The sequence below is a fragment of the Gymnogyps californianus genome, chromosome 1 (genome assembly GCF_018139145.2).
Source record: "Gymnogyps californianus isolate 813 chromosome 1, ASM1813914v2, whole genome shotgun sequence".
Taxonomy (NCBI): Eukaryota; Metazoa; Chordata; class Aves; order Accipitriformes; family Cathartidae; genus Gymnogyps; species Gymnogyps californianus.
The window spans coordinates 214,028,850-214,260,208 of record NC_059471.1 but is presented as its reverse complement, the minus strand read 5'-3'; the positions used below and the strand labels follow the sequence as shown (position 1 = coordinate 214,260,208).

Genomic DNA, 231,359 nt, shown 5'->3' with positions numbered 1-231,359 from the left:
TGAGGGGCTGGTGCCCAGTGCCAGTGGGAGCTGGAAGGATGCGCTGGGCTGCCGGGTTGTCTCCTCATGGGGTCAGCCATGGCGTCGGGCAGGCCTGAACAGCTTACACCACGGTCCATATTAAAAAGCAGCCTCCTACCCACCCGCTGAGGGAGCACAGTCCAAGGACACGCTTCAAGGCTGGGGCTTTACCCAGGAGCGATAAAACCCTCCAGTTTCACCCTCTCTGAAGGGACACCTTCTCCTACTCCCCAGTCTGGAGAGCCCTGGTTTGTTTGTGAAAGCTGCCCTGGGGCCTGCCGTCCCAGAGCAGGGCAGGGTTCCCTCCACACCCTCACCTTGGCACCCTGTCAGGCAGCCAGGTGCCTCCCCGCCGGCGAAGACAGCCAAGACCCGTGCTTTCACCGCTGTCTCTTATCATCTGGACTCCCTTTCTCAGCTGGGCAAAGCTGGGGTGAGCCTCCTGCTCTTCCCTCCGTTTCCCAGAGGCAGAACCCTCTCCTCCCCAACCAGCCCCAGGGCGAAGGCGGACACTGGCTGGGCAGGCTGGGTCCCCACCGCTCAGCTGCCAGGGACATTCCTCCAGGCACGGCTGTGCCAGCTGGCACGGACCAGGCACGTCTCATCCCCAGGTGTGCGGGAACTTGCATCGGCAGCGCTCACCTAACCCCAAATCAGATGCATTTACTACTTCATTTTTCTCTGCCAGCAGTAACTTCTTAAATCCAGCAGTCCCAAATTTCCTCTCTTTTAGTTTGTTTTGTTTTTTTTTTTTTTACTGTGCTAGGTGCTGCACACACAAACCTGCCAGAATTCAAACTGCTGTATTTTCTTTTTCCTTTCCAGCTCTGGGTCATCAGGGACTGAAGCTGTTTTGCTTCAGCTCCAGACCATGGCAGTGACAGTCCAGTGAGTGGCTCAATGTCTCTCTGGCCTTGCTGGGATGTATAAACAGACCCTTGGGCCACTGGAGTTTCTCCTTCTGGACAGACACATGTGCACCCACCTGAAAGCATGTGTCCACTAAGAGCATATGTCCTGGGAGCATTATGTCCTCCAAATCTAGCATGTGTAATGGAGGAGCAGGAAGGTGCTTGCTCCCCATTCAGAAGGGATGAGGGGAGCTGGAGCTGGAGTAAAGGAAGGGACAGCAAGGTCAACACCTTTGGAACTCTTCTTTAGCAAATCGATGGCTCAGACTTAGGCTGAGGCCACACCATGTTCACACACACAGGCCCCTTCTGGCATTGCCACCAGGAGGGAAGGAATCAAAAGCCTGGCCAGCCCCTCTCCCACTGGGACCAGTCCACCACTGGCAGGTACAAAGGCCTCTGGAGTGGCCACATCCCTGACGGGAGCTGCAGAGCTGGGCAGCACTGCAGGGAATGATGAAGGGCTTACGTGGCTGGAGAAAAGAAGGTGGTGGGAGAAAGCTGGAGGGAGGCTGGGGCAGGATGCTTCAGGCCCCCAGAGACACACCTAATGGTTGCTGTGCTGATCTGGTCCCTGCCAGAAGATAGTCAAGGCATTATCTTCAGCTCCTCGCCATTTCAAAGGGAGATGGAAGAGGGCTCAACCATCCAGTTGGGAATCAAGAAAGACTTCAAAGCAATGGTCCAGGCTGAGACCTGGTTTAAGGACACACAAAAAATCGTTTGAGGTATTTTTCATCTGGGTCCAGTTTGTTTCAGCTCCTGCATGTCTTCTCTCACTCAGACACAGAAGTCCACTGGAGCAGCATGAGAAGTAGGGCTGCAGCCTCACTACTGACATTGGGGTGTGCTGCTCCTCAACCTGCTCTGTCCATGTTTCATTAACCAGGGGACACGGATGAATAGAAGTCTTGCAGCGTATGCTTAGAAATGCTGGAAACGGGCATTTAAAAAAATACATATAGGATGATTTTCCTACTGTTTTGGAAAACCTAGAGGAAACTAAGGCACCCCTGTAAAAGCAAGTCAAACTATCCTGCTAACCCTAGAAGTAACAGTAGTTCCTAGGCAGGAAGGGGAGATGTTTGCCAGTTTGAAATGACCATTGGGCAGTCAGGAGGCATTTGGAAAAACATCCAGATCTCACCGACTACCACTCTTTGTCTCCTGATCAGTATTCAGCTTGTTTCTGCAGCCACTCTGCTTCTCCCATTGCACAGGCAAGGAGACTGAGGGCCAGAGTAAATCAAAACAGCGAGACAGTGCAAAGACATTGCAATAAAGCGGATCCTAAGCACATCTGGTTAAAGGAGAATATTCAGACCAAAACAGGATCCCAGAGCAGGTACGGGATAACCAGCGGACATGAAAGAATGAGCTGGGAAAAGCGCTGCCCTTCCCAAAGTGATTAGGAGCAGCCAATTCTGCTCATGCTCTCCTCAGCAAGGGCACATAAGGAAACAGCACGTAGCTAAATAACACTAAGGTGTGTTTTAACATGGTTCAGATGCGGTTAGATTTGGTGAGTGAACATTAAGCCCGGGGTCTTGATTGTTCACATTATCCACTCTTCCCTCTCTTTGGAATACAGTCTCCTGATTTTGGGAGCGAACATGGCAGGCACTGTTCTGGGGATGCTGTTGGAGACCAAGATAAGCAGTTACTCAGGTGTGTTCACATTAGACATGTTTGATGCTGACTTTTGCCGACTTAGCAAGATGAACAGCTGTTCTTTGGGTGGGAGCTCAGCAAATTAAATTGCCTGGCATGCCTGCGGCCAGCATGAGCAGAGACATTGGAGAAAGGCATGATCTAACAGTTGAGCTTCCACATACATTTCACCTGGAACGGATCATGTTATATCAAGGAATCTCTCTGTGTTGACACACAAACACATGCACCTTGGTGATGTTCTGCCTTCACACATCTGCATCCCCCTGTTTTTCCATGCAAGGCTCATGGGTAGGACTAGTCTTCCTCATTTTCACCATACCAGTTAAATAAACCCTGTAGGGAGTATTGAAGCTAAAGAAAATGTTGGCACCTTCTAGCTTAAAAGCAGAGGTTTTCCAGACTCCAGACTGAAGCTAAGGGAACAAGATCAGAGCTGCATTTGGTCATAACATTGGTGCCATGGCTACATGGATTCATAAATTAAAGAATTCCAGTTCTCTGTTCTTCTGGGTAGAAGAATGGGGTACCAGACACCCACCTCGTGCAGAGGCACCTACATTAAATGCCCAACTAGAAGCGTCTGAACCAGGAACTAAATCTACCCAAAGCACTAACAAACTGTAGAATTTGGTGGCATTCAAAGCCAGCAATTTGATCAAGAAATTGGCAAGACTCCCAAAGGGTTACACAGGCATAGACATAGCTAAATGTCCAGAGGTAAAATTAATTATGGTGAAGTTCAGGGAATGACATTAAATATTTTCTTTTAGGTCTTAATCTAATCCATCTCCTCTGAAACACCTGGATGGGACCTGATGGTCCCCCGTTCTGACACTATTTGGGAGGTGCCTGTGTTCCTGAAAGGTCTTTTCTGGGTTCCAGTGGCTGCTGATTTCCCTGTTGCAATCAGCTGTGTGCACCATGGCCCAGCAGAGCATTTCAGAACTTCAAAATCTGGTATTGTTCCGATGAAATATGCCCAAAGTCTCTGCCAAAGGGCCTTGGTGCTGGGGGTGTCTGACTCTGTCTGGGGGACTGCTGTGAAGCCCACTTTGAAGAGGTCATCAGGGCAGGCAGGCAGGTTGCCGAGTCCTGGTACCTGGTGTGTCTCTGTTGAATGGCAGTACAAAGAGAAGAAAGTTGAAGCACGAAGAAAGCCTTTTATATATATGTCCATATATCATTTCCCAGAATGGTAGGTGTGTAGTGGGATGAATGTCAGGGCAGTAGGCATCCTGGGTAAGTGGGTTGCCTTGCAGATACACCCTGTTCTTAGCTGGATCACTAGAAATTTTCAGATAAGAAATTCAATATGGGAAGGGGAAACTGGCTATCTCATAAGACAGAGAAATTGTGAGCTTTTCTTCCTGGGTGCAAGCCAGGTTAACACAATTTAATTATTCTGAGGGACAGACTCTGCCCAGCAGTAACTCCAAGTGCTTCAGAGAGGACAGTGCATGAAAACTTCCTTCCAGAGGAATCCCAACCATGAGAGGACAACTCATGAAACAGCCCAACGGACACATACCACAAAATATCTTACGGAGACCCTGTCTTCCTCATGAAATTCTGGGGAAGTTCACCTAACCTGATAGCAAATGGTAGGGCTCTGAGCATCCTCAGCACTTGTTCCTCCTGTATATTTTCTGTACCTTCTCCTTGAGAAATTTCAACTTTTTGGACTCTTTTGGACAGTATATTTGAGCAGTTCGTGCCATCTAGTGGTCACACTGATTTCCCAATCTTGTTATTTTTAGCGAAAAAGATTAAGCCACATTTGGTGGTTATGAGGAGACTGAAATAAGGGGTTACAAAATTAATGTTTAAATTAAATTCTGTTCTAAAGGGACCTTTTCATCTCTTCAGAGCAGCAGTGATTAGCTTGCTGGTCCAGGGTCGCAGATACCTCCAGAACAGCTATCTTAATCTTTACGTTTCTGGTGAGAAAGGACTGGTCACCCTGAGCTAGGGGCATGTCTGTGAACAGAACTCAGCTTAGATTGAAAATTCAAGCTATAGTAGATACCGTCAACACAGCAAAGACTGGGTGCCCCATGCCTGCTGCTCTTGCAGTCCTGGATAAGCCCTGTCATAGCCATAGCTCCGACCACACTCATGGACGTGTTCCTAAGCTAACTTTAAGGTAGCTAACTTATATACTGCTAGGACTACAGGCACACAGCACTGAGCAAAATCCACCTAAGAGGCTGAGTAAACACTGAGTCCAAGGTATATGGTTAGATTGTCAGTCCCTTGACTACATGATTTAAAGTCAACATGTACCACAGAGCTGTAAGCCACCCTGCTGTTTGAAGCAGCATGCCTGGGATCTTAATGCTGAGATTCCCCTCTGCTCAAAAAGCCTACAAAGGTGATAAAAGCTGAGCAGCTCACTCCAGGAGGTAGGAGTCAGTTGATGAAGCATAGATGTCCCCAGAGCTGGTGTTCTCCTCTGAGCTCTCTGACTGGACTCCCTATATTGTACATGGAATGAATTAGACCCAGCAAGGGCAGGATTCATCCCATCCTATGGTGCAGCAGGTAATTAGAGTCAGGCACCATATGGGCAGAAAAAAATCTATTTATTCCCATAGACTAAAAAGGGAGACAAAGATGTACAGTAGGGTAATCTCATCCCTCATTATGCTACTTTGGTCGACAGCCAGCTGAATATGAGCCAGCAGTGTGCCCAGGTGGCCAAGAAGGCCAATAGCGTCCTGGCGTGTATCAGCAATAGTGTGGCCAGCAGGACTAGGGAAGTGATCGTCCCCCTGTACTCGGCACTGGTGAGGCCGCACCTCGAATCCTGTGTTCCATTTTGGGCCCCTCACTACAAGAAAGACCTTGAGGTGCTGGAGCGTGTCCAAAGAAGAGCAACGAAGCTGGTGAAGGGTCTGGAGAGCAAGCCTTATGAGGAGTGGCTGAGGGAACTGGGGTTGTTTAGTCTGGAGAAAAGGAGGCTGAGGGGAGACCTTATGGCTCTCTACAGCTACCTGAAAGGAGGTTGTAGCGAGGTGGGGGTCGGTCTCTTCTCCCAAGTAACAAGCGATAGGACGAGAGGAAACGGCCTCAAGTTGCACCAGGGGAGGTTTAGATTGGATATTAGGGAAAATTTCTTCACCGAAAGGGTTATCAAGCATTGGAACAGGCTGCCCAGGGAAGTGGTGGAGTCACCATCCCTGGAGATATTTAAAAGATGTGTAGATGTGGCACTTAGGGACATGGTTTAGTGGTGGACTTGGCAGTGTTAGGTTTACGGTTGGACTCGATGATCTTAAGGGTCTTTTCCAAACTAAATGATTCTGTGATTCTATGATTATTGAAAAACCCTGCTCCCATCCTCCCCATTCTCCTCCTGTACACTCCCCTCCTCCGTGCACATCACTTACTTACCCCCACCTCCATGGGAAGCTGCAACACAGCAGATGATCTGGAGTAACGCAGGGGAGGGGAAGACTGGCCAGGTCATGCCATTTGGGCCTGAGGGATGCAGAACTGCTTATCGAGTGACCTCTGCATTCAGAAACTGTCTCTTCAGGAGAAGCAATGTTGCAGGCTCTACATGTGCACCATCTGAGAGCTGAACTAGAGCTTAGGGAGAAAGTAGTAAATAGGTGATGTGGGGAACCACTGTGTGGATGGATCAATGCAAAAGCAAGACACACGTGCTGTGAAGGCTGTGTACTAGTTTGAGGACAGCCTACAGGCTCCCAAGCTTTCTAGCAAATCTGGAGCTATGTCATCTCCAAGTTCAAGATCCAGGATTGCCCAAAAGATTATGGGAGAGGGCAAATCAGGACTAATTATTCAATGCCTCTTCCAGCATAACATCTGTGAAACAGTATATGGAGTTATCATGTGACAGGTTCAAAGTGATCAAAAGGCCATGGTTCGTTCTGTGTATAGTTAAGGTGTGGAACTTCTCACAGGATGCTATGAATGCTAATTTTTAATCCAATCTCTTCAGATGAGATGATAGGTTTTTGGAAAATAAATTAACTAAGGACTGCTAAATAAATGGAAACCATCTCCTGATCAGGGTGTGCCATAGCTACAAGTAGCTGGACACTAGGAGGGTCTTTGGAAAATACCTTATGTGCTTGCTCCAGTTCTTATGTTCTCTCCTAAGCACCTTTGGCAGCTCTTACATGGCAGTGAGCTGAAAGGTCACTGTTCTGCTTGCCTTCCTTGTGAACCTCTGAATGTAGTTTCAGGTCTCAGCCTGAGAAAAAAATTATTGAAAAGATGGAGGAAGGATGTGTAACAGCAGCCTGGTGCTGCAGAAATCTTTTACTGAAACATCAAAATGTAACATAACATGGGGTAAGATAACAGAATATAATTAATATAATATATTTAATGTAATATAAGATAGTACAGTATAGTATAGTATAATATAATATAATATAATATAATATAATATAATCTTGTGTGCTGTTTTGTCCCTGCATTCACACAGTAATTCAGTCTTTTCCACTGAGGTTGCTCAGATGTCTGCAAATGTCCTTTCTTCCTGGAAGAGTGGAAGGGATACCCCAGCTCCTTTTGCCAAAAACCGGCTTCCTCCCTTCTTTCCCCCTTTTGCTTTGCTGGCTTACTTTATCCCATCTCTTGAAGTACGCAAAGAGGCAGGGAGGCCAAAACAGTTTCGAAAGCACCCAGGAGCCGTACAACATGCATCTGAAAATATCATCAGATGTTTTCCCATGACTAACTTTGAAAAACTAGAACTATCCCACCACCAGCTATGATCCTTCCCAGCCAGAGTGGAAAAAGGGTATTCGTGTGGGTCAGGATCCAACCCAAAGGTCTCTGCCAACCCCTGTGAGATGGCTGGGTGGGAGGGCCCTTGGAGAAGCACAATGTTGCTGCCTCCATCGCTCTGAGAACCAGAATTCACCTCGTTTACTATAAACAAAGAAGCTAGGAGTGAGTTCTTGCTTTGATCTTTTGAAGTTTTGGATACTCCAAGGTCTGTGCCTAGCAGGAAATTAGTCAAACATCATGGGAGGCTACAAAAGCAAGAAGTGAGCCTATCCAAGCCTGAGCTGTTATCGAGGGCAGAGGCGAGTGAAGACACTATTTGGATAACCCTTGCTCAGGCACCACAGCTCAGACTTGCGTTGCAAGGCAAATATTTACCTATGGCCTAAACAAAGTCAGCGTTTCAAAACTTTGTTCAAAATACTGCATAACCCTGAGCTGTTTCCTTGAACTTGTCTCAGAGAAGGAAAGATCTTGTGTCTAGTACCTATGCGGCTGTTCTCAGGAGACAAGCAGGAAGAAAATGAAGCGTCTGATCTGCTTCCTGGTTTTGTTCCTCATTTCTGGAGTAGGAAGCTTTGATCTTGTTATCGACGAAATCCCAGATGTGAGTACTTAAGGCAGGGCCTAGGTCTCCCTTCCTTGCTGAAGTCAATATCGAAGCTGCAGCTGGCTTCGGTGGGAGCAGAACTGGGTCATTGCTTCATAGCTCTGCTTGTATCTCATGAATTCTCTTCTACTTTTAGCTGTAAATGGGATTGTTCTGATAATTGGTTTTCACCTGTCATTCATAGTAATATTTTTTAATATTATTATTAAAGTTGGGATAGTATGGGCATAACTCCAAGTTTCTTTTCAAGCAGGATTCATATTTTTACCTCAGCTTTGTCTTTGCTGATGGTTTTAACCTTTAAACATTCAAGTGGGCTTCTATGCTCAGACCTTCAGTGTATTTTATATCCTGTTTCCTTGGAATAAGCAGAAAGAGAGCACCTAGATATCTTTGTGAATGGGGTCTCCTGTATAGGCCACTATGAACTTCAGCAAAGCTTCATATGGACTCAGGTTTTTGTTAACAGGAATTCAAATATGGAGTTAAGATCGTATTGACTATACATTCCTCAGCAGAGGGACGAGATAATTTATAGAAGAGCTTGTAATTTCTTAGGATAATACAATGGTGAAAATAAGTATAGTTACAGCTTTGACTCTGAAGCTGAGTCCAAATTTAAACGCCCAGACTCAGGTGAACTTAGATTTGGGTGTCTACACCCATTTCCACATTGCCGTATTGCAATATTTCTGTGAAGTCAGCAGGGATGGTGTGAAGCTTTCTTTTCCTTCGCAAGATTAACAAAAAGAACTAGTGAGCGGGGATATCCTCTTTTTCTTTCTTCTTACAGCACTTTTGATGACATAGTGAGATTTTTATACTGAGTTTGTAATTCCCAGGAAAAATATTCCCAACCTGTGGTCCTTTCTAACCATAGATGCCGTATCAGTTTAACATCAATGTGCTTAAACAATTTAAGTTAATTTTGTGCAAACCTTTGTGTGTATGCTATCATATAAGTTGGAGAGCAACTCATGTACTTAAACTTCTTTATTGCCATAAATTAAACTTCTAACAAAATTTAATTAAGACTATTGCTGTGGTGTAAGAACCACGCTTCTAATTGAATCAATGCAGCTTTGCACTTGGAAAAGACCTGATGTTCCTTTGCTGTCAGTGGGACAAATTTAGTTGTCAGGTATATTAGTATAAAACCAGAGACAATTTTTACTGGTTTGAGCAGAAATTCTCTGAACTTGCTGGTTTAAGTGAGGTCAGTATCTGAAATGCTGTGGTTACCATGTCTAGACCCATCTGGAAGATAATATCTGCCTCTTGCTCTTTATGGTCATTTCAGTGTGTTAAATATTACTCCTTGTTTCAGAAGGAAAGGTTGTAAAATGATGGCAAAGGTCATGATCTTATAAGAGTATATAGAGCTAGTTGGCCACAGAGGGAAACGGAATGTGTGAAGATGCAGCATTTTGGTCTGAGATGGTTTGTGCCTCTGCTCCCCATTTGTACCAAGGGGAGGTAAATTCCCTTTGGAACTCTATTAGAGTGCTAATCAATAATAAATCAAGTGATAAATCAAACAGTAAGGCAGCAGCAACAACACTTTCTTTCTTCCTCTTTCTCCTCTAGGAACTGGAAAACCTGATTGACCTAGAAATCGATGGATTTCCCTCAAGCTCCAAGACGAGAAATGGCAGGTACCAGGTACAGTACCCAGAAATGCTTCAAAAAACGGGAAGCAAGAATGCCTGGGAGCTCTCTCTAGGTGGCTTGTTCCATGTCAAGGGTTGTGAGTGTGCAATCAGGTGGGACCAGCAGGTCCTTATGTGCATTGAGACCTCCATATCTCTTGTCAGGATAAGAACTGCTACTATCCTTTATGCAGTACCTAGCACAACAAGGCGTTGTTCCATATCTGCGCTCCCAAGGACCATAATACAGATGCTAAACAATGGAGCTACTTGTCTGTCTAGCTTCATGTGTGGGAAAAATCCCATTGATACTGGTGAGGCTTTTCCATAAGAAAATGGAAAAGGACTTCAGACACTGGCAACATAGGCTGAAACCTTTCAGTCCTGCAGGTAGTCCATTCATTCATATTTAACTCAGGTCAAAAGAGTGCAGCACAGTGTCACATGGGTAATGAGCTGGTGGAGTCTGAGACCAGGGAAGAAAATTTGTTTCCAGCATGCTGATGGGTTGCAGATTATTATAGTTTGTCGGCTTCTGAAACAGAAACAACATTGCAGGAGTTTTCTTGTGTTTTACACAGTAGTAATTAATGATAATAATCATGAAATCAGTTGTTTGAAGGTATTAACTTTTATTACACTGCATGAAAGAAATGATGATCAGAGTGGACCTTGTCCTCCACCAAGCTCTGGTGCTGCCTTTCTTGAGCTTGTTCAATATAGTGAAAACAAAAGATCCTCTTGAGTAAAGTTGGATTTCACAGCATCTTTGAGGTTAAGCACAGGCAAACATGATTCTTCTTTATCCTAAGGCTTTTCGAAAGGGGCCTCACACAGAGTGTAAATGTAACTTATTGACACCTAAAGCCCCCATTACACTGCCAGAAAAATGGAAGATTTTAGCATAAATATGAATCAAGCTAGCTCACATTTGCCAGACCAGTATTGAAATAATTTAATCATGATCTAAGCAGAAATCCTCTCTAGCTGCACTTCTTCAGGGCATCATTTCTTGCCAACATGTCTGTATTAGTGCCACATGTATTATGTTGCCTCTGTTCCCCAACTTTCCAGATACATAGTGGTATAGACATATGCATGCAGTCATTTGCAATTCCACTAGTGGTTTTATTATACCAGTTATTCCTTATATTCCCATATATTATTTCCCATCCTTTACCTATCAAACAAGTCTTTGCAAACCAGTAGAACTAAGATCTCAGCTATAGGATGAGCTACCCTTAGGTTAGTTGAGTCACAATAAAACATTAATAAATGAGATTAAACTGAACTACGTGAAACATCTTGTGACAGTAGCTCTTGGCCAACAGCAGGCACACAGTTACTTACTGTTAATCACTAGGGGAAGGCTGTCTTCCAAATTATTGTTTTAGCACTATGTTTTTCTACAGTGAGGTTACTAGCCCATTGGCAACAAGACAACAGAACTCCGCTGCAGACCCTACTGATTAGCTCTAAATAGAAAGAATTGTTTTCTAGGTCCAGATCAGGTGTTCTGGTGAAAAATATTTGCTCCTGAGTAATTCTAAAAATACTGTGTCTCAGTGTCGTGGTTTAGCCCCAGCCAGCAACTAAGCACCAAGCAGCCGCTTCCCCCTCCCCCTCCCAGTGGGGTGGGGAGGAGGAAAGGAAAAAAAGTAAAAAACTCATGGGTTGAGATAAGAACAGTTTAATAACTAAAGTAAAAATAAAAATACACTACTAACTAAGAATAATAATAATTGTAATGAAAAAGAGTACAACAAAAAAAAAGAAATAAGAAAAGACAAGTGATGCACAATGCAATTGCTCACCACCCGCTGACCGATGCCCGAGCAGCGATCCACCCCTCCCAGCCAACTCCCCCCTGTTTATATACTGGGCATGACGTTCTATGGTATGGAATATCCCTTTAGCTAGTTCGGGTCAGCTGCCCCGGCCGTGCTCCCTCCCAGCCCCTTGCACACCTGCTTGCTGGCAGAGCATGGGAAACTGAAAAGTCCTTGGCTTAAGATAAGTGCTACTTAGCAACAACTAAAACATCAGAGTGTTATCAACATCATTCTCACACTAAATCCAAAACACAGCACTGTAGCAGCTACTAAGAAGAGAGTTAACTCTGTCCCAACCGAAACCAGGACACTCAGGTATGTGAATTGTCCTTGTGACCACAGAAACAGAGCGCCCCATGGGCTGGAATGCAAGTAATCTTGTGAACCTCTATATGATGGTGCACTGCCGTTATCTCTGTTTTGGAGATAGATAACGGAGCTTGTGTCTAGACTGTGAGGTGGGATGTTCTGTAGCATGTCCCCCAGTCTTGGTCCTGACCTCTGGCTGCCCAGAGCCAGGTGAGATCACACCTATTTCCTTACTGCTCTGCCCGCCTGGTTTTCTTTCCATGAGAACCAGCACAGGAAGGAAATATGGAAGGAGAGAGAGGGTGGAATCAGCTGGCTGGAAAGACCCCCAGCTCCCAGTGTATAAATGCAACCAGAGAGACCAGGATCCATCTGCAGCACTGTGAAGACAAATTCTGCCAAGCCTTAGGTTTGAAATTGCTCTTCTTGCACCTCACAGTAAGGGTCATGATCCCCAAAAGGAGTCTGAGGAGGCTGCAATGAAATTGCAGTGTGTTAAAAACTGCTTGGGAAATGACTCACAGGAAAACAAGTGAATCTATGAGGAAACAGCACCTCGAAGAACGGGGAGGACATGCCAGTCCTCATCTTCTTTCTAGTTTCTCATGCTGGGCATCTGCTTTTCAACCTTTTTCATGCCCCAGTAGAAAAGTAATTTCCTTCAAATGCAGTATAACATCTCTGAATCTGCTTTCCTTGTTTTACTAAGTCACACCTCAGAGTAGCCTGTGGACTGCAACTTGAAAGCAATGGTAAGCTAGGCATCCCAGAGATGACGTAAAAACTGCAACCTCTTGTAATGCGTTCCCTCTTGTAATGCATTCCTCCCTTAGACATCATGGCTTCTTCCTCCACGAACAGGACAGGAGGAGTCAGGGCCAGCAGCCGTGGATAAAAGTTAGCTTGAAGTACCCAATATTTTCTTGATAGTAGACTGCATAGTAGTTGCAACATTCATGCACAGTGATTTGAACAAAGGTCGTTATGGAGGGCTAAATATCCATAGCCTGCACAGATGTCAGGAGAAGACAGGTCTCATTTACCGAAGATAGAGCCCAGCATCTGTCAAGACCAGATCCTTAACACAGTTCCTAAGACACTTGTCTCCATCCTAATTAACAATTTGCCACACATTAGATATTGCACAAGATACTGTTTCTACGCAGCGCAGTCATCAGCAGATCTAGAAGTGGTTTAAAGGCAAGGATCAGCCATGAATCCTCATGCCAGAAATAGCACAAGTCTCATGTGCCACAGAAGTGCCTACAAAGCCATGTTCTCAGTAACCACACCAGCGCTCAAACCTGAAGTATAGGTATCTACAGCTCTGTCCTCCTGACCTGTTGGAGTGGCTGCCCTCTGCAACCTTTGAGATCCTAGGGGGGATGGCTGGCCCACCCCATGTCTGATCTCTAACAACAGCAGTGGGAGTCGCTACATGCGCAAGAGATAAGCTCACGTCTCCATCAGCGCCTCCCCCTTCTCCTCCACCCTTACAAAAACAGACAGGAAGGAAACCTGGGCATCTTGAAAGCTTTAAGTATCATTTGTAAAGTGAGTCGGGAGCCCTAAGCTCTTCTTAGACCCAGAAAAGTACCACAATAAAACAAATCCCCTCTGTGCTAAGGTCTTGGTCTTCATCTTTTCAAAATTATATTTGTTGCAGTTAAGGTTGGTTTAGTCTTAATCTGTATTCACGCTGGTGATCTTTCCTATGTCAAGGGGGTGTGTGGGGACAACAGTCATTCTTCACAGTGATGTTTGTGGGGTGTCAGGATGGACTGAGCAAGGATCAGTCCATCAGGCTTTTCAGAGGGTCTCTAGAAAGCCATAAACTTCCAGATCCTGAAATCCCAGTCTGAATGTTTCAGATGGAGCCTGTATAGCTAGTAAATAAAAACCCGCATTTGTTCTCAGGCAGGTGGAAATCCTGCAGTCTCTCTATCTGACTTTAAAGGATCCTTAAAGTCATCTCATTAAAATGATCTTGCTATGACATGTATCATCTCTCATGCAGCCCAAGATTTTCCTAGTAATGGTATATTAATTAGCTTCGAATGAACTTAGCAACTGTATAGCAAGCCTTATATGCACCATGTGACTAATGCAGTTTTCGTGAGCATCTTCTGTGGTTTTGGGTCCTCTTGAATTCAAGTGCTACTGAAACCTGAGATGATATTGGTATATTTTGGTACATTTTTATGATTTAGCTGTCAGTATCTGAACTAGTCTCCCTAAGTTCCTGCTCATCATCAGTGGAGTTAAATGGCCCAGTTCAGTTGCCTACATGTACGGATCTAGCAGTGTCCAAGACATCTTACTGGGTGTCAGACATCATGCAAAACCTACAGAAGCCTCGTGATCTCCTGAAGCCCCAGCTGAAGGCCAGGGTGTTACTCTTGGGCACCACCAGTGCACTGGGTACCCACTCCTCTAATCAGTACAGTCAGCATGGTTCAGAGCAGGACTCATTCAACCAAATGGGGGTATCTATTTTCAGATGAAAGGGATCACTCCGTTGACTGTGAAGAGCTGAGCTTGCCTGGTTGTGATGATAACACCAAAGTAGATATCTACATTAAACAATTGCATCTTCCCCTAGAACTAAAAGTGAGCGAAATCCCATCCCGGGATTACTTATGTGAGTTTAAATTTTAGGGAATTAAACAGAATAATTCAAATGGCCACAAGATGTCACCACCTCTTCATAGATATGTCCAAATGGAACTACTCATAGGGCAGAGGGAAAAACCAGCCATTAATGAGCAGTTTCAGCTCTTCTAAGGAGTGCATACTTAACTAACTTTACATATACACAAGTATATAAATGTAATATCGACTACACAATAGGGTTTTTTATACATACATATTGCATATAATACAATAATATAAATATATATTCTATAATGTAAATGAAAACAAAATGAGCTAAAAAGGTCTGGGGTTTGGGTTTTTTCCACTTTTCCTAGAAAAACAAAAAGAAAATTTTTCTGTTAAAAGCTAGGATTTCTGAGTATGACTTTTTGCCAGCATGTTTTGCTTTCAGGAAGAATGTTTTTGTTCTAGAAGAGAATGTTTTCTATAAAAAATAAAAGACAGAGGAAGAGAGCTGTCCTGGTTTTGATAGACTCTGAGTCACAGCTGGGAGATCACGTGCTCCAACATCCCGTGTATAAATACATAAAATAAGACAAAAGGAATATGCACACTAAGTCTGAGAACTCAAACCAATTCTCATCATCTTGGAAAGCAGCTTTTAGATGTTATGACTGTCTGATCCCTGTCTTGAAACAGCTGCAATCTGTGTTCTTGGCTTTGCTGAAATACGTTCTCCATATTTTTCTTTTCCAGCGAAGCACATCCGACTGGGGGTATGTTGGAGATCTGGTGAGTTTTTTTCTTCCTCTGTAGAAAATATTACTGAACAAAGTGATTTTCTAGTTAACCATTTTTTGGAAATCAATCCTTTTGTTTGTTCAGTTCCTTGTTTTTACCGCTGGTTGGGTATTAACCTATTTTCTTTAAACAGAGCACTGTTTGCACAATCCTGTTTATACAACTGCTCTTGGAGGGAGAAGGGTATGGTAAATATGAAGAAATAAGCATCAAAAGTGATGAGACAAAGACAATATCTTAATATACCAGTTTAATACTGTTCTCCCACTACCATGGTTTAACCATTTACAAGACTAGGTCAGTAACCAGTGCTTCAGGTCTCCTTTATTTAGGACTTTTATTGAAAATGTAAGCTCTCTCCTCCTCAGTATATGATGTTGAGGATTACTGTGTACCCTTCTGTGCTGGCTTGCACCAACAGAGTCATTCCAAGGACTGGTTGCATGGTCAAAAGCAAGGAAAACACTCCAGCTTAATAAATTCCCTCTTTCAGCTGAAATGTTATAATGAACTATATTCACATGAGTATCCTGCCACAATTGCCAGGTAAAATATGGAGGTGTCCTGAACTTGAGTTCATATCCCATCTAGCTGCCAGATTGTAAGGAACAGCAGTTGAAAAAAAGGCACTGAGACTATAAAAGGGGTTGATATTGCCCTCTAGGGCACATTTTCTAGCTGTGTCCTAAATTTATAGAGTAATTTTGTCACTTACAGGTGGAGGACGATGACAAGATAGGTCTTTACAGCTACAAGGTTCAATCCACTGTAACGTCACGGTTGGCCAACACAATGATCCAAGCCAAAATGGTGAATAACGCAAAACGGTCCCAGCACATAGTGTTTGATGTAGAAGTCCCCAAAGGAGCTTTTATTGACAACTTTACTATGTAAGTAGTGGGCAGGTATCAGCCTTGCGCTCTGGAAGTGTTCAATGTGGTGGCAGAATGTGGTGGGAGGGAAGTATTTGTAAAAGCAAACCACCTCTTATTATTTTCCAGATTCAGTGTAATTTTAGCAGGCTTTCTCAAAGAAAAAAGGCTCATGTCATCATATTGTCTGTCTGTCCATCTCTTCCTCTCCAGTAATTGTTGGGTAATTGGCCAACATCAACAAAATTTGACAAAAGGAAAGAAGTCGCAAATAGACTAAGTTCCTACCTGTCTTGTGCAAGTTGGCACCAGATCAGAGAGAGAGAAAGAGACCCAAATTAGAGCCCTCACTGAACAGAAAGAAACTAGCCTGGTTCAGTATCCACTCAGAGAGGCAGCAGCCAGCTCGCTGGTCAGGAGACATGTCCTGATCCGTGTTCCAAAACAGCCGTGGCATCAGTAACTGCTTGCCCTGTCCAGAGAATGGGGAAAGTGTGAAGGAGGTGGGGGAGAGCAGATCCTCCTCAGAGTACAAGAGTGATGGCTACTTGAAATAAAAAAGCAGGTAGGGAAAAAGATACAGATCTAGTGGAAACCAGACTTCATTACTTTGGGGTTAAACAAGAGCCTTATTATTTCATTTCCCACCAGCTTAGATTTCACTGATGTTTTTATAAAGTGAAGAAACAGTCGTCGATTGTAAAGTTGTTTCTTTTGCAAACTGACTGTGCTTCTCTCTCCTAGGGATGTCAATGGTATAACATTTACCAGCAAAATTCGGGAAAAATCTGAAGCCAGAAAAATGTATTCTCAAGCAAAAGCCAAAGGCAAAGCTGCTGGAATAGTAAGGTATAAAGACTTTGGCATATGGGTATTGTACTGAACTTATTCATAAGAGAACTGAAGTGACCCATCCCAGGAGGAGATAGATGAGAGGGCAACCCTGGGAAGGAAAATGAGTTGCTTACTTACAGCAACTCTGATATTTAATTGTCAAGGATTTAACTTGTGTTTCTGCTTTCAGCTTGATGAAACATACTGTGCTAACAGACAACTGCAGTTCCCTGATATAGGCCACAGTTAGAATCAGACCCAGCAAATGCATAACTCTAAACCAAAATGCAAAGAAGCTCTCTTTCTCCTTGTATTTTCTCAAAATAACCCCACAAATGACTTTTCAGGAGCAATGCCTTGGATATGGAAAACTTCAAAACCGAAGTGAATGTGCCCCCAGGGATGAGGATCCAGTTCGAACTTCACTACCATGAAATGATTCGAAGGAAACTGAGCTCCTATGAGCATGTCATCTCTGTGAAGCCAGGACGCTTGGCAAAGCACATGGAGGTAAAGTAGAGCTGGTGCGTGTAGGCAGCACCCCACAGGTGTATCCTCACTGAGAAAGCAGCCAAGGTTCCTACAAGCCCCACAGCAGGACACTTCACCTACAGGTCCTTCCATTCATATGGGCTTTGTACAAATAGCCTCAAGGTCACTGAGTAGACCAGCATGAAACACTTCAAACCAAGAGCTATGTAGCTACATGAGTGAGGAGCAAATGTGTCCTGCCTCCTCTCATACTAACACAGTTGGGCATCTCCTGAATAGTGACTGACTCACATCAGAACTACTTGGGCAAACAAGCTTTGGCCTATATATGCTCTTGTGTAAACTTGCCTTGACGAAGGAAAACAAACAATGTTTGCTGTTTATTCGGAACAGTGCTTTTCACAATAATCCCAACTTCATGAGATAGTGTCCTATGACAGCAGATGTTCTCTGAATGACAGTCCCTCCACAACTGTCTGCCAGAAGATGATTTGTCTTATTCTTACCCTATTTCTTACACTCATCCAAAGGTGTCCTCTGTCATCCATCAACAGACACAAGATACAGGACTAGCTAGACATTTCCATCTGGCCATTCTTATGTTCCTGTTTCATAAAAGTCTTCTTCAGCTTTCCATGGATTCAGCACAAGCTGTACATGAAATGTCGCTGCTCACATTTCCTTGGTGCAGGTTGTGATCTGCTTCAAGCTGTCCAAAGGCCTGAGTTAGTCCTACTGAAAAGGACGCCGTGTCCTGCCTCCTAGTAGTCTTACTAACTATTCAGAAACACAACCAGAAAAAGGCCTTATCTCAGGCTGACAGGATAAAACTTTTATTTTCCAAATCACCTTGGCCATCCAAACAAAAGCAAAAATACTCTCTGTCCTGTCAATAGCATGAGTAGAGAAGGAGAGAACTCATCACCGTGTGTTCCTCCTGGCTTCCTAACCCAAAGCAGCACTGAGGCAGAGTCACTTCATGCTTCTTTCGTGCTTTCAGCATAAATGATGGTATCACCCTTGACTCCTGTCCCACCACTTGCCCCAGAGGGTGAGAGAGAGGGGAAGAATGAGCATTTCCACCAAATTCTTTCTATTCTTTGGACACCTTTTTTTTTTTTAACCTTTCCGTCTTGGTCTATTTTCAGCTTTGCATGGATCCCTGCCACGAATGAGACTATCCCTACTGGCGCATTCTCAAGGGCAACCCACCCCCCCAGCTGGAGTTTGCCTGTGGAGGGTTCGTAAGATCCTGGTACAACACTGGCACTGCTCCATACTAAATGTCCTCCCTTCCTGCCTTTAGGTGGATGTCCGCATTATTGAACCACAGGGACTTCGCTATGTGCATGTTCCTAATTCGCTCGGAGATCATTTTGATGGAATCACCACCATCTCCAAGGGAGAGAAAAAGGTAACAGTCACAGACTTGTTACTTGAATAATAGCATGAAACTTCATAGCATGAAATAGCTATGAAGCTATAGCATGAAAACTTCAGTTTTCACAGTTTTTCCTATGCAGTCATGGCATTTTTCATACCTGCTGAAAGCATGCAAAAATATGGCAAAAAAATATAGAGTGTTCATTATTGATACCTAAATGTATGTACAAGATGCTCAAATACTACAGTGACAGCAGTATAGAAAGAGTGTGTAGTCCATTCATCTTTGTGCAAAGCTTTTAACTTGTAATTCTGAAAGACCAGTGCACTGAGATTGCTCGATGTGAAAAAGGTAGGTGATGAATATCAAGTGGAATAACCATTCTGGAATAACTCCACAATCTCAGTTTCAACTGAGAACCTCTGTGTAGGGACTTATTTTAGGACTGCTCTTTTCCTTAACATTCTTACGCTAGCTTTCTCCAGCATAGCTCTTGGGTATAGGTAAACCTTCCAACAGTAGAGAAGTTTTTCTCAAGAAACTTCAAGCAGTGACTCTGAGAGGGTGCAACTCTTCTCACTCTTATATAGCTACCTAATACAGGATATGTGAATCAGGCCCAAAACGTCTGTCTATGCTACTATAATAATATATCAGGCAGTATTGTTTCTTGATATCCAGGCTCAACATTCTCATTCACCCACATTCCCAGTTTAGCAAATTATTTCAGAGGTAGCGTGTGGCTAGAAATATTGTGTCTTATCTTCTCAGGAAATTTCAAGTTATCCAGTCAAAGCAGAGAAATAATGCCATAAAGTCTGCATAACTAATCACGTGACTAATGAAAATAATTCCTAGTACTCAATTTACAGACAAATTACAAGCTCTTGTTTGTTTGGGAAAAGATCAATTAAAAAGCTATTAAAAATGTTGATAAAATTATGGATAGTTTCAACTAGGAAAATGTTAAATAAGCCAACATATTACTTACTAGAAATGGTTTGCATGGCTCTGATTGAAATATTTGGTGCTGTAGATGGGTCATTTTATTTGTGTCACAGTTGCTACTACTGAATCAGCATATCCAGGCAAATCTTAGTGCTGTTTTTCTTTTGAAGTGACAAAGTCCATTTGCCACTTAAACTAAGAGTACAAATAAAGAAAGAAGAAAAGCATTCAGTGAAATAAGATATTTCATGAATCGATGAACTCTTTTTGTTTCAATGATCCACCTTTCACACAACATCTGATTGACTGATGATCACTTCTCATTTCAAGGCTCATGTTTCTTTCAAGCCCACAATGGCTCAACAACGAAAATGCCCCACGTGCTCATCCACAGCAGTAGATGGAAATTTTGTGGTGCAATATGATGTGAACAGAGAAACCACGGGTGGAGAATTGGAAGTAAGTGTTAACTGGGACGGGAGATCTGTGAATACAAGAATTGCTGTCGTTAAGCAAACTGTGCTAAATAAACTTCATCATTCAGGAGAATAAGCATGAGAAAGAGCTCTGTATCCAATTGAAAGAACAGAGGATTTTAAGTGGGCAGAATGGATTTACTTAATTTATGAGTAAGATGTGGTCCTACATAGAGTCAGGAGCAGATTCCTGTCTTGTCCAAAAGCCGATGTCTTTTATACCTAGAGCACTCTGGTGATTTAATGTTGAATCAGAAGACAGAGTCATTGGACGTTGTACGAATACATCACAAGGAGACAACCAGAACATCACTGGTTTTATGTTTACATGAAGCAGAATTATGATGTTGAATCATTACAGACAAAACGGTCTTTTTTAAAACATTTTTCATTCTTCCCTATGCTAGTGCATGGCAGTTGTCTGGGAACCAGGCTCTGCTTTCCTTGATAAAAAGTAAAGACTATGGAGTATAAATGGTGTAAGGCTACAGAGATGCACAGATCTGAAAGTTAGAATTGGCCTGTAAAGAAGAATAACATTTTCTGCTCTGTTATTGTCTTGCTTTTTCTGATATCTATACTATAGCTCACTTCACTGTGAATTTTTTTATTTTATTTTGCAGATTTTTAATGGCTATTTTATTCATTTCTTTGCTCCGGAAAATCTTGATCCTCTGCCCAAAAACATTTTATTTGTTATAGATGTCAGTGGCTCGATGTGGGGACTGAAAATGAAACAAGTAAGTGTTTGACCTCTATTGCAAAATGAACCTCCTGCCAACTTTTCCCATGTGCCTTACCATACAATTTTGTAGCAGACTGGCACTCAAAATTACCAGCTTAGTTCTTTACACTTTAATCCATCAAAAGACTCACTGAATTTGGAGAATATTTGGTGAATCAAAGACTTCATGATTTTACTCTTTATTTGTAATGCTCCTTCCATGTTGTAAGGAAGAGGTGATGCCATCAGAATTTGGATTTTAGCTCTAAATTACAATTTTAATTGACAGGTCGCAAAACATTTTGCAAAGGCTCTGCCCCCCTCTTTCTCTAATCTCCTCTACTGAATCCTGGGAAAGCCTCAGTGGGGATACTACATCCCTGCTTTCAAAAAGTTGTGGACAAATTGTTGACAGCCCACTGAAGAGCAGTAAGAATTGTTTAGACAACATAACCCATGGAGGGGGGGAGGAATGCAATAAGTAAGATGTTTTAGTCTGCAAAAGAAAAGACTTGGATAGACGTAATCAGCCTCCAAATATGCGAACAATTGTTCTAAAAGGGAAACTCATCAACTGACATTCATGCCCACCCAGGGTAGAATAAGATGGAATCAGATGGATTTACTGCAGGAGAGATTTATATTAGATATTAGGAAAAACGTTGTAGTGCTGAGAGGGGAGTTCAGGAGATTGTAAATCATGTGTCACTGAAGGTTTTTAAGAACTGGCTAGACAAACATTAGTCAGGGATGATCTAGGTATATTTGAATTTGCTTTGGAGCACAATACTAAGGCTTGGCAGATTGCTTCCTTGGGGAAATCAATGCTGCAAAACTGGGATACAGGCTAATTGTCACTTGTTTAAGTCACACATCTTCAAACAGATGTTACCCAGCCTGAACTGACAGCATTGCATTTAATTTAGAGCTAAGTCTCCTGAGCTGATACGAGCAATTCCTCTCTCCTGAACCACAATGTCTCACAAACTGCTTCTCTCTCTCATCTCACTCTGTGTGAGCAGGAGTTAAGCAAGGATGGGTTGAGTCACATGGGTTTGTTCTTGCTAATTGCATTTTTTCTGTGTTTCTTTGGTGAAAAGTTCAGCTTCATGCAAGAAGTGCAAAAAAGGAGAGATTTGGATAACAGATACTATTTTTTATTCCAGTGCTCATGTTCTTATTCATCAGAGGCATCTGTTTGCCTGTAGTCACAAGTAAAGAAGATGCTTTCAGCAACAGGAAGCATAAACTCATCTTCTCTTAAATTTCTTCTCAGACCATTGAGGCCATGAAGGCAATATTGAGTGAACTCCGTGCTGCTGATCAGTTCTCCCTTATCGACTTCAACCACAACGTCCGATGCTGGAGAGATAATCTAGTCTCAGCCACCCCAGCGCAGGTTGAAGATGCTAAGAAGTACATCCAGACAATCCATCCCAATGGGGGTATGAGGTTTTGATTGCAAGGTGCTCATGACAGTTAGATATCACAGGAACGGGTACCTCAGACAACCTTCAGGTTGGCAGAGTATTCCTAACAAAAAGTCTGATTTGCAAGATGGGAAAAGCATGCCCTGGGGCTAAAGGAGAGCAAGGATTCCAGTTAATTGTGTTAGGGGATGGGATGGCATTTTCTGCTACTGAATAAGCTATGGCAGATAGAACACAGACCATAGAACAGCTGCCTTTAATCTATAGGTCCTACCTCCAGCCTCACAGATCCCAAATATCCTTGAAGGACCAAGGCCGTCTCATGCCTTTGTAAAGCAGATCATAAGCAGCCCAACTCCAGGGTCTCCACTGGCTGTAAATTGTAGACTACACCATGATCTACTAAATGCCACCCTGGGAAAACTGTTCATCCTTTTTGTGCCTTCATTCCCTATGTGATAAACAAGGACTGTTGCCTTTTTCAGCCTTACAGCACTTTGGATGCTTCATTTGTTAGTGTTTCAGCTATTTTTACGGAAGAGGCTCACGATTATTTTAATCTGTTGCTCTCTGAAGTGCAGTTCTGGTTTAGTTGTTCAGTTATTTGTATGCTGAACGTGTGTAGGGGTTCTCCCCAAAGTCAGAGCCTTCTGGTGCTGTGGCACCTTCATTTCCAGAAGCTTTCACTGGCAACACGTAAGGTAGAATCAGCCTGAAGTTATAGACTTGTCCAAGATCATCAGTGTGCTGGGAATAGGAAACCATGTTAGATATATGAGCGCCTCATAAGCCTGACTTTGTTACCCCAAAAGAATTGACAGATAAGCTAAGAAAGAGACGTGCATCTAGCAAAGCCAGTTTGCAATGCAGCATTTTATTATCCTGTCTCTGGAGCCGCTCATTTTTTTCTTTCTTGACAAAGAAAATACCTATTTTCTGACTGCTCAGCCTTCCTACTCCTGTTCCTCTCATACTAATTTCTTACTCTGTCCCTTCTGTGCCACAAGCCAAACCTCTAGATAGGCTCAGTAAACACACACCTCTTCTTTTCCAATCAAGATGTCCAAGGAACAGCCTGATGCCAGAAAAGAAAGCTTCGTCATGCTCTCATTCAATCATCTGCCTGCAAACCCACTAGTTCTCCCCACAGCAAATAGTTCCCAACACCACAAATGGTCCCACTGGAATTAGTGAGGGGGGAATGGGGGGGCCACATGAAGATGACAGCCTGGGATGAAAAAGGGATGTACCATAAGTGTCGCAGAGGAGGGGTTTTGCTGCTTTGATCTCAGTCTTGTCCATGCTGATTAATTCCGCTAGAATCTCAGAACTGATCTGGATTCGACATGAGACTCGACAAGAATCAAACTTGTTTTCTTCATTGTGTCTTTGACAGGCACAAATATCAATGAAGCTCTTCTCCGAGCCACATTCATCCTGAACGAAGCCCAAAACTTAGGCATGTTGGACCCTAACTCAGTCTCCATGATCGTATTGGTGTCTGATGGAGACCCGACAGTAGGTAAGAGCCTGCTTTAGGTGAGAAGAAAGGCCTGTAGGATTAGCCTGAGAAAAGCATGCAACGTAGACACTTTGACAGTAAGTTAAAAAAACTCTGTTCCCCTTTCTTCCAATGCCTGTGCTGCTCTTTTGCCAAGTGCTACAGGTGCCCCAGGGCTTTGCACAGAAGCTTTCAAAAGATGAGCAGATTATGTTATGCAAGTTATGTACTTCTTGGAATTACAGAGATGCACAGGTAGCAGAGGTAATCAATCACAACAACCTTAGAAAAAATTTCCTCTTCCAATGATCTAAGCCCACACAGATCTATGCAGTCCCAAGTGTAACATCAAAATCAGGAAAATAAAGTAGAAAGCAAATTAATTTGGATTTGGTACAAGTCAAAAGCAGTCGCTTACTGCAAGATGTCAGCCCAGAAAAGGCTGCCATTAAAAATAAGTTTGAAAAAAAAGTCCCAATGGTGGCAGAGAACACCTTAAGTACAAGAAACAAAGTAAAACCTTTATGGAGATGTCTTAGTCTGCAGAGAGCTTGAAACAGTAATTCTGGGAGAAGTCTAGATGTGTTACAATTACAAACTCTCCAGGAAGTTAATAAGAGCCCTGGATATACAAAGAATATGCATCAGATACCAAAAAAGAGTTCAAAGGAATCGTTTTCAGTGGAAACAATTTGTTAATCTCCACCCAGGAGAAGCTCAAATGTCACTGTACGCACTGCAAAATGGAGATTTGGCATCTAAGCTAGTTGTCTAGATTTCCCTTATATTAAGAGAGAACTAGAGACACTGGAAGAGCATGAATGCGCTTACCTTGGTGGAGACTTCCTCTGTTGCTCAGATGGATGTCACCCTTTGTGTGTCTCCAAGGTGAGCTAAAGCTGACAACGATCCAGAAGAACGTGAAGCAGAGCATAAAGGACGAATTCTCTCTCTTCTGCCTCGGCATTGGGTTTGATGTAGATTACGATTTCCTGCAGAGAATTGCAACTGACAACCGTGGCATGGCCCAGAGGATTTTTGGAAATCAGGAGACTTCTGCCCAAATGAAGGTGCGTTTCTGGCCCATTGCCTCTGAAACTGTCCAGTTCTGCTCACAGCTGTGGAGCTGGGTAATTCCACTAGCAAGAGTAGAGTTACTGTAGGTTCATAAGGAGGGTCACAAAAAGCATTGTTTCTTCTGGAGCATCCTGCAAGATGACAATCATGTATTAGCTTAAGTGCACCTAGTTACAATTTTTGTAGTCTCTGTAATACATACTTTACTGCTCTGTGAAGGATTAATATTCTATAAAACAGTCCTAACCGTAAAAAAAGATTTTCTGAATTAAAATTAAGGCCTGGATTTTACCTCGGCCCTTTTAGCACTAACAAAAGGCCTAGCTATAATGATATCCAAACTTTGCCAGTGTAAGAAAAAGTTCAATTCTAGGAGGCTCTGGCTCCAAATCTGTGAGCAGCAATTGCTGAAGAACAAATTCTTACATACTTATTCTGTTTCTATTCACTGGTTTCATCACCTATGGAGGCTTCTCATACTTCTTCTTTCCCAACACAGGTGTGATAGGACACACACAGGTGTGCCGGGACACACTGCATGGTGTTCTGCCAAACAGAGGAGCTCTGAGAGTGCAGCCCCTCAGTGTGAGACAGCCTCCATCCATAGCACTGTATGGGTACCTGTTTTCCCTCTCTGGTCCCATATGCTAAACCCAGTTGTGCACACAGCCCAGTTCACATCAACCAGGTACAACAGGGTCAGAAAAGGCTAGACAGTCTACAGCACAGAAGCAAATAGAAAGTGAGATACAGGTCCAGTTTTTGGCAAGAATTTGGTGGGAAGCAGCTGTGTGTCTTACACAGTAGCCAAGAGCTGACCAACCTGATAATAGATTCAGGCCCATATATACCTGTGCTCAAGCCTTGTCGCTGTAGGAAGAACACAGCCCATGGGCTTCTGACCATCCTTTGACTTCCACAAGACTTGGACCAGATCTTCTTGCTGTACCACCTTACAAGTGTACTAAGTATAAAGAAGTCTGCATTCTCTGGGACAAGGGAAGTCCCACTTGCCCATTAGGGCTCTAGCTTTTGTCACCTGCTGTCCTTTCAGCAAGAGTGGGGCATGTGAGAAGGTTGCTTCAGGTACAACAGACCCACTTCTCTGTCTCCTTCCATCGCAGAATTTCTACAACCAGGTCTCCACCCCACTCTTGAAGAAGATTCAGTTCAACTACCCCCAGGAGTCAGTGTCAGATGTCACCCAGAGCAGCTTCCACAACTACTTTGGTGGCTCAGAGATAGTAGTGGCTGGGAAGGTCGACACGGAAAACCTGCAGCACTTGGAAAGCATCGTCACAGCGACAGCAGTGAGTGAAGGTGTCCCTAGGACACCTGCTCCTGGGGTTTGGGCTGGTTCATTCACTCGTGTGTACGGTCTCCTTGCTAGAGGTTGTTGCCAGCAGAGCGTTTTGTCCGCTTGGGTTCTGGGTGGGAGCATGGGGAAACTCATGGAGGGTTTGCCCAACAATGTTTCACAATAGCTTCAAGTACAGCCACGAATAGTCACTACCTCATCCGGCAGCCTGCCAGAGGAACTTCCTTCTAATAAATTACCATACAAAGTTCCATTGCAAACCAGACTAAGACTATGGAGTCCTCCTTCATGCTTTGTGAAGGTGCAGGGGAGATCCCCTAAGGTAGCTCCTTTCATGGCTGAACCTCCCACTGTTGGGGAGTTCAAGCTGGTGGGTCTACAGTGTGGCAAGTCCTAGCACCATCCTTTTATGCTTTGCCTGGTGGCATGTGTGATGAGACTTTCCCCATGTTTTCAGGGCTGCTCTTCCAGGTGGAGTGGGATGGGGTGGGAATACTACATCCAGATCCTTCTTTCTGAGGAGGAACTGAAATATCGGCACTCTTACAGGGCTTAGGAATTGCCATTTGTTAGTTGCTGGAAAAAATCAAACACGTTCAATATTCTTTCCTGCCAAACACAGTGCAGTCCAAGGGTCTGTGGGAGAAAGCAGAATTTGGTACCTGTCCCTCAGTAGGAATTGGATATGAAAAAGCGTGAGGGGAGGATAGCAGAGCTCTGTCAAGAGTGTCTTCTTTTGACATGTGGTAGCACCCTCTTTGGCTGCTGCTGGCAGCTCCTTTACCTGTTTTAATCCACTGTCACAAAAATGTCTTTAACAGAAGACCCTCTTGCTACAGCTCCCCTACCCATGGCAACCAGGCCAACGGTGCTGGGACTTTCTGATCTAGAAGTGACCGTGGGCAGAGCCAGAGTGGGTCCTTAATACCAACCATGCTAAAAGGGGAACTCAAAGCCACCCCATTCTCCTGGCTCACCGTCCATTATCTTTATTTCTCGTTGATTGCATAGGCAAATGCAGAGCTCGTCATGGAAACCCTGCGAGATGTTGAAGAACTAGATGGCTTCATGAAAAAAGACAAATACGCAGATCCCGAATTCACTAGGAAGCTGTGGGCCTATCTGACCGTCAACCAGATGCTGGCAGAGAGGTGAGGACAAATGTGGTCTGTGATGGAAGGGAAGAGAAGCTTGAGAGCAATCTGGTTCTCTCTGAGACTACAGCCATGAGGCTGCCCTCAGGGTTTCAAATGGGTAAGGTAAACAAATCAATATAAAGGTAGGTGACATCTTCAGCTACATTCCTCCTATTTTTAGCACTCACAGATATCAGGGAATAGAGTTTGGGAGCAGTTAATTAGAGGAATAAGGGTCAACGAAACCTGGCTGTGGGGCTGAGTGAATGACATGAATGGGAGATTTGCCTTACAGAGCCTGAGTAGAAGCTATGGAGCAGTTCAGGATGAATCCCCTCTGAAGCAGAAAGAAATCTCCTGCTGAGACCAGGAGATGGACTGGGCTTCTTCAAGTGCAGGCCAAAGCCCACAGAAGCCAAAAATAGTCTTCTTATGGAGAGTGCATTCACACAGGCCCTCAGCCTTTCCTTCTTGCAACACCTACCGGTTTGGTTCTACGACCACTCTGTGGAGGAATTGTCATGGCAGCTGCCCTGTAGAGCTGCTAACCATGCCTTCTGTTTCATTTTCCACCCAGAAACACAGCCCCCACTGCAGCTTTGAAGAGGAACATCACCAAATCCATCCTACAGATGTCTCTTGACCATCATATTGTTACCCCCTTCACAGCCATGCTGATAGAGAATGCCGAAAAGGATGAGATAATGCTGGCAGACCAGCCCAAAGACCCCAGAAGGGGCTGCTGCCCAGGTCAGTGTCTCAGTCTGTCCATTACCTCTGATTTTGGCTCTGTTCTTCGTGTTTTGGAAGAACAACTGTGTTCATTGTTCACTCCAGGTGTTTGTGCCTATAGGATAGCCTGTATTTTCAGTGAAAGCTGACCAAATCTTCAGACAGTTTGAGAGCATCCTGTTACACAAGTGCTCTTCGGAGCCATTGGCTTCAGTGAGGACTGAATGTGCCAACATTGCAATGATGAGGTTTCCAATAAGTCTGCAATGTCGCAGACTGAACATCTTCTTACTGGGACAGATATGTCTAGTTCCCTGCACTGAAGCTGTAGAATTGACTAAACCATATTTTATCGCCACTTTTAAGCCTTGGAAGCTTCCTAAGATTGTTATCAATCAGCCACGAGCTCACATGGAATCTGAGTTGTCATAACAACAGAGTCCCTCATTAATTAAACTTCCAGATTTAAACCCATTACTTCAATACATGTTCCAAGGTCCTTGTTACAGCAACCTTATGTCCAGCCAAATGAGGCGGGGTTGGCTTGTTCTGGCATCATATGGTAGAGTCAGTCTCAAAGTAACAGCTGTCGACATCCGTGGGTGTCTGGCATATCCAAAGTCATTCCTGCACAGCTTTGTGCTTCCAATGAAACTTAACAGCAGCTATTTTGCGCCCTCACCAGTCAGCAATTTGAAAAAGCACAACTGTTGCTGTCAGGAAAACACTGCCAGTGCGATGCAATGGAAGCACTGAAAGTAAAAGGTCAACTCCTTGAACAACTGAGTCTGGTGATTTAAAACCTATTAATAAATGGGAGAGTTTACAATCGGTTGTGAAGGAAAGAAGCAACCTACATTACACCAACAGACAACATCATCCATCTGGCGTTTCACACTGGAAGTGATTGTGACTTTGCTGAAATTCCAAGTACATGTCCTGCATGCTCAGTTCTCATGCTCCTGCATAAACATAAAAATGTCCTCATGCTGGCTCAATGAAATGGGGTTCTTATGTCTGTCAATTGTTATTTTTAGGTTCATTTATTCTTCTTTTCAATTTTAAAGTCTGCAGCTGAGACCCAAAGAGAAATTAAGTAGTTGTTATTTATACTGCATGCTACAACTCACAACCACCAAACAGTTCAACACAGAAATAGCATGTATTGCATTCATGTATAATGAGTTCATTATACATGGCACCAGCTGACTAATTCAGACCATAATTATCTTGATTTAGATGACGCAGAGGATTTAAGTTATTTTAATATAGGTTCTTGTGTCTTTGTGTTTGATGGAATAGTCAAAACTTAACAGCACTGAAATCAGGGTCAAGGCATCTGTGGATTTCAGGGACAGTGGGACATGACTCTTGAACCTTAGCAGAGGACAAAGCTTGTAAAAATAATATCAAAGTAAATCTGTGCTTAGGATTGTGCAATACGTGGGCTGTACCAAAAAGTTTGCATATACAAGGCATGGAATGGGTAATCTGAAATAGATTTTTCTGTCTGTCCTTATACAACTCCCATCAGAGCTGCACCGTCTGTCTTCATAGACAGAGACTGTGTCTCTTCCACTGAAATCACTCACTTTTCAAAGGATTCTCTAATTGTTCTTTTATCATGACAGACATTGCGAAACTGGACTCTGCATGGGAAAGCTTCTTCATGCGTAATAGTCTGTGAAATTAATATGACCTGGAAACTCAGAAGTCTCTGTCCAGTTTTTAGTTCCTGTGTGATCTGCACTGACTTCACGTGTAACTGTGCTAATAGAAATAACACTGCCTGAGTAAAAACAGCCTATGGTCTGAATTAGGGGTTCGAGAAAGAAGATGCTGACAGAGATTTAGAAGATCTAGCTGTGCAATCTTCTGTCCTGCTGTTGTCCCCCAGCTCCTTTTTCCCCTTACTCCTCTTCAGAGCAGGGCCAGCAGATGCAAATATGTGCCCTGCTTCAGCTCTTGTCGTTTTCAGCCCTGCATATTAAAACAAACCAAGTTTCGTGGATCATTTAAGATCACATTGCTTTATGAACTAAGTGGGAGAGAGAGTGCAGGTTACTTTCTCCTGCCTCCGCTGTGCCCAAGGCAGAGAGACCTCTAGCAGAAGGTGACACGTTAAGGGATGTTATATTAAATGCTTGCACTTATTTGCAACCTTTATTCATGTGGGTCATCCTAGGGCATGCAGAAAGAGTCCTACCTTTTCTCAGACACCTCAAACTGAGGACCCAAGTCAGCAAAACTTACCACATGCTAAATTTTTAAAAATCAGCTTTTTATTTGGCAAAACACTTAAGCCCTTGCATTGGGGGCTTTGCTAAAGTGGGGCCTGTTCACATGAATAAAAGTTTAAAAGTCAGGCTCCACTTTTCACCAATAGCTTATGGTTAGCTCAACTGCCCTGGTAAGTCATATTCCTCCGGTGGAGACACTGGAGTAAATCCATCCTAATTTCATTATACAAATCTGTCTGTCGTAAACGGTGTTGCGCCTGCTTTGCATTGGTGTAATGACATCAGGCTCTGACCTACTGCATTACTTTAAAAATTACACTATTAAATACGTCAGCACTAACAAAAACCTAATTATGACTGTCATTTAACAGGTACTCTAGGATTAACTCCAAATGCACCTAATAACAACAAAGGCATCCCAGCCTGGGCCAATGTCACAGCTGTACCAGTCAGCTTCATGCCTGAGCAAAGGAGTCCTCCTGTGTCCTCTCTGAGCATAAACAGAGGTAAATGCTACAGTATTTCTCTGCAAAGAAACACCAGACAGCAACACTCATCACCTAATAAACAAATAAAGGCGATATAACCAAAGTTATTGGGTACTTTGGGAATTTCAGCTTCTGTGACAAGATGCTAAGCCCAATAATGATGGAGGAGTCTATCAGTTGTCCTAATTTTTCTTGTTGAGTTTTCTGAATTGCTGTAAAAGCTGTATCTTCATTTAGGGGCTAGTCAGCAAGAGAATAAATCAACTGCTGTGACTAGCTGATGAAGCTACTTCACTGCTGTGCCAGAGGACACCGGTGTGAAAGGTCCTCAACACAGCCCCTGCTGAAGGTCTGAGCAGGGCACAATCACATGAATCCCAAATCACAGCCACCTCAGTCAAATTTTTGCAAATCCATCTAGCGCCCAAGGATTAAGCTTTTCTTTATAAAATACTGAGTCATTTTGACTTTGAATAGATGTACCTGTAAAAATATGCTCTAAGTCACAAGCATGAGACTAGTTTAGATCCTAATAGGATCCCAGTGACCCCATCTTCTGCTGTGAGCTTCCCTGAGGCTGAGGCTGTTCACTGAGCTTACCTTCAGCTTCTCTGCAGTAGCAAAGCTAATGTAAAGTTACTGCCATTGTAAATGACAGATGAACGTTCTGTGGTAGATAAAAATCTCTGAACGCACTGATGACTGATGGATCCTGTTAATGCTTGGGCCTTTGCCACAGTTTAGTGCCTACTTAAACAAACCAGCCGTGAGAACCATCGCCTGTAAAAGCAGTATAACTACAATAACTCTAGGAGTGTGCCTGTGTGTGGATGTGTGTATTTATGTAGCTATCAAACAAAGAGCTATCAAACTCCTTCTCAGCATAGCTCAAGGGTTAATCTAAGATTTTGGATAGTCAAGAAACTGCTTGGAAAAGAACGTGAGCAAGGCAAAGTTACCTGTCCAACTTATACATGTATTTTGCACTGGAAATTCTTTTTTTTCCTGGAAATGTTGATCAGAACAGGCCTTGGCATCAAATTGAGGAAGATCAAACAGTTGGTGAGAATAAGGAAAAATGATTGAGGGCTATATTCAAGAGACTCAATATATTCAAAAGATTCAAGACATTCAAAAGCTCCTTCACCCCTTGGAGAGCACCTACCCCGCTGTTTCCTGCGAAGACATTCCTGGTCAAGGGTCTGGGATTTGTCTAGTACACAGGAAGAGTTAAATACTTCCAGAAGTTGAGAAACACCAGTGAATGAATGGAAGCTGGCCTGGGTATCCCCATAGGCAACACTGAGTACGGGCATGTCTTTGAATGTCACAGGGAGATGCCAACCACCACCAAACCAGCAAGAGCTGGGCAGTGCTTTGAACTTCAAGACAAGATGGGAGGCAGCTGCCTTCAGTGACTGGTGCAGGTGTTTGTGTCTCATTTGAGGCCAATTTTAAAGAACATATAAGTTTCTGAGGGGCCCAATACCACCAGGGTGTTAAACATACTGTGAGAACAAGTCCCGGATGGTATTCCTCAGAGAAGCTGGTAGGCAGGATGTATCCATACCACCCAACATCAGTATGGTGGTATGGACTTATAGCGTGTCTGAGAGCTTCTTAGTTTGAGAGAGTGATGTCCTGGGAGTGTGTCACTTCTAGAAATAGGCAACAGCTGGGCATGGAGGGGTTGGATATTAGATTTGAACAGAGGTGTCACCCAAATCCTGCTTTCCGTGCCTTAGGTCCTTTCCTGGATCTAGGCCTCAAAGATGTGTCCCTGTCTGTCTGGTGTCCAGATGGGTCCTTGGTCTCACCTGGAGGCTGGCTTCCAACATTGAGAAATAAAGCTCGTCTTCTAGAACTCCAAGTTGAGTCTATGGCACCCTAGTGTGCAGCTGACCAGTTAAACCAGTAGTTCACTACACTTGGCAGTGTTCCTCAAGCCAATAATGTCATGTCCTTTCCTTAAACAGGGGAAGTATATGAGGAGAAAGTGTCTGAGGGGTTTTTGTGAGGAGCATCTGAGAACTCCTTAGCTACTGCAGGGGTCGAAAGGGCCCTCGTCCTACTCTGAGGAGTTCCAACAAGTGCTTCAAAATCCTCTGAGGAAAGCGTCTCAGTCTTTGTGTCCCTTACCTCTAGGGCAGGTACCGGCCCACTTCTCACGCTTTTTTCTTTTCTGTGTTTCAGTTGACAACGACCCGCATTTCATCATACACCTGCCCAAGAGCCAAAGGAACATCTGCTTCAATATCGACTCAGAGCCTGGAAAGATCCTAAACTTGGTTTCTGATCCTGGTACTGGTAAGGGAATAAAACACGGTTTACTTTACAGCACATTTTTCTTCTCTCAGGTCTGAAAGGTGTTCAGAGGGAGCAGGGGAAATGCCTACAGGGAGGCCTGTGTGATAACAGGAGTGTGGCCAGCAGGTTGAGGGAAGTGGTTATTTCCCTCCACATCTGGAGTGTTGTGTCCAGTTTGAGGCTCGCCAGTACAAGAAAGATGTTGACAAACTGGATCAAATTCAGTGGTGGCCACCAAGATGACTATGGGGCTGGAGCACAGGACATAGAGACAGCTGGGTTTGGTCAGTCTTAAAAAAAGAAGACCCACAGTGAATCTTGTTGCTGTCCACAAGCATCTAATCAGAAGGTAAAGATGGAGCCTGACACATCTCCAAGATGCATAGCTGAAGGACAAGAGGCAACAGAAAAAAGTTGCAACGGGTGAAATTCAAGAGTAGGAGCGAGCTATTAGGAAAAACTTTTTCACTGTGAGGATGGCCAAACACTGGGAAAGGAGCCAGGATAGGTGAGGAAATCTCTGTGATAGGTGAAGATTCCCCTCTCTCGTTTGTACTTTTAAAGAAGAAAGTGGAAGATAGATACAAAGAGAAATAAAACTGGAGGCATCCCTGGTGGCAGGCAAAAAACTGTGTAACTGTACTCTCAAAGGAATCAAAGGGAATCAGCCTCTTCTTCTCAGAGGGCTTTACCTATTAGCTTTTCTTTAACTTTGGGGATATATGTGAAAAGCGATGAGCATTTGGAGGCAGGTTAAGCTGAGCTGGAAATGTGGTACTATTCCTCCGCTGCTTATCTGCCTCATGCCTTTCACAGACAGCAAGGGACCGAATGGCTTATGAATCAGCTCATGCTACCAGCAAGACGTAACATTGATTCCCACCAGATTAATATGGTAAGGGGTGAACAGTAGCGTCAGGAGGTGATTTAATAAATTATTCTCTTCTCTTGGCTGGCAAGATGAGAAAAACAGGGGGTCAGAGGGGTCCCTGTTTCTGCTGATCCCATGGTACTCCCTGCTGAGATCAGAACTCCAAGTCTCTAGGTGGTGCTCCAAGATTCAGGCAACATCTGCTTCTCTGCTCTTCACAGGAGTCGTGGTCAATGGGCAGCTCGTTGGGGCCAAGAAAACAGAGAATAAGAAACTCAACACATACTTCGGCAAAATTGGGTTTTATTTCAAAAACAAAGGCCTGAAAGTGGAGATCACCACAGAAACGATAACGCTGAAAGATGGATCTTATGGCATCACACTGACCTGGTCCGACACGGGGCACATCATTCGGAAACAGTAAGTTGCTGAGCATTTGTTGTCTGCCCTATGGAAACCATTTGCAACCCAGCGTTGGACTGACCCAGCTATGGGTGGGATCCAGGTCACAGGGTGCCTACACATGGGCATGTGAACCTTAGCTAGATACCTGAGCTCTCGTTACAGTTAATGAAATTAGGCAGTAAATTAGGCCAAGAGAGCGATTCAGTTGACCAGACACAAGTAGAAAGAGCTGAATTCCTCTCCCTACTGCTGACTGCGTTAGCTAAGACCAGGATTCAGTTGCCTAAACACAAGCACCTAATGGTATTTGAGATACCTTCAGGGTTCCTGACATGATGTGAGACATGACTCACGACATCCAGGAGACCTTCACCTGCAGATTAACGGCTAGCAGCCATGTTGGACACCCTACAGCACTAGATACCTGTTTAGGCAACGGGATCACTTCCAAAATCTCCATTCATTGTAGCAAGAGCTTAAATTTGTAGGGCAAGATTTGGTCGCCTGAACATAGGCATGAAGTGTCTGTCCTATTAGGCACTGTCCTGCCAGACCTCTGGGTACCACTCCCAAGGCTGTGGGTTTCTGATGGATCCTCTGTCATATCTGCCAGCCCCGTGCGGTTGTTCTGGATGCCCGAGAACATCTAAAGGGGCCTGAGAGCTTATGTGTGGGCAGCTGAGCTGAGTCCTTCCTTTGGTTCATCTCTGCTAGGCTTCTCATATCTGTGAAGAAAGAAAGCAACGTTACTATCACCGTGGGTGAGGAGATGTCCTTCATGGTTTTGCTGCACCGTGTGTGGAAGAATCACCCAGTTCATGTTGACTTCCTGGGAATCTACATTCCCCCTGAAAACCAGGTCTCTCCTGCAGCCCACGGGCTGATAGGTAAGGGCTGCAGGTCGGGCGGTGGGAATGGCGGCGCACTAGGAAGGATTTTTGCTAGATCTTTGAGTGAATTCGTTGGTGTCTGTGTCCTGATGGGGAAGGTGTGAAAATTATTCAAACAATAGAAGATGGGGGAGATTCCTATAATGTCCTGGAAGCCCCAAGGACATTGTAGAATATCAGGGACCAGGAGAGTATTCCTCGTCCCAGCTGGGGAGGGTGTTTTCAAAATGGCCTGACGAGACTTGGTGACGCTGTGACGGGCTTTCCTGGCCTGGCTAATCTGCTGCGGGCTGAAAATGAAAAGACTGAAACAAACCCCTCAAACCTTCTTTCTGAGAAGACTTCTGTGCCAACGTTTGTAATTCAGCTTTCCTCTCAGCGATAGCCCTTTTCGGGCCATGGTATAAAACAAAAGCAAGGGCTCAGTTCATAGGGAAAATCAGCCCTCCGAGCCCTGGAGCCACCCAAGGCTCCTTTTAAGATGTGAGAATCCTGGCAGCAGAGGTTGTTTTCCCAAATACTCTTTGCAGCCCCAGTCTGCTTTCTTAGAAGAAGTTTGCTGGCTCAAAAGCAGACCTTTTTACTCTCCCGGTGTGGGTGATCCGATAGCGCTGGAGACACGGTGCCCTGTGATCCGTGCAGGAGGGGTTTGCCTGCTGCAGCTAGCTTGATTTTCCAAAAGTGCTCGGCAGGAGCTTACACGAGAACCTCGAAGGTTAGGACATGCAAAGAGCTTCAGACCTCTCTTTGATCAGGTCAGTTTGCGTCTGAACCAGAAGTGTACATCCACCACCAAAGACCTGGGCAAGCTCCAGAGAAACCACAAGCCACCATGGAAGTGAAAGGCAACAAGCTCACTGTTACCAGGTAAGAATAATGATGTGCTTTATTGCTCTCTTTCTAAATCTGACTTCTTTTTAATGACGTCAATGACTGTAAGCTTATTCTCAAGGATCTCAGGGGGGAAAAAAATCCCTCTGTTTGCCCTCTGCTAACAAACTGGGTTTAGCTGTTGGCAAAAAACTTGGGACAAGTTGGGTTCTTACGTATTTTTGCATGAACAGTTCTGACGGTGTAGCTGCCCAGCGTCTGACCTTGGACAGGCCGTGTAAAAGTGCCTGGAACCCCACAAAAGGGCCCACAAGGTCATAGAACTGCAAAATTCATTGCATTTTGTCGTCGTTTCCACTCTCTGCTGGTGGAAGACACACATCTCGCCACGCTGGCAGAGCAGCACCATGAACGAGCAGGATTATCGATGGCTTCTTGTCTACTTGTCATGTCGTGACCTTCATTTTGGGTGGCCTCTTCTTCACAGGGGACTGCAGAAGGACTACAGGACGGACCGCGTCCTTGGGACTGATGTGCAGTGCTGGTTTGTGCACAACAGCGGGAAAGGTTTCATAGACGGCCACTACAAAGATTACCTCGTCCCCCACCTGTACAGCTTTCTGAAGAAACCCTGAATGCTCCAACACGAAACCAGTTTATTACAAAAAATTCTTATCTGCTCCTTCATGCCCAAACAACTCTTCAGAACAGTAGCTGTCAGCCTATCAAGCCAGATCAACTGAAGGTGACTTCACCACCATTTGCTTTATAAATGATCAGTGTTTCAAAGCAATGTAACTCCCTTTTCTGTTCAAAAATGAAATCTCTAATAAAGTGACACGCTGGGTTGTAGTAGGTATCCTGCTCTTGCCGCGTCCGATTTATTGGATAGTAAACTCCGTTAAAAATTTCAACTATTTTGTGACGTACATTTCAATAGCAGACTTGTAACAGCATTGTGGCTCCTGCAGCGTGGGTAACACACACGACCAGATTTCATAGTTACCCCTTTGCTTTTTCAGACTGCTGGGAAAATGTAAGTTCATACGCTGCTGGGCTGGGCAAAAAGGAGGACGTGCATTAGATGTAAAGGAAATTTAACAGAAAAGGAACACGGGCTCTGCAATGGGCATCACGAGGAGTCTCCAGTCTTTCAGGATGGGTTAACCAGTGGTGAGGAACGTCCCTGAAATAACCGATGCTGCCATATCGCAGGAAAATGAGTTACATGAGTCTGAGACAACCTCCAGCCTATTTTTTGTGAAAATTTCAACATCACAGTAGAGTTCACACACAGATACCAATCTGGGAAAACAGGAAACGTTCAGACTGTACAGAAATCACCACCCGTACTAAAAGCTTCCCTTCCAGTGGGATTAGCTCCCAAAAGATGCCTTACTCTGGAAGAGCATTCAGCAATGAATGAGTAGCGAAACAAATATGCACGTGTACGTAACTAGAGCCAGATTTAAAACTCTGCTTTCCGGCAGCCTTAGAAAAACATGTTGGCCAGATTCTTCTCAGCAGCCCTAATCTAGGAAGGGGACTCAAGTAATCTACTTGCCATTCTGAACTTTAGTTTCCTTCACTTATGAACTAAAGGCTGGTACATGATCTCTCTTGCAGCCACGGTGTCAGGAGTGAGAGGATCAATGTGTTTTAAGCGTCTCTTCAAAGTAACTCTCGGAAGCGTAAACAACTTCCCTACAAACCATTCATTGCTTCTTTGAACTCATTTATTAGCTTTGGCCTCCACAACATCCCGCAGCGGTGAGTTCCCCAGTTTAACTAGGCTCTGTCGGGGGGAGGAAAAAGCTGTTGAGTGTGTTTTTAAATCCCCAAATCAGTAATTCCACTGTCTGTTTCCTAGCTTGTATGTGAATACAAGCAGTGAATAATCATTCTCTGGTCTTCTCCACACAATTTGTAACTTAATATGTCTATTATAGCCACTCTAATTTTTCAGGCTCCAGAATGTTAAGTGTAATTATTTTCAGTGATACAGAAGCCGTTCCGTTCTTTCACTTATCCTCATGACTCTCCTACATACCTCTTCTCACTCAGGACCTGTTCTTTGAGAAAGGGCAGAGCTACTCACACAATCCAGGTTGCACAAAGAGCCTGAATTTACAGACAAGCGTGTCTTCTGTCTCCAGCTCCTTTCCTCATAATTCTCCATTCTTTAGATACTGCGTTACTGCCTGACTCCGTCTTGCGTTTACGTCCGGGATCCCTGGAAAGCCGTTTGATGTCCTGCGTGAGGTTATTTCGGGCTACTCCAGACAGCAGCCGTTTCACTAAACCTCTGCAGTCTTTCAGTTTTCCTCCAGGGGTCCCCTGGAAACCACAAATCAACAAGACCGTGAACCTTTGGGGCAAGGAAAGGGAGAAGGAACAGCCACTTCTGCCTCTAGCGACCTTGAACTTTTAAACTGCAACTGATGTGCACATGACGACGGCATGCTGCCCTCTTCAACCCTCAGCGGAGATCCCCTCTGAAGGGCATGGGGGCTCTGGGTTTTCTTTCCATCAGGTTCCAGGGACACCCAGCCCAGCCAGGGGCAGACTGGACCATCAGGTGACGGTTTCTGTTTTGCCTGGGACGGCTTGCATCTTTCTTTTACACCAACGAGGCAGCGCACCAGCTGGGCACTCGACCATGCTCTGTGGTGGATATAAACCAAGAGGCGCCTCACGCGTTTTGAAAGGCTGATAAGAAATACACTGACCTAAGAAAGGTTTATGTTTATTGCTGAACCACCTTAGAAATTAAACATTGTACAAAAACGTGACATTTTTAAAAAAATAAAAAAAGTGACGTTACATCATTTAGCATGAGTAACGTTACTCGTGTAGCAGAGCAACAATGGAAGCACGAACAAAGGAAAAGGCTCTGGAAAACCAGAAGAGCAATCACCAGTTCGTATCTGCACACACTTTGGCTGGCATCCTAGAAACCCCACAAGTAACATCCATCTCGGAGCCCACATGAAGATAAATTGCATATTAGTATTATTAGGAACCCTGACAAACAAGACGATGGAGGAGTGATGACTTGCATTCTACTATCGCCGATGTGCTAACCAAAAATAAGTTGGTGACAGCACTTAATAAACCAGACCATTCTTACAACACCCAGGAAAATAATCCCTTGCAGCACTGTTACCTTCCTGCTATTCTCTTAATCCCTTCCCTTGTTCCTGCAGCCAGAACTCCATTTTGGCTGCAGCTTGAGAAGTGTGTTGTTTAAACTCCACTGGCTCTGACACACACTGCCTGCTTCGAGCAGCCATTTGTAGGTAATTCTCTCTCTTACAGAACTGCTAACATACTTCAGTAAATAAAATACTCCAGCTTGCAGCTATCTGCTATATTTTACAAAAGGAAATTCAACCAAATATTACAACATAACTTTGATATAGAATCAGATGAAATATTTCCACTGATAAGATTTCCACAAACACTTTATGTAACAAAGCCATAGTGATCTTTAAATAAATCCAGTTTGCTTGTGGTTAATTTCTATATACATTATAAATACATACACACACACACACAATTAAAACCCTGACATGGTAGAGTCTTGTGTCTGCCTGCAAGATGCCAGAAAGATGTTTTTGGGAACCAAAGTCTTCTCTGATCCACGATTAGCACCTCAGGCGAGTTTGGAAATGTCTTCGTACTGGATATCTTCAACTCGCCGTCCTTTTAAAGGTCCCTGGAGAATAACGTAGTGTAAGAAGTAAGATCCAAATATAAACGTGTTTGTTTGTTAAATTCCCAACAGGGAGTTTAAAGTAAGATAGCTAAAGGGACTGTAGGAAATCTCGCCACATTTAGATATTTTTCAAGAAGCACAACCAAAGTGAATAGCACTGGAAATCACAGGCATTAGCGTTGTTACTCAGTGCTGCACCCAGTAAAAGCAAAGCGACTACTTTTCTGTATAGCCAAAGTTCCTTCTGTGGTTAGGACATCTGTACAGCCTCTTCTCAAGTAAATTCTCCAGAATCCAATACGGGCTGAATTTCTGCAGCCCTTCTGTGAATGGGATCCTAACAGGGTCTCTCTCCTGCAAGCTGTGTTTAAGAAATTTGACTTTGAGCCAGTATCCTCTCTGCCATATCAATGAGTGTAAAGATTGGTTTTGCAGAGGAGGACAAAGAAGCGGCCACGCAGACAGACATGACGACAGGGCCTAATTTTAGCCCAGAGAAAGGTGGTACGTAAAAAAGCAAAATAAGAACAACAAAAAAAGAACTGTAATTGTTAACCGTGAACAAGACAAGAAATAAGCACATAAAGCCCCACGTTCAGTCTGGAAAAGGCAGGAGAAAATTCACCTCCTTGCATATTTCACATTTTTTACCTCCCCACAAAATAGTACAACAACAGCCACGTTCAAAATAAACATACAAAATATCTTGCAAGTCTCTTTCAAGTTCAAAACTTGCTAAATTCAGCATCCTGACATTTTTTTAAAGGCAAAGAGCAGAGCATCAGTCTGCAACGGGCAATATGTGGCTGTTCTCCTACTGGTTGGGAATAGGCGGGGTGTGACCACAGCATTTTGCACACCATAAATCCCACCTGTAAGACAGGATTAATGACACCGTCTTTCTTTGTGAAAGGTCGCCAATGTACAGATGAAAAGCGCTCTACGCAAAGGAGATCAAAGTGTTTGATACTTACGGAGTCGATGATTATTGTCGCTGAAAACCTCTTTTCATTGATAGATTCCAAGATGCCTTCATTTCCCCTGTAACCACCATTTAATACCATCACTTTCTTGCCTGAAATGAGAAATAGGAAAACAGTTACACAACAGGGCTCCCAACTTCTTTTGATGGAGTTGTGTTCAACTCCACCGACAGCTGAGGGAGAGAAGGTTTCTCCCAGCAGCTCCAGCAAGCAGCACCCAGCTTTGCCTAACAGCCCACCCATTTCCAAAGCGCGCCTCAGTTCACTGTTCCAGGCTACACTGATACTACGGGCAGAAGCCGCTGAAACTACATCCGGGAAAGAAGCCAAAGCTGTTTCTCCCACATCCCGTTCCCTGTGCTAACGGCTCAGTGCCCCTCTTTTTTGCCTTCCATCCCACACAGGCAGTTCCCTCGGGACATCAATCCTAGTGCAAGGGTGGGCAGAGCTCACCTACGAGTACCATTATGCTAAAGAGCACCCACGGACACCATCAACCAGCTCTTCACCAGCTGCAGAAATGCAGAATACGGCAGGTCTGCTGAAGAATCTGTGAATCCCAAAATCCTACGTCCTGTTTCCCCCTACGCCAACGTTGCTCTGCTTACTGCTACCCTGACCATTCCCTGAAATACTGATCAGCTGCTACACACGACGGTTAAGTGTGTTCCAGCCAAAGAAATGCCAGTGAACCAAACAGGAGACGAGGTAAGCTTTGCCAAGCACCCACAGCTATTCGAGGCATGACTTTGGAGGGAAGATACAGGATAAATATGACCAAGGGCTCTGTAGGGCTCCCAGAGATGCTTCCTGGCAGCTGAAGAGAGATGCTTTCATCTCGTCAAAGGAACTGATTCCTAAAGCACTTCTGTCTTCTCAGAAAAGAATCTAATTCTAACGAGAAGGGACTGTGAAGACTCAAAGCAGAAGCAATGTAATAATTCCCTAGAAAGTAACCAGAGGATATTTGGTAAATGATCAGAGTAGCTTACGAAATGCTGTCCCAAGAGCAAGATGCTCTTGTTTATGGTACTTTCAAGTGAATGAATTGAAAGATGAAAAGAACTGAAAACGTAAGTTGTGCAGTGACAGCTAAGCTGAAAAACGAACAAAACAGCTATACCTGGTGCGGGTATTACAGTTTCCAGGTGTGTCTGATCAAGCTTCAGTTTGTCTCCCGAATCAATCATCTTCACAACCGCTGTATATTTGTCAATCACTTCCTGTTGTGAAAAGCAGACGTCAATCAGAAAAATAAAAAAATTTTCTCTAAATTTACATTTCAAAATTAACAAACCCAGGACCATGAGTCTGCACTTTGACATTTTCAAAAGCAGCAAGGACTTCTGAGCTGTCCTAAAGGCATCCAGCTTTCAGAAACTGCTGACTGGCCCCACTCTGAAGTTAAGGCTAGATTAAAAGGGCTCCTCTTGAACATCAATGACTGGTCTAATTGACCACTAATTTTGTTGGCCTTGTGTGAAGGTTTTGCCAACCTTTGGGTTAGCTATATTAGCTCTTCTCTCAAAGATGGAGAGAAAATGAAAGGCTTCTTTCCCCACGGGAGGCTAAGCTGGCTGGAAGGCACGCAGTGACAACCGGGATACTACCTCTCAGTGAGGCGAAATGTCACTGATCATCTTTGCGCCTACCATAAACCATGTTCAACCTCTCATATTCAGAGCCCAATGGAAGACAGCCGCTGGGACTCATAAACCCTCCCAGATGTCTACCAAAAAAAGCTGTGATTTTGAGCTCCACACACTTGTGTTGATCATTCAAAACGCCCCTGGGTGTCGTCTTTGGCACTCTTGCCAGAGACTGTTGAGCCTTGGACTACCTAGTACAACGCCATTTCACTGGCAGTGGCTAAAAGAAAGCACTTCCAAACAACACAGCAAGGCTTACAGCCTCAAGATTTTGTACGCAAATGGGATCTTGTTCAAAGGCAGCTGCCACTTAAATATCAGTGCAAAACCGACTAGGCTGAGATTAAAACGCAATTGCACTGCTCTTGGTCATATCACATTGACAAAGTGACTATTCTCCGAGATGGATGTGTTAACAAGGACAAAATATGCAGGACAAACCAGTGCTTAAGAAAGGATCACTAAGTAAATGACATTAAACCAATTCAGAGAGTCACCCCCTGCCCAGATGATGTCCCAATACAGTTAAGGTGACATTTCAGCCCCTGTCAGTGTTGACTTCAGGCTGAACAACTCGTACAATGAAACAAAATTTCAGCTGATACCAGAAAAGCCTAACCAATGCCACATGCTTCCATTTGCACACTTTACCTTAACAACCGCCTTCTTCTTGTGATACTTCTCTCCAAGCTTTTTTGTCACAATTTTTACAATGATTTCCTGGAAGATTTGAAAGGAGAAAAAAAAAAAATAAAATGCCAAAATATACAAACAACTACACACTCTAAACTAATTGCGCATTCAGGTCGCTCTGACTCCAACCACAGACTGTACAGCACAGCGCAGGAAGCAACCACAGTAAAGACTCGGCTTTCAGGAGTTTGTCTTTATCCTCAAATTATTGCCTCAAAGTAGCATCTCTCAAGAGCTTTTTTTCCTTTATAAATACAGTTACACTTGAATTCAGCATATAATGTGACAGCCCACAATGGCCAAGGGCAGGACTTCTTGATCTAGAAGTCCAGTCAAAAAGTAGAAGCTGAGAGGAGGTCTCTCAGCTCAAAGGCTGATGTTGACTTCTACATCTCTGTGCAAGTCAACTACTACGTAGAAAGAAGAGGGCTGCAAGGAATATTATGATTTAAACATGATCTGTAGAGACTCACAGTACCAACTCTCTAATTAGAGAATTCCACCCCATCTCAGATCAGGCATACGATGCTTCAGACTGCAGATCATGCTCAACCAGAAGAGTAATTCCTCCCAGATACTGTAATATTTCACATTTGGCAGCTTGGAAAATAAGAGTGAATTTAGTTTGGAATCTGCTTTTGGATCTTTACACAAATCAATAGCGGCTTTAGAGATGCAGAATTGGTTGTATTTGGTACGATAATAATAATTTTTAAGACACTTACAGGCTGCAACCAGTAGTCTCTTCGAGATGTTCTTTTCTTCTCCTCTTCAAGCTACAGAACAACAACAAATAATCACCATTTACTTCCTCCTTTCACTGCAGCTTTCCCATGCCTTTGAAAAGCTGAACCAATTCTCCAGGCCCACATCAAGTGGGGAATAAAAAAAACCCAAAACCCTAAATAAGGGTAAGTCAGTGTGTGCTTGCTGCATAAAAATCAATCTGATAAGATCCAGGAATCCATGATAAAATGATGGAGATTTATATTTGGTTTTTGTCGAGTGCTTCTAGAGATTTTCTTCTCTTCCAAAATCCGTATTCCTTTACTTCCAGCATCTCAGTCGTCTGGGGAATAGGCACAGATGAGCAGCAGAAACCAGTTTTAATGGGGAAGTGAAATAATTTTGCCTGATAAGATATGAAAGTCTGAATTCCACATGAACTGAAGGTCTGAGGTCACTTCAAAGGGACGCCCTGGTAAAGTGGACATTGCCATAGGCATGGGGTTACAAAGACACAGATCCTGCATGATTATTACCTCCATAATCTCATCCAGTGCAGATTTCTTCTTTTTCTCTTTGGACTGACCAGAGCTATGAGCTGATTCTTTTCTTTTAACTGCCCCTTCCACCATCTTCAGTGCATTCGGTCCAAGGACACTGCTGGAAGAGTAAGATGGTGTTTTCACAGCAGACCTTACATTGTTTCCTCTACCAAGATGCATTTGAAGAACCGGTTGTGCAAAAAGGCCTGCTGATCTATTTAATTTCAGTTGTACAAGTCACCTTCCAGACCCTGCATGCCTCCTTCTCTAGGACTGCATTTAGCAGCTAGAACTGATCTCCTTGAGGTGTAAACTCCATGTCCACTGACGTTTGCTGCTAGCAGTCCAGCAGAATGAAAACAACCTAACGATCAGCTCACCAGAGCAAAAGCAAAGAGTTGATCGGGGACTTGAGTTCAATGGAGAAGACAAAAGCAGGTCTGCAAATAAGGTTTTCAAATTCAAAAGGACAAACTTGTGGCTTTAGAGAAGCCACCTGGACAGAGTGGCTCTCAAACATGGTAGACGTCTAGAATTCCTTCCAGACAGAGATACTTAACCTATCCAGCAACGGGAGAAAACACATGGGAATCTGTAGAAAAGGGCTCCACACCCAGCAAATAAACACCATCTTCACAATCCTATTCAAAATAGGCAAACAGCCTATGAGTTATGAAAGAAAAGAGCAATCAGCACAAAAAGTTACATCTCAGGGATCAGGGAACATCTAGGTAAAGCGAAAACTGCCTAAAGGCAGCTTGAGTTAAGCCATTTTTATAAAAGACATTTGAATGCAGTAAGAAAATTTAGGTGTTCTCTCATCCAGAAAGATGAAGAAGGCTGCTGTGAGGTGGACAGTAAGGTAATATTAATATGGCCTTACAACAAATCACATGTTCTGCCTGTGGTGAGGATGTTGGATATACTAGCAAAGGGAAGATACATAATGGGAATGCAGATACAGAAATCGCAGTAAAAGCAAAATTGAGAGAAAAATTGTATTTCAGAGGAAGTCTGGATAATCTCCATAGCAGAGTTCTAGAAGAAATAGCACATTAAATCACAAACCAAATAGCAAGTACTTAAAATAACATCTCATAAAGGGTAACATACAATTAAAACATAACAACTGCAGTGCCTGTATTTAAGAAGGAAAACATATCTAGCTGTGAGGTTACTAAGGGATTCCTGGGTGTCAATACTAAAACAAATCTTATTTAACATATCATTAAGGACCCTGGGACAAGCGTGAGAGACCACCAACACTGTTCAGGTGTGGCATCAATTTGGAGGACACAAGAAAGAACTGGACACCAGAAGGGACTGGTTTATCTTGAAAACCATGTTTTAAAAAACACAAAATTCAACAGCACATTATGCAAGCTCACATACTTCGGAAAAGTTTACTCTGATTACCTTCTATCTACTGGGAGCTGTTTAAGAACAACAAAAGCAGAAAGGGGTCTGGCTATAATCACAGATGACAGCTACCAGTGTGGACCAGTCATGAAAGAGTCTAATGCAATCCTAGGAAGCATCAAGACAGACAAGCATTAGTGCCTTTTATAAGCCACGGTGAGGTTTCATTTGCAGCATGCACAAATTCGATCAGCTCCCCTGTTCAAGATTAGCTGAAACTGGAACAAGGAGAAGGAAGGGATATTCAGCGGATCAGGGCAATGGGGAGATGAGGCCAGCACCGTGCAGGCCTGCTTGTACAGCACAGTGAAGGCTGAGAGGCTAAAACTGTTCTCTACAAATACATGAGAAAGCAAACACCAGGGAGAAAAAGAACTATTTATGTTAAACGCCCCTACCAACATGAGAGCAACTGGTATAAACTGGCCATGCCTACATTTGCCTGGGAAATCACAGACAAGGTCCTAACCATCAGAGCAAACAGGTTTTGAAGGATCTTCCCTTGGGGTTATAGGACTGGGGAGACCCTAACTGTGTACAGAGGAGGTTGATCAGTGTGCGGACAGGACTGTAGACTGGTGTACTTGCAGTACTGTAGACAGGAGTCAGTGACCTTGATAGCAGCTTCTGCTCATTCCTTAATTCTAATCTTACTTGTCCACTGAGTAAGTTAAGCAGGGATTTGAGGATGTAAGTTCTTGAGGGAAAAAAGTAAGCCCAGGGCTCCCAGTTTGCTCAAGGGCAGTCAGCACCAGAAGCCGTGCCTGCAGTGGCAGCGGTGACTCCTAGCTTCACGTCAGCCACACGGACGTTCAATAGAAAGCACACCTCTCCTCTCACTCCCCTTCTCAGCAAGGCTCCGACTCCATCTCTGTACCCAACTATCAGTATCCCCATGCCCTCAAAACTCTACCACCCACTACCTACGATCTCCTGGTCCTACTTCTGCACCCCGCTCCGGAAATACAAGTGCCAGGTTTCTGTAGCTCGTGCTGTGAGCATAGAAGGTGGGAAGCCAGGAAGCCCTACTGCACGCCGTGCTGGGGTAGTGGACGTCAGGTTGAACTCAACTGATCCTCAGTAACAGCCAACAGCCGCAGAACACACCGTCACGCTGACACAGGGAAGCAGTTTCCATATACGACTCTGAAGTGAGTCCTGTATCGCCAGTGACATATAACCCACCGACCGGTCACTTTACCATGAAGTGGGTATCCTAATTTTGCTTCTACACTACCATTACAAAGTTCACAGACAAGTATCTCTCCTATGCTATCAAAAAATTAGACTACTTGATATATGACTTCACATTCAGCAAATTTTAGCGAGCACCTTAAGTATTCACTGAAACTATTCAAGTGAGTGTCTGAATTAAGTTTCAGACTCATCTTAAGCACAACTCAATGCTTAGGGATAATTTACAAGTTTTCCTCAAAGCCTGAAATCTGTATCTATTATTGCAAAGAACTACTTTATTGTCTCATTTTCTGCCTGGCGTATCTCCCATCAGTTACCTTGTCTAAGAGCTCAGCTTGTGATGAGAGGAAAGCTTTTGTTTTACCTGCAATATATTTAACTACGATATTGGCTCACATGAAAAGATGTACTGCTCATCAAACAGTTTCACAGACTGCTCTAAGTCAGTATTGTTTGCATTATTGATCCCTTTTGTCCTGCGTTGCTCATGGTTATATGATGACAATTAAATCCATGAGCTTTAGAAAGATTTACATCAGGTAGATTCAGCTTCTTAAATGATGATCAGAGAAAGTATTACCTCCAATTAGACAAGGCAATCAAACCTTTTAGGAACCAAAATTAACAAGTCACGAATACCCATTCATAGAAGGCAGCTGGGACTAGATGGCATTCACTTCAAAAGCTTTGACTGGATCCCTTATCCACCCTTTGATATAACAGTATCTTCTTAGAGGAACCTATAACTGCCTATTACTTTATGGGCATCTGCCATGAACCACGGTGAATTCAAGAAGGCCCCACAGCACACATTTAAGATATAACCATTCATCCATTTTAAATACAAAAGGAATCACGAAGTCACCGAGTATCCCCTCCTGAATAACATGACAGGATGAGATATTAGACTCCAAATATTTCAGGACAAGATACATCTTCCTGCCCATACAAATATCATTGTCATATAAGTGCTTTGCAACAGTAAGGGTTGCCCTTAAATTCTTTTCTCACCTTGGTTTAGAAGATGCTGCTATTGAAGTACTTGCTCCTTTGTTTAAATTAAATGCAACTAAAAAATAAAAAGACATTACTCTATTTCTATCTTTAAATATAACCGCATTGAAGGATGTTACAATTTTAAAAATCTGCAAATGGAAAAGATCATGGATTTGAAAATATTTACTAATCTATGTTTTTGTTCAGCTTTTAAAATACTTTAAACATTTCAAGAAAGAATATTCTGTATTTCCATATTCCATTGCTCTTTATAACTGATCTCAAAGCACTTTATGAAGCACCGAGCAGGCCTCAGCACTCATCTCATTTTAATCACAAAATCAGCCTCAGTAGGTTCTAGAAAACTACATATATCAAAATCTGGTTACCTTTTTCTTCTTCATTTTCTCTGTTCAGTTCAGTATAGACTGGCTTTTCCTGCCAAAAGAACACAGAACACATTTCAAGAGTCAAAAAGAAAACTGAGCCAAGACATCATTTTTTGGTGATCATTAATTAGCTCAGTTTTACAGACTACTGCGAGATTATTACAAGTAACTGTAATATTCAACCTGGCTTGATTCGTAAGAAGATTATAAATTGAAAACATTATCTCATTACAGGCTCCTGTGCAAAATTCTCTAATTAACGCTCTCTACAGAGATGCTGTCTAAACTTGCCTGATTCCAGCATGAAAGAAAAGTGGCCTTACTGTAGCAGTTTTCTCTATTTGAACCAGCACGATTAGACTGGTTTCTGGACAGACTGATAACTCAAAGAAGGAAATTCTGGAATCTTTCCAAATTTTTAGCACCAAAGGCTCAGACCATTTAAATTTCAATTAGTTTTAAATTAAGAAAAAGATAATTGTTTACAACAGCATTTAAATGTACCTATCAATACCCAGGATCAAATGGGAGGTTCCAATCCCAGGCAACAACGTGTATGGAAGTCATGGACTGATGCCAAATGCAGATCCCAAACACCACACCAGCACTATCACAATAAAACTTTTCACCATGCGGATTTGACTACGTCAGCCCCTCCCTGGTTATTTATCTCAGCCTCCCCACTGTACATGGTACTTGTTACTTGCAGCCCTAAAAGTTGTGAAATACCATAAATGAAGACACGTCGTGCTGGTTACTGTATTGTTTACTCTCCCTTCCTAAACTGAAGAGTGATTTTTAAATCACTAATCACTTGAAGAGCAGTAATTATTACTCCTTTAGTACTAAAGCAAGCCAGGTACAAACTAACTCCAAGTTTTCCTCCAGAGCAGGTTATAATCTAAGATAATCGTGTAGCAGAAAATTCAGAACATAAGTGAACTGATGTGGTGATTCAAGTGTGGAAGAAGACGTTCTAAATCAAAGTCTGAAATGGCCAGGATCAGACACTAGGGCCACAGGACACAATTCCAGCAGATTTCAAAATCACATGAAATCTAAAAGGAGCTGAAATCTCTGCTTTCTTTTATTTTTTTTTTTTTTGAAACTGTGATTCCATAGAGAACCTTGACGTTCATCAGCTGTAAAAACCACCAGCAAGTTGGTTAGTCAAGGAAATGTAACAAGTTGCAATTTCAACAGAAACAAGTTAGTCAAGGCTGCTGTCAGAAGTATGTGGGAGAAGACTATTCCTTGTGGCTTAGAAAAGAACAGCAATGCAGCCAAATATGCCCACTGTTCCCGAGTCTGAACTGGCGATGAGCTTGTAACCTGAAGCATGAAGCTTACTCATCATCTTCTAACTGACTACAAAGGAAATACCAGTGCAAGGATCCCAGCAGCATCAACTTCACCATTAACTTAACCAAGAGGAGTTTTGAGCTGAAAGTTGACATACAGTGCAATTTTCCTCACCAGTTCCTTCCCCTCCAAACCTCTTCTAACTTGTTGTTCAATGAATTTAGCAGTTTTTTCTTCATCATCAAGGTCCTGTTTCTTCTTCCTCTCTTGTTCTTGCTGCCTGCGAATAGTCTCTGGGTCCCTATCAATATATTGAATATACCAGCCTTTCGGAGTCTCATCGACCTTGCAAAGACCTAAAAAGTCAATGCAAGATAAAGTAAGATTAATACTCACAAAAGCAAGCAAGGGACAAAGAAAATATCAAGATCATTTCCACAGTCCGTGTTCACTATAACAATACAGATACTTTACCAGAGACAATGTACCCCTTACTGGCCTGGTAAAATTGACTTTGAATTATCTTTGGTATCTGTTTCTGCCCTTCAGCTAGCTGGTTCTATTTGGAAATAGGCCAGAGTACATAATAAAGTGGACGGAGTGTTTTACAATACTTTCCTTATTGAAGAAAATATTTCCTTCCCACTGTTTTAACAAGGAAGAAAACACAAATCTAACATATATAAACAATACACACTAATAGCATCACACTAAAGGAAACATTACTATGCTAGGCTATTGTTACTAACTCTCGCTAGAGTGATTTTTCAAACACTATATGACTCATGAACGCATCCTGTAGGACACAGGCAATCGGAGCCAAAGTAAACTTTCTGTCATACCACAGTGCCATTTAATCTCTCTTCCTCCCACTGAACACAGAACTGCAGATCTCAAGCTTTAACCCTTTCACTAGGCCGGGAAGGAAAACGACTGCTCGCTTCTTGTCACCTTAAATATGGAAGGATTCTGTAGTCATAAGAAATGTTCTATCATAGTTTTTAATTTTTAAGTGGTTACTGTTGGAAGTGGATTTAGAATTTAGCAAAACCTCCAGTAAATATACACCAACAGATGAAACAAGGAAAGGTTCATGACTGATGCATTTATCCCAGACTTCTGACATTTTTCATAAGAAAATTCCTAATGGTTAGCACAGAAATATGTTTGGATATCCGTTAATATATATATAGGAGGGGAGGGGAAGAAAGAAAAAGGAAACGGGAGAACTAACATAAATGTTTACTGATCACTTATCAGCAATGCAATTGCCCAATGATTTTAAAACTTCCCAACCCTGAGCCACTACATTTACCTTCTCTCCCCAGCCATTTAGTAAAATCAGTCAGTGTCTCCCACTGTGTGGCATTCATGTGGATGTGTTCTCGATGACTGATATATTCATTGTACACAATATTATTGTGGACTCTCTTTGTTCCTGAAATACAGAATTATTATTATTACTAAATATAAGTATGGGACCTAGGAGAAAGCAACCAAAACTTCTTGCGCTGAACTAATAAAAGACATTAAAAACAAACAAACAAGCAAACAAACAGTAAAATATTTACCAAATCGCCTCCTGAGCAGTTCTAGGAAATCGTTTCGGAATTCTCTTAAGGGATAAAAAGAAGTATTTTAGTAAAACTTTAACAATCACAAAGTAATTTTCTATTGTCATTAACAATTAAATATCTGCAGTATAAACATGAGTATTCTTTTGAACCGAGCGTGACGAAATTCAGACACTCATCTCCCTTTTTCAGTAAAGAAGCATTAAATGCAGTATGCATGCACAAAGAAACACAATATGGTACATGCACACACAAGTTAAATCTTCAAAAGGATAATACCCTTTCAAAGGGATAAAACGGAAAGAATGAAATCTAAACACTTCCCGCTAATTGCTGGTATTTCATTACCAGGTATCTTCCCAGGTTGACTGACACAAAACACAGGGCAGGACAAAGGGCAGCAGTGGTAGATGGGGTAGATTGATCACTCATCTCACTGCTAATTCAAGGGCTTGAGTATAAAGCCTCGCTTCAGACTTGGGCTGAAGACAGCTCCAGTCAACCCAGCTGTCGTGTAGGTCAGCTGGACAAAGGACTGGGGGAAACTGTGGGATGTTAGTCACACCCCCGACTTGTTATCTCTCTGTAATGGTTCTTTTGCTCTTTGTAACTCTGCGTATGTGGCACTCATTTAGCTGGGGCAGAAGGGTGACGTACTTTGTAACACAGAGCAACTTAAAACGGGTCTCAGACACGGGATAGAACTGTCAAATTTGATGAAACATCACGCCTCCCTGAAACCTCTTACATACGTTCAAAAGTGGCATTGCCTAAATTTTCAAATTGCCATTAAAAACAGAGCTGGCACTAAAATGTATCAGAATAAAGTGTCTTCAATGGGACATGACTGGGCCTTAGAGGTACGGCTGTGCAGATCTGATACAGGAATGAAGATCTGGGTAAGAATGTACAGCAAACTTACTCAGAAAAGTAATCCATGAATTGCTGAGGATTTTCAGAAGCCAGCAGCAATTGCCTCTGGTGGGACTCAGACATGCAATGACATTTGAAGCCATTCTATAAAATAAAAAGAAATACTTTGTCTGTCTTTGTCTCAATTTGCAACACTCACACAGCTGAAGAGTATTAAAAATAATGTTTTATAAGTGAAATTTCTTGGAGACCTCACAGAAAACACCTTAACTCAGCCATGGCCTACACAGGGTGGTTGTTCCTCTTGACTGGGCAAGCCAGAAAAAAAATTCTTCCCAAGGCCGAGAGCCTCCAGAGAAACTGTGAAAGGGATTATGAGACAGGCCATTCCAGCAGTTCTCTTCGTCCCCTGTGGAACGGGATAGACACGGCACCACCCAGGTCCACCCAGGACCCACCCAGGCACTTGTGCGAGAGCACTGGAACTATTTGCTGGCTCCCTACCCGATCAACATCGACACCAAACATGTGTAAGGAGGGGATGGTGTCCTGGGACCACTCAAGCTATGCACTGTGATAGTTTGGCACAGGGTTGAAGTCATCAGAGCTCCCCAAAAAGCACCCAGACATAGGACATTTGACCGCATCCTTTTTTTGTCGAATATAACGCTCTTTCATCACAGTATGATTAAATCTACAGCAAATTTCATTCCATAGGAGCCCATTCCCCCCTTACAAAAAGATCTGGTTGTAAACCAGTGAAGTTTTTTTGCTTGTAGTCACTGGGAAGAGAATAGGATTTGAGCTTCTTGGGTGAAAGGGAGAAGGGGGCAGAAACAGCTGAAGAACAATACAATTAAACATTCACAGCATGCTTCACTTCTCTAAGGCACATTAAAGAGGCTGCTCATGGAGAACGGAAAACTAAAAGCACAGTTAGCCCAAGTGGAGGTACTTTTGGAGCACAACTCTGGTGGAAATCAGGAAGAAGAGGACACTCACATCCCACAGGCATGTGGGTCCAAGTGAACAGACAAGTGAAAAGAAGAGGGAGAAGCTTCAGAGAAAAAGCATCTCTTCGTAACAGGAGAAGAAGGGAAGAAACCGAGCCAGAATTAGAAGGAAGGAGTCACCAGCACAAGAAAGACATGGACCTCTTGGAACAGGTCCAGAGGAGGGCCATAAAAATGATCAGAGGGCTGGAGCACCTCTCCTATAAGGACAGGCTGAGAGAGTTGGGGTTGTTCAGCCTGGAGAAGAGAAGGCTCCGGGGAGACCTTATAGCAGCCTTCCAGTACCTAAAGGGGGCCTATGAGAACGATGGGGACAGACTTTCTAGTAGGGCCTGTAGCAATAGGCCAAGGGGTAATGGTTTTAAACTAAAGGAGGGTAGATTCAGACTAGATATAAAGAAGAAATTTTTTACAATGAGGGTGGTGAAACACTGGCACAGGTTGCCCAGAGAGGTGGTAGATGGCCCATCCCTGGAAACATTCAAGGTCAGGTTGGACGGGGCTCTGAGCAACCTGATCTAGTTGAAGATGTCCCTGCTCATGGCAGGGGCGTTGAAATAGATGACCTTTAAAGGTCCCTTCCAACACAAACCATTCTGTGATTCTATGAAAAGAGACCTCACAGTGCTCCAGATGTGCATCCCCTTGGGCATGTCGCTGCACCCACCCTGTCCCCAAGGGAAATCACGGCTACCCTCAACTCCCCTCTAAGGCCGATGGGAGTCACCTAATTCTTAACCCCATTGACCTCTCAAGGTGTGTATGAAGGAATCACTCCCCCAGGAAGTTTGGGGCCACCCTGTGCTCCCTCTCACCCTGGGTTGATCAGTCATTCTGCAGGGGATTGAACATCCCCAAAGATGCATCAGGGCCAACACACTTTCTCCAAAGCGGATGAGGACTTCTCCCATGGGAGACTAGGGATCCCGATAGGATCACCCCACCCCCAGCAACTGGGAACCCTCCAGGTCCCACCAATCCACCCCCAAGGGGACCATGGTCCATACAAAAGGGACTGGGGACGCCCAAAAGAGAATAAGCGCCCTCTCCAATGCACCCCTAAAGAGAGTCAGGGCTCCCCGCGGTCCCAACAAGTGAGGCCAGCATGCTCCCTAGAAGGACTGCACGCCACAGATGGGATCAGAGCCCCCACAAGGAGACTGGGGACACTTACAAGGCGAATCTGAGCCAGTCCTGTACCATTCCGCAAGGGGACTGGGGAACCCACAGGAAGGTTATGAGGCCCCATACTCCCTAAGGGAATCGCAGCCCCCACAAGACAATTAGAGATCCCGACAAGGGCGATCGCAGCCCCCCCGTGTCCCCCTCAATGGCACTAGGGACGCTTACAAGGGAGATCAGAGCCCCCACAAGGGGACTGAGGACCCCAACCGAGGGAATCTAACCCCCCTCTGTTTCTCCAGGAGAACCGCCTCCCCTCAAGGGGACTGGGGTTCCCTACAAGGGGGTCGGAGCCCCCCGTGCCCCCTCATAGAGGATCGCCAGCCCCCCTCCGAGGGACCGGGGCCCGCCGCGCTCCCCCGCCACAGGCCCAGCCACTACCGGGGCAGACTTACCTCATCGCGGCACTGCTTCTGGCACATCTGACAGTACCAGCGCAGCTTCTGCAGCCCCTTGGACTTGATGCGGTTGGCGATGGCTTTGGGGCTCAGGAAATCCGACTTCCCCATGGCGGCGACACTGACCCTCCGCCACCCCCGTCCCGCTCCCTGCACCCGCCGGAAGTGGCCGCCCGCGCCCCGGAAGCACTTCCCGCCCCCCCGCCAGGCGCGGCTGCGCGCATGCGCGGTGCGGGTGCGCTGACCTTCAGCGGGGCTGTGGTGGAGGCGCCGCCATGTTCGCCCGAGGGGCAGTTGTCGCGCTTTACCAGCCGCAATGGTAACGGGCGGGGGCGCGGGCCGGGAGGGGTCCTGTGGGGACGGTGGGGGGTCCTGTGGGGACGGGGGGACGTGTCCCGGTGGGTGGAGGCAGGCGGCGGGGTGGCCCTGCGGGGCGGCCGGGTGGCTGGGGCCGGCCCCGGGGGGCTGAGGGGGCGACGCTCACCTCAGCCGTGCGGTGCCCGGGGGTGGTGGGGCCGCCGCCCGGGCCAGCCCGTGAGGTGCTGTGGGCTCCGGTGTGGCTGGAGGAGCGGTGACCGTGAGGCTGAGGGCAAGCGGCCTGCCGGGGGCACGGCGGTGACCTGCCGGGGACGGAGGCTCCGTCCTCTGAGCCGTGGCTCTGTGGGTGGGGGGCGAGGGGGAGACGGGAGCTCGTAGGGAAAGGGTGCTCGGCCGGTGCGGGGGGTGAATGGGCGAGGCAAGAGGAGTGAAAAAAGGACAGCTTCGTAGATGACAGGCGGTGCAAGGAGACTCTGCTCTTGTCGGGAAATGGTGTAGCCTCCTCTGCTTCGTTTTGATCGTTTTTTAAAAACAGTTACGTTTTTTTGAAAGTTGTACCCTTCTGATGCCATGCTGTCTGGTCTTTGTTTCCATTGTGCCATTATCTAAGGCAGTGGATAATGTATTAAACGATATATGGTGTCACAAGAGATAAGGAGAAGGGAGGAAGGTCTGGATACAAGGCATGGTTTAGAGTGGCTTGTCCCTACTACAGATGCTTTTTAAGAAACAGCAATTCTTAAATTTTCATCTCTCTGAAAGGGACCTGCACTTGACAGGTGTTGGGTTTGCTGGAGAACTAGTGAACTATCGTAATTTCTCCTGCATTCATTTTCAGGGGCCAAGTCAGGAATATGGCAACCCTAAAAGACAGTAAGTACTGGGTTTGTTTGCTTTTGAGAGACGGAAAGTGTTGCAGGAAAACCATAGATTAAAAGATAATTTCAGTTAGCCTCTGTTGGATAAACTGATTGTGATACACCGTAACATTGATATATAAGCCTCCAGCACGGCTTATATTAAACAAGCGTCCTTCAGAAAAGGCATTGCTTAAAATGGTTTTAGCACTAATTTAGATGTAATTTCAGCAAACCAATAGTTTTACTCAAACATATTTTGAAATAACTTTATCATATGTGCTAAACCAGATTTTTGCTCGCCTTTAAGAATTAATTTATTTTTTGTTACGTTTATTTCCCTGTGCATTTATATAGCATTGGGGGAAAAAATGTTGACTGAATGGTTTCACTTTGATAATGCTTCTTTAAGCCATTCCTTATAGGTTCTTATACAGGGAGATTGTCTTGGAAATGCACTTGTCTGTAGGACACGTGTTTTGTTTTCTTTTTGCATCAGTATTTTTATGAATCTCATTTTGTCACAATCTAAACGGAGGAAGAAGTTTATTCTGTCTCTTTATGATATGGGTAGTATGGGGTCTTTGGTTTTTTTCCCCTCCCCTTGTCATCTAGGAAGAGATGACAATATACCTCAACTGATGTATTTGTGAAACACGTAGAAGTGGAAGGGAAGAGAACAGTAAATAGATCTTATGTTGGGCTAAATATTAAATAAATGTTATGTCTGGGGGAAAAAACATACCTATTGTAAAGATGCATTTGGGTTAGCCAGATTACTACTCTTACTGCTTTCTTACTATAAACACTAAGGGCATATCTTTTATGAGGTTTGTTTGTGCATTGTTTGTTTGTTTGGTTTTTTTTCTTTGAGGAACTTGGCAAGATATTTTTGGATGGTGGTTGCTAGCATTTTATTGCTTGTTTTTGATGTCATTATGCCCAGTACAGCCCATGACCTTCAACTATTAACCTTGTAGTTACCAGGCGCTTGAAGTCCATCAAGAACATTCAGAAAATTACAAAGTCCATGAAGATGGTTTCTGCGGCAAAATATGCAAGAGCTGAGAGGGAGCTGAAGCCTGCTAGAGTCTATGGAACAGGAGCACTGGGTGAGGGAAGACTCTTGCACTGTGTGATGTGGGAACAAAAGAGGAAAACTTTCATGGTGGTGATAAAATGCCTAGACTTTTTTAACCTTTTGGTAGATTTTTTTCCAAAAGAATTTGTATCTCTAGGCCAATGTCACCTTGAGTATTCCTTATAAGTAATTTATGGAGAGTGATTTTTAAGAGTTCTAATGTGGAATTCATTATAATTTCTGATTACTTTTTTAACTTTCTGTGGTTGTTTTTGTTAGCCATAAAAGCACCAGAGCTCAGGATTTCTGACCTGCTTCTATCTGTTAATGGAATTGTGTCCTATCTGTAACATCTACAGCCACTGCCAAACCTTCTTGCAAACTCTTGGGCTGCACATGCTCCTGAGGCACTGGACTTGCACAGTGAACTTAACAAAGTAATGACACTGTGTGATATCCGATGCAGAGATGTGGCTGGCTTTGAATTGTTTCTTTGTCCCCTCTGGTCAGATCACATGCAAACTTGAATGATTGTGAGGGAGATAAAATTCATCTGGCTGTGATTTGGAACCCTTTTAGAAATTGTTTTAGTTAGAGTAATTCAAAGGTATTTTGATATGACATGTTTGCTTCCTGGCACCCTTGAATAACTTATCCATCTTTTTTTTAGCTCTCTATGAGAAAGCAGAAATAAAGGCACCTGAGGACAAGAAGAAGCACCTCCTTATTGGTGTGTCCTCTGACCGAGGTCTGTGTGGTGCTATCCACACGTCTATTGCTAAAACCTTGAAGAACGAGATTACCAACCTCTCAAACGCAGGGAAAGAAGTTATGGTGGTTGGAGTAGGTGACAAGATCAGAGGCCTCCTTCAGAGGTAAAAAGGAGAAGTGTTTGCTTTGGTGGTTTTGGTTGTTTTCTGTGGTAGAAATTTCAGGACTGCTTGCAAAGCTGTGTGGCATTCACAGGCAATTGCATTTAATTAAACTGCTAAATTCAAGTTCCTTTTAAAATTAAAAAAACCAAAACCTGTAAATATGCGAAGATGGCTTTTGATCATCTGGACATTTGTGAAACTGCTGCACAGCTTTATTATATTTTTGGAATAAAAGCTTGAAAGCTAGCAACACTAGCACTGCTACAAGTGTGTGTTTATCCTGAAGCTATCATAACAATTTAACTGGAAAAAAGGCAAAATTTATCTCAGACCCTAATTCAATAAAATGCTTAGTTCTGAACACTAGTAAGTTACTGGACTCATTGCCTCTTGGTGCCACATAGTTGTACATTAGAGCGTCCACTTGGTTCTAACACGGATTTGGTATTACTGCAGGACACATGGCAATTACTTCCTGCTGACATTCAGAGAAGTGGGACGGAGACCTCCGAGCTTTGGAGATGCTTCAGTCATTGCCTCAGAGTTGTTAAACTCTGGGTATGAATTTGACGAAGGCTCTGTCATCTACAATCGGTTCAAGTAAGATTAAACTGCAACTACACCGGACAAATACTGGGTAGAAGGCTTCAAACAGCACGTTGGCCCAATGAAGTAATATGAAAACTGACTGTGACTTGTCATGTTTACTTTATTTCTTGAGGAGTGAGTGCGTTTTGTTGTGTGTGAAGAGCCGTTGTTTTTTTTTTTTAATAGCTGTGGTTGGAGTTCCCTTTTTACTTGTGTAGTGGGTGCTGTAATATTTACAGTCAGCACGTCATTATATCCAGGTGGTATCTGAGATCTCTTCACCAGGATTATCGCAGAACTTTGTGGAATTAGAAGGCCAGAAGTTGTGTATTCTAATTCGATTTTAAGCACTCAATTTAGGGTTAGTTGAACTAAAGAGCCTATTGCACTATTTTTATACAGGTCTGTCATCTCCTACAAGACCGATGAAAAACCAATCTTCTCCCTTGAAACAGTTGCTGGTTCTGGTAAGTAGTAGAAACCACCAGTTATGTGAAGTGATAAATCATAGAAAAAGTACTCTGAATGTGGGAATATGGTATTAAAACATCTTATTATGGTGCATGTATCGTAAGTTTAACAGATTGTTTTATCTTGGCAGTCCAAGGCTGACTTATCAAGGTGCTGTGGGGCAGGGAGGTTAAAAGGAAAGGTCGTACTGATTTTGGTTTGAGATTCTCTCTCAAGCAAGAATTGTGCATATGCAAAACACTGTCAGTTCCAATGTTTTCAGCACTGAACGGCCTGGGTATTGAGTGACTTTGCACTACTCAGTAAAAATACCCCAGAATGTTTCTGCAGCATTGTATGGGAAGATTAAACATAATACACCAATAATGTATTTGGCCTTGGTCAAAATCTGACTTTCCTAGTAGTAAGTTGAATTAAAACACATAAAATACTTAACAAAATTTTAAATAGCAGAGAGATGATGAAAGTACACATAGTATGTAGAGAAAATCCCTCTGCATTGCCTTAAGTAGAGAAACAGGCTCGCTTAGTAGTCTTTCGCATGGCATTGTATTGTTTTGCTAGAAGTAGTATATGTTGGATTTCTCTAAGTCCGCACTCTCATATTTTACAGAAAGCCTAAGTATCTATGATGATATTGATGCTGATGTGCTGAGAAACTACCAGGAATTTACACTAGCAAATATTCTGTACTACTCCCTGAAAGAATCCACCACCAGCGAGCAGAGTGCTAGGATGACCGCTATGGACAATGCTAGCAAGAATGCTTGTAAGTCTACTCCGTGGGTTTCCCAGGAATTCCGTAGTTTAGCATGAAAGTACTGACCTCCCTTTGTGTAATTCTTTGCTTCCAAAATGATAAGAAATGAGCTGGTTTCTCTCTTAATTCCATTTTGAGTCTGGTTTTTTGAGCCAGTTCAACTGGGATTCTTTTCTGAACATGTGAACCCTATTTAGTCCCTGGAAAGAGGGATTGCTGTCAAGTACATGAGAAACAAGACCAGGTAACTGGAAGGGAAATAACAGATTCTTTAATAAGAATATGAAACACTAAACTAATCTTGTAATGGCCAAATATTCTTTACGCTCTTCTCATGTGGCTGGTCTGAGGATTTCAAAAATTTTTATAAACCTGTACCTACTTGTGAGCCAAATGTAATTAGTACTGCACCATTTTAAAGGTGAGGAAACTGAAACAGTGGTTAAATACTTCACCGCCTGTCATGCAGCAAGTTAAGAATATACAGGTATTCCTTGGAAGGTGTCCAAACTGAGTGCAGTGCAGAGTATGGAGTTGGCATTAGTGGGAGATGGCTAATAGCTTTTTATGTGGCATGGTGAGAAGACTTCAGCCTTGAGAAGGTAGTGTTGCATAAAGGATACTGGTGACTGAGTGAAGCCGATGTGGTGTGCAGTTGGGCTACCTGGAACTGTAGGTGTTGCTCGCTGCTGACCCCCCTGTCTTGAGAGAAAGAGGTGATACCTTCTGTGTTTAAAAAAAAAAAAAAAAAAAAAAAAAAAAATTGAAGAAAAATCTGGCTCCCTTTGCTAGAACAACAGTAACTTGAAGGAAATATCAATGTAGTTAATTGACAGTGAAATCTAATTTAAAAGCAAATAATGCATGCTTGCGTTATGTTAAAATAAGCTATGTCAGACCATGGTATTTACTAGTCTGTCAGCTGTTCTTCAGATGTTTAACTCTGATGCCTAAAGCCAAATTATCAAGTTTATAGTTGTCTACTAGTAGTGTTACCTGTAGGGGGAAAAAATGAAAAGTGCAGTAAGCCTTTTGATCGTTTGCATGGATTTACAAGACTATTTGATGTTCTGTTCCTACAGCTTCTCTTTATCTGTATTTGAATACTTATTATATGTTTAAATTCCAATCTTAATTTTTTCTAGCTGAGATGATTGACAAATTGACCTTGACGTTCAACCGTACCCGTCAAGCCGTCATTACGAAGGAGCTCATTGAGATCATCTCTGGTGCTGCTGCTCTGTGAGTACCTGTATAAACGTGAAATAGGGGTTGTTGCAAAGTTGTGTAATGCTTGTACGTCCTGCTTCAGTCAGGTTAACGGGGAAGGTTAGGGCACCTAGGTCCTAAAACCGAAGGGAAGACAATCCACGGCATGACTCCCAGGTTTTTCGGCTTGCGCAGTTCTACTAACAAGCGTGAAGTTTGGCAGTCTTTTTTGGCCAAAGTTAAACAGCTGGTAAAATAGATCCTGAGCCTCAACACACATCCTTGCCTGAGCAGGCAGTGTTTTTCCTCTTTTTTTGGCTTTCAGTGGATTTCTCCCCTCCTCCCTTCTACCTGGGCTTCTCCTCCTCTGTCTGCTCAAACAGCCCGCTAGTGTTGGGTGGGGGAGAGCAACTCGGGTGACTGAAATGCTTTTGGATAAATCAGCCTGTGGTGGTGGTCAGAAGCTGAGAGTTTGGGGGTGGGGTTGGAAGGAGGAGGGAACTTCCAGAGTCTATTGATACTGAATGTGTATTTTACTCTAAGTTTACTATTTTGCTTATTTCCCTGAGAAAGAAGTTTTGTGAAGGTGTGTACTGCAGGTTACAAATGTGTGGGCTTAAGACCACAATTTGTAACTGCATGTAGCTAATGTGTATTACTTCTAACAGTTAAAAATTTGTGCTATACGCGGATGCAAATACATGTGTTAATATCCTGTGTGTTTACAAAATGCCTGGAATACATACCATATAGCAGTTACGTGCTGTATTGTGCTCCTCACAATACATTTGCGGTTATAAATACGTGCATAGTTTTGCCTGAATTTGCATGAGTTGCTTCCTAACCTGCTTGTTCTGTTTTTTCTCGTAATACCATAACCAGGGATTAATCGGAAAAAGCGGTTCAGCCAAATCCAAGAGGTAAAGTTATGAAATAGAAACCAGATTGTTTTTTAAAATGAATTAACACAGACAATCTTGACGTCAAATGAGGAAGTTGGAATTCAGCGTTGTTGGTCAGACAAACTGCTCTTCCCAAAGAGCTGGGAAACTGCCCCTTGCTAGTTTGAATCTGTCTGAACAAAAAGTTCTTAAGTGTCAATAATTTTAAGCAAAATACATCCATGATAGCATATATCCACATTTGACATAATGTTCTGTGGGGTTTTTTTGTGGGTTATTGGATTCATTTGCAATTACTGTTTTAATTTTGTCATAGTGCCCTGACCTTATGCAATGACTTAAAAATGTCCGTATGTAAGACGTTGTACCTAAAGAGGTTTCCGTAGCAAAATAAGCCATATTCAAAATTTAAAACTTCAAGGAAAAAATAGACTTGATAAAGAGGTTGGCAGCGGAGGGGTAAGGAATATTAGTGAGTTGAAGTATTCAAATTGGAGGAGACAAAAGTTTTAAATAAAACCCCAAATAATTGAAAGGGTTTTAATTTGCTTCGATTTTCCTTACAGGTGAAGAAGAGCTCTTCTGAGCATATGGTTTAACCTGCCTGTGTCTGTGTTAACAAGACTGCTCTGTTATTTTGTGAAGAAGTGGTAAAGCCCCAGAAATCTGTACATTCTTACAATAAACCACCTACACGAAACAAATGTTCTTGGTTGTCCATGGAGCAAATGCTCTTGGTGTCTAAATATCTGGGTTTGACTTGGTTACTCTTCGACACATAATTTTTAAAAGCTGTGCTCTACATTTTGTAATGTATCTGGCATGCAAAAACATATAAGCAGGTGTTTCTTCATTTGAAGAGTGGACGAGATTGCCTGTCTTCACCTTGTGTTTAAAGGTGTTGGTTTGTGATGTACGTTGTACTGTGTGCTGAAGGAGGAGACTGTGGAATAACCTCTCTGCATCATGCAGTTGGAACCCTGAGCTCTATCTCATTTGCATACCATATTACTACAATTTCTCGATGTTCGTATTCTAAAATGAACTGATCTGATTACACGAGTCATTTCAGTGTTTATTTAGAATGCACGCTGTTTATATCATGGTCCGGGGAGGTGTGTGTATATATTTGAATGCTATAAAATACAGTAACACTGCAGTTCTCAGCCCTCGCTGGGCACGACAGGAATGTGAGAAAGGATAAAATGTAAAAAATAAGAGCATAGCAGAAGTGTAAGAAAGAAGTGGTGGTGGTGCAGTGTAACCATAGAAGTAGAAAGCTGCCGCTCCCAGTTTGGCGGACAAAACGAGAGCCTTGAAGGGCTCGGTGACGTACGTGACGGAAATGGGAAGAGGGTTTGCAGAAGAGATCTGAGGAGGATGGAAATGGCCTTAAGCTTCAAAGCAGTCTGTGTGTGACACAGGGACAGGCGTAAGCGGCCACCCTGTTGGGTTGAGTTGGACCGAAGGCAGCTGGTCTAGAAACCATACGATCAAGTGCTGAGCTTGAGCTGATATGTTTCCTTAGAGGCAATTTGTTGGCTTAACGAAGTGACGTGTTGATGCCACCCTGCAGCTTTCAGTGCGCTGCCTTTGTGTGTGCATGGAGATGTACGCGTGGGTAAGAAGGGAAGCAGTATCACCGCCTGAGGTGGGATTCGGGGAAACGGAGAGAGACTGTCTTGGAGCAGATTTGTTACGTATTTAGAAAACGCTTCCAATGACTTCTTTTAAGGAACTACGGTTCTAATGCTCTTGTTACTCACACCACTGGAGCAGCAGGCTGGTTAGAATGGGTGAATTCAGAGAGTACTAAAATGTGGGGAGACAAACGAGCCTCTCGATGTTGTGATAGTGTAGAAGTCCCTGATCTATGCAATTCCCAGTTCTCATAATCTGGAGCCTGTAATTCTTTAAGCATAATTTTATTTTTATTTAGAACCCCTTTTAAATCATGTTTTGTCTGTCTCCTTTTCTACCCAAATGTGGGAAACGTTGCTTTGAAAGCGCAAGCCTAAAAAGAGAGTAGATTAATTTACTCTGTTGAAGTTGAGAGCTAGCCTCGTTGTTTAAACAACTTCCATTTTTTGAGGTAATCCTCATGTTGCCCTTTTCCTCTGCTCATTTATCCGCTCTGTTCTCTTCCATGTGAAATTACATCCTGTTAAGGAATAATTTAAGGCTACTGCTGGCTTCCTGATGCAGTTCCCACCACGTTCCTGACCTGATGGCATGTGAACCAAGGTCCGTACCCCTAGGGCCAAAGCTTTCCCACAGTGTCTGAGTTTTTGTGTGCTGCCACCACCTTGCAACGCAGCACGTGCAACTGATGGGCTCAGCGGGAGGGGCAGCCATCCATTGCTGTTGTCCCAGATGACACGGACGAAACGCTGGTCTGTTTGAAATGGTTGGCAAAGCGGGGCCCTGGGCAGGACCTGCGCGGTTCAGCAGCAGTGTGCCAAGCCAGCTGGGTCCATCAGGCAACCTGAAGAAGGGAAACGACCCTCCTGCTGTCCCCAGCCCATCTGACTGTTCCTTTCCTCGCCCCCCCACACAACATGTCGTTTAATTCCTCTCGGATAGGCAAGGAAATCCTTTCTGCAACCTCCAGCCTTCCCTTCTTCCCCCTTTCAAGACACACAGGAGTACCTGGCGTGCAGCCCGGGTCAGGTCGATGTACCTAAGGAGTAGCATGTCCACAGAGAGAAGTTCTTTCCAAGTCTTTGAATCCCATGTTCATAGAATCATAGAATAGTTGGGGTTGGAAGGGACCTTTAAAGGTCATCTACTCCAACCCCCCTGCCATGAGCAGGGACATCTTCAACTAGGTCAGGTTGCTTAAAGCCCCGTCCAACCTGACCTTGAATGTTTCCAGGGATGGGGCATCTACCACCTCTCTGGGCAACCTGTGCCAGTGTTTCACCACCCTCATTGTAAAACATTTCTTCCTTATATCTAGTCTGAATCTACCCTCCTTTAGTTTAAAACCATTACCCCTTGGCCTATCACTACAGGCCCTACTAGAAAGTCTGTCCCCATCGTTCTCATAGGCCCCCTTTAGGTACTGGAAGGCTGCTATAAGGTCTCCCCGGAGCCTTCTCTTCTCCAGGCTGAACAACCCCAACTCTCTCAGCCTGTCCTCACAGGAGAGATGCTCCAGCCCTCCGATCATCTTCATGGCCCTCCTCTGGACTCACTCCAACAGGTCCATGTCTTTTTTATGTTGGGGGCCTCAGAGCTGAACGCAGTACTCCACGTGGGGAATCACAAGAGTGGAGTAGAGGGGCAGAACTACCTCCCTTGACCTGCTGGTCATGCTTCTTTTGAGGCAGCCCAGGATACGGTTGGCTTTCTGGGCTGCAAGCACACATTGCCAGGTCACGTCCAGCTTTTCATCCACCAGTACCCCCAAGTCCTTCTCCTCAGGGCTGCTCTCAATCCACTCATCCCCCAGCCTGTATTTGCCCCAACCCATGTGCAAGACCTTGCACTTGGCCTTGTTGAACCTCATGAGGTTCACATGGACCCACTTCTCAAGCCTGTCAAGGTCCCTCTGGATGGCATCCTGTCCCTCAAGCACGTCAACAGCACCACTCAGCTTGGTGTCATTCTGCAAACTTGCTGAGGGTGCAGTCGATCCCACTGTCTGTGTTGCTGATGAAGACCCCTGGGGGACTGTTAAGGGAGAAGCCGCTGCCCGAGCATTCACACACCAGTCAAGGAGCTGCACGCACCACCCGAGACTTTAACTGCTGGGACTGGCGTCCCTTTGCAGTGGGCAACTCCAGCGAGCCGACGGATGGCCCTTCCGGCTCCTCACACACACACACACACACACACACTCACCCTCAGGCACTTCTCCTTCCCTCAGGCTCGACCCTAGGTTCCCTGACGCAGAATCTCTAATCAAGGCCTTCAAAATAAAAAGCATAGTTTATTCTACCTATGGTGCACTGTCGTGGTTTAACCCCAGTCAGCAACTCAGCACCACGCAGCCGTTTCCCCCTCCCCTCCCAGTGGGGTGAGGAGGAGGAAAACAAAGGAAAAAAAAAGTAAAGCTCATGGGTTGAGATAAGAACAGTTTAATAACTAAAGTAAAATATAATACTAACAATAGTAATAATGAGATATAATAATAATAGTAATGAAAAGGAATGCAACAAAAAAAGGAAGGGGGGGAGAAGGAAAAAAACAGTGATGCACAATGCAATTGCTCACCACCCACTGACCGATGCCCAGTTAGTTCCCGATCCGTGCCTCCTGGCCACTCCCCCCTGTTTATATACTGGGCATGACGTTCTATGGTATGGAATACCCCTTTGGCTAGTTCAGGTCAGCTGTCCTGGCCGTGCTCCCTCCCAGCTTCTTGCACACCTGCTTGCTGGCAGAGCATGGGAAACTGAAAAGTCCTTGGCTTAAGATAAGCGCTACTTAGCAACAACTAAAACATCAGGGTGTTATCAACATCATTCTCACACTAAATCCAAAACACAGCACTGTACCAGCTACTAAAAAGAAAGTTAGCTCTGTCCCAGCCAAAACCAGGACATGCACAAATTTAGACAGCTTGAGCTGGGTGCCTCTGGAGAGGCACCCCAAACACTAAAATCCCTGGGCAATTATACCCTTACAATCTGAATTCCCGCCCCTCACACCATAGTCTGGTCCAATGGTAATATTCAGGTCTGGGGTCTCCTTCTCTCTCACAGGGTCCTTTTTCTCATCTCTAGGCGGGTTCTTTCTCTTTCCTGGTTTTTTTTTTTTAGGCTAGTTGTGACTATGTCTCCTTTTCCTGGCTCAAACTGGCTCTGGGGCTTTCCGAATCCTCTTATTCCTCTGATCAGGGAATAGGTCAAGGTTAAACAAAAGCATTAAGCAAGCTGTGAGTTCTGCTTGATCATGAACGACTACTTTTAAGCAGCTAAACAAAGTCCTTAAAGCCCTCCAAAACATACTAACAGCCTCTATAACTTATATACATTCCTGTGCTATTATAGCCCGACAATCTTATCCCATTATTGCCACGTGCTGTTTACGTCTCGTTCGGGTGTGGTCTGCGTGCTCATGTAGCTCAGCTTTGCCACCTTCCACAACAGGGACACCACTCGTCACCCATCTCCATCTGGACATTGAGCCGTTGACCACTACCCTCTGGATGCGACCATCCAACCGATTCCTCACCCACCGAACAGTCCACCCATCACACCCGTATCTCTCCAATTTAGAGAGAAGGATGTTGTGGGGGACCGTGTCAAAACTGCACGTTAATTCCCTTACGAATACTTGTGAAGTTTCAAAAAGGGGGCCTGCGCATTTGCAGCTTTCCAGAGCACTCAGAAAAATACGTTTCTAAGATGGGAAATGTGATGCCAGCTCAAAAGTGCCCAAAGCTTCTCAACGGAGTGAAGGGAGTGAGCAAAGAACCTGCCCTGAAAAACAATGAGCCGCAGGGCTCTGCCGCGGCTCCAGCTCCCCTCTCCTCAGGTTGCAGACTTGAGATGTGACTGATACCAAGAGACCAGGCTGTTTATTGACTAATCAACACACTGCTAATGGTCTAATAAATCAAAGAGCTAATCTGTGAACTAATGAACTTCTAATAATAGACCGCTATTATTTACAATTCTGTCCTTCACGCTCTGATTAGTTACACACAATTACCGAGTTACAGTTTAGCACTTGTGTTATTAGTGTATACACAGCCACCATTGAGCAACAGCTCTGTTGCTCCTCATTCTACCTCCCACACCACTCAGTAACACTTATTTTTGTTTCTGGATCCTCCTTTTTGCCACCATAGTTTCATCCATTCCCTGCTCAGTTTTTTTCCCCAAATAAACAACTCGCTCATAAACACTTCTCCCTCATTGTTGCCAATTTTGCTACATCTGTTTCTGAAGTTAGTGTTCTTACTGCGTAGGCAATCTTGGCCTCGTATGCAATTTTTTATCTACCTGCCTACATACAGGTTACCTTGCAAGGTTTGACTCCCCAAAAGATGGCACAAACTTCCCTTCAATTTGGCTCATACTGGCTCTTAAAAATGATTTTTTTTTCTGGCTCCACCACGTGCAAAAAACTGCAGCTGCAGAAAAGATTCACAAAAGTCTTCTTTTTCTTAGCTCTGGAGGAATTACTGAAATTAGAAAGGAGAGAAATGTAACAAATCTGCCTTTTTTTTGCTGCAAAGGAGAAACATGCCCTACAAGTCTTCTGGCATTAAAGTCAGTTTTGTTTTAAAGCGTCTGAAATCAGGCTCCTTCCTGTGTCCTTAAGTCTCTTCACTGTCAAAGGATTCTCTCTGTTACACTAAAATGTCCTCTCCCATTTCTCAGATTCTCGTTCTTCACAGCACAGGCCTAATGCTGCAACTTCCACCCCAGCACAGGAGCCTGCTCCAAAACCAACCTGATGCAGCGTTGGCCATACATGTAACACACATGGCAACAAGCGTGGCGAGGCCGTACAGCTGTGGAGTGACGTAGTGGAGCCTGACAGCCCAAAACCACAATCTCCAAACCAAAAGTGACCAACTGACAAGATTAGCATGAAGAGTAATTAAAGGGCTTCACCCAAAAGTAAAGATTTAATGGCAAGTCTTGACAGCAAACATTTGATGTCTGTGGGTATGAGCCGCCTGAGGATGCGTCAGGTCCCGCAGTGGAGGGGAAACCCATTGGCAGCAATGGCTGCAGAGAGGGCTGACATCTGACTCCTCCGCCCAGTTGAAAAGAAAAAATAAAACTTAAAAATCCGGATAAACCGTTTTGACCAAGAGTTTTCAGCTTTCTGGTAACACGTGGCACGGCTGCTTGTTCAAATGAGGCGCCTGGGTTCTGCTCCAGCGCCTCACGGGCACGGCCCCTGCTCGGCCGACTTGGGCCTGCAGAGGCGACGGAGCAGCGGCGGTCCCTCGCTCCTGAGGAAGCCCAGCCCGGGGCCCGCCAGCCCCCAGCGCTCCGACAGGCGGCCTAGACACCAACTTTTCCTCACACCGCTGTAGGATACCCCGATTTCGGGGCTTCTCGGAGGGGCCGAGCCACTCCGCTCCGCTCCCCGGCCTGCCCGCCGCCGCCGCCATCAACGCCCGCCACCCCGCCCGCTCCGCCTCCCCTGCCGACGGCCGAGCGCTCGATGCGACGCTGAAGCGACCCGCTCGATGCTCTCGGCGCTGGAGCGGCGCGGCCTGGCGCGGGCGGCGGGGAGGCGCGGCGCCAAGATGGCGGCGGCGGCGGGCTGTGCGTGAGCCTCCCTCGGCCCTCCCGGCCCAGGGCGGGCGGCGGGCCCGGGCGGCGCCGCGCCGAGCCGAGCCGGCATGTGCGAGACCTACTCGCGGTGGCTGCTGCGGGTGTCGGTGGCGCAGATTTGCCAGGCGCTGGGTTGGGACTCGGTGCAGGTCTCGGCCTGCGACCTCCTCACCGACGTGCTGCAGCGGTACCTGCAGGGGCTGGGCCGGGGCTGCCACCGCTACTGCGAGCTCTGTGAGTGCGGGCCGGGCCGGGGTCTGGGGGGGCAGTGCTGTGGGGAGAGGGGCTGCGGCAAAGCACGTAGTCGTTGCCGTCTGGATACGGTCCTGGGAAGCCGGCTGTGGGTGGCCCTGCTTGAGCAGGGGTCTGGACCGAGTGACCTCCACAAGTCCCTGCCAGCCTCGGCCATTCTGTGAAGGGAAGCAGCGGAGCAGTGCTATGGGCCGTGGGGAGGGGATTCTGTGGGGAGGAAGGCTGTGGGGTAGCACTGTGGAGGCATGGGGAGGGTAGCTGTGGTGTGAGAGGCTGTAGGGCAGTGCTGTGGGCTGAGGGCTGCTTTGCGGGGAGAGGATCATGGAGATGTGAGCTGTGGGGCAGTGCAGGAGGGCATGGGGAGGTGTGCTTTGGGCAGCGCTGGTGTCTGTGGGGCAGCGAGTGCGAGGTGCATGCATGGGGGAGACCAGGCTGTGGGGCAGTGTTGTGATGGCATGGGGAGGTGGCTTGTGGGGCAGTTCTGTAGAGAGAGAGCATGGGGAAGTTGTCTGTGGCAGGGAGGTGAGAGCATGGGGGGGACATCAAGCTGTGATGCAGTGCAGGGGCCGTGGGGGAGATCAGGCTTTGGGGAGGTGGGCTGTGGGGTACTCCAGCTAGGGGAAAATCAAGGGGAGCTGGGCTGTGGAGCAGTGCAGGGGGCTGAGGGGATGAGAGGGGAAGTTGTGGGGTAGTGCTGGTGCACAGGGGCCCTAGTGCGAGGGAGAGGTGGGCTGTGGGGCTGGGGTCTGGGGTGTGGGCATGGGTTGGGGCTGTGGACTTGGGGGAAACAGAGCTCTGAGGCCGTGAGTCTGGAGTGTGGGGAGATGGGGCTGCTGCCCCCCTTTCTCTGGCTATAGCGTGCAGGGTACCAGGGTGCATGTGTACAGGAGGGGGAGACGGGACTGTTGGCCCTGCTGGTGGGGCTGTAGTGTTCTGAATCTGGGAGGGGGTGTACTGGGAGGGGAGAAGGGGCAGCCAGCCCTTTTCCTGGGTGGGATGTGTGCATGAGAGGATGTGATGCTACTGCTGTGTTGTCCTGGCTCACCTCTGGGTCAGGGTCTGTGCCCTGGTGGGAATGCTGAGGAGGCTGTGGGGACCCACTGCAGGTGGGGATGTGTGTGTAGGGTCCAGGATGTGGGCACAAGGGGAGGTGCTGAAGCTGTAGGGTGAAGGGTGTGGGCTGGGTGTATGGGACAGGGAGATGGGAGGTGTTAACCCCTGCTGCGGGAGGTGTGTAAAGAGTGAAGAGATGGAGCTGCAGTGCATGGGGTCCAAGAGCTGTGCCTGGGGGGAGTAGAGTCACTTGCATGGGCAGAGGGAGAGGTGGCTGGGAACACTATTGCTGGGGCTGGAGTGTTCCGAGTTGGGTATGTATGTGTAAGGGGGTAGTGGTTTGTGGGGCTGGAGGTGCATGTGTGCAAGGGGAGGTGTGGGGCTTTAGTGCTGGCAGGGGATGCACGTGTACTATGCTGTGTGGGGTCAGGGTTATATGTGTGTAGGGATGACGTGGGGCTGTGGTGCCTGGTGTCAGGGATGCACATCTGTGGGATTGGGCAGGGGGCTGTGGTCAGGGATTGACATATACCAGGGCAGCATGGGGCCATATATGTGAAACTGGGGATGTGTGCGTACAGGGGGACGCGATGGTACTGTGGGGCTGGGAACGTGTGTATGGGGGATGTGGGGCTGCAGTGTGTGAAGGCAGGAATGCACTAGAGTGTTTTTTGGGGGAGATGGAGCTGTAGTGCACAGGTCGTGGGAAGGTGACGAGGCTGTGTGTGGGAGGTGTGGAGTATGTGTATGGAGAACGGGAGGGATGGGGCTGGGGATAATTTTAGTGGATGTGGCATGAGGTATGAGTGTCCTCATGTGGATGCAGTGGAAGAGGTTGGGCTGGATGCGTGGGGGACTGGAGTTAGCCAACACTGCCATTGAGGTGGCATGTGCAGAAGGAGCTGGGAGTGGTGGTGGAGGGCAGGATGCCCAGGGCTTCACTGGATTTGGGGTGGGAGTGTGGGAGGGGTGGGAGTGTGGAATGGGTAAGTTTACACCAAGGGGGAGAAGAGAAAGGAGGTCTGGGAGTCAGTATGAGGAGTGCTGGCTGGGTCACATAGAAGTATGGAGTGTGTGTGTGTGGACAGGATGAGGAAGGGGCAGCAAGTGTCACTGCTGGATCTGGGAGTGTGACAGAGGATGAAGTTGTGTGTCCCTCAGGGTTGTCTGTGTCCCTGCAGAGCCTGCAGTGGAAGTACTGGGGGGGGGGGGCGGATGACCTGCTGGTACCTGCAGAATATGGGGTGTGGGAGGATGGGATGTCCGGTTGGTTCCTGGGTCAGTAATGCCGACTGGGGGGATGAGAGGGTGGTAGGGGTCTGCTGGGTGCGGGAATGTCAAGAAGGGGGTGCTGATGTTCTGTTGGGTCAGGGAGGGTGTGGGGAGGTGGCAGTATGTGGGTCGCTGCTAGGTCTGAACACAGGGAGTGTTGCGGGGGATCTGGAGCAAGGCTCAGGCTGTCAGTGTGGTTGGAGGGTCACGAGTGTGTGTGTGCGGAGGCCTTTGCTGCCCTATGTGTGGGGCAGGGAGGCTGTAACGTGGCGGGGACGACAGCAGTGATGTGTGTGCAGAGATGGGGCTGCCAGTGCTGCTGCTGGATCTGTAAGTATTGGGGGGGAGATGATGGGAGGGATGCACATAGTGGAGAGGCTGGGGGGAGCTAGGGTGGCCTGTAGGGGTGGGAGTAGGCTGCGTGTGCATGGAGAAACAGGGCTGCTTGTGCCTCCTGCACCGAGAGGGACGTGTTCCCCCTTCCTTTGGCGTTCTGGGGAGCTGTGGGGTTGTGGGATGTCACTGCTCCACACGTCTGTGTGTACTTGTGGATGGGGAAGTCCTGGAGAGCCCCTGCAGCAGAGGTCAGAGCTGCTGAGGTTGGGTCTGGCAGCGGGGAAGGCGTTTAGAGGAAGCAGGGGTTGGAGTTGGGATGGATAATGTGCTTGGTTGCCTGAAGTGCTGGGTGAGGAGAAGGTGACTCACTGATGGTGGATTTGGGGCTACCGTAGCCACCACCAGTTCAGAGAATGTGCTGGGGACTGCGGAAGGTTATGGGAGAGGTAACAGGGATGGCAGCCCTGAAATATGTGAATGGAAAAGCCTGCCAGCACTTCTGTGCAAGTTGTGGGAGCTGTGTTAAAAGAGGATGTCACAGCTGCGGATGAGAGGAGTATCGGAGGCATGTTGCTGTCAACCAGTGGTGGATGCAGCCTCAAGATCAGAGGAACTGTGAAGGCTGGAGGTGTCGGCTTCCTCTGCAAGAGTGAATTTGGAGAGTGTGTGGAGCAAAGACCCATGAGCTGGGAAGCGCAGCATGATCAGCTTGGTTGGGAGAGGAGCAGCATGGCCTGAAGGTGTTGCTGCTTGTGGTCATGTCCCTTCTCTGAAGCAGAAGTTCTCACTGCTGCAGTGATCCCTGGTAAAGCAAAGTGATGAGCTGAATGTACCTGATACCTGGCCCTGCCTCTGCTTCATCATTTCAGGAATAATTGAGATCGAGTCTGGCACTGCCAGTGTAACCGAGCTTAGGAGGGACTTAGTGGTATCGCTGCAAACTCTTTGGATTTCAATTCTAGGTTGAATAGGTGTCCTTGTACAAGCTTTCCCCAAATTTGAGAGCTAGTTAGATGTGAAGCTGTGTATAGTTAGTCTGGAAATGGGACTGTGCAATATTAACCCGTATCTCCCAGCAGCACAAGTGCAGCTGCTGCACCTCTGAAGTCTGTATCTCAATCTAAACAGAAATGATCTGTAAAGTGATTAAAGGAGACAACAGACAGAGTTTAGGAGAACCGAGTTATGGGGTGAAAAAGGAGCTAACTTAGGCTTGGTCAGACCTGTCCTTTGATATGGTTAGTACAAATATTGGGGAAGATGCTTTTGTAACTGGATCACTGCTTGTGCAAGAGATGAGTTGTTGAGCAGCATTGTCCCCCGAGCTCAGCTGCCTCTGCTACAGGTACTGCAGTGTTTGTAAGAATGGGAGGAAAAGACGCAGACATGGTGAAAATACAACTTTTTCCTTCTGGTGCTTGAGGAATTGGAAGTGCGTAGAACTAAGGTATCCCTCTCTTACTTTGGGTGTGCTTACTGAAAGTGAGGAAAGGAATTTTTTTCCCCTCTATGAATGGAGAAGGAAGTATCACAGTCTTTTTTTTCCTTTTTTCTTTTTTTTTTTTTTGTGGAGGAGAAGGGGAATATGCTGTTTTCATGCCAGTGATACGGTATTTTTTGTATTACCTCTCTTAAAATGATTCCTGTATTTCTTTCTTGAAAAGGTTTGTAAAAAGACATCTTAATGCTCAGCTGACATCTCCCTGCTTTTTCAGAATTGTTTCCTTTTGCTTCTGAAATAAGTTACTGTGCAAACCCAGCTCTGGATGAATGAGTTGAGTTTTGCCATGGTTTTGCATAAGTAGAATTAATTAAATTCCAGTTGTAGCATCTTTATTGTCAGTGTGTTATCTCTGAGTCAAACCAGTGGGGTTTGAGTGAGCAGGGTTGTCAGCTGGAGGGACATAATCTTTGTATTCCAAACTGAATGGATTTACTCTGACGTAATTGAGACAGTGTGTTATTGCTCTGAAAAGCATGTCATTGCCGTTCACGTATTTTCTCAGTTGCAAAAGAAAATGATGGCTTTCCCAGCTGTGTTAGATCTTTGTTCCAGCTGTTACATCCCATTAGGAGAGCTACATTCAAGATTTTCATTACTTTTCTGCTGTTGTTTCTTTGCATTTGCAGTAGCTGTAGTTGATGGGAGCTTCTGTGGCTGCAAAGAGAAGGCAAAAGGATTTGCAAAGCGGGCTTGAGATGTGTTTGATGCCGTGAAATGCTTCTGAATACTGTGTTGGGGGTGGAGGAGAGAGTGGACTTACACAGGAGAAAATAAGGGTTTTCCTGTTAAAGTACACCACATTATGTTGTTCAAATTTGTGGAAAGCTTGTAAGAGGAAGCCTGTTCAATATGCTGCACACTTCACACGTTTTTATCCTAAAATTTAAATAAAATATTTGAAACAGTGTTGGAGTATGTAATTAAGGTATTGAACTACAAAACAAACTGACATCGTGTGGTTTCTGAGAGCAGCATTCTACATTGTTGTTGTTGGTTGTTTTAAGCAGAGGTGAAAAGGGAAAAGTTCTCTGTTATGTGCCGCTTCATTTTGCACTCGCATTTCACGTGGTTTGATAGAGGTGGCAGCACAGCTGGTGCTTTGGGTTAACTGCTCTGGATTTTCTTGTGTAAGTTGTTTTTTTATATTGGGGAATTATCCAGTGAAGACAGACTGGTATCTGCTTCATTTGCTATGAATTTAGCTAATGCAGCTTGGCAGTGGGAGGGTTGGTCATAGACATGCAGAATACATCACGTTTTACCTCTTAACTTAGCACATCCAGTAAGAGAGTTCAACTTCCAGTATATTCATGTGGATGGTGCAATTCATGGGAGGGGTGAGGAGGAGAGCCATGGTTTATGCCCCCAAAAGCCTGGTTTTTCTATTACGTTGCTGTAAAAAAACAACCAGGTAGAAGCTACTTAACTTTAATGACTGAGGGCACCTGGGCAGATTTCATCAGGACAGAATTAGCTTATCTGCTGCTAAAACTAGAAGTGTGATAAACTAGATAATTAACTTCGAGGTGTGTTGCATGTAGAAGTGGGTTTTTCAGTACTCTTTCCTTGAATTTTCAGTGTTAAGCATATGCTTGGATATGCTGTGATTTTTTATTTTTATTTTTTCTGCTGAAATTTACGATACAGTGAGGAACTTTAAAAGTTGCTCTTTAGTTTCATATTGTGTGACTGAAGCTTTTTTGAAGACTATGTAAATATAGAATGGTAGAATATCTCAGGTTGGAAGGGACCCATAAGCATCATCGAGTCCAACTCGTGCTCCCCGCAGGCCTACCTAAAACTAGTTATATGTGTATATATATAAAAATTATATTAAATATAAATAATATTAAATAATATATTAAAATTGATAGTAATAATGCAACTGCATTTATATTAAAAAGGCAAGTTCTGATCTGGTGAGCGCAACATTGTAACTGGAAGGAAAAATGACAGATCTTGCAAAATATTTTACCAAGGTAGAGCTGGCTCAAACCTGCTCCAATGTCACTGCACAATCTCCTGTAAAGGAAAACTTAACTTCATTATAGCAAATCTCTTTGAAGAATGGCAACAGCAGACCAATATTTTCATTGGGAATTACCACAGTGGAGAGAATTGACCTGGCATCAACCAAATTTTTATTTCTTTCTAATTAAATGTCAAATTTACCTCATAAGTTTTTTCATTTTACTTTTTTTTTTTTTTTTAGTTACTTCACTTTTATCAGTATATAATCATAATCTCTATCAAAGTATTAGATTTTGATGATCAGTTTAAATGAGCTGATTCCCTGTACTGATGCTGAATGACTGTTGTAACAAGTATCTATCCAGGGCCCATAACATTTGTTACAAGAAACGTACCTCTTTATGTCCCGATAACCTTAAAACTTGATGTTTTTAAGCTAATTAACTTCTTGCTGGCTACCAATAAAGAAGGACAACTTGGGTTTTTGCTTGACATTTATGAGGTTACCAGGAAAAGGAGCAGACTCTGAGCAGCAATAGCAAGAAGATGCTTTTGCCTGCCTGGTAACTACATTAATAGGACCCTTTTTCCCCACTTAAGTGCACTCAAGTAAGGCATATATACTTATTAAATAATCTGCTGTGTATGCTTCTACTGTTCTTGTGGATGCTGGATGGAAGCGATGTGTTGTCTGCTTGAAAGAGTTATCCTGGAGTAACTATTCAGTGTAGATATATGGGTATTTAATGCGTGGCAGGGTTGTGTGACGTGCTGGAGCATAAGGAATCTGTGATAGAGCCTGTAATAAAAATACTGAGGAGCTATACCTAATAATTTGCTGGTTAAAATAAAATTTGAAAAAAATCTCTTTTAGAGCAGACATGAGGGTGAATGCTGAGCTATTTATAATAGACTGTACATGTTGCATGGGTAGTGACTCATTAATTTTTCTCAATGTATTTATTACAGAGCTGCAGTTGCTCCCTTTAAAAAACCCGGCATGAAACTAAAAGCTCTTCTGTTCTGTACTTACTCGCTTGTTAACTTTTCACTGATTCATACGAACTTTGGGCCAGGAAAGAGGAGGTGATGGGAGTAAGTTTGACAAAAGTAAATCAGTTATTCCTGAGACTGAATTTAAGGAAAGTAAGATAGTTTTTCCTTAACCCCCACCACCCCCTCCCAGTTTCTTTGGATGACATGAGCATTGGTCAGCTTGTTTGTTGGAGCGCTGGAGGAATCCTTGTGACACTTACAAAAATGACTAGACCGTAGTAGCTTCTAAAAATTCCTTTTCCCTACAAACCGAAAGCAAGCTTTTATTGCTTGAAGGGGAGGTAGTGCACCGCCCTTATTCTGTTTGATTTGTTTTTTGCTGTGGACAGCTAGGTTTATCTGCAGCTGATGCTGAGCAGCAGGGTTGGAAGGCTGGATAACTTTCCACCCAAATGTTCGGCTCTGTGTAGATTCTGTTTCCCCATCGTTTCGGTGCTGTACTTTTTTGGGGATCCATTTCTGAGTGCAGATTCCTCCTCAAACGGTGTTCATCTTCGTGCATAGGGAAGCTGAGAGTAATGTAACTGCACAGCCATTCGCACAGGTTTCTGGTGAGCCGTTTTAAAACTGAACAGTCTTAATTTAGCTCTGCTGTTTGCCACAACTATATCTTTTTCGGAGCACGGTTCCCATTCAGGGAGATAGTACAGCTTAAAAGCTTGTGAGAAAGATATTTCCTTAGTTCACTGTTCGTGGGGTAAGGAGGAGGGTTGTAATTTGCTGGATGAACTATTCCCACCTCCTTCCATCTCTTCCCAATCCTGGACAACAGAAAGTATTTGAAGTGTTGTGGTATAAGGAACAGCAAGAGACTGGAAACCGAAAGTTCCAAAGCTGTCTGTGATCTGGCACTGACTCGCTGTGTGACATTGGATTAATTATTTCACTGGGAGGCTTCAGTATCTGAATTTTTAAACTGAGGATAGCACAAATATCTGAAGAATATTGAGACAAATTCAGTATGCCCAAATTAAACTTTTTTTTTTTTGGCGTCGCTTACTTACAGAAAAAAGCCTGAGACGAAATGCAAGACCAGGAGAGAGTGTGTTACCTGTTTGTCAGCATTCTCTTTCATGTGTCTGGCTTCTGCTATTTTAGTGAATTTTTATTAAACCAGAGAGAGAAGAGGAATGCTAAACTGTTCAAATAAAAGTATAAAGCCTTTATTTGATGAATCGCCTGCAATTTCTTTTAATGCATTTTTGTGCTGTGTATATTTCCAATTGATAAATGTTTTGATTTAAATACAGATATGAATACAGACCTGAAACTTTTTTGGTACACTTTTACCACTGAGGACACTCTGTCTTGAAAAGAAGAGGTTAACTGATCAGTCCTTTCATCCCTCTGACAGTTGCAGGTTTAAAAATTTTTTTAGCTTTTAATCAATCTTATGACTTGACATTGTCTCTTTGGAGGCAAATGGCAAAGATATGGGAAAATTGAACCTTCTTCAGCATTTTTTTGGTCGCCTTTTGAACCTGCTTTGTAACACACATAATTGTTTTTTGATATGGTTGCTGAAATATTTCCATGCTTCAATTACACTTAGTAGTTGCTTCTCTGCCATGTGTTCTTAATAAGGATTTGTAGAAAGAAGTCCTTTTTAGCATTTATCACTTGCTAATCACGTTGGTACACTTTTATGGAGGTTAAAAAGATCACGTACAGATCTAGGAAGAGACCTTTTCCTATTGCAGTGATAAACTGGGTTTAACTTTTACCCTGAGTACGTGACGGTGCTGGTGTCAAGAGGTGCACAGTGAGTAAGGTACTCGAAACACCTTCACGGAGCCCCAGTGAGGGGGTCGGTGGTCTGGTGCATCTTGCAGTCCTGTGCCCCACGTTGTCCAGCTGGGAAACCTATTGCAGCATTTTCCCTGCCTGTGCACTTGGTTGTTCTTCCAAGGGAAACTGGACACAAGCGTCTGTGATATCCGTGCCTGTTGATATGCTTTCCAGGTCTAGGCAATGCCCACCTGGGAACGAGTGCTGTGAGGCCCACCATCATTCCCCCTGTCCTGCAAACAGCACAGCCAGTGATTTCAGGAGTGTCCGGGGAATAAATATGCTCTACTTCTGGGCTTGTTTAAAAGTTTTCCCTGAGTTTTTCTTTTTAACTGACTGTCCAACTGGTACCTCTTAAGTCTTGACACCTTAGAAAATGGTTCAGTAAGTTCAAAGGTATCTTCATAGTCTGAAGGCAACTAAAAGTGACAACGCAAAATTTCTTAGCTGTGTCAATTATCTAAATTTAGTTTTTTAAGGATAAAACACTCTTCCATCTGCCTAATAACTATAGGCATCTCATAACTACTCCAGAGTGATGATATCCTCCTTTAATTATGTTTCTGTAAGTCTCCACATTTCTCTGTCCCTAGAGTCTGCAGGGGAAACTAGTATTGCACTTGTACTAGATATTATACAAACAAAATCCGAGATGGTTCTTGTATGGAGTTCATGTTCTAAATACAGACGGACAAAAGAGGCGATAACTTGGTCTGATCTCCCTTTTAGCTGTGGAGAAAATTAAAACACAAGCGACTTGCCCAGAGTCACACAAGAGGCCAGTGTTACAGAGCTGAGAATCAAAACCATAATCTGAGTATTACCCTTATCTTCACCGCAAGACTAAGAAGAGAAATTCTAGAACAAAATTCTTATTTTCTAAATGTACCTGCAGGCGTAAGTTGGCTGGGGGTTTGAATTCATCCAGTGATGTGAGAACCAGCCTGCTCGACTGCTTCGGCTTCAAGATAAACCAAGAAGAGATTAGGTTAAAGGACAGACAAAAGAGCATCCCCCCGTTCTCCGAAGCTGGGGCTTCACAATAGCGATTGTATTCTTTCAATAAGCATGGGCTGGTTTTCCATAATTACTTTTTAAAGTAAATCACAGCTTATCATCATGTAGGGTTGTAATATCTTCATAAGCCAACTCAATAGAATTTTAATAATTCAGTATAATTTTACTGAATTTTTAAAAAAAATCATGTTTGGGGTTTAAGGCATCTTTTTTTGTGTTATGGTTATTATGAAAAGTTAGGATGAGACTCAAAGCGGTGCCTTGGCTACCAAAGCCAGGTGTCCAGTTCTCCCTCCGGAGGCCTTCAGGGGGTTTCCCTCTGTCAGGTCAGGGAAACGGAGGCACTTGGAGGACTTCTGCGCTGTATAGTTTAAATCTTTGAGCCAAATTACATGTGTAGAACAAACTGCATCCTCTCCAGGACTGTTTTCTTGGAGGTCATATTAAGTAAAGATCCTGACTGCTTGGCCGGTAAGGTTTCACTATGCTTTTCGTAAGGCAAAGAACATTTTTGCTGTAGAGTCAAACTTAAATTGCACCCCAGGAAATCAGTCCCTGAAGTTTACTATAAAATATTCTCTCCTCATCAGACCACTACTTAATATTCCTGTGTTTCATCCAGGAGGTATATCTGACTGGTAGGTAAAGTGACTCATAGTTTACGAAGCCTGTAGATTTCATCTGGTGGAAAGATACTACGTGAAGTATTTTTGTTATCAAGAGATACAGGAGATACCTTCTTTTATGCTACCTGTAAACTACAGTTGGTTCAACAAAATGAAATTGTTCATTTTCTAGATTGAAAAATAACATGTAGTCTGTTACACACTGGTAAAGGGGCACTTTCTGCATATTGAGGGCTTGTTTTGTTCATTTGAATGTACATTATGAAATTGAAAACTATTTTAAGTGGTGTTGCACAGTGTTAATTGACTGTTGCTAGGTAAAGCTGCCTGTTGCTGCTCCCTCGGTTTTGCTTGATTTGCTTCTTGAGTTGCAGTTCTTTAATGGTATGAATTGAAACAAAGCGATATGGATCGAAACAAAACGCTTTTAAATGAGAGTGTGTTCTTAGCCTGAAACATCGTATAGCCCGATGAACAGTAAACCTGGTAGAACTGTGGGGCAGTAATCTCCGTTACTGGTGGTGAGCTGTGGTGGATTGTAATCTCTAAGTGTAGATCTGCAGGTCAATTTTTTAAGCTGGATTTTTGCAAAAATCTTGTTCTTTCGTTGTTTTCTTGTTACAGATGGCCGCACAGATCCAATTTTGGATGATGTAGGTGATGCCTTCAAGCTTATGGGGGTTAACCTGCATGAGCTAGAAGATTATATACACAATATTGAACCTGTAACTTTCGCACATCAAATCCCTTCGTTTCCCGTCAGCAAGAACAATGTCCTGCAGTTTCCCCAGCCGGGAAGTAAAGATGCGGAAGAAAGGAAGGAGTACATCCCTGATTATATGCCACCTATTGTCTCCTCTCAAGAAGGTGCGAAATTAATCCTTTGCTTTAAATTTTCGTCCCTGTGTGTTTGCGTGTTTGTTTGCATCCTCGAGCAGTTCGAGTTGTGCTGCCCCATAGCAGTCGCTCAGAAAGGACCCACTGGATGTTACACAAGCATGGTTTCACAACAGGTAGCAGTGCTGTGGCGAGTTCATTTTCCGCTCTTTTACTTTCCTCCAGGATTAACTGGTGTCAAAATACACTGTGTTAACTGCTTTATAGAAATGTGTATTAAATTTTAAGTTTTCGGATGACAATAGAAATGGATGCTTTACGTTACCTTTTATGTGTTAGCCTCCCTCTTACATGTACTGCAAGGGCTTACATAATTTGGTAAAGGTAGAAGGCGGCAGGCTGGCGAGACTGGCACAGCATTCCCAGTTCCTCACAGCCATTTCTTCTTCCTTTGAACAAATTTAACAAAAAAAAAAAAAACCACCAAAGAAACAAAACCTCTTCCAATTAAAATGAAGTCAGATTTAAAATAAGGAAGTAAGAGTCGTTTAGAGGCACAGTGCTTGCTTTTAATTCTCTTTGCTAATGTTGATTAGGGTTTCGTCATCACTGTTCCAACTGCTCTCCTTCCCTTTCTTGTATAAAAGTCCCAGGGAGGCAGGGGTTGAGGATCACTGTAACAGTGAAACCAACTATACAAATGCTACGAGCTGCAGTTAGCCTGAGAATTTTAACAGTGGCAGTGGAAAAAGCAAAATCATTTTTTCTGTTTTTCAGCTACATGAGACTTGATTGCCAATAAGATAAACCTTTAAGAAACGCGACCTACTTTAACTTTCCTTTTGAATAGTGAACATCGCACAGCTATACTTTGTGGGGAAATAAACCTATGTAAGCTTGTGGACCAGATACAAAAATCCCAGACAGAAGAACGTTATTTAATTTATAATTTCTGTGAGGACAGAATGGATATCATGCTCTATTATGCACATTGTTCTTTTTTAAGAACTAAGGTCTCAAAGTCTGAACATTGAAATATGTGTAAAAAGTCTGCGCAGTGTAAAGATGAACGTAAACAACATCACCTTACTGGGTGAACGAAATCCATTGCTCTGCTGGTACAAATGTCGCATGGGGCAGTTTTTCAATGATTTAGTAAGCTGTAGTAAGTGTACGTTCAGTCTTTCATATATCATGTTCAGCTGGATAGACACAGGTAGTATGTGCTCCAGCTAGACTAAGTGAAATTATAGTCAGGAACAGGTATCTGAAGTGTAAAGGGCTATCAGATACAATGGTTTTAGTGTGTTCAGAACAAATACGCGATTTCCAGTAACAATGTGAGGACTTACTCATGCTGATGAATATTTCTCAAGCTCTGCAGACCTGACTTTTCTGTTTTCTTTAATTGCATAGAATGCGTAGTTATTTTATAGATCAATAGCATTTTAATGTCTCTTGCCTTAATATAACCCAGGAAGTGAAACTGCTGAGTTTCAGTGAAACTGCAGAAATATTTTATTGGATTGATAAGAAGATACTAAAATCTCCCCATTGTGAAGTTTGTTAAAAGGGTTGTTTTTAAAATCTAACGATGAACTCTCTTAAACTAGGAAGAGACAAACAGAATGTAAATATCATATATGTAGACAACATTAGAAAAGTAGAGAGGAAGAAGACATTGAGAAGTGAATAGGGATTTTAGCTACCCTGTTCTGGCTACTTTCTTGAAACACTTTAGCCTGATTTTTCAGGAGGTAAACAAACACCATTCTGTCAGAGAAATCCAGCATCTTTGAAGTGTAACAAGTTACCCGGCAGTTTTGCGTTTTGGGTTGTGGGTTTTTTTACTTAGAAAATCTTACTTTAAAAATATGCAAGAAAGATCAAATTCAACAAGGCTCAAAGCGGCTGTAGATCAATATCTGAACATGGGGAGTGAGAGATGAGAGCATTACAGACTCAGTCTGGCAATACCTGACATAGAAAGAGAGGCTAAAAATTGAAATGGGGACAGTTGTGCGCTTTTTTTGCATGTAACTTTTTATACCCTTTCTCTTGCAAGTTAGATCCAGGAGTTAGATTTTAGCAGTCCTTATAAATAATGTATGAATCCTTTTAACACCTGAAGCAAGAAGATATTATTTCCAAAGTTGGATGAGAACCAGGAAAACTTCTAATGCCTAAGGCTAGTGTATCAGAGGACCTATAGACACAACTTCAAAAAATGAATACAATATTTTTTAAATGGAAATTTAAAGCAAGCATTAAATACAGCTGCTGAATGCAGGTTTGTTATAGTTGATTTAAAATACTTATGGTTGAGGACATTTTAGTTTTGAATTAAGTGTTTTCTGAAAATGGTATTTGTAATTTTGTGTCCTATGGATTTTTTTGGAAGGGGTGAGGTGGATCAAGAAATCCTGTTGTATATGTCTTGTTGTATTTTACTCCAAGTAAAATTTGGAAGAAAAACTTTTACTTTTGCAGATTAAAGGAATGCATCGTAAAAATACTGAAGAATTGCAGAAGCTGTTTGAATAGTTTGCAGATCTTTATAGAGCATAAAAAAACTCATGCTGCTGCTAAGATTGTGCAGCTCATAACATTTGAGTAGCTTCGAGTAGGCAATAAAGATAATTAGTAATGAAGGAAGGCTTCATGCATGTTACAATGTATAATGTAAATCTTTCAGTCACTTAAAGGAACTGTCAGGAAGACTCGTTATGTCCCATTTTATATCGAAGCCTAGAGCTCAGCTCATGTTATGAATATTTATTTACTGATATGATTCAGAAATTACTAGTGCTGATATATTTTAGCAATAATGTAGCCATGACGGTCTAAGGGTATGAGCAGAACAAGGTTTATTGGGAGAGGTAATATCTTTTAATTTTATCAGTTGATCTAATTAGAAGTATTATCTCTGGTGACAAACTGACTTCACAGGTAATTTTAGCTAGGTGCTTTAGTAAGAAAAAGCTTTTCTTATTGTTCATTTTAAAGAAAAGAACAGTATTCAGTATGCACCATGACCAGTAGGTGTTGCTAACCTCCTTCTCAAAAGTCCTCTAGTTCTGCACATGTAACTAACTTCTTACTTCCACTTACTCTAGAATTGGTGCTGCTGTGTTCAGAGTATACAATCTACCCAGCAGCTTGTGCGATGTCTTAGTTATCATTGCCAAAGACTCAATAAGAGCAAAAAGTCCTGTCCAGCGTGAGAGAAGCCGTTTCCTTCATATGTACTCAATAGTAAGAAATGCTGAAACAGCTCTCTGAATGATTTCTGTAGTTGTGGGGGAAAAGGAGGAAGGCAAATAGGTTTTCAAGATCTGTAATTTGTGTCAGTTGGAAGTTCAGTTCAGTGGTACAAGTTTTGTTTCAAGAAAGCAGAAAATGTTTTCTTCCCTTAAATATGTCGTGCCTCATTTCAGTAAAGTGCACTAACTAAATGATCTGGTGCAGATTCCAAATGCTTGCACTGCAAGGATCTGCATATAAAATTATATATTTTATAAAACAATCTGACTCAGTATTGCCATGGCAAATGTTGGGTTTTTAGCAGTATTTTTACAAAGGACACTGAAGGGATAATTTTATGCCAATGTATCATGATGTTCGCTGTCTGCCTATTTTTAATTAGTCTCCTTTTTGTTTTTTGAGTTATTTTAGCGCTGTTGTCACTAAAATGTCATGGTAAACTTGTAAGACAGATTAAAAAAGGAGAAGAAAATAAATTAGTTGCAAAACATGATGGTCATGCTTTATTTCTTGTGCTTTAATGTAAAAGAACATACATTTTGCAATAATACATCAGTTTCATAGAATTTGTTGATTGCATTTGAAGCAAAACAGTACTGTGCTGAAACTAGGCCAGCTGAGAAAGCCCAGATACTTTTCCACAGCTAATAGTAATCACTATTACATTTTGTGATAATGTTGAGAACCCTGGGTCCTCATGCTTTAAGAACGTGTATCGATCTCCATAATTAAAACAAAGAAAAGTGAAGTGTGAATCCTACATGTGCCATGGTAACCTTATTTTTAAGCTTCTTGGAATGAATTTCTACCTGCGCTTGCTGCCTCTTGTTATTACCTCATTTTAAATAATAATAATAATAATGATTTTTTTAACAAAAAAACCAAACCACTTTATGTCAACAGCTTTCTTTTTCTGACTTTTTGAAGTCACAGGTAGTCCATCTCTGTTTCTCTGACTGGAAGACTGAAGAAAACATGTTGCTTTTGTGCATGCAATACTGTTTGTAGTGTATTATATTTGCATTAGACCATCATTCCTCTCTTACACTAATCGTGCTGGGGTACATCAGAAGGATATGAGGGAAAAAACATGAGAGTCTCTTCCCAGTAGTTGAGATTTTTTGTGGGGAGAAGGGGTAGCTTTTAGGGAGTCAAACTTCCTCCTCAATTCTTGCTTTATTTTTTTTCTGTCTTCTGCTTCATACCACTTCACTCCCACTTCATAGAGGTTCAGCTCCTTTTCCTTAAAGATGATCTGGAAACAAATGTAATTTTACCAGGCATTAAGTTTTGTGGTCTTTCATTCCTGATGTGTGTTCAAGCACTGGCGTTGTATTTCTGATCATTGAGTCAGGACCAGTTCTTGGCACTGTGTACAAATTTGGATTCATTTGTAGCCTTTTCTATCAGAGCATTTTATTTCCCTGGCAGATCAAAGCATAAAACTGTTGATCTTCTTACAGTCCTGCCTTTTCACCTCTTTGCTGTTGATGTGATGTTAGGACCTGTTACCCACCAAAAGCTGATGTTTGCAGCCACCTGGAAGTGTGGAAACCCAGCTGTCAAATTACACGTCATCTCAGAACATCTCTAGTTTTTTCGTACAATGTTAGTTGCTAAAAATCACATTTGAATTGGTGCGAATGGGGGTGTGTGTGAAGCAAGGTGCTAATCAAAATAACATGATTTTTGCATCTGATATCTAGGGTCTACCGGTGCTAGGATTGTAATTGTATAAAGCATTAAGCATCATGGTGGTATAAAGCATTAGTGTCTAGCTCCAGTGGCTAGATATATCAGATTTTAAAATTGTCGCTGGCCCCTCAGTCTAGCAGTGCTTTCTTTGGATGTGGTCCAGTACTGAATGTAGCAAGTCTTGGATCTCAGACCAGCATCATTTCAATCTCTGGTTTCCTCAAGGGTTAAACAAAGCCAATACCTCTTTCTAAATTAGCGCGTGATGGGCTTTAAAAAGGATACTGGGATATCGACTTTGCCATTTTGATAACACAGGTCTCGCTGTTGTCATTTTTAAGCCTTTCTGCCGTTCCCCAGATCTAGTTTAATCCCACAGACTAACTCTTCTTCATTCTAACAGCTGCACTGATGATTTAAAAGCAGCAATGATCTTTTCAACAGAGCTTTTCCAGTATACTTGGTTAGGAAACCACCACCTATCAACAAACAGGTACTGTGTAGTCAACCAGTCTGAAGAGTTAAACCCCTGCCAGATTGTGAATGCTTTGCTCCTGGCTGCTAACCGTGCCTGGTTGCTGAGTATTTGCAAGCATCCTTTACCCGTCCGTGCAGTATGCTGAGTGTTAGACGCTGATTGCTTTTGTGCGAATGAGTCTTCACGTATGCATCAGCCTAGCAAGGAAGAAGCAACAGGAGAAACAGACAAAATGAGAAAGGCAGCCAAGCTTGAGATGCAGACAGAAGAAAGGCATTGGGAAAGAGCCAATAGGAGAGGCAGGTTTCAAAGAAAAAGCAAAATATGAGACAGGAACAAAAAAAGTGTAGAGAAAATGTGCCTGGTTTAAATCTTGCCATTAGACAGAAAAATAACTCTTTTATAGAAGGCATGCTGATAAAGCTGTAATTGGGAAGACAACTGTATCTTTACCTTTTCTTAAGAAGTTGTGTCATAATCGAAAGCATAATTTCCAGTGAAATACTGCAAGAAAGGATTTAAGGAGGAAGATTTTTTTTTTTTAAAAAAAAGCTTAAAATGTGAAGCTAAGTAGACTTTCACCAAAGAGCTTCATTTAATTTGCAGCACTTGGCGGGGGGGGGGGGAAGAAAAGTCAATGTAATAAGTGCCATAGTAAAACTTTATCCGTGGCAGAAACCAAATCACATAGCTGGGATCCGTAGACTATGGAGACAGAGGCATACACTATTTTATATTCTGTAGGAGACTAGTACCTAACTTTTCCTAATCATTCATGTCTTTGGAAAAAAAAAAAACCTCTTGCTATTTTTGTAAGAAGCATAGTGGCAGCTGGAAGTGGGGAATGGAGGATATGGATTAAAAGTGTTTGCATTGGTTTTGGGAGACAGCTTGTGATGGGTTTTCATGTTTTTGTTTGTTGGGGTCTTTTAAGTGTTGTAACCTTCAAAACAAATAAACGAGCTGGAACCTAGCTGTACCTGAATAAGCAAATCAGAAAATACATTTTATAAAGACGCTGACTCCAGTTTTTTAAAAGTAATAACGAGGCATTAGTAATACTAACTATAAAAATTCAGCATTGTGAAAATGTATTTCTTTAGCTTCTTTAGCTATCTAGTTTTATTCGCTGCATATAGCAAATTAAATGAAGTTAATGTAAGTTTTCTTCAAGGGGATATCATCCTTTTAAAAGCTTCCCACAAAGATTTTTCTGTTTTTTCAGACCTGTTTAGATAACTTACAAGTCACTCGTGATTCTTAAGGATTCAAAATAAAAACTGCACAATGCAGAAGTTGACTCATAAAAGCCAGCCTTTTGCAGTAAATTATTTACATTGAATTGGAATGAAAGTCATGGATTCTTTCGCTGCATTGTGATGTGCAAATTGCAATTTTGGCTATAATAAAACCGGAGGAAAAAACGGGACTTTATGATAAAAGGATTCTATTGTCTTGTGTATTTAGAACAGAAATGCTGTCATGATTTTAATTTCCTACTGATCCTTTTTCAGCAAAATTTTTGTCACTTGTCTTGACTCGTCATGTCAGATCAGTTTTTCCCCTTTTCTGACAATGTATGACTTTGTTTAGCGCCTGCGTTGCTTCCTGCACTGTCTACTGCTACTATACTTGAGGATTTTATTTCATCTGGATCATCAGACACCTTTGTGCCTTTGAGAGCATAAGTTTCAAATTAGGTTATCGTCTGATAGCTGTGTGTTACTGTTCTCAAGCGTTTCAGACTTTCGCTTACTGCACTGAGTATTTTTCGTGACTCTAGGGGAGGGGGTGGGAAATGGAAAGTCTAGCCACTGCTTAAAGCAGGATAAAAGAAAAGTGCAACTGGCCTAATTTAAGGGCTGACCTTGTAACTTTATTATTTTTCAGTGCTTGCGCTTCATGCAGGAGCCTTGCCTATTTTTCTTCTCATCAAATGCTTTTATTTTTTTTCTCTTTGACTTTTGCCACCAAGGATGCTTTAACTTAATGAAAATGTTAATGATTACTAACAATTCCTGGCATTTAAAAAGCAAATAAAAATTATTTTAGCTACTGGGAGCAAGACCACAAATTTGATTGTTGCCCCCCTGCACAGGAATTTGTGCCAAACTTTGAGACGTGGCTCATAACCCAAGCAAGCCTTTTAATTTTGTACTGTACTTGAGAGAATCGTTTGGGAAGGATGTGGAAGTAGAACATGTTGGTTGAGACCTCATATGTATATCTGATTTTGAGACATGCGGACTTAAGTTTCTCCAGCAATGCCAGCATCCTCCTGCTGCTGATTAACAGCTGTGGCGTGGACATGGGGAAGGGTCCACGCCTGGAGTTCAGGAGTTGGTACTCCAGGTAGTTTTTCTGAATAACACTGCTGTCCAGGGAAGAGTTACTTGCAGAGTAACTTTTTTCAGTTAAACACTTTTGAAGTGTCTGAAACATTTTTTTCCTCCTGTGAAAAATATCGATGCTTGCAGCTATTCAGGAATAGACATTGCACGGTGTTTACACGCACATTTTCAAGTGTAGCTGAGCCTAACCTTGATCTTAGCATCAGAACAAGCCGTTGTCTAGACGAAGATCACTAGTGGATTACGGGACCCGTATCTCTCTTGCATTAATCAGGTGAATGACTCATTACAAGCTTCTGCAGACAAGTATGTGGTAGAATCCAGGTTAAGACTAAGGAACTCTGCCTTCTAATTTTTAAAATTATGACTAAGAAAGCTCATTTGAATTATTTGTCTTTTGCCACACACAGATAAGCACTATAACTTTGCCATACAGCTCTTAACTTCAGTGTCTCCTTCCAGTCTTCACCTTTGGTACATGTTCCTGTTTTCTCCAACTCTCAACTAAAGGGAATATTAGTGAGTCGGTAAGTCATTAGGAAGAAATAACTCATTTTTGTGTGTAGGCAGTTCCACTTCATTCGGCAAGAGCCTGTGAAATGTAAAGTTGGATGGGTAACAGGGAGAGTTCAAATTAGAAGGCATTTGGAGACATGACCCTGGTTCATGTAGCAAGACGCTTGGATAATTAAAGTTCATCTGTAACTGAGTGTTTTTTGGAATCTTTCATTTTTGTAATTGCACTCATTAGAAACATTAACGGCTTTCTGATGACAAGACAATATTTTTGTATATTTCTTTAGTTTGGATTTTGTTTCTTTGAACAGCTGTGTATTGCGTGACTAGGTAAAATGTAATTCTGTCTGCATGTTGTGTATAAATGTATATTGTTTGGATCAGTTAAGCAAAAGCTACCATAGCATACCTGTGTTTTTGAGAAGCACTGTCAAACTGGAGCAGGGCTGGATCTGGCTTGTATTTAGCCCAAGGCTGGAAAACATAGGGTCTTCAGGTGGTAGCACAGCAAGTCGCAAATTTCTCTGACTTGGTTTGAGATTAATATTTCAATCATGGTTGTAAGTGATGACGCCACGCTGCCAGAGGTGGTATTCTATATGGAGAGATAAATTGAAGTTCAGCTCTGCGTGTGTGTGTTTAAAAGAGTCCGATAACAACTTAAATGGCCTTTATTCTGGCCACTTTACAATCTGCAGCATTCTGCTTAATTTATTTTCTTTGGTGAACTTGTTTGCCCTCTGCATTCGCACTGTTGATGTCTGCTGCTTTCCCATTCCAAAGAGTTGTGTTAAAGGAAGACTGTGTTTCATGTGTATTCTTACGGTTGGGATGAAGCATACTTTTCTTCAAACGTTATGAGCTCTTTTCCCTGAGGGGAGGAGGATGGTACTGATTCTGTGCGTCTGAGAGGTACGGCTTAACAGATTGGCCAAATAATCCATCCTGAATTGGAGAGTGAATAATTTTAATACCCCTTATCTTGCATAGATTTTTGTGGATATTCATCTCAGCAAATGAACTTTGCATTTCTAAATGTTTAGAGCAGCATGTTCGTTCAGGTACAGCATACTTGAATCTTAATATTCTCCAAGTTTCTCCACGTTTCTCCAGGTTTCTGTGCATGTGGGACTTTTGTTCCAGGCGTATTTAAACAAATGTTATGCGCTTGTGCGCGGACAACGCTAATTACGCCTGACAGTCACAATTGGGAATAGCATGGAGGAAATAATAGTTCTTGACCAATCGCTAAAACACAGGAAGTCCCGGTGCCATAGGAAGGGAGAGAAACTCACTTTTCATTTCCTTTCGAGTCCGGTGTGTTCAGATCAGCTTTAAAGGGAGCTGAGATGCAGCTCTGAGGATTTAGTCTTCAATCGTGTGCTACCTACACGGGGAGCCCATCTCAGCAGGCAGTCAGTCACCAGCCAGAAAAGCTCTCATAGCTCGGCTGCTGGGTATCCTATTGCAAATTAAATATAAAACAAGGGTGCATTTGGTTTTGCATGAGAAACTTTTAACACATTCATCAAAGAGGCTTTCGTTCTGTTCTGAGTATTTTAAATCACAATATTGCTGAAGGTGATAGCTCATCTGTAATCTCTCAGAGATAACTAGTTTCTTTTGCTGTTTTAAAGAGAATTGATGGATTTTTACCATTCTTATGTGCAACAGTTTTAATTTTCTGTAATACAGGCTTTACATGTTCAGATCCGCAAGGTTTATTGTAATTCAATTGCCTTTTTTTGGGGGGGGGGGGGTGTATAAAATATTCTACAAACAAATATTTGCAACGTGATCAAAACACGCATGTATATTCATTTATTTTTTTTAAGATAAAAGCTACGGTTAAAATCACTTATCCTTCTCCAGGGAACCTGAGTTGGGATGGTTTTTTTAAGAAGCTTTAGAATTACAAGTGAAAATCTATTTAGATTTTGCTGAGATTTAGCCATCTGTTTATCCTCCTTTAGCATCATACCTTAACTTTTTTTTCAGTCCTTAAAAACATGATATAAAATCACATTGGTTATGATGAGCTGAAAAATCAAGGCGGAATTTTATTGTTACGGTGTTGCTATATAGTTCAGTTACACTTACAAACGGCAGCATATGAAGGGTTTATCTCAATATTGCATATATTAACACAATTCAGTATTTTTTAGGACGCTTGGGGAAAGTAAACTTTATGTGAATTAAAAAGTGATAAGTATCTTAATGCTTATGTTGCAGGTAACAGCCTTCTCTTAGATGAGCTGATTTTCATGGAGTACAGCTTATGCATAGTATCTATTTAAAACTTAAGGCAATTCAGGCTGAAACACTGAATTTCTTCAAAACCTCAGTATAAACCTCAGTTTTATAAATGGCCCATGTACTTAAGGAGTTTTTCCTTCACACAGGCATTCCTTCTCATGTGAGCTCACTAAGCTGAGCTCCTTGCATGTATTTTTGGTCCGTCTCTGCTGTGCAGAGGCAGAGAGTTGGGTGAGGCGAACTCCCAACACGGCTTCTAAACCCCCCCCGGTATAATTTCATACAGATGGGATGCCAGCATAAAGCTGCCGTCTTAAAAACTAGCCCCGCTGCCTGGTTAAAGACAAAATGCTTCCACTGGTTTGGAAAGTGAAGAATGTTAGAAGAAATTTGAGCTTGAATTTTGCAGTATCAGTGGTCCATATGTCCTGCGTGCGGGACATCATCCGTCCTGTGCCCTGCCGTAGCGGGCTATGATTTTCCTAGGTCACAGGCTAAGCCAAGCGGGGTTGCTGCGGTACTCGTAACAGGAGACATCCAAGGCAATCCAATGGAGCAGGAAATGGTGTTGATTAGTAGATGGCATTTTATAAGAAGCTTGGTCTGCTGTTGAGACTGGCATATTTCAAATGAGATGAAAAATTAAGTCCTTGCCACTTGTGGTGATTAAAGCCTCAGTGGCTCACTTTTCAAGAGCAGCATGTTAACCCCGCTGGCGCGGTTCCAGTTGGGTTATAGAGTTCTGCCAACCTAAATGCCCCGAGCAGTTTCAAATTCGTGGAGGAGAAACCGCTCAGCGCTGTTCTGTGCCGCTGAATAGCCGCTGCATCCTCTCACCAAGACGACTGCATTTCCGCAGTAATTGAAGTGATGCTGAGTTGAGGCCAGGTCCTATCGACTGAATGCATGCAGCAAGCATATTTTTTTTTTCTTTTTTAAGGGTAAACCCAGCAGTGCATGCGTGTTTTGTTAGCGTTAGACCTGTGTGAATGATGATAAATAAATGCAAGGTTGCTACACTCTTTCAGGACAGGGAGTAGAGCCCATCCTGGTATCACATCTGTGTTTGCAGAGGAGGGAACCATATGTGATCTGCAGGTGCTGTGAACGTACTGAAGAAACTGAGACAAATAAACAGAAATGTTGATTCCTTTTATCTAAATAGTTTTCTTCCTTTCACATCCGTATGAGGGCTGCTTTTGTGCATAATATAGCTAATAATTTCCGCGTGGTATTTTTAGCAGTCAATGTGTAGAAAAGGTGTGTGGACTGTTAGAGTAATTAGATGCAAATAGCCAAGTAGAGGGATAACTGGTTATAATCTGCTGTGAAAGAAAGGCGCATGACGTGGGAAGGTGATGCTGGCAGTGGTGTGTATGCCACCAGAAGAATGCCTGTTGGGGTTAAATAACTTACAGTAGGATTTTTGTAAAATGGAATAATTCTTATCAGCCCCTGGTAAAACGGCTAACACTTGTGCTGCTTTCAGACTCCAGTGTTACACATGTGCTTATTCTATGCAGTAGCTGTTGGCCTTATCTAAATGGAAAACCCTTTCCAGCTTGAGAACAACTTAGCAACTTTTTAATATCAAAAAGAGCACATTATACACAACACATGTACAAGACTCAAAGGAACATGTATGCTGCCTAAAGTTTTTGGAGCTACTGTGTGTGTACGCTAATCTCCTGAGAGTTCATTGCTCCAAGCTTTTATCGAGAGCAAAGGGAGTCAGAGACGAAGACTTCTGTGCGCTGCCACTCCATCTGAAAGAACCAGCTCCTTTTTCCTTAGTTCAAGGCAATACACCCAGAAGTATGTGTACATCGTTCCTATCAATGCAGTCACAGGACTCTGACTCTCTTTTTAAGTGAAAATAAATGAAAATGTTTTCATTGCGTATTGTTAAACAGCGGAGGAGGTTTCTGCTACAGTCTAATTGTCTTAGATCTGTTTCTCAATGCAGTGCATCTTTGCGTTAAGCTGTTATTACCTTTTAATGTTGTTTAGAAGAGGTGAAATATGTTGTTAGTATCTCAAGGGAAAGACTCTAGGTGCTGGTTTTATGAGGAAAAGCTTAGATGTGGTTTAAAAACCTGCTTTCTTCTGGTGGTCACGAGTTGACTGCAGTTCAACCTATTCGGAGTTACTGCGGCCTCTAAATGTCCAGTTTTGAAGTTTCTTTGCCTTAATTGGTGTAAGTTTTGCTTTCCCAGATAATCTTTTATGAAAGGGCAGGGAGATGAGCGAATAAGCGAGCTTCAGAGTGAGAGATCCCGTCAAGAAGTCGTGTCCACTTAGTATCGCATTAACAGGCAGAGAACACGCAAGCTATCCGATAACACACTAAACGCTATTCTCCAGAATTAGGTGACTTTGTTTCCTTTCCTGCATTTAGTGTCCCAGTGTCCCACAAAGGTCGGGGTTACTTTTTGAACAGCCAAAGCTGCATTAGTGCCATTCTTTTTCTGAACAGTACTTCATTTCTTTCTCTAGCATTAAGACAGCAGCAGTAACCTCTTCATTTTCATGAGCCAAAGCTTTGTTAAACCAGGAACCTCTCCTGGTCATAGGTAGCATGGTACATGAACATATTTAAGGCAATTCAATTTCTGTAAGAAACGGTATGCAAAGACAAGTCTTGCTTCCTCATGCAAAGAGCTGGATTCCTAATTACAATGGAATTGACAAAGAATGACATTTGGCAAAAATCCAGAGCAATACTCAGCCTCGTTGCCTCTTGTTGCAGAGTGAGGCACCTTAACTGTTCAGTCATCACACCTTCTGATTTAATGTAAGGAAAGTTAGAAATATAAGTAGAGATTTTCAAGATTTTTTTGGCCACACTTCTATCTGAGAGCATATTAATACTGTACTCATCAAGGTTTTACATTTGTTTAATGTTAGCTATCTATACTGAGTTTTATCACACCTACCTTCACTCTGCTGATGCAGTATCAAGGCTGAAACTTTTATTCTGCAAAACCCAAGTCATTTCTCTCGAGCTTTTATTTTGCCTTTTATGTGCATGTCTCATTTACAGCATTCATAGGAAAATATGTGTTCTTAAAATAACAGCAGCATATTCTGGTTACATATGACAAAGGAAATAATACGAAAGATCGAGGCTTTCTCTAGTCCAAGTCCATATAGCATCTTATATTGCTGTGTGTTATGTGGCTCTAAAATGCGTTGCACAAGTGGAATATTTTAAGTGTTGTGTTAAAATTTGCAATTTTTTAAAATTTAGCCTCACTAAAAGACTAGTGTTAATGTTTACTGCATTTTAATTAACGTGCGCTAATTAAATGTGTTTATTTCTAAGTTTACTTGAAATTGCTTACTAGCTCTTTCTACCACCACCTCTTTTCTTGCTTGAAAACAAAACAAAGGAGCATATATCCAGAGAGGGTGATTGCTTGTACACCACACGCTGGTTTTCAGAATGGAAACTTCAGGAGGGAAGCCGAGAGGAGCCAGACGAGCACATGCAAAGAAAATTAAATGTTTCAGGCCTATCTGAGCAGTGGAGATCAGATAACTACAGTCGTGGTGTATCTTTTTGGAGGTTGTATTAGTAGTTACTATGCAGTAATCTCTACTAAAGAACAAGAGCTCAGTGTGTGATACACCCGGCATGATTTGGAGCATGAGGTCCAGCGGTTTGCTCATAGCAATCTCTGTCCTTGGGAGACCAAAAAAGAGACACCAAAGTGGTCTGGCTCTAGCAGTTGCTAGAGTTTGGGGAAAGGGAAAACAACTAGAACACTATCCACGCTCGTGAAGAACATGTTCTGCGGTTGAGTTGAACCAGAGCCATCGGGGCGCACCAAGCTGTCGGCAACGTCGTCGCCGTTCCTGTTACAGCACAGGATCACAGCCTGTCTCCAGTTGCACCGCTATCAATTTGAGGTGCCGAGGACACGGTGATGCTGCGGGAAAGGAGATGATGGCTTGGAGGGAGCCAAACCCTTCCCACAAACTTGTTGTGGTAGTGTAGTTCTGGTGTATAACTCAGTAAGGAGAGGTTTTGGTGTGTGATGTGAAAGAGATGTAAGCCAGGTCTTGGAGTGGGTGCCTAAGGTCTGTTGCAGTGACAGATAATGGTGATGGTGCTAAACAAATTAACGTGGGTATTAGAAACAGCAGAGCCATGTTAACAGGACACTTTTGTCAGGTCAGTTTATAGTGTTGAGAAGAATCTAAGCCCAGCTGTGCTTCGCGAGCTGAACTTCTGTTTAGGCAGATGCCCTGTATTGAGATCGCTCAGAGAATGCTTTGGATCAGAACTTGCACAGTACTCTTGTACCATGCACGCATGTAACGATGTCTGCTTAAAGGACTTCTTTATTCAGAGACTACATCCACATCTTTGTGCTCGATGTTCCTGGATGGGTCCATCTAAGGAAGAGCAGGAATCCCTGCTGAGAAGCAGAATACATCAGTCCAGGTGGAGTGCTGTGTTGAAGAACTATACTAGCTCTGCTAGCTGAGCAAGGTTTTGGGATACGAGTACTCCACTCTCAAGTTTAAACTGGTTCTGAGATGTCCTTTCTCCCTGCAAAACAAGGGGGTCGGTCAGTGTTTGGAGTCTGTTAATGAGCCAATCGTACAGAAAATACATGTTCCACTGGTTTTTCTCTTCATCAATCTTCTAGATATCCTGGAAAATTAGATATTTTCCTCTTCCCTCTTAAAAGTCAGATGAGATCAGATGTTTTCCAGTAACACAGCTGTGGATTTTCACCATAGTTATCGTATCTCATTTGCTGCTTAATGCAAATTCGATAATCATATTGGTTCAGACTTCTACGCTGACTGCACCAGTGTGTTTTTTAACAGTAATATTTTACAAATCACTGCAGAAATGCGTAGGTTGCACACTATTTTCAGAGGAATTTCCAACTTGAAAGCACGGTAAGCTTTCTTTATATTAGCTAGAAAATCCCGAGGTGTAAAAGCCCAAAAGGTCTATATCACTCTTCTCCTTTCAGATACCACACGTGCAAAAATTTTATAGCATCGTTCCAAGCCTCAAGTTGAGAGAAGTTATGACTTAAGGCTATTGAACATGTAGTTTTCAGACAGCTGCAAGTTCTGCTATTTTTAAACACTTCTTCACATGCAACAAAAGCTCTGGTTATTATGTGCAATAATGTATTCAATAAACTTTGATTTAAAACATTTTTTATATTTTAGCTGCATTTTCCTGATAAAAAAAGGAATGTGGAAGGAAATATTTTGTGAACTCAAATAGCTGAAGTCTTACAGCAACTTTCTCATAGAAATTCAGCTCCTAAGTGGAATCCATGCATAAGATGTTGTATTTCTAATAGATACAGTTGTTTTGGTTTTTTTCCCTGAGAATTATAAATGTCTGAGGCATGATTTAAAATGGAAATAGCATCGTAGCCTTCACCATTGTGTCACTATCAATTTGCTATAGTCAAACCACTCGGGGAGATAAAATAGATTCAATACAGCTATCAGATAGTATCTCACAGTCTTTTTATTTAAATACGCTTCACTCTTAATGCAAAAGAGAGCATGTATATATGTGCCTATGTGTGTTACCTAAAGGGACTAAAGAGATTACGTCCTGTTGGTGCTCAGTGAGTTCTGGTTTTCTCTGTTAGCTGGTGTTTTTGCAAACCTCGTATACTCTTTTACCTCATCTCAACATTTACACATGTATTACTTTGCTAAACTGGCATGTTTAGGAATTATTTTTTTTTTTCCCTTCAAAGCTCAGTCTTTCCAGAATTATGGAATTCTTAATTTTCCGAAGCCCCTTCTAATTTGTGTGCCATTTTCCCAGCTGGAAATGGAACCTGGTTCTGACAAACGGTTCTATACTGTTTCCATGCAGTGTTGTGGGTCTTCTAATACTAAGCCCGACCTAAATGCTGTGGTCAAATTTGCTGTGCCTTTTCTCTCTGCCAGTACATGCCTCTTACTAGTAGTTACCACTCTTAAGTATTTCATGCTTCTCTTCCTGATTAACAGGTTTCTTGAAATGCATTAAATATTTTTTTTCTGCATGCCGAGATCAGCTTACATTGTTCTAAGCATAATAGTTTATTCATGCATATATTTCTCATAGCTGTCGTTTTCCACGAATGTTCGCGCCACACTTTCAACGTTATACTTTCTGACGAGTTTCATTAAATGGGATCATCCTTGTTTTTAGAATATGCCACAATAAGAGCGTGCCTAAATTATATTCTTTTGGTTCCTTACTAGATAGCTCTCTCCACTTGTTCATTACCACTTGCTTGCATTCTTTCAGCGTGTTTAATTTTATGTCCAAGACTTTTCAAGTAAGATTTTGTGATACTGTCAGATATCGAACTTTAAAGCTTCTATTATAGTTTCCAGTTATCTATTATTTTTGTAGTTCTTTCAGAAGAATCTGAAAATTGATCAAGTTATCTTCTTTTTTTTTTTTTCTGTCTTATCTTGTAGTGGTTTTTTTTTTCTTAATATGTCCTAATACTGTTATGGGTTGAAGTGGTAGTTGTTAGGGTCATTCTTTTGAAGTGTGTATATATTCTGGACTTACTGATAATATTAATTAGATACATGTAATAACAAGCAGCTTTAGTAATTAGTGAACTCCTGATAGAGACAGCACAATAGTTTGAGACATGAATTTTCTCGAGCAGCAAGACAAAATGATCCAGATGCTCTTTGTTTCAGTATCAAAACAATGTTGCCTGCTATGTACAGGTTTCTTGGGTTCAGGATACACAGCATTTGGTACCAGTTGGCTGTATATAATTCTGGAATTTGGTAGTGATGGTTACAGTCTGAGAGTACTCAGAATGAGAAAAAAACAAAACAAAAATACAATATGTTGGTTCTACATCACTGAAAAAGCTTTTCTTCTGTACAAGTTTTATTATAGAAATGTGACGATATTATTAAGTGAGCAGAAGCAGCCGAAAATGGAAACTGCCCAAGAAGTTCAAAAAAGCCAGCATAAAGTACAGAGAAAGAGAGAGGCTTAAAGTGTTTGCAGTTTGTATTTCCATCCCTGTTCGCCTTCCTGGAAACTTGCCCTGGGTTCATACTTGGGACCAGCCGCGCGTGGTAGCTGATACAGAGATGTGGCTGTAACCCATGGCCGCCCTTACAGGCAAACGTTTTTCTCTAGAGTTCTTGGTAAAGGATAAAAATAAAATAATTTTCAATCTTTTCGTACTAGTGTTTCCCTAGTTTATGTTCTTCTGAAAGGGCAAAAGGGTTTTCCTTGCATAGCTGGGCAGTGCAGGAGTATTTGACTGTTAATTTGTCTGGCTGGTCTTATATCCAAACTCGATGGCTGCTGTGGTCCAGATTTAGCATGTCTTAGAGGTTTGAATGTTTATGTCTGCTTAACATGAAAAAAGTTTTGACATCTATCTTGACACTGTTGCATCATTGCTAACTGCATTTTTTTTAATCAAATAGAAGATTTACTATGATATCCAATTATTTTTCCCTGTTAAATGTGCTTGTCTTGGCTTACATACCCCTTATCCTAATTTTCAGTAAGACTCTCATCCATTTCCTTATAGGTAAAGCCTGGTGTGAGATATTAAGGGTACAAGGAACAGAAGTAACAAGGAAGAATGACTGAAAATGCTTAATTTTTACTGGAAGTACATTAGTCTGTTAAGGCAGCAAATAGTTGGGTTTTTTAATGAACAGCTGGCTTAATTTTTATAAACAAATTTTTGTGCAGATGTCTGAAAGGGAAAAAAAATTGATGACTTTGCCAGTGGAGCAGCCTGCTTAATCACCTTGATCAGATCCTAGATGAGCTTTCTGAAGCTTAGGTAGTACAGTGGGCAAGAATGCAGAAAGCTGGATGTGACCGTCAAAGGTTGCTTTAACCACTGATGCTCGTGATCTTAGTGAGCATCTTGTTGTCTTGCTGTTCTTGCTGCTGTTAGAGCAGCAGTGCTGTGAGTAGGGCAGACTGTGTCGTTAATAGTATTTGTTACTGTTGTGTATAAAGCTAAAGGAACAAATATAATAATAATATTAAGGTACCAAAAAGGTAAGATGTTCCCTATAGGTGTCTCTTAGCAAAGTTCTCACAGTCACATTTAGTTTCCCCTCTTCAAATTATTTATTTATATTTGTGATGATTCTTCTCTGTTTTTCTCAACTTTCAGAATTTTTTTCTAAATCTCTTAGAAATCTTTCGAAGGAGAATGATGCAATTTTGGTTTGTTTGACAGCCATCACTGTTTGGCAAGAGTCTTCTACCTATATACACAAATTATTCTTACTCTGAAATGAGAGTTTTGGGGGTTATATTGTTTCCTGAATTTGACTAACAATTTAACTGGGAAATAATGTGCTGCTCTTGTTCCTTTTCATTAGGTGTCCTGTTTTGTGTTGGGTTTTTTTGGAGGGGGGAGAGATCAGATTTCAGTGCATGTCAATAATTTTTAAATCACCCAACTTAAAGCATCTCTTTGGGCATGATATTATATGCACACAAAAAGCTTTGTTTCCCTTACTGACCCAAGTTTAAATGCGCTAACTCCATTAACTTTTACAGGAGTGATCTGTGGGTAAAAAGGTCTCCATTTAGTGCTTTGTTAGTGATATGCTGTTCTGGAAGATGTTTCTTGTATGTGTTTACTGAATGTAAAAAAGTGTGCCTGTAAGATCAGATCTAATATGCTATCACTGATTTTCAAGTTGTGGAAAACGCAACTGTAAAAAATTAGTTTGAGGCAATGCATGAATCTATGGTAAAACCATAAATTTACTCTTGGGAAAAAATCTGCTTTGCATATTTTAGCCTCAATTCACCATCATAATAAATAGTCATCACAAAAGCTGCAACATACGTCCCAGCTATTGGCAACTGGCAGTGTATCGTGATAGCTTAGCGCACAGAAATTAAGGCATTCTTTCTGATTATCATTGAGCAGAGAGCTAAACATATCCTGACCGAGTGCTAAAGAAATGCTTTTAGGGCAGAAGCCAAGATTTTTGTGATTTGGGGAAGTAACTTCATAAAGTTACTGTGGTGTGCTGTGAAATCTGTGCTGTAGGTGTAATAAAGTGTGCTGGGCGTGCAGGGGAAGGTGGGTTTATACTCTCCATTTTTAGCTTGCTTTGACATCTGCACATCCACTCTGTCTTTTCCTGTGAATCTGTGGACAGATTGCTTGCGAGTAAAATAATGGTTTCAGGTTTTTTTCCCCTGGTTTAAAAAAATAAAAGTAAAAATGTTTGTTTGTTGTGGGGGAAAAAAAAAGGATTTGCCCCTGAAATGGGCTCCCTTATTTTATAAACAACTTGAATTTGCACAGACGGCTTTCCGGTTTGTACGGGCAGCAGTGATCGGGTGGGGGGGTGGCAGGCACTCCTGCGTTACTCTGCTTCGCCTTTCCTCCCCTCTGCTAGCTCCAGCCTTCATTTTCCACTTATTGTAGCCTCTGGCAGCAGATATTGGAGGAGGGAGAGAGCTGAGAGCCTGGTGTCTTCCGAGATGGATCTCAAAGATCAGGGGAAGCTCTAGAAAGTTATCGGTGCTTAAACCCCAGGTGGCAGATTAGTTTGGGTGGCTGATGTGTCCTTCTGTGGCACCTGAATGGAGAATTCCTGAAAATCTGGATTTTCAGATGAGTGAACAGATAGGTCTGTAGTAACTTAAGGGTATATATTCTCTTTGATTGTTTGTTCACTATTTTGATTACGCTAACCTGCTTAAACTCCCTGTAGGAAAAGAAGGTGGCCTGATCTTCCCATTTTTAGCCTGCATGTCTCTTTAAAAAGCCTCAATTTAACACTTAGAGGAAGAAAATGCTTTTTGCCTTTATTGCTTGCTGGACCTTCGTAGCATTTTGCACGCTGAACTGTCAAACCTCTGACGATTCTTTGTTATTGTGATTATTCAGGAGACTATGCAATCATCTTTTAAGTTTTGTTGACAAGGAGATTAGCTTATGCCAGAGAACTTTTGTGAATCGCAGCCTGTTGGATTTTCTTAGAAATACACACTGAATTTAAAAGTCTCCCTTTTGGGAATGAAAAGGAGTAACTTAATACGGTTAATCACTCCTGGCACTACCTGTCTAAAACAACTGGAAGACAATGGATTGAGTTTTTAGATTGTACAACTGCCCTGCAAAACTAACACTCCTTTCAGAAAGGCAAAGAGCAAGCCACCTACGAGCATGCAGATATTGCATTAAGGCTACAGGTTTAAACAGACAGCAAATGGACCTTTAGGATCCAACAGTAGTAGTAAATCTTCCATCATTTGCATAGCATTTTGAGTAAGCAAGTTGTTAAATGTTTTTGTCTAGCTTGAACTTATGGTAATATTACACATCCTTGATACTGCATTATTACTATGCTTTTTTTTGTTGTTGTTATTGCACTGATGTGGCTTAAAGTGATTTTATCACCTACATTTAACCTTTGGTGTGCATGAGCTTAAATATATGTCCAGTGGAGGCTCACCTGCTGCGATCTGTGCAGTGGTCTCTCGTGGGAGGGAAGAAAGGTAGACTTGTAAAAATTAGGCTCACAACGCAGATTTGAAATTTAAATAAGTGGTGTGTGAGGACAGGTGCCTGACTCCTCAAAAAGACACACTTTTGATTTGAGCCTTTTCTATATTACTGCGTTTAAGCAACTAATTTTTCAGGACACAGTTAACCAAAAGTATCCCAGCTTTACTGATGTGAAACAGAGGCAAAAGAAAGGTAAATCTGGATGCAGAAAGCCCAGGGCTGGTAACAGTATGTAGCAAATAAAAAGGCTGTCAGGATTGCTAAGAACTCATATCTTTCTTTGAAATTAGCAGCACCTGTAGGTACTCCCAACCCTGAAGTTTTATACCTAGTTTTAGCATCCTGATTTCAAACCATCGTGTTCGATAAAGATCGCAGAAGACGGTGTCCATATCAAAGCCTGAGCGAGCATCCCGCTCTCGTTCTCCAGCATCGCCATCTAGATGAGTGTCTGATAGATTGCCACCTCTCAGGAGGCTTGCGAGGTGGTGGAAAAGTTACTGTAATCTACGGTATGTGCAAAAAAAACCCCCTCGCTTCAGGACTGCCAGCCTGCGTATGTGTTTTACACTGAATGTTCTCTGTCATTTTAAACGATATAGATTTCTCAAGAATAGGGTAGTTTTTTGAATTCCTACTTTTAAAATGAAAACAGGAGGATTGCCATTTCCCCCCAGTTTTATAAAAGGTGTCACTAAGGTAGAAAGACGTGAGTTTTAACCTAGTCTGTGTTTGCCCCTTCATGCCATCCACCTTGCTCCTCTGCGTACCCGGAGAGCACAGTGTCTGCTGTGGAGAGCAGCCGAGTTTCAGGGAGCTGCTGGTAGGAAACGGGCTTATACAATTCATGGCCATTTTGGCATCGTGTGCTTCCTGCAGCCATAAAATTATCTAAATTTTATGGCTACAATCTAATCTAAAATATGTGGGTGCTTGTGGCTGTAGTTTTTTGCAGGTGACAAAAACTATTTGCAAGTTAATCATTGGAGAGCTATTGAGTAACTTGTGAATGTGGGGAAAAGGCAATGCTCAGACTTTCAAAACGGTGGTGCATTTGTATTAGTTGAAATTCTTAAAACTTTGGTCAAAGAAAAAAAACATTGAAGTGGAAACAAATAGCTCTTCGCTCTTTTTATTCTCCCAGATTAAGGTAGGTAAGCCAAGGGGATGTAAAGGAGGGTCTTCTGCCTACCTCATGTCTGCAAGATGTCAGTCCTGAGAACATCCCTTTTTATAGCTATGAAATTGTGCTGCTGCAATAGTTCCCCCAAACACATAAAATTAGAACAATTGCACTGAAACCAGATTGTGAAAATCCACTCTCTCAGGAAGAGTTTACTTTCATTTGGTCCTTTTAAAATCCCAGTTGTACTGGAGAGGGGGAGGGTGGGTGTCGTTTGTTTTTTCTTTTTCTTTTTTTTTCCCTTAAGAAAAAAGGAATGGTGAAGGAGCTGTCAGAAATTTCTATGCTACGCTTTTCAGTTGTGCTAAGATCCTTTGCCTCGCATTTCTGTTTCCCCTTTCCCTTTTCCACTTGGCCATCTGAAACGGGAATTTTGAAAAATACCAACCAGTCTCCCCTCGGTGCTTAGGCTGGCGTTTAGTTTGCTGGTTTATTGTCAGGAGTCAGACAGCAGTATTTCGGGGGTAGTTACCATCTGGAAAAAAAAAATACCAGTTTTCTTACTAAAATGTGTTGAATAATGAAACAGATTTTTTTTTTTAATTTGGTTTGAATTATTTCGTAGCCTGTTTGCTTTCAAAGGTGTTTCTAGTATCATCTAGTTGTATCTGTTGTAATGCATAAGCAAACTTAGTTGGATGTTAAGAAAAGCAGTGCGTTAGTACAGGATCCTAAACAAGTTAGTCTTTGGGAATATCCTCGCTAGATGGATCCTGCGAGTGAGAATGAAACAACTCAGACCTCAGACATTGCTTTTTAAATGTCTTTGAACTACGGCTGTCTTTGAAAAGATTAGTTGCAATCTCATTGAAAAATGCACACCTACCACAATGCCACGCTAGCGTATTCATCCTGCGGAAAGTTGGCTTCATCTGATTTTGTGAGGGTGCCTAATTTTAAACAGAAATGATCCCGAAATACCGACGCCTGGTTTTGTGTCCTGTTTGGCGTTCGTGCAATAGTTCAGCATTATTTTGATGCCTCAGCAGAGGGCACTGTTGTAGCATTAAAGGCACTTAAAAGTCTCATCTCCAGCTTTTCTTGATATTTTTTTTTTTATTTTGGAAAGTGTTTAATGTTCTCCATGTAATTAAATTCAGTTCCCTGTATAATTAGCAATGGAGCTTTATTCTTTGTGCCACTGCTGTGGATAGTATTATTTTTGTCTCTATTTGCCTTCAGTCAATGCAAAATACTGTTGCCTATCAAAATGTAGAAAGTTTTATTGCTATCTCTCAAAGCTAAGCAATATTTAAAGGTGGAAATACAAAACTGTGTAGTTCGTTTCATTTAGTTGCTCAGAGTAAATAGGAAACCTTTAGAATTCCTGCTCATGGCTCGGGAAATAGCAGAGTTAATGCGCCATAATAATTTTACCTTTGTATCCGAATGTGTATTATAATATTTTTGGATTGTCAGTACTTTCAGGTTGTTAAAAATATATATGCAAACCCGTAATATTTAATTATGTGGGAAACCTATTGATTTTATTTGGCAGACTTTTTTCCCCCTTTAATTTGTTTTCCTCTGTATCTTTGCAAGAAGTTATACTGTATTGGTGCTGTTTAGCATATTGAAATATTAATTACAGAGTGATCAGGCATAGTTATTTTTCATTAATTGCAAATGCAAGGTAATTACTGTGACCTAGAAATAGTTTGCTTGTCCAAATACCTGTAAACATCCTAGTTTTTTTGTAATTTATGAAGACCAGCTACAAAACATTGTGTCAGAAGGAAATAATTTTCTGAGGTACTAGAGATCTTAAATCTTAATGCTTACATTACATTAGAATGCTCTTACTGCTTGTAAAGAGAAGATATTTCGAAGATGGAAGTCTATTAATATTCTGATGTGTTTGGCTCTTAAATTGGCAAATACATACAGAACTAATTACAAAAAACATGTTCTAGTTTTCTTTCAGAAAGTGACTCTTTGTCCATAACTGGTTGAGTTACCCGAACAACCTGGAGAAGTTTGCATTAAAGATCGAGGGATACGCTCTGCCGCTGACTGGCGGGATACTCTTACATTCGTTTAAAAATCAACCACAAAAGACATCTTCTCCAAAAACCTCTGTTGCCTTAGAAATAGTGGGGATTTTTTTTTTGGGGGGGGGGGGGGTAGTTGAAAATGTTAATTAAGTTATCATCAGCTTAATGCAGTCGGGAGGATTGCAAGGAAAGGAGCACCAAAGAGTTTGAAATGAAAGCGTACGGCGCGGATCAGTACGGCTCTTCGCTTCTAGGCTTCCATGGCAAATCCTGAGGTCGGGGCCTGATCCTGCTGTGGACCTGGTGCCTTCGTGGTCTGTAGGGTCTCTAGGAACGGAGGGCCCCGTGCTCTGAAGGATCCGTCCGCAGACTGCCCAGCTGCGTGCAGCAGGATTCATGTCTCAAGGCCAATGCCGCTGTCTAAAGTCGCCTCTAGGATTGCAGCTGGAAACAGCAACTTGAAATAACAAAGGCAAAAGTTGGTTGGGTTGCTTTTTGTCAGTGCAGTGCAATGCAACTGGTTTTTGCTTTCACAAAGAGAGGCGATTGCCTCCGAAGGGTGGGGGGGGAGGGAAGCATACTCAGTAATATTGCTGTGCAGCGGGTTGTAATGATCTGGCATTACATATTTTCTAAGGGGACTAATATTGTGCCCAAGAAGACTCTAATTAAATGTACGGTTTTGTTCTTTAAAGCTTTCTTTCATATCGTTCCCTATTTATTAGTGTCTCCTTACATCTGCTTGGTAGGCTAATATTCAAGCAAATTCTTGTTTCGTCTGAAACATTAATACTGATGTACTGCTCCTGTATCATCTCTGTAGCTGTTATCTGTTGTATGTTTTCCCCATGAGAGGCTATCGCAGGTTTTTCGTCCAGACTGTTTGTATTTGACAAGGTCAAGATAAGTTTTATCTCTATAGATAAGTCAAGTGCATTAGGATCGATACAGTTACAGTAAAATACATTGGCAATATTTATTGCCAAGATCCTAATGAATTTTTAAAGCTTGTAAGACTGTGTCAGTGTAGTGTAGATGTCCTAAATGGTTGTTTATAACGGGGCCTATGCAATTATAAGTTAGGTATTTTTTAAAAATAAAAAATGTACAACTTTGTGTTAACAGGGATGGAGCTTTATGCTCATCCTCCCCCAAATCCTAACAGATTCTTAGGACACAATCACAGTAAGTGTTTACTTTCCATTCACTTGGGTGTCTGTATAGGGATTTATGAGGCTTATCCCCAAGTTACCTGTTACAATTATAAAGTTGCTCTGCTTTTAGCACACTAATAGTTTTTTGGAATTTTACCTTCCATTTTTTATTGACAAGATAATTGTCTTTGTTTTGGCTTTGACAGAGTGGCTTAGGCCACTTTCATTTGTGATATAAATTTCCCTAGGTACATATTTATGCAGTTAAATCAATAAGTATTTCATAATCTCTCTAAATACTTATGTAACTTAATAATTCCAGCCATTATGATGCCTCTACTTAAATATGTATTTTATGTAGGGGCATTTAAAAATGCAAATTATAGGGATTATTTTCCTTCAGGCTTTGTATTTTTCTGTTGCATCAGATAGAGAGTAAGAAAATTAACCCACAAAAAATCCTACTAAAGTAATAATGAAGATCTGACTTATATCCGGTAAAGATAATTTGTTGATAAGACTGCATGGCTCGCTTGAACTCATTTTGCTTTCTCTGTTTTCTGTAGTTGATCTTTTAAACCATGTGACGCAGCCGTGGTAGCATAAGGACTAAGTTAAGGAGAAAGTTTCCACCTTTGCCACAGTCACCTACTCTTGGGTCTTTTACTAGTACCCCATTGTCGTCTTTTGTAGGTATGTTTTCTACCCCTCCTGGCTCCAGAGCACCCAAAGATTGCTGCTTTTTATTTTTAATACTCTGGAATTCAAAATCGGGATTGATAATACCGTGTTCAGAAGCTGCTGTGTGGCTTCTCTTCATCTTTACCACGGAGGTTTGATACCTGACACTTTTAATTTAATTTAATTAGGGAGGCAGAACCCCATCTTGGTGTTCATTAAGGGGATTATTCATCAAAGTTATTGCTTCCTTGATGGAGAATAACAATATCACTCGCAATGGCTGATGTTGCTCTCATAATTATATTACTTTCTACTATTTTTCTCTCCAGGGCTTTGTACTTAGTCTCTTTATTTGAAAATTTTAAATTGAGGGAAGCGTAAACTTCTGGTATAGCAAATTCACAAGGGCCACATTTATTTTAGTCTAGTAGCTTTACGTCATGTAAATGCTTCGTAGAATTTTTTTTCCTGCTTTTTATTGGTTCTCTGCGTTGTCTTTAAATATTTGTATTTCTTTCAAGCTTAGCTGCACTTCAGCTCGGGGCCTGAGGTTTCTGGCTGCCTGTTTGCTGATGTAGCTGAACTCTGCCGTGCTGAAATCCTGCAGAGCTCGCTGTAGTAAGGAAGCCTCTGTGGAGCAGGGAGTCACCATGGGGTTTGCTGGAACAGAGTTGAAATCTAATGTAAAATTAATAAGGGGGGGGGGGGGGGGGAGAGCAGACTGTTTGCAAAAGTTATCTTTTGTAACGCAGCCCTAATCAAATATTCAGAAAATGGCAGCTTTAAAAATAGAACAATTGTCCTTTTAAAACATGACTAGTTTGGTTAATTTACCCCCAAGTATCCAATGTCTGTGACTCAGAAAAACCCTTATCTACTAAGGGGGGAAAAAAGAGCATTGCAGAAAAGGTGACAAGTTTTCACCTCTTTCCTCAGAGAACATTTTAATTCCACTTTAATCAGCCTGCCAATAAAAGAGTACTTGGCTTTCAAGGGGAAACAAATCAAAATATGCATTTATCAGTCACGAGGCAGAATTCAATCGCTCACAACTGATGAACTCCAAAAGGAATGAAACTAGTACTATCACGCTGCCTTGGTGGGTTGCTTTGTACTATCAAAGAACTGGTACTATCTTTTTCTGCCACATCCACTGTTTGTCTGTCATCCCTAATTATGGCCTTTCAAAAGAAACGTTTCATAATTGCTGTTAATGGTTAAAATAAAAAATTTCGCATCTAGATAACTAAACTGGTGTTCTGCTGTGTGCAGATTTGTATGCTCTGCAGCTGCCAAAATAACTAAAAAAAAAAAAAAAAAAAAAATTAGCCAGAGATGAGACAGAGGAAAGAGAAAGAGGTTGCAAAGTGGTACTGTCAGTTTTATCGTACAGGGCTCCTACAAGGGCATGTCACGGGCCTGTCTTATTAGAATAAAACTTTATTTTCCACTACGAGAGGAGACTTCAAATTCACGTTGCGCTGCACAGGTGGGCTCTCCTTTCAGACTCCTCTCTGCCACTCCGGTTAAGAAAGAAGAGCCTGGAGTGGAAAGAAGTTGGGAGGGTTTTTTTGTATTGAAGCAAAGTTGGATACTGTTTCATGTATGGGTGTTTCTAGGTTGTGGGAATTGGTTGCTCTGGGTTTTCTGCTTGTTTAGCATGAGGCGAACACGTTGCTCACTTTATTGATATTAAACAGAGTCGTCCTGATGGTTACAGTAGTTAGACTACAGCATTATACACAAAGCTGAATCTTTCTGGTGAGAGAAGCTGCATTCTTTGGGCTTATCTTGCTCCCTGCGCTGGAATTTACATGCATAACTACCAGTGCATCAAGATGAGTTTTTTGCCTTTGTGTGGTTTGCATCTCAATGAGGGTGGAGAGGTGCAGTCTGTTTAGCTTTCCTTCTCCCTGCCCTGAAAAATGGTTAAAACTCACCTCATACTTTATTTATGCTTTGTTCCATCCGACTTCTCTTCTGCTAGTAAGGATTTATGAGACCAGAAAGCAAGAGCCAAACTGCTCTTCTGTTTCATTTTCTCCATTTCTCGTCCTTGTTTGCTTTCTTTTCGATTTTTTTGCTCCCTGGGCAGAACGCGCTTTCCCCTGCCTGACTGCGTACCCCTTTAGGGCAAGGCTCGGGCAGATCCGGAGAAGCTCGGCTCTCGTAACACAGCACCATGCCTTGTTAAAATCCGTGCCTCGACTCTGGTGTCCTGGGATTGCAGCCTGAAACTGGTTGTGCAAAATACCAGCCTTGGCGCAAGTTTGATGTGCAAAAACACCGGGATCTGACCTCTACTCTCTCCTTTTCCCCTTCCTGTGGTTCCACAGTATCTGACTTGTGTTGCCCCGGTCTGGGGAGCTTTCTGCTCTCCTCCGTCCCACTGAGCTCCATCCTCTCTTCAGATCTCACCTCCTGACCTCCTTTTTTTTCCCCAGGAGTCGATTAGACAAAGGAGGTACGTTGTCATGTGGATGGTATATACAAATAAATTGCATTGTATTTTTTCTCTTTTACAGTTGATTTTAATCTTGTGTTTCAAAAGCATGCTGGTAGCAGTTGCAGATAAAAGAAATATAAAGTAGGATTGTTAAAGTGCCTATTTGGGTCACGCGTTTGTGAAATGAATGTGTTGATATTACTTGAATAGATAGGACAACTTGTGATACTCTAAAATTAAAAAGCAGGGAGAAACAAGGTAGAAATGTGATGGTGGGGGAGGAACTTTTGTCTCTTCTTCGTTCGAGAGTGGTTACGTCAGTCGTAGGGTAGTAGGAGTAAAGGGGTTTGTGTGCTCAGCTATTAATTTCAGGACTGCTTATGTTTAATTGACGTGAAACTAAGTGTGCTTGATTTAAAAGGTATGTTGCACAGCTTTGGAAAATGAAGTTTAGGAAAACCAAGTAGAACTAAATAATAATAAGTTTATAAAAATGCTCTTATGGCTGCAGATAAATGATTTAGGATTATAACTTGCTGTTGCTTAAATAAACAGTTTACTTTACAAACAACAGATAGTACAGACACCAAAAGTTTTCTAAATAACCTTTATTTATAAATGAGCTAAAGGAGAACTGTAAAGCTTTGCATGGAGCTTCTTACATTTCACATATGCATTTGCATTCATGCTTTTGTCAGACCTTCGCAGACTTCATGCTCTCATACATGTTGCTTGAATTCTTGCCCCTGTTGCCCAATTTTCTGATAATGTACTGCACTCAGGAAATATTTATATATTCACTCTGGGAAAACATGGAAACATTATCTCTCTGTTAGGTAATTTTGCTCAAGAAGGAATCTACTGAAGGTGGTAGCGTATTATGTATCTGAACCATTTGGAATATTGTATATACATGCTACTAAGGTCTTAAATTAAAATGTTTGTACTGCTATGTGTGAATATAGATAGTTCTGTGTTTTCCAGAGAGCTGATGATTAGAAAAATGATAAATCATTAGAGAGCGCTAAGGAAGGTATGTCACACGAAGGTTGGAGGAGGAGGAGGAGGAGGAGTACTAGGTAAAGGATGAGTCAGAAGCTGACAAAGTTCTTCAGAATTTGGTAATTAACAGAAGTGAAAATAGGAGTCAGCAGGAGCTGGAATGACAAAGATCTCTAACTTCTTTTAAGCATGCAGAAATCCAGGTGGTGTAATGTCAGGTCTGTATCCTAATAGAGGATTTGGTTTGTTATCCTGTGTGTGATAGGTAAATTCCAAGTATATCACAGAAGAGTATGAAATGTCCTTTGGAGGACAACTGTAGAATATCCTACCCCCCAAAAAAAATGTGTTTTCCCTTACCTCTCCCTGTAAGGCTTGTATGTTGAATCATAAGGACTTAGAAATTTTCTTTTTATTAGAGCTTTGGCTGGTCTTATTAAATGTGTCAAATTATCTCCAAGTTTTTAATGAACTTTAGAGGTTTTTGGCAATACATTTCCTGCATTTAGTGGTACACTTTTGAGATGGGGAGGGGGGAAAGATGCATTTTTATATTTTTGTCTTTGGGAATTAAATACCTAATTTATCTTTACCTTCTCTGTACCTCTACCTATACAGCTTTTCTTTTTTCCTTTTTTTCTTTTTTTTTTCTTTTTTTTTCTTTTAAGTAAGCATGTAAGATGACCAGATACTTGTGTGTCAGCTTTGCCCAGTGAGTTCTGCCCTTGTGGGTCTAATTAGCTGCCCTGTTATATTGCCATATTATGTTGTTTGGCATGTAACAGCCACCTATTATTATTATTTTTTTCCTGACCCTCCTACAAAGGGAAACCACAATAATTGAAGGGGCCTCTGATTTTGTAGCCCTTTCGCTGGATGTGTTTGTCTATGTTACTTCAGTATTCTCGAGCAATTTTTATTACGCTTCTCATGGCCAAATCTTGTTCTCCATAAGATTAGGAGGAAATGTCCCCCTTATTTCTTTGGGGACAGATTTTGCTACTGTGCATTATAACTTCAAAGACAGCAATAAATAGCTGGTCCCCATCATTGAATCGAAACACACTTGACTGAAAGGTCAGAAAGAGGTGGCAATGCTAAGAAATGTCTCTGAATGTCAGAATCAATTAAAATATTACTTTATTTAAGTTACTGATTTCATGGCATTATTCTAATTCATGGAGCCTTTTAAAGCCATGAGTTCTATTTGGAAATAGCCCTAAAAAGCACTGGGTGCCTGAAAGCTGTGGGTTTGGGGGTTTTTATTACTATTTTTTTTTAGGAGATGAGTAACTTGGAGTCCGTCTAGTTTACAAAAGCATAGATGGAAGATGTAAGGCGCAGGAATACAAAGAAGAGATAGATTCAAGACCCTTTCCTTGCTACTTTTTAATCTGCTGCAATTACTGTATATTCTTAACCCTATAAGTAAATGGAGTTGGAAACTCAGCTATCCCTTAAAAAAAAAAAAACCAAACCAACAACTTTGATACATTGGGTTTCAGAGAAAGACGCCACCGCCATCGCCTGCAGTGTGGTGGTAACCTAAGGGTCAGGCGAACTTGAACTGCAGCATTAGGTCTGTCGTTACGTTTATGAAGCTTTTCCTGTGAGCCGGCGCTCCCTGCGCTGCTGACTCGGGCTCGCACGCTGCTGCTGCGGGAGAGTTTTCAAAGCAGCTCCTTCCTGGTGCGTTTGGCATGGAAGAGAAGAGAAATGAAATACATGTCATCTGCTGGTTTTACCTCCTCTGGTCGGAAGGAGCTTTTACCTTCCTGCTTCACTCGCTGCTGAGAACTTTGCCTGAGTTATTGTGATGGGAAGTAATACGATTTAAAGAGAAATATGTTTTGGCATGCCATGTTTATCTTACGATAGGAGTTGTTAAGTGTCTAATGTGTAGCTTGGTTTTGCCACGGACTAAAAAACTCAATGCAATGTTTCGCGTTTTATTTGATCCAGCACACACATTTTTGATGCTCACTTAATGTACAAATCAGTAACAGTGAAATCCAACTTCCCATGAGTAACTACTAGCTCTTAGCCTCATTTTTCAGACTGTGGTGCTCCATACTGCTTTAAAATAGGATCTAATCTTTGTAGGAATGGCTCTGTTATAAGCATTCATATACTAAACACATGCTTGGTTCAAAAGGTAGTTTAAAAACTTAGGTGGTAGCTGACCTGGAGGACAGACAAATTGCCTTTTTAAGAATTTCCCCAAGTATCGCTATTTGGGTTTGCTTAAAACTTAGTACTTTCCAAATTAGACAAGAACATCAATTAAAAGAATAAGAGTTTTGTGAAATAGTAGCTTCTGGTTTTGAGCATTACAAACCCAAGGAGCCATTTACACTTTGGGTTTTACAGTTGTGATGATGCACAAGATGATTCAACCAGACTGAACCTCCAATCAGTTGAATGTATTCATGGGTTTCTTTTTTTAAGTCAGAGGAATCATTATAACATTTACTTCAGCCTTCAGTATAACAGGCAGTAGATGTCTCATCGGCTTGCTTTGTATGGAGTCCAGGACATTTGGAATTTTAAATCTTATTTTCCTCTCTAATATTGCCTGTGTGCACCTCTTGCAGCAGGCAAATGCTTTCACTGGCAGGGCAGGCTAAGGAGCACTTACTGATAAGGAAAAGTGACAATGAACTTCAAAAGGAACAAAACAAAACAAAACAAAAAGAACCCTAAAACACACAGTGTTTGAAAGCCTGACCTCTGCTAACTTGACCCTCTGTTTCAAGGCATTTTGTTTGTATTGGATGCAAAGGGGTGGCTGCGGGTCTGCAGCAACACAGCAAGTGAGCACCAGACCCCATAACTGAAAACTCCTCAGTGATTAAATCTTGATTATTGGAATATCTTGATTATGGTCTTGATTATTTTGTTCCTTTTGATTTTTGAAACTTTTGGATGTGCTTAAAGCACGTTATATTCATAACCATGAGAACTAGAAAGTGGTTGCAGTGAAAGCCAGGATCACTCACGCAGTCTCATGGACCTGCACATAAAGTCCAGAGAAAAATGCAAAATACCTCTTTTAAATAAAAAAAGTGGTAAAATTGAGAAAACTTCTAATATGGGTTTTTTTCCCTCTGTTATTTCCCTTAGCTTCTTGGATTAGGAAATTTAGTTGGGAAAACTATATACAGTTTGCATTTTTAATATTCTCCCAGACCATTCATGCCCTTCCAGGGATTTCTCAGGAGTAACAATGGGACCTCCCCCCAGCATGGACAAAGCATTTAGTTATTTTTGGAGAAATTTCTCATTCCTGACAGCTGGAGCAGGAGCAAGACACGGGCTTTCTTGCTCTTGCTGCCTTTTTGCTTGGCAGGGTGGGGAAGGACCAAGAAGGAGGAAGAGAGGGAGTACTTGGTGGCTCAGGTGGTGGAAGTAGGGGATGGAGATGCATGATATCGTTAAGGGAGGTGTTTGGATCTGAGCAGCAGATGCTGAATGACAGCACCGGTCCGGTTACTTCTTCTGCCTCCCTTGTGCGAGAGTGTTTTATGCAACAGTTTGTTTAAACGAAAAGAAGATAAATATTTTTGTAAAATTGGAGAAGGGGTAGCATGGTGTAGCAGGACATCATAATAGAAAACGTCTTTTAAGTGTAGTAGATAAAGGAAGTGCTGGGGGTGCAGGTAGCCTAATCTGCTAGAGATCTCGGTGAAATGCCAGTTGTGTTTGGTTTTGTGTTTGTGTGTATATTCCCTGCATTGTTAGATGCTTCTGTGTCTGAAGGAGTGCTAGCCGCTGCAGGAGCTTTAGAGAGGTATGAAAAACATTCCTTCTAAAAATACTGGGAAGCTCCCTCCACCCCCATTGTTTATTGGAAACTTTTCCTCCCTCTTAAGATATTTGATTATGGTGTAATGCAGCTAATTTAAGCATCTGTTTATCACTGCCTGGCTAGACTGAATGTGAAATTTCAATTGAATTACCTCCCAAGAGAGCTTTGAGCTCTGAGGGTAAAACAAATCATTTTCTCTCCATTCCCCTGGGATTGTCAATAAAAAGAATTCATCTAAATAGTTTACATGCATTTTGAAATGTTGCATCTACTAGACTTGGTTTTGTTGTTAGTGGAAAATTGCCAGTGTGAGTAGAATACCGGCTTTAACTCGACTATGGCAGTGTTATAGCACGGTAGTACAGTGTCTGGAAAGGCTACAGCTGTGAAAGCATTTGCATTTAAGTAATTCATATTTGATCAATAAATGTGCGTGCTTTATTTTAGAACAGAAGCTAGCGTATAAACCTGAGCTTACTACAACCTCAGACATAAGATGCCACCAGCCCAGTAGCTTCTCCAGCTCTTCCAGCTGGCGTGTTAGAATAAAATGAATTATTGCTGTGGGCTGCTGGTGGGACACTGTGAGCCCCTCATCACCACCGCAGCTTTTTCTGCTCCTAGATATATGTGTGTGTGTGCACGTTGTTAAAAATATTTCCACTTCCACAACAAACAGTAGGTTTTCTCTTTTATTTGCCATCAAGTCAACAAAGATCTGGGAGAGGGCAGAGTACAGGTTTTTCTTGCTCTGCAAAAAACCTAGTTACTAGGTTTACATCTTCTCTGTCATTTTGGTAGTGTGAAGAGGAGATTTTCCTTCTAGCTTGCCTTACTTAGTTTTGAAGTGAAATCTGCTGCCATCCCCATGCAGAAGACCTGCAGATCTGATTTGTAGGTGCTTTTACCCTGGACTGGGCAGCTCTGCTGGGGGGCAGGTGCTGCCTTCGCTCAAACTGGGACGTGTGGACGTGTCCGTGAGCTGCAGGCAGCAATCCATGTGCTGGTGATGCCCCAGTGTCTCCCCGCTGCTCTCCCCGGAGGACAAGCAAATTCTCCTCCAGCTGAGTTTGCTGACTGGGAAAGAGCCCTAGACTGTCTCAACATAAATAACTGTGGGCTACATTTCCAGATGCAAGAGAGGACAAAAGGATCGGGCTTCCTTATGGGAATATCGACGCTAACCTTTGTGCCCATCACCTGAGCCTCACCAGTGGAACACCACTGTACCCTTCAGCTCAGATCTTCTGGCTTACTTGGAGCTGCAGTGTAGGTTGAGGGTAATTTCATTCAAGCAGGAAAACCACAATCCCAAGAGTAATGAAATTGGGAGGTGTCATGACAGTGTGAATGCTTGTACCCCAGCTATTGCACCCCAAACCAGTGTGCAGGTAACCTAGACAGCAAGCAGACCGAAGGGAGGTGGATGGCAGAATTTGTTTTGCTGACACCTCTCCTATTGCCAACAACAATTCCAGCTGAGAGTTAGAAGAAGGTCCAGCTAGCAGTAGCGAGATGCTTCATCAGCGAATGCCTTTACACCAGTTTGCCTTTTATGATGTGGATAGTTAACATTTGCTCTCATACAGGTATTCAGGCAGTGAAGAAAAACTTCTTTAAAGATCTTCTAGTAGTGATAGTAGTAAGAAGATTGGAGGTACCCATGCAGAGCGAATGCCTGTTGATTATTGTGGAGTGGAGACATGTTCAGACGTGCAGGAGCTAGCCCAGGTTAGCAGCTAAACTCGTGTCATCGCCCTGTTACTCTTTAAGTCTCCTGTCCTGGTTCTATTTTTATTGATCATAAAATCCATCTCATTATGTTAACTGGGATAATTTTACATGACGTAGCAGTTGGGATGACAATCAAAAATCAGAGTCCAAAAACTGTGCAAACTTTTAAATAAAACAGATGAAAGCTTAAAGAAATTTTAGAGTTCACTTGTTCATGAGTTTGGTGTTTCTGCGGTCATTCTGATAGTTGGTCATGTTTAATGGCAAAGCCTAAGGAAGTTAAATGCCACGTACATAGGCAGTGTATTTTCATGACAGCTATAATCAGCAGTAGTTCCTACAATCATCATAGGGAGGGTTTGAAGAGAGGGACATGATATTGCTTGTTTCTTTAGTATAGGGGATTGACTGTTTGAAGTACTTGTTTGCAGAAGGAATAAAAGTTATTCACAGATTGCAAAGGTCCAGGAACGATCAAGGTTTTAAATTATATCAACATTCATCGTAAGCAGCAAAGGCATAATCATGGTAAAGATCATTCTGGGTTTTTATTCCAAAACAGTAGTAGACCAGAAGTCTGTGGGTACGTTGAAGCTTTGGCCCGTGTTGTGAGATGCTAATAGTCCATATTTCCTTTCTGGCTCTAAATATGGAACTGTTTTGACAGTTTAAGTATACTTTAAAACGATTAATCCTGACAGGGTTGATAGTAACATAGAAAAATTTTTTTAAACCCCAAAACTGCAGTTTATCTTAATGAGTAGCTCACGCTGTCAACAGCAAAGCCCCATTACTGTGTGTAATAGGGTTTAGAGACTATCACGATGAGAAAGGACAGGTCTTGTAATTTTAAAGTACATGACTAGAAGTAGAGATAGCCCCTTCTCCGCAGCCATCCATAGTCTTCCAGTGTGCCCCCAGCCCAAGGTGCTTCACCTGTGCCCCTCTCACCTTGCATGTAAAACAAAGTTAAGAACAAATTTATTTTTGAGATCCTTGAACCAAAATGGTCGTCTTTTAGGAGAGGTGTGCAAAGATACCAGCTGCTTGAGGTAAAATAGATACAAGAGTTTGTGTAATGTTAAAAGCAAGCACCTACATGAGAATAATCTTGGAGTGTTTCCAAATACAAATAAGTCCTGTGTCACAAAAAGTCAGAAGTCTCCCTTGAATGAAGATCATTACCCTCAGGGTGCATGTTGGTCACTCTTTAAAATTCTTATAAAAACAAAGAAATTAATTATCCAGTATAAAAATGGGGCATACGTCTCCTGGCAAACATTCAATTAACTTTTTAGTGCTTGCTACTTAATGTTGTGTTTGACCAGTCGAGCATTGAGAACGACTTTCCTTTGAAAGGGAGCTGGGGTGGAACGTGGCATTGCGCTGGAGCTTTGCTCCGGCGGCCAGTTGTGGCTGGTCATCAACATTTTTCCCATGATCGTTGAGTGTGGAGCTAGTTATATTTTACTTATGCAAGTGAGATGTAATTTGCTTTGGGACAGGTTTTTTGTAGGCTGGATGATGTTTTATTGAGAATATAATTTAGCTAGTTTTGCAATCATAGACTGGATTGCAGTGGTTGAGCATGAACTACCAATTAAAAGCAACTGTATAATACTTCTAATTCCCATGACTAATGGGCTGAAAATATGGAGCTCTTTGACCTGGATCCAGTCCAAGCTAAAGATGAATTATGTCTCATGGATCACGTTTTCTACTGTTAAAATGGCAAACAGTGCAAGTGTAAACCCCAAAATTTAAGAAATATTGACTTCCAAAGGATGTGACGTGATGACAGATATATTTTGAGAGTAATGCATGAGAAATACTTGAATAACTATTTTTTTTTTTTTTTAGAACTTCTACCTATTTGTATACACATCGATATCATTTATAATCTCCTTTCACCATTAATCTCCTGCTGCTTTGCTAACAAATGGTTGTGTACTGAAACAATTGGAAGAGAAAGATTCTCTGGGGGTTTTTTATTGAGTGCCCCATGTCCTTTAGATTGGCAGTGTAAATCTTATTGTTACAAGAGAGATTTTTTTTTTTAAGTGCATCCTGTATGTAGAGATTCTCAAATTGATCTTTGATTGTCATATATGACTTATATTTTTTTTTTTCCTCAAAAGGATCGCTAAAATTGTTAAATTTGGTGTTAAATCCAGTAATCTAAATAGCATAGTTTTGTTGTTCTTGTAGCAGAACAAAATTAAACATCTATGGGTTAAACTTAAGGCTGGTTGGACTGCTAAAAGCTGTATAAATATGCAAGGCGCCGGAGCTTATGTGAAGGAAAGTGCTCTGCTCGTCAAACGAGGGAGTGATTACGTGGCAGGGCAGTAGGAGTTCTCTTGGAAACAGGGGAAATTATCAGCGTACCAGGACAGAATGCAAAGGTCGATCTGCTGAATACAAATAAAGTATTGAGCACCAGGTTCTGCCTCATGGAGCTGGCGCTTTTGGAACCGCTGTGATAAATGCACTGATAAATTCAAGGGAATGAGTGCTATTGCAAAAGCCTGATGAAGGCTAGAAAGTGTCCAGCTAGTAGGAATTGCATTGCTTGGTCAGGCACAATGAAATTAAATAGAATTTGCTTTAGTGAAATTGCATCAAGGATGATTAAAGGTGCTGCTGGGAGAAGGTGGTGATCACCTTTCACTGAAGCCACTTCAGTGACTCTGTCGCTTACTCCTTACGTCTGTTTTGTTTTTTTTCTCCTTTGCTCATTTCCTCTAACTTCAGGGCTCCTCTCCCTCTCCTGTTGCCTTCCACCGTTGCGTTGTGCCCCTGCTCCGAGCCTGGAGGTAACACCAAGGCTGCTTCAAAGAACAGGGAGCTCGTCAGCACTGTTCCTTGGGATCGTGAGGGTTTGCCCAAATACACGAGGTCCTGTGCTTCCCCCTTACCGATACACAGTGTTCTTCGTTCCCCTGTTCTTTGATAATTGCATTTTGGGTCAAGATTTGGCCTTTTAGCTTTGCTGTCAACAGCTCCAAAAAGCTGATCCGCGTAACGCGGCACCTTCTTACCTAGGTGAGACCAAGACGTGCAGGTCAGAGCTGCTCTCTGCTCCATCTGCAGCTCCGCTGTTCGTATCTGCGGTCGGGATTCAAATCTGTGTCTCATTTCCAGCTAAGTCACCAAGCAGTCTCTGATCCCTAGCTGCTAAAACCACCTCTGGTGTGGTATCATGGGCTACTCACCTCTGTGGCTAAACTGCTCTTTGGATGTTTTCTTGATGCAGAAATTTGCAGAAGAGTCCAAGTCAAACTCCTGTTGATTTTGCTTTAGTATTTTTGCATTTTGCATTACTTTTTAGGGGCCTTTGGCCTCATCGATGTCGAACAATGAATTATAAGAGAATTCACATCTTTCCAGTTGTTTTGCTTTCCTAAAATACGACGACAGAGCAATGCCCAGTGGCTGCAGGCAGGACCGAGGCCTCGCTGTTCTCCGCTGTGTTTGCAGGGGAGCTGTGATACCACGAATGTGAAGTTTCAGTGACTTGAACCGGATTTTGCCCCAGATGGGCTGACAGTGTAACCAGTCTTTTAAGGTAAAACAAAACACATATGCACACAGAAATACACACACACACATATATATATAACCATGTGTAACATCCATATGTTACCAAGATGAGACAGTATCTCATGACTTTTTTGTTTCCATTTGATAATGAAATGATCCTCTGGCAATGAGACCAGAGTTACATACTCTAAATAAAGAGATACCTTTAAATTCATATAAAAACACCTTGGCACTGTAACTGGAGCCTATTTCCTCAGTGTATGTATTTTCTTGAACAGTTTGACGTTTTACCTCTTCTGCTGCTGGTTAATACTAGACTGAGAAGCGTAAGGAGTATTTTTCATGATTACAGTTGTTGGAGCAGTGCATGTGCACAGCTATATTCGGTCATTTATTCCCTCTTCATTTTTGTAACAATTGTAGCATGAACTAATTATTTTCTCAGCTTGAGATGTATTGGAGTTGCGTTCGATAACTGTTTACAGACGCTTTTTTGAAGGAGTAACCTGAGCTTGAACATGGGGTCCTCTGCTCTGCTCCCTTCAAAGGCACGGGGAAGATCAGGGGCTTTGCTGGGGGAGAAAGGGTTAGGCAGTAGATTGGTACGCCGCCTTCATCCATGTATGAATATCCAGGTGAAAAGTTAATGCTGCCACTAACAGTACTGTCTTCTGCTCCACGCTGGCACGTCCCTTGTATTGCCCAGACAACAGCAGGGGTAGCCAAATAGAGCCACGCGGCTTGGAGAAGGTGAGGAGAGAGAGCAGCAGAGATGTTTCAGCAAAGAAGTCGGCACACTGTTGGGTTTAAACCATTTCTCTTTGCTTATCCTGGGCCTTGGAGCCACCGAAATGCTATCTTCTCTCTGCCGTTGAATCCCTTCCAAAGGATTTGCTGTTGGCCAGTATGAAGGAACCTCAAATACACCGCGGAGCTCGAAACTTGCCCCAAAATGAAGCTGTAATAATAGTAATAATAATAATAGAGTTCCAGTTTCCTACAGACTTAAATTGGCTTAGTAAATTTGACACCACGTTTAGCTTCTGAGGTGATAATGCATCAGATTACGCTGTGTCATTATTTTTCGTGGCATGTCAGTAAAATAGAAACCAATATTCTATATTGGCATTTCAGAACATGTTTCTTCAGAGGGTTAAGCTTTCAGTGAGGATTTAAAGACTGTTAGTGTAAATGTGACCGTTCTGTGTATTTTTCAATTCAGGCAGCCTACTTCTATTGTAGAGAAAACATTAACAACTTAATATTTTGGTTTAGAGTTATAGATGGTACAGTTTTGGAACATAAACAGATGCTCTGTATGGCAAAAAAATTTGAAATAGCACTTGAAAGAGTTCATTATCTTCATATTTCCATAACTTCATTAGTTCCCTAACTTAGTGCTCAAGCAGCATTTGCTGGGTGCTTTGTATGCACGCAAAGGGGCAGTTTTTGCCCTGAAAAGCTCGATCTTGGGGCATCAGATGTAGGATTTGATAATGCGGGAAGCAGTAAATGATGACCAATTCTGTAGAGTTTTAACTGTAACAGCTGGTTAAAAGAATGTGCAAGCTGTTCTTTAACAGAAAATGAGGTTCTCAATTGCACTAATACTTTTCTTGAAATGGATTTTGCTTTCTGTAGAAAACTGTCTTTGTGGTAAACCAGAAGACTTTTTTTTGTTTCTTGTAGGGAAGAGTTCTTTGCAGGAAACCATTTTCTGACCAGCTTTAAAATACAGAGATAGCAAAGACCACTTACAGTTTTTTCTCATCACTCCTAAGTAAACTAAATGCTAAACTATCAACATTATGTGAGGTTTACTGAAAGCAGGAAAGGTCCTTGCTTTTTTATCCTTTGCCTGTACCCCAGAAGAGGAAGAAAATAAAATAAAATATAAATACCAGGGTATTTTTGCCCCCAAAGTTGTTATTGAGAGCTTTAGCTGCTTCAGTGCTTTCCTGTCTTCTCTCCTCTGAAACTGTGCTTATTGGTCCTACTTGCAGCAGCCTGCATGGAGACGGCAGCAGCCTAAAACATTTAAAAATGTGTGGGATGAGAGGAGGGGAAACAGGAGGAGGTTACATTGGCTTTTTCCTGGAAAATGTGACATTTTTGCCAAACATTGATACAGCAAAAGCTTTTCAAGGGAGAAACCAGTGTTTCCATTTGGAAATGCTGCTGTAACGCTGCATGGAAGTCATCGCTGGGTCGACTCGTGTGCCTTTTCTTCCTGGCCTGGCTTCCCTGGGTGGACTTCAGTTTCTTCATCCGAATGACTGTGCCTTTTCATTGAGCTGTACTGGTAAACCAGAGAAAGCAGTCTGGTTGGAAAGCTGCATGTATAGAGAGCAGCAAGGAGGGGAAAAAAAAAAAAAAAAAAAAAAGAGGCACCGCGCTGCAGTGCCCATGAGATAACAGTGATGGTGGCTCTAGAAGGCTACGTTGGGTTTTCATCTTTCACACAAAACACAGCCTCGTGGTCCCACTAATACTTTCTAGTAGTGCTTAGTGTTTGCTAAGTTGTGTGCTTGCCTGTTAAGCTTCCTTTACCATATGTGCAACATCAGCATTTATTTGTGTTAAAGCGAAACAGTGTCAGAAGGTACTTCATTAATATAATGATGGGTCTCTTTGGATCGCCCTATAAATATTTGTCACTTCAATACCAGGTATCATTCATCATATTTCTCGCTGCAATACCAGGTATCGTTCCCAGACTCTGCTGGAGCAGCTTAGGTCAATTTGTGTAGCAAATCCGTGGCCAGACTAGTATTAGCACGTAAGATTTCTTGATTCGTGGCCTCTTACCTGACCTTAAAGAGCATGATAATTTTGAAATAATTAGTGTTTTGTTAGGGTTCTTAATGCAAAAAAAAAAAAAAAAAAAAAAAAATTTGCATATTTTTCCTTTTGGCAGTCATCTGTTCAGAGGTCTCAGCCCAAACAAGCAAAATCAGAGTTATAATAGATGAATAAACAACTTTGTTGATGTTCTTAGTTATTGGCAGTTGCTATAGCAATAGGCTGCCACACATTCCCGTATAATGGTTCTGGTATGTGGCTGCTCACCACATCAGTCAGATCGGAGGTGCATCCTCCCTGGTAATGGAGATGGTAAAAATATCTTAGCTATGCATATACCATAAAATTGGGTTTTCATGGTACCTGGAATGATAAGAGTTCTATGTCCGTGTGTTTGGTGTTTTTTCTGTAGCAGTACAAAGCATGAATCAATTCCCAGAAGTTTGTCCAGTGGGATAACTCCAAGTGAAGTATTTTTTGTTACAGCATCCCTGTGCTTGGTCTGGCTAGTGCCAAAGCAACGCAGCTGTGTAACTGTGGTGGAGGGATCCCATTTCGCAATATATTTTTAAGACCTTAAAACTGTGTTTGAAGGACAGAAGCAGAACACTTGGAATGCGCTTCCTTATTCTTAACCTCAAAGTCTAAACTCCGTGAGCATTTTGATGGCATGGGATGGTTTCTCCTTTCTGGCTCTAAACAGTGGCTTTTCCCAGGTTCTAGCAAGTTTTTCACTAATTCTAAATTGTGTGTTTTTACAGGCTGCTTGTGGTGCATATTTCCCTCCTCACCAAACGATAGCTTTTTGTGTAGCAAGCTGTAGCCCTCCAGATCTTCCCCTCCAGTGTAATGGGAACGTGTTTTTTGGAGCGCTCAATGCATCAAAATTCGGCCCAGCTGGGTTTATTTCAGTGTGCGATCTTGTACATGGGTGAGGACATTCAGACGTGGCCAGTGCCTTCATTCGGATCTCACGTTGCTCGTTCAAATAAACCGTGCCGTGTCTGAACGGCTGATCAATAGCAGGTTGGTCCCTTCCTTAAACAGGAGGAAATCCAATGGAAAAATCGATTATTAACACGATGCGGTAGAAATACGAGGACAGAAAAGGCAGGAAATCAGGCTTGGGTTTTTGGTAGCTGTTTTAATTTGACTACATAGTCCACAAATTAAATCATGTGCTTCGGTTGTAACATGAATGTGGATTTTGGTATACCAAACTCTGCACGCATGGGAAATCTGGGTTTGGCTGTGGAAGAGCTGTGCACAGAGCACAAAATGTTTGGGATGGATAGACGGGGATGTGCTGCCTGTACAGGAGAGTTTATGTTGAAACATATACTCAAAAATAAACCCAGAACAAAGTAATTTCAGCTACAAAGTGTATTTTCAGGCCTTCATATGGTTGCTTGACTATAATCTCATTAACTTTTCTTTTAATTGAATATGGAGGCAGACTTAAGCTCTGAAATTTAGGCCTAAATGTTAAAAAAAAAAAAAAATCAAATGAAAATTGTTCCTGTTGAGGGATTTGGTTCAAGGTCCACTTTAAACATGTGTGAGAATATTCACACTGGCTAATAGAGGCTAACACAGATATGTAAGTTGTTTGACAAGTGATTACAAATAGGAATCAAAGATCCCTGTAAAGCCATTGAACAGACAGACACACACCTCCAGGAAGATGATTCAAAATACTGGATATCTAAACTGGATGTCTAAAGAATATTATATAAATACCTCAGATTCTCCCCTATTTTCCTCCCCAGCCTGTTCTTCCAACAGAGATTTATACTAATCCATTAGCAAAAAAAGGCTGTTTCCTTTGTTTCGTGGATTGTTTTGGCCTTAAACACAACACAATCTACAAAAATGCAATTATTTAAGTTTTCATTTTTAATGTGGCTCATCATTGCTAAATTGAAGAACCTGGGATTAAAAAAAAGCATGTAATGTGAATTAAATGTGGTGGTGGACAGTGGGTGTTTGTGTTACAGCAATAGTATCACAGGTTCATTTCCTTTGTATATCTTACTTCAATTTTGCAAACTAGGATGGGATTTTTCGAGCTTTTTCTGTATACTTTTCCAGGGGCTTTTGTTTCCAAAGATATAAATTGAAAAGGATGACATTTCCATGCAAAGAGAAGAAATGTTTATTTTAAGAACACACAAGTACCCAGTTACAATATAACTTGTTGAATCCTCGATGCCAGACTGGCTTTGCTTGGAAGATGAATGTGAATTTGAAAAGGACCCTGTCAAAGTAATTGGGCTTTACAGCTTACTCATATTAGCCAAATCTTTGCTTCAAGCTCCTCTGTTTTGTCTTTTAAGCATGCAGTAGCAACGTTTAACAAAAAAAAAAAGTTTGCAGCCTTGGTGCATGTGGTGAGATATTTTCATGGTTTACGTACCGTTTCTAAACACGGGCCAAGCCTTCCCCTCCACCCCCTCCCCAAAAAGAAGACAAAAAGGAAACAAGCACCCAAAAACCTCAGTACAAGCAGAGAGAAGCAAAATGAGCAAAACCTCAGACGAGTTTTGGTTAGAGTTTTATTTTTTTTTTTTCCCCTACACCGATGTTGTTGCTAATTTATAGATGGAGCAGCCTGCGGCTGCGGGGAGATGTGCCGAGCTCCCGGGCGGGTTTGCTGGTTGGGATGGGGATGCTGTAGGTCACGGCTGTGACTCGCGGTGTCTGGCTGCAGGTCCCCGGCTGTGCTTTCGGTCCCCGGGCACAGCAGAGATCGGCGCCCACTCGATCATGCTTTCAGCTTGCATAGAAGAGGAAACTGGTTGTTTAAAACAGGCTACCACGTTTTTGTCATGCCTTCTTTCTCTGCCAAAGTTGTACAGATGCAGGGAATGAGAATATCCTCCTGCCACCTTTCCGGAGGCGTTTTTATACCTGCACTTCACTGTAAATCGGAAGAGCAATAAAACAAGGGAAAGGGACGGTGTAAGGATCAGCTGAGCTGTAGCAGTCACTTCCTGAGGGTGCTTAACCTTGCATATATTATTTTCTTTTTGTCTAACTGTTGCATATATATCTGCAGACAATGTGCTGTTAGAAAATCTAGAAGTGGGAATTAAACATTGTGCTACAGGGTGATACGGCGAAGCTGGGGGTTTCTCATGTAACTTTGCAGAAACGTCCTGCTTTCCACTGATCTTTTATTCAGCATTTAGAGATGGAAGATTTGCAGTCCTTTTTCTGGCATATTTTTTAATACTGGTACGCTTCTTGCACTCTACTTTCCTGTTCGGGTTTCTATATTTCTAAATGTTATGTGTATGGACAAGGGTTCATAAATATATATGTTCCTTGACGGTTTCAGTTCATGCATGCGTATATGAATATATATCCCTCGATGGAGTTTCAGTTCTGCTGCAGACGCGATGGATTTCTCCCTCTTTATCAGTGGCACCATTAGTAGAGAGAAATGGAAACTTTTTCAACTAAAACCAGCTGGGATATCATTGATCAAGATACAGTCTAACCCAGGAAAATGGGGTGTAAGTAGTAATTGGAGCTGTAATACAGTTGAAATGATGTTTTTCTTGCTGTTTGTTTTTAGGATATTTCATGACCCATTCATTCGTTCATTCTCTCTCTCTCTTTTCCCTTAAATTTCTCAAAGCTAAAGAGGGTTTTAGGGCTGCTGAAACAACAGATAGAAAGGTTATAATTTTGTTCTTTCAGAAAATATTTAATAATATATTAGAAGTTTGTAAAAGGGGAAATATGGCTCTAAGGAATTTTCAAATCAGTGACATCTTTTTTCTTTAATGTGTTATACTTAACATTGCTGTTTAAAAGCATGGAATGAGATCTCATAGGTTCATGGGTTTGGGTTTTTTTTAAAACAAACAACCTTCCCAAGACACTGGATTTACATTTTAAAAAGAAAACACATTACAAAGACCCTACCGTTAACTGTACAGAAATGAGCATTTGATGATGAGTTTCAAAGGAAACAGATTAAGTGGTTAGCAAGTACTGTGGCATTTGGCACGTGTGCAGATTGAAGCAGTAAGTCAAAAAGACACAGATAAAATATTGTCAGGGAACTGGCTTTGTTGCATCTGTTTTGATGACAAAGATCTAATTTTGAATTATTTTGACAAATTAGAAATGCAGTTTACACCAGCAAGTATTTTTCCCTTTAAATTTAGAGTGCCTGGCAGACAAAACGATTTGCCTTGACTATCTCCTTTTCAATACTTATTCTCCATAACTAAGTTCCGGAGTCAGCTCCGGAAACTAATTTACTTTCCTTTCTAAAATGCATTTTGAAGACAAAAACTAAACTGCATTAAATATTTACATGTCATCAGTCACTGTAATTACCATAGTGTTTATATTCTGTTTGCAGAGAGTGAGGGAGGTGGTCATGCAACATCAAGAGGCAGTTGATATTTAGGAGACAACTTCTATCGTAGCGTGATCACTGTGAGAATACTTTGAGGCAAGGAAATACTTTTTCCAATCAAATGCATTTTATTACAAGATTCAATCATCGATCCTGCCTTGCAGTCCTCCTTTCTCAGTTGGCTGCGTGGATGTTATTAATTTTCACTACAGGTTAGCCCAGATACGGCTCAGATTTTCCCAGTTTCTTCCCTCTGTAATTCTTTCCATTCTCTCCCTCATCCCAAGTACTTCTTCCCAGCATATGCCCATCATTTTTATACTCTTTGTAGGAAGGTGATATTAAAACAGTATTATAGCAGCCCCTAGTAAATGTGGAGTCTGCGTGTATTGATTACATGGGATTAGTGATTGTAGATATGTATACACACAAAAATAGTTGTTGTATGTCTTTGGCCAGTTGACCTCGCTGCTGATCAGTCTCCCATTGCATTTCTAGTATTCAAAGCCCCGTAACAAATTCAGAAAATCGCTTTTTTATTAATCAGTATTCTGGAAAGAGGGGGAAAGTTCTCACCTTCCTTACTCAGTTTTTGAAAGATCCTCTGCAGTTCCTCCTGTATAACACACCAAAGCCACATCCATTCCTGGAGCAGTGTTTAGGTTCTATGTGTCGTGACAGTAGGTTACCCCAGTTATTTGGAAGGGGTATGGAGCACCAAATTTTAGCTTGGGTAGTTCATAATGTATCAAACAATGTTGATGTACCAAAAAGCTGTTTTCTTTTAAATGAAAAAAAATTGTAGCAATCCAAAAGGTGTTTCTGTCCATTAGAAGTTTGACAGTAACACCTTGGCTGTGAACAGCTAGAAGAAATTTTAAAAGGTCTGAGTCATTATTTCTTAAAGCTGAACTATAATCTTTATTTCTGAATACACACACGCACACACACATACGCATCACAGTTGTGCTTCAGCTTTTAGCTTCACCCCCCAAAAATGCAGTCATCTCAAATCAGGCCAGAAAAACTGTTATGCGGGTATGTTGTATGCGCTCATTTTCGGATGTAAGTCATGCACGCAGTATCTTGGTTTTGTGCTGAGGGAATCCCAAAGCATCTGAAAAGTCACACCTGCATAAGGCTGCATGAAGATACAGTAGAGCCATGGCTTGTGAAAGGTAACAGGTACGTGATTCACAGCCCTTTGCCTAAACTTTGTCCTCCCGCACGATGGCACGAGGGACTTTGTCTTATACACCTAGTGTTGTGAAAATTGCAATAATAAATTTAACATCGCAGCAGAGTAAGAAAGCTTGTTTCTTTTTACCTTATTTGCAGTCCCTTCACTCCTACGTAGATGCATCAAGCTCCATGGCAGTTATCTTAAAAGGATGAAAAGCAGGTTGGAAATCCCATTAGGATTCTGCACAAGGGTTTCTGAGCACTCCACATCTGCAAAAAAATTGAACATTTCATCCCATCCCTTAGGATCGCAGAGGTAGCACCACTCCTTGCGGTACAGAGACACTTGTACCGTGAGTTGCTGTTTCTTCCACCTACCCTGGCTGCGAAGTAGTAAGAGGTTTTGGCCATAGGACACACAGAGCCACGAGACCAGATAATTGGCATTTAAAAGTATTGCCAGGATCATGTAAAATTGTGTTTTATTTTCTCATCATTCAAGAGAGTTGTTTATTTAATTTTTTTGATGGTGGCAGTTATAATAAACGTGCTGGTGTTTCAAAAAGCATAATAATGCATTGTTTTTGTGGGGAAAAGAGCTCCAGAGGAGATGATGGCTTGATTTTGTGCATATTTTCTGCAGTAAACGTTTTTGGCATTCCTCTTTTTTTTTTTTCTTGAATACTTTATTTTTCCTGCTTGGTTTAATGCAGCATAACCTCCTCTAAATTTAGTGGGAAGTGTAAACGTATGTAACGCTTTTTCTGTGGTTAGAAAATACATGTAGCATTAAGTTATTAAAGCTTGACTTTAAACTATGTCTTGGGCTAATGATTTTACAGTATAATTGCTTTAGTTAATTTGAAGGCAGGTATACATACAGCTTATTCCATTTTGGCACTATAAAGTTTGCCATTGGTATTATACCTCATTTTTTATATGATTTACATAATTTGTGAAACAGATTTAATATTTTGTGTGTGAGCTAATTAGTTTCTGGTTTAGAGCCTTCATTGTATGTTCATTGGGTTTTGAACACCTTTTACAGTAGCACAGAAGGTCATTGTTGGATCTAAATTCTTTGTAGAGCAATCAATCCCGTTTTAATAAAATAAGTTGCATAATTTTTAATGTAATTAAATTGGGTTACACGGAATTGTTTTCAGCTGTAAATTTGCTGAATTGGAAGAAATATGGTAGTGATGTGTTAATTACTGCGCTGTGCTCTTTCCCTTGTTATGGTATAGTTGGAGATTACTGGACTTTAGATGAGCGCAATATTATATACACCTCTAAGGAGCTCTTAAGGGGTGTCCGGCTTTTCCTAGTAGAGGGGTGGGGAAAAAAAGCAACATTTCTCGTAGAATTAAAAAAATCTTTCTGCATAACTTTTGGAAGATTCAATGTGAATATGTCACCAGCATTTATTAGTAATTGCCAGTTGACAGCAATACCAGCACTTGCCAGGCACTGGGCTCTTTGGCAGGTGGCGGCGCGGTTGGGTGGCTGCACTAAATGCCCCTTTTCCAGTTCCAGGGCACGCCAGAGAAATGGAGCCCCTCCGTGCACAATGAGCATCTTACAGTCGCGTCACACGCCAGCCCAAAAAAGTTCTTTTCCTCTGGTATGTGATTCCTACATGAGGGCACATGCTGGCTGTTTTCCTCTCCAAGGAATTGTTTTCTTGGCTGCCGCCATCCAGTGTTTAACAGTACTGTGCAGCTTTAACGGCTCCTGGCTTATTAGGAGTCTAAACAGTCTCCTGTATCCTTTGTGTCAAAATGAGTGAAAGCTTTGGAAATCATTTTGGGATTCATTGAGCAGGAAAAGGAGTGGCTCGAAAGAGTCAGACCCTGCAGAAAGGCTAACTTTGCAAGTTAAAAATGGACAATAACAATTCCTTTTTGAAAGGTTTCTGCATCCATTCCTTGTGCTAACTCAGTCTCTTAACTTACTCAGATTATTTCTGTACACAAATTATTTCTAATTTGGATTTTACTTGTCTGTTTCTACCTCTCTTTTTACCTGTGTAGCTCGCACATGCGTGCTCATGCTTTTTTCCTTGGTAAAATAGTTGCACTTAGTACAGAGATAAATTAAAGTTAATGAGACAGAACCAGAACACAGTGCAGGTATTTCCCTTCCCTCTGTCTGTGTGCTGTTAGGAACTGGTTCTGGGATTAAAAAAAAAATAATAAAAATTCGATTAGCCACAATGCAAGTCCGTATCTCGTGGGACAGTTGCTGTAAGTTGTACCCTGTGTATAACCCTGGATCTGCTAAACGCATTTTGTGGTAGAAGCAAATATTAACAGTTGTCTTCGTGCTCTTTGAGAACGTGCATCTGACTTCATTTAACAGCGCACATGAACAGTCTCTTACGCAGACACTGCCATAGATGTTTTTTGATTATTTCTAAGAACCTTGAACGAAGGCTGTGTTTTTCTAACATGTTTACATGTATACATAGCTATAAAAAAATAAAGAAAAAAAAAAAGCTGACTTTTTACTGTTGTGTTTGCAGCAGTTCTTGCTCAGCATAGAGTTGTTAGACCTTTGCAATACAATTATACCAGTGGAAGCCTTTAAGGCATTTATTTCCAAGTGGGAATACTGTTTCTCCTACTTTAAACAATTAGATGAAGTGTAATCTCACTTTCTTCCTGTGGAATGCCACACTTTTATTGCTATCATTTATCAGTTGCGAGATGTAAATAAGACGTAAGCTTAGGAGCCTGGCTCAAATAAAACCAGATTGTATTGATTCTTGTGTGGTACAGAATGAAACGGAAAATCATCTGACATCCACTCGGTGTTCATCGAAGCAATTTTTAAAGAATAAAGGCTGAGTACGTACAATATAAATTCCTTATCTTGTTTACTTGATATACGCTTGCAGTTTGAAAGTCAGAAACCTGATAAAAATCGCAGCTAATTGTGTGAGATAGTGCCTATTATTTTCATTATAGGTTTAAAACGTGAGATGTCGTGGCTTAGTCTAAAAGCAGCTTCAAAGTATGCAGAAACTTTGGAGATGTGCTGACAATTTATTGATGGACGCCTAAAGACAGGGAGAAGAAAAAAACCCAAAACTTTCACATCACTGACAGCAGATGAAATGGAGTGAAAAACTGAGGTTTTGTCCATGCAGCAAGTTAATGATTTTCTTTTTTTTCTTAAAAAAAGAAACACCCTTTCCCCATCCCCCTGCACTGCTAGGGAGACAAGACGGCTGCTGATTTCTTAAAGCCTTAAAGTTAGCTGACCTCCTAGCTGAACCCGACTTTAATGTAAACATTTTCTTGAGATGGTTCGTAGCAGGGCCAGCAAATCTGGAGAATATTAGTGGCGCTGTGTTTGCGGGAAGCAGGAATCCCTTGGTAATTCTCAGGAGCTCTTTTCCAGGCCAAGGCAGCCTGAGACACAGTTGTGTTTTCAGTTTTGCAGGGTTCGTTGGTAATGCCCTGTGTATCTTTTTAAAATGTAATTAGTAAAACACATAATTAGTTTTTGCTTTGAAGTCGAGTTTTTCTTACTTGCTTTCACTCCGTTAAAACTCTTTATCTTCTCCCACCATAGGTAAATAATATGATAGCATAATGTTCGTGTTGCTTTAGTCGTCGACGTTTTGGCGTTGGTATACGAATCTAAACAGAAGAGAGAAATTAGAGCAGGGCTTCCTCCAGATCACCTCTCTTTGCAAGAATATTAAGTTCCTTTTAATGCTCCACACTTAAGCGAAATGCATGGCTGCTGACTTGACCCCAATATTTTGAAGAAAAGTTTTATGCTTGTTTGGGTTTTCAGGATCTTTTTGTGTGCCCATTCTGTACAGTATGAATTGGTTACAACGTCTGCATGGTGTGTGATCATGTCAAGTATTTTGCAGGTAGAAACTTGGGGATGAATTTCTAAATTTTCCTTACCTGCATGCCCTTTTTTTTTTTTTTTTTTTAAGATACATTGTGTTTATCGTAAGCTTGAGCAGCTGTTGAAATGACATGCTGAAACGGGATATAATACTTAGCACTTACTTCTTGCTTTTCAGCTTCAAAGCACTTTTCACACATTAATTGATCTCCCCAACATCCCAGTCTGCCCAGTACTTGCTGCAGTACAGCAGCATGCCCGGAGTGGCTGCACTGGTGGGCAGGAGTCCGACGGACGTCAGTCACTTGTGCTTATTACACCCTAGCACATGCTCTGTGTTGTATTACACTGACTATAAAAATCTTAATTTTACTTGCACAAAAAAGCATGTTTACCCATAAGAAACCTGTGACTATTATGGGCAGTTGATTACTGTCACTGCATGTTGCGTGTTAATCTGTACTCCAAAAATTGGGCTTAATCTGTTTACCCATTAGGTGAAAAACCTTGATAGAATAGACAGATTGATGGAAAGAAATCGTGTGTGTAGTTGATTTTTTTTTTCTGTGCAAAAAAATACTGCAAAATTGCTTTTTCGATTCAGAAGGAAATCTTATAATTCTTCTATTAAAGAGCGTCTGAAATCCAGTTTCCACTTTCAGCACAGGGCGGCAGAGATGGAAAACTCCCTTTAGATCTTTCATTTAAATTATTGAGCAAACTTGCAGAAAGGAGGGGCGGGGAAAAAAAAAACGAAGATTGATGTTTTCCGCTTATATTTTTTTATTTTAATTTCAGCAGTATGTACCGTTGCCATCTTGATCAAAACTCCCATGAACAGCACAAAAATGGTGCTTTTGCAGAGTTAGAGGAGAACCCAGGCAGAACGTTACCAACATTTGGTGATTTTCCGAGATGAGTTGCATCAATTAATTGTTCTTCTCTTGCCCTTCTACCCCAGCTTTCTCTAGTCATTGACTGTACCGCACATTTTCTGGAGCAAGGATTCTCTTCATTTATCTTTTTGGTAGGTTGTAGGGTGCTCTGAACACACTGGACGCTAGTTGGAGCATGTGCGACTTCCTGAAATATAAATAATAATGTGAAGGGTTTATGTTATTACATAATAATTTGATTGACATTTCTCAAAGTATATTTTTTTTTTAGGTTTTTGATCGCAGATATATTTAATTGGTGTTAAGATTGGCTGTTGTGTATGTTCGTTGTCATGGCTTGTTTAATACCTCCTGTTTGCAATTGTCCTAGTTTTACCATCTTGAAAGATGGTTTCTATTTAGTTCCCTTAATGTTTTCCACAGTTTGTTTTAAAACCCACAAATTTAGCTGAAGTGTTTGTTTTTTTACTTAAGAATGTTAACTTTAGAAATAAAATATTTCCTGTTTATCAGCAAAAGTGTTTCTTCCCACTTGCTGGCATGATTTCGAAGATGGATTTTTTATTTCCTTCTCTTACGCCGCCTTTCTTTCTTGTGCTAAACATAATAAACCCTGAGCAATGATAAAGCTTATTTAACCCAAATATACCTGCCTCACCTCAAATAAATACAAAATAAATTGGGCAAAAGAAAGAGATAATATTTTTGAATCAGTACACAAACATTGCTCTCTGTAAGATATTCATTGTACTGCAATAAATGGGGAAAATATATTGAATTTATGCACACATGATTGACTTTTCATACAGTGAACCCAGGTTAAACATCTTGAATGTGGAATATGAATAGAGCTAACATTTTCATATGAAGCAATAATGAAAATGAACAGAGCTCCATTTCGACTGATAGCAAAGAACATTTGATACTCCAAGGCATAAAATGTGTTTAGTACTTGGGTTTTGTTAAGCTTGACAGAAGCCAGGAAATGGGACAGTACAACTGCTGCATAAAGGCTTCTTCTATACCCGATGACAGGCTCGAGGATGTAACTGGGTAAAAACAATAACGCCACCCGACCGCTCTTCATTCCCTACAGTAAGAGGAGAAGGTATTCATGGCTGCGTGTCGTCAATGGGTTCGCGTCTGAAAATACCAGTCGTTAGGACGTGGGTTTTGTTCCCTGGGCCGAGCCTGGCGCCAGGCTGCAGGGAGAGGGGCGGGAGAGAAGGGAAGAGCAAAACTTCTTTTTGTGGATTTTATAGGGTGGACAATGTGTGTGATTTTTTTTTTTTTTAATCTTGTTTTGTTCTGTAATAGCCCTGGATGAAACAGATTTTAGTCCAGGTAACGGGAAGGATGTCCTGGTGCTTTCCTGTTTTAGTGAGGTGCATGGCTCGCAAACCAGTTGCAGTTTAAGAGTTACCAGCATTACTTGCTCTGGGTTCCTAGCCACGGTGGTCCTTTCTTCTCCCCCATGCCAGCATCTTCTAGTCAAGCTGCTCCGACAGAATAACAAGCCTGTATTTTCAGGATTTTTTTCCTGCAGTGATTTCAGTCCCTGATGAGCTTTACTTGTTGAGTCTGTGGGTGTTACCGTTTGATAGGCAGAAAAATCAGAAGTCAAAATATGCAGGTCATGCAAAAACTGCCCGAAACTTTCTTTATATTCCCTTCCCTGCCCACCAACCCCTTTCACTTCTAGCAGAAGCTCAAGTTGCTTTTCTCTTGCAGCCCTATAAATGTGCTTGTTTCCTTAGTTATAACCCTATAAATGCTCTTGTTTAACATGGACTGTGTTTGAAGAGTTGACCTCTTATTTGTTTTTAGTGTTCTAAATTAAAAGTTTAAAGGTACCTAAAAATCAACTTAAAGAAAAACTTGCCCCAGCAATTAAGGTTTGATGTCTGAGTCTCACCAGCTCCTGCGTAAGGAAACTTTCCTGAAGAGTCACACAAGGGAGAAATTAGTCTGATCAGTGAATACACAGCCCATATAGCTCTGAAGGAAAGCTTGGCTTCCATTCAATTAAAATAGGCTCTTAATTGATCCTGTGCTAACCCAGAATGGGAGCTTTTTGCTTACTTTAAAGGAGATGGAGACAAAAATAAACTAACAAGGACACCTGTCCGCTTCCAAGCTCCGGGTGTTTTCAGACTGTGTCTGCTGAAAGGACATTGCAATGTTTATGGTTTAATCATCATAATGATGATTTAGATTAGCAGCTTAAATATATAGAACTTCCCAGTGAAACCATAACTAAACCTGTACTTAAATTCCTTAGGACTGACCTAAAATGTCTTGATATTGTGTATTTTAAATACAAATGCCATATCAGCACCTGGGAGAGTTAAAGAGCCACTGGAGGGGTGGCTACTTCTGCACTAGCCTAAAGGTGACGTATTTTACTGTTCTTCAACTTCATCAGCTTCAGCCAGTGTAAGTTGAAGGTCTTGGACCACTTATCTCTGCAGTGACTGTCTTCTGTATTGTGGATCCTGTTAAATGCATTTTTAACAGGTTTCTCTGCACTTCTCGCAAGTTCATTATCGTGAATAAAGAGTCTTACTTCAAGAGCTCTTTGAATTTGTGTCGAGCCTTCAGCTGATCCAGCAAACAGTCTTCTTGTATCATTTAATCTCAGTTTGTTCACCTGTGAAATGAGTGTTTTAACAGCTTAGTGTGATGTAATACTTTAAAAATGCACTTAAAACACCAGTATATCCTGCAAATAAATAGAATATTACGTATAGAGAACTTGCTGCTGGGTGGTAGGACAATGGTATAGGCTAAATTTTCTGGACACAGAGGGTGTAGAAAGGACAGTACAGTTGTGCTTTTTGAGTACTGAGTGAGATAAAACTTTTTAGTCCACCAAGGAAGATCCTGTGCCTTATTTTAAAAGTCCTTTGAGATCCCGCACAGACTGTTGGAGCTATATTTTCCAAACCAAAAAAATTAAGTGAGACAAAATGGCAAAGGCAGAAGGTAACTAAAGATTTTGTCTTCCCATCCTTAAAATTATCATTGTTGTCTGCAGCTGTAAAACTGCTTTGTTGCCTTGCCCGACTGGAGCCCTGAGCTCTCCTGGTGCAGCATCAGCCTTGCTGTGCCAATTCCTCCTCTCAGGAGGAAGATGAAGAACAGTTTTGCAATTAGTGCAGTGGACTGGGATTCAGAAGACGGGGGTCAGACTTGCTTTGTGACCTTAGGTAGGTCACTTCCTCCATAAATCAGTATTATTACAGTAATATTTCCTGTCCTTCATCTTAGGTATGTCTTATGTATTTGATTTGTAAACTGTTCTGACTGAGGGCTTTTCAGGTTAAGTCTGGACAGTATCTACCACAATGGAGTTCTGTTGTTAGCTGGGGTCTCCAAGATGCTTCTTTATTAAAAACAATCATAAATTCAATGCTACTACTATGTTACATCATTCTTTTAAACATTGAGACATATGAGGTTATATTTGTTCAGCTCAAAAAAGTCAGGAAATACCAGTGGTGAGGTTGGACATAGAATCTTAACATGTCATTGCACGAGCGTGTTACCATCACAACTTATTTCTCAAGTGCACGATATCATTAATATTTGACTTATCAGAACTCTGTAAACTTGAAAGGATGCAGCACGAGGTTGTGCACTGAGAGCAGTGATTTGCTGGAGCTTGATTCGACAAATCTGGATCTACAAAACTACAATTTAGTAGTTTTGCTTGGTAGTTACATCCAGGCACCTAATATCTAATTTAGTCATTGGTGTATAGTTTTGTAGGTACTCGTCATTGTGTATGTATGAGATTCTTTTCTGCTTTAGTTTTATTTACTTGTAATATTATACTTTGCACTGAATATTTCAGAATCCAGAGGAGCATTTTAGAAGAACAACAAAATTTTAATCAGTATATGTCAGGTGAGTGAACCTACTGCTGGAGCCCAGTACAAGCGATCTGTGTATGCCCGGTTTGTCCAGTGCTTCCCAGTTTAAAGCTGACTGTGCCTTTGCAGCCCAGCCTGCGTGCACAGGAAATCCCTGCTCGTTTCTGAGCAGACCTAGGAAAAGAAAACAACGGGAGCGAGATGCCTTGGCCAGGGCAAGTAATTCAGCCTGCTCTGAATTTCCAAGTATTCCCCAGACATGCTGCTGTAGAAGAGTGGGCAGCAGATTGGTTTTTCTGTTCTGGCAGGACATACACAACCAGCAGATCATCAGTTGGGCCCATCTGCACTGTCAAAGGTATATAACTCAACTGAAAGTACTTCCAGTCTTTCGAGAGTTAGCAGGCATCCCTGTCACTGGCTCAGGATGGCTTTACGTTAAATTTGTTGGATATTTAAAAGAAAAAAAAAAAAGGAGGATTAATTTTGGCTGCACACTAGCAGATCGGTCTGTTCTGTAGGTGACCAGAGTTGTGCCTTGCATCAAAGCTTGCGGGGACGGGGGTTTACTGCTGTAGGAAGGTCCATGAGTAGAAAATTGAGGTCCAGAAAATGCTGTCCTAGATCATTTCTGCAGAATCCAGTTTTGTTCACTTTTGCTTGATAAGGAGTGAGGCAAAGATCTAGAAGCCCTGACTTGTTTAGGTAGGAAACCTTGCTTGTACTTGTGGAAGTAGGGCCAATTAATTCACGTATATGCTTGGTACAACACAGCTTCTTGGAGGACGGTGTTGCTTCTGTTTCACATTACCTTGACAGCCATGTAAATCCTCGCTTTCATTATTTTATACTTCATTGAATTTACATGAGTGGATTCAATGATACCATACCTAGTTTTCACCAAAAAACTCCAAAGCACCATTAAGAGAGGTTGCTCAAGTGGTTTCCACCTCTGCTCTGTCACCCGTGGGGCAGCAGAACTGCAGTTACTTTCAGTTTTGTTCTACTTTCCCATGATTTGAGCCGGCGTAAGCAATATGGCCTAAACTTTTTTTTTTTTAAAAGGCTATGACAGGGCAAACCTGATAAATTTTAGCATCATAGGGAAAGCTATAACCTGCTGAAAATGGGGGTTATAATTAAAATGTGTAGGCACCCTGAATTATAGCTGTTGCAAGTGTTCCAGCTATAGTAATAATTGAAGACCTTTTAATAATTTTATATGTTCTTTTCTAGCTTGGCCTTGAGCTTAGGCAGGACTTCAGTTTCAAGATAATTTTCTTGTCCTCAAAAGTTAAATTGCTTTCTTTAATATAAAGCATACAATAAGGAGTGCAATTGAAAAGCTGCATGCCTGCTGAACCTGCTCTTTCAGCATGAGACTCCACTTGTTGTTGAACCAGAGGAACAAACACTCTTTTATTATTAGATGATAAATCCCTGATGCTGTATCACTGTTTTGGCTTTCAACCTTATTGAACTTTCAAGAGAAATGCCTCTGTTTATAACATGAACTGCCCAGTAGCATCCAAATATCTGTCACTGTACTATGGACTTGAATTTTTATTCGGTAAACTGTGTAGTGTGCTGTGTTGTTAATAGCATGTCTGATACTATACAACTAGGATCTGGCTTATATCCTGATGAAAAGCTGTAGAATGAGATGTGGGATTTACCATTTTTATTGCAGAGTTTTGTTTGCAAGTTAGAACTTCTAATAAGCTTTAATTAACGGAGTTGGCAAATTAAGGTAGGTTCTTCTGGGTGCCTAAGAAATATAAAATAGTATTTCTGCTGAAAGTTATTGGGATTGTTATTCCTAGATTACTGAAGCGCTGTTGAGAATATGGCCCTGAGTTCAAAAATATCTGTGCTGAAGGCAAAAAGCCATGTGCTTTAGAAAGTATTATTTACTATCACGTAGAAGTATCTAAATAAATAGTAATACCTCTAGCATCTGACTTTGTTAAGTGCGGAAAGTGTGTTGGAATGGAAAAGCAATTTGGATTTCTGCATGCGTGCACATATGCATGTTTGGGGAGTTATGTTTCCATGTTTGACTTAATTCACTGTTCTCAAGTAGGTTGTGCGGTCTCAAAAATTGGGGAAACTGAGGCAAGGCTCTGAATTTATTTTGCAGGCAACTTAGTTTAGAGGCATCTGTGGCGAAGCAAAGATAAAAGTTGAAATTCACTGGCTGCCGGATCAGTGTCTTAGGTGCAGGGTTACCTGTGAAATTTGCTTCCAAATCATTTCCTTAGAGATACCTAGCATGTTGCTTCGGCAGGAATCTTTGATTTTGAGACGGCAGGGGGGTATTATGCCAAGAAACATTTTTACAATATTGAAATCTTAGCCCACAGTACCATATTTGTTTAATATTTGGTAAGGTCTCAGCTGCAACAACCAACTAGCAAAGATTTTCTTCTCATGGGAGCTTTCTACCGAGTTCTAGCACATAGTCAAGATCTGGTATTTTATAATGCCAAGAAATGTCATTAAAAGGCTTTATAAGCTATCAGGCTTTAAGCGGAGTTTTCTGCTGCAGAGTATCAAATAGATAGTCAACCATAATTTGGTTTTTAAGTTTGTCTGTTGAATGAGTACCAATTTGTATAGATAATATATTGTGTGTTAAAGTGAGTGCTCTGCTTTTGTACATTCACTTCCATTAAGAAGATGAGACCTCGGATAACTAGGAGTTTCAGATAATGTGGAATCAAATACGTTAGCAAGTCATACTGTAACAAATCAGCACAATGACTATTTTATGTTTGAAGTGGAGATCGTGTTTGGAGTGCCTGTAAATGCCTTGTTGGAAAAATCAATTCTGAGCATCCCCTTTCTCCACGTTTTGATTCATTTTACCTCGAATGTATTTTGACACTGAAAGTTTCAGTCCGCTCACATGCAGGGTTTAACTCTCTTGGCTTTTTTAAGCTTAGTCCAGATTTACACCAGGGTAGCTGGGAACAGCGTGTGCTTTTGAAGGGCACGTTAACGAGTGCTTAATTACTGTATTTGACTGGTAAAACAGCATAAGAAAAGCATGCACAGAAGACATCCGAAGAAGAAATTAAACAACGTATCACAGTTTTTGTTTCCTCAAGAAAGCGCACTAGACCTCAAACTCCTAATATTTTTGGACGTGTCCATTTTTTTGGCAGACTTGCACCGCGTAGAACAGTAACGCTATAGCATCCTGCCCAGTAGGATTGACAGAGCTTGTTTCATTTGGGGCAGGCAAATGAATAAATAAGGCTTCCTGGTACACTCAGAGAGCTCAAAGCACTCAGGGAAAAATAACAATAATCCCCGTTTGATGGAGGGTGGGACTAAGGCGCAGAGCTGTGTCTTGTCAAGCACCGCCGAGCTGGTCACTGGCAGAGTGGGGCCTTCAAATCTGCTTGAAATAGGAAAGTTGATGAGAGAATGAGATACGGGAGGGCTATTCCAACCTGCCAGATCAGAGGAAGAGGTTTTATAGAGAGATGTAACTTTTTCCTTAGTTTGATTTATTTATTTTTCCTCCCTAAGGAGAGAGCGTGCAGTATTCCATGTTAGATAGTCTTTGCCCTGGGTGCATTAAGCTTTTGCATTTTTTTGAAGGGATATATTGGTAGTATTGTGAAAATGTGACTGTGACCTATTTAGATGGGCTAGAGTGGGGTACAAATCTCTGCACTAGGAAGAAGTATCATTTTCCAGCTGGGCAGAAAATCGCATTTCTTCTGTAATAGAACACAAGAGCTCATTGAACACCGGAGTGGAGTGGCTGAGCCGTCGGCGCTCTGCCGGGGGAATGAAGTCTCCGCTTAAATATTCCATCAGATAGCAGAAATCCTGGGAGTCCAAAGAACAGAATTACTAGCTTCAGCAGATGACCAAAAAGTTCTTTTTCTTGGGAGAGATTGCTCGGCTGCAGAAGAGGATTGTTTTTAGAGGAGCTGCAAGATGCTTTCTGTATGCATTCTCCTTGCTAGCTGTCAAGGGCTGAAAATAGAGAGGAAAGTATTATACATAAGCATAACCCTGGACTGGCAAGAAGATGACGTTTAGAGATTCGTGCACGTTTAAATGAGCCTATCTTAGAAACGGGAACTTTTGAATCAAAGGCTTCTGTTTCTCAGAAAATCGACTATTTGGCCTAAACGCTCAGAAGTGGGGTAGGGGGACTACCCTAAATGATGAGGGGTGGGACAGTCCAATATTTGTGTTGATAATGTTGCAGCCAGGATCAGACAGTTTGTAGGAGGCGGAGGTAGTATTGCCTTTTAGACCTCCTGTTGTGGTCAGGGAAAAAAACAAAACAAAAAACTTTCAAGCACACAAGCCTCTGTCCTGATAAATAGCTTGTGCATCCAAAACTACGTCTATTTTTTCCATCTCTTCTTACTAGTCTAATAGGAGATTGCTTCCCCTTATAAACCTAGACTTTGCTGCCTTTCTTCAAGAAATACTTAAAGATGATGGGTTTTTTAAATTTTTTTAAAGAAGCTTCACAAACTCACATTGTAATAAAAATATTAACGTGCAAGACTTTGTGAATTTGGGCGATGTCACATCGTTAGGTTTGTGCAGGTGCTCTGAAGTGCATCACAGTTATTAAATTTCATTATGCGAGATAGGCAAATCTTATCTTGGCCTCATGCTAACATCACAGCAGTGAACTTGTTGAATTCCCCTAAGTTATGGAAATATCTAGCGTAGAACCTAAACTCTGTATTACAAGTTTTGACACAACTCCGTTTCAAGCAATGGGGAACATATATTATTTTCTGTCCTTCAAAGCTGCTTTTCTGTAGAGATAACATTGGCAAGGATAGCTTCGAAGATAGGCGCTCACTCAGTGGAGGAACATTTCTGTATTACTCACAAAGATAAGGCGGTATTAAGAACTTCCTTGGAGTTCTTACCAAAAATCAATTCTATCTTTTATAGTTCTCCAGAGATAATTCATCCCTCTCCCCATCCTAATCCGTACTGGGGGGGGATGGAGGCAGGGAGAAGGATGAGGTACAAAAAGTGGATGTTACAATCTCACAGTCCTTTTGCGATTTATTTTAAAATTTAAAACTATACCTTTTCTGAATGGGGCATCAGCCACAAAGTGATGGTCATTCCCAAATCGGTCATAGCCCAGTGACCAAAGTAGCTAATGAATTGCAAGGAATTAAACTACTCTTTCTGCCAGAAGAATCTACTAACGGTTTCAGTGGCAGGAGGAGCTTGCCTCTCCAAAGGAGAGATGCAGGATCATACTGCAGATGAACAAACACCATTTCCTTTTTTTTAAGACATCTCCCCTAATCCAAGGAGTGAGAGATGGACTCTTTCTCCTTCTGACTGTATAAAAAATATCTGATTAGCCAGATTACACCTTCTCTTAAGCAAAAGGTGAGCTGGTAGGTTCAGTGTCAGATTTCCAAACTCATCCTATACTTCTTATTTTCAGCTCTGCCACCAGTATTTTGTGTGACAGTGACCCCGCATAAATAGTTTGTCCTTTCTGAGCCCTGTTTGTTTTTTCCTCTGTAAAACAAGACCCCTGATTTTGTTTGTTTGTGCAAATTCCTTGCCATTTGTGGATGAAGAGCCTGTAAAAATACGTGGCCGTGCCATGAGCAGGTTGTCCTGAAATATCTGGTCTTGGTAACAGAAAATTCCCAAAACAGCGGCTTGGCAAAAATATTATTCCTGAGCAAGAATGAATTTAGACTTTTATTCTGAATCGAGTATCTTGTGTCTCTAAATACCTGGTATTCTTGAGCAGTCATTGAGCTTATTAATCATATTGCTTATGATAAATGATATTTTTTGCTGCTCTGTCATTCGGCGTATCTGGTATATGTCAAGGGTAATATTCTCTCATGGTGGTGTAGCATACTGAAAATGGAAATACTGTATTTACAGTTTCTCAGGTGTCCTGACTAAAATTGTTACCTGTCTTTTCTCCTCCCAGTTCCTTATGCTTTTGACCATAACTGACTGGTTTTTTTCTTTTCTAATTTGCAGAAGGCCTAGATGCAAGTCCTGACAACACCTTTCTTACTTAGAGGATTAAGAAGGTGTCCTTGTTCTTGCTCACAGATTTTATGGTTAGATTTCTTTCTCCCTGTAAGGTACCTAGATTTTTTAAACAGCTTTCTGTGCAGATAGCTGAATAAATCTGAGATTTTTGTAGGGAACCTTTAATAGCCAGAGCACAAGATATTTATCCCATGGTAGCAGATGTATCTTAGAGACCCGTAAAGAATTTATGGCAAAAGGAAGCAAGTAGTTATTGTATTAAAATTCCTAATGCTTTATTTTTCTTGTTACTTCATCCCACAGTTCTGGAGGTCATTCTGATTGAACTTAATGAGTTCCTGGTTGTACAGAGAGTACACCAACGTTTTGTGTTTGTTTCTCTAGCCCAGAAATAGTGGAGGAGGGGGAGAAGCTCAGAAATAAAACAAGAATTTGATGTCTGCCAGGGTCTTATCGAGCACTTGAAACAAACTCAGATATTTGTGGATCTGAAATTCTTTGTTAAATGCTCTTTAGCTCCCTGCAAAAGAAGTGGTGGCAGGTCCTTTTTGTACGTTTCAGTGATATTTCATCTTTGAGAGAGATTTCTAGACATTATCTGAAGTTCTTCTGCTGTCTGTCTTTCAGCTCAGAGCAGTGACAGCTCTTGGTGGGAGGGAGAGAGGAAAGGGTTTTCCTTCTCCCACTTTATTAGGGAATGATGTGGTGTAAAGAGAGGGAAACAAAACAAAATTTTGAAGGTAAATTGAGGAGCAATCTCTGCCGAGTCAAAGATGCCATTCAGGAAAAATAAATAAATCTCCTGCCCCAGTTGGAAAAAGAATCCTCTGTCCTACTGCAAAGTAAGAGATCTGAACAAGTCTTCTCCTTAACTTTCTCCATCTGCAGCAAGAGGCTGAATAGGTAAACAAGCGTCTGTATCTACCCTTAAGAGAAGATGAAGGAAATCCCATCTCACCTGAAAGGGCTCATAAGTCTACTAAAATATAAAAAGCAAAGTTAGTAACAGAAATCGTGTAGGTATACTGTGATATACTGACCTTGAACATTGTGTTTTCATCGTGTGCCGTTCTTTTAAGTCAGAGGACTGATACCCCCATGTCTGACGTAGGCTGCTGCGTGCTGGGTGGAAGGTTTATCTGGTGCTTAGCTGTGGGATGCTGCCAAGAGGAGCAGGCGTGCTCTCATCTCTGGCTGGTCGTTTCTCCCCCTTTCCTTTGAGTTGGTTAAACGAGTTGATTAGGCTAAAAGTTGTTTTTTTCAGGGAGGAGGGAGAGGAGAATTTGGCTTTTCCTTCAGCTCACTGAACTGATCTGCCCTGTGGCTGCATGGCCACTGGTTGCTGTGGGACGAATGTCAGAGCGTGGCTGTGCTTGAAGCAAGGGTAATGTGCAACCACGCTCTATGGCAGTCTACATTAGACGGTACCTCATGTCCCAAGCTGCTGATCATTGCAAGCAACTTCATCCTCCTGAGCATTATATTAGAAACCAGAAAAACCCAAGAGATTATAAGCTAATTCATCTTGGCGGTCATGTGCTAGGATATATTCTCGTGGTTTGGCATGGTGTCACTGAATTCACCGTTTTAAGCAAGATAATCTATAACTTAGTGACCAAACTGGGATTCTTCAGCCATTCCTGGTTTCTACTATAACATATAATATATAAAATAAAGCAGGATCTGCAAAAGTTGTATATCTGAAAGTTAGATATCTAAATCCCTTCTGAAAGTAATGAATGCTTCATGAGAATATGAGGTGTGATTACTTTTTAATAACTGCTGAGATACGTCATATCTGAACAGCTTCTTATCTAAGAGTATCCTCAGGCATTTTTTATTTTTCTGGATGTGCATAAGAAATGAAGCCACAGTATCTGCAGTGACAGGTGTGAGATGGAACAACTCAGGAGTGAAGAGACTCTCCCTAAATGAGTGTTCGAGGACCAGAACTTGCAGGATTTAGCATCATGTGCTGGAGAAACCAAACTAGCAAGCGATTGCTGCCCATTCACATTCTGGCTTGTTCCACAGGCACTTTGACCATGTGTCCACAACATCCTTATTTGTCCCATCTTCCTTATTTTGCCCCTGAAATACTTGTTTAGTGTAACTCCCCTTTATCTCCTCTCCCTCTTCTTACTGCTTCTTACGGTCCCATGTTTCATGGGCTTCTTGGATGTTTTGTCCTTTATCCTTTGCTTCAGTCTTGCCTTTGGCCACAGTCTCCTTCATGAAAATATCCTGAGTGACACGAAAAGCAAAGGTATTCTTCCCTCTTCTAATTTTTATCTTTCTGCTAAATGTTAGCAAAAGAGAAAGCTTAGAGTAAGGGACAGGAAAAGGCAAAAAAATGTAATACAGAAAAACTAATATTTTCTGGGTTTTTGAAGGGGCAGGCAATGAAGACCAAGCAAAAGGAGGAAAATACAAGGATGAGAGAAACCAGAGAATCAGAACAAAAAGAAACAAAGAAATGGGAAAGAAAATCTTCAGTGTTGTTTTTGTTCATGATTTATTCATGCAGCAGTGTGGGTGAAAGTAGTGCTTTACAAACATCATAATTCAGGTCCCTGCCCCATGAATTTACAATTTGAATTGGGAGGTGGGAGAAATTAATGCAGAAAACCTCCCGCATTTCAATTTATTTCTCTGTAACGCATCCCAGAGCATATTTCATTTTGGGGAGAGGAGGTAACGACAGATTGTTGTTGCTAATAGGATTTGGGTCAAACTGCTGCTTACTATTTGGCACGTAACTAGATTAATAGAGGGGTGTTCTTAAAAATTACATGCCACAGCAGGAAGATAATCCCCTCCCCACCGAATTTCAAGTCCCGTTCATCAGCAAAGGTGCTTGGCTGAGCGTACTCTGCAACAATTTATACATTAAAACCCAAGCTTCCCTACCACTGGCTTTAATCCTAGCTTGGAAGGAGCTGCCTCGCCACGGCTGAGCACGCTTCGTTCTTCCTGAATCCTGAGAATACCAACAGTCTGCGCTCTCTCCCATAGATAAATCTCCCCTCCACCCCCCAAAACTCATGAAGACAGAGGTGGTAAAGGTCTGAGTTTGTGGAAGCCATGTGGAAGCTTTATCTGCGTTAGCCAAGAGCTGGAAGACAGTCGAGCAACCTAGGTTAAAAATTGCCAAACTACCCCTCCGGATGCTAGCAAGGGCTGGTTATATCCATCTACCAGAATGGCACTTATAAGGAAACTATGTCTAGAAAATAGCTTATACAAGGTATTACATGAGATCTGCTGGAGCTGGAAGGTTGATGGGCTTTTAAAAATAAAGGCTGTAAATTTTGTTTGACGGTGGCGGTTTTAAGAACACGGGTTTAGAAAGTGTGGCAACAAGAAGATGATCAAATAAATAGTTACAGATTAATTTTGCATCAGCTGTAAATGCCTTTGCAGCATTTGATGGCTAAGGGAGGTTTTGTATCTCGAGATGAAGAAGTTGTCTTTAGTTTGTGGCTTCTTCGGGGGTCTTTGTAGAGCATCAGCTGGTGTCCCCGGAAATTTCAGTTCCCTCTCGGCAGGGAGTCACCTGGTAGTGTACCAGTCTCAGGTCCATGAAATGGGAAGATTACATGGGAATCCAACATCTCTAAAATGAAGGATCTTTTTTTTTTTTTCTGTCTGAGTGGAAAGTTAATGTTATGTAAAACTGCCTACTGAAGCCAATTCCTTTGCTAAATTTGTTTTCATAGGGTTTTTTCATTTCTGCCATGTGTCCAAGAAAAATATTACTTAGCTAAAAGACATTAATTCAGTTAAAATCAGGGTATCAAGCCCTCTGAGTCTAGTACTGATGTGTGTGCACAAGTTTCTTGTTTAAATTAAGCCTGCTGGTTACTGGCTCTTTGTTTGTTTCTCCACTATACCTGCTTTCTCTATATTCAGGATGCTTATCTCATAAACTGCTAGAAAACTAACGGCCAAATACTGTTTTTTAAATAATTCAGATGGCAAAGCAATATCCTGCAAAATTTCTGTAATCAAGTCTGTATACAATCCAGCTTGTGCGGAAACTTGATCAAAATAGATCCTTAACTCCTAGTTAAGCCTAATTAGTTTTGTTTTTTTTTTTAAAGCAGAGTTCGATACAAAACCACTTCTCATTTTCCTTTGCAATCAGCACATCATTTTTGTTTTGTTAAAGGACACAAGTTGCATCCCTTAGATATACAGCTTGGGCAAGCTTTGCAAAACAATTAGTGCATCTTTCACATGGTCTAAACTTGATTGAATAATTACTCAAATAATGGTCAGTAATGGAATACATAGGGTTATCTCATGGCTAATCCTCAGGTAATGGAGTTGGTGTATCTCTGATTTTTTTCTTAGCAGTTCCCAGTGAACAGGAGACTGAGACAAAAGTGATTGTGGGAAGTAGGGGGAGTCACTGGAGGCCAGCAAGGAAAAGGAGGCCTTATCTTAAGCAATTAATCAAGAAAACTCCTATTGTGGGACAATTATTCAAAGCTAATTCTAAAATAGCTTCGGAGCCTGAGGTCCTGAAGGGGGTTTTGTGTGTTTTTTGTTTTTGTTTAAGAATTTTGCCAAGGTCATTAGGAGCACTGGGGCAGACCTTGCATCAAAACGAAGGCTGCTGTATACTTAAGAGTGAGTTGAGGGTAAAGTGCAGCATCACACAAGATTGGCTTTGAGGTCTTTATCAGAGCTGTAATTTTTTCTTTTAAAAAATGGGTTGGAATGTTTCTAAACAGAGACGATATTTTGAAACTTGCCTAATGTTTCCACAAAAACTTCCTCTATTATTTTGCATCTGTTGCAAGAGATACCAAGAGGAGTGTATCACAAATCATTTCACCTTCATGCCCAGCTCTCCTAGTGTACATGCAGGACTCTGATATCTCTGAATCTCTCTTTTATTCTTTTTCTCTGTTTTTTTGCACTGCTTTTTGCTTAGCTTAATTGTCCTACAAAGGCTTGCAGCAACTGCAGAAGCATAGGATTGTTTCATGGCTGTGGCTTTACAAAAGACCACGAGGTCTTTCCAGTTGTCCCCCAAAAAGCTCTTGTATGGTGAGAGCATCTAACAGACTCCTTTGCTCTGTTTTTAGCCTCTGAGCTCCCTTGGAAGTGAGATTTATTTGAAGATGTTGCTGTGATCCATGAGGTCCTACAGAAAGAAGCAATAGATTTTCCCAGCTGTCCCTGAAAAATTATGAGGTCGCTGGAAAAAAAAGCAGAGGTTTCAAATTGGATGTGGTTTAAATTTTCCTGCAGCCTCCTGAATTGGGCTCCTTGCTGGAGTGGGAAGCTGCCCGCAGAATTATTACTCAGCACGGTCACCCTATACTCTCGTAGCACTTTTTTTCCAGCGGTGCTGACAGCAGCATTTTGAACCCACCGGAGCGTAGGGCTGTCCGATCCGGTTTCAAATGGCTGTTGAGTGTCGCCTGAGAAGTGCTGCTGTATAGGTGATCACGCTGCCCTGATTAGTTTTCTCTCTGCCTATGGGCACCTTTTGCAGGGCAGGGTTACAGGGAGAGCCAGGGACACACATGTGCTGCCATACAGAACAAAGCAGAGAGGCTGAGAGACAAAGAGAGTCATTAATTGGATTTGTAGCTGTAAGGAAAAAAAACCTCTTAAAGTAAACATTTTCCTCTCTTTAAGTCTTTCCTTGGCTTCTTTCGTGAAGACCGCTTGAAAGTATCTGTTTCGGGGGTGAACCCTTCCCAGCAAATTTAATTTTGAGGCTTGTCAAGCTTTATTAAAGCCTTCTCATCAGTGATTTCCTTCTCTGCTAGATCAAGAAGATTATATTTGTTATGGGATTCATATTGGATCTCAGAACTCTTCCCAGCAAATGTGGGTTTTCATGTATGTACCAAGACACACCACTACCAATTCAGAGTACTGAAGTCCCAGGGTGTGCGTTGTCAGCACATATTAGTGAAGACTTTGGATGCTGTTCAGAGTCGTAAGCTAGAACTGCATTTGTATTTCTGAGTCAGCAACTGTTTGAATAAATGCATTGCTCTGGATGGCAAAAGCATTCCTAATTTCTGCTGGTATCCTTAAAGAAATTAGCTGATATACCCATTCCCAACAGCTGGAATATTTGGTAAACACTGCTGGGTATGGTGTCCATACATATATGAAGAGAGAGGATGACTACATGCCTTTTTTTACTTTGAAGATGTAGTAACTCTGTTTGCATTAGTGGGAGTTTCCAGTCAATGGCAGAGCTTTTTTTTTTTTTTTTTTTTTTTTTTTAAATTAAATTTCAGTGACTTATGTTCATTTGTGCCACTATGGATAGATACCACAGATCAGGGGTTTGCCTAACGGTGTAGACAGACTTTTTCCAGTTTATTCTAGAGCACAGGGTCTGGTTGACATTTTTATACATCTCAATTCATATATTGAAAATAAACTTCTCCCTCCCCCAGTCTTTCCCAGTTTTATAAAATATTTTTTTATTGCTGAGAAAATACTTAATTTCCTTTCTTATCCAATAAAGACAATCAAATGGATGGAAGAGTCTCTAAATACGTGCTCCGTTATTTTTTTTTAATATAGTGCCCAGAAGTAACCAAAGCACTTTGAAAAATACGGATACGGTTCTTGCCCTGAGCAGCTTATCATCTGGTTTCGAACTTGCCCTTGCAATTGCAAGTAAGGCGCAATAGGAAGAGGAGAGGAAAGGCAATTAATGGCCAAATAAGTTGTGGAACTAAAAAGTTATTTGAAGGTGATATAAACACTCACAGCCTTTTTACGATGGCGAAGTTGCATCTTTGTTCTGCATAGCAAGAGTGATGATGGTCTTTAAGTTGCATTGAGCCAAAGCTTCCTTCTGGTAATGCATTTTTGCAGAAACTCCATCATGTGAGCAAGTATATAACAGATTAATACCCAAAATAGCCCAGGTTCACTATTGAGGGAGTAAAGCAAGTCACAGGCAGACGCAGGTAGTTGTAGCTGATTGCAGACCTCGTCTGGCAGAGGCGTTCTCTCTCCATGTGGATTTTATGCCACACCAAGCACAGCGGTGTCCGTGTTTATCCTCTGAATTTTGAGATGAGCTAATCATTTGATAGGAGACTACTGTCTTCATATTCCCATTTCTTCCATGCTACCACTTATACGTCAGACATCTTCCCTATGCTGATCGTTATTGCCACTGTCTCCCCTCCCATCCCTTCTACTTTTGCCACAAAACCAATAATGAGTCGGGTCACTAATGATCACTGGGCTGAAGGACATCTTAGCTATTTATAGCAGCAATATAAATAGAAATATGCTTATTAATACAGTGTAAAATATCCCATCGTGCCATCATGTGTGTCTCTTACTTGCTGTCTCTGAGATTCCTGAGGACAAGAAATGCAACTCTTAAATTCTAGTACTTGTGCCCTAAAACACAGTTCTGCTGTCATGGGTGCGTTACACAGAAAGCAGAGCTTTTGGGGTTTAAATTTTGGACTTTTGGGAAGAAAGGGTGAGGTCTGAAGTAATACGGTAAAAGAAATATGTGATGTCTATGGGACAATTATGCCTTACAGTTTCTGGGGTTCTTTATCTCAGTTGCAAAATAGGATATTAAATAATCACTGTATTTTCTCACTTCTGAATCCAAGTACCTGAATGCATATGTAGGTTGCAAATCCGTGAAGGACTCAAATTCTGCAATGCCAGGTAAAAATTATTAGTATGGCAGAAGTACAGGTACCCCAATGTAATAAATACCTAGTTTGTTCCTCTGCTAGGAGGTATAAATAGTTGCTTCCTAAAATATTTGTAAAAGTCTGGTGTTTTTTAGCACAGGATTTTATTGAAGGTAGAACAGTGTATTTTCTTATATGGGACCATAATATATAGAAGGAAAGGCACTGTAAAATCCTTCCCAATGTTTATATAGGTTCAGTGGTTTTGTTTTTAGTAAGATTTGTGATACTTGAAAAGCTGGTTTGGAAAGCTCGGCCAGGAAGATTAGATATGGAGGTGCAAAGTGAAAAGACTGACCATCTGCTTTCCTTTTGTCAAGAAAAAGATCTATAAACCCCTCGTATTATATTTGGGAATTGTTAGATACAGATAATACGATGTGGATTTTGAGTCTTTAGATCATAAATTCGATCTTTGCAAGAGGAGCGGTGCCGAATCTTAGTTGTAACAGAAATTCTTGTCTAGAAATACTCCCGGGAAGATTATTAAAATACTACAGGTACTGACATCAGCTACAAAGATCTACATGTGCATATTTCTTTAAAGGGGGGGAAAAAACACCTTAATACACAGTATTACCATAGCTAGGCCCTATTATACTATTGTAATCATAGCTGAAGCAAGAACGGTGATTAACGATGGCAATTTATTGTATCTGACGAGGGGAGAAAATAGGAGATGTTGTCGTTATCATAAATCATATCATAAATAACCAAAGAGAAGCACTCAGAAAGCTTGTGTGGTGTCAGCAGCAAGCCCTTTCAGGCACGTTAGCCCAGGATGTAGCCATAGAAACCCCAAAGTCATATTGTTATCTTAGTCTTGCTGCAGTTATGTGATACAACAGTATTAACATATAGATTAGGCCATTTATAATACTAGGTGTCATTTCAGGTTGGCTTGCTTATATAGCATTTTAGTTTTTTATTGTGCCGAATGTTAGGGAAACGCTGCATTTTTACAGGTCAGTATAGAGCCATTTATAATGTATCGGCTTCACACCTCTGTCAGTCTTGCTAATGTACTCTGTTATTGATTGGTTGTACTCTATGAATTGTCATTGCCTAATTACCTCGTCTTTGCTAATAATTTCATTTTTTAGAAGTCAAAATGTTCCTTTAAAGAGAAAACCTCTGCGCCTGCATGCGTACTTCAGGGCGAGTTCCCGATTCTGTTAAGCATCGTCCACCCCAGAGGGAGTAAAAAGTATAATAAAAAGCATGTAGATTTGTCCAAATTTTGTTATGGAGGTTTTCTGTCCCTGGCTGTATGTTTTGCTCAAACCGTGGTGGTTTTCACATCACGCTCTGTTCCGCAGATTTCAGGGGAGAGACTCAATCACAGGTAATTCAGAGCAACACCAAAGTTACTGAACCAAGGCGGCCCTGCTGATAGGGAGCTGGCTGGTTCTCACGCATCTTCTCGCTCGATCACTTCCTAAAGATGCTTCTGTGGTTGTTTTTACTCTCCATCCAAAGTCTGCATAACACCTCCAGACACATTAGCATAGCGTTGCCGTGCACATGCATTTATTCGTGTACGTATGTGCGATCTACAAAAACGGTTGAGCCACTATTAAAAAGTCAAAGCGAAAAAAAAGTCTCTCTCTTTGTATTTAGACAGAAACATGTTTTTACTTGCTATATGCAGCACGAATGCAGGACTGATATTTTGTCAGGTCAGAGAGAGATTGTGAGTGTAGCTGATAACAATCTGCCAATGCTGTTTTTCTCTCTTCAGCAGGAAGCTGGGTGTGTCATTTTAAGAATCCTGGGTAGTTTGGCTTCATAAACATTGCATATTCTAAAAAGTATTATAATGAGGACCACCACTAGTAAGCATTTAGAAGTGTTATTCTCATTGCATCCAGTATCCTAAAGCAGCACTGGAAGCCAAAGTTGCACATTATACCCTAAGCCACGATTGGATGCCCGAAGAGTGATGCTCCGCACCTCTCTCCTCTTCTTTCCCGCACCCTTAGGCTTGCGTGATCCTGAGGTGGGCTTTTTACTTTGCCAACTGGACAGAAAAATACTTTCTCTTTTTTCTCTTTTTTTTTTCCTTCCACCCCCAGATATATTTCCATCTGAGCTAGCCCATTAAGTCACTTCACTATGGAGAAGGGGCAAGGTGATGATATAAGAAAGGAGGTGCAGGACTTTCCTCTGGCTTATTCTAGCCCAAAACTTGAGTAGTATCATGACAGACGAGATGGGTGATTTGAGTTCGGACCAACAGATAATCTTTCATATTTTAGCCTTGATTAGTTCCCCATTCTCCTGCACAAATGCTTGAACCAGGACAAAAGAAAGGATGAGACCGTTTCTTTTTAAAGCAACGCTGTGATGTAAAACTACAGCTTTAGTAGTTGTGGTTTGTTTCTGGCAAGCTATCGATACCTTATTCTCGTGCTGGTGTTCAAAAGTTCATCTCTGTTGATTTCATACCAAGAAATGCCTAATCAAGAGTGTGAAGCAGTTGTTCAACAGGGTGGAGAGGTACCTGAATTGGTCTGGAAATTTGTGAGTCCTGAACCAGATTATTGCTATCGTCCGTATTTCAAGATGGATGGATGTATTTTGTCATTAGGGATGGAGGAGGGGGGGGTTGTTGACCACTTGTAGCTTCTTGGACAGGTTGATAACTACTTTTGGAGTGATTGATAAATGTATACACCAAGCCTCTCAGTCCTGTTGAACACCTCCAAGTTCAATCCTGGCTAATACTGATTGTTGAAGGCACCACCCAGCCATTTGGGCCAAAATTTTTTAGTGTGACTAACGGATCTGGATGCTTAACTTCAGGCGCTTTCAACATCCTCTTTACAGTGTTTCAGTTCTGTATGCAAAATCACTAGCCACACCTGAAAGCTCTTTTTTTTTTCCTAATGTGTTTGTGGTTTCTGCATTTTAGAACATAGCGAGAAGACACTGGAATGAACTCGCTGGCAATGTCAGTGGAAAAATTTGAGACACGTGGAAGATGAGCTCCTTGAAGGTGCTCTCTTACCAGCTCTCTTCCCATAGAAAGTGTCGACTGGAAAATGTCAGGGTTTGGTAATAGGTTGGTTGATCTCTTTTATACTGTAAAAGAGAAATCTGTTGGTGTATCGCCTGTTTGGTAAACAAGTCACATCAGTGATCAGTTGTGTTCGTATGGCAGAGAAATTATATATATAATAATATATATAACATATATATACACACATATATCTATATAAAATCTGGCATTTTAAGCTCAAAATGTATTGCAGGTATCTTAGTGTGTTCATTTTGTATTGAAGTATCAGGATATTGGCCTGTAGGATATCAGGATTGAATTTTGTCGCTCGTCCGTTAATTTCCTTTATGGACTACAAGCACACTTTCTGTTTGTTTTGGGAAAAGGCCATTGTTATTACAAGTTAGAGAGATAAAACCTATCATGGCATAAGAAAAAAACTTTTCACTTTTAACAGAAGTCAAAAGCCCCTACTTATTAGGATATGATAGGGATTTTAAGCTTTGGACTTAGTGTCTTAAAATTTCCCAAAAGATATCTTTGGCTTAATCTCATGCTTTATGTAGACAATAGGAAAATTATTCTGGAAGTCTGCAGGAAGTTTTTTGGCGGTTTTTTTTCCACTAAAAAGTTTCATATGTTGGGTGGGAACGATCACTTCCTTTCTTGCATTTGAGAGGCTGAGCTGGCTTGTGTATAAAACCTTCAGCTCGATATCCGTGCAATCCTAAGGAGCATATGCTTGGAAAGGAAGATGGGTTGAAGATTTCAGTGCAGGCACTGCCACGTTATTTCCTTTCATGAGTCCTAATTTTCCTTAAAAACCCTGACGCTTTCAACTTCCATACTTATAAACTTGGTACCATGCAGTGCAAAGGAGCAGGGAGACCTGATATGAGCAGAACTATGCATGAAAGAAATGCATGATCAACTGATAGATCTTTATTTGGCCATTTTGCGTTTCGTTCGAAAAGAAAATGTTCAAATTCTGTTTAAAAAGAGAAGGGTTATGGAAGAAATTTAATTGTTGAAAATAGGCATGTATGAGTTGCATGGAAACATCTGCTCATTCAGAATTGTATCCTTAATGGGTTTGCTCTGATAGCTGATACTGTTTATCTGCCATACTAAAGTTAATATCAAATACCAAATGCCAAAATCTTGCATTGTTATAATAACAAGAGTTGGCTTCCACAGGAACTGTTACCTGCCAGAGCTTTGTGCAATTTATACGTTAGCCATTGCATTGGAGGTAAGAGGCTGCTGTTACTAATATCATGTTATGCTTTCTTCAGCAAATGGTGTCCAGCTTTAGGCCAGCGTGTCTGACTCTGCTTCATCTTGTAACTAAGAAATACTGGTTTATTCTTAGATCTCCACGTCTTAGCCAGATGGTTTTATCCTGTCACCACCCTGTGACATAGGGAAATATTATTCCAGTTTCCAGAAGAGAGACTGGAACTTTGCTCAAATCAAATACCAGCCAACAGACAGGGTAAGTTTTTGGCAGGGCCAGGAGCTGAGCGGAGATCTTGTCTGTCCCAATCTGTGCCATGTTCTCTAGGACATCATCTAGCCGTAAGTGCTTATGCTGCTATCTCTGAAGCTACCAAGGAAAAAGTTTGGTAATGACCAGGATGATGACAATTTTAATTTTATATATGTCTTTATATATATTATATATATATATATATAAAAAAGTAGGTTTTTTTACTTGAAGAATGCCTGTATCTAGGTGCCTTTCTCTTCAATCAGAAGAGTTTTGCATCTAATTTTTCCTGCCTTCACTTTCATCTGACCTGTTGTTGAAAGAGCATGTGTGCAGCCTCCTCTAATGAGGCAGCCAGGAGAGCACGATAGCGTGGTATGGGTGATTGCACTTCTTTTTCTGCAATAAAGGGAGAATTTCTGTTCCTTTGTACCCCTGTGTCAGTTTTAAGGACAAGTAGTTCCTCGATCATCGTGAACTTGGAAGTTCATTACTGAAGCGTTGAGTATTGGTGTCCTGAAACTGAGCTGTGACCAAATTAAGAAGGCATATGTGCAATGAGCCTTTGGTTTTGGAGTCCCTGCTGTGCTAAAGGAACATGATGTAACAAAGAAAGAAATTTTGTGCTTCTTTAGTGGTTTTTCATTAAAAAGGTGCAGGAGCTTCAGTTTCTTGCCTGAACTGTTCAGCTTAAGAAATTTTCCAGCATTTGAAGTGGTGACAGAGCCCCACGGCTTGCATTTGGGATTCTAATGCTTTCCGTCCAGAGATCCCGAGGAGCTACGTATTTATCAAGTTCAGCTTTTCCAGCACCTCTGTGAGATGAAATTATCGTCGCTTGTGAGATGGGAAGACAGCAGTACATAGTGTGACCTGCCCGAGATCACACTGCAGACCCGTGTCAAGAGAGGCGTGGATGCCTTCCTCCCTTAACTTCAAAATCGTCCTTTCATGGAAGTGAAGAACTTGCCTCATTACATAGGCACAGGCGATGTTACACATCCTAATATGCTCCAGTAAGAAATGCTGTCCTAACAAGCAGTTTTCTCATAAGCAGCCAGTTAACAGCTGTCAGCTTGTTTTATTTCAGCGGTGGACAAATTCACCTTCGGGGCTGCGCTGCGACGGCTGAACTCATCCCTCCTGTAACCTGTGCATCGCCTGAACCCGGGCTCTGCACATGGGGCCGGCTGACATAATAAACAATTGCTCTGTATAGCTTTAGTAATGTGAGCATTAATATTGATCCAGCACTGACTTCTCTAACAACAACCAAAAAAAAAAAATGTATCTGTTATCTTGAGAAACCTCACAAACAGCTCTAGTCTCCTTTCATTACAGGAGAGAGTTATTAGGGCAGATGGCCGAGGTGATATCCATTTGACCTATAGATGCTAACTCAAGAGTCGGATCATTAATAAGGTGGCCAGAGATAGGGAGAGATGGCAGTAAAGAGAGTTAAAAAGTGATCCTGTGCACAAAGGATTGCGCGTCGAGAAGTGCCGGGTAGTGAATGAGATGGACGAAGGTGAAAAAGTGGCCGCGCGGTTTTAAATGCTCATCGCCAAGTCAAGCAGATTACGCTTAAAAGCTGATGTTTTCCCATATTTGGTTCCGGCTCCAGTGTGAATCCATCGGGAGGAAAAAGAGCCTGTAGCTCTTGAATGCAAGACAGAGATTTCACTTTCTCTAATTAACCTCCCCCCCCCAAAAAAAAAAGTGCTTTATTGTTTTCTGCCATGGCCACAGCTGCGGTCGCTCAGGTTTGAAAGCCGCTGCCTGGCAGAAAACCAGTCCTCGCTGAGGATCAGACCGTGGCCTTGTTCCAAGAGAAATTTGGATTTCATTTGACCACGATAAGATTCCAGATTGTCATCTGAGCATGTCTGAAAAGTGGTGAATGTGTGTCAGTAGTTAAGTGCTCGTGAACTTCCTTAGTCCCTGGATTGTTCAGGACTGACCCAGGCAATTTTTTCCAGATGTTTTGGGGAATCCAAGTCCATATAAAAGGGATGGTAATGCTTCTGCTTCCTTACTAAGTTGTCTTTGTGGCTTGCAGGAATGTGCATGAAAGCTGGAGCCAAGACACCCCGATTTCTAGTCTCACCTCTACAAACTGCACTTTAACCTTTTCTGCCCTTCCCTGGCATCTCCACACAAGATCACAGAAACTTCGTGGGCCCGGTGCAAACTTTACTTGGCCTTATTAAAAAAAAAATAAGCATTGCTCTTTTTTTATTGTACAAAACTCCAGTCCCTGTTCTCCAAACCTCGTCTGAAATTGTTTTTTTGCCTTTGATCCAGCAGCTGCTGGTATTCTGCGATCCTGAGTAGGTAAAACATGAGAAGCACCTTGGGATGGGAAGGAGTTACAAAAATATAAAATATTGCAGTGCACTTCCGTGAGACACGGTATAACAGAGTAGCTGTTTGAGTGGACACCGGGCAGAAATCCTTAGCAAATAAATGTTCTGATTTTTCTAGTAAATGTGATTTTTTTTTACTGTTCGTTGCGGTAGTTTCTCTTCCACTTCATTGACTCTTTTTGTCCCCACGTTTTTTTATATTAAAATGGTTTATGTTGCTATCTCTAAAGTCTGCATGATCAAATCCTGTCTTTCCTAATGTTTGAATTTGGCTACACTTTTCATCTTGTAGCCGAGGCAGAAGACTTCTCTAAATCCCCATTTTAAAGTATGGTGTTTGTTTTAAATTTTATCACTCTTTAAAATTTTAAATGAAAACAAGCTCTTAGTGGCAAACTAGGTTGAATGGGGTTGGGAGGGAATTGCTCGGTAGCAACCGGTGCTGTATGACATCTGATGAATGCTAATTCTTCATCCTCAAAACAGTTTTGAGCAGATGAAGGCAGCTGATTTCTGCAACAGCTTAAACAGAGATTGAAATGACTTCCATGATCTGGAAGCAGATTTTTCCCCCCCATAGCAGGTGCAGGCTCGGTCTACAGTGATTTCTCAGTTATACTCTAACTTTGCAGTTTAAAAAAATCTAATGTCAGTGCCCAGCCAGGCAAAACCTAACTCCCTAACATTTCTGTTTTTCACGGAAGGCTAAGACTTTATCCTCAGGCAAAGTCTCCTCTCTGGGCTGGCTGCTGTAAATCCTCTGGGCCCTGGCAAAAGCCAGAGTTGCTAGCTCATTTTACTTAATTTGTGATGCTGGCAAGATTTGTGCTGCAGCCCAGGGCTCTTGACTCAACTCTCCTAAATCAGAGCATTGACACATTACAGTAGAGAAACACTAGCACAGAAAACTTGAAAATAAACACCTCGAAAAGAGATATTTCAGAAAGATGCTGTCTTACACAGCTTTAAATGATGTTAGTGTAACATTTCTTGGTGTTTGCTTCTTTAAAACCACCTGCTCATTAAGAAGTTGGGTTTTAGTTGCTCTCATAATAAATGGTTTTTACTACATATTTCATGTGAGAATCTTAGGACACTTGATATCTTTCCGGAGAAACCCTGCTAGACAAAATGTCATGCGTTTTTGCAGGTGGGTAAACAGAGACATGGGGTAAAGTGAAGTGAGGTTATCTACACAGGAATGTTAACCAGCATAGGTGTAATGACGTAATTACAACAAATACAAATGTGTCAGGTTAACGCCGGTGTGGACATTCTTATTCCAGACTAAGAATCCTTTTTTCTGCTTGCATAATTCCATTTTGAAAGTGAGGAAGTGTATCCAAGAGGATAAAGTGCTTGGCTGTCATTGGGGAGATCAGAGGTTCTCTTCTTCTCAAACCTGCCATGGATTTGCTGGGAGATCTCAAGTGAATTTTCTCCTTTCTTTGCACCATCATGTCACACGTAGGACTGAAGATGGTTGTATATGTAGGGGAAAAAAAAGTAACTGCTATTAAACAAAAAAACAGAGCAATCACACAGGTGATGCCCCTGCTGGCTTGAAACAGTTGGTGCCTGATGTCCACACTGTGCATGTTTCAGGCTTTATTTTATTTTCAAAAGCTGTTTTTTTGGTCTCATAGCCTGGATGCCCAGTTGCAACTGGAACATGTTAGGTGTATTCCTCTGGCAACACATCTATCATTTTGGTTTCACTATAGCAGGAAGCCAGCATATGCACTCCAGGGTTGCTCCATGATGCAAACAAAACCACAGTAAGCGGGGATGGTGGGGAGATGCATTTCAAAGGCGTGTTCCTAATCCAAACCAACACGCACACACGCAATGCTGGGGTGTTTCCATATAATCATAACAGATAATGTCCGCGTGCCGCAAGCTCTTAAGATGGTATCAGAGACAGAACCTGGCAGGTTGAATGGGGCTTAGTCCTCTGCTTTAACCCTCAAACTGTGCTGCTTCAAGAAAAACAAACCAGGTTTAGGAAGACATTTTCCTAGTAGTTAATCTGCAGTCAAAATTGTGTGACATATAAGCAAGACATCTAATTCCAGTGAATTTTACTTTGATGTATACTTTGCAATCCACTTTGTTACAGCAAAAAATGCTTCAACCTCTCTCCCTTTGTTTAAAATGAACGAAGCAGGTTCGTGTTATTGTAATCCCAACAACTGCAGTAAGAAATAATCAGGACGTTTTTAGGTAGAACTGACACTTTGCACCTGCTCCACAAAGTCTACCGTCATTGGTGAGCTCTACCTTCAAATCCTTTGCTCATGGGTTTGACATTACACTGCGATGAGGACACCTGCCAGTTGTGATGGTGGCTGATGCAAGACAGAGGAGATGCCACACTTTCATTCCAAGTAGACCAGTAAGAAGCTGTTAGGTGGCCAGTTATCTCTTACGGGCTGAGATGCATGTGAACATTTGCTCTGATGCTTGTTTGTTTCTGTAAAACACAATTTTAATTATCCTAATGCTTTTTTAAAATGTTCTTTGTTACAGAAGAGGAAGAGGAACAGGTGCCTACCGATGGAGGTACATCTGCAGAGGCCATGCAGGTGCCACTGGAAGAAGAGGGAGATATGGAAGAGGATGAGGCAATTAATGATGAGAACTACTTGAGCAAGAGACCGTTAGAAAGTCCTGATGCTGAGGAATTTCCGCCTGTGAAACGGCCAAAACTATCTGTTTCCAAAGGGGACACCTTGGACGGAGCTTTGGAACCACGTGAGCCTCTTAGCTCAATAAATACTCAAAAAGTACCACCAATGCTTTCTCCAGTTCATGTTCAGGACAATACAGACTTAGCCCCTCCTTCACCAGAACCACCAATGTTGGCTCCCATTGCAAAATCGCAAGTGCCAACCCCCAAAACTTTAGAGGCAAAGCCGTTTGTACCCAAAACAAAGTCCAAAACAAGTTCTCCAGGACAGAAGACAAAATCACCTAAAACTACACCCTCGCCAGTGGTAACTGGAAGTCCCATACGTTCACCAAAAACTGGATCCAAAGAAAAAAAGTCACCAGGTCGCGCCAAGAGCCCCAAAAGTCCGAAAAGTCCAAAGGTTCCTGCTCATGTTCCCCAACCACCTGTCAAGCCTGAAACACCAAGTAGAACCCCTCTGGCTGCATTAAGTGACAAGATAGGAAAGGAAAACATTCAAGTAAAACAAGGACAGACGCCACCTGAGCCTGCCACTAAGCCAAATCTTGAAAACCAGACTAAGAAAGTACCAGTACTGGACAAGACCATTGATGATTCAATTGATGCTGTGATTGCTCGTGCATGTGCAGAACGAGAACCGGATCCCTTTGAGTTTTCCTCCGGTTCCGAATCAGAAGGGGAAATTTTTACCAGTCCTAAAAGACTTTCTATTTCAGAGACTACAACTCCTAAGCCACCTGTTTCTGCCAGTAATGCAAATAAGGCAGGAGCAACTCCAATACCTCCCTCAGGTGGGACTTCAAGTTCAGACATTTCATGGACAATGGATGACTCGATTGATGAGGTCATTCGAAAGGCAAACATGGGGACACCTTCTAATCCACCTACCAACTTCACTTATTTCTCTTCTCCTTCTGCTTCACCGCCAACTCCAGAACCTCTCCTCAAAGTCTATGAGGAGAAAACCAAGTTGGCTTCATCGGTAGAAGTGAAAAAGAAGTTGAAAAAAGAGCTGAAGACAAAAATGAAGAAGAAAGAAAAACAAAAGGAAAAAGATAAAGAGAAAAACAAGGAGAAAAATAAGGAGAAGGAAAAGAACAAGGAGAAGGATAAAGACAAGGAAGGAAGCAAGGAAGCAAAGTTTCAGTGGAAGGAATTACTCAAAGATGATGATCTTGATCCCTATAAATTCAAACTAAAGGACTTTGAGGATGTTGACACAAAAGTAAAGTTGAAAGATGGCAATACCAAAAAAGAGAGAGAAAGACATAAAGATAAAAAGAAAGAGAAAGAGAAAGGCAAAAAAGACAAGGATAAGAAAGACAAAGAGAAACTTAAAGATAAGAGTAAGGAAGATAAGATAAAGGCTTCATCAGCACCTCTTGTGTTACCTCCCAAAGAAATGTCTTTGCCCTTGTTCAGCACACCAACTGCCATGAGGCTTCCCAGCATGTTACCTTCCTTGTCTCCAATGCTTCCTGAAAAACTGTTTGAGGACAAAGAGAAACCAAAAGAGAAGAAGAAAGACAAAAAAGAGAAGAAGAAAAAGAAAGAAAGGGAGAAGGACAAAGAAAAGGAAAAGAAGGAGAAGGAAAAGGAGAGGAAAGAAAGAGAAAAGAAAGAGAAAGAAAAAGAGAAACACAAACATGAAAAGGTAAGCTGTTTAGATGAGTTGAGATGGCATACTTGCTTGAAAAATGCACGTGGATTCCTATACCTGCTGCTGAGCATTGTTTAAGAGCTTTGAGGAGATATGTGATTACAAGTTTGGTATTTTTTAAAAATAACAGCTCCAAGGAAGATGTCCCCCGAGAGTTTCAGGGATTGTCCCACCTCTTTGGAAGACAAAACAAAGGCGTTCAATTCTGTGAATATGAAATGTGAGATTGTCCTTCTGGTTTTCCTCAACTCACTTTCCGCTTTGAAAAGCTGGGGCTCAGACCCAACAACAGCACACGCACACCAAATGTATGTAGTGTTGCAAGGCACAAATTTTGTTCTGTAGATTTCCACTAGTAGGGCCAGCAACCCTATACCTTTCATATAAACTTGAAATTTCATTTCTAAAAGTCTACTGTTTCAAAGCTTGTGGAAGCCTGTAAGTTACAGGGTGGACAGAAACGAGGAGCAGACTGCCTTCAAATAAACAAGTTCACCAGTTATCTCAGTTGTTCAGAAGAGCTGCTGAATCCTCTCTTAGCAAGACCGCCCCCTTGTTGTTCCAATTTGTTTGAAGTAAGAAAATTGTTTTCAAATTATGGTCTAAATGTTCAAATGCCACCTTTCGTTTTGAGTCTTACGCTTGAGAGAGAGAAGGGGAGAGCTAGTTTTCAAGTGGGTTGAGCTCCTTCCACTCCTGCAACTCTTACTGATTTACATCAGCCAAGGATAATTTCTTCTTTCCCATATCACCTAATCTTGAGAATATATTTAATATTTAAGAAATGAAACCAGCATATTTGCATGTTATGAGACTTGAAATCCCATTAGAAACAGCTCCCCTAATTCAGGGTTTGCTCTAATTTTTTGTCACTTCACCTTATAATATGCATTAAATTGTTAATATTAAAAAAAAAAAAGAAGAAAAAAGAAGAAAAGAAAGAGATTGTCTTCATATGTGATAACCTTGGATACAGGATTTCCTAAATCTCTATCCTTAGCATTAGGAAGCACTGTATAAGTTCTGGTTTTACCAAGATGCTCTTTACATCCTGCTTTGAGTGTAATACTCAGTTCGTACAAGCTCAGATTTGGGACATTCCTCACTTTCCTTTTTTGCCACTGTACCCTGTTATGCTACCTGCTGGACTTGAAACAAACTGCTGATTTCAAAACTTGACATATTTTTTCAGTTGACAAATGGTTTTTCAGCGCAGAATCTGGCTGATCTGGAGAACTAACATTTGTCCACTGTGGATGAGTCGGTGATCGACAGGGTGGTGGTCCAGTTGACCATGTTAATTTAATGTCTGGTTTTAGACTGCAGCAACACTTTCACAGATCCCCCATTTTGTCTGTCTGCCCCTCATGCCAGAGATGTTTTGTCAGTATTTCATTGAGAATTTCTGCAGAGATTTCTTTTTAAGTTAAATACATGTGTATATAAAATAGAGAAAACAAGTTGCTTGTTTTTCATACATTCAATTTTGCATTTCTTCTGCAGATCTCTGTATCTAGTTTGCGTTAGAGCAATATAACAGAAACACAAACAAATACAAACTGGTAAAGCTTCGGTATAGACTGAACATATATATATATTAGGAAAAGGAGTTCAACAGTAATAAAAACTTGGACAAATTAAATTGACAAAGCTGCCCATTACCTTGGCAAAAAGTCCCTGTCAAAAGATAAACTTTAAAGCTAGAATGCATGAAAGAGTCCCCAGATAGAATTAAAATTTAAACTGATTCTTGATAGATAAGCTTTTTTTAAATCCACCTCTTTGCTGCAAGTCAGGATTTTAAAAATAAATTTCCCCTTTAAATCTCTTGAGCGATTTTCATTTTTTGCAAGGCCGCACTGCTGGTGTCCTGGAAAAATGGAGAGTTAGAGCTTTATCAGTTGGTGCCCTGAGGTATGTGGCAAAGAAGCTAAATCCTTGAAGATTAGCAAAAAAAATGCAGCACATGGCAATAAGGGGCTTATATGACTACTAGTATTAGTTCAGGTGAAAGAAGTATTGCTTATACATAAAACTGGACAAATCCACTGACAATGTATTTTTAGTTAGCTACAAAGGAGTCTTATATTGCTGGACTTTACCTCTTTGGTGATTTGGGAAGCTTAGTAATCCACTGTAAATGCTCTTCTGCTGGCCCCAATTCCCAGTATTACTCCAGAATGCTGCTTTTTCGTTTTAACCCCTAAAAGTACATGTTTCCTTAATTTAGCTTTTAGATCACACAATGACTTATTTAGCCAGCAGTTGTGCTGTAAGAGCAAATGATCAAGTTACTGCTTGGACGCTTAACCTTCCACGGCACGTCTGCTTTGGAGGCGTAAGTGCAACCTGAAAGATGAGTTCGTGGGCTAACTGCAGTTTCAGCTCTTGATGGCCAGTAGAAAATACCGGATTTCTATTTCTAATATTGCTATACTTAAACAAAAGAGTGACTCAAAGGTAATATTTCCATTTTTGAGTATTGTTATAATTATTACCTAAGCGTGCGTCCCATCCTGTTAGGGAATTGAGGCTTTTTATCAAGTTTTCCCTGTAATTTTGCCCTGAGCTGCTGGAAGACACAGAACAGCAACCAGTACTCTGCATAAATAACAGAAAGCAGAAGCTGAAGTCTGCATGCTGGAAGTGTTCAGTGGTGGCACCGAAGAAGAGAAGCTTTTGCACAGGGCTTGCCTGCAGCTCTGTGCTCCGCAGTAAGCGTTGAGGTGTTGCCCTTGGAGCCAGAAAAGGAGACGGTGAGCTGGGGCACTGCCTTGCATGCAGTACCAAATTAAAAGCAAACAGTTGAAGCAATTACACCCCACTTCTACTATGGAGATTACCGGGCATGCTGTAGGAGTGACTGAGCAGCTCACGAAGCAGCTTGCTGACCCAGTTTCAGCTAACCTTAATACGCTGAGCTGTAAACTAAAGTAGTTGAGGAACTGCTTCATAAGAAATGGAGCCATCCTTGCATCGGGGCAGGGCTTGCCGGAGCTGCCCCAAAGTAAACTGCCCTTACTCGTGAATCAAAATCCTATCATCGATGTAGAGGAGGACCAGTCTATGTAGGATATAACTGAATGCTCCTTAATTTTCTCGCTGCCTCAGTCATACAAACCGTACGCACAAACCCATGTTGTAGAAAGATGCTTCCTCTCCTCTTGTATCAAAGGATAAGATTTAGGATTGTCGTGGAGCCCAGTTTTCCTCTCACAGCAGACTGTGATGTTGGTATCTGAGCATAAAGAAGTGTTTTATGTGCTTTTCTTCTGCCACATGAGCCCGCGCCACCATTGTTTAGAACATCTTGGTGGTATACAAATAATAATACAAAGGACCTTTATACAAAGGACGGATGACATGGGTATCTTTCTGTGCTGTGTGCTGGAAGCTAAGCAGCAGTGCCTGTCCTAGGAAGCTTTGTATTCAAAATAGGCACTACAGAAGGAGGAGGAACCTGCAGGAAAAGAGGTCAGATAACCTGTGCAAAGCCATGTGCCTGAGCCTCCTGCACCCCGGTTCAATTCCATGTCTCTGTCCAGTGGACGACGCTACAGGTGAAGATGCCAGGAAAGCAGTTAAGAGACTAACCTATGGAAAGTGGCAGTGAAATTGTTGCAGGCATTAGGAGCTGCAGAGGAAAAAAGCTCTTGCAACACTCCAGAGGAATGACATAACAAAAAAGTCATGCTATATAAACAAGAGAGTAGAGAGAGACCTGTGAAGTAGGCTAATACATATCCATGGAGAGCTGTATTGAAAAGCATGGTTAACTGTGTCAAAACAGAAATACTACTCAGGCAGCAGCCCTTCTCTCTCTGGAGCAGACATCTCCTAATGAGCAGCTCCGATTCTTTGGGCAAGGTGCGTGGTACGGGACTTTGTAATTTCCATTCCTCAATGTAAGTCCTAACTGAATCCTCCCACTCTGGCTTGCTGTCTCCTGCGCTGCTTTCTGTGCTTTGAATTGATTGTTTGCCCTCCCTTTCTTTATGAAAGCTTTTAAAAACAGATTTCTCCCACTAAGTTTTGCTCGAGTTTCCATTTAGTGTATCCATACTGTTTTTGTCTCTTTAAGTTCCTGGACCAGATTCAGCTAAGTGGTTGTTTTATTAAATACGATGACATACATGTTCAAAATGAGATCAGTCTCCCTCTCTTTCTCTATATATAAATATATATAATGTATATACACTTCTCATATATATGAATATAAGTTGAGCAACTTATGTATGGAGAATCATTACAATGTCAACTGTAAAATCTGAGATGATTCTGTACAGGTTTTGCAAAGCAGTAGCTCAATGGGAGTTGGTAATTTTGGCAGATACTGGTTCAAAGAGTTTAAGGACATACTCGAGTGGTCTAAACTCCACCAGATACTGAGGTTGGAAACCAGGCCATTTGAAAAATAGCCATTAGAAACCTCAGCTAATTGCCTTAAAAAGGCAGGGGTTCTGTTGTACCTATGTGGATAAGCACTTTCATAAGGTATTCAGTGTTGGTGCTTGGGGTTTATTTGCTTCCTCTGTGTCTAATTTTTATTCAAGAGGGTCACAGTACATTTATGTGATGAACCTGGGAAATAATTGAATTTAAATCTTAGAAAAAAGTGCAAACACCAGTGGGCACCTATCAAGTTTGAGTACTAAAGTCAAAGCGTTTCATGTCATTGTTTAGAAACCTGCTGAGGTGGTTTGTGTCTCTAGAAAAATACTAAATCAGGAAGACTTGTTAAGAAAGTGTATGAGCAGGTACAAATGCAATGAAATTTCAAGTTGCTTTTTTAGTCTGTAATTCATATTTGTGATTTTCTATGGCTGGGAGCTCCCAACAAACTCTGACCGTCCATGCCACAGCACGAAGCATGAGAGCGCGGTCATCAGTCTATCATAGGTCTGTCTCATTAAGCCAATATACTCTGGTTAACTCCATCAATGCTTTCATGTAATTAATATATTTTGGGAGTCTGCTTGCAGTCTTTGACTGATGATTGTGTTCCCTTGTACAGATAAAGGTGGAACCAGTTGTTCCAGCTCCATCACCAGTTATTCCTCGGCTGACATTAAGAGTGGGTGCAGGCCAAGACAAGATGTAAGTACAAATAAATCCATCTACAAGGTATATGCTTACCACAATTCATCCTCTGTCACTTGTGGTAGCTCTTATTTTCAGTGGGAAACACTTAAAAATCAGTGGCAAATGACATACATACAGCTATGACATCTTTTGACCATTCAAATGAAAAGCAGAATGCTTACCAATAGAAACTTTTTGGACATTTTGCCCTTTTTCTTCTAGTCTCCAAGCGGGACCCATCATCTTCTACCCATTCTACTGTGTTTCTCACTCCGTGCCTTTCAAGGGCATGGATTACAAGACTCCATCTAGACTCGTATGATGCCTCTAGTGATATTTAGTGAGGTTTCCGTAATGGACGGTTATCCCTAGCGTAACCTACAGCTAAGTTTCATAACGCTCTGCAGCTAACAGTTGGTTTATGCTTTAAAACATAACAGTTGAAATTCCTTTATACACGGCTGTTTTATTATAACTGTTGATGATTGTTCATGAGTGTACCTAACGCATTTCAAATGTTTGTTCACCAGCTCCCTAATTATTGGGTGCTGTTGTACAAATAATAGTTACTTTGTACTGTATGAGTGTGAATAGGATGATCCCTGTTCTGAGATCACACAGCATAAACAGGTGGCTGGAGAGGCTAGGGAAACCATGCATCACTGGGCTTTTTAGGCTGGTCCTGTGTTGTACGTGAAGGGTTTCTTTTAATCAGGTTTTCCATGTTTTTAATAGCGCAGAGCACACTTTCATGTCCGATGGTAAACGTGAGCACCAAACAGTTGGGCTTTTTTTCCATTCATCACGTTAAATATTGCTAATGTAGTTGTTTCTCTTTTATAGCCATTCTAAACTAAATCTCCTAATTGCTAAGTTTTCTGCTTTATAAGTTAAATGGCATCTTTGATGGTTATTCTGTTTTTCTGTGCTGTCCTCCTCCTCCTCAGTAGGTAACTGTGCGTTTTACTGGTTTGAAGTTGCTACAGGTCTTCAGTCATTTCTTGGTTTCTATGGGACAGCCCCACCCCAAATATCAGGGCTTCGTCCTGCTCTTCAACCGTTTCTGCTTTCTTCCTTTCACAATATTTGAGTATGATCTAAAATTTCTGTGCCTCAGATTGCTGTACAAAAGCTCCTGCTTTCTCAGAACAGTTGTGTGTCCTGCGGTGCAGATTTGAATGTGCACGGGTGGACAGACTGCCCCTTTAAAGCCCACAAATCCATTTTCCTCCTTGAGGAGCTATGGATACTTTTAAACTCCTCTTTTTCAAGGACTGTACAAGTGTTTATATGGGGAAAATTAAGTCATATTTTCAAAGCAGAACTTCTAAATTAACGTTCTGAAGCCATATTTTAGCACCAAAGAGTTGACTTTGCTTCCCGTCTTATCTCACCCCAGTCTTTCTCATACCCACACACATTTTGAGAAGGGACTTCAGACTCCATCTGCTTGCTACAAATCATATGGGTACATCATCGTCAGCCCTGCCAGCATGTAGTGGGTCAGAGATACTGACATCTTGTTTTATGGCTTTTTGGGAAACTCGCTTCTATCCCAGTTTCCTTTGTGCATCTTTAGTGGCACCTTGACCTCCAACTGAGGACCTCAGGTGTTGTGATCCTTAGCACGGCAGAGCCTAGAGTTTAAACCCTGACTCCAGGATGGGAGATTCACAAAGCTGACTTAGCTCCAAGTTTCTAGACAAATTAGGGGAGAATTAAACACCAAGGCTGAGATCTTCAGGGGCTGGGGAGTCCTGGAAGCAGCTGGTAGGAAATGCTAAAAAGTGGTTGTTCTGCAGCTCTCTACAGCATCTGTACTGGGCATAGGAGGGGAACTTCATCTTCTCCACGTGACACTCGTCCTTGAAATTGCTTTAGGATGTGTAACCAAATGAGATTTGAGTCATTAGTATTCCATCTCTATTTGCTTACTGGTTTCCCTTTTCTACCTTAAATATCTCCTCGCTGCCCACCATACTGGCACCCTAAAGTTGTCCCAATGTGATGGCTGTATCACCCAGTTGCACCTTCTGGCTGATGGCAAACAAGAACTTAGAGAGCTTTGTAATAGCTTTTAGGATTTGTCATAGTTTTCCAAGGCAAAATCCAGGAAGAAATTTGCCGTTAGACGAGTAAATGCAGTTTGCGCCACGTGGCTCTGGGAACTGTTTTGTGTTGCATGTCAATCCGGTATCTAATGCGGCAGGCCTCGCAGTGGAGCTGTCGTACTCTAAATAATACTTTTGCTTTCATCCTCAACAATTAATATTCAGCCTGAACTCAGACTATATTTTAATTTTCACGTGTTGCGATCATTACGAAAAGGACTGGTGTGGCTCTGAGGCAAAGCATTACGTAGCTGTGTGTGTGGCTTGGACCTCTGAAGTAATACCAGAAGTCTATTTAAAGTTATTAGTTGAAAACAGCATGGTAGGATCATCAACCTTTTAAGTAGCTCGTAACAGGCAGAAACAAAAGCTTTTCTGACGTGTTACGGTAAGGGAAAGTTAAACTTATGTTTCATCTGTGTTGGTAATGAAGTTCTACATATCTGGTAGTTATCGTATAGAAACGTTGTGTTTCAGTTAGCATGTCTCTGGAGTTTACTAGCATGGCATTGTTTGAGAGTACCATGAATTGCCATTGTGGTGGGTTGACCCTGGCTGGATGCCAGCTGCCCACCAAAGCTGCTCCCCTCCTCAGCTGGACAGGGGAGAGAAAATAAAACAAAAGGCTCATGGGTCGAGATAAGGACAGGGAGATCACTCAGCAATTACCGTCATGGGCAAAACAGACTCGACTTGGGGAAATTAGTTTATTACCAATCAAATCAGAGAAGGGTAATGAGAAAATAAAACCAAATCTTAAAAAACACCTTCCCCCCACCCTTCCCTTCTTCCTGAGCTTAACTTTACTCCTGAATTCTCTTACCTCCTCCCCAGCAGTGCAGGGGGACGGGGAATGGGGGTTTGGGTCAGTTCATCACACGTTGTCTCTGCTGCTCCTTCCTCCTCAGGGGGAGGACTCCTCACACTCTGCCCCTGCTCCAGCGTGGGGTCCCTCCCACGGGAGACAGTCCTCCATGAACTTCTCCAACGTGAGTCCTTCCCACAGGCTGCAGTTCTTCACGAACTGCTCCAGCGTGGGTCCCTTCCATGGGGTCACAAGTCCTGCCAGCAAACCTGCTCCAGCCTGGGCTCCTCTCTCCACGGGGCCACAGGTCCTGCCAGGAGCCTGCTCCATCGCGGGCTTCCCACGGGGTCACAGCCTCCTTCGGGCATCCCCCTGCTCCGGCGTGGGGTCCTCCACGGGCTGCAGGTGGATATCTGCTCCACCGTGGACCTCCATGGGCTGCAGGGGGACAGCCTGCCTCACCATGGTCTTCCCCACGGGCTGCAGGGGAATCTCTGCTCCGGCGCCTGGAGCACCTCCTGCCCCTCCTTCCTCACTGACCTTGGTGTCTGCGGAGTTCTTTCTCTCACATATTCTCACTCCTCTCTGTGGCTGCAATTGCTGCTGCGCAGTAACTATTTTTCCCCTTCTTAAATCTGTTATCCCAGAGGTGCTACCACCGTCACTGATGGGCTCGGCCTTGGCCAGCAGCGGGTCCGTCTTGGAGCCAGCTGGCATTGGTTCCATCGGACATAGGGGAAGCTTCTGGCAGCTTCTCACAGAAGCCACCCCTGTAGCCCCCCCGCTACCAAAACCTTGCCACACAAACCCAATACAGCCATGGAAAGATATGAGAAAAGCTTTTGGGGATTCATAGAGTTTGATGAGTGAAAACTAGATGGAGTAATGAGGTATTTCAGTTTCCTCTGTTAGAGAGAAGAGCTGTTTGGAGGCTTTTGGAAGTACTTTAAGTACCTGTTCAACTGGAGGTTGGTCTGTTTGGGAGAACTTCATATAAAACATTGTCTTTAATGGAAGTACTTACAGATCTTGGTGAGACCACGAAGTCTTTCAGGTGTCTGAAGCAAAAGTGTCAGATTGATGGTGCTTGAAATGGAGATTCACATCATTCCATAAACACAGCACAACACCAGCAACACGAGTTTACTCAAATAATGCCGCAGTGGTGAGGAAAATGCCTTTGCAGTGTAGTGAACAGTTTATTCTCTATCATTTCACTTCTTGGCTCCTCTGCTTGGACCAACATACAAAGCAGTGATGGTAGTGGCGGAGAAGTCTCCTTCTTTCTTGTTTCTGTGAATACAAGTAGATATTGCTCCTAGATTCAAAGTGATACCTGCATTGGAGCTTTTCTGGTGTGCAAATATTCTTATACCACACGTCAGTTCAAAAGAGATGGCTATTAATAACGTTAGGTTAATAGACATGAAAATGTACTGTTGGTGAAGCATGGATAAACCAATATTGGAAAAACTGTTCTACTTTAGGGTTTTTTGCAAGTGTTTTAACTGCACAGTAAAACAAGAAGAAAGTAGATTATAATCAAAGCATTTCCATCTTAGTTGTAAACAATTACAGCAATACTTGCATGGATGCCACATTAGAAGAAATTTACTGGATTCCATTCTAATGCAATTAGAGCTAATTTTGTTCTTTAAATGAATAAAAGGTCAGCTAGTAAATCTAGTTTATCTCAAGTCCAGGCTTCAATAAATTGTTTTATTTAATTTGTTGTAAAAGATCTTATCCTTAATGGGCCTAGCTCTTATTGGTTTGCTTGGGTTCTAAAATATTTATGACCACCTTTTTAGATATGATTTGAATGATATGTTGGAAGGGTTTTTCACTGGGGGTTTTTTCCACTCCAGTGTTATCAAGGTAGATTGCTAACTGAGTTAGTATAGGAAGGAACTAGAGATGCTATCTTTTTTAAAAAAAAAAACAACAAAAAAAAACACCACCAAAAAACCACAGCTAGTATAGACTTTTAAATTTTAAATCAACTGCAAACGATGAGCAGTATTTAATACTTTTATTCAATTACATCATGGTTTCTTTTTGTCTAGTTATCTTTGCTAAGCACAATCATTTTTCATACACATAAGTTTTTAAAAAGCATATCTATTGATGAGGTGTTGACATTCCAGCTACTACCACAGTTGACATAAACTTCAGCAAAAGTACGTGCTGTAATTTTTGATACTTCAGATAAATTTATTCTACATTTAAATACAGTTTTTAAGAAAAAAACACATGGCTTCTGACAATAATGCCAGACCACAAAGCAAAGTACTACTCACTCTTTGCTGTTTCAGTGCTTCTGTGACTTAGAAGCAGGATATATATTTTTTGTGAAATCAGGTCTCCCAATTTACCTTAAAATTTGAGGCTTTTGCTCCAGACTTGTACTGCATTGTATCATAGCTCTGCCATCAGCAGGGAACCTGGAAACCAGACATGAGAAGGCGAAAGACAGGTATTTTAACAGTGTTTAACTTGTAAACCTGACCTGCCTCTCTAATGAAGTTGCCCCTTGTCTTACGTATTTTTGAAGTGAGTAGATATGTGACTTTCTCCAAAAACAAATCACACACATGCTCAGATATGTATGCGTATGTGTTTATACAAAATTAAACATAATTTTGTATATTAAACAACCTATGGGTTGTGAAATAAAATCCTGAAAGGATTAAGGGATAGAAAAATTTTTGTTATCCAGATATTTAATTGACTCCACTGAAGCTTTTTATCGCTTAGTAGGATATTATCAGTCCAAGGCCTAACTTAGGTTCGTTTGGAGGTTCACTTGACTGTGTGATATCCCCATGACAAAAGCCACCAGCATGGCTAGCTGACATCCTTTGTAGGGAATCTCAAAGCCAAGTGGCAATATAGACCAAATTATTTTGTGACCAGTAGATGTGACCTCTCTGTGTAATATTGGTGACCCAGAAGCATACTTTTGGGACTAAGAGGACAGGGGAACCTGTCCTGTTGCTTTCTTTTTTATTACACCGAGTTTCTGTGATCGTCCATCTAAGAACTTCTACCGCAATAAGGTGCTCATAGCATGTATTTTTATAAATTGGCAAAATAGCATGAGTCTGAAAAAATGGAAGCCTGAAAGGAAATGCAGCTTGAGAAAATCTCCGCGCTGAAGCTATAACCCTACCTAAAACACAGCAGGACTGTTGGAGGAGTTTATTTTTCATAAATTACCATGGTTTGGGTCATCACTGTTACTTGCTCAAGAATTCGTTATTTTAAGTGCAACCACAGTTGAGCAACAGAATTGCAGCAAAACAGTTCTTTATTCATACTTTTTGAAATTCTGTAAAACTTTATTATCTAACCTGCAGCACGCAGAGTACCACCAAGTTTATTATGGGGTAATGTTCTCCAAAAAACAGATGCCTAAATGATGGATCTTCTATCTGCAACAAGTTTAATTTACGTGTTGAACTACAGACTCTCCAGAGATTGAATTTTCTTGGGAAAACTACAGACACATACACAATCGGACTTTAAAAAGGTAATGGCACCAAGGGAGGAGAGAAGAAGAAGGTATTAGCAAATCCGTCAGTAGCTTTTTATTGACCTCATTGAAGACAAGAAATTAGGCAAGGACCACGATGGTATTCCCCTAAGCTCATTGGGGATCTGTAGTTGCTGCTGTAATATGAATATGTATTTTTTGAAAACTGCTCAGACTCCCTGGGAGTTGTGAAAAAAAGCTAGATATCTGAGACAGGACTTTGCTATTAAACTAGAATTCTGCTGTATGTAGTTTCCACAAATGCATCTTATTTTTACAGTATCATCTTTGGTGGATATTCAGGATCTTTCATTTTTAATAGGGTTGTTCTCATACAGATAAATCAGATCGTATGAAGAAACTTTTGAACTTTGGGTGCTATTTAATGGAGAGCTACTCAGACTTTCATAATTTAGATTACTGTCTTCATAGCGTTTGCCCACAATAGCTGAATAATGGGGTTCCTTAACCTCCCTGTGTAGGCATATCCAAATTGTTTGCCTCTAGCCTTGGCTCCCTACATGTGGCTGGGGAGGAAGGATTGGCTTTTTATTGACTTGTCAAGCCATAGGTTTGCATTACCGGCCAAGTAGCTCATGACCCATTCCATTTATTTCACTGTTTTGTGGTGGGGAAACAGGTAAAGGAATCCTGCTGGAAGCCCCTCCTTCCGCACGTTTTTATGAATAAGAGCAGTGTTTGGAGCAGTTAAGGCACCGTGACCAAATCCTCCGAAAGACGTAATGCAAGCAGCATGGGGCTATTGTGGGACACAGCTGTGGGCGGTGTTGGTTACCCTGCGAGACGTTGCTTATTCAACAGAATGCTCTGGAGGAGAACTTATTGTGGAATTAAAGAGGAGTGAAAAAGTGATACTTCAGGGAGAAGAATGTAGAAGGGTAAACCACTGTTGGGGAAAATTAAGCAATAGAGTCCAGGCAGCGAAAGTCTGTGTTTATTGCAGCACTGATGGGTATCCCAATTATTTTACAGTGTAGCACTTAGCAGAGAAAGACTGTGTTAACCGTGCGTTAACAGAATTGACACTCTGGGTGTCAATCCAACTTTTGCTATAAGACAGAAAATAGCATGTAATGGTGAAATCATTTTTGATATGACCAATAGACCACCTAAGTGAGGAGGCAGAGTAATGAAAAATGATCTTGCTCCTCTCCAAGGCTGCAGAGGTGTGCTTAAGGAATTCCAGTGATCTTTACAGCTTTCATAAATCTTTGTGTGTGTTTGTGTGTGTATGTACATACCCGCATTTTTCTCTTCTGTAGTCTTTTAAATTATAAGAGCTGGAGGACCGATTTTCAACGCCTTTTTAAATGCTGAATGTATTTTAATGAAGATATTGTCTCGAGTATGATTCATATCACTTTCCCGATTGTTCTTTTTTAGTGTAACATATTGGCCCTGATCCTGCAGTAAAATCCCCATGTGTGGTCTTGTATCCATCCAAAAGTCTCGTTCACTTCAGTGGAGATTCCCCAGCCTCTCCCTTGCTGCAGGATTGCAGCTTTTACTTGAAAAAAAAGTGAAGAATACCGTATCCCTTTTACCAAAACAAGTAAATGATCATTTTTGTTTATATTTCTAGAGGTGATTTAGAAGAGTTTTTTCTTCGTTGAGTGTGAGTTATTTCCAACTTCAGATGTATTCCTTAGCTTTTTTTTTTTTTTTTTTTTTTTTTTTAATTACTGAAGCCACCCCAACTAATTATTCATCCTGTTTATGGTAGGTGGTAGGCTGTGGCAAATTATTTTCATTTTGCTGCTGGCCACATGGGTGATGACTCCAAAAGTGAATCCATAAAAAGGCTTGAGTCATTAGAAAACAAAACAACATACTGTGAGATTCTTTGATTTTGCTGCTTATTGCTCAAGAGTGAAAAAATTGTATACTGTCTACCGCAATTAAAAAAAAAAAAAAAAGAAAAATACTTCAGGCAGGTTTAGACACATAAGCGAATTGCTTGTGTAAATGGGCACGAGCAGCTGCCCTTATAAAGCACAACAGAAACCGATCAAATATGTGTGAAAGATTAGAAAGGCAGATGGGTATTTGTTTAAAAAATAGACTTTGCCTCCAGAGAAGATGACTGCAAGAGAAAGGTACTGATTTGTTCTTGTCTTTGACGGAGGTGCTTCTTTTTATTCACTCTTTTATTGAAGTTTTTAAACAAAAGTGAGGAAACTATATAGACCCAAGGATTCATGTTATAGTTCCTGGGAGCTGGACGTGGACAAGAGGGCCGTAGAGAAGTAGCATCCATAGACACAAAAGAAAAAGATGGGCCTACCTGCATTCAGTAAAGTTGTCCTGTGAGCAATTGATCTTTAGCTGTACGGAGCCTCCAAGTTCAGGACTGACCAGCTCGCTTGGTTCTTTCAAAAACATGTCTCAATAACAAGCTGGAAATTACAGTTTGCTGGCATAATTTTCTGGCAGTTAATAAAATTCATATTCTACACTAGTTCCCATTAAAGAGGGTAGATGTAGGACTGGTTTATGGGCAAGCTTCTAGATCATACATCCCCTAACATTTCCCAAAACAGATGACAATAGAGGGGAGTTTGCAAGGAACACGTAAGAGAAAGTTTGCAAAGAGCTCGTTGGCATAAACGTGTTTTACCAGCTTCTGGGTTTGCTGTTGAGAGCTCAGCAGAAGGGGATAATGCCAGGTGGTTTTCACATCGAAGCTCTGAGCAGCTTGTTATTGATGATAAGAGAGAAAAGAAGATGAAAGATACCAAGACGCCATGCTACCAGCTCAGTTTTGTTTTGTCAGACTGGCGATGAACCATCTGGAGATGTAAGTCAGGATGGTGAGAAAGAATGGGAGGGAGATTTAGGAGTCATCGGCAGAAAGGTGTTTGTGGTTGTTGGGAGAAATACCCTGGTGTAACACATACGGAGGGCGGAGGCCAAGGGCAGAACTCTGTTTCACTTAAAGTAATGGAAGAATAAACAGTAGAAACCTGTAATTCAATTTCAAGAGTGCAAATGTCCATAAACCAAAGGAGTTACCTAGAAATGTCAGCTGGACTGAAGACCTGATGGATTCAAAAGTGGTGTTTTCTGCCTGTGGGAAGGGGACACTTGTAGCAAAATGACTACAGAGTGAATTGTATGAATAACTCCTTCTAAAAGGATGTTGGGAATACGCATCGTACCTCTAGGAGAAAAGGACTGTTAGCAAAGAAGTTACGTCTTCAAGGCAAAAGACTGTGGAGGTGAAGTCAGGCTTGGCAGAAGTCAAGCTGAATTAAATGTTGTGAAGGATATTGAGCGAATAGGAAAAGCAGGGAAGAAGGAGGACCATGGAAATGAAGACAGGAAGAAGATGAAGGATATCATAAGTATGAGCCAAGAACAGAAAGAATACTTTCCTTCTGATCCCATGTTCATTCTCTCCTTTACTGAGAACTAGGACAAGATGGATAACAGCAGTAGGTTGATGGCGGTGGAAATTACCATAATGAATTAGGAAGCAAAGTATAGGGACCTTTATGCACTGAAGTCAAGGAATGGGATAATCTTTCTCCCAAGTTCTTGAAAAACTGGGTTGTGAATTTGCAGACTCAGTGACAAGTAATTTTTAATACATTTCTTTTTATTTTAAAATGCAATGTTTGTTAAATCTATTTTTAATAAATAATAGAATAAATAGAAGTGCTGAAGAAGGGAAGAAATGGAAAGTGATCTAGACACCCGGTGACAGCACTGCACATAATTATAAAACAAATTTTGGAGGAAGAGCTGAGTAAAGGCTTGGAAGTAATGGAATAAAACACAGAACGGAAGTAAACCATACCAACAGGCTTGATACCAATCTGTGATAAAGCAACTGATTTTCTAGGTTAGCCTGGTCCAGTTGGCAGTCCCTCCAAGACATGCGGCTGGCAACGGCTGATTTTTTACCATGCATCTTGGGTATTTGTTTCCACCACCAATGCTGAGAGCCCCTGCCTCCACCTCCCACTGCAGAGTGATTTCTTCTGGACTGGGGAAGCAGTCGCTGGGTGCAGGATCAAAGTGCTTCCCCTCCAGGGGAAAGTCTCAGCTGCAGTGGAGAAGAGGTGAGACACTCACACGTGCATAGCTGGAATAAAGTTGACATCTGCCCTACCGTCGGAAGAAGGAATGCTCTCATCTGGATGAATAAAAGATGGCAAATTCAAGGTGGATTTCAGGAAAACGTTTAATACTATCACACAGGACATTCATAGTGAAGCTGGCAAAGACGGGATTAGCAGAAGAACTGCTCAGCAGTAAGAAACTAGCTCAAAGAAAGATAGCAACTGAGAGTTGTAAGAGGGCTTATCTAACCAGAGAGAAGGTTACTAGTGAACATGCTCAAGGATGTATTTCAGGACTGGTTTGATTCAATGATTTCATTTAAATTTTTTTCACAGAAGGAGGTAGAACACTGATGCCTTTTGTTGGCAGTAAGGTTGAAGGACCATGTCAGTACAAATGAGGATCTGATGATTGTCTGGAAAGAACTGGATCCCCTTGAATAGAAGGGAAAAATGGTATTTAATTCAGTAAATGAAAAATTGCAGTTAAGGCTTTGCATTTGAAGTGTACCAATAGAAACTTCAGCCAGAAGTAAAGAGCTGATCAGTAGGTGTATCGCTACATTAGGTGCATTCAGTGGGTGAGGGATCATTAGTTGATCGCAGAATGACAGAGTTGCCAACATGATCCAAGTGTGACCGTAGGATGCATTGCAAGAGGTGATTTTAGCAGAGACAGTGGAAGTGTCCCGGCCATCATATGAGAACCTGTTGATGCTTCATGTGAAATGTTATATTCAGTTCTTGAAGGCAGCTTGTGTTCAGGAAGGATGAGTTGGGAAGAGCAGGTGCAGAGGAGGGCTCGGAGCACTGTTAGGGGCAGCGTAGGGGAGTCTGTGTTATGATAGGAGAGGAGAGCAACTTTGTGTGTTTAGTCTAGCGTGTGAAGAGGGGATATGATTGCTGGCTACAAATACCTCAGGCAAGTAAACATTTTGGAGGGAGAAAGCAATTTAAGCTAAGGAACAATGTTGGCACAAAAACAAATGGGACTTAATTGGCTATGAATGTGGGCTGGAAATTAGAAGAGGTTGCTGTGCCACCAGAGCAGTGAGATCCTGGAACAGGGTAATGGTGGGGACAAAAAGATTAACTCGTTTTAAGATGAAGGTCAATAAACTTGTGAATGGGATTAGGTGACACGATGCCTGTGAAATCACTAGACTCATTTGCCCAGGAAGGGATGTTTGCGGGGTTTTGCCGTAGTGATGAAATGGAGAATGGGCTGTTGAGCTCCATGTGCACCATTGAAGGTCAACATGCTTATGTGGAAGTTATGCCATTTGTATGAGACCAGGCAGTGTCCACAAAAATGGATGATATCTTGGAATAAGTGTTGAAAGTTCATTTTCATTGGTAGAGAAGAATATCACATTGCAGGCAATTTATTACATGAAAATATTTATTTTTTTTTAATTTCAAGTTTAAGTACTGAAGTCTTTTCACTTGCAAAATTGCTAGGGGCTCTGCTGGAGGTTTGATACATTTTGGCACTCTGCAAACACACGAGTTGGTCATAGCACGTATTTGTGGAGCTTGTATTTGCCAATATGACTTGTTTGCACAGAATAAAATATTCAGCAGGGCATAAGAGATAAAAACTAAATTTCCCTTTCTAAAAGTAATATGGGAATTAGCCTACATTACAAAGCTTAAATTACACTAATTCTCCTCCAGGGTTGGAATAAAATTTTCAAAATCACCTCTAATCTGTGAAGAATCTAAACCATATGGAAATCTTCCTAATTCCCCTGGGTGTTTTTGACACTCTAACCCATAGGTCTTAGAGTATTTCATTTTTTCTGGTGCAGCAATCTCAGTTCCAGGTGTGACATTTTTCAGTAATAAAATAGTTACACAACTTAACTTTCTAGTGTTGAGGAACTTATGTCAAAAAGGGAATATCAATACTAATAAATAATAATATCTCTTGTAATAATCCCAGTGAGTTGTACTAGTTTTAATTATGTCAGTGCAGTTGATGGTGTCATTTTCCTACGTACAAAGACCCCTTTAGCTCCTGCTCCTTGCTTAAAAATGGGTCATGGGTTCAGAAAAGAATTAGGACTTTTCAAATGTTTTTCCTTTGGGCAGAGAAACAGCTTCTTTGGAGCTCTGCCTCTGAGAAACAAAGATTGCTGTGATTTTTTACTAGACCTTGCAAAGTACTGATACAGCATTTTTTTGGAGCTCATCACCCGTAGCAATCATTCAGCCCTGTGGCTCATATCCTATTTTTGAAAAGCCATTTCCTTTCAGTGCACATGTCTTTTCCCTGTGTTTATATGAAGCAGTCAATGGGGCTTTCAGCCGTAAGGATCAGAATGAAATCAAATAAATTACTTCCAAAGATAGGAAATCGTTTCACACCTTGGAGCCTCATTTTGCTTCAGATGTAGCGTGTTACAGCTCATGCCAGTTAGAGCCAATTATAAACCAACTGAGCTGTCGTGACACTTAAAATCTTGGTAGAATTTGCACTTTGCCTGCAAGCTGACACTTTGTTTTCATCCTGTTTGGGTTTGGATCTGTAGCTGTGAACGGGGTGATTGCCCCAGAGTAATGATTAAAATGGGTTTTCATTCATTCTGCCATTATGAAGAGGTGTATCGACACATGCGTTCAATTATAAATGCACCGAGGTTCTGTAAGAAATACAGTTCCTGCTAGCATTTAAAAAGAAACCCAAAGTGAATTTAGGTTGGACACAACCAGATACACAGTGTTTACATTAATTCTGTTTTTTTTTAAAGGGAGTGGTAGCCTTTAGTTATGATTTGTAGAGACACTTATTACCACATCTATTCCAAGGGGTTTCTCACAGCCCTTCATTCTGCAGGAACGATTTTGATTCAAAAACAACTTCAATTAACTTTTTCTCTTTCAGTGTAGAACGTGTTTGTGATATATTGTCAAGCAAGCAGCCTGCAGAGAAGTGTAATTCTTGTCTCGGGCCTCTGAGTGTGTTGATGGTGGTTGATGTTCATTTGTATTTGATTACCTCAAAAAATATTAATCCAGCCTCAGTTTTAGAGTTTTTGGATTGCGGTGGGGAAGGAGGTGAAATTTTGTCTTATTTAGTGTTGTACTTACAGACTTTTAATATACAAGCGGTGATTTTAGAAGCGTATGAAAAGTACATTTGGGAAAGAAGGTAATGATATATGTATGGTGATGTCCAAATGTAGAGTTTAAATCCTAGCAGGGACCTAGGTACCAGGAGGATCGAAGCTTTGCTGTAGTGAGTACTGCCTGCTTGCCGTGTGCTCTGTGCCTCACTTTTCCTGTCTATAAAACAGAGCTCATAAATCTTGCCATCATTTACATAGTGTTTTGGTATCAGGTTTCTCTCCAAGTCTGAAGTAACATTAATTATTAGTCGTGGGACTGCTATTTCCCTTTGATTTCTCCCCACCTCCATATTGCCATGTATGCAGCCCCTTCTTCAGGATGGAGGACAGGCTAAACCACCCTCGCTGAGATTACTCCATCACCTCTAATGGTGTAGCACAAAGCCATTCATTTCTCCACTCCAGAGTCTGAAGTCTTGAACTTAGCCCAAGGGAGTGGTAGGCCCAAGCGTGCTCCGAAATGCCGATCTCCTGTTTTGATAACTGAGCTCTAAAATCAAGATAAACAAGCTGCCCTATATACTGAACATGTCCTAATTGCACGCTTCAAGCAAACCAGCCAATCAACGAGTGTGTGTCGCCCGCTAATGAATATTTGTCATTTTGGAAGATTTCATATGTGATATTCCTTGTAGCTTCTGCAATTATTAGCAGAGTGGCTTCGAAGACCCTGTTCAGGAGGAGAACCTGGCTTTATCTAGACCAAGAAACTGTGTAATTTAATTTCATATATTAGCTGGGCATGGTCACTCTTATTCAAATTGTATTAGCTAATACTTCTTTAAAACTGTTTACACTGTGTGCAAAGTTGTGTTTAAAATCCTATTAGCTAATACATTTCCTAGTCTAGACTTGGGGAGGGTTGACTCCCTGAAGAACTCATAGCAGGACTTTGTTTACTTGCAGGGGGTAGAAGAGGGAGGCGGGGAAAGAAGGAGTAATGATGTTTGAAACCATCCAAATGGCTTTTGCTGTGCCAAATATTTTGCTGTCTGTCCCTCTCCTCGCTTTTATTATTGCTAAGATTTTTTTTATCGAGAGGTGGCTCTCAAGTCGTGAGGGTGACTTTGCAAACCGTGGGAGTATTGCCACCAGCCAAGGTCTTAGGCGTTCAGCGTTGGGAGCCAGGGCTCTCTGTGGGAGCAGTGGAAGGAGGAAGGCACAGAAGAAGCATCTGAGTTGGGGTGGCCAGTCTGGCAGGAGCACCAGGGAGCCTCACGCTACGACTTTCATTGAACCAGAAAGACATCATGGACGTTCAAGAGCCAAAGAGAAAACTTTCTTGGTGGGAGATAACAGTGGGTTTTCAGATGTACCCCACTAACAGGAGAAAGAGGCTGGATTTGATGTGTAGGTTGCTCCCAGGATGGCCTGATTATGGGACTTCCTTCCTTCTGCACGTCACAGACAACATAAATTAGGAGTCCTGTACTTTGACTCACAGTCTAGCACCTTACTGACACATATAAAGGGCCTGAGCTCCCAGATTAGGTACCTGAAACAATCACGAGGACATCAAGTGGTGTGAATGTCTTCAGTGTTGCTGATGGAAAATCATCTAACGCCTTTTAGATTCTGCTCCACTCTAAGTTTCTAAACTTCTTTGGTTTTGGTTTTCTTCCCCTAGTCACTCATAGTAGGTCTTGGAAGGTAGGTGTGATGCTACACTCGGCCGGTTAGGCGGGAATACCAAACCCATTGCTCTGTTTCCTTTTACTAAGTCTGTTTTTACTATAACTTGCCATAGTTCTGATTTAGTAGTGCAAGTGGCATATCTTGGGAGAAAAACACTATTATCTCAGCCAAGCATTAAATACTGTATAATTCCAAGCTTTTCTCAAATGATGGCTTGGATTATTGACTTGAAATGCAGACAGTGTATCCGATCGTAGTGATACTGCCTTTTGAATATCTTAGGAGAGTTGCAGTGAACTCTGAAGTTGAATGTAAAGTTCCCATTGATGGTGGAGCTGGACTTCCCTGGTTCTCAGGAATTGTTGGAATTTGATTTTCGTCATGGTTTTCCTACTGATGTCTCCGTTTTTTGCTTTCTTAAGATATCCTCCTCTCTGGAATGTCTAACCTTTCTTTAAATCGACTTCTTCCTACAGTCCCATCACAAATCAATTGCACTCCCACAGTTACCATTCAAATATAAATAAGTTAGTTAAATGGTTTACCAAAATGTGGTAAAACAAATAGACCTATCCTGTGTTTTGTTTGAGGTTTTTTTGTTTTGTTTTCTAAAACATCCTTTTCCTTCTCTTTATGTTTCTAATCTAGAGCCTTATAGTAAGGGCTTTTTCTGTCTTGTCCATTAAATTGCATGCACATCAATAACACTGTGTATCAACATTCATTAATAAATGTTGGGTCCTCTATGTATCCCCCTTCCTGGGCAAGATTATTCTATACTGTGTATTTACTAGAGCTACATCCTGTCTACTTCAGCTACTCGAGTAAGTAGCAATATTTTAACTGCTGAGTATATAGTGTGCGTCATTTATTTGTCCTGACTAGATCCACTGCTGCTTTCATAAACATTTGGGGAAAGAAATACCAAACTAGCAAATATTTGGAGAACCCCCTAATGTAGGGTCTTAAGAGGATGATATCGTCTCTCAGTTTGAAGACTAAAATCAGTGCTGTTCACAGCTGATTAACTTTCCTTTCTAATATTTCCCACAAATTGAGCTAATGTAATAAAACTTAATGAAACAAGGTTTAGTAAAGCCACAGAGAATATTGATATGACAGCGAGCCTTAGAGTGGTTCAGGCCGTCCTGGCATTCACGTTGTAATGGCTCTGGGCTTTATCCCGTCCAGTGGATGGGTGTAGCAATGACAACAGTCCCTGTGTTGGGTTGAAACAGCTTCTTTGCTGACTCAAAGGTGATGTGAATTAGCTGCACTATATTTTCTTTATATCTAGTCAGTGATCGATCGTTGCTTTCTTTCCCATCAACTCTTAACGATTTTCATTTTTGGTCCTACAGAGTCATCAGCAAAGTGGTGCCAGCTCCAGAGGCCAAACCTACTACTCCTGTGAGCCGGCCCAAAACACCTCCGCCCGTGCCGTCACCGGTACCAGCTCCTGTTCATGTCACCCCTCCTCCAGCTCCAGCTCCTCCTCCTCCACAGGCTACCGTCTCGCCGGTCCTGATCCCACCGCCCTCTCCAGCCGTCTCAGCAGCAGGAGGCTCCAAAGCTCCAGTTAGGAGCGTGGTGACCGAGACCGTCAGTACTTACGTGGTAGGTAACACACACTGCCGTGTTTTGTCCCAGTGCCAGTGACATTCATCTCTTGAATTGTTGACCTCCTGGGTGACTCATCATCTCAAACTGATGGTACCTGGACTTGTGATGTTGCTCTCTATTAAGTTTCTCTTTATCCGACCCTTGCTTCCATGCACATGTTTTGAGGGGTTAATAACTTAATTAAAACACTGCTACTTGGGCTGAATATTTTCTGTGTTCCCAATTCAATGTTTAAGTTTCTTCTAACAAGTCCAGTTATATCCCACTTGGTATTTTCTGCTAACTGAGTGAGAGCATTTCTTTTTGGAGGTGGAGATTTTTTTATAGATGCTTTCATAAGTGCTGAATTGAAACCTCAAATGTCAAACTCGCCATAGATTTTGCTGTCTGTCAGGTAAAGTACAAAACCCTCATACAACATCAAGAATTTGACTTAGCCCTCATTTGAAATGTGGAGAGTCCACTAATCTCTATTCTGGTTTCTTCAACATACAGAAATTGCAAATGTTTGTGCATCTCAAAGCCTGTAGGTAGTTCATTAGTCTACGGTTCATTAGTCTGTTTGACATATGCTCTGAACTTGGCCTCTCTCTGGTAGCATTAAGACTTCTTCATTCCTTTAGGAAAGTCTCCCATCCAACACGATGTAGGAACTACATTCTCTAAAAGAACACGGATGTACCTCTGGCAGGACTAGGATTGCTGTGCTACTGAAAATTTCTGCTTTAGATGCAATGTAAAATGGAAGTCCTGACCATTTCTGATCGTTGAAGAGCAGCAGATATCATTAACAACAGTAGCAGTGTTGTTATCCTCCCTGTCCTGGCTAAGTTCCAGCTTGGCTGGTGACACCTTGCTTATCTGTAGTGGGTAGCAGTTTAAAGATCTCACCATTTAAAACATCTGAAACTTGCTTTTAGTACAGAGTTTCCTGTGTTTTAATTGCAACATAGGCATGATTTTTCTCTTTTTTTTTATTCCTGTTTTTATAATGATTCCTAGTGTAAATCTACCCTGCCGTTTCTAATGGAAAAGGTGCTCTTCCCTGCTGGACTTAAACTGTTGTATCGTGTTACTGGTCTCTATTTAAACAGCTGCTACATTTCACTCCCGAGTTAGTTACAGCACTAGACGACCTCACATAGGCTGTGCGTATCTTTAGGGTGCAGGATACACATCCTCACCTTCTGTATCACAGATGTAAACACAGCGTCACTGTTAAGGTATTACGGTAGTGGCCAGAAGCTTGGAAATTCACTCTAAGAGACAAACATTTCCAAAATACTGTACTATGTCCCACTTTCTTCAGTAAGCATTAAAAGCAAATAATTTAGAGATTATGTTAGTTTAAAGAAGGAAAACCTAGAACTTTGCCTAGGTACTTCTAGTGGTGACACTCTTAGCACCTTACGGAGAATTCAGAGGACATGTAGGCTCCAGGTTATTTCTTTCACAACATTATAGTTGAAACCAGGGCTTTACTGCATTAGGATCCAACTATGTTCACAGGCAGAGAGACTCCTGATGTGAGACATTTATAAGTCAAAAAGCTGAGAGAGAGGTTGGGGAAGAAGGGAATAATTAATAACTGTTAGCTTCTTGTATGAAGGGAATTCAGGACACAGAACGATGAAATGGTTTCCCCAGGTCGCACAGGAAAGCTCTTCTAGAGATAAGATTGGAGCCAGTGTGACAGAGGTGCGCAACTCCCTTCTGCAGGGGAGGACAGGAGGATGATTTTATAGTTTAAAAAAAAAAGATAAGATGTGGGATCTCCCTGTCAGATAGCATCTCAGTAAGTGTGCTCTGATCATTAACTCTCAGTGGGTTGTACTAAAATAGCATTCAGCAATGACATACTGTCCCTCCTTCCCTGACCCTTGGCTCATTAAGGAATGAGAAGTTACGCAAGATTTTTAACATCCTCGTTCAGCAGCCCAAGGTCTTGTTTAACAAACAGGCAGAGGTTTCAATACTTACAGACCACCCTGCCCCTCTCCAGCCCCTGAAAGTCTGAGACAGGTATTCTGCAGACAAACGTCCCCCCTGAAAAACTCAGTTTGGAACAGTTAAGGTATCTGTCTTCTAATGGACAACATGAGGCAGCGCTGCCTACGCCTGGCACCGCCGGTGCCTGGGACAGGCAGCACCGTGGATGGGGTGCCTGCCAAGTGCCAGGGCCCGTGCCGGAGGACGGTGCGGGTGCAGCCAGGTTGCTCAAGCAGCTTGTGAAGAGCTGTAGCTGTCAGCCCGACAGCCCACAGCATTGCTTCTCCGCAGCACCGTGGCACAGCAGGATTACCCCACAGAAATGACTACGGACCTTTTCACGCTGGGTGCAGACGGTTTACCTGCGGAGCAGATGCTTCTCTACCAGCTTAAAATGACTTTGCAGATGTGAGATTAGGTGGGTAGATAGGAATGATTATTGCAATCAATCAGCTTTAAAATCGAGTTCGTTTTACGACGTTGCCTACTCCATATCACTGTTGAGAAGGAGATTGTTCCCTGCTTAATATTCCCGGGCTTTATATTTTCTAGTTTTAAACCACAAAAAAATTTAGGGCTTTGAGAGGAGTCAGTCAAGAGTGATGTGTTCGTTGCAGCTCTGGTACGTTCCTATTGATTTTTCAGGAAGTGGTGTAAGATGTACAGACCACCGTGTAGTGGCTTTTTTTTTTCTAAGAGCATTTGGGGCTTTTCATCTACTACTTTTTAATATCATTTTTGTAAGCTGTACAGATAGCAAAAAGTTATTGCCTTAGATATGTGTAAATGGACAAAAGCTGAGAACAAAACAGTTTATGTTTTTGAGATTCGGTGATAATGTGCAAATCTTCATAAAGGAATGATGAAATGAGGGTAATACCCCAGACATTTTGTACTTCGTATTGTTAATTGCACTTCTTTGGGTGGATTTCGTGACATTTTGCATGTATGTTTTTACCAAAGAACTGTGAAAGAAACCACTTGAAATTTAAAAATACAAGTAATGGGTCTAGCGGGGTATAAACATAAAAAAATTTCATAAAGCTCTGAATATGGTAAATCCAGTAAGCAGCTGCCTAATACTGTAAATGATCTGCCTTTCTTGTTTCGTTTACCCTTTAGTAAATTGTACTGTGACATAAATGTCATAAGGGGAATGGAAAGTTACTCAGTAACAACTTTTTTTATATCCTGATCTTATCAGCTAGTTGAAGTTGAAGACTTTGGCTAATAAGTAATACGGCAATATATACACATGGCACTGTATATTTTACATGCATATAAGACTGTTATCTTATGCAGGAGGCTGCTGTTGCTCATTCTTGCCATTAACAGAGTAGAATTTAAAAAGTCACGATAGTGTAGACAGAGAAGGAATTGTGTCCTTAAGCCCTGGCTGCTATATGTGAATGCCTGTGCTTAGGTTGGATGGTATAACTGGCTTTACTGGTTTACAGGACAATACGGAAAAATGCATGCTTTTGTTGTCAGGTACAGTATAGGAAAATGAATTAAACATAACGCCGAGCACCTACGATCAGAGAATTCATAAATAACAACAGTGACCGCTGAATAGCTTTGTCAGATAAGCAAGAAACTTATTTAAAAAAAAAAAAAAGTCAGTTTTGCTGCCTGCTTAGCTCTGAAAGCCAAACCCAACTAACTTTCCTTTTCTTTGCACCAGATCCGAGACGAGTGGGGTAACCAGATCTGGATCTGTCCTGGCTGTAACAAGCCAGATGATGGCAGTCCAATGATAGGTTGTGATGACTGCGATGATTGGTATCACTGGTAAGTTGCTCTCATCCACCCTGTTCTGCCGTTCCCTGGCAGATTGGGGCTATATTATTAAAACCTTTTTTTTTTTTTTTTTTTTTACGGTTCATGATGCTGGGAATCTTTGAATGGCTTTGCTATGTCCAATTGAATAATCTGGAAGATATTTTTATCTCTGTTTCTCTGGAATTTGAAAAAGCAGATTTGAAGCTGTGAAGGAGAGTTACTTTTTAATTAATGGGCATTGGTGATAACAGTTGTTTTTGAAACTGGTGGGAAATATTGCTGATAGTGGTAATTTTGTGAGAACTACAGGATTATGAGCATAGTGTATACAGACATTTCAAATTATGAAGCATTGTATGAACAGTAATATAAATGTCAGCTCTTATAAAAGAGTTGGAGGGTATTAATCACTTTTTAGGCGTTTTCTTAAACAGCTACATAAAATCATAAGGTTTTTTGCAGATGTGTTGAAGAAGCATTTGAAATTATTTTAAATCTAGCCTATTATACCTGAAAGTGCACTCATATTTTCTATTAAAATAACATTTCTTATCTGAGTGAACTTCCGATATATTTTTTTTTGTTTCAAAGCAAGTGTTTTTTAGGTTTCTGTTCGATCATTATATTCATTAAGATAATGATAATATAATTGCTATATTAATTCGAAGGCCAGATCCTATCTCCCACTGAAAAGTTTTGTTTCTTTGGGTAAGAAACAAAAGTAACGTTACTCCGCTGAGATGATACGATATTTTCCTGTCCTTCGCAGGCCTTGCGTTGGGATTACGACTGCACCCCCGGAAGAGATACAATGGTTCTGCTCCAAGTGTGCCAACAAAAAGAAGGATAAAAAACACAAGAAGAGGAAGCACAGGGCACACTGAAGGCTTTGCAGCGGACTGAAGTCGTGCGGTCGCCACGGCACCTTCTGCCCTGACTCCGTTGCAGGGGGGATCCAGCCCGCTCGTGTCTCACCCTCTGTCACCGGCTGTTAGGGTTATGACGCTGGAGTGAATCAGGGGCGAGGAGATGCTCTCTGTCAGGGGCTGTTGCGTTTCGCAGACCGTCCGAGCCCAGGGGGTTGGATTTTGGTACATTCTGATGCTGTCTTTCACCTACCGAGGGAAATTTGCACAGAGCGCTACGAAGACTTCGGTAGTTCATGGTACCGCTCCCGCTCCTGTGGCTCGGCAGCAACAAAGATGAATGTTGTAAATACAGATATCTGTCCTATTCTTTCTCGATTTGTTATTAATCCCTCTTGAACCTTTGCAGTAAGGTGCTGAGAGGAGGAGAAAATGTAAATTTCAGTAAGTTGTAAACTGAGGAGACCTTCTGGAATGATTTCTGTAGTCTGGATACAGTTCAGCCTCTACTCCTGCTGAGCCAGATAATCATAATGTGGAAATAAAAAGTGGCTGGTAAATATTTTTGTGACGAGAATATATGAAGCTTTTTTCCTTGATTTTTAGTACTAACATAAAATAAACACATTCAAGCTTTTGTGATATATCTTCTATTTTTTAAAAAACAAAAGTTTCTATTGTGTCGATTTTTTTCTTCCGTGTGAATTTATTTTGGTGGACCTGTAATATATTTTATACTTTGGTTTTTGTTTTTTAGTCTTTGTCAATGTACCTTTGCATTGCTTGTACATTTCATTGGTGTGTAAAAACACTTCCCATTAAAAAATTTTCACACGTGTAAATACTTGATATTTATAAAGTACTTTTCTTTTTTTAATTATTTTTTAGGGCTTGAGGATTTTTATTTTCATTTGCCTGAGAATACAAACCTGGCAGCTATTAAAAGCCCGTGCGACGTACGCCTGTCCTTATGGCTTTAAGGGATTGGCGAGATCTGCCCCAGTGGTGTGTGCACGAGGAGTCGGCCAGCACCATAATTAGGCCTCGATTCAGATACTTAAACATGTGGTAACTTCTTAAGAAGTGAGTAATCCTATTGCCTTCAAGGATCCTGTTCCCACACTTCGTTTTACATGTGCTTAAATGCCTTCTGAATTGAGAGCTTAGGCCAGGGGGCTCTGCACTTTTAATGGTAGCTACAGTGTGTTAATCTGTAGCTGGAACTGAGCTTTTTTTCTTTTTCCTCTTTTTTTCCTTTTTTCTTTTTTCTCTTTTCTTTTTTCTTTTTTCCAAGTGGTAGTGAGTTTGCCAAAACCATCGGGCTCCTGTTTAGATGGAGGAGATGCAGAATGGCGTCAAGGCCAGAAGATGTGTTACTCTGCTTTGTGTATCCCCTTGGAAAGACCAGTAAAGTGAATACGAGTTGTATTCCCCATTGAAAATGAGGAGGGAAATTGCAGAGAAGAAGAAAAAGTCAGTATTAGATATTGTAGTGCAATGGGTCTCAGAGCTAAATAAAATGTAAGAATAAATCTGGAAAAAAATCTATACCTTTTGTTTCCAAAGCGATTTTAGACTTCACTGGTTAATTTGGGGATATTTCTACTTTAAACCATACAGTGAGAAACATCTGATGTTTGAGAATATGGCCCTTTAACCTGTTACGCAGATATTAAGAGTTATTTTTTAAACGCATCCAAATTGATATTAATGAGAATGAATTAGTCATGTTTTTAAAAGTACCAGTCTAGTTAGGGAAATGAGGCTTTGCTGATAGAACTGTTAAATTGCAAATCAGTGGAGATATGGATGAAATTGGTTTATTAAAAGTGCACTGTTACCTTCTTTGTTCAATGCCACCTCATTTATATTCCATCCCTGCTAATTGCCAGTCAAGAAAGTTCTTGGGTTTGATTTTTTTTTTATTATTTTATTTTGAATTGTTGAATGTTGCAAACCTGATTCTTGTTTTTCTCCATGTGTAATGTGCAGACATACAAAATACACAGTCTTTGGTCGCAATAATAAAGAACTAGCTTTTGGTAAGTTGTTTATCCATTTCCTCCTCCCCTCCGTTAATCAGAACTTCTTACATTTAATCAACTAAATTATTCAAGGTGCCATGGGAGGGCTGAACTTTGCCGTTTCGATGGCCGTTCAGCTATTTCTGTGCACGCTTGTGTGTTGCTGCCGCCGGGTTGGTTTCCTACCCCGGGTTTTATGATTTTATAAATGACCCCTGTGGCAATAAAACCAAAGCATCGTTTTCAGGAGGCTTGTGTGGCTGACGGGATTAGTAACGGGAGAAGGGGCCCTTCACCTCCGGGTCACTGGTTTGTAGCCAGCCTTGGTCTGTAGCCGTGCAGAGCCTGCCTCCCCTTTCACTTACGCTGGTGCGTATCAGGAATCGGTGGTGTAAAAGAATAATTGGCTTCCAAAAATAGTTACCCCCTGAGCAGCCGTGTGGCATGGGCCTTCCTTACAGCCCCTTGTACCACCCAACGCTGAGCAAGCCCAGCTGCGTCCCCAGATGTTTCTATTTGCTGCTATAACTTCACGGGTTGTGTTTCTTCTCCCTAAACTGCCAGATTTAGGGCTGCTCCCTTGATTCGCTGCTTGATTTTATGGTTGGGCATTTGTGTTCCTTTGAATCCTTTTATGATTTGGGTTTTGGACGCCACCGTCTGTGGGAAGAGGGCACGCGGGTGGGTTGCAGGTTGGTTTGCTCGTTGGATGTCATGGGAGAACATCGGTGTCTCTGAATGGTTTTCCTGCCTCGGAGGGCAGCTTCATCCAAGAGGAAAGTCAGTTGTGAGCACTGCCTCTGGAAAGCATCTATTTCCATGGGTAGTTGGAGTAGAACTGGTTAGAAGTTTAGAAAGTAAAGAATTAAAAGAGTTTTCAGTGAGGAGAAGACAACTCGCCATCTGCCCGTGGTGCAAAAAGACAGATACAATTTTCCCCCCCTTTACTGTTGCACCATACATAGTGGATTTAAGCGGTACAGTGAGTATTGGTGGTAAATATTCAAGAAAAAGAGCGTAAAAGCTATTCCGTGAGAAAAGCTTGTTGAATCCTGCCTTTACTCTGGGGCCAGATTATTATCTGGAGTCAGTTGGGAGTCAGTTGGAGCTGTGTCAGTTTACACCAGCCCAGGAGCTGCCCGCTCGCGCGGCCGACGTTGGGGCTGGGGAGCAGCTCCGTTTCTTGTGAAACGAGGCGGGGGTTTTTTATCCTTTTTATGCTGGAAACCCTCCTTTAGGGCAGCTTGTGCCTGCAGGTCGGGGGAGAGAACGACAGTGCTGGGTGCTCGCTGCCAAGCATGTTAGTCGTTAGGCAAAATTGCAACTTGTTAATGAGTTTTGCGCCCAGAAAAAAACCGTGACGTTAATATCGAGACGGTAAGCACAAAGCTCGGAAATGGAAGAATCTTCACTACTGATTTTTATTGGAGGGCAGAGATATAAATGCAGAGCGTCCGTCCCCGGAGTAATGGGGATGCACTTTTCCTGAGATAATCTTCCTTCGGGGCTGTATGTCGTGCTCGAAGCATCATTTCTGTGCTCGACGAGGTGTTTCTCTTCTGAAGGTGTCCGCAGCTAAGTACAGTGAGGATCTTTATGTTCCGCAACTGATTTGTGATTCCAAATGTCCTGGAAGAGAAAGGGAATAAAAAAACCCAAATCAGAGGGTATCAGAGCCTGCTGACTTTGTCTGGGCTTTCCAGAGATAAAATATAGTGTATTACTTCACTGTATCACCTAAACCTTCTTTGTTCTCCTTTCAATAGGACGATTAAACAAAGACCTACTAACCAAATTAAAGTATAAAATGAACGCTGAGATATGGAAACCTTGCCAGGAAGAATGTTAATGAATGAAGTTCACTAAAGGCATGCTGGCTAAGTTTTCAATACAAATAGTTTTATGGCCAATCTCTTTAGATCATAGCAGTTTTCTTTAGAAGTTTTAAGTCTCAAAAGTAGATGAGTTTCCTTCGCTGGGGAATGAATTAGATAATGCTCTGAATAAACTCCCTCTTCGCCGTCTTGTCAGTCATGCTACTTAGGAAACTCTCCCTTTCTTCTGGGGACTTTCGGATCAGCTGTAACCTAAAAAGTAGAAAGCCGCTATTAATCCGTGTGTGCTTTATGGCAGAGGAGGCTGTAACGGGAGATTTACGGCCGGCAAACAGCTCGTACCTGGCTGATGTGAGCAGAAGCCTTTAAACGTGAGCTATGGCAGCTGATCCTGGTGTGCTTTCCCTCGAAGGCGCTGTTTCAGCCTGTTTAAGGTTTACGCTGGGTGAAGACGGGACAGACTTTTTAATAGAGTCTGTAGCGATAGGCCAAGGGGTAATGGTTTTAAACTAAAGGAGGGTAGATTTAGATTGGACATAAGGAAGAAATTTTTTACGATGAGGGTGGTGCAACACTGGCACAGGTTGCCCAGAGAGGTGGTAGATGCCCCATCCCTGGAAACATTCAAGGTCAGGTTGGACAGGGCTCTGAGTAACCTGATCTAGTTGAAGATGTCCCTGCTCATGGCAGGGGGGTTGGAGTAGATGACCTTTAAAGGTCCCTTCCAACCCAAACCATTCTATGATTCTATGATTCTAAGATGCAGCCCTTCGTGCTTATGGAGTGACCTCTTGCACCAGGATTTTAAATCCATTAATGCTCTCTGGAGGGAGAGAGGAGGAGAGCTGGGGGCTGCAGGACCACCGTGCCCCCTTTGCCCGCTCCCCCTTGGCAGTGTCCTCCATAATTTTCTTTCCAGTCCTTGTTTGCTCCAGAGACCCTGACCCTTAACTCCGGTTTCTGGTGGCCAGTGCAGAAACCACAGCAGCTCAGCAGCTGCTGGGTGTCTTGCACGGATGGAGACTTGCTTTCAAATGTGGTGGCACCGAGCAGGCGCTGATAGTTGAGATTTGGTGGAATATTGCTGCCTCGAGCTACGACCAAGGAGGCCAATTTTTCAAAAAGCAAAATGTCGAGTAAACCCAGGATAGGTGGAAGATCTTCCACGTATTTTTTAAAACACAAGGAGAAAGTCCTTTCTAATGAATACACGGCTCCTGGTTATGTTCTCAATGTGAGCGTTCCCATAAGGACTTTGAAACAGATTTATAAAACCAAACAGAAAACAATTAGATGATTTTATTGCCTAAACAAGGGGATGAGGGAGAAAGAGACTTAAAACACATTTACAAAAATTTAGGTTTCATCACCTATCAGGAGTAGGACTTTGGTTTATAAATTAGAAACTCTCGCCTGTCAGTTCCTCCCTAAGCCAGCGTGGGTTTGACAACTTACTGTGCCTGTCATCTGCTTACTGTGGGACTAATGACAAGTGTGATGGGGTGTCACCGTCCCACCACCCTGGTGTCACCCAAGGCCTCTGGCGCCGCTGTTGCTTAGCTGCGTGCAGGAGACCTTCAGTCTTCTTCCTTCAAGCTGATCCCTCCCCAGGTGTGGGACTGGGCACTATTTGCTGTGGATTTTTAAAATTTGGCATCCACATCTTTTAAAAAAATGTCTTTTTTTCCTTATATAGAAACAAATTAAGAAATAGGGGCAGGGAACAGTGTGCAACTGTTTATTTTTAATTGAGATGTCATTTACAGCACTTTTCTAATAAGTACTGTAAGAATTGTCCTCTCAGAGGTATACGTCTGCTCGTAGGTTTTGTTGTCCACGTGGTAACCATTGCACGTATTCAAAGGGAAAAAAATCGTCTTGTTATCGGGAAAGCTGGACACAGTTCTCAGCTCTGTCATGGCTTTACTGGTGCTTTTGGGCACAGGATCGGTGCGTGTCCCAGTTTCCATCCGCAGGAGGAGGATAACGTTTCCTGCTCTGGCAGCTCTGCTTCGGCCTTGGACCCAGGTGATGTGAAGCCTGTAAAGACAGCCCAGACCTTCCCACGGGTTAAATAACTAGAATAACACCTTTCACATGGGGTGGATAAAACTGCGGAGCTATTAGGAGCTCCCCCAGTGCCAGGTCTGTCCCTGAACCTGCTCCCCAACTGAGCCTTTCTCTGCACTTCTGCACTTGTGATTTTGTTGAGGTTGGGAGCTGGAAACCACCCGCTGCACTCCTGAACCAGACAGATCCTTTGGCTTTGCAGGTTTTAGTTGACCCTCTTCCAACAAGTTTTCCAACATGAATCCAACCCTCTTTTCATCTGCTGATTTTGAGCCTTTCTGTGGACGGAGCCTGTCTGGGCTCACATTGAGACCTTATTTTGCTCCTAGCTCTTTTTTCCTTCCAGGGATATCTGGTGGGGTTTATCTGAGAAACAGTTTCTCACTTAAAATTACTTCAGGGACGTCAAAATACACCTCTCATAATTCGTACAATAGCTGCCTTCTCTGGGCTTTGTGGGCTGTGAAATGTCTGAGTGAGTGCTTGGAGTTGGCGTGTATTAAGATGCTGAGGATGAAGCGATGCTGTTGTTCTCTATATTTTCTGCAAAGACAGATGCTCAGTCAAGCCCAAAATCCAGGCCTTGGCCTCGGTGTCTGATAACCCAGCCCGACCATTGACTCTTAGTGCCACCTACTTTCTACCAGGCTGGATTTGCAGTGCCACGGCTCAGGAGGAAGCACATCCCTTCAGCCCTCCCAGCTGCCACTGGCCGAATGCCGCATTTATTTGCTTACAGGATTGCTTTGGCCTGACCAAAAAAAGAAAAAAAATTCCCAAAGCAAGGATGTTCGGCAATTTTGTGCTGAGGATCCCACTGAAGGTGTCGTAGCCATTTAATACAGGAGATGACATTTAGGGAATGTAACCAAGACCTATGCAAAGTCTTGAGCTGAACCAGCAACAGAGTCCCTTGGAGATGCTCTGGCTTGCTGGGCAGTTTACAACGGAGAAATGTCTTTCAAATTCACTGAACCTAAACTTCAGGTGTCATGCGTATGTCCTGTCTGGGACGTTTTTTAAGTCTGCCTGGAGGTTTCATAGCAAACATGGCAAAGCCATGAGCTCAAGCAACCATTGCGGTGCATCTGCTTAACCTTTATTCAGGCTCTATTTACTCATTTTACTCAGACCACAAGGGAGTCGCAGTGATTCCAATTCAGATGTGTTTAAGACGACTATTTAGCTATTTTGAAGACAGCATATGTAAGTCCCCTTTCAAACAAGCATGCATCTGGGCCATGGACAACAGAAAGATACTTAGGAGCAGCACACTGAAGGCAACTGATGGCACGTTTGTCCTTTCTGTGTAGCCTCTAGATTAGGAGCTGCTAAAGCAAATATGCCTTGAAAGGAGTAAATCTGAAGTGTATTCTATCATCTTCCACCCATAGCACACAAGGTAGCATGGCTACGAGATGAAACCAATGCTCAGGACCTTGTGGTGCCTTTTTCCTCTTTATTATTGTGGTAACAAAAATGCAGGAGAAACGGGTAGTTCTGACATTATCCATACTGCTGGTGGCAAAATTTCAGCTGTCCTCTGTATACATTGCAGTGACCTTTCCATCAGTTTGAGTCTTTTCTCCACGTCTGACCAAACACAGATTCTTCTGTACCGCTAAGGGCAAGGACCTGTTTTTCTTAGCATGGCTTCTGCGAATATAGAAAATGAGATTCATTTGTCTCTAATGAGTCTAACCATCATGGGATATTTTAATTCTTTTGATGGGCTTGGATGGGAAAAGGATGAAGGGGCAAGCAGAGGGGGAAATGTTGTAAACTACTGAGAAAACATGCAGTTTGAGTACATCTATTTGTCCAGCATAAGAACAGCTCAATTCCACCTTCACCCTTCATCACCTGCGTTGAAGGCTTTGGAGTTCATCATTTGCCCAGTGCAGGTCCAGCTCATCTCTGTGCCCAGGATCTTTGGAAAACTTAATTCTTCAGAGCTAAAACAGGCACAGTTTGCAACTTCTTGCATGTCCAAGGGCGGATCTGCTATTGCTAACGATGGTGAGGCCCAAGGTGAGCTTTTGGCAGGTATCAAATCCTCCTTTCAAGCCAAGAAGTTCCCACTACTGGAGAGCAACGCTATGGTCTACTTAAGTTTTGTAAGCTGTTAATGAGTCACTTGATATCAGCCAGATCAGTTTGCTTACATGGAAAGGGCTCCTGTTTCTCCTGGTGGCGTTGACTTCGGTGTGTAGAGCAGGGGAGCGCGGTGCTCCAGCGACTGATCCTTCCTACACTCGCTTGCACAAGGGTACGGCAGCACGATGGACTCATCTCAGATTCCTTCAGGAGGTGGTGACAGAGCTCCACCTTAATGAGTTCATCGCCCTGCCAGCATTCTTCCCACACCCAGGTGCCCATGTTGGCAAAGCTATGCTCCACCGGCTCGCTGGAAAACGTTCCCCGGGCTTTTAACAGGCTACAGATCTCGGGATGCTCGCCCGACTCCTCATTTTCAGTTGGCCTCGGTTGATGGTCCGGTTGTGTTTACAGGCAGAACCAAGCGTGCTGGTTTGGTGTCGGGGAAGGAGGGTGGTGGAGAGACGCGGGGGGACCAGATTAATTGCCAGGGCTCCCACAAGGCCAAGTTTTGTACAAGTCATCCAGTGTGCAGGTGGGTGGAGGGAGGAGCCAGTGCCTTAGCCCGTGCCCGAGGCTCCGGTGAGCGTTATACCAGCTCTGTTTACCAAAGCCATGCTTACATGGCTGCAGAGCTGCATCACGTCTTTGTTTTTCTTCTCGCTTCTGGATCACATGCCCTGGTCATGGAGTTAACACTTAACAAATAGTATTACTTGGACTTCTGGTATGAATCCAGCCTTGGATGCACACGTTGCAAAATAGTTTCAGAGCTGAGTGCGCTCTTGGCATTGCCTCCCCCAAGGTACTCCAGTTTTCTGCAACGACTTAATAATTTAGCTGTTTATCTCCATTTTGAGTTATCCTTATCTCAATCGGAAGTATCCTGCTGCTTGCAATGGGTCCCTCAGTTTCACTTGTCTGACACTGCATGTTTCCCGTCTGTGCAAGACAAGTGCTTGTTGTCATCTGCTGGAGATACATCTTCCACATCTCTGGTGTCCAGGAGCATAGAAGCTGCTGGAGATCAGACCTTAGCAGACAGCAACCTGCCTCTTCCCTGCTGGCAACACACTCTACAGCTGGGGAACACAATTCATCATTATTTATATGAATTTAAGACATAAGGGGACCTCCTGAGACATCTAGTCAAATTTTGCCATCACGGTGCAACACGTCCCACCATGCCATTCCTATACTTGGATGTGTTTGGGCAAGGCGGGTGGGTGTCCCCAACAATCGCTGGGAGAGGGTAATAAAAACAGATGACTATTCAGCGTGGGTATTAGTTTAATGGCTTAAGGACTCAAAAGCTGTGGTAGTTCCCATCAGATGTGCTTGGAGAAATCAAGGGGCCGGGCTAGCGTCACTCACTTTCTGTGAACAAGGACTGATTCGTTTTCTGCTGGCGTTACGAAGAGCGAAACCGAAGCAGAGCTGTGAAGTGATTTGTGCCAGGTCACAGAGCACGTCAGGGGCAAAGCCGAGATGGGGACGGGCACCTCCGAGCTCCCAGCTCCCCTCGACACCAAGCAGATGAGGCTGGTACTGGAGCCATCTGAGGCCAAGAGGGTCAGTATCTGCGGAGAAGAGTCGCCTGATGATGCAAGAAGGGAAACTTTCTTCTCCTTTCTAAGCTTGAGGTCCCCTCTAGCAGCTAATCCTTGCTTCAATAGTGACATCTGTTGCAAAACACACCTTTGAGCCTCCTTCATCCTTGGATACCTCTCCAGGTACTTTTCCAGACACCTTTGTATGAACCTATCACTGGGGGCACCAGCTTACGTTGAGGTTTTATCCCAAAAGTGGGTCACAGCTGCCAAGATCTCCATACACTAGACATGCAGAAGTCTGGATCCCTCTGCAAGGTCCTTCCAGACCTAAGGCATGGGGAGACGTCTGTACGTGGGCTCCCCCCGAGTCTGCTTGACGCACCTCCTAACCACAACTGGGAGACAATGCAAGGCGAGCTCAGCAAAGCACTTGCAAGAATTGGGCAGGAAGTGGTGATTTTGAGTAAAATCAGGTTCATTTCTTCTTGAACCAAAAGATGCATCTCTGCAGAGACCCCAGTTGCTTTGTCACCGATGTACACGTAGACAGGACTGTGGTCTGGTGAGCAAACTGGAAATGAGAGTCTCCCAACTGGTTGCAAAAAACTCTATCAGCCAAGAGACATCTGAGAAAGGCATTTCCATTTCTGTGGTCCCAGGTCAGGATAATGTGTTTCTAAATCCACACTTGCTTTTTCTTTAGGTTATGGCATGGCATCTCCGAGTTGAAGTGGTTTAGCTGCCTCCACTGTAATTTTCCACACCTAGCTTCTTTGGATTTCTTTTTTTAAGTCTCACCTTAACTCTAAATTTATTTGGGTTTGTTTTTGTTCGTATGATAATCACAACATTCTTTTGATACATTTTTTTTTGAGCCTTGATTTACTGAGATTTGCTTGCAACCTTCATTCCAGTTTACCATTTTTTGTGTGGGGGGATATTTTAAATGAATATAATTATATTTAATAGCTTTTGCAGGTACTAAAGTATCTTTTGATTTGAGTCCTAACTTTCATTATTACCCCCCACACACATACACACCTTTTTAGATATTCTCTGTTTAACCTATGCCTAGAGATTAATTAAAGTGTCATTAAAATGCCTTTAGTACGTTTTGTGTCCTACATGCCTGGAAATATTTTTTTCCCACAGTCAGAATTGTTGTGCTTGTACCAACAATAACTGGCATGTGGCTTGTTTTGTAGATCGCCATGAGATATAACGAACACTCCTAATTAGAAGAAAACACATTCATTTTTTGGATGCCGGTTCAAAGTTTTCTCAGGAAGACCCACTAGTTTTTCATTTACATCTCTCCATCACTCTTGGCCGGCTCTGATGCCGGGGCCGAGCGCTCGCTCAGGAGCAGAGCGTGAGTCCCGCATCGCAAATGGTTGCGAAATGGAAATTTAGGATCTTCCCAACCAGTTATGGGGCAGAGTTTCTACCCCATCCATAGATTTTCAAGCTTTGAGTGTTTAAATGTGTATGGTCCAGCCTTGGGTACAAAGTCTCCCCCTCTTTTCAATATATCTGCTTGGGGAGAACCCATAGCTGGAAATTAATCTGGACCTAGAGCATATATGCCAGGAGTAGGTTTATCTACAGGCAAATTGTACAGCTGCTCCTGGAAAAATGGAGCTGGTCAGAGGATGGGAATGGATATGCTCTGGCCATTGCTACTGATGACCAGAAAAACTAAAGAAGGAAAAAAAAAGACTCCAAAATTTCCTTAATCGCCCATTTCTTTCTCCCTGCATTGTTTCCAGCCCTGTCGTCTCCTGCGAGCTGGATTGCTCAACCAGAGCAGCATCACGTCAGCACCGTTCGCCCTTCAAGCGGGAGTCCCCGTGCGCGGTGCTCTCGAGGACCCGCCGGGATGGGAGATGCTGCGTGAACGCCAGATCGCTATCGCTGCCGCTGCAGGAGCGAGCTGTGCCCAGCGGGCTGGGGGGCTTGGCACGGCCCTGGCGCTGGACGGGAGAGATGTGGATGAAGCGGGAGTAGAAATTAGGAGCTCTTGGTATCTCCCTGGGCAAGGAGCAGGGCCGGTCTTGATATTAATGTAAATAATTTGGGACACTACACAAACCCCGGGCAGTGCTTTCTTCTCCAACCTTTTGCATCTCCTTAAGCGTATTAAAAATCCCCAACAAATAAATACGCACGTGAGCAGCTGGGATAGAAAAACAAAACTAAAGCTGCCCAACCTCCCCAAGGACCCATTTCATCTCTCAGTGACACTTAAGTGGACACCAGGACTCTGAGCTCCTCGTTCCCAGTTCCTAGGGAGCCGAAACATGACGTCGGGCTGGGCATCAGGCTCTTGTGCAGCTTGGAGGTGCCACGACTGCTTTCTGCTTTCACCTCCATCAGAAAAGGAGCTAAGACTCCCAGCATCCCAGAGGTTTTCAGCCAGGGAGCCAAGCTTGGAGCCCTCGTCATCTCCTGGCTTGGTGGGACGCACCAGGAAGGCACTGACCCGAGGGTCACGGGTGCTTTTAGCATCACCCCGGTGCAGCTCCTGCAGTCTCCTCTCCTGAAAGACATGAGAAGAATAAAACAAAAAATGACATCCGAAGAATAAAACAAAAAAATGGGAGCAAATTACTGACTTCTCGGGAAGATGGTGCTGAAGATAGTGTAATTATAATCCCTTTCAACAGCTGAGAGGAGTTGGGTCGTTTCATGGCCTCACTTCTAAACCGTGACAGGTTTTGCAGCCGTAGGCTTTGGAGAGCCTCTGCTGAGCAACTCTCCCCCTGCTGGTAATTTGTCACTGGCTTCACGTGAGCCTTGGCCTCGCAGGCCGGCGCATCGGTGGGGACACCCTTGGGACATCACCGGGGAGCATCGTGGGCAGACCCCGTGGCCCCTCTTCTCCTCCCGTGACTCAGGGCCAGGGCCACCACATCGTCTCTCAATAACAATTCCGTCTTTTGTAAGAGGGCTGACGGCGACCCACCTTGCAATTAGCAGGGTGTTTGGGGAGAAATGCTAATAAGCACCCTGACGAAGGCGAACCTGGGAGGGAGGCGGACGCTGCCTTGACTCAGCGTTCTCCTGGGGCGGAGGGAGAAGGATGCTCGGGATCTGCTGGACGTGATTTTGCGACACAGCCTTGCTCATCCTCCATTTCCAAAGACTTTTGGGGCATCCCATCCTGGATGAGCTGGTGAAGAGCCCTGGAGAAAAGGTCACCGCTGGTTTTAGACTGGGGCTGTCCGCTGCCACCTTCTCCCTGTGAGTTTTTGCAGCCTCTCTGCCTTTCTGCTGCCACAAACACCTTATTGCCAACATCCTTTTCATCCCTCGCTTTTCTGGTGGGTACCACTTTGCAGGGGCGTCGGAAAAGCCTTAGCAGACCACCGTCATTTCAGAAACAAGGGGTCGCCACCCAAAAAAAATCCCAGGTCTTCACTCCTGTAGCCTTCAACCCCTCCATCCCTCCTCACAGGTCAGTGCCATGGGTTATAATTTGTGCTACAGTAGCTTCAATCAGGACCTAGGGTATTATTTATCGCATTTAGTACCTGCCATCAGTCATGAAAACTTAACAAAGACCCTATTGGGTTTATCTATAGGCAGCTAAACAAACGTATCTTGCTCTCCTGTTATCTTCTTGTTAACAAAACACTATCAGGATGTTCTAAACATCAGCATTTACTGCACAAGAGCCCTTTATCTGGCATGATATATAGAGAGCCCATCAATTAGTGCAGGGGGCTCGGAAATACCTGCCACGCTTCGCTCAAAAGTCCCAGCACCATCCCAGGGCTGCATCACAAGTAAATATCCCTGTGTGTTTCCCGGCCTCGAGCATCCCTGCATGAGCTGGGAAAGCTCATTATGATCAGAAATCATGATAAATATATTTTTCCACCCTTTTTTTTAATATCAAGCCAGGCAGGCTGGAGACTTTCCATGGAAGGAGCGGTGCAAGAGCAGCCAGGGCGCTGGATGGTGTAGGGGATGGGGAAAAGGGAAATGGGCTTTTATTCAGAAAGGCTGGACGTGGTTTGGGAACACAGTGAAAAGTGCCATGAGACAGTGAATCCTCCTGACGGCGAGACTTTGTCTGCAGGATCAGTCCCTCTCGGGTCCCTCCACCATAACATCGCACGAGCGGAGCAAGCCTCGCTCTTGCTCACCATCGGCTCAAAGGGGTGGACGTGACAGGTCTTGGACACCAACCACCGAGGATCCAGGGCAGCTGCTTTCTTCAAACACCTCTGCTAAATCAGCACCTCAGCAGAGGAGCCACTTCACCCCACACCATAAGCCACGCTCCCATGTGTCAGCTGGACCGACGGTGTTTCACCCTCCTCCATGGTGGTTGCATCGCAGTGGGAAAGTGATTCTTCAGATAAATGGCAGATTGGGAGGTTTAACCCCAGCTCCTGTTTGTCTCCGATTATTTGAATATCTTGCAAAACAGAAACTTTGTAAACGAGCGCACGGCCTGATTTGGAAACCACCGTGGCTGTCTCCGGGTGATGGTTTGCTCTTGGGAGATGGTTTCCTCTAGGTGGATCTCCAAGCTCAGGACTTACTTCATGCACTTGCAGAGGTTGGACTCATGTGGACTTCCCAGTTATTTCAGTGGCCCCACGTATCCAAGAGAAGAAGCTGAATGTTTAAAGGTTGTTAATTTTTTTTTTTTTTTTTAATTCCCAAACTGAAAATAAAGGGAGAAACAGTGGAGGAGCTGGGGCTGGGCTGACCTCTGCCTGGCTTTGAAGAGGAGGCATCAAACATTTAAATGAAATAGGTGATAAAACCAGTGAAGCCAGTGACGGGAGTCGGAGAGGGCAGATGGGATCAGAGCTTTGGGCCAGGCCGGTGCAATTAGGAGTGTGTTTTGCACCACGCTGAGCAGGACACTGTAGGAGGGAGGCCAGAGAGGTGCAGCAATACGGAGAGATAAGATCCGGAGCAGTGCTGGAGCTGTCTGGACAGAGGAGAGTAGGAGGCACCATAGAAATTTCCTGGGAGCTTATCACCGTGGGCCATCTTCTCCTCCTCTTTCACATTCGCGGCAGACCTGATGCCACAGGGCTGTCCGAGCAGCCGCCCAGCCCTTGCCTGTCCCTGCTGCCGTCAGGCATCGTGGCTGCAAGACCCATCGCAGCAGGGTGGGGGTCTCTGTCCCGACGCAGTTGGAAATGTAGACCTCCGGAGATGTTTAGCTGCCTTAAAACAGAGCCAGAAAGAGGTGATAAATATCTTCAGGCCGAGGACTTGTGATCCCAGGCACTGAGAGGTGGTGGGGCTGGTGGCCAGCAGAAACTGAACGTGGACATTTGTTGAGGTTAGCTTCAGCGCTAAATTCACGAATCCACGAAAAGACATTTGCGCCTTTATCCGCGCCGTTCCCGGTGGGAAAGGGCTGCTCGCTGAAAGCCAGCCCAAAGCGACGCATCGCATTCAGTCTCCAGAGGCGAAGGATGGAGCTGAAATCAAATCCAGCAGCGTGGCCCCAGATGGGCAAAGCATCGCGGGTGGGGAGGGAGCACCTCAGGTTAGCGGGGGCCCTTTCCAGCAGCGCATTAACCCGTTGTCCTCTTACAGCCGGAGCTGGCTTTTAACACCCTTAAACCAGCTCCTAACACCACGAGAAGGACCCCCGACAACTTACACCCAGAGCCAGGAAGCCCAGGTAAGGAGCCAGGTAGAAATTGGACTTAAAAAGAAAATCACCCTGGCGAGGGGGGTGGTCATTGCCGATGGTTACGTTAGTTACTCGGTTTTCGGAGGTGCTTGGTTTTGCGAGGCTGATCTCCACGTAGGTTTTACATTCAGATATTCACCTCACACCACTCTCATATCGTTGCTGTTGGCTGTTTTTTCCTCCAACTGCTATTAAAGTTACTATTTGATAGGAGAACAAAAGACAAATAGGAATTATTGGTGCAAAACCTCGCCATCTAAGCGTGATCTTTCTGGACCAGGAACTCTAAGCCCCTGATCTGTGTGATATATAGTTTGGGTACAATAATATCTGCTACAGTTATTATTACCTATATTACAAAGATCTCCAAAAAAAAAAAAAAAAAAAAAAAAAGAGCGAGATTGCACACGTGCTGGCTAGTTTCTCTGTTGGGGGAGGGGGGAAAAAAAAAAGAATAAAAGTTTAATAAACGTGTGCTGTGTTGTGGATGACTTTGTGGCGACCTTTGTTGCAAATGGCCTATGCATGCGGAATAATGGTCTCCGTGCAGAGAGGGAAATGGCTTAGTGCTATCATCGTTGCCTCGGTAACCATCAGAGTCTCCATCTAGCAGAGAGAAATGAGTTATGAAAAGGCTTGAGTGAAGAAGGGATTAACACATGATCCCAGGGACAGCATGTCAATCAAAATCAGCGGAGAAATTACACTGCTCTATTTGAGAATGTCTCCGGAAATGCAACCTTAGTGGGTGTATGTATGTGGATGTATGCAGGCATGATGGAGAGACGTATAGCTCTGAGCCTCGTATGGAATATATATATTTTTATATCTATGTAGCGCAAGATATCTGCCAGCACTGGTCTGCACATGCACAAGCACCCTCCACACACACGCTACCTATATGTTCGTGTCCAAACACACGCACAAGGCACCTCTCCGTAGGGACGCACCTTTGCGATGCCTATATGATGCGCTGCCCCGTACTCGCTGGGCTCCATGCTGCCCCGAGCAGCCAAGCAAATGAAAACCATTAGAATAAAAAAAATTTTTAAATCATCCAAAATGCATGTTCGATCTTGAAATTTGCTCGTCCTCTCTCCCGTCCTCACCAGGCTTCGTTAAAATGTCCCCGATGGCATCCCTCGTTCCTGCAGGACAGCCCAGGGGCTGAACTCCCTGAAGTCCTTCGTGCACTTCCAAAAGAGAGAGCGGAAGGAAAACGTTCCCCTATAACACGCTCAAAATGCAAAAGCCAGGGCAATATGGACACTATAGCTTTAGACTGAGGGCCTCAGTGGCTTCACCTGAACATCTTCCATCAGCGTCACACTCCCGAGCTTTGCAACTTGTAGGTCAAGGGCAGGGGAACTAAACCCACGATTAACTCCCTCTTGGTTTTAGCTATTGCAAACTCTCTGGTAGTTACAAGCCCCGGCGCTGCTCAGCCGTGTGTAGCTGTGCACACATTTCCTATGGCGATTGTTTGCCTTGATTCAGCTGACGAGCTTTACATTACCTGGGACCAGAGTGAGTTTTCTGCTAATGTCGGGAGCAAAATGTGATTGCTGGGAAGGGAGGGCTTGTGCGGCTTCGTAGCTGAGGAGTGTGGCTGGAAAAGGCCTTGAGTATTTGTTCTGTTCATTGGCCACTTCAGTAATAGAAAACTTTCTCTTCCAGGAAATTCTCTCTTTTTTATTTATTGTTTTTTAAGCAGATGATTATTACAGGGAAAGTAAAATTTCTCTTTGGTTTCTTCACTGCCTGCTGAGCTGCCCAGCCTGCCCCCATGCCGGGAAGTGCAAGAGCACCCAGGGAGGGGATTTGCCCCGCAAAAGCGTTGCTGGATCACCCAGCCCTCCACAGCCCGAGCTTTTCCCTATGCTCATTGCCCAGCATGTCCCGCTCACACCTGCCGTCGGCGCAGCGCGATCCCCTCGCACCCATGGTCCTATGTCCCTGCATGAGCCCCCTGCACAGCTCATCCTACACCTGCGGCTGATTCACACCTCACGCTTCAGCTACAGGCGCAGTTGCTTTACAACCGCCCCTATATCTTCCATATGTGCGCAGGCTCTTCACCTGCCCCCGTCCTGCCATACCCCCATCACGACAGGCAAACGCTTCCATACATCCCCTCTCCTCCTAATGCACAGAGGCATATGGCATCTCCCTAAGTGCCCTTACAGCCCTCACGCCAAAACACACGTGCCCTGCATCACCCCCAGGACCACCAGCCCACACCCAGGCACTCAGCCCTCCCGGCCAGCCCTGCCCTCGCACACCCTTTGCACAAACACACCTTCTCAGACGCATCTTTGGGTTTTCCCCCGCACGCAAACGCCGTGTGGCCCCTCCACCCACACGCTACAAAATCCCCTCCGTGTCTTCAAACCCCTACGGCTGCACTCACTCATCCGGGGTGCACCCACCCGCACCCTGCAGCTTCCCGTATAAAACGCTCGGGATCAAGCACGCACAAGCCCAAATGTAGATGCCGTCAAAATACGTGCATCACCCAAATGCTCCCAAACACCCGCCCCGCCCCGACGGACAGGGACACCCCCAGCCTTCCCAGGGCCACCACTAAACCCTCCACCAAGGGTTTCCGTAGCCCTCCACTGCCATGAAACCCTTGGCCCTGGCTTTTTGTGGCTCTCTGAGCCCCATCTCTCCCCCATCCTCTTCCTTCCCCCCTTCCTTGCTTTCCTTTCTCTTGGGTTTATTTCCCCTCCGCTCCCACTCCTTCCCCCCTTTCCTTCCCTCGCCCCCCCCCTCCCGCCACGTCCCCAGCCTCCCACACAAGTTTAAAGCCATCAGCCCAGCCAACGGTTAACCAAATCGCCTTGACCTCTCTGCTATTTGATATTCGCCTCCTTGACACTCATTTAGGAGCGCGCAGCGGTAAAGCAGACATTGGACAAGTCCAGCCTGAAACCAAAGCCCTATGAAAGGAGGAGAGAGATCAGAAGAACCTGATAGCTAGGAACTTGTTCTCTCCAAAGGCTTTCTGGACATTTTAGCCTGGATCAGGGGTCCGTGGAGCGCCAGTTCGTCGCCAAGCAGGGTGTAAACGTTAAATGTTAGCTATTTGTTCCAGAGATTGGCATGAAGATCGAGCCTTTCTGCCTCCTCTCCCCCCCTGGCCCCCCTCCCGCAGTCTCTCCAGCCTGTCCAGAGTCTCACAGACACTCATTCATTAGCGGTTTAATAACCCTCCCGACGTGATAACATCCTTTACTCCCGGCTCTGCGAGCGGAGGTGACCCTGGGCGGGGGGGGGAGCTGCTCACTCGAGATGTTCGGGGCCGGGGGGGGGGACACACGACTCGGGGGTACCGGGCAGCCAGCACGGGCTGCTCCTGATGCAATTGCCGGGTGAAGAAAAGCATCTGCGCCCCCCCCCCCCAAAAAAAAAAACCAACCAAAAACCCCCCAACTTTGGTGCTCGAATCCCTAAAAGTCCGCGGGGGGGCCTCCCCCCAAGGTCCTCAAGCCTGGAGAAGGGGAGGGGGGGGCACCCACACACGCTGCCCGCCCCCGAGCCCCTCCCGGCGCCCCGTGTTCCCAGCCCCGGCTCCGCCACCGGAGCCCCCGGCGCCCTTCTCGGATGATGCAGAGATGCTGGCGGTACCTCACCTGATCAAGCCCTATATTATTTTAAATGGCTCTAATTTCAACCTTTATCGCATTTGCCCCGTAACTGCGGATTCAGGCATCTGAAGCAACCTTTCGAAACTCTGATTAGTTCAGCTTCGTTCAGCGCCTTTTCCTCCCTCTCCTTTCTCCCCAGTTGGGTTTTTTTTTTTGTTTTTTTTCCTCCCCCCTCGCTCCCTTTCTGCGCGACTTTCATGCGCTGCAGATAAGATATAAAATACTCTATCGGGATACTGTAATATTAAAGATCAAAAGTGGCATCAATTGAAGACCAAACGCACGGAAAACAAAGGGGAAGGCTGGGAGATGTTCATCAGCTAATTACAACTGCAAATATTATGCAAATTTATCTTGGCACAGAAATGGAGAAAGCGAGTTTAAGTGCGGAGATAATGCTGGAATATTGAATGTTCAGCTGAGGGTGGGACGCGGTCCAATAAATTCATCTGAGGGAGAACCGGTATTATATATATGTATATTCCTATCAAATCATCTACACTTCAAATTGGGGGGGGATCAAAAATTGCGGTTATAATTGATACTTGAAATTCCTTAACAAATATTACACGGCATATACGTTGGAGGAAGAGTAGGGAAGCAGAGATTACCGTTTGGATGAGATTTGTGAAACACCGCGTATAAAATGATGCCCCTATAGCAGGGAGACGCGCATTCGCCACACGCACACGGGTGGAGGGGGAAAGGTCCCCCCCACTCAAGACCCCAGGTGGGAGCCTTTCCCTTTAGGCAAAGGGGAAAAACAAGTTATTTTTCAACCTCATTTCAGAAGCGTCTCCCGCTTCCTGGAAAAAAAAGGACCGTGCTAGACCTGGTTAATGATTAAACACCGTCCCTGTGCCGTGAGAGCCAAGAAGGGATGAGAGGGAGCCAGGAAAACTCAAACCAAGGCAGAACAGGGCTGCCAGCACCTGTCCCCAGAAATTTTATCATCAGGAGTGCCTGTACACAAAGAAAAAAAGGGGAAAAAAGGAGGGGGGGGTGGGAAACACCAACAAAACCGAGGCGCAGCAAATGGACCACGAAGAGGATTCCAGGCACCATTTTCTCTCCGGTGCTGTCCAAGAAATTGCGAGACGGGGATGCTCTAACGCGGGTCAGGAGCATCCCCCAGCCCCTCGGCTGGTTTTTGGGGGGGGTGGGTTGAGCCGTTACCGGATTTGACCCCCGCGGTGGTTCAGTCGAGATGAACTTTTGGGCTGAGTTGTTATTGCTGTGCGAACCCCCCCCCGGCCCCCCAACCCATCCCTTAGAGGGGAATTAAAGGAGGTTATTCGCCGCAGAAAATGTTTGAAATGCATCTTTTCCCTGCGCAGGTGAGGAGGCAGACACCGGCTGCTGCTTCCCTTCAAGGATTCAAACGAATCCATTCAAATCCAGCAAAATATCAGCAGATCTTCCCCTCCCCAGGCACAGGAATATCAATAATTTCAGGTGAATGCCGCCTCCCTCCCCGTTCTCATTTCTGCAGCCAGAAACACAGAGCAGGGTTCATTTGCATACAAAGCAACGCGCGGAGTTTCTCCAGTTTGTAAGAAATGCCTTTAAAAAAAAAAAAAGAAAAAAAAAAAAAGGAGGCAGAGACACAGGGAGAGAGAGGGGAGAGACTCCTAGCAGAAATCTTATCGATTTTTTGCTGTGCATGTATTTATTTGGCAACGGGGCGGGGAGAAAAATTGAACATTATTGGCAGCCCTCCCTTTTGGGGGGGGGAAAAAAAAAAGAGAGAGATGCAAATTGTGTTTTATCTTAACCCGGCTCTGTGCTTTTTTCAATGTTTATGATGCATTATCTCCCCCTTAAATAAAAAATAAGTCATGTAAAATTAGGATCTCGCAGGCACCGAGAGGAGAAGCTCCGGTCGATTTTCTTAATTCCAGTCTGAAAGTGACACACTAATTAAAGCGCTCATCCCCCCCGCCCCCAACTTCTTTTTATTATTATTATCAGATTTACCTTATATTTTCCCAATTTAAAAATAAACTAAAAAAAAAAAATCAGTTTCGCTGCCCCCAGGATAAAACTAAACTAAAATAAGGACCCCCGTTTTTTTTTTTTTTCCCCCAACGTTGCCCATCGCTTTCCGCCATCAGATTCATTGTGATGTATTAGATGCAATAAATTATCCCATGTAACAAAACATTGGGAGCTGAAAGGGTGATAATCTGGAAAGCAGAGATAAGGATTCATTATTCCGAATCATTATGAATCCAACGTTGCCTCTGACTTCTTTCTTAATCAGCTCCTCTGATCCTGGATATGTGAGCAGCACAGATAAGGAAAGAGTCATTTATAATTCTGTACCTCGTCTAATATTTTAAAAAAAGTCAGAGGCAAGAAAACGCTATAAAACATAAGCAAGAGGCGGGCTCCGAATGAAATATCACTTCGATGTTGTTAGAGCCGCAGTAAGATTTAATTAAAATTCTCCACTTCCACGTGCTTTATATATTTGTATAAGTATATTTTGCACCTTGGCTGTAATGGATAGGAATTTGCAACTGGGGCTATTTGTTGGGCTCTGGATTTGACTTTATTTCCAAGTCCCTGATTTGGGTGAATGGAAGATGTGGAGGGGGGGGGATTATTTTAATTTCCGAGGTTTCTCCCCAGCCCCGCTCTCCCTCCCCACCGTTCCCACAAAGTCATTAGGTCGATCCTACCAATGTAGGAGGCTGCGTTTAATGGAAATCGTTTTAAAGCGAATATACTCTGGGCACACAAAGCACAGGATCAATGCCAAACCGGCTGATTTGGGGAGATCACGACAAGGGGGCTTTCTCCCCCTCCTTGGAAATGAAGATTGCAACGGTGATATTAAAAAATAACCTATCTGAGACTGTGTTTTCACAGCCGGGGAGAGGGAAATTATTGATTATTGACAACTTTTCTCCGGGGTGGGGCAGAGAAGGGTGGGTTTTCTCGCCAGAGCAGACAAGGCAGTTTAATTATAGCGAATAAAACATCCCTAACCTCCTTTCTGCAGCCGACGGAGCGGTTATCACTAACAATAACGTATGGATTATATTTATGGAGGGTCCGACTGCAAATCTTGGTTCAGGCGGAGCCGAAATCGATTGTGTGTGTAGGTATTTATTTCGATGTATACGCGTCCAAATGTGTGCCAGGAGGAGAGCAAGAGGTGGGATTAGCTGCATGCACTCGGAGAATCACAGGCTCCTCTAGTAAGTTGGAAAACACAAGGAAAAAAAAAATATATTCCATATATATATGGAATGTGTATATGCACACACAGGCACACCATATATATATTCCACATATATATGTTCCATATATATATAAACATACACACACACAAGGAAAAAACATGTATGTGTGTGTGTGTATATATATATGCGCATGTATTTATTTATTTAAATGACCTCTGGCTACCTGACTATTGCTTTTAACGTATATTCGGACCTAAACTGCCGGCATCAAGGAAGGTCTGTGATATTTATGATAAACCCTGGGTGCCATTTAAAGCCTCATTAGTTATGTTTAACCTTTGAATCACCAGCCATCATAGCTGGAAATGAACTTCACGGTGCGGGGTGAATTGGGGGGGGGGGGGGGGGGTGTTTATGAGTGTCAGTGTGGATGCGCCTGCGCCTGTGCCCAAATTCTCTCTCCCCTCTCAGCAAGCCCCAGCCGGGGAAATAGAGACAACAGCGCAAGAACTCCATCTCCATGGGCTTCCCAAGCGGTTTTTGCAGGAGGATCCTTGTTTTTTCGTTTCCCCACCTCGCCCCCGCTTCCACGATGTGCTCAGACATCCCGATCCAGCTCCTTCACCCTCTCTTTTTTTTTTTTTCTGGGTAGTTTTGGAGGGATCCGGCAACATCTTCTTCCCCGTTGATCTCGTCTCCCTCCCGCAGCACTGGTTTGGGGCAGCAGAAATCGCGGCGAGCCGAAATCGTGGCGAGCAGATTTCCCAGGGATTTTCCCTGCCCGGCGATGGGGAACACACCCACCCACCCACCCCCGCCCCGAGTGATTTTAGCTGTATTCTCCTTTTTTTTTTTTTTATCCCATACCCTGCAAGGTTTTAGCCCCGGCTCCTCCACTCGGTTCAGTGCAAACCACACAAGCCTCGTGGCTTTAAAACACTCATTTTCCAAGCCTTTCCCTAGCAAAAGCCACATTCCTTGGCGAGGGTAGATGGGCTCAACCCGCCTCCCCCCGCTGTTGGGGTGCCCGAGTTGTTTCCATCGGTGTTTCGCGGCGGGAAGGCTCCCTTCGCAGCTCTAATGAGCTTTAAGTTATTACCTTAATTGAATGTGTTTTCTAAAGATAGAATTGGGAGGCGATCGCGTTACCTTTCACCTTACAGAGAGTCACTCTAGAAGCGGAGATAGCGAACCCCCAACGTCAGCAGAAAAAAAAAAACAATATCCCTCCAGGACCAGGAGGGTATATACATTTATTTTTTTTTTTCCCCCTAAGTTGATCAATTTTCGCCCGCTTTTCTGAAGCGCCGGTTGCGCCGGGACTCAGCGCCGCCGGGACGCGCGGGATCTCCGCCGGGTACCGCGGAGACGGGCCGGGGAGGGAGGCTCTGCATCCCCCCCCCCCCCGCGAGTGATTCTCCCACTCGTGGGGCCTGGGGACTGCTGCACGCACCTTGTTTAGCCCTGGGAATAAAGCACTTCTGCTTTATTCCCGTGGGAGCATTTCACGCCAGTGGTGGATGTGGGGTTTGATGTTAAATGGGGGGGTGGGGTGTGTTTCTCCCCCCTCCCCACTTTTTCCCCCTCCCCACTTCTTCTCTCACCCCGGGAAGTGGCTGCCCACCCCGGTAGAACAGCGTGGCCACTCCGGGACACGTTTTCCGTGGCGAACACCCCCCCCCCCCTCCCCGGGCTGGTCCTCTGGGTCTTGTCCGGCTTTGCAGGCAGGACCTGCCCCCGGGGGGCTTTGCAGAAATGAGCACCCACCCTTAATAATAAAAAAGAGCATCACCAAATCGCAGGGAAGTTTCCTTGCAAGAAAATCTGCCGGTGGATCAAGGTGGGGGGGGAAGGAGGTACACTGAGGCTGTAGCATTAGATTTTGGGGGAATGACACGAGTAGGGGGTCAAATGTGAAAAATCAGTGCCCCCCCCGCCAGTCCCTCCACCTCCTTCTCATCGCTGCAAGATTTGGGGTATCCCCCGCAGCCTGCCGCATGGCCACAGCCCGGCTCCCAGGCTTCTCCTCCGGCCCTACAGCAATTGGGGGGGAGTGGTGGTGGTGGGGCTTTTATCTTCTCTCCTTCCCCAGCCCTCGAAAGCCCCCAGGTCTTCGGGGGGGGGGGGGATGTCGGGAGCGGGCAGGGGGCTGCAGCTCCCCCTTGGCCGTCCCGTTCGCTCCGCACGGTCATCGGCCCTGGGTTCAAGCCCGTCCAGCTCTGACAGGACAGACAGTGAGGAGGGACGGACAGACCCCCGGGCTGGGACCTGCAGAGGTGCCTTCCTCGTCCCGATGAAGAGAGGAGGGACACGGGGGACAGGGGGACAGTTCCCCCCGCTCTCGGAGTGCCAGGGGATGCGTGTGGATTATATTTTTTCTTTCTGTCCAGATCCTGGAGCCTTACACAGGCACGTATTAAAAAAAAAATTAATAATAATTAAAAATAAATAAAATAAAGGAAAATAGGGTCAGTAAAAGTCCCTCCCGAGGAGGGAGGGGGTTACAGAGGAGAAGAAACAGCCCGTGGTAGCTAATGTCACCGCTTTTCCTCGAAAGCTTTCGATGCAACCGGAGCGAGCCCGGCGATATTTGTATGATCATACGCTTAATTTTTTTTTTTCCCCCTCTCTCTCCCTCTCTTCCCAGGCGTTGCAGGCTCACGGCAGTGACAGTTGCTCCTGGGACGGGTTACATCACGCTCACACCTCTGGAGCCCCAGTACCTGGCGCGTCCCCCCGGCCCTGCCCCTGTGTGTGTCCCCCCCTCCACCTCCCCGCCCCATGTGATTCCCGGGATGGGTGTGTAAAGAAATGGCCCATCATATTTCTCTCACTCTTTCTCTGCCCTTTCCCAACCCGGAAGAGCTCTGATCTTCAGCCCAGCCCGGAGGAGGAGGAGGAGGAGGAGGAGGAGGAGGAGGAGGGCAAGGGTGGGCGTTTGGAGGATGCGGCTCCCCCAGGTTTTCCCCCTCGGTGGGAGCTTGCGACATGCCAGCAGCCGCCGCCGCGGCTCCGCTCCTCCCGCACTGCTGCCCTGAGAGCTCCAGCGGAACGGGACAAAATAAAAAGCATCTGCCCAGGTCAGTGGATACTCCGGTTTGTGTGTCTGTATGTCCCCCCACCCTTCTCCTTTTTTTTTTTTTTTTTTTTTTGTTTTTTAATTCCTTCACCTCCTCCTTTTACTCCTTCTCCACGTGGAGGGAATTAGGATGGGGATCTCGGCTCAAAGGGCAGCAGCCGCCGGCTTGAAACTCAACCCGACCCCCCCCCCCTTATTGTTTGGCGGGGGGGGAGTTGGGTTTTCCCGGTGACCTTGGGGAAAGGCACCCCTCGGCCCGGGAGGGAACGGAGATTTGGGAAGCGGGTGAGAAAGAGCTGGTTTAGCCCTGGGTGTTAGGGGCAAAAGGAGTGAGGCTGGGACGGTCGGGGGTGGGAGATGGGACACGGCGCTGTCATATCTGGGATGTGAAATATTAATCTCAGGACGGGAAGGGATATATCTGTGTATGCGGGATCGGGGCCTTTCCGTGCCTGGCTTCGTACCTATATGCATATACCTTTGTATATACAGACCCGCATACGCGTATCACTTATATTTCTGTATACAGCGATGTCCGTGCGTGCAGGCGTGTGCCGATGTCTGCTAGCGCGGCTGCGAGCAGCAGGACGCCTGCGTTTCTATACTGTTCCCACGTATAGTACTCACCGATGTCGATCTGATTATGTCAGGTCGATCTGTGCTGTATAGCGCATAATATGTACTATATATTTAGCACTGTATAGATTTATGTTAAAATATACTAGTATATACTATATAGCACGCATACTATGGTTCTAATAGGATGCAATTAAGACGACCTTCCGCCCTTTTCCGCGGATATTTCTCTTTTCATACCTTGTAAACCCAAACCACAGCTACCGCAGCCGCGGAAGAGAGATGTGCCGTTTAGGCAGGCTGGGGTGAGGAGGGAGATGGCTCCGCTCCGGGCCCGGACCCGGCTCCTTCCCCACGGCTCCCGGCCCCGCCGGGCAGCGCTGCCCGCAGCGCCCCGGGGAGATCCGCGGGCCGGGCCGGGCCGGGCCGTCCTGTGCTCCGGCAGGACTCGGTGCCCCAAGGACGAGAAGAGAGTTTCCCCTCTCTCCTGGCACCTCTGGATTTAGGTCTCTTTCCTCCTTCCCTCCTTGTAGGAAAATTTTCCACCCTCCAGGCTGGGCGGAGGGTATTTCAGGAGGGAGCCTGGAAATGGCTCGGGCTGTCCAGAAATGCGCGTTAGCTGTCATTGAGCATCTTCAAAACAGAAAGGGGAGAGAATATCTATCTATCTGTCCGTCCGTCCGTCCATTCCAGCTCCTCTTACCTTCACGTGTCCGTACACAGGCAGTGGGCGCTGGGTGAAGGATTTTAATGCAACCGGATAATTAATAACCACCGGCCCTGCTTGTTTTCTCCATTATTTATGGGCCGCAGGTGCGGAGCGGAGCGGGGGAGCCGGGACCCGGCGGTGCCGCGGGCAGGGGCCGCAGCGGCGGCTGCCGCCCCGGCCGGGAGGACACCGGTCCCCCCTTTCCGGGGGCACCGGGGCTGGCATCCCCGGTCACTTGGGCAGACAGGGGGGACAGAGAGGGTCCCGGCAGCGTGAGAGGCACGGGAAAGGAGAAACAGGCTCTCGGGAAGGAAGCGGGGGAGAGGGAAGGTCTCCCCCCGCCCCCGGCGCTTTGCTCCTGGCGGGGGCAAAGCGCTTCCTTCTCCCCGGGGATATTTTTTTTTTTTTTTTTTTCTACAGAGCCGAGGGGGGTGTTTTAATTTCAAGGGGGGGGGGGGGGGGGAAGACGAGGAGGTGCTTCCCCGCAGGGGCAGGTAGGAAACGCGGTTCGGCGGAGGCGGGGACCCGGCTGGGGGTTCCTCTCACTCCCCGGGATGCGGGCAGTATCTCCGTTGTGCTTGGGCGGGGGGGGGGAATAGCATCTCAGGCGGGTCTGTACGGGCACCTCAGGGGAATTTGGGGTAAGAAAGATAGTCCCCTCCTTAGAGAGAAAAAAAAACGGTGCAGATTTTGCCCCCCCACCTCCGGTACTATCTGAATTTGGGAGCCTGGGACAGTAAATGTGAAGCTCCCCTCCATTTACGGAGCGGGGTGTACCACTGTGCGAGGCGGCCGTGTCATGCGGGGTTACCCCTGGGTTGGGTGTCTGCGCACACGGGAGGTTGATTTTTGGGGGTGCTGGGGGTGCAGGGACAGCTCTAAACTAGCGGCAGCCGGCCGCTTCCCGGAGTAAATCGCTCCGGTTTTAATCCCGGGAGGTCGGGATATGCCCCTGCGCCTCGCCAAGGAGCTGGTGTTAATTCTGCCGCCTCTTCTCACGCCAACAGCCTGGCGATTTGTGTTTTCTGCTTTATCTAAGTCCCAGGGTAATTTCTGCTTTTTGCGGGGGGGGGGGGAGTCATTAAACCCGACGGCAGCTTCACCTTCTCCGTGGGGTGCGAGGAAAACGGCACGGCTCGGGTTTAAAGCCCGCAAGATGCTTTGCCTTCGCTTCAATCCGCCTTCAAATCTATCGCTTAAAACAGTCCTGGGCGATAAAGCAAAGCCGAGAAACCCGAAATAAAACGACTTCCCCCCCCCCCTTCTTTTTTTCTTTTTTGCTAATAAACATTTCCTTAACCTCACCTTAATTTGGAGCGGCTGTTCAGGCGGTTTTCTAGTTTTTTTCTTCTCTTATTTTTTAATTTATCGGGTAGAAGCCTTTCCGGAGCGCTGCCCGACCGTCCCTACCCCAGCGCCGTGCGGGCGGGAACGATGCCCGGTGCGGCGGCGGAGATCCGCGCAGCGGGGCGGGTCGGGGACCCTTTCCGCGCAGCTTGGGGAGGGGGGAAAAAAAGGGAAAAAAGGGAGGGAAAAAAAGGGGAAGAAACGAAAGGGAGAAGGAGAACCCCTTTTCAAGCCACCCTTTTGCTGTCTGAGAAAGGGAAAGGTGGAGGGGGGAGGGAGGGGAGAAAAGGGACTTACCGGGTTGAGCTTGAAACCGGGGCTGTGCTGCGGAGGGAAGGAAGGAGAGAAGGAAGGAGGGAAGGAAGGAGGGAAGGAAGGAAGGAGGGAAGGGAGCTGGACTCTTCCTCCCATCCCGAAGCAGGACGGGGCACCGGCAGCAGGGGTGACAGGGCTCGCCCCCCCTCCTCCTCCCCTTCTCCCCTTTGCCCGGGTCCTCTCCGCGTCTCTGCCGCGCAGTTTCGGGAATGTGTCGGGGGGAGAGGTCGCCCCTAAGACTTGCGGAGCCGGTTTTTGATCTTTCTCAGACTTTTTTTTTTTTTTTTTTTTTACTCCTGCAGTGTCCCGGGGCAGTCGCCCTCCTCTCAGCTTCAAAGAAGGAAGGGGGGGGGGGGGGGCAGGGGGGGAGGAGGGGAAAGAAAAGTCCCGGTTTCTCTCCTCCCAATTTTAATTCTTCGAATTTCTTTTCCTCGGCCGAGCAGGGTTTTCCCCCTCTCTCCCCCCCCCCCCCCCCCCCCGCTCCATCAAATAGCATCATTTACGCTGAAAAAAAGTGTGTGTGTCTAGGGGGGGGGTGATGGTGCGCGAAGGGAGAAAAAATTGGACCCGGTGTAATCAGACGTTGATTTGTTCTCTCTGAATTTGCATGGCTCGGCACTTCTTTGTGTGCGTGTGTTTATGTTTCCTCCCGATCTTCGCAAAGGAGAGATAAATGAATTATTAGAAGAGAATGGAAATATATACACATATATTAAAAAAAAAAAAAGGAGTAAAAAAAAGAAAAACCACACATGTGGCTGGTTTCGAAGCGGAGGGGAAGGCTCACATGGGATGAGAAAGGGGACACGCAGAAATGCCAGTCTAGTGTCTCCGTCTCTCTCTTGGACTATTATTATTATTATTATTATTATTATTATTATTATTATTATTTTGTCAGCCCCTAGACTGGAGGGATGCTGATTATCGTTTTACTGATAAATAGAGAGGGGGGTGGCCTTGGGGAAACAGATCATAATTCCTGCCTGATTCATGAAGCGGGGGGGGGGGGGGGGAAGAGGAAAACCAAATATTCCCTCTTCTCTCCGCCTTTGTTTAACCCAAGATTATCTCAGCAGCGTTACCAGGGCCCAGCCATCCTCAAACCGGGGGTCGTCCCCGGGGGCTGGCAGGCTCCGTGCCCCGGGAGGGGCTGCCCCGGCCGGCGGGCACGGTTGAGCGCCGTTCCCTCCCCCGGCCCAGGCAGGGAGATGGCAAAGCCGCTCACAACCCCGGGTCCCTCTCTGTCGGCAAGAGAGCAAGTAGCTGTATACAAGGAGAGGGGGGGGGAGAAATAAATCTTCGGAGCTCTGCCCTGGGCCGTGTCCTCTCCATAACCCTCCGATTCGTCGCTCCCGGCTGTTTGTACAGCTTTACCTGTACTATTCTGGTACCCTGTAAAAAAAAACAAAAAAAAACCAAAAAAACCCCAGCCCGGCAAACGTAACTTAATCCGCTTTCAGTCAATTGTCGTCTAAAAGGGGGCTAAAGGAGAGGGTGAGAAGGAGGGGGGCTTTTTTCTGCCTGTCCCCGCCCCGAGGTGCCTGTCGCAGCGGTGGGCACCGATGGGGACGGAGGCAGCGGGTGGCCCCGGGTCCCGGCACCAGAAAAACCTCCCCTATAGCTATTTTAATAGGAAGACCTGGAGGAAAAAAAAGAGGGGGGGGGGGGCAGCTTTAGTGCCCTTTGACTGCTCATTTTTAGGGGAGGGGTGGCTGGGTAACCGCCCCATCTCCCCAAGTTTGGGCAGTTTTTTGGTTGATTTTTTTTTTTTCTCTTTTCCCCCCTTTTGGACTTCCAGTGACTTTTGTCAAAAGCGTTCCCCCTGACATTTTAACGCCAGAGCTAGCCCCATTTTCACCACCCCCCCCATCCCTCCCCTAGCTAGGAGGGATGCTGGAGCCCCCCCCCCCCCCCGGCAGAATTAACCCCTGAGCCCCCGAGCCTTATCTGGTGGCTGGTGGCGAGCTTGGGGCTAATTGCTCCAACAATGGGCTCCTATTAACGCCGAGCTGTCACTGGAAACCCTGCTGGGGGCTGCCGGGGGGGGGGGCGAGGTGATGGATCTGAAGCCACAGCCTGGGAAAAGGACGGTCACGGCCAGCGCTCCTCGCAAAACCCCCGGGGATCACAGATTAATCCGAGGAGAGAAGAAAAATGATGGGTTCTCTTCCCCCCCCCCCCCCTTTTTTTTTGCCTTTTTTTTTTTGAAGACGAGGTGGTTTTGCCCTCCCCACCACGGTTACCCCGCGGCTGGGAAGGGGATAGGAAGGTCGCGTCTATCGAGGCCGGGGTGAAAATTGCAGGGACGGGCTGAGAAAACTAGATTGGAAAGTGGGTGTCCTCCTCCCGAAACTGGGGCTGTGACTGCAAGGGGCAGGCGGCCCGCAGGGTCCCGCCGTGCCAAGCCCTGTCCCCCCCCCCCCCGTCGGGGCAGGATGGGGCCCTCAAGGCTGTTTCCACTTCTTCCCTCTCCTCCACTGATCAGACTTGGTGTAGCTATTGATTTATTTCATTTCATTTCATTTCATTTCATTTCATTTCATTTCATTTCATTTCATTTTTTCATTTCATTTTTTCACTTTATTCATTTTATTTTGCATTAAACATTCCGTGCCCTCCAAACAGCTGAAGGAAAGCAGTTGCCCCCTACCCCCCGGACAGGGGGAAAGGCACTTTTTCTCGATGGCTTAGCAATTTTGTGACCTCTAGATGGAAATTCCCCTCCTGTGATCCCACGGCTGTAAGTCCCAGGGCTGTAACTGCGGGAGGAGGTGTTGGGAATCTCAGCTCACCTGCCCAAAGATCCCAGCTCAGCACTAGGACCCCCCCCCCCCCCCCCAAGATGTTAAAAGACATTTCTTTTTAAAGTGACTTTTTCCAAGTGCTAGAGACCACCCTCGCCCGCAGGGTCTGCTTGGGGTCTGGGGAAATTTGGGGAGCGGGGATAAAGGGACAAATCCCGGGGAGACACTTGGCCCTCACATCCATAAAACGTTTAAAGCTGGGGGTGGGGTGCGGAAAGTTTGTGCTCTTGCTTGCAAATAAATGCTTTGCAAACGATGCTCCCCTCTTTACTGTCCTCTTCCTCTCAAAGAAATCCCCCCCCAAGGAGGAAGGGTGGACAAGGGACCCCCCTGGTGCTGGGGCACCCCGCCGCCCCCCCTTACCGGCGGGGCGTTCGGGGGAGCGGCAGTGGGGCCCGCGATACGGAGCGAGCCTGCGGGGCACCCCGGCAAGCGCATCAGGGGAGATCGCGCTGGTTCCCCCCCCTTCCCCCTCCCACTGCACCCCAATAACTGGGGTAGGGAAAGAGGGGGCACCCTGCTAAATAAAAGAGCTGCAGGCAAAGCGGCTCCTCTCTAACTGGGGGGAGAGAGGAAACACGAGCTTTACCGGAGGGAGTTAAAGCCCCCGGCTCCGGGAGGGCCATGAGCATCCCCCGCTGGTACACCCCCCCCGTCCTCCTAATGAGCTGCCGGGAGCGGTGCCCGGCTCCCCCCGGGCGGCGGAGCTCGGCGCTCGGCCTCCGTGGCATCGGCGAGGCTGGACAGCGAGGGGCAGCGCCGAGCCCGGCCCCACCGCTGCCTCCCCCGGTTCCCCGGACAGTCCCGGGGCAGGTCGGACCTGCCCCCCCCCCATCTCGGCCTGTCCACCCCCCCTTGCTCTCCCAACGAGCACGTTTCCCCGGTTCCCCCCGGCTGAGCTGCACCGACCCCAACGCACCGCTGGTTCCCCGGGTTTTATACCTGCCCCAGAGGGCTGCTTTTGCTTTTTTTTTTTTTTTTTAAATAAAATAAATATATGTATGTGCATCCCCACCGAGAAGCATGAAACCTCAGCGGTGCTTCTCTGCCCCCACGCCCAACGGCGGATGGGCCGTACCGGGTGCTTAAAACCGGGCTTAAAATGGGCGCCCAAGGACCCGGAGCATCCGTCCGGAGGCTCAGCTCCTCCGCCGGTCGCGGAGCGGAGCGGATCGGCCCGGATCGGCCGGGGAGGCATTTCCAGGCTGCAGGTTGAGCCCGGCCCGGCGCTGCCGCCGCGGGGAACGGCGCTGGCCCCGCCGACCGGAGACCGCCCCGGCGGCAACGGCGGGGGCAACGGCAACGGCGCGGCCGCCGCTGCGGAGCCCCAGTTTTTAATTAGACCCCCCTGTATAAAAACTCCTGAGAGGCGCTTCCTCTCGCACCCGGGGAGACGCTCTCTTGCCGGCGTGCGGAGAGACGGCACGCAAAGGCACCCTGTAAGTGACTTTTTCCAGTTCTTTTTTATTATTATTATTTTTCCTTTCCCCCTTTTTTCTTTTTTCTTTTTCCTTTTTTCCTTTCTCACTTTTTCTTCTCTTCTCTTTTCTTCTTCTCTTCTCTTCTCTTCTCTTCTCTTCTCTTCTCTTCTCTTCTCTTCTCTTCTCTTCTCTTCTCTTCTCTTCTCTTCTCTTCTCTTCTCTTCTCTTCTCTTCTCGTCTTTCTTTCCCCCCCTTTTCTTTCTTTTCTTCTTTCTCCCCCCCTTTTCTTTCTTTTCTTCTTTCTTTTTCCCCCCTCTTTTTTCCTATCTTTCTGCCTGCCTTTCTGCCTGTCTTTCCTTTCATCTCCGCGTCTTTCGTCTTTCTCTTTGCCCTCTCCTCTCTCCCCCTCTTCCTTTTTCTTTCTCCCTTTTCTCTCTTTTCTCTCTGTTTTTCCTCTTCCCTCTCTCCCCCCTTCTCTCTTTTCTGCCTTCCTTTCCCTTTCTCCCTTCCCCCCCCCCCTCCCTCCACCAGTCCCCCGGTCCCGTCCCCCGGCCGGTGCCCCCCCGAGGCGGGGCGGTGGGGAGGGGGGGGCAGGCCAGGCCCGGGCCCGGGCCGCGCCGCGGTGCCGGCGGGGCCGCTAGGGGATGCCCTGGCTCAACGCAGCGGCCGGGCCGGGCCGGCGGGGCGCGGGCGGGCAGCCAATCAGCGCCTCCCGGGGCCGGCGCCCCAGTTCCTGCTCGCCCCCCATTGGCTGAGGGCGCGGCGGCGGCCCCCGCTGGGCGGCGGGCGGCGCTGCGGGCGCGGAGGCCGCGGGGGGTCGGCGGGGCCGGGGCCGGGGCCGGGGTCCCCTCCGGCAGCCCCACCTCGGCCGAGGAGCTTCCCGAGCCCCCTGCCCTGAACCCCGAGCAGCCTTCCCCCTCTCAGCTTGAGCCCCGCTGGGATCTCCGGTGGAACTGGGAGGGGGAAAAAAAAAAACCCCTAAACCACCCCAAAATCGTGTTACTTCCAAACGCGGCCGTTTCTCTGCGATTATATCCTTAAAAATAATAATAATAAAAATTCTTTATGAGACGGAGCAGCTCTAAACCCGCCGGTGTAGGAGAAGAGGCAGCTTTGTTTCAGGTGGCCAGCCCCCGGAGGTCCTGCACCTGCCGGCACATCCCCGGCTCGGCCTCGCTCCTGGGGGGGGGGGGTCCGGTCCCTCTTCCCATCCCCCGGGGGTGTCGGCAGGAGAACCGAACCGCTCCCCTCCACGCACGACCTCCTGGAGTGGCCACTCGCAGAGTTTCCCGGCCAGCGGGAAAACTTATTTTCCTCCTTAAAAAGGGAAAATTAAAAAAATAAATAAATAAATAAAAAAGGGGGGGAAGATTAAAAGAAGTTGGTAAAAGGGGGGTTCCCGCGGGTGCGCGGCGGGGGCAGCGCGGAGGCGGCCGGTGCGCCCCGCCGGACCCCTCCTCAGGCGGGGACAGGCTCCGCCTCCCCCGGGCTTATGACACTGGAACCTCCTTAAGTTGCGTCTCGCCACAGCTGTCTGTAAGCACTGAGCCGGCTGGCGCCATCCTGCTCCTTTCAGAAAGAATGCCTTCCCTGTAAAAAAAAAAAAAAAAAAAAAAAAAAAAAAAGAAAAGAAAAAAAAAAGGGGGGGGGAGAGAAGAGAGGGAGGGAAAAAAAAAAATAGGGAAAAAAATAGGGCCAGCGAGCGAGCACAATCTGATCTGATCAAGCACTTTCAGCTTCATCCCTCCTGGGTCACATACTGCTTCTCCACCAAGGTTTGTGCGGAATTTCTTTAGCAACTTGTCGCGCTTTTTTCCCCCCCCCCCTCCCCCCCTCCTTTTCTCCTCGCTCCTTCCCTTCACCCCCACCCTCTTCTCCATCGCTTTACCCCCTCTCCTCGATTCCTGCCCCCCCCCTTTCTCTTTTCCCCCTCTTCCCCCCTTTCTCGGTTGCATAATAATTAATGAGCAATCAAAGTGACTCTAGGCTGCAGAGCAGCGAATGGCACAAGTTCTCACCGGCTTAAGCCACTGGAGCTTCTCAGGTGCAAACGGAGCAAATAAACAAATAAACAAACAACCGCAACGACCAAAAAAAAAAAAAAAGCCAAAAAAAAAAAAAAAAGAAGGCAAGAGTAAGAGCTGAGGCGGCAGGAGCGCGGTTAGAGCTGCTCGGCTCGGCTGCGAGCCGGGAGAGGAGAGAGCGAAAGAGAAAGAGGCGCTGGGGAGAGGTGGGTCCAGGGCAGAGCCGGCGCTTCCCAGGGATGGCTGCCGAGGGATGGGATGGGTTTTCTCCTGCCTAAAAAGTCAGGTGCTAAAGTTCAGAACTTCTCAAGCACGTTTCTCTCTCTGCCTCTCTCTCTCTCTCTCTCTCTCTCTCTCTCTGCTCCTTCCCTTTCCTCTTTCTCGTTACAGGTGATCAAAGAAGAGAAACATCTGCAAAAGAGCGGAAGATACCGAGGGGATCTCACTTCGTAGAGATTTTTTTTCCCTGAGTTTGTTTGTTTTCCCTTTTTTTTCTTTTTTATTATATTCTTTTTTTTTCTTTTTTTCTCTCTTTCTTTTTTTTTTTTTTTTTTTTGGAATCGATCGTTTATCACCATAACCCCCCCCCCACTTTAAACCAAACCTAACCAGAAACATCCCCAAACTCGCCGAGCACTTTCCCCCCTCCCCGCATAACTCCAGCACCGTCTCCCCCTCCTATCTCAAGCCCTCCGCGCCTTGCTGAGGAGGAGGAGGAGGAGGAAGAGCAGCGGCGGAGCATCGAGCGCGGAAGATGGAGGTCTCCACGGACCAGCCGCGGTGGGTCAGCCACCACCACCCGGCCGTGCTCAATGGGCAGCACCCGGACTCGCATCACCCCACGCTTGGCCATACCTACATGGACCCCACGCAGTATCCTCTCGCCGAGGAAGTGGATGTACTTTTTAATATCGACGGACAAGGCAACCCCGTCCCTCCGTATTACGGCAACTCCGTGAGAGCCACCGTGCAGAGATACCCCACGGCCCACCACGGTGAGTGAGACCACCGAGACCCCGGCTCCCACGGGGCGGCCCCGGCCCCGGCCCCGGCCCCGGCGGCTCCGCGCTGCCCCGAGCCCCGCCGGCCCGGCTGCCGTCGGGCAGACCCTCTCCTGCCGGCGGGGAAACTACGTCACGGGGGGATTTTGGGGTTGGCTTATTGGAAATAAATAAAAATCCAGGCTTCCTTCCTTTCTTTCCTTTTCTTTATCTGTTTCGGGGTTTTATCTTTCTTTCTTTCTCTTTCCTTCTTTCTCTCTTTCCTTCTTTCCTTTCTTTATTTGTTTCTTTATAGCTTTCTTTCTTTAGACTTCTTTCTCTTTCTTTCTCTTGCTCTCTTTCTTCCTCTCGTTCTTTCTCATTCTTTCTCTTGTTTTCTCTCTCACCTCTTATCTCTTTCCCCTCTCTCTCCCCTCTCCCTTCCCCCCTCTACTCTTACTCTCCTTCCTTCTCTTTCTTTCCCTTTCATGTTTCTCTTGTTTTCTTCCTCTTTCCCTCTCTCTTTTGCTTTAGTGTCGTCCCCCCCTCTCTTTAATTAGGTTAACAGTTAGGGTTTTCATACGGTGTTTAGTTTTTGCACGATTAAGCTGCTCTGGAGAAGAAAAACAAGCTGGAGAGCAGGGGTGTGAAAATGACCCTGCTATCCTCACGCTTGGGCTATTTCATTCGCACTTGGTGAGCTTGTTAGGCTTGGGTCGAAAGTTTTGCAGATGCACCCAGGGCTGCACCACGCCGTGTGTTAAAAATAAGAAAGAAAGAAAAAAATAAATCCCTTGGTGTGATTAGGTATCAGCCCTGGTGTGTTTTCTTGAGGGTCCTGCAGGAAGGTAATGATCCACGATGTGAATTTTGTTCCTGGGTCACAGCTTTTAGAAAGGAGGTGAAATACCTGAGGCCGATGGGGCCCAGGTCCACCGAGGGACGAATGCTTTGATGCCATCTTTTATGAAGAATCAGAGAGAGATCCAGTATTTATAGCTGGAGTTTACTTGTATGGATAAAAAACAGGGAAAAGAGAAAAATTAAAAAAGGAGGGAAAAAACCAGATGCTAATTTGTGAAGCTGGACAGTGACCTCTGTCGTGGCGAAATGTAAATACCCGAGGTTTGCAGTGGAAATCACCCCAAAATCAAGGAGAAGAAAGTGGGACGAGCGAGTGGAGATGGAGCCGAGCCGGGTTCAGGGGGCTGCTCCCAGCTCTCAGCTACTTGTTGAGTGTGAGTCTGCATTAGGCTCCGCTCAGTAACTGCATTGTTCTGCTATTAGTCCCTTTAAAACAATTATTTCTGAGGATCAGCAGCCTTTGTCCTTTCTTTCTTTTCTTTTTTTTTTTCTTTTCATTTCTTTTTTTTCCCAATATATCAGCAGAAAGTGGAAATGCGGTCTCTCTGATCTAGCCTGAATATTATTTACTATGCTACTTCCTGGAGAAGATAATGAATCTTGACCCTTTCTATTCGTATAACCCACCTTCCCTTCCTTTCGAGCAGTTACTTTCAGTATTGTTCACAAATGTCTGGTACGGTGAAAACTAACTTGGAGATTTTCTAGACACACACAAGCTCCCATGCAAACATACGTGTCCACACTGCACCAGCTCTTTAACTATCTGTGGCTCTATAGATCTGTGTTTGCATCTCTCCTTCTGTATATTTAGCAGTCTCTATACACACATCACGATACCTACAGAGGTTAAGGCTCTCTAGATGTCAATGCGTTTCCAGGGCTTTATTAGCAGGCACAAACTTGCTCTCTTCCAGTTGAATAACTGTGTTTTTCAGCTTATAGCGATTTGCTCAAGTTGCTGTGGATTTGGGTAGATTTGATTCTTTGGATATATTTTTCTTTTTTTAGCAAGGGTGGAGATTAATTTAAAATATTAGGTACCATCCCTTAAGAACATTTATAACCAAAGAAAAAAAGGTTTAACTGCGTAAATCTAGTGGGTTTTTTTTTTGCAAAGTCCGAGTCTGTATTTTAAAATACAAGTGAAGGGTCCCTTGTCATAAGAAGGGGATGGAGAGTTTCTTTTGAGACGGTTGGTACTCTCTGCGTGTGCCATATCGCCACGAAAAAGCCGTCTAACATTTATGTGCAGCCTCATGGAAGAAAAAAAGACAAACTGGGCGGCTTGCAAAGTTTGTCAGCTCTGTTGGAAAGGTTATTATCAAGTCTGTGGGCATCTTCTGTTCTTCGTTTGGCCAGAATATTCCCAAGGTTGGTAGCCCACGGCTGCTTTCGGGAAATTATTTTCCAGCTAAGAAAAAAAAAAAAAGATTTCTGCAGTCGGGGCTTGGCAATTTCACGCAGGATCTTCGCTTCAAAGTCCGCGTGGGATTGTCTGGAAAAGGGAGAGAGAACGAAGCAGGGCTCTCCAAATTCCATGTCCCACTGCTGGCATCCCTGCTCGGGGGGTCCCGACCCGGAGACCCATTCCCGGCCAGGATGGAGGCTGCCACCTCGGGCTATTGTAGCTTTTACATTTTAATTTTCGGAGGGGAGTGGGGCTTTAGCATCAGCTGTAATTTTCCTTGCTCCCTCCGCATGCTGAGCCCTTTGGGAAGGAGGAGGGCGGTGTGTGTGGGGGGTACAGCCCGGCACCCCGACGGCGGGCTTACCAGGGTGGCAAAGGGAATGTAACCGGCGTTTCGCTGTGCTTTCTCCGAGCAGGGAGCCAGGTATGCCGCCCCCCGCTGCTGCACGGCTCGCTGCCCTGGCTGGACGGGAGCAAAGCGCTGAGCAGCCACCACAGCGCTTCCCCCTGGAACCTCAGCCCTTTCTCCAAGACCTCCATCCATCACAGCTCACCGGGACCCCTTTCCGTCTACCCACCCGCCTCCTCTTCCACTTTATCCGCCGGCCACTCCAGCCCGCACCTTTTCACCTTCCCACCGACCCCTCCTAAAGATGTGTCCCCGGATCCGTCCATCTCCACCCCCGGCTCCACCGGCTCCACCCGGCAGGACGAGAAGGAATGCATCAAATACCAGGTGTCCCTGGCCGATAGCATGAAGCTGGAGTCCTCTCACTCTCGGAGCAGCATGGCCTCTTTAGGAGGAGCCACCTCCTCCGCTCATCACCCCATCACTACCTACCCACCGTATGTCCCAGAATATGGCTCTGGACTTTTTCCCCCCAGTAGCCTCTTAGGAGGATCGCCTACCGGCTTCGGGTGTAAATCGCGACCGAAAGCACGGTCAAGCACAGGTAGGGCTTTTGGCTTCTTCATCCCCGTTGCTCCGGGAGAGGAAGCTATGGGGGGAAGCGGGGGGCAAAGGGATAGGGCTGCGCCCCCCCCCCTCCTCTCTGCACGCAGAGGGATGCGCACAAGCATCCGTGTGATGAAAGCAGCGGGGGCTGAAGCCCTCGGGACACACACACACACACTTTACCTTCCCCACAGGTTGCCCTGCTGGGTTTATAACCAAACTCCCCCTTGTCCAACCCGGGCTGGGGGTCCAACCCCAGGCACGCTGGCCCAGGAGCCCAAACTTCCCCCCCTTACACCCCCAACCCCGGTGCCGCAGGGCTCCTGCCCCGGGGGCGATCCGGCCCCCTCCGCCACCCCAAGCGCCTACGGTGCGCTCAGCTGCGGCGCCTAAGGAGGAAGCGAAACCGAGGGAACCGCAGCATTAGTGTATCTCTCTGTATTTTAATAATGGTACTAAATCCCGGCCAACTTCCCCCGCCTGCCCTCCGCCTCGCTCTTCCCAGGGCCTCTTCCCATGCGGCGCCCGGAGATGCGGGGAGGGTTTTCCCTGGGGCGGTGGGGGGAGCTGGCCCACGCAGCCCCCCCCAGCCCCAATCCAGCTCCTTGCCGGGGTCTTTGACCACCCCCAATACAAGACCCCCAAAAGCATTCCCCTGGCCGCACCGCTCGGGGAGGAGCTGGGGGGGTCCCAGAGCTGTGCGCACCCCGCGGAGGGGGCTGGGGGGGGGGGGGGTTGCGCGGCTCTGGCTCCCGACGGCTGAACGCTCCGGGCTTGGACGTTTGTGTGCACCGAGGGGTAGTGTGTGAGCCTAGGGGTGTGTGTTTGTGTGTGTGTGTGTGTGTGTGTGTGCAGAGGAAAGGGCGATTAGTCAAAACTCCTTTTTTTTTCTTTTTTTTCTCTCTATTTTTTTTTTTTTTTTTCCGAGGAGGCTGCTGCAGGGTTGCCTGGCATGAATGAGATCAGTTTTCAGGGTTTTTCCAGGGTGACATTTACTCTGTCTGTCTGAGCAGGGACTGTCTCTATTTAGCTGATATGTTTGAGCTAATCCAATTATTTTCAGACTGCTGCACGCGACAGTTGCATTGTTTATCCAGCGCCAGGAACTTTAATAGAGTCCGGATGCGGTTAGAGTGACAAAAAACCCAGACCTGTATGTTTTGTACATGAAAGCAGGAGAGAGAGAGAGATGGAGTGAAACAAAAGAGAGGGACAGAGACTCAAACAGCCCCGGAGCGGCTGCCCCGTTTAACCGGAGGGCAACAAAACGACCTGGGTATTAACGGGAGCGGCTCCCCGCCTGGCCCCGGTACGGACCGGGTGCTGTGTCGGGGTAGGGACCGGTTTATTCTCGTCCCCGGTGCAAGCCGGGCAGTGCTGTGCTCCCCCGGCCGCCCCGGCGCCCGCCGAGCCGCAGCTCCCGCCGGGGCACCGGCTGCGCGGTATTTTCAAACCGTCTTCCCCCCCCCCCCCCCCCTTATTTTCCTTTTGCCACTTTCTGTTACTTTACCTTCTAGAGAGACATCTGCGGTTCGTGATAAACCAACCCCAGCAGCAACACCTTTTTTTTTTTTTCTTTCTTTCTTTCTTTTTTTTTTTTTTTAAAGTTGATTTTAGCAAGCTGGGAAGCTCACAGACAAAAAGGGTTAGTGCTGGAGGAAAAGGAGGGAGGGGGTGTTTTTGTAGGATGAAAGAGGGAGAAACGGCTGCAAATGTCTTTTTATTTTTTTGTTGTTGGGGGGGGGTGAGAGGAGAGGGGTTTAGTGCAAAGGCTCTGGAAAAACGGTTGCCGTTTGTGGTTAGGGCGCGGATGCCTCTTGCTCGAATGCAGCGCGGGCTGGGGCAGCGGGGAGCTGGCTCTGTGCTGAGTTAGCTCTGCTCTGCCCGGCTGAGGTCTTCTGCTGCTCTCAGATGGGCCAGGAGTGTCATTAGGTGCAAGAACCCCCCCCCAACAAACCAAACACCCAACAGAAAACCACTCTACCCTCTGAAAGTAGCTGAGAGGCATGCCTGCACCCCCCCAATTCCTTCCTCCAAGCTGGGAGCCGGTGGGCTGGGGGAGATCCCCCCCCAATAGCCGGGGAGAGGATAGAGAGGTGCCAAAAAGGAGGTGAAGAAGGAGGGAAAGACCTTAATCAGGGCTCAGGCAGGCTTGGGGCTGTTTGGGATCCCAAATATCAGGGATGGACCATCAGGCTGCAGATGCAGTGGGGAAGCCAAAGGGGTTTTCCGCAAGTTGGGTGGTGGAAGCTTAATTGCAAATTAGTCAATAGCGGATATTGGCAGAGTGGTTGTGTATTGGCTGGGGCCGGGGAGGCGTTTTGGTTGTTGATCTGTGATTATTTTGGGGGTCCTTGATGTGGTTTGACCTGAGGCCGAAGCAAGAGCCCCCCCAGACTCATGCCCCCCTGGCACCTGGGGCAGTGCTCAAGGAGTGACCCTGGGGTCTTCATACACATCAGAAAGGGGGGCATGGGCTTAAATTTGGTATCCATCCATCTTGGAGGGGGGAGGGTTGGAGGCTCCTTGCAAAGCCTGCCAAGGTTTGTCTGGTCCATATGACAACATCGGGTCTGGAGGGCTGCAGAAGCCCTTAATCCAGAGGTGAGGGGGAATTGTCAGCTCCCCCCAAAGGAGGGACCTACAGGAAGGGTGAGACCCCCAGGGAGCCCCTCGAGCCACCATGGGATTCGGATTGTCGTTGTCATCCCTCTTCCCTGCTACTGGGACACAGGCCTGATGCTGCCTGCGGGGTGGTGCTGGGGAGGGAGACAGGATCAGGCCCCACCAGACTCCCCCCAGCCTGTGCCAGGGTTGTTGCTTAGCCATGGCCTTGGACCCTTGCTTGGACATCCTGAGCTTGGAGAGGACTGGCAGGGTCTGGCATGGCTGGGTCTCTCGGGGGGCTGGTTTTTTTTTGGGGGGGGGGCTTTCCCCAGCCCCTTTTACCTCCGCTTTCCCTAAGTGAACTATGTGCTCTCTTGTTTCCAGAAGGCAGGGAGTGTGTAAATTGTGGGGCTACCTCAACCCCTCTGTGGAGAAGAGACGGCACCGGGCACTATTTGTGTAACGCCTGTGGACTCTATCACAAAATGAACGGGCAGAACCGGCCCCTGATCAAACCCAAGAGAAGGCTGGTGAGTCTCCTTCTTTTTCATTCTTTCTTTTCCTTCTTCTGCAATTTTTGCTTCTTGTCTGCAGCTCGGGATAGACAGGGAAGCTCCGCCAGCTCCAAAATCTGGTCCCACTGTGTCAGAGGGCTGGGAGGGGGGGATGCTTGGAGAGATGCTCCCAGTCGCTGTGGGCCTCAGTTGTCTGGTCCTCTTGGAAACTGCAAAACAGGTTAAAAAATCAAGATCCAGGGCTTCTTGCAAATCAGAACTGAGTTTTCTCCCAGGTTGCAATGGGGCAGATGCTTCCGCACAGCGCTTCTGGATGGCGACCCAAGGATGGTGGCTCTTTCCAGGGGCTAAGGGCAGAGTAATCATTTCCTAGTGACCAAAGAGATTATCAGGAGAACAGGATTTCTCCTGGGCTCTCCAAAGAGCTCTCCTCTTCCCAAGTGTGTCTCCATCCCCCTTGGCTGGTGGTGTCATGGAGGGGGGACCCAAGTTGGGTACCGGGTGCCACTGGGGCATCAGCTGGACCTTGGTCCTGCAAAGCCCTTGGCTGGTGGTCCTGGTGCCGCTTGAACCTGGTGTAGTCATTCGTACCTGAGCCATGTGGGTCTCAAATTGTGTCATTCCCTTGCGAGTCAGTGTGAGCAAGGACACAAGGTAGGGAATGGCAAAGCCCGGTGAGTGTGCAAAGCCGGGTGCGTGCCCGGGGCCACAGAAGTTGGAGGAAGACAAAATGCGTGGGTAAATACTTGAAATAATAGTTGCAAGCCTCGCGACTGTACTACGTACAGGCAATACGTTACGGCATCCCCAGCGATCTATTTATGAATTTCCCTGGAAGCCACAAAAAGGTCTGGAAGCTGTGGGCATGGCTAATAAATCCGTTGAAGTACATTTGGCAAATAATCAGGCAAACCACAAGGGGAAAAAATATATCAAGTGGGGGAAAAAAATATGTTCCCTGCTTGGGAAGTTATTGAATGTTTCGAATCGAGGCACATTTGGTTTTGTTAGGATTAAAGATGTGGACGGGCTCCTGGGGGCTGCTTGAAATGCGGAGGAAAAGCGGCTCTCGCCTCTCCCCGAGTTTCTGAGCTGATGGATGGATCCGGCCGGTCGCGTGAGGCTTGTGCCCGGCATGGCCGGATCCTGCAGGCAGGAGAGGGGTGGTTCATTGGCCTCGTGTTCTCCGTGAAGGTGCTCATGGCCTCGGTCTGGCAACTCTTAGTCACGGATTCAGCTTCCTCACCTGTGAGATGCCCACAAAATTGGACCGGCTTTATTCCCACAGGCACCGGGAAGCATTCGCAGGATACGGCCCCAGGAGGGGTTACGCTGTGAGGGGCAGCAGCGTCGGCTCTGCCTGGCCGTGTGGGTTTTGAGGAAGATGCGGGTTTGCTCCTCTACCCCCAAACTTCCCGCGGGCGAAACCTCCCCGTGCCTTCCTATACGGGCTTTTCCCGTATACGGGAAAATGTAGGTCTCCCTCATCCTTCATAGCCTTGTTAGAAAAAAGGAAAAGCTTTCTAGGGAGGGAAGTACGAGCTGGGATTTTAATTTTTTTGGGCAGCTCTCTTGTTCTCTTCTCCTCCTCCCCCCGGCCCTTCTGCCTTAAACAAACACACCTCGCTTTGTTTTTTATT

General features: G+C 43.6%; 5 protein-coding genes across 9 annotated transcripts in view; 4 read left to right on the top strand and 1 right to left on the bottom strand.

The window, feature by feature from the left end:
* The first annotated feature begins 7,893 nt into the window (after positions 1-7,893).
* ITIH2 (inter-alpha-trypsin inhibitor heavy chain 2) lies at positions 7,894-36,973 on the top strand. The gene is made up of 21 exons (XM_050901777.1): positions 7,894-7,977; positions 9,568-9,642; positions 15,122-15,157; positions 15,884-16,056; positions 16,783-16,887; positions 17,220-17,382; positions 18,671-18,778; positions 20,027-20,155; positions 20,796-20,912; positions 22,173-22,341; positions 23,723-23,848; positions 24,716-24,897; positions 26,029-26,214; positions 27,234-27,373; positions 27,936-28,108; positions 30,702-30,836; positions 33,012-33,125; positions 34,218-34,416; positions 35,116-35,288; positions 36,047-36,158; positions 36,610-36,973. The coding sequence occupies exons 1-21, from the start codon at positions 7,894-7,896 to the stop codon at positions 36,755-36,757; spliced, it is 2,847 nt and encodes a 948-aa protein (XP_050757734.1). The 3' UTR covers positions 36,758-36,973.
* A 1,885-nt stretch (positions 36,974-38,858) lies between these two features.
* KIN (Kin17 DNA and RNA binding protein) lies at positions 38,859-54,887 on the bottom strand. 2 transcript variants are annotated; one of them, XM_050901790.1, is made up of 13 exons: positions 54,774-54,887; positions 52,233-52,327; positions 51,308-51,351; positions 51,052-51,174; positions 49,911-50,092; positions 48,435-48,483; positions 48,061-48,118; positions 44,428-44,551; positions 43,891-43,941; positions 43,124-43,192; positions 41,947-42,046; positions 40,815-40,915; positions 38,859-39,840 (listed from the first exon to the last, which is right to left on the bottom strand). In XM_050901790.1, exons 1-13 carry the CDS (start codon positions 54,885-54,887, stop codon positions 39,778-39,780), a joined length of 1,173 nt encoding a protein of 390 aa, XP_050757747.1. In that variant the 3' UTR covers positions 38,859-39,777. The 2 variants fall into 2 exon arrangements, with proteins under 2 accessions (XP_050757747.1, XP_050757753.1); XM_050901796.1 differs by having other exon boundaries at positions 44,428-44,548.
* A 153-nt stretch (positions 54,888-55,040) lies between these two features.
* ATP5F1C (ATP synthase F1 subunit gamma) lies at positions 55,041-62,718 on the top strand. Of its 3 annotated transcripts, XM_050914535.1 has the most exons (10): positions 55,041-55,095; positions 55,933-55,967; positions 56,932-57,063; positions 57,703-57,907; positions 58,364-58,507; positions 58,898-58,962; positions 59,580-59,735; positions 60,872-60,968; positions 61,818-61,855; positions 62,404-62,607. In XM_050914535.1, the coding sequence occupies exons 1-9, from the start codon at positions 55,052-55,054 to the stop codon at positions 61,822-61,824; spliced, it is 885 nt and encodes a 294-aa protein (XP_050770492.1). In that variant the 5' UTR covers positions 55,041-55,051; the 3' UTR covers positions 61,825-61,855; positions 62,404-62,607. The 3 variants fall into 3 exon arrangements, with proteins under 3 accessions (XP_050770492.1, XP_050770498.1, XP_050770505.1); XM_050914541.1 differs by lacking the exon at positions 61,818-61,855 and having other exon boundaries at positions 62,404-62,718; XM_050914548.1 differs by lacking the exons at positions 61,818-61,855; positions 62,404-62,607 and having other exon boundaries at positions 60,872-60,972.
* Positions 62,719-69,147: 6,429 nt separating this feature from the next.
* TAF3 (TATA-box binding protein associated factor 3) lies at positions 69,148-190,061 on the top strand. Its single transcript, XM_050890900.1, has 7 exons — positions 69,148-69,318; positions 80,584-80,826; positions 159,555-161,371; positions 166,392-166,474; positions 183,123-183,378; positions 187,058-187,164; positions 187,925-190,061. Exons 1-7 carry the CDS (start codon positions 69,153-69,155, stop codon positions 188,037-188,039), a joined length of 2,787 nt encoding a protein of 928 aa, XP_050746857.1. The 5' UTR covers positions 69,148-69,152; the 3' UTR covers positions 188,040-190,061.
* Positions 190,062-222,973: 32,912 nt separating this feature from the next.
* GATA3 (GATA binding protein 3) overlaps positions 222,974-231,359 on the top strand; it is a 20,120-nt gene continuing 11,734 nt past the window's right edge. The window contains exons 1-3 of one of the 2 annotated variants that reach the window (XM_050898547.1): positions 222,974-223,382; positions 226,059-226,595; positions 229,592-229,734. In XM_050898547.1, coding sequence (XP_050754504.1) covers positions 223,142-223,382; positions 226,059-226,595; positions 229,592-229,734 — 921 coding nt within the window. In that variant the 5' untranslated portion in view covers positions 222,974-223,141. Of the gene's footprint in view, positions 223,383-226,058; positions 226,596-229,588; positions 229,735-231,359 lie in introns of both variants that reach the window. The other variant, XM_050898540.1, reaches the window with a different exon arrangement.

Excerpts from the sequence above, each read along its gene's own strand:
- ATP5F1C (XM_050914535.1), top strand. The coding sequence starts at position 55,052 with ATGTTCGCCCGAGGGGCAGTTGTCGCGCTTTACCAGCCGCAATG. Across the intron at positions 55,096-55,932 it reads GCGCTTTACCAGCCGCAATG|GGGCCAAGTCAGGAATATGG; the intron begins GTAACGGGCGGG and ends ATTCATTTTCAG. Across the intron at positions 57,908-58,363 it reads ATCAGAGGCCTCCTTCAGAG|GACACATGGCAATTACTTCC; the intron begins GTAAAAAGGAGA and ends GTATTACTGCAG.
- ITIH2 (XM_050901777.1), top strand. The coding sequence starts at position 7,894 with ATGAAGCGTCTGATCTGCTTCCTGGTTTTGTTCCTCATTTCTGGAGTA. Across the intron at positions 20,913-22,172 it reads GGGGACTGAAAATGAAACAA|ACCATTGAGGCCATGAAGGC; the intron begins GTAAGTGTTTGA and ends ATTTCTTCTCAG. Across the intron at positions 36,159-36,609 it reads AACAAGCTCACTGTTACCAG|GGGACTGCAGAAGGACTACA; the intron begins GTAAGAATAATG and ends TCTTCTTCACAG.
- KIN (XM_050901790.1), bottom strand. The coding sequence starts at position 54,887 with ATGGGGAAGTCGGATTTCCTGAGCCCCAAAGCCATCGCCAACCGCATC. Across the intron at positions 51,175-51,307 it reads ACTGCTCAGGAGGCGATTTG|GAACAAAGAGAGTCCACAAT; the intron begins GTAAATATTTTA and ends TCTGTATTTCAG. Across the intron at positions 43,942-44,427 it reads CACTGGATGAGATTATGGAG|CTTGAAGAGGAGAAGAAAAG; the intron begins GTAATAATCATG and ends GTTGTTCTGTAG.
- TAF3 (XM_050890900.1), top strand. The coding sequence starts at position 69,153 with ATGTGCGAGACCTACTCGCGGTGGCTGCTGCGGGTGTCGGTGGCGCAG. Across the intron at positions 80,827-159,554 it reads TATTGTCTCCTCTCAAGAAG|AAGAGGAAGAGGAACAGGTG; the intron begins GTGCGAAATTAA and ends TCTTTGTTACAG. Across the intron at positions 187,165-187,924 it reads TGCGATGATTGGTATCACTG|GCCTTGCGTTGGGATTACGA; the intron begins GTAAGTTGCTCT and ends TGTCCTTCGCAG.